This window comes from Hyaena hyaena, unplaced genomic scaffold (assembly GCF_003009895.1).
Source record: "Hyaena hyaena isolate Hyena2069 unplaced genomic scaffold, ASM300989v1 scaffold_450, whole genome shotgun sequence".
In the NCBI taxonomy this organism is placed as follows: Eukaryota; Metazoa; Chordata; class Mammalia; order Carnivora; family Hyaenidae; genus Hyaena; species Hyaena hyaena.
Window position 1 is genome coordinate 1165866 of NW_024081084.1, and position 258548 is coordinate 1424413.

The 258548-nt window shown below is 36.2% G+C and overlaps 2 protein-coding genes across 3 annotated transcripts; one reads left to right on the top strand and one right to left on the bottom strand.

Annotated features, from left to right (window-relative positions):
• Nucleotides 1-3395: 3395 nt before the first annotated feature.
• Nucleotides 3396-23827, top strand: GCA (grancalcin). 2 transcript variants are annotated; one of them, XM_039253446.1, is made up of 8 exons: nucleotides 3404-3651; nucleotides 5722-5886; nucleotides 9397-9466; nucleotides 12202-12245; nucleotides 12536-12683; nucleotides 16287-16400; nucleotides 20166-20224; nucleotides 20860-23827. In XM_039253446.1, the coding sequence occupies exons 1-8, from the start codon at nucleotides 3625-3627 to the stop codon at nucleotides 20884-20886; spliced, it is 654 nt and encodes a 217-aa protein (XP_039109377.1). In that variant the 5' UTR covers nucleotides 3404-3624; the 3' UTR covers nucleotides 20887-23827. The 2 variants fall into 2 exon arrangements, with proteins under 2 accessions (XP_039109376.1, XP_039109377.1); XM_039253445.1 differs by lacking the exons at nucleotides 20166-20224; nucleotides 20860-23827 and adding an exon at nucleotides 17844-18113 and having other exon boundaries at nucleotides 3396-3651.
• An 8509-nt stretch (nucleotides 23828-32336) lies between these two features.
• On the bottom strand, nucleotides 32337-185538 carry KCNH7 (potassium voltage-gated channel subfamily H member 7). The gene is made up of 16 exons (XM_039253434.1): nucleotides 185529-185538; nucleotides 184644-184799; nucleotides 165444-165872; nucleotides 160662-160682; nucleotides 160210-160233; nucleotides 152378-152592; nucleotides 106434-106859; nucleotides 92076-92475; nucleotides 81795-81994; nucleotides 62487-62739; nucleotides 59706-59911; nucleotides 56875-56974; nucleotides 47865-48128; nucleotides 41815-41983; nucleotides 34239-34431; nucleotides 32337-32603 (listed from the first exon to the last, which is right to left on the bottom strand). The coding sequence occupies exons 1-16, from the start codon at nucleotides 185536-185538 to the stop codon at nucleotides 32337-32339; spliced, it is 3333 nt and encodes a 1110-aa protein (XP_039109365.1).
• Nucleotides 185539-258548: the final 73010 nt, after the last annotated feature.

Consider the following 258548-nt stretch of genomic DNA (forward strand, 5'->3'; position numbering starts at 1 on the left):
GTCAAAACAATGAATTTTCTTGTCTATTTGTCTAGTTATTGGTGTACTGTTTTTCTACTCTTTAAAACATATTCTCCTATGTGTAAATCATTTTTACTATATTTTTACTATATTTTAAAATGATATGATTGAGAGTGGGCAGGGAAGGGAAGATGCATTGTTAAAGAGACTACATTCTGCAGACAAGGTGGCCTGGGTTCTAATTTCAGCTTTGCTACCAACTATGCAACTGTGGGTAAGTGATATCCAGTTTCCCACCTTACTTTTCACATTTGTGAAATGGAGGTAATAAAATGTACCTCATGGAGTTGTTTTGAGGAACAGTTCCTCACAGCACGCAGTGCCTGTTACACAGTATTCACTCTGTAAGTAGCTATTTTTATAGAATAATGGAGTGTTTTCTGAAATGAAAATGTATAATTTAAAATTGTTTTTTTACATTTTTTACAAAATGTAACATTCTACATTTTATTTTACAAAACACATTGTGTTTTTTTACATTTTCATAAAACAATACTGGTCATACAATACTAACTGAATCATGGAGGTGAATTTTCATTAGTATTACTTAAAAAAAAAAACAACCTCTTGGTGGGGTCATTTGAATTTTTAAATTCCTATACTAGAAAATTTATAAATTGAGATATGAGGTTTAGAAAGAGATAAAGTAATTTTCCCTTTACCTTTCTGAGTTCTTGGCTAAGATCTTTGTAATAAAAGACAGATTAACAAGAGAATAAACCCAGATGTTTAATAGCATGTATCCCATGTGTACATGGGAGATACCTAGGGAAAAATTAGTAACTTTCAGAGGTGGCTCAAACTTAGATACTATTTTCAGCTAAAGAGAAAAAGAAGAAAGTTGAGGGGGAGATGAATTGTGGGGAGATTAAGCAGAAAAGCAGTGTAATCAAGTGTGAGGTTTGTTATGCAGATTTATGTCTGCATCTTCTCCATTCATAGGATCTAAAGCTGTCTCAGGAATAATCATTGTCCTTCCTGGTAGAGAGGGTGGAAGGACACGTTTGTAAATTTATGTCAGGCTTTTAGGCAAATGCAGGGAGAGCAGAGAGCTTTTCTTTTATCTGTGTCTTCTCAATTGCTTTCAATTCTAAGTGATCCTTATGCCAAAGCGGCTTTTAGAATGGCATCTTCTGCTACCCTTCACTAGCAACTTCCCTAGGTAGCTTTTTAGCTCCACTGCCAAAAATTGTGAAGGATTTGACATTTTATCTCACTTGTAAGCCAAAAAGTAGCCTGTCACAGTTTCATAGAAGTTGACAGATGCATGAGATTCTTCTGTCAGAGAAAAAGGATTTTATTACTCATAGCACAACAGACAGTGTGAGCTTCAGGTTCTCATAGATTCCTGTTGCTCCCCAGTCCCTCAGTGTGAGCTGGAGTTGCTAGGCAGGCGCTGTGCAAGCAGTTAGTTTGTATCAGAATGGAGGAACTCCAAGTTTAGGAATTTCTTGCTAGCAAATTTACCCAAAATTTGCCCTTGGATGGAGAGATTATCTTTGTTAGCCTGCAACAAACTTCTCTGCCCTTGAGGGAAATACTATCCCTATCTTTGAAACTAGATTTGTAGCAATGCAAGAGAGCTATGGAGACTTGATCCCTGATATACACAAATGCAATACAAATGTAGTCTATGATGATGAAAAAAATGCACAAAAATTCTGACCAGAGATTTAGACTATCATTGTAAATGTAAAACACCCAATCCTGTCTGAGCATTTCTTTGAGTATGTTGTTAATCATTTAGAGCCAAACCTTATCATTGATTTTTTTTTTTTTGCTTTGTAATTCATTATTACTTGATGCTTTAACAGTCATGTTTTTCCCCTTAGTAAGTAGGTTTTATCTTCTCTCTATATTTATTTATGCCAGTAATTTAACCTTATTGCCTTAAGTATTCCTTATTGCGTTAGAGGAACTAAACACATTTTCTCAAGTGGCCTGTACGTTAGCAATCTTCCTTTCTCTTTGCCTCTTCCTGATAAAATTAAATTTCACAAGGTACAATATGTTTCTTCTCTGTTGTGTAGCCGGACAATTGCTACTCAGCTTTGCAAGGTTGTTTTCCTGTGCTAATACTTACCTAAAACTTCCCCCCACCCCCACATTCTTATAATGTTAAGATACATTTTCGCGTTGTCATATTCTTCAGAGGTAATTATCATCCTGGTCTTTTTCTTTGTTTTTAAGCTAAAGTTACAGCTGTTCTGTTCTTCCGTGTGTGTGTATATGTGTACTTTTTTAAAGCCAGAGCTACAAAATTCATTTGAGTTCCAGAGAAAAGCAGATCAAGTACTGTTACTTAATACATTAAAGTAACTGTTTTTTCTCCTTGTGATATAAACCAAGCTGTTGCCCTAGGTGCATATAATTAGGGACCACATTGGAAGAGTTTGCCTAAAGGTGGAGTCATTGGTAGGGTTCCCAGAAAATATACAGACCACCCTGTGTATTAACATATAAACAACGAATTATGTTTCAGTATAAGCGTATATTTCGTGTGATATTTGGGACCTATGTACATTTTAAAAAATCATTGTTTATTTGAAAATAAAATTTAACTGGACATCCTGTTTTTTTTAAAATTTTTAAAATGTTTTATTTATTTCTGCGAGAGAGAGAGAGAGAGAGAGAGACAGCATGAGCAGGGGAGGGTCTGAGAGGGAGGGAAGTACAGAATCTGAAACAGGCTCCAGGCTCTGAGCTGTCAGCACAGAGCCCAACGCGGGGCTCGGGGCTCGAACCCACAAGTGAGATCATGACCTGAGCCGAAGTTGGACGCTTAACCAAGTGAGCCATCCAGGCGCCCCCCCCTTTTTTTTTTTAAATTTTTAATGTTTTATTTATTTCTGAGAGAGAGACAGACAACATGAGCGGGGGAGACTAAACATCATGTGTTTTTATTTGCTAAATCTGGCGACTCTAATCGCCTTTTCTCTGTCAAACAAATTACAAATAATCTTTTGGTAAAATTTCGCATAAAGTGGGTTTTAGCTCAGAAACACTCCCCTTGGGGCAGCGATGAAGGTTTCAAAGTTTTGATGATACGACGTCAACACTACGCATAAATAAATGTGAGTAACTGAACGTTTTTAAATTCACAAATGTATATTTGGAAGCCCAGCTCAAAAGAATAGAGGAGTAGGTTAAAAAAAGCCATGGACTGGCGGATTTAGGAGTCTTCAGAAAAAAATAAACTTCAACCTGGACGGCCTTGCCAAAAGGAGTGTAAGTTACCGGAGCAAAGCAGTCTCTGCAGTTTGGTAAGGAGAGAGCGCGAGACCTGAGAGAGCCAATAAGAGCTGAGCAAAAGGGGGGCTGGGTGCGTGAAGCCAATCAGAGATGAGATGGGTGGGACTAGATGCCTTAAAGGCGGGAGTTTTGGTAGAATGGGCTCCGAAGGGCCGGGATCAGCCAATCGGAACAGAGCAGGGCGGGGTTCCGAGAAGGGGCGGTCGCAGGGAAGTAAACCCTAAGGCTCGCGCGTCTTTCTGCCTCACCTGCATCTGCGTCTGCCCTGCACCTGCACCCGTCCCTCCCCCTTTCTACCAGTTGGACGGACGCCGACTCGAAGGGTGACAGGGGACGCTTATTCAGCTCGTCATGGCCTACCCGGGATACGGAGGAGCGGTGAGTCCTGGCGGATTCTCAGCAGCCTCCGCCCCCGCGGGGTGGAGCGCCCCTGCGGGCGGTGCCAGCCTGCGGGGTCCGCCTTCTGTTTCCTTCGCGTGGCTGGTCTCCCGTACTCAGTGGGGCTGAGACTGCTCCTTGCTGGAAGTCGGGGTCTGGGCGGAGCGGGGAGCCGCAGGTTTTCTGGGCCCTGGGGCGGGGCACCTGTGGTGCTCCTTGTGAAGCCGGGGATGTGCGGTGCTTTAAGAAATTTCCTTCTTGGTTTGGAGGAACACATGCGCCCTTTTCTTATTCCAGCAATATTTTGTGGTCGACCCGTTTTGCGACACATCCTCTTTCCGAATTTTTGACCACTTCTTGTTTTCTGCCCTTCTAAGTTGCTTATGCGTAAATAAAGTATGTTAAAAGTCTTCTAATTTTTACTTTCTACCAGGAGCAATCTGTTCTACATTTTTGGGGGGAGGTGGTCAATGTTAGGGTACTCTTTTTTACATTAACTGTTTATCCTATAGCACCTTTGAGAGTTGGAAGTTGTAATTTGTGGTATATGCTTTTTTTAATACCTAAATTTGGGCTGTCTTTTATCGGTCTCTTATTTTCAAGGAAAAACCTTTAAAAAAATTCATCTATTTTTGTTTGTTTTTAATCCATTATATTCTTTCAACATTTACTGTTTCCTTATACTTAATTGCTTCATGATCCAGTCATACATTTCCTGGAGTTTGAAGTGTATTTTCTGAGCTCCAGTACTTCCTCCATACCTTTCCCCTTTACACATCCAGTGATCTAGCTTTTCAAAACTACTGGTAGTGCCCCACCTTTTGTGTACCCTCCCCGCCCCCCCCCCCCCAACTTAGAATTCTTTTTTTCTTTTTGCCTTCTGACAGTCTCTATTCATCCTTCAAAGATGCAGGTCAAGATTTTTGTCCAAAATGGAATAACGACCAATGTTGATACTTCTTTCTCCTCCAGACTCATACAAATGCTCAGTAAAATGCCCTTCTAAGTTACTAAAAAAGTATACCAAGTTCCAAAGTGAAAAAAGTAGAGAGAAACCATACCATAGCAGGAAACAAACATCAGACTGTCTACATTTGAACCGTGGTCTCCTTTTTACCAGTTATTTGACCTCAACCAATTTAGGAAACCTCTTGAAATTTTGGGTCCTCAACTGCAGAGAGGACGTAGTCATTTCATACTTCATAAAGTTTTTGGAAAATCAAATGATATAATGGAAAGTATTTAGTACCTGGGCTATGAAAAGCTGTCAGTAAATACTAGCTGTGCATTACTTTTGTTGGTATTCTTACTGCTTTTCTTATTGGTTTTGAAGACTGTTGTTGGAACTATCACTTTGTGTATTGGTGTCTTTTTAAAAATTTTTTTAAGTTTATTTACTTATTACAAAGACAGCATGAGTGAGAGAGGGGCAGAGAGAGAGGGAGACACAGAATCTGAAGGCTCTGAGCTGTCAGCACAGAGCCTGATGCAAGGCTTGAACTCACAAACCATGAGATCATGACCTGAGCCAAAGTCGGACACTTCACCAACAGAGCAACCCAAGTGTCCCATTGATGTTTTTTTTTAAAAAAATAAGTATTTTCTGGTGAAGAGGATGTTTGCACCTTATGCAGTTTCCCATGACTAGTTCACAATTTTGTTACATTTACCATGTATTCTAAGTATGTGTCCGAGGTATACTACTTCTTAGTTTGACTGTAGGTGAAATTTCCTTCTATTTCTTTGCTTTTTGTTTATTTCAGTGATGTTGATGGTAAACACTGAAAAATTGTGCTTCATGTTCATCTGAAGGTCTTACAGCCTAGATAGTTCTTCTTTCTTTTACACTTATGTGATACTGGATAACATGTTAGTGAACTGAATTATGTCCTAATGCAGGACATCTAGGATTTTGTAGCTAACAGCTTTTGTGATAGTGGATTTGGTTGCTTTTTAGTAACTCTTTGTATCCTTGCTTTTCAGTAGACTCAAATATTTTCTTTTAAACCAACTTCAGGGGATAGCAGATAGTGTTTGTATTTATAATCGTAACCTCTTTCATTCTTGCAGTTTGGAAATTTTAGCGGTCAGATGCCAGGAATACAGATGCAAATGGGACAACCAATGCCAGGAACAGGGCCAAACCTGTACCCTAGTGAGTACCCAGCATATGCTGACAGTTACTCCTCAGCAGGAGACCCCATGTGGACATCCTTCACTGCTATTGCTGGACAGGTGAGATGCTAAATATATTGCACAGATATCAGGGTTTTTTTGTTTTTGTTTTTTAATTTTTTAAATGTTTATTTATTTTTGAGAGGAGGGAGGGAGGGAGGGGCAAAGTGAGAGGGAGGCACAGAATTCAAGGCCAGACTCCAGACTCTGAGCTGTCAGCACAGAGCCCAATGCAGCACTTGAACCCATGACCCGTGAGATCATGACCTGAGCTGAAGTCAGATGCTCGATCAGCTGAGCCACTCAGGTGCCCCACAAATATCATTTTTAAAAAGTGATTGCTCTTTAAAAGAAATGTCACCCCTTACTTAGTGTGTCATTTTAAATGTATATGAAATTTGTGTTTAAACTTACCCAGACTAATTTTTTCTCTTGAGATCAGAGATAAGGGTAATCATAATTATTCCATTTTTTAAAAAAAATGTTAGTATGATACCTGACACATGGTTGATTTCACTAAAAGAGGAAGCAGTGTGGTACGTGGTGACTGAGCCAAAGAGGATTGGGGGAAAGAGGTCTACATGTCAATCTCCTTGAGGAAACTGGGGCAGAGTGTCAAAAAGGAGACTTTTAAATTGTGAATAGTTTAGGAGAGACTTAAAGATAAAGCACATTGGGAAAGTGTAAAGAAAACAGGGCAGAAAGGAGGTTCAAATACCAGACTAATGAGAAGAGACAGGTTCACACTGGAGCCTTAGTCACACACACTCCGTATCTCTTCTTTTATACTTATCCATGAAAACTTAGTGAGTAGTTAGAATTTCACAGAACTCTGATAACACTTTTCATTTATTACTCATTCGCTTGAGTGCTCACTATGCTTGGCTGGAAATAGAGGACATACACAGAATTATTGTATGTGGCAGACACATTTTTTTGTGACCCCAGTTCCATTCACAACCTCTTTTTCCCTTCTCTGGTAGTAGTTGGAAAAGCCCTAATGCCATCCCGGACACCTTTGTAATTAGTAAAGGTAGCCACGGGCCAGAGAACTGGCCCTTGAGATTAGGTGTAATTTCTTGAGGACACTTTTCCATTTCTAAGTGAGAAAATCCCTCCTGGGAATGAGTGTTGGCTGTTCTTGCTCCTTAATTCTTCCTGCCCAGAAAGGGAACTTGAAGTAGGGAAGTGCAGCAGTCATCTTTGGTACCTTGGGTCTACAAGCTTCAGTTTAAGGCCTTTGGATGGGATGTGTGGGGAAAATGTAAAGAGATTGATGGCATTGTAAAACTGCCATACAGCCCTGTTCTGCGTAGCCTCAGACTTCTGGTGTAAAACAATAAACTCTTACTGGTTTAAATTTCTTTGGTAGTATTTTCCATTGTTCTCAGCTAACTGTAATGCTGTTACATTATACCATTCCAATCTGAAAAGAACTCTTAAGTAGTGTAATGGCTGAGAATAAGTCTGTTATCTATAACTGACTATATATTAAACCTATTTTATAAAATTATAACTTAAAACATAGGACTGGGCATATGTATTTAAAGACTTTTATTTGACCTCTGAACTCTTTCAGTGGTAAAATTGTCAACAATAATTTGCTATGTTTGTACTGTTATTGGTTTCTCTCTATTCAGAAAGGTTAACAAAGATTAAAAATGATTTTTATGCTCCTTAACCCAAATTAATAATGACTTTTTCTGTGTCTTTTGAACCTCTGCTTCGTCTGTATTCTTTGTTCTTTCCCTACAAAAGAATTTCCATACTCTTCAACGTGTCTTCTGTATTTCTGAATATACAGAATTCAAAGAAAGGTGTTCTGCACCTTAGTTGAACTTTTCTATTAAATGTTATAGAAGCTCATAGTTAAACAGAAATTTTCATCAGACCACAGAGGACTAATTTCCTTCATTGTAATTGGAATGGTCAAGGTTTTTAGTGAATGCAAATTTCTCTTTTCTAGAAAGTTTTAAAGTTTGAGCCTGTTGTTTACACAATGCACTATTTTTTTGTAAATGAGAAAAAAATTGATGAAGCTTAATAATTCTCATTAATTTTAGTCTCAGGTAGAGTATCATTTTTCTATTTAAGAAAAGTTAAAGATAAAGGTAATTTATAACCATGTTATCTTAAGTGTACTAGAAGATAGAAGACATTTTTAAATAAAAAATGAGAGAAAAACCATTTCCTACCTTTTCTTATGTTTTAATAATTTGTAAAAGATTGTCTTTTAAAATTTACTGTGCAGTATTGACAATGACCTTGTCTGTGCCATTATTTCATGGAGAGAGAGACTATTGACAGTGGCAGCAGTAGACTTTATTGACTGTTTTTGTTTGTTTGTTTGTTTGATGGTGTTTACTAATTTCTTCTTGGATCATGTTAGAAGTGTATGCATAGTTTTTCAAAGTCTTGAAATATAATAACGATTCGATGTAATAGGGAGGCAGGTAATTGTCTAAATAAAAATTCCTTCTAAGGTCTTTATCTTTGGAGGATAGCAAGAATCAAACCTTGCTTTGATTCTAAACAAATAGCAATTTTTAAAAGTATATTTCACTTACTGCAGACTTTAAAATTTTATAAGCAAAATCTCAAAACTATGCATGGCAGAGAAAGGAACACTTAGATACTCTTTTGTAGGTACATGGATGATCCATTGGAAAGAATACTTTTTATTACCTTTTAATTCCTGTTAGAACTACTGGAATTTTTTCTTTTACCGAAATTTTTGTTATAAGGAATCTCCTGCTAGAGATCCATGAGGATATGAGTGTTTATAATACTTCTTGGAAGTAGTTTGTAAAAATTTTCATTTCTTGGGTCTCTTACAAAAACGAACTCTTACAAAGTTTGTGTTTTAAATTTGCTGCCCTGATCCTTTCTCAGAGCTAATAGTTTGCATTATCCCTTAGAAAGGATCGCCCCACCTCCTTTGAAAGGGGCATCAGGGGAATGTGTCTGAGACTGTTCTGAACACATTTTGATCGTTTTTCTGTTTTAGGTAGAGGTACAATGACTCTCACGAGATATTAATTTGACCTATTATAGGTCACAGTGATTATGTTGTTTCTCAGAAGTAGAGAAAATACATTGTATTAGAAATGCTTAAAAATTAATAGAATATAATTTATGAAACATTTATTTTGCATGCTCTTCTGTAATATGTCTTTGTTGTCAATACTTATCTCTATTAATTTTGTAGTTGATGATAATGTTTTAAATAATTCATGTATGGGGGGTCGGTGCCTGGGTGGCTCAGTCGGTTAAGCGTCCAACTTCGGCTCAGGTCATGATCACACAGTTGGTGGGTTTGAGCCTTGCGTTGGGCTCTATGCTGACAGTTAGCCCAGAGCCTGGAGCCTGCTTCTGATTCTGTGTTTTCTTCTCTCTCTGACCCTCCCCTGCTCACACTGTCTCTCTCTCTCTCTCAGAAATAAATAAAACATTAAAAAAAATTCTTTTAAAGAATGCATGTCTGTTGATTTGGCCTAGAATAGCCAATCGGTACTTTAATATGATTTATACAGCTGTGCATTAAATCAGGTTATAATTATTTTTTAACAGGATGGTGAAGTGGATGCTGAGGAACTTCAGAAATGTTTGACACAGTCTGGAATTAGTGGAACTTATTCTCGTGAGATCTCCCCCACCCCCATGTTTAAAATATTTTTAAAAAACCTTCTTATCACAGATGTACATGTCCATAATTTTAAGAGTCAAATAGTTTTGCAAAGATTACTATGAAGATAACTTAACTGTTTCTTGTGTGCCATGTGTGTATGCCTCCCTGATGTTAATCACTCCTAGAGGAAATTTCATTCAACTTTTTCTTTTTACAAAATTTTTTTTGTTTATTTATTTTTGAGACAGAGAGAAGAGAACACGAGCTGGGCAGGGGCAGAGAGAGAGGGAGACACAGAATCTGAAACAGGCTTCAGGCTCTGAACTGTCAGCACAGAACCTGATGTGGGGCTCGAACTCATGAACCATAAGATCATGACCTGAGCCAAAGTCGGATGCTTAACTCACTGAGCCACTCAAGCACCCCTCATTCAACTTCTTCAACTGACTCTTGAAATTTGCCTCCAGATCTCAAAATAACATACTTTTATCACTACAGATTTTCAGGGTTTTTTTTTGAAGTTTGTTTATTTGTTTTGAGAGAGAGAGAGAGAGAGAAAGCAAGAGCAGGGGTGGGAGAGAGAGATGAAGAGAGAAAATCCCAAGAAGGCTCCATGCTGTCTGTGCAGAGTCTGATGTGGGGCTCTGTCTCACCAACCATGAGACCATTACCTGAGCTGAAATCAAGAGTCAGACACAACCAACTGAGCCATCCAAGTGCCCCCTTCTATGAGTCTTAATTTCTAAGTTCTAAGAGCTTCTCTTCTTTTTTCATGTATATGAAGTCTTCCCATATTTCTCTGAAACTGTTCATTTATTTTTCAAAGCTCTTTTCTTCTTTTGTAAACTGTGTTTTCTCTAGATTTTTTTTTTTTCCATTTAATGTGTTTGGTTGTCTTTTATGTTAGATGCTTTTCTCTGATCTGCTGATCCTTGGTTGTACATGTTTAACTAAAATGCAGGTGAGGGGCACCTGGGTGGCTCAGTCAGTTAAGCGTCCGACTTTGACTCAGGTCATGATCTCACGGTTCGTGGGTTCCAGCCCCACATTGGGCTCTGTGTTGACAGCTAGCTCAGAGCCTGGAGCCTGTCTTCGGATTTTGTATCTCTCTCTCTCTCTCTGACCCTCCCCTGCTCATGCGGTTTCTCTCTCTCTCATAAATAAATGAGAAACAACAACAAAAAAATTAATGCAGGTGAGAAGCCCCAAGGTGATGGTTTGGTATTGACCATAGACTTTGATGTCTGATGGTCTGGTGGGGTAGTTTGTCATGTAACACTGAGTATCAGTGTATTTAGGGATTTCCTTTTGGGCTGATTGTTTGGTAGGAAAGGAGAACAGAGGGCCCAGCAGTGTTCTCAGTCTTTGATAAACAGTCATTTAAATACCTTATTTTTACTAGATAAGTTAGAGTTAGGGTTTATGGATAGGGTTAGGATATGTGCCTAGTACCCTGCAGTTCAGAGACCTCTCCAGAGAATAAAACTCCAGATTTCCATTGGGGTGAGAATCAACATGGCAGCCATCTACTGCGCTGAGTCAAGAAGGGGATTTGGGCTCTAAATACTCCTTAAGTAGGTGTTCAGTTGATCCTTCTGCTTTTGTCTCTACCTTCACACCCATTTTCAGAAATACTAGCAATTCTTAAATGTTTGGGGTCTTTTCCAGGTAACTAGGCTGCTTCTCAGCTTTCCTGTGTGTTTATTATTATTATGTACTGACATCATATTTCTTTTATCAAGACTGATATAATGAGTCTTGAGGTAAATCAGCATACTAATTCAATATAATTGTGATAAGGATCAGAAAAATTCTAACTAGTGAGTCTTCATTTATAGTTCTATAAATATGAAAGTGTTAATACCTCTAATAACCCATGATATTAAGATAGTTTATTTTTCTTCCTGCCTTTTCCCTTGCCCAAGGGAAAACAGCTGCTTCAAATCAGAAGCTATTTTTACTTGATTGATTGCAGTAAGCTAGCAAATGATTTATCTACATCAGGGTTCATCTTACTTTCCTCTGTAAATTCTTCAGTGACTTCCATTGATCTAAATCTTTAGGGTGGCACTTAATACTTTCATGATCTGACCCTCATCTCCCTTTCAGATGTCATCACAGGCTAGATATCCTTCACCTCACGCTTTAATCAAATCTCTAAATCTTTTAAGTTTTGTGTTCTCAGTGTATGTTAAACTTCTACCTAAAAACCTACTTGTCCTTTGTGTTAGGAAGATCGAAGCCCTCCTTTCCCCTATGACAGCGATTTTCAGTTATTTTACAATTATTATCTAACTACCTAAATCCCCTTACTAGATGTGAGTAGTCTGAAATACTAACAAATTTTATTTTAGTCTTTTTTTTTTTTTTCATACTATGGATGCATAAACATTCAAAGTTTGTTGATAGGGGTGACTGTATTTTGGGGAATTTTTTTAAAAAAATTATTTCTGAGAGAGAGAGAGAACACCACGAACAGGGGAGGGTCAGAGAGAGAGGGAGATACAGAATCTGAAACAGGCTCCAGGCTCTGAGCTGTCAGCACAGAGCCCGACATGTGGCTCGAACCCACAAACCATGAGATCATGACCCAAGCTGAAGTCAGACGCTCAACCGACTGAGCCACTCAGGCGCCCCTGTTTTTGGCAATTTTTAAACATTTTTGTTTTCATAAAATAGTAATTGTCATAATTCTACATAGATAAAGTTGGGCAGACTCCAGTTCAAATAATAAATATGTTTTACAGCCTTCAGTTTGGAAACCTGCAGAATTATGATCGCCATGTTGGATGTATCCTTAAATAAAAATAGAAAATACTAGAATATGGAATAATTGCTTTCTAATATAATTAAGATACTTTTGGCTATGGATGACCACAGTAAATTACAGACTTTAAAAATACTTTGTAAGATTCTGTTTGAATACCATGCTCTTCCATTTTTATGTGGAAATCTATTCATATGCTAACTGTGGCTGACTTGCAGAAGCATACTAACAGTTTTTCAGTCAATGATTTACAGCTTTGGGTCAAGTAAATTCTCTTTGGTATCAAAATTTATTTTTATTAATAAAACTGTCAGAGAGATTACACAGGAAAAATGGGATTTAATGAATTCAAAGAACTTTGGGCAGCTCTTAATGCCTGGAAGCAAAACTTCATGACTATTGATCAAGACCAAAGTGGCACAGTAGAACATCATGAATTGAATGAAGCCATTGCTGCTCTGGGTAAGATTATTAACATTCTTTAGAATCTATCCAGATCATTGTTCTTTGATGAAATGAATCTTAACTGTTTCGATTTGTTAAGTAATAAAGTAATATATTATTTCACCAGCTATTGCCCAGTTTGATTTGAAGATTGTAGATGAGTTCTGACTGAAGACTTTTAACAAAACCGTTTTATCTGTGATTTTTTTCAAAAGATGATCTTTTATTATTCTGGTTGATAAAATAATTTCTGAATTTCCTCTGTTGGGTATATTAAAACGTATTCCTCTAATTGTTGGTAATCTCCGTTTATGTTGTGTTCTTTTGTAATTTGTTGAGATCTTTAAGATTTATTTATCTATTTTTGCTAGGTTTTTTCGAGGTATAATTAATGTGCAGTGTTATTTAATTTCAGGGAGACAACATTTCTGTTCTTTGCATATCAAGTGTTCAACAATTCTATACATTACTCAGTGCTCACCACAAGTGTATTCACCGTCTGTCACCATACAATGTATATTATGATCTTACTGACTGTATTCCCTATGCTGTATTTTTCCGGGTTACTTAATTATTTTGTTTTAATTTTTTTAAATGTTTATTTAAAACATTAAATAAGAGAGAGAGAGAGCAAAAGCTAACAGGGCAGGGGAAGAGAAAGAAGGAGACACAGAATCCAAAGCAAGCTCCAGGTTCTGAGCTGTCATCACAGAACCCAACACGGGGCTCAAACTTGTGAACCACGAGATCATGACCTTAGCCAAAGTTGGATGCTTAACTGACTGAGCCACCAAGGTGCTCCTTTTTAAATGTTTATTTTTGAGAGAGACAGAGCACAAGCAGGGGAAGGACAGAGAGAGAGGGAAACACAGAATCTGAAGCAGGCTCCAGGTTCTGACCTGTCAGCACAGAGCCTGATGCAGGGCTTGAACTCATAAACTGTGAGATCATGATCTGAGCCAAAGTTGGACTCCTGACTGACCCAGCCATCCAGACGCCCCTGAGGTGACCTAATTATTTTGCAACTGGACGTTTATACCTCTTATTCTTCCCTCTGGTAACCACCAGTTTGTTCTCTATATTTAAAGGTCTTTTTTGTTTGTCCTTTGTTTCTTTTGTTTTTAAAATTCCATATATTTGTGAAATCATATGGTATTTGTCTTTCTCTGACTTATCTCACTTAACATAGTGTCCTCTAGGTCCATCCATGTTGCATTGCAAATGGTAAGATCTCATTCTTTTTTATGGCTGAGTAATATTTCATTGTACATATGCACTACATCTTTTTTATCCATTTATTGGTTGTAAATAATGCTGAAATAAATACAAGGCTGCATATATCTTTTTGAATTAGTGTCTTTCTTTTCTTTGGAAATATCTGCTAGTGGAATTACTGAATAATATGGTATTTCTATTTTTAATTTTTTCTTTATTTATTTTGAGAGAGAGAGAGAGAGAGAGAAGGGGAGGGGCAGAGAGTGAGGGAGCGAAAGAGAATTCCAAGCAACCTTTCCCCTGTCAGGGTAAGCCCGTGGTCTACAAACCTACGTACCATGAGGTTATGACCTGAGCCGAAATTAAGAGTTTGAAGTTTAACCATCCTACCCACCCAGGTGCTTCCCTCTTTTTCTGATTTTTTGAGGATCCTCCATACTGTTTTCTGCAATGCTTACACCATTAACATTCCTACCAACAGTCAGAAAGGTACCTTCTCTACGTTTTCGCCAATACTTGTTATTCCTTGTCTTTTTGATTCTAGTCATTCTGATAGATGTATCATGATCTTCCATTGTGGTTTTGATTTGCATTTCCCTGATGATTCAGACTGTTGAGCATTTTTTTCATGTGTCTGTTGGCCATCTGTTTGTGTTCTTTGGGAAAATGTCTCTTTGGGTCTTCTGCATATATTTAATTAGATTATTTGGGTTTTTATTAGTGTTGAGTTGTATAAGTTCTTTATATTTGTAATATTAACACTTAGGATACGTCGTTTGCAAATATCTTCTCCCATTCAGTAGGTTGCCTTTTCATTTTGTTCATGGTTTCCTTCACTGTGTGAAAGCTTTTTATTTTGGTATAGTCCGGGTAGTTTATTTTTGCTTTCGTTTCCCTTGCCTCAGGAGACCTAGCTAGAAAAGCCAGTGTTAAGTTACTGCCTATGTTTTCCTCTAGGAGTTTTATGGTTTCAGTTCTTGCATTTAGTTCTTTAATCCATTTTGAGTTTGTGTATGTTGTAAGAAAATGGCCCAGTTTCATTCTTTTACATGTAGCTGTACCATTGTCCCAGCACCACATGTTGAAGAGACTCTTTTCCCCATTGTATATTCTTGCCTCCTTTGTTATAGATTAATTAATTTATTTCTGAGCTCTCTGTTCTGTTCTTTTCATCTATATGTCTGCTCTTGTGCCAGTACCACACTGTTTTGATCACTGCAGATCTATAGTATATCTTGAAATCTGAAATTGTGATACCTCCCCCTTTGTTCTTCTTTCTCAGGATTACTTTGGCTGTTTTGGGTCTTTTTAAGTTCCATACGAATTTTAATATAATTTGTTCTAGTTCTGTTATAAAATGCCATTGGTATTTTATAGGGGCTGCATTGAATCTGTAGATTACTTTGACTAATAGGGACATTTCAACAATATTGGTTTTTCCAAGCCCTGAGCATGGAATAACTTTCATTTGTGTCTCCCTCTCTCTCTGCTCCTCCCCTGCTCATGTTCTGTCTCTCTCTGTCTCAAAAATAAATAAACTATAAAAAAATTTTTAAAAATAAATTTGCATATAATTGCATCAGTTTGAATATTTTACTTATATTAATTTATACCTTTTATTTATTTATTTTTAGCAAGTTCCCTGGATTACATTTTATTGTAGCTACACATAGAATTTTCTCTACATTTATTATTGTTTATCTCTTTGAATAGATTAGTGTCTTTTGTCCAAATCTACTAATCTAGTAATATATAAAGACAATAATTCTAGGTCAGCATCCTTCACAATAAAGTATGCACATATTGGAAAGTTGCTAAAAATAGATCTTAAAAGTTCTCATAACAAGGAAATTGTTTATATAGGATGACAGATATTAACTAAACCTATTATAGTGATCATTTTGCAGTATACGCAACTATGAAATCATTATATTATACATCTGAAACTAACATAATTATACATGCCAGTTATACCTCAATGAAAAAGAAAAAAAGGAGATAAAGAATTTGAATGATAGCAAAAATCACTAATAATCTTTCCTTGATATTATTTAAATAACTGTGAAATTACAGAATTGAAACATTAGAGCATTAAAATTTACAAAATATTCTAGACATTATTTAAAAATAAAAATATATTCTAAAAACAGAAAACAGTAATTATGTTTTTTCTTAGCTATGACTTCATTACAGAGCTAGAATTTAGATATATATATGTACCACTTAACCATTAGTGATAAAGCCTTTGATAAAATTCAATATGGATGTGTTTTCTTTTTAGTATATATTTTTATGAAATGAATTTTGGAATTTTACTTTATGATTGTTTTTAAAGAAAATGCAATGCTGTGATGTTCTTAGGGTGTTTGGTTTTAAAAGTTTTAATGTATTAACTCTTTTTTCTAGGTTACAGGTTGAGCCCTCAGACATTAACTGCTATTGTTAAACGGTACAGCAAGAAAGGCAGAATCTTCTTTGATGATTACGTGGCTTGCTGTGTGAAGCTTCGAGCGCTGACAGGTATTAATCATTTAAAAATTGGCACAGCGTTATGTAGCTATTTTTCTTGTTCTTTTTTTTTTAATTTATTTTTTTAATGTTTTATTTTATTTCTAAGAGAGAGAGGAAGACCGCATGAGCAGGGGAGGGTCAGAGAGAGGGAGACACAGAATCAGAAGCAGGCTCCAGACTCTGAGCTGGCAGTCAGTATAGAGCCTGACGTGGGGCTTGAACCCACGAACTGTGAGATCATGACCTGAACCGAAGTCGGACATTTAACTGACTGAGCCACCCAGGCGCCCCTGTTCTTTTTCTTTTTGAAAGTTACTGATTTTTTTAAGTTTATTTATTTTGAGAGTGACAGAGACAGCATGAGGGGGAGAGGAGCCGAGAATCCCAGCTGGCTCCACACTGTCAGCATGGGGACTAGTGTGGGACTTGAACTCATGAAACCATGAGATTATGACCTGAGCAGAAACCAAGAGTGAGACACTTAACTGACCGAGCCACCCAGGTGCCCTGGTAGCTATTTCTTTGAAAAAGATCTCTCATTTTCTTCAACGAGTTTATAAGATTATGTATTTTTTGCCTTTATTCACTGTTTAATGAGTTTTAAGGCTTTAAAACTTTAGCAATATTGTGAACAAAAAATTTTAAAAAATTTAGCACTATGAATACTGAAAAATTATTGTAGCTCAGTTTTGGAAAGTTTTCATGTCTCAGTTGCCTTGGATATGAAATCACTTGATTTAATTCACTATGAAGAGAAAGAGGGAAGATGGCAGTGGAGTAGGAGGACCCTAGGCTCATCTTGTCCCATAAACACATCTAGATAGCTATCTAATCATCCTAAATATCCCATAAATCAACCTAAGGATTGACAGAACAAACTCTACAACTAAAGGGAGAGAAGAGGCCACATGGAAGAAGGTAGGATGAGTGGAGACATGATTTAGGGTAGAAATGGGTCATGGGTGCTGCAGGCAAGAGGAAGCTATAGTGACGGACAAGGGCTGGAGAGAGAGGAACAAATGGGAACACACAAGGAGAACGTTTCCCCAGAGCATTGGCTTGGAAAATGAGAGAGGCTGAATTTCATGATTTCTTGCAACTAGCAGGGCTTGAAGTTTGGACTTTTAAAGGTCAGCAGGCTTGGCTAGGATAGAGTCCAGAGGGCACTGTACTTTCGGAGAGAAGGCAGGCAAACAACCTGAGGGCAGACAGCATGGAAGCGAAGATATGAAGAATACTTGGTGCACACAGTGGGGAGAATATTCTTTCTTCTTGCACGTCTCTGAGAGGCAGAATTCATGGGGACACCTTTCCAGGAACAAAGGAGCCAACCTGTGTCATTTCCCTCCCCTACCCTTTAGCATGAACACACAGCCACATATGGGAAGCGGCGTAGCACGTACGTGGGCTGCCTGATTTGCTTATACCAAACTTCATACCCCTGTACTCTAGCAGGACTGACTTCTCAGTCAGGCGTGCCTCAATCTCAGAATGGCAGGCTCCTCCCCAGAAGACCAGCACAAGCTCCTTGCCTCCACCACATTTCCTGACCAAAGAGTTCTGTACGGCCTCACTTCTGGTCTCATGTAACAAGGAGAACAGAGCACATCTCCTTAAAACTTGCCACATTCTGGCTGACGACTGAACGTTGCCCACAGCAGGTAAGTAAGGCCTCTACAGATGACTGAACAGAAGGATAGAGCAGCCAAAACAAGAGCAGAACTCACACAGCACACACCAGAGACACTCCCTGAAGCACCAGGCCCTGGACATTACTGACCTCTTCTTCATAAAGCTGTTACTCTCAGGAGCAGGAGACATAACTGGCCTTTGTAACACACAGACAAGGCAGAGACTTAGACAAAATGTCAAGATGGAGGAATTTATCCCGAATGAAAAAAACAAGATAAGGTCACAGCCAGAGATCTAACCAAAACAAATGTAAGTAACATGCCTAATAGAGAATTTAAAGCAACAATTATAAGGTTACTCACTGGGATTGAGAAAAGAATAGAAGACATCAGGGTGACCCTTACCACAGAGATAAAAGAGTTGAAAAAAGAATCAGAGATGAAAAATGTAAAAAATGAGATTGGAAACAGGCTTGATACAGTGAACAGTAGGCTGGAAGAAGCAGAGGAATAAATTAGCTGTATTGAAAGCAAAATAGAAAATAATGAAGATGAACAAAAGAGACAAAGAATTATAGAACATAAGAATAGACTTATGGAACACAGTGACTTCATTAGGCATAATAACATTCATATTATAAAAGTCCTAGAAGAAGAAGAGAGAGAAAAGAGGGCAGAAAATTTATTTAAAAAAAAAAAGAGCTGAAAACTTCCCTAATCTGGGGAAGGAACCAGACATCCAGATCTAGGAGGCACAGAGAACTCCCATCAAAATCAATCAAAGCAAGCCAACACCAAACCTACTGTAATAATGTTTATAAAATAAAATGATAAAAAATCTTAAAAGCAGCAAGGCAAAAGAAGTCCTTAACTTATAAGGGACATTATAAGGGACAGCCCATAAGGCTAGTTGGAGATTACTCAACAGAAACTTGGCAAGCCAGAAAGAAATGGCATGCTGTATTCAAAGTGCTGACTGGGAAAAATCTGCAGCTAAGAATACTTTATCCAGCAAGGTTATCATTCAGAATAGGAGAGTTTTCTAGACAAGTAAAAATGAAAGGAGTTAGTGACCACTAAACCAGCTCTGCAAGAATATTAAAGGAGACTCTGGGTGCAACAGAGAGACCAGAAGTGACAAAGACAAGAAAGGATGAGAGAAAATCTCCAGAAACCGTGACAAAACCGGATAATAAAATGGCATAACTGTTTTGAATGCAAATGGACTGAACACTCCAGTCGAAAGACATAGGTTGTCCAAATGGATTAAAAAATAAGACTCATCTGTACACTGCTTACAAAAGACTCATTTTAGACCTAAGGACACCTGCAGAATGAAAGTGAGGGGATGGAGAAAAATTTATCAAGCAAATGGAAACAGCCCAAGTATCTATCTACTAATGAATGGATAAAGAAGATGTGGTATGTATACACAGTGGAATATTACTCAGCTATCAAAAGGAATGAAATCTTGTCACTTGCAACAACATGGATGGAGCTAGAGAGTTTCAAGCTAAGTGAAATAAGTCCGTCAGAGACAGACATACCATATGGTTTCACTTATATGTGGAATTTAAGAAACACATGTGCAAAGGGAGAAAAGAGGCAAACTAAGAAACAAAGCTATAGAGAGAACAAACTCATGGTCAACAGAGGGGTGGTGGTTGGGAGGATGGGCTAAATAGGTGATGGGATTACGGAGTGCACTTGTGATGAGCACCTGGTGTTGTATGGAAGTGTTGAAACACTGTATTGAACACCTGAAATTAATATTCCACTGTGTTAACCAAATGTAATTTCAATAAAAACTTTAAAAACCATTTTTAATTTTTTTAAATTTTTATTTATTTTGAGAGAGAGAGAGGGCACACAAGCAGGGGAGGGCCAGAGAGAGAGAGCGAGGGAGAGAATCTCAGTCTCTGCTCTGTCAGAACAGAGCCTGACACGGGGCTCAAACAAACCACAAGATCTTGATCTGAGCCAAAGTTTGACACTTAACTGACCCTGCCACCCAGGCACCCCTATAAAACCTTTTTTTTGGTTTTAATTGAGAATAAAATTAGTCATTTTTTAGTACCTAGGGACACTAAGAATTTGCAACTGTATATTTTAAATTGTAATAATTTTTTTTGTTTTTTTAAAGATTTCTTTAAGAGAAGAGACCACTTGCAACAAGGGATTGTGAATTTTGTATATGATGATGTAAGTATTCTGGTATTTACATTGTCCCCTAGATGTGTTCATAGTTGTCAAAAAATTTAAGTGATCTCTGGTACCAATACTGGGAATAATATATTTTATAGACCATATTCTTTTTCTGAATTTATCAGCTAAGTGCAAATAAAAGATTAAATGTTTGTATAAATATCAGATTGACATTATATTAAGCCTAAAGGTACTTCTAATTTTATGACATGTTCTTGGCAGTTTACTTTCAAATCACTTTTAAGGGCAAAACTACCATTTTTATAAACAGTAGTTTACTTTTGGTAATCTTCGAGACAGAGGAAATTTTTATCTATGATAGATTTTGAAGCTGCTCATTTCTGTTTCAAATGATTGCAATTAACCTAATTCCATGGTGGTGTTTTTTTAATTGAAACTATAGGAAAAATTTTATTTCACGTGTATTTCAATGCATCAGGGTCTTTGTTTTGTTCTTGTTATGAGGAAGTTGTAGAGGCAACATTTTCCTACTCGTACATACTGGTTTAAATTACAAGGCTTGGAAACTTTAAAAATTTCCCCTCTTGTGAAAATGTTTTCATGGAGTGTAATTAATCAAAAACAGAAAAGCATTTTTTTGTTACCAGCTGATGATTTTGCTTATGTGTTAGTTTTTGCAGGGTACAATGGCAATTTGAATGTCTAGAATTCGAAAGCTGAAGAATACTGTGATTTTTTTTACTTGGAAGAAATGAACTGGACTACTTTGAATTTAACGCTTTTTGGGCTTTTCCATATTTCTACCTTGGTCTTTCTATGTGTTTTTACCTTAGTGCATAATTCAGAGCAATACAAACGTGTTTTTGTTTTTGGAATATTATTGCTTTTTGAAAAGCTATCACTTAACAGATATCTGTATAGTATCATAAGACATTGGTATATGATGAATTGATGTAAATACCTTTTAGCCTTAATTTTTAACATTGTAAGCCCAGAAGAATGTATTTACAAGATAGATTATATAAGCCAAATAATGAAAGCCTAGATAAAGCTAATGTATACTTACCTGAAGGTTACAAATTATACTTTATTTTATTATTTTATTATTTTATTTTTTTGTGGTTGTTAGTTTGGAAGGTGAACTAGAAGGAGAAGTCTGGATTTTGTGCCATATTTGTAGAAGGGTTTCTGTATTCCTTCATTGCATCATTTAATAACGGAAACTCACTGGTCTTTGCCTGTGAAGAGGAAAATTGTAGTTCCTAAAATTTTATATTGCATCACCTTAGGTAGACTGCAAATTAATCTACAAAGAAATAAGGCTACAAGAGGCATTTTTTCCTTTATTTTCAATGTATATTTTTCTTTGATATACTTTACTGTCTTCTGTGGAAAAAAGTTCTTCACAAAACATACCTTTTGTTTCTGCACTTTTTTTCATTAGAGACGACCTACAGGGCTTAAAATGGCATCTTCCTTATAAATCTAGACTTTCTGGAGGAGACATATTTGTAATGAAATGTCAACATTTCAGTGTATTCTGTTAAACTAAATGGTTCCATATATAATGCCAACTGTTTACAAAGTTAAAAAAAATCAGGTAATCTACTGATTTGTTTAACTGTCCAGGAACTGTAAGTTTGCCTTCCTTGACAACATTTGCTGCAGGGTTTGGCATTGCTAAACCAGAGAGTCGTTGAGCGCGGGTGTGTAACGTGGTGGGTACTGACCAAAGCAGGCACCACAGCCTGTTTCTGAGTGGCATCCTCTTGGAAAATGCAAAGTGGTCCTCACATCCTTAGTATTTAAGATCCCTAGTATAAGCTGTTGTAGTTAATCCAGCCCCTTTCTTTGCAAGCACTCTAAGTCTTTCTTCATGAAGATTTAAAAAAGCATATGTGTTTCTTACACCTTAACTGAATGTCTTCCAGCTTAAAGTGTGCGTACGCATTGACATAATTTTAGTATGACTGGTGACCAAATTATGAATTTTATACAATTCTGGATTTCTTAAACGATGGAATAGCATCTTGGAAAAAAACGTTTCGTAAAGTTACAGAATTTTAAATGCACATTTACTTTCAACAGTCCTGAAAAGGAAGTATCGAATAGTCATTTTGACGTTATAATTTTATATAATTAGCTGTCAGATTCATTTGGTCAGCAGTATAAACGTGTGAATAAATAATCCATATACTTTTGTCCTCTGGCTGCTAATTTTTCTTCCATGAACATGTATTTGATAATGTGATAATGTGATAATGTTAACTGAGCCATAAAATAAAACAGTATTCTAATTAGAAGTGTTGTAGGAAGAAACTAGTGTAAACACACTCTTACATCATTCATGTTGAATAAGGGTGATAATATGACTCAGCAGCCTGGGATCTTAACATCTAGCTTACAGGTAATCCAGCTGCTGTACCAGTCTGAGGTCAGTTATAATTTTTCTTACTTGTAGACTAATGGTTGAGGCTAAAAGCTTTAAAAATGACATGATATTATTCATCTAAGTTTCTGCCAAATGACACTTTGTATTCAAACTCTCCATATGATTCTCTGACTCATCCTCTTCCAAAGGTGTTCCTATGAATTTTGGTCATAGTCAGTCTGTGAAGGAGTTCCAGTGACCAAACATATTTGGGAAATTCTCACCCTTTTCAGGGAGCTTGATAAAGCCTGAGGTACATAAAATCCTGGTTACTTCTGTTTGACTTCATTTGTTCCAGACATTTTTGATCACAGAACTCCTTTCTCTAGCAGAATTAATTTTCTATACCAGTCCAACTTAATTGTCAGACAGTTCTTTTGCACTGTCCATTAACTAGATAATCTTATAAAACATTAGGCACAGAGAATATTTTACACGGATTTTTTATATCAAAATGCAAAACTCACTTTTTGATGCTCTAAAGCTAATTGATGTAAACAGACATCCATGACTAAAGTCAAAATTAAATAGTCCTATGAGGAACAAAGCCGGGAATATGAATACAGTCTGGTAGTTTGCACTGGTTAACTCACACCCAGTTTTCTTGTAAAGAGTAAATTATTGAATAATGTACACTCTTAACATCTAAGTGCTTTTATTTATACAGTAAACATGTTTCCATGTCATTTTGAGAATTTTTTAATAAACATTCAAATAGCTTGCTGTAAAGTTTTGTATCATACAAAATCTGTTAACATATATGAGATGCTTCAGTTCAAATAACAGTGCAGGAATTCACCTACGCCTAAAAAACTGCCAAATGGTTCAGTGTCAGGTATTGCACTTCTATTTTGAGTGGCAGTTTACACCTTTTAAATTATACCAAGGGGAAATCAGTACTATTGAAATCTTAATTTGGTCCACTTTAAATTTAATTTCAAGGACTGTGCTCATTTGATCTATTTAAGCATGCATTCACAAACAAAAAGTAATTTAAAAGTGTCAAATGATATATTTATTTCCAGAAAAGGTATTCACCCTGGAAGAAACTAGAATTTATTAATGAAGTTCAAAGTCTGTGCAGTTTAAAAAATGACAAAAAATCAATTTGTAATTCTTTCTTTAAGGAAAATATACAAATCAAGTTCATTTGTACTCGTACGGCATTACTAAACTGGACAAATTAAATAAATACGATTTGTCAGAAATGTGCTTTTCTTTTGTCCTTTTGACAGACAAACTCATAGATGATATGTTTTCTCGAATTTGTAGCAGTTTTCTGGGAAATTAATAGGAATAAGTTAGTGAACATCTGGTAATTATATCTAGTGAATAAAAATCCAAGACTTATTTCAGGTTAGCATTTTTCCTTTTCTCTTAAACTTTAAAATGCAACCATGGGTATTTTATTACTTTGAAACTTGTATTAAAAAAAACACATCTTTTTGATCTTATAAGCACTTTGAAGTAAATGTACAATGCTAAGATATCATCTAAGAGAATGTCTAGACTTTATAATACAATTAGATGACACAAATTAAAAACAAATATTTAAAACTTCTGTTATAGTGATGAATGCAGAGAAGATTTTAAGCAAATACTGTTTAGGTACTTTGTAGTATAGAATAAGGTTATAACATCATATATGCCCATATATTAAGTTAAATATTTCCTGTAATTTAGAATACTGAGCACAGGGCTACTTTCCAGCGAAACATTAGGACACTTATGAAAAATTTCTATCTGGCTTACTATCAGCTCATTATTTGGATGCTGGGAAATCTGTGCTTTTGTTTCTTGCCATGTCTTTTTCTGCTTCTTTTAAAAACTTAGTTTACTGGCATCAAAGAAGAGAGCCTGATAGTGCTTCGCATTCCTTTTACCCAGGCAGCTTGGCCATGTTCAGCTTTGTGTATTATTGTGTGAGCATTCAAAACTTCAGGTGTGCTTCTGTAAATCTGAATGTAGAGTAAGTAGACATTGGCAGCACTCTCAGATTACTATGATGCACCAGACAGGGGGTGAGGAGGGTCCTTGCCTATGTGCTACTTACATTTCCAGCTGTGCCCCTTCCACAACATCAGAGATGGTGGCGATTTGGAAAGCTTACAGGAAATGAGAATTTGGGCTACATCATTTAATAGCTATATTCAGAGACAAATATGCCAGGAATTAGTACCTTCTCCGGATACACTGGATGGGGGCGGGGAGGTGGGGTGGGCTGCATCCCAACCTTTTCCCTTAAGCATGAAAATATAAATAGGTACTTTACAGATACATGCAGTCATTTGCATTTTAGCTGGCTGTATTTAATCACATTTATATTGCTATGATTACTGAAATTTCAAAAGATAACCTGACCAGGTATGAATGTTCCAGAAACATACTAAATAAAGATCCATATTCTTTTGAAAATTATAGGCCATATCAGAACATTTTCAGATTACCCAAAGTCTTGGATGCATATTTAATTTCCCAAAGCTGTCTAAATGGATCACCCCCAGAACTCTCTGATGGCAAGAGATTTTAAGTTTTTAAATAATTAGCTTATTCATACTTTGATTCTCATTTTCTAATCAGCCTCACTTAAAGATACCGATATGTTGCTTTCTGCTAATCTATATTCAATTTGGTTTTTCATTTATTAAATAGTGAAGTGTTCTCTTGGCTTCTTAAGCCAAAAAAAAAATGAATGGTGGAGAGTCTAAACCACGAAACAGAGTAAATAATCCTTCGCTTAGAAAATGCCACATTATGACCAACTAATTTGACTGAAAAGATTTCTCTGAAGATAGATTCTTTTTCTTAAATAACAGATGAACGGTCCTAAGGGAGGAATTAGGATATATGAAACATAGGCAAATGAAAATAATGTTACCTGGATATTCTCATTCTTGATGAAAGTAAATGAATCATCCATTCATTATACAAAAATTTGTGTCCCATGTAATTTGAAGCCTGCTTAGTTATCAGAAATTGTAAGTAATGAAACAGTAAATGTTTTAGTAAATTACCGCTGTGTTCTTCACAGTTAATAATAAGTGAAATGTTTTTATGTTTCTTTAATTTCAGATGTAATGCTTTTACCACTCAGTCCAGTTTACTGGTGTCCCAGTGAACTCCGTAAAACTGTAGTAGCACTGTTGCAATTATGTGACTTCATGAAATACATCAGCACCACCATGCCTATATCTAGCACTGTATCTAGTAAAATGTTGGAAATAGTTGGCTTCTCTAATAAAAGCTAGCTAATGAGATTTACTTTCTTTTTCCCCAAAATAATTTCTTTTACAAATTCTTGAATTTTCATGTATAAATAGATCAGAAATTATATGCTTCGTTCTTAAATTATGTATATATACTATATTTTCAATACAACTTGTACACTTTTAGCTACCAAAAATCTGCAACCATTTTTACATGAAATTTACATTTTTCTTATTTACAGTTATTTGTAGATTATTGCAAAACTAGTTGTGCAAGTAGATTACACTGTCAATACCACATACCGATCTTTGAAGAAAATATTTGCTAAAAAATAAATATTTCTGCACAGAGTATTTCAAAAGCATCATGATTTCATGCTACATTATGTGCATAAAGACTAGGAAAAAGTATGTGTTTTGGTAGATTGTTTCATTACATTTAAAGCATTCCAAGGTACTTACTACTTAACCAATGTGAGTGAACTTCTTTATATCAGATGACTGACATTTTCAAATGATTACATACATTATTTTTTGAAATGTATTATTTAACTGGCAGACATTCTGATAATATAGTTTTCTATCAAAATCATAGAAAGCAAATTTCAGCTGAAAAGAGTAATGTGTCTAATTAAAATCAATAGGTGCCCAGGAGGTGAAAACTAGGAATTTCTTGGTGTTTTTATATTTTTAGTATTTGGAAAAAGGGTGCCATATAATTTCAATGTTATTATAACATTGCATCATCTGAAGAGACTGTGGAGGAGGTAAATATGAGATGCCAATCCTTAAATTTTACTCCTAAATAAATGAGGATGCTGAAATGGTATGGAATTTTCTTACTTATGCTCAAAATACTTAATAGAATGTCAGCACAAAAAGTATATGATTTAAGTGCTAACAGGTGTGATTATGATACATACCAGGGAAAGTACCAAAAATGAAGGTTAAATAAACATAGAGTGCTTTAAAACCATAGTTGTACCAAATTATTTTGTATCTCTCAAAGTATAAATTAATTAATGAGCCCCAAGTGTCATGATTTCATGACTACAAGTTAGGAATTCAACTAACCTTTGACATTAGCTTTTCAAGAATAATCATGTTAATTTTGCCACTTCTCACAATAAAAATATTTTATTGGGAGCATTTCCCTAATACTTGCTACTCATTTAAAAGTTTGATTATGATTGCTAAAACAGTGAAATCGGTCAGTTGATCGTATGGTTCTGTGTTCTTAACATTGCATTCCTACAGATGTTTTATCCTATTCATAGTGATAATGTAATAGTTTTAAAAAACTTCTTGTTAGTTATTTCTCTCAACCTCCGCTTAATAGTTTATATAAATAAGCCTTGTGATAATTTCTTTTCATGCTGTCAATTATTAATAATTCATGTCTTCTGTGAATTTTCTGTATTGTATACTCTTAGAGCAAAGTGTATTTGTACTACAGAACATGTAATATTCCAAGGTTGGGCACGGATCAGTCACAACAACTAATACTTGACAAAGCATTTTAAAACATCCTTTTAGTTTTTAAAATATTAACATCACTTTGTTGTAAGTTAAGTGGAATGCAGAGACAGCAGCCTTGAATGAGATCACTTAAGAAGTGAGGGGGTAGAGGGGAAGCTATCGCATACCTAGAAAACAATCACAATGCAAATATATAATTCTGTGGATGTTGGACAGAGATAATTTTTGACAAATACGGGGATGCTATAGCAGTTCCCTAAAACTGGTGGACTTCTATTCTGAGTAAATGGATCTTTGAGAGCCATGTGAGAATCACTGGATAGATTTTTGTCAGAGTGGGAATACTGTCAGTGTTGGGTAGGGGGAAGGCCCATGGAAGGTTTTCAGAAGACCTAGGTTGTCCTACAGCACTGCCACCATAATGACACAGTATTTGTGATGATGCACGAGTCAATTATAAGGAGCTTATAGTTACACAGTGCTTTGTGGTTTACAAAGCACTTCCATATGCATCCTTCAGAGGCTCCCTAACACTCCTCAAGATATTTAAGATACTGACTTTATAATGTTCGCTACTGGGGCTCACTGAGGGTTTGTCTGAAAAGTGGAGACAGTAGGATTTTCATTCAGGTTTACTGAGTCTCCTGCCTTTTCTAGCATTGCACACTAGACTTGGGCAGTCTGTCTGTATCTGTGCCTGGTGGTGAGGGCCTAGATGCCTGCAAAGAACCACTACAAATATAAATTCTACTTTCTGAAAAAATAGAAAGTGTATTTTCTTTCAAAACTGTATTTGCAAAATGCAGTTTCAAATATCCACCTGGGGACTATATCGTGGATCTAAAGAGGGGCTTCCCCAGTGAGCCAGTCTTTACAGACCACTTTTTAGGAGTGACCTACCTGGGCACTGATTCAGAGAAGACAGGTTTGTAGCAATGACATTCATACTCTTGCTATCATTATAAATAGTAAGTATTCTTTAAAACTAAAAACCTGATAGTGCAAAATTCAATTAGAGAAAACAATAGCTACCCTTGGGTTTTCTGGATCAAAACCATCAGTCTTGTTAATGACTTTAGCTGGAGGCACAGCACATTACAGAAAAGCTATATTGTGGAAAATTATTTGTTTTCCTGATTGTTTTTAATATCATGGTCCTGGATGAGAATCAAAGAATCTAGCATTTGAGGGGTACCTACTGTGTGCCAGGCACTTTACTATATGCTATCTCATTTCTTCCTCAAGCTTCGTTGAGGCAGGTACCATTATCTCATCTTTACAAATTGAGGAAAATGACTCAGGCTAATTATATTGGTCAGGGTCACACAGCTATTCATGAGAGAACTCCTCCTGAGACCATGTTGGTCTGACTGCAGAGCCCATCTCTACGTCAGTGATTCTCGAAGTTCTTGTATTTATCGAGATCATAAAGAAGAGGGCTTGTTAAAAGACGACTGCTGGGTTCCGCCTCCAGAGTTTCTGAGTCCGTAGGTCTGGGTGGAGCCTAAGAATATCCATTTCTAACAGGATCCTTAGGTGTTTTACTACTGCTAATTCTATGCTTACACATGAGGACATCATCATCTTGTTTTCCAAGTGCCTCTGAACTTATATGATAGACACATTTATCTATCATGCAAAAATAGGATTAGAAATGTATCAAGATCTGAATTTTTTTGTAATTTATAAAAATTTTGAATGTAGTAAAGAATCTACTCAGATACAGTGATCTGCTTTTGGTTTAAACCAGGGATAAGCAACTTAAAGACTACTATGTTCTAAGTTAGTGTTGCGATTCATTCTTAATAACTAGATCTCCCACATTCCTTTTTTTTTTTTTTAAATCATGAAAAGCCTTCAAAGGAAAGGTTTTCCTGTTAGAGTGATTGTTTTAGGTATGCCGATGAGGTAATAAATTTTATCCTTTGGTAATATATGAGGGGTTTTTAAATAATATCTGGTTAAGGATGTTGTCCTTTTAGGCATTTTTGGAACTGGTAAAGTTAAATCTCCAAAGGGACCTATACTCAACAGTCAAATGCACATATTCAATCTCACACCAAATGCCGCTAGGCCCTGATGTGGTTTCCATATCCATATCCGACTGGAAGAGTGGGAAAATTCATCTCTGATGACCAATCCACTACCATGGACTTAAGAAGGTGGCTGTCTCACATTTGCCCCTGTCTGGTGAAGCAATGATTTTTAATTTAAAAATCCTGCAAGAACATTGCTTCAACATTTTTCATTTCCTAGTTTTCCTTATCAGCTAATTAGAATATGGGACTCCGCTCTAAGGTAAAATGATACTTCCAACCCTCTGCCCAGCAGTTAATAACAGCCAGAAAACATCTCACTCAGATAAACTTTAGATTTTAGATGGAATTTTATTTAGGCCTGGGAACCAGGTCACATGATTTTTAAGTGGAAAGCCTAAGGAGTTCTATTAGTGCTTCGAATTACCTAGAAGGAGAGCAATGCTCTACTCCCATGACTGGCTGGGGGCAGTCTACCCTGCCTCTCATCAGGATCCCCACACGGAGGGGTCAGACTGTTGGCCACAGCAAACATGACCGGTGATTTTAGGCACTGGATCTTTGGCTGGAATAAGGATGGATTTTGTAAATTAAGATAATTGCTTTGGTCATCTCTAAGTAATTTTAACTACAGAGTCTCTGACATCCTGTCTCACTAACCACCTTTAAATTGTTCAGGCTCTGGTTAAGCTAATATCCTATAAGAGGGGACCTTCTTAACCCTGTCCAATTGTCTGAGACTTAGATTTTAATATCAAGCAATTCTTTTATGTCAAGGAATTAAGAGGAAGATCATTTGTCTTATGCTAGGATTGAAACAAACTGGATGCTTGTAGACTCTCCTCCAACTTTCCATTCTTTCATGCACAGTTTTTATTTATTTTTTTCATACTCAGTTTTTATAAAGAAGTATATAGAGGCTTTATGGGGAAGGCTGGATTTTATGCATGTCCCACCAAATGTTGCAGCGGAAGCATCCACTAATCAATCAGATCTAAATTCCTTACCTGCTAAAGCCTCACTCTCTATAAATGACAGTCTCTGGTGAATTCATTCTGAATTTCCCTGGAGTTTAGGCTGGCAATGTGTTGCAGCTGCAAAAATGTGCCTAAATATGTGTATAAAATCCTTAAATAGTCCTCCAAATCAAAGTTAGCCATTTCCCTCCCCCAGCTAGGCACCCAAAAATGTTTTTGGATGTAGGAAGGAAAACATGACTTAGTCCCTAAGTTTGTATCTGCATCACACCAAGCGGTTTGGGAAGCTGGTTAAACTTGTTCTGTTTTTTATTGAATTGACTAGTCATTTTGCCATATATGCTTGACCTCTCATTTTTTCTTTTTTCAAATATTTTTCAGGGCTAAGAGTATGTTCATGCCTACAGACTGCCTCCCACACATGTGACCATTTAAAAATATATAAAGGGCAACTTAAGGTCACTTTAATCACACTTTAAATAGTGAAATAGCTTTGTAAATTTAAAGGAATTGCTTGGATTTGAAACCAATCATGTCAAAGGTAAAAGTAAGTCAATAGATCACATTTCTATCTTGGAGAAATGGAAACAAATCCATTTAATAATGTGCACAGATATAATATTTCTTTAAAAATATATCTGAGTGTAAGAACTATTAAAGAATGAAGAAACTTGCAAAAAAATTTCAAGCTTTTGTTCAGAAGGAAAGGGTATAATAGATCAGGCCATAATAAGTTTAAGATTATACTCAAAGGAATTGAAAAATAAAATTTAACTAATAAGGGACAAATCAGAATCTTAACTTGCAGTATTCTCTGTCTCCTGATTTTATGAGAAGCATACCGTTCTCCCTCCAAAAAAGTCTAACAGTTGAAGATACTAAAATATATTCCGTTGTATGTTCTGATATTCTGGGGTCCAAATTCAGCCCAATCCATACAGAATACATTTTCATTTAATCTTTGATTAGCATATGTGTTTGAGTCGCTGAACAAAACAAATTTTACTGCTGGTGTGTTCATTTCCTTTACAGGCAGGTACAAGTACATTGTTTTTCCACAGCTGGTATTAAATCGAAAACCGTGGAACAAAATATTCTTAAATGGGAGCTAGTTTTGCCATACAAATCCACGGAGTTGCACATTTTTAAAAAAGAACTATGTGTGTCCACTCTTTCGATCCAATTCAGGATTGCCCTAATATATGAATCAGGAAAGCTGTGGATATTCGTTTGTGTCAGTCACACCTTGTCAGTTCTTGAGAAGACTCCCTTCCCCCTCCTCAAAAAAAACCAAAAAAACAAAACCTTGTTTCTACTTGTTTCTAAATATTCAAGGAAATGTGCCAGTGAGAGATATTTTAGGTAGTTTGTAAATGCACTTAGAGACAGAATTTTAAGTAGAAAGTCCTTTTTGTCCTCATTAAAGCTGGCCTATATTCATGTATTTGGAGATGACACCCAACATGGTCAAAGATTTAGAACTCTAAAACTATTTTTTTTTCAGTGTGGTGAAATGAATGTAATTAATGATAAACCTCTCAGAACAGAAGGGTATCTGTTCTCAGAGTGACTCAAGTTCCCTTTCTACCCCTGGAACTTCCATGAGTTTAGGATCATCTGATTTGCTTCCATGAACAATGTTATCCCTTGGTTTCTCACTTGCTTGGAAGGCATTTTCATAACAAAGTACTGGTTTAGTAAAAGTAGTAAGTAGGAGTCTCCATGCAAGAGAAATTGGAGTTTCCTAACATGCACATGATTAAAAAAAAATAAAAATAAAATAAGATGCCTTGAGATGCTGGCAGTTTTAACATTTGGAACAAAAGAGTTCATATATATATTTACATCCTAATTGCTCAATTTTACCTTACAAGCTTCAATTTAGGAAAATATACAGTACTTTTGCATATAATGGTACCTTGTGAGACCCTGAGTCAAGTAGAGAGGATTTAAATACAAAAAAAGAAAACAGCCATTAAAAGCACTTACATTGTATGTGGAGTAAATAGTACAAAATGATTATTTCCCTGGAAGACCAGGATCAGAAACATGCCTATGAAGACCCAAGATTCCTACAGTGCTTAGGGATGAATCTGTCAAAGAAGGATGCCTAATTGGATGAAGGTAAGTTTTTCTTTGCCGCGGGTGAAGCTCTAAAGAGAGATCACTGTCTTGTTTTAAAAGTGAAGTCAAGTTGTCTTCTGAAGCTGTGTTCAGATGCACCCCACTTGAGAGGGATTCTTTGGATTTAAGTTTAGATTTTTCAAGGTCTAGAAATTCAGGACACTGAGAGAAAGACAAGAAAATATGTTTTTTGTTTTTTTTTTTATCATTCATTTGGACAGACTTCTAAAATTACACTCACGAAATCTAAGTACATTTTATTTCCCCATTAATCTATATTTGATTAGTGGTATTAGCCAAACTTTCCCTCCCAAAGATGGATCAAAGCATTGGAGGTTGGGCATTAATTTATCCTAAACAACCATTGTAGGAACTTTAATTTTGCACTGAAGCCAGATCAGATTCCTACAGATAGACAGATACCTACATACATACATAGATACATAGATACATACATACATACATACACACACACACACACAATTTAATATTGTGTTTTATCCAGATGAGTTTTAATTCAAAATTCAAGGTAAAACCAGGATCCAAAATGTGGGTCATTTGGTTGAGTAGACTGTGTAAGGAGGAGAGAAACAAAACAAAGCAAAACAAAAACGAAGGAAAATCACCCATCCTTGGTTAGAAAATATTACTCAAATCCACTGAAAACAAAGAACAAAGTACACGATTTGGCAAGATATGAGACATTCAGAACTAGCTAAGGATAAATAAATTTCTACTTTCATATTTCAGAAAGATTTCATTGTTTTCCTTCTGCACATCATTCCCTGTTATTAACATAGTTTCATTTCCTGTAACATTTTGCACTAAATTTCCAAACTTCTAAAAAAGTTTTACAAGACTGTTCTGTAAATCTGCTCTTGGGCCCACCTTCCTTCTGGTCACTTTGGCTATTGGGCTTAAGTAATTAAGAATAATTTCCCAAGCAGAATTCTAAGGGAGTTAGACCTTTCATATTAACATAAGTCAAAAGGCCTTAGAGGTCTTCAGGGGCATCTGGGTGGCTCAGTCGGTTAAGCATCCAACTCTTGCTGGCAACTCTGGTCATGATCTCACAGTTTGTGAGATCACACCCTGAGTGGGGCTCTTTGCTGACAGTGGGGAGCCTGCTTGGGATTCTCGCGCGCGCGCGTGCTCTCTCGCTCTCGCTCTCGCTCTCTGCCCTTCCCTCTCTCTCCCTCTCAAAATAAATAAACATTTTTTATTTTTATTTTAAAAAAGACCTTAGACGTCTTCAAGGGCAAGATATAGGACACTTTCACATTACTCCTCTTACTATCATGGAGATGAGAAAAGTTTAGAGATCTCTGGCGATGAGGCACAAATGAGATTACTAGTCTGATCTCACTGGAACCTCAGATCCTCTTTGGACAGCTCTTTCTCCTCCCCTTCCTTCCTTCCGTCCTTCCCAAGAGTGCCTCTTGTCACCACAGTAAATTACAGACCATTCTTTGAAGTGCTTTTGGGACCCAGGGCTACAGCTTTCAAATCTCTACCATCTATAAACTTGAGCAGATTGAATCTCGAAAAGAACTTTTTCTTAGGAAAAAAAATTGCTAGGGTTTTAAAATCATTGAGGTCCACTGTTCTCAAACTTGAAATGAACATAACAATTAGCAGGGAGCTGGTTTAAATTCAAGTTCCAGGGGCTAGGCCCAGAAATTTAATGGAACAAAAACAGATGGGGATGAGACCCTTATTTTCCCATAGCACCTCTGACTCACATGCTTCCCAGAAACACACCTAGCGAGATACTTTTTGTACAGCATCGGTACTTACTTGTGAGGAAGGACTGAAACTTCGGTCAGTCTTGATGGATGCAGCTGGATGGCTGGTTCTCATCAGGCGGATGACTGGTCTCTGATACTCGGCTCCGGCAGTTACCATACTGTAGGCGGGCGGAACCACCGTGGTTTGTTTCTGCAGCAACTGTAAGATGGTCTGGATGTCAGCGGTCATTTGGGATTCAAGTCTGCAGGACAGACACAAGTGGGGGAAGACAGTCCTAAAAGAGTCCAGGATTGCCAAGCATTTGAAAAAAATTCAGCACCACCAACAAACAGAATAATGGCCCTGCTTTAAACAAGAAGGACAGGAGAGGGAGCATGGAGATTTTCTCCTGGCTGATGCTCACTTTCTGTGTTCCACTAGTTCTGATAAACACCCTTGCTATCCTGCTTCTTTAATAAGATCTTCATGGAAAAGCAGTTGAATTGAAAGAGACTACATTTTTACCAACCTTTATTGATTTCAAATGTAAAACATATCGAGAATCTATTTTTAATGAAAATTTTCTTTGCTTTTTTTTTAAAATCAGGCTTTGCTCAGTTTCTTGAGAACTATTGTTTACTCTTTAAATATGGATTTGACAGCACATTTCTTTCATAGCTGCAACAATCGTGTAATTTCTTATGTGTTTCAAGTTTACCTTTATTTTGCTTCTCTCCTATTCACAGTATTGCATGTTATTCATTGCATTTTTTAAAAAAACATTTTTTTTAGTTTATTTTTGAGAGAGAGAGAGACAGACAGAAAGAAAAAAGTGTGAGTAAGCAAGGGGCTGAGAGAAAGGGAGACATAGAATCCAAAGCAGGCTCCAGGCTTCAAGCTGTCAGCACAGAGCCCTATGTGGGGCTCAAACTCCTGGACTGTGAGATCATGACCTGAGCTGAAGTCCGACACTTAATCAACCAAGCTACCAGACACTCCCATTGTATTCTTTATTGTTAAATTGTTGTTAGATGCTAAATTCCTTTCCCATCTACAATTCCAGGGCTTTGGCATTTAAGAAACAGACCAAATGTACAAGTTCACTTGCTTCTATGACCCATCTGGATTGCAAGATGCCACTGTGATGTTTTTTTTCCCCCAAAGCTCACAAGGATCCAACTGGCCTGTTAATTTCATTCTCATTTTAAATTAAAATTCAAAGGAAAATAGCAAAATACAATAGGACTAATTTCCTTTTTTTGCATGTGTTAACAGCACTTTAAAAAAGGAAAGTTTGTGGGCATAAGAACAGAAAATTTGGACTGCATGCTTCTTTAGAAAACTTTAACTCTTATTTGTGCTATTTTGTCTCTGAATGAAAGATGCAAAGAGATGGTAAATCTTAAATTTTAAAATCATAGAACTAATTTTGCCCAATTATATATATGCTGTATTTTTGACATTTGAAGTGGAGAGACCTTAGCCTCTGGTTTAAGAAAATGTTATTTTTTTTCTTTTTACTTCTTAATCCTGCCACTATAGATCTTCCTTCAGAGAATCATAATAACATCATTCTTACAAGTTTTCTATACTTGGTATACTTAGCCATATAGCTTCCTGTGTTCCAAACCAAAAGCTATAAATTATACATGATTGTAGCTCACAAATGTCAAAACCACACACTGAAATGAGGAAAAAAATGAGTTATGGACCAGTTTATTTATCTACTTGTTACCTATGGGTCTGATCTATTTCGTTATGGTGCCAACTAACTGGAGCAGACTCATTATTTTGTTGTCCTACATCAATTTTCCCTTTCATTTCTCAAGCTCCGGTTCAAATTTTATCTGCACCCAAAACTCCTTCCTTATTTGACTCATTCAGAATTCATTTCTTCCTCCTCTGCACCCCCAAAGAAAATTCTACATTCAGACTTCATCATAAATATTTCTGTGCAGACGTATCCCATCATTAATAGCCTTTAACATTTAGTGAGTAGCTTACACAGTATTTATTCCATTGACTTTAAACGGACTTGGAGGTGGGGGTGGAATAAAACTTTCAACAAATGGGATTCAAAATGCAATAGAGAATAAAAAATGATAATGTTTTTGAGGTTCCCATGAAACCTTTATCAAACAGCAATGGTCTCTGAGAAACGTGGTCTTAATATCATTCTATCTGAATAGTCTCCATGAGGGAGAAATCTGTTGGAAGGTGGGGCTTCAATAATGGCAAGGTGCTACTGTAAGTGGGACTCGTGCATGTAAGAGCTCCCTGTGCATCCGAAGTAGCAGGTGCAGGGTGAGAACTGAGACTGTGTGGATCACTTCTGTCAACATGACTTTGTTGTTTGTTCTGAGAAAACTTGCCTGGAAAAAATAAGACTGAATATAAATAAAAAACATCACTTCTTCAGGAAATTTCTATACACCAACTCACTGGAGACAACCGTCTGCTCATCTAAACAAATGACTTGCATATCAAACAGATTTAATTTGCTTGCATTTGCTTGAAGATCTTCACCTCACTGTGTCCCTCAGTCCTGAACTATAACAGCATGAACTTAGCCCAATTCCAATTAGTTCCCAACCTTGAAGGGCCCAGATTCCAAAGTCCTATAAATATCCTGCTTCTTACTTACCCTTCAGAGATTAGATTCTGTCAAGATAGCAGTCTCTCTTCCTGCAGTAATTTAGAATACTTAGTTTTGTTTTATTATCTGGTTATCTGATATTTTGAGTAGTTCAGTGCAATGGCTCAAATGTTTATATACCCAAAATTCATATGTTAAAATCTTAATCCCCAATGTGATGTTATTAGGAGGTAGGGTATTTGGGAGGTGATTAGGTCATAAGGATGGCACTCTCATGAGTGGGATTAGTGTCCTTATAAAAGAGACTCCAGAGAGCTTCTGTCCTTCTACCTTTCACCATAAGAGCACACCCTGAGAAGACAGTCATCTATGAATCAGAAAACCAACCTCACCAGACACCGAATCTGCTGGTACTTTGATCTTGGACTTCCCAGTCTCCTGTACTGTGAGAAATAAATCTCTGTTGTTTATAAACCACCCAGTCTATAACCCAGTTTTAAAACTTTTTTTCTTTTTTTGTCAGTGAAGGATACCAAAACATGCCATTGTGGCATATTGATTATGTGAGTGGTAGGCACATGAGAAACATCAAATGCAGACAGAGGCTTTCTCTCAACTTCCCTCATCTTCCTGAAAGCAGAGCCTCCAAAAGGAACTCACTTGTGATAAATTCCCTCCCCTGGTGTTTCGTCAGCAAGAGAACATTGGCTCTTGTCACAAGAGAGGAGACTGGAAGTTGACACCACCCTCAGACAAATTTTGTCACAAACTATCATATCTTCTACCTCTTCTAAGTATCCATTTTCCTTTCCTAAAAATCATTTACTCTCCTCTAAGAGGCCTACATCCCCCTACCCTTTCCTTTATCAAGATGGTGTGTAATCCTGGACTCTAAGCAACCTTGGGGAGTTACTCATTTTCCTCTGTATATCTCCCATGTTTATAGGAGGAAATGTGTTCCATAAACTTATTTGTTTTCTCTTGTTAATCTGTCTTTAATCACAGGGGTCTCAGCCAAGAACTTCAAAGGGTAGAGGGAAAAATATTTTTTTCTTCTCCTACATCAACATAGCTATTCAGCCATGTAAAGTAAATGCATTCATTTACTTATTTAAAGATCCTCAATACACCAGGCACGGTGTTGGGCAGGAAGATGGGGGGAGAACTTGATGATGATATATGTAGAATCTGACCTATGGTGCTGAAAGGAGCTGACCACATAGCAAGGAAAAAAGAAGGAAGTGCATCAATAAGTGTAACACTAGGTGAAGCACAGGCTCTATGCCATATAAAGGCACACACGTAAATTGCTCTGGATGATCTGTAAGACATGAAATCATTATTCAAAGCTTTTACATGCTCTAGGGCCTCCCTACCTGTAGCGTGGTCAAAGCTGGGAGCTTGTTAGAATGGAATTCTAGACCTATGGGACTTAGAATCTGCATCTTAACAAGATCCCCAGGCAATTCCAATTCACCTTAAAGTCTGAGAAGCCCTGTTTTAAGGTCAAGTGCTCTTGCCCTAAATATGTATATCTGTAGATATAATATATAAATATGTAAGAATCCTTCTTGTGTAAACCTTTAACCCTACATATAGCTTAATGGTCATTAAAGCAGAAAAGCAGCAGCAGCAAAGTTGATTCAAGATAGACCATTTATATCTGTTCTTATTGCATAGTTTACTTAATATGAATATTTGAATGAGACAAATGGGGTTGTGATTCACAGTTCCACATTTGAACGGAATGCTGAAGCTAAATAGGGCAGATCTGACTCCAGAAAATGTCCCAGGATTCTCACTCTGTGAAGTCGAAGTTTGAACTGAGTTATCCTCTTCAAACTTGTTCTTTATACTTTTGCCTTCTAGGGTAAAGTGGAGGAAAGACGTTGGAGATGTCAGTGCAGTAAAAATGTAATGTTTTGGATTTTAAATCCAAAAGCGCTACGCTGAGTTAGGCCATAAAATGTTTGTGAAAATATTGGAGAAAAAGAGAAGTAAGTCAAAATGAGAAGTATATCAAAGGGCATACAGATGCTGTGACTATGTCAAAAGAGATGTCGAGAGATTTTTTAAAAAAATATGTTTATTTTGGGATGAAAATACAAAGAGTGCACATACATGCATGCACGAATGGGGGAGAGGGAGAGGGATAGGGAGAGGGGGAGAGAGAGAGAGAGAGAGAGAGAGAGAGAGAGAGAGAGAATCCTAAGCAGGCTCCAAGCTGTTAAGGCAGAGCCTGATGTGAGGTTTGATCTCATGAACCGTGAGATCATGACCTGAGCTGAAATCAATAGTCGGATGCTTAACCTGTTGAGCTACCCAGAGGCCCCAGGAGAAACTTAATTGTACTTTAGAGATGAAAAGTTTCATATACTAATCATAATAACTAATGTAATAAAATAACAATAACAATTATTATTACTAATGGGCGACTGGAAATCAGACGCTTCAGGCACGAATGTGCCCTTAAGAGTTTACACTTTTTAGCCCTGGGACATACTGAAAACATATATTTTCAGTAATCTTTGACTTCTGTTAGTAGCAATGATTGGTATCCCTGAAAAGGTAACAAAGGGATCCTAAAATCTTAATTTTAATCCCAAAGAAAGGACTAAAAGAAGTACATGTAAAGTAGGAGAAGACACTCAGAGGAACACCAATAATAGAAGTTCGTTGTTCATCAGATTTTACCTAGCTGCTAATAGAGCCCCTCCTAGTGTAGTGTATATAGTTTCCACACATCATATCTTAGTCTTCAAACACCATTGTAGGCATGTATGAGTCAAAGATAGAAGCTGAGGCTAGAGAACCATAAAGCCTGTGCATAGCTAAGTAGCAGAGCTACAACTTTAATTGAGGCTAACTGCGAATATTTTGCTAAAGAAATCACTGCTGTCCCTGTCAATTCACCCATTCATTCACTCACTTTTATATCCCCTCAACAAATTGAACACACTTTATGTCCTGGCAGTACAGACGTGGACAATTACTTTCCCTAAGTCACAGGAATCAAAAATTTCAAGTTCAGAGATCACACATATCAAGTCTTATACGTGTACAGTATACAGTTTTGTATACATTGTGACTAAAGGATCACTGACTTGGTATAAATGGCAAGGAGAGTAAAACAGCATATATATTGATTAAGCCACTAAATATGCTTCTCTGACCAATAATAAGTATTACCATGGCAAGTTCTTATACTTGAATTAGAGATTGCTGACTCTAAGTAAATGATAAGCTGTTCTAATGTTCTCATATACGTTTCAATTTTATAAGACTTGCATTTGGCACTTGGGGATGGTGTATGGACCTATGCACCAGGAGGTTTTAAATTCAGTTAAAATCCATGAAGAGACAAATACAAAATAAATATTTTGCTCATGCCATATTTTCATACTTTTGTTTGAAATGAACAAATTTATTTTAATTTACAAATCTGTAGATTTTCTAATTCTATTTGTCTGTGTTAATTCCTAATTAATTTTTCATGTCAATGTATGGGTGTGTACATGCATTTTAATGTGATTACTGTATTGTTTCTCACTATTCATTTCTGGCATAAACATTAAAAAAAATAAAAGATATAAAGGATAAGCCACATAGGAAACATTAAGCTAGTAGTTAGTAAACCGGTAGCTTAGGTGGCATACGCAGAACTCATAGGACGTGTTAAGTATAGATAATGAGTAAGTAGGTTGCTAAACATGGAGAGAATTCATAAGAAGTAGTAAATACAGACAGCATGTTAGGTAACCTGTAAGACCTGCCAAAGATAGTATAGAAATAGGATGGAACAAACCAGAATATGGCTTATAGAGATAGAGACAGAAAGAACAAATTATTCTCAAGTCAGATCGGGACAGACAACTGTCACACCCAAATTTGGCCATCCAGTGGTGACACATAGCATAGGCTCATTCTGGCTCCAATGTGCTTTACCTACAGAAAGCAAATAAAACACAGGGTTGTTCAGCAGACTAACTGGAAAGCCACAGCTGAGGCCAACGTACCTAGCCTGACATCTCTGTGACAGAGCAAATGTGTGTCATTGGGATTTTTTTTTTTTTTTTTTTTTTTTTTTTTTGGTCTGTGGATGCTTTGTGCAAACCTCAATTCTCATCCTAGTAACCACATGTCAGGGAAAGATGATTCAGCATACAGGAACATTTCATAAATCAGGATTCGGGGAGCGTGCTCCTTTTACCATGCTTGCGCTTATTAGAAATGTGTTAACGATCTTATCTAGCTTTCCTCATCTCTCATTGTCTGTTCTCCATTAATTTAGTAAATTGTGTGATTTGAGTATTTTAGTTTGGTCCACGAAGCCTTCCGTCTATGACTGGTGTCTCCAGAGGCTACCTTTGAATCAAGGTCAGTTCCCACATGAAGCACAACTAAAGCAGTGATATCATACTCATTCATGTTTGTTTTTGTTTTTTCTGAGTCTTACTGACCAGTTTGATTTTAAGAAATCCACACAGATTTGGGTTAAGGAATTCCATTCACCTTAAAACCAAAATTTATCCGTCCTCTCAAAAGGGTATAAATCAAAGATGGAGGGAAAATGGAAAAGATCTGGGCTTCAGCTCTGTGGTATTTTTAATTCAATCACATTTTTCACAAGTTGACTGAATAACTAAATGTTTAAATAATTTTGTCTATACTTTAAAAAAATGACATAACACATAACTAAGTTACCAGAAACAACCAAAAGTGTAAAAGCAGGATTAAAAGAGGGTGTTAGTAAACAAGCTAAATATGAATTATTTTGAGGGGGGGGGAAGGATTTTTCTTCAGCAGCTGGTGTGGGTGATATACTAATTTTATGACAAGTAAAGAAAAAAATAGGATTTCTGTTGCCAGAAGCATGAAGTGTTCTAAATAAATGCTCCTTGCAACAAGGATTATTAATTCTGTCAACTTCTAGTCTTATTTTAAATAAGTAAGCATATATGGAAAAGAAGAGATTATGGTAGTAGGAATTTGCTATTTACAAGGACAAAAGCTAGACCCAACTAAGGGTTTGGGTGCCATTACTTATACCTGTTAAGTTGCTCTTGAAGCAAATCTAATCTTTGCTCCACTTCCCCGTAAGTGAGGTCACTTTCAGTTTCAGAGATCCCCCAGGCAGCTCGCTGCAGTGCTGAGGGGCTAGACTCATCAGCCTGAGTCTGCGCATTTTCTTGTTCCCAGCTCCTCGTGTCAGCCATATCTGTAGGAAATAGCAAGATGGATGTCAACTTTTTTGGGTGCCTCTTTGCATCGAGAATACAGAGACATCTACAAGATAAACGAGAAAGGACCTCAGAGTAGAAGCTGAGAAGATGGAGAAGGAGAGTGATGCGGGACCTGTCCAGGGGCCACAACCAATTGGTAGCTGAGCCCTATCCTCACCCTGCCTGCCACCTCCTCAGTTCATTTCCATATGAACAAGAACATACAAAAGGTCATGAATTTTGAATATGATTTTGTCTCTGATTAGAGAGCAATGATTTTGGTCTCTTGTACTTGGGAGGAAACAGCATATTTTGCTTGTCTAGGCACACCTCGTTTTGTTGCACTTTGCTTTGATGTACCTCATAGACCCCGGTTTTTATTAATCAAAGGGTTGCAGCAACTCTGTGATGAGCAAGTCTATGGGCATCAGTTTTCCAACAGCATTAGCTCACTTCGTGTGTCTGTGTCACATTTGGGTCATTTTTGCAATATTTCAAACTTTTTCATTATTATATTTATTATGGTGAACTATACTTAGTGAATACAGCTTGCTGAAAGCTCAGATAATGTTCAGCATTTTTTAGCAAGACAGCATTTTTTTAAAGTAGGCTTCACGCCCAGTGCAGAGCCCAATATGAGGCTTGAATTCACGACCCTGAGATGAAGACCTGAGCTGAGATCAAGAGTTGATGCTTAGCCGACTGAGCCATGCAGGTGCCCTAGCAACACAGTATTTTTTAATTAAGAGATCGTACATTATTTTTTAAACCTAAGGCTATTGCACATTAAATAGGCTACAGTACATTGTGAACAAAGAAACCAAAAAATTCATTTGTTCCATTGTGATATTCTCTGTTTTGCAGCCTGGAGCGGAACGTGCACTATCTCTGAGGTATGCCTGTACTGCTTTGCTTTGCATTTAAGATTTTGAGGGCTGTTCTCCCAGGATGAGTATACCGTATGATTCAGAGTGGGCCCAAGGAGAAATCCATGGAAAAGTGCTGATCTTCAAGGGGATTCCCTTGGGCCAACTCAACTCAAGTAGAGTCGCCATTAAAGATGGCAAGGGTGTTAAATGTCCTACAGTCCCCGGACACGTTTTTACCTTTCCTTGTAGCTCCTTCTGCACTGTCCTTTCCTATAGTCACATTAATTTCCGATATGGTTTCTTGTGGCTCTTTCATTTAGAATATTTTTATGTTTCTGTACCTGAAATATACTGCTTATCTGTTCAAGTCCACTTTTCAAGTGCTCTCTGTGTCTGTTATGTTCTCGACACTCTGCTGTATGTGGAGGAATTAAAGGTTAAGAAGACAGGCCCCTCACATGAAAAATGTGGTAGCAAGGTTCAGATCGTTTTTCATACAGAGATTCATTTGTTGATTAATCTTTTAATTTACAGCTTCTCTTGCAATCGGAACTTATGAGTTATCAATTTCTGAAGACAAATGTAATATCCTACTTTTCCTCTCATTTATATCATATATTTTGATGACTTTGCTCTGATTTCTTACCCTCTACATTTTATATATCCACATAAGAGCATATAAAATGATTAAAAGTTTGGAAAATAAAACCCATGAAAAATTACGAGTGGAGCTAGGTGTTTATTTCAGGGATAAAGAAGAAGTGATGTGTTTTCGCTGTGAGGAGAGCCCACCCCTGCGAGGGCTGGTAGGAGGAAAAGAGTATTTAAAACCGGTCTTCATTTTCACATGGAAATAGATTTGAATTACACAAAGTGATTTGGTTTGATAGAAAAACTTTTCGTTTTTCTTTTTCTTTTTTTTTTTTTGGACACTAGCTATGATTAAACACTGACAAAAGTTATGTAAAGTTAAGGAATTTATATCCTCAGCTATTTAAAAAAAAATTGGGCAGAAAGTAACCGATTTGGGAAGATTAGGTATGATTCTAGAAATAGGGAAGAGGATTTGCAGGGCTTCTTGTAGTCCTTTTCCTGCAATTTCTCCTAAAGTACAATCACAGAGCTGAGAAGCATTCCTCTCTTCAAGGAGCAGATAAAATCTCTGTATTCTTTCTTCAGGCTTTTTTTCTGTTATGATCTCTTTGTCATTGAATACACAGAAATTTCTCTAATGAGGTGCCTACAATTGCTGCCTCATTTGGGTGAAGCTCTATCAAAGGAATCAGCAGCTTCAAAAGAAATTTTTTTATGTTTATTTTATTTTGAGAGAGACAGAGCAGGAGTGGGGGAGTGGCAGAGAGAAAGGGAGATACAGAATCTGAAGCAGGCTCCAGGTTCTGAGCTGTCAGCACAGAGCCCGATGCAGGGCTCGAGCCCACAAACTACGAGATCATGACCTAAGCCAAGGTTGGCCACTTAAGCAACTGAGCCACTCAGGTGCCCCAGGAATCAGCATCTTCAAAGACAACATTAGAAAAATAGAAGGTCGGGGTTCCATGTTCTGTTGAAATGGCTCATAGATCTCATAGAGCTTGTTATGAATTCCAGAATGGTTCTTTGTGATTAAGGCTTCCTTAGGTTATGAGATCTTTGGTGTTTTGTTTTGTCTGTTAAAGGGACAGTATATAATTTCTTTTGATATTTTGCTAAACACAACAAAATGAAAATGAACATAGAAAAATGACAGTGCTGAAGTTTTGGGTAATCTATCAGCAGATTTTCACTGAAAAGTATCATTAATTATTCACAGATTTGTGACTCTATTTAAAATGAAAAACAATAATATAATGTCTTAGTACATTAGTTTTTCAACTTTGGAGTGGCAAGGTCAAACATTTAGAGCACACAAATAAGGGATTTGTGATGCCACTGCTGTACCTGCTAGGCGGCTACCATAGGAATCTTTACAGAAGACAGTAAAAATGGGTAAGATGGAAGTTACATATTATGTTCAGAAGTTTTGTGCCAACAAAGTGTATAGAATTTCTGCCTGTGCTTAACAGCCCTTTCATTCTCAAAGCATGTATAATAAATTTATTTTTAAATAACAATGGTGAATCACATGCAATAAATTATGTATGATTATATGTTTTTCTTTACTGCTCAAGGAACAAAAACTGATTATCTGCTCAGCAAAAATGAATAAAGTGTAAACTATTAGCTAGGGGCTTCCTTAATTGTAATTTACTTCTTTATTAAAATCTGGCTATGCGCGATTAGCTTGTTTTAACAGTAACATAGAAAAAAGTTCAAAGGGGAAATCCTGGTTAGTGGTCTTAATCAAAATGAACATCCTTGGAGACACTTTCTAAATATAGCTCAGGAAGAATCTGGTTGCCTTGGAAAATGTTGCTATAGTTGCAAGACGCATTTCTGGAAATGGATGAACAGAAAGTAAACTTCCACTTTGCTCTGGGTACACAATATTTCTAGAGTTAACTTTTGGCCTCAATCTAAGTAGGGTCAGAGGCCACATAATTTGCTTTTTTTTTTCTTCTTAGTTTTGCCAACAGGTGCTCTTCTGTTGGATTCGGCATGGTAAGTGTCAGGAATGTGAGTAAATGGAACTTCCTACTGATGATAAAAGTAAAATGTGTGGGGATTTAGTAGTTCAAACTATAGCAGTTACAGCTACACCCTACATATTAATCAAATTCTCATACATTGCATGATACTTCACCTGAAGAAATCATTAAGGGCTAAAATTTGCAGTGAATGAAGTTTTAAAATTCTCCATTGGTTGATCATATTAATTAACCAGGCTAACTATGTACCACAATGCTATAGGACATCAATTATTTTATTCAATTGGCATGAGTATTTAGCTATGCATTTCCATTCAAGGTAAGGACTTATTATTTGAATAGGGATTGAACTGTACATTTTTGAAAATTAAAAATCTGTAGATAATAAGATTATTTGTTAGAATAGTTTATTATGCAGGTAGAATAGCTAATTAAAAATAATTGGAAGAAGCGGACAAGAAAAATACAAGATGAAGGGCACAAGGATTCACTGTCAGCAAGGGTCATTATAAAGTCAAATAAAGTCCCAAAAATATATCTTTAATAATTTGCCACTTGAGACTCTACAACTCAAGAAGAAAACAATAAAAAGTACTTTATAAAAAATCAAGTCCACATTATGCTGACTTTTGGAGAAGTAGAGAGACGATGGTTCAGTAAGCTCAGAACTTCTGACTTCCATGATACAACCTTTTCCTATTTTTAGTACTTCCCAGAATCCTATTTCATAAATAACTAAAATGGGACATTTGGTAATCACATCTAATATTCCATTCTTCCATTGTGATAAATGAGGTACTATTTTCATTCACTTCATCAAGATTTTAAATTCTTCAGAGAACATTTGCATATATTCTTAGCTTACTTCAACATGGGGTCATGGCAAAAGCTGATTTGATAAAGGATAGGGAAAGTAACTGGGGGAAAATGTAGCCTAAACATCCTAAATTCAATAAAACTATTGTTGCTAGGTATAGTCAATTCAAACAATGGTGACAATGATAGGTAATATTTATTTACCTGGTGCCATAATTTTGCTATCCTGCCAGAGCCAGAAACATCTTATTTTTCCTCTATTTCTGTTACATTCTTTTGATTTTTTTTGCTATGCATCCTTTATTTCTACATTTTTTATATATCCATTTGTATAAGCATTTTTTATATATGTTCAGTAATTAAAAGTTTAGAAAATAAAATCTGTGAGACAATACTGCACTGAGTTAGGGATTTTATTTCAGAGTTAGGGATTTTATTTTAGAGTTAGGGATTTTATTTCAGAGAAAGTAATTTATCCACGTTTTCTTGTTCAAAAATTACAATCAACTATTGTTGGTTAGCACATGTTATTGTATTTGACAGATGAGCAAGCTGGGGCACCTGGGGGGCTCAGTTAGTAAAGTGTCTGACTCACTTTCAGCTCAGGTCATGATCTTAAGGTTCATGAGTTCAAGCCCCAAGTCTGCACTGATAGTGCAGAGCCTGCTTGAGATTCACTCTCTCCTTCTCTCTCTCTGCCCCCCCCCCACTTGCTCTCATTTCAAAATAAATACATAAACTTAAAAAAACAAAGGAGCAAGCTGAGCCTTAGTGGGGGTCTGTCAAGTCACTTATTCAAAGACAAAGGGGGCAAGTGAACAAAGCAAAGAAATAAAGGGAGCCAGGCTTGAAACCCAAACACCTGTTCTTGCACCCACTTAAAGGTCAGAGTTAACCACATCTGTAGCTCTAGCTCCTGTTATGCTAAGTTATTTATTCTTCCATGTGACGGTTCTCAAGTTTTCCTGTTTCCCATCCTTTAGAACCAAATCTGCCTATGTTAATTAAGCATTATTATCCATATCATGCATATTTTCTACAAAAAATCCCACATATTTGGGTATTCCTTCTGGTAGAGATGTTAAACAAATGTGTTTAAATGAGGTGAATAAAGAGTCTGCTTTATTAGGGGGCATTTCTTCCCATTTCTTCATAATTCCCTATAAACTGACATTCTTCTTGGCATTTATTGTAGCATTACTGCTTTGGCCTTTCATGCTATAAGATGGCTGGCTTGGGGGTTAGAAATGGGTACAGAGGGTACATATAAGAATCAACTGGTTAGCTCTCTTAAAATACTCATTGATCCTTTCTTCCTGTTAGAATCACAACTGACCTTCCCACAGTGTTCTTTGTGACATTATGTTAAAGCTCACAGCCACAAAAACAAACACCTCTTATGCTATCAGTGTTTAGGAATAATTAACACTGTTCCAGAATTGCACAAATGCTTCGTAGATGACCTGAGATCTGAACTCTGGAAATATTTCATGAAGTTGTAAAAGATTAAATTAACACGTGTCAGTATAGTTCTTGATCTGTGAAAAGTCACCATTGTACAATTAGCACTAAAGGGAAACAATCGGACTCCTGAGAAACTTGATTACCTTTGCAAGAGTGACTTCTTTTATCTATGTGAATTCTTCCTGAGGTGGGCACTGTTTCTTCAAAATGGAGTCCAGCTGCTTTCCCTAGTCTTGGAGGAGAATCTACTATTCCTGAGAAGAGAGGCTTTTGTTCATCATCAATGGATGAGATGAAAGATGAAGATCTGCTTTTTTTCTCTTCAAAGTGTTTCTTGGAACTCTGATAATGTCTTATGGTATCTACAGAGTCTTCGGGACCATTTGTACTGTTCCCTTTGCCAAAATCTATCAAAAAAATTGTTGCATAGAAGATAATCAAATGTGAGACTCTATGCATGTTACACTGCCTAACTATATATAAACTGACTTTTTAATAATTATGTTCTTTAAATAACTTTAACATAGAATTTCCATTAAAATCACCAGAAAGGATGTTTATTCTCCTTTTCCCACTGAGAATGTAGCTACCTAAGGAGATTTTTTTTTAATTCAAAGGACATTGGATTATCTTAATGAAATACATATTTGTTTCAATGGTAAATGAATATCTGCAATAGTAATAATGCTTATATCTCAGAAAAAGTGATAAGATAACATAACCTTATTTACACATGCTCAAAGGTCATTTGAATTCTTAAAATCTGGTCCACTATCTCTTTGAGGAAATGAAATAGGGAGGGAAAATGTGTCCCAATTCTAAAATACCACGACTATGCACCTTGTTTGTTTTTAGTCTTCATGCCCTCTCATGTGGCAGCCATTCACACATGCTGAAGGTCAAAACAGGAGGCCTCCTCACAGTAAAGGCTGAAGGGATAAATTTGAGCCTTAGTTCAATGTACGTAATGGCCTTGACATTCTAGGTAGTTTGGTCGTGTGGCATATTGCAAAGAATATAAAACTTAAATACAGTAATTAAGGTGAGTTTACCTAATTATGCTGAAACCAATAGTGCATAATGGCTGTTTTATACTGAAATGTCAGGATAATTTTAGCCCTGAAGGTTGTGTTAGAACACATTTCAGCAGGAAAAACTCAAAAAGACAAATTCCGGAACTTATTTCCATTAGTGTCCTGGGGAGACAGTATAATTCTCCATCTGATTATGGCTAAATAACTAAGCAATACAACTCCAGAAAGTATAGTATTTTCAAGAGAAATGGTTAAGACAGTGTCCCCATCTACTTAATGCCTGATTGTGCTTACTCCGTTATTTCTGAAAGAGGCCAAATGAACTGATTTAAGCCCACTGCAGAGAAACTACCAAAGATTCCTTAAAATTCTCATATGTAATAGAAGTTAAACAGAGAATTTTTCCTTTATTTAAAAAAATATATATCATAATTTAAAATCTGAGAGGCCAGGAACACCTGGGTGTCTCAGCTGATTAAACTTCCAACTTCAACTCATGTCATGATCTCACGGTTCGTTGGTTCGATCCCTGCATCGAGCTCTGTGCTGACAGCTCAGAGCCTAGATCCTGCTTTGGATTCCGTGTCTCCTTCTCTCTTTGCCCCTCCCCCACTTACTCTCTGTATGTCTCTCTCTCAAAAACTAAACATTTAAATAAATAAAATAAATAAATAAATAAATAAATAAATGAAAAGAAAATCTGAGTAGCCAGAAAGCAGCCCAAGGTAAAAATGAATAGAGCTTAAAAATCAACTTTATGTGAAATTGTTATTAAGGAGTTAGTTTATATCTTGTCAATTAAAGTTAAATGTAGCAGAACCAGACTGCTTAATTTAAGATTTCACACTTTCTCAATCAATGATTTCATCACTGAGTGGAGAAGATCATAGACCGATTCAGTTTCACACACTGTGGACAGCATTGGTTTCTCAGTGTCAATTTTCCACACTTGCCCTGTAAATATTCAGATCAACATTTTCTTTTCTCTCCAGTGACACCGACCTGTCCCTTTTTAAACTTCTGATGTTCATTTTTGTCATCTCGCCCTCTGTTTTCTTTGGCTTTAACTTCTGCCCTCCTGCTAATTTGGTCCACATTCCCCATTTTATGAGGAACATATTTCATTCCTCAAGAACTATTTTTTTTCCAATTGTATGGTAGTAAACACAAAAGAAAAAGCTTTCCTTTCTAAATTGTCCTCACACTTGCTTAGTGAATGGCACGTTTGTTGTTCGACAGATAGGCACAGATTTGGGCAGCAGTAGGATTTGAGTCCGCTGACTTCTCATCTTCCTGAAAATGTCTGTTTTTAAAAACATTTGCATGGAGTCTTTTCCCAGTATTTTCAAAGGTGAATTGAATAAGCCATTACTTCTCATGCCTCCAATCTAAGTATGCATAATGTTAACATGGATCTTGGTCATAAGTGTACCTCACAAATTATGCCACCATTTTGTCTTCTTGGCCTGAGGACGCGTTGAAGTTTCCTGTGGGTTTTCAAATTCTCCCAGATGATAAAATGTTCTGTCCTTCTTATTACCTGGGTCTCGGTCTTAGCTTACTATGACTTCATTTTGGAGGCTTAGGCACAAATTCATCAGTTAACATATATTTTTAAATGGAGTTATAACTTGCTGATTTCAACTCACGACAAGTATTCGTGAAATGTGGTGAAGGAAGGATTATATTTTTTTCTATTGTAAAACAGAACAAATTATTTTAAGTACATGGTCTCTAACTCCTATAGTAAAAATTCCAGGGAAAAGCAGAATCATGAGAGAAGAAACAAGAGTTTGGTATCTTTGAACTTTTCCAATTAAAGGAGAATTACCCCACATTTATTTCTGAGTTCACTGCCATTGGATTAACGAACGGAACACTGCCCAGATGAAGTTCCTTGAATGCATCCCCACTGCAACAACATTTTCTTATTCTTTATTAGATAAATTGAAGCTTCATATTTTATCGTATAAAATGAAAGTTGAAAAGACAAACTATTTGTGGCTTAAAAAATAGAAACTACTCAGGGTTAGGCTGGAGATTGGTTGAGGGAATACAGGAAATCAGGCTAAAATGTATTATAATTGGCCTCTGGGTACCTCTAGATTTTGATGGCTTGTTCCATTTCTGCTTTTTTTTTCTAGTTAAACTGAATTATTTGATAGATATCAAATGATATTATGTACTGTTTTTCTCTTATTACTATTTTTTTCTTAATGCTATTCTTATTCTATGTAGAAATAGTACTCTAAAGGCAGTAGGCTCAGGGGTTTTACATTTTCCCCTTTGCTAGAAGTGAGGTTGTATGATCACTCCTGTTCCCACCATTTTACAAAGAAAAAAATTTGCTTGCCAATCTAGGAGCAAATGCTTGTGCTCACTCCATCTTTTATGGAGACATTATCTTGGATTAATGACCATTTTTATTCATCAGACCCAACGGACAGGTGCAAATTTTGGTCAAAGGGAGGCATTCAATGTGCTCTGTCAGCATTCAAGTTTTATATTTTCTTTTTTATTATTATTTTTCAATGTCTGTTTATTTTTGAGAGAAGGAGAGAGACAGAGCATGAGCAGGGGAGGGGTAGAGAAAGAGGGAGACACAGAATCCAAAGCAGGCTCCAGGCTCTAAGCTGTCAGCAAAGAGCTGATGTGGGGCTCGAACCCACAAACTGTGAGATCATGACCTGAGCTGAAGTTGGTCACTTACCCGACTGAGCCACCCAGGCACTCCAAGTTTTGTATTTTCTACTAGTAATAGTTTGGTAATAAGCTGAGCATTTTCCAGCCAGATGCATTTTTAAAAGTTATTTCATTTCATTAAAAATTGAGGTGTGAAATAATTTTTTTCATTTTATTTCAAATACTTCAGTTCCTCTCTAGCTTCAAGTAATGTTGAAAGGGGACTCGTATCATTTTTCTATACAAATGCAAGATAGAATATTTAAGCTATCTTAAAAATTAAAATAAGCAAATTACATTCATATGTCACTAAAATGGATAACAAAAGCTAACTACTATTTGTTATTGGAGAAGATATTCCAAAAAGATGCCAAAGTATACCTCCAACATATTTAAGGCTTAATTTAATAGAATTAAATCACCTTTATTCTATAAAAATAAGTTTAACTATGTATATACTTACTACTTACTTCCATAACTTTCATACTACTATACCACTTTGATACTGCAGAATATTCCAAATATTTGGTCACAAAAACCTTATCGGTTAAAAAAAATACATGTGTGTGTGTATATGTGTGTGCGCGCGCATATGTCCTGTGCCACTATACATGCTATTGTACTTATAGACTATGTATTTTATAAAATAAACACAACATAAAATCTCAATTATTATTCCCATCACCCAATGAATCATATTGTCACTCTTGAAGTAACTGCAATTTAACTCTGGAAACTACTTTAATCCAGACAATTTTTTGAGCATGTTTCAAGTGACTATATCTCATTTACTTCTATTCTGTCCAACCATCTTAACAAGTCCTTAATAAAGGCCACTAAATGGGTCACTAAAGCATCATTTTTGTTCTTTGCTTTCTTTAACAATGACTTTACTTCCATCTCAGGACTTGTAGGTCCTCTTCGACAATGACCTTAATTCAGCTGGAGAGCACTGGGGCATGTCCAGTCCAAAATTTTAAGAAAGAAAGAGAACTACTTGAAGATTAACAAAAAATCAAACCAAACCAAACCAAACAAACAAACAAAAACACCAAAAAACACAAGATGTTCCGAAATTCACACCTAAACTAACAACTCTCTCTGGTTAAGAAGTAGATTTATTTCATCAGAAGAAATGTGAAGTTCATGAGGACAAGCATGTTCATTAACAAATTCTAAGAGATAAGTCCAAAATGTCAAGTCTTTATTTTGTTCAAGTCAACCTGCCAGAGATTCTATGCACCTTTTCTTTTTAAAATTTTCCTTTTTAAAAACTATTTTTAATCTTTATTTATTTTTGAGAGAGAGAGAGTGCACAGGGAAGGGGCAGATAATGATGGAGACACAGAATCTGAAGCAGGCTCCAGGCTCTGAGCTGTCAGCACAGAGCCGGTTGCAGGGCTCGAGCTTGTGAACCGTGAGATCATGACCTGAGCCGAAGTAAGATGCTTAACTGAGGAGCCACTCAGCTGTCCTTAAATATATCTTTTTGAACGTAAGCTCCTTAACAGCACATAGTTGAAATGATTACAAGGGGTAGGGGGTGATAAGGATTGAAGCCTGAAAAGTTCTGGTGCCTTGAGTAGGTAGTAAATGGCACTGTAAGACTCAGCCTCTCTCTATCTCCAATGCCCAGCTGTGTGTTCTTCTCTCTGGCTCTTGGTGCCTCAGCTGAGTGATTCACAATCATCAGTGCTCTTGGATGTCTGTGTTTCACACGAGCAGTAAACTTAGTAAAACAATCAATGCATTTCATGGGTAGCTTTTAGTTTATGTACCTCCATAGTATTTAGCACCAATAATTTTCTAAAAGTTGTCTGTTCTTTATACTAATGTGTGTGTTTTTCTCTTATACATTGATTCTACATCAAGATATGTATCAGATGAGTGGCCACCTTTAGAACATTAAATTAAGGCCACGGGGACTAAATTGCTTTCAGCAAATTTCATACTTGTGATAGCACCATGGAGTCCTAAAAACTAGTCCCAAAGACTAGACTAGGTTCTCAAGCTGTGGAAAACTGGAGTTAATTTGTGTTTTCACATTATCCAAATCATGCTCACTTACTGACACACCAGGAAATTTCAAAAAGGTGCAGGCAGGCAGAGATATGCCTTATTATCTATACTTCATATAAAATAAGGCTCACAGACTAAGACTGTGATTAAAGGAAAAGTTTCCAGAACTAATGGAAATGTCTAATTGCATCAGCACAATATACATTGTGACATGCTCCGAAGGCCTCATCAGGAGATAAAAACAGATTATTTAGTTTGAGACTGAAGAAAGTAAACAAGACTGAAAGGAGATTTAATAAATCTTCGACTGCATGGGGAACATTATTATATAGACAACATTTTCAAGTCATTCTTCATTTCCAGCGAGATAAAAATAAGAGATTAACATCAGGATAAGGGATTTTGGTTAAGCCTACAGAAAAACAGCTTGACAGTAATGGTTCTGATTTCAGAAAAAGTTACCAAGAGAATAATGAAAGACACTGCAGAAATAAATTATCACCTATCTGAGTAGCTTATTGTTCTGCGATCAGCCAGAGGACTCAACAATTAGCCCAATTAAACAAATATGTATCAACCATTCTTTGTTGAAGGAATCTACATTTTGGTAGAGAAAAAAGACAATAAGCTTTAACCCCTCTGCAGGGCATATTTTGACAATATCACCAAAAGAGACTGACACAGGGATTCATAAAAGAACGAAAATCTATATATTTAGGCAAATGAAGAAAGAGTTTATGTTGAGGAACATCTCTCTACTTGCTAGATAGATGCTGCCCAATTCATGAATTGCTTATAAAGCCAATTATATCTCTAAAAAAAGAAAAAAAGAGTTCATGTTGAATATATCATTGGAGATTAACCATGGCCAAAAACAAGTTATTTTGGATGGTGATGTAAAATGTTTTGTGGTTGCATGCGCCTATGCTTGAGGATAGGGAGATAAATTCTGATGAAGGGAATGGTAGAAGCAAAAAGGCAAATGATTTACATGGAGGAGAGGGAAGTTAAGTTTACTTGAAGTATAGTGAGTGTTGAAGCTAGTAGATGAGCTGCCCAAGGGAAAGAATTCAGAGAGAACGGGGCCAAGTAAGAACTTGAATGAAGAAGGCAAAAGAAGAGAATCAAAAGGAAGGTGCTCAAATTCTATTTCACTATTAATTCACTCTTTAGTGAATTAATTTGATTAATTTGTCTGCTGTGAGACAAGCATTGAAATTACAGGTGACTAAATATCTCCCACCACTATGGAGCTTATGATCTAGGGACCGATAACATCAAATAAATAATGATGCCAACAGACACAAAGTACAACTGGGATTAATGCTGCAAAGTAGATGAGCTGCTGAGAGAAAGCCAGGTTAGGTTTGTTGAGGGAAGAGAAAGTCCTTAGGGGGCTTTAAATATGTGCATGACATAAACATAACTGCATTTGGGGCAAAAAAAAAAAAAATGCACTAGTGGTCCAGTGTAGAAAATAGATGAGAGGGGGCAAGTTAGATGTGGGTAGGTGAGTTGGGATGCGCTTTCAGTCTTCCAGTGATAGATTATGGTAGCTTGGCCCAGGGTTGTGGCTAAGAAGGTGGAGAGAAGTGAACCAAAAGGGAGTTTTTTGAGACTAAATGAACATGCAGCAGAGTGGCAATGACAAGAATTGATGGAGAGGTTGAGGAAAGGTCACCTACTAGGTAGGTATCAGGTTTGTGCAGTTGATTGGGTTGTGGTTCCCTCTAGAGACATGGTAAATGATAAAGACTTCCAGAGGGACATCAGGAGTCCAATTTAGGAAATGTTCAATTTGAGCTGCCTTTGAGATTTCAAGTCGGTGTTTTTATTTTAATATTTTAAATTTTTAATGTTTATTTATTTTTGAGAGACAGAGTGCAAGCAGGGGAGGGGCAGAGGGAGAGAGACACACATAGAATCCAAAGCTGGCTTCAGGTTCTGAGCTGTCAGTACAGAGCCCGACGCAAGGCTTGAATCTACCAACCATGAGACCACGACCTGAGCCGAAGTCAGACGCATAACCCACCGAGCCACCCAGGCACCCCTCAAGTCGATGGTTTAATAAGCAGTTGGATATATGAGATTGAAGCTCAGATGGTATGGGATTATGATGTGAATATTCACATCTCTTATGTGAGAATATAAATAAACTCAATATAAATGAGGTCACCCAGGAATGAGTTCGTATAGAATGAGAAGAGAAGAGGGGCTAGGGCCACACCTTGAGAAATTCTGGTAACTATAACTGGTTTAGAAGATAATGATTCTGTAATTGTCCACAGGGAATTACTAAGGGCAGAAGGAAAATTGGAAGAGTGCCTTATCACAGATGCTGAGAGAAGATTATTCAAGAAAAAAAGGGGATTATTTTTTAAATTTTCTTTCAATGTTTTATTTATTTCTGTGAGAGAGAGAGAGAGAGAGAGAGAGCGTGAGCAGGGGAGGGTCAGAGAGAGAGGGAGACACAGCATCTGAAACAGGGTCCAGGCTCTGAGCTGGCTGTCAGCACAGAGCCCAACGCGGGGCTCGAACCCACAAACCGTGAGATCATGACCTGAGCCGAAGTCAGACCCTTAACCAACTGAGCCACCCAGGCACCCCTGAGGGGACTTGTTTTGATGAGAGCCAAAAAAGGTGAAGAATAGAACACTTGTTGGATCAGCATGGGAAAAGAGCAGAGGCTTCTTCAGAAAAGCCTTCACTCACCTGCCCACGCACAATTAAATATACCTTCATCTGGGTTTCCATTGAGGTATGAGGTTATTCTGTTACAGCACCTGCTATTTTTATTCAGAATTATAGAGGGTGTGTCATCTCTCTTCCTAAAGATAGTAATGGCTGTTTTACACAATTAGTTTCTCAGAAATTGAGTAGTTCTTTCAAAATGTGAAATATTAAATATTTGTTGAATACATGAGTAAAACATAAAGAATAGTTAGAGGGGCAGAAAAACCCAGAGATGACTAGTAGTGACAAGTACCTAAGAGACAGTAAGGATGAAGAGATCTAACAAATATCACCTTCATCCATGTGACACACACCTTTGAGAGGGTTGAGCACTCCAGCTGTCACAAGGGTCCTCTTTCTAGAACACTCTGCTCAAGACTTTGACTGTAGTTATTCAACTGCTATCAACTGGTCACCTTTTTTTCTTCTCTTTTTCTTTTTTAACCAACCTACTCTATATCTCCATCTGTGATGTCTGTGTAGATACCGGATGGTTTTGTTGAATGACATCATTAAGAACTATTGATTAGAAACCATATCATTAGGTACTGAAAACAGCAAAGGATTTGCCTTTTGAAAATCTGAATGAAACTTGATCCTTGAAATCTGTAGTAAATGGGCATTTAGTAAGAAGAGCTAATCACCACATGCTCTACATTTAAACTTTAGAAATAAAATGAATTACCTTTCTCTCCTTCACTATCAAATGAGAATTTCCTTCTTCGTAGTTTACAGTTGTCTCCTTCAGAATCATTCACAGACTGTGATCGTAGTAAGAGATCAGCCTTTGTTAATGGACATGAAGATAAATGGAAGATTATTTAATTTAAACATATTATCAGTAAATTCTTTACTGTTTCATATCATTTCAACCACTTTGAGACTTAACTATTAGACTACAGGCAAATAACTACAATGTTTTGTTTCCTGGTTGTCTCTAAATTATAAAATGGACTGATAGAATAATTCAAGTAGTTGCACCATCTGATGGGGAAATCACAGCTGGAAAAGTTATTTATCAGAAATGTTTGGGGATAATGTCAACATTTAGAGATAACATATTCCTTCATGTAGAATGTATTTTATGTAACTTGGTAAAGGTAAAATAAAAATAATAATTAAAAATTTGCAAGGACACCTGGGTGTCACAGTCAATTAAGAATCTGACTTTGGCTCAGGTCATGATCTCATGGTTCATGAGTTTGAAACTCACATCAGGCTCTCTGCTGTCAGTGCAGAGCCTGCTTCTGATCCTCTGTCCCCTCTCTCCCTGCCCTTCCCCTGCTTGCGTGTGTGTGCGTATGCGCATGGACACATGTGCACACTCTCCCTCACACTCTCTCTCTCTTGCTCTCTCTCAAAAATAAACATTAAAAAAATTTCAGAATATGTATTACAGCAGAAAAAAGCATAAGCTAATTATAATCAGCGTTTAAATACATGGTAATGTTTATAAGGTTAAATTTCATAACAATAAACATAAAGTTAACTTCAATGAACACTATGCTTTAAGCATTTTATTATTTTGAGCTATTTATTATTTTATTCCGTTTCTGTTTCTTCTTCCTCCCTGTCTGGAAAACATGATCATTCTTGTAATAAAGATGGAAGCTCCCAAACAAATAAAACAAATGGAAGTTCTTATTTTATTTATTTTGTTGCTGCTTAAACCTTTTTTTCTATTTATTTATTAATTTCTTTTTAAAATTTTCTTAATATTTTATTTATTTCTAGGAGAGAGAGAGAGAGAGAGACAGCGTGAGCAGGGGAGGGTCAGAGAGAGAGGGAGTGACAGACTCTGAAATAGGCTCCAGGCTCTGAGCTGGCAGTCAGCACAGAGCCCGACGTGGGGCTCAAACCCACAAACTGTGAGATCATGACCTAAGCGAAAGTCGGATGCTTAACCCATTAAGCCACCCAGGCGCCCCTTTTTATATTTATTTTGAGAGAGAGAGAGAGAGAGAATGCATATGTAAGGAGAAGAGAGAGAGGGATAGAGAGAATCCTAAGCACACTACTAGCAAAGAGCCCAACATGAGGCTCAAACTCTAAAGATCATGACCTGAGCAGAGATCAAAAGTCAAATGCTCAACCAACTGAGCCACCCAGATGCTCCTTGTTGCTGCCCAAACTTTTTATGTAGAAATTTATCTGCAGCACCTGGGTGGCTCAGTCCCTTAAGTGTCCAACTCTTGATTTTGGCTCAGGTCATGACCTTATGAGATTGAGCCCTGTGTTGGGGTCCACACTTAGCGTGGAATCTGCTTAAGATTCTCTCTCTCCCTCCCTCTGTCCATCTCCCTTGCTTATGCTCTCTCTCTCTTTCTTATATAAAAAAAAAAATTAAAAAAAGAAGTTATCTTGTTTGTCAAGGCAAAATCGGAATGGGTTTGGTGACATTAATTAAACTGAGATTTTAATAAAGTACTGAATTCAAACCATATAAAAATATATGCTCTTGATAACTTGACTCTCTTATCACCTAGATATTTTTCAACTTCTCAGTGTGTTGAAAAGAAGCTATTATCTGAGCTGGTGCTTCAGATTATTAAATGGTACCCTGGTGACCTTAGAAGTTTATCCTCTTTAAGTCTCTCACAGTACCTGGGAATGACTGTAACTCTGGGGAGAAGTAAATCTACTACCTTTTACCTAACTATTGACTTGAGGATTTCTTTTTTCTTCCAGAGAGTATATTAGTTAGCATTAAAAACAAAACAAAAACAAAGAAACAATGAAAACAAAACTTGAAAGTGTCAAAAGCCCCAACATTTGATTTCTGGCACAAAGGTATTTAGAATCGGAGCTGCGGTGATGGGGTTTGGGGGAGGGAAGGAGGAACAAACTGGTAATAAACTGTAGGCTGCAATTCTGTATTCTTAGCATGGTGGTGTCATAAAGAACCATTTTAATAGTAATAGAGACTAAAGGATACAAGGGCTACACTCTCAAAATTCACTCGAGGTTAAATTATATGTAGAACCATTTAAAATATTATTTCTATTAGACCATATGCTATTCATTCTACAGCACTCGTTTTGACTCAGGTTTGAGCCTGATTCATTTATACTTCTGTGATTTGGAAATTGTGTGAAATATGAACCTAAACTTGAGTGAGTTTAAATGTTTTCCTTATCATTGAAAAGACATTACTCTTTTAACTCTTCTGTAAAATAAGCTCTTCTAGGGGAATTAAATAGCCTAAGATCATTCATTTCTTACAAATAATTGGCACACTCAATATAAACAAAGACTATTTTAAATCAAGTGTGTCACCTAAGAGTTCCCAAAGGTCAAATTTAATTGACCTACTTAAAGTTATTCAATATATTTGAAAGGAATTAGACTGAATTCCTTCCCGTAATTTAGAAATTCCAATATTAAGTTGGCTTTTTCTTTCCAACTATTCAGAATTGGTAAAGTTTTGCTATAATTTGCTTGATCTTTCAGAAGAATTTTGGCAATCCAAGAATAAGATGTCATAAATACAAAAATCAGCAAACCGTTAACATATACCTTTGTGCTCTCATGCCTTAGGTTAAAAGTCAACTCTAGATTTGTGAGAAAGTGGTCGGAAAACTCAGGATACATATCCAAAACCTCTAGCAAGTCTTCTCTCTGGATCTTATGCAAGTCACAGTAAGTGAGAGCTCTTACATCTGCATTAGACTTTCCAGGTTTAGCATAAAGATGAACCATTTCTCCAAATATATCATTTTTTCCTAAAAAAAAAAAAAAATAAAAAGGTGGGGGGAGGTAAAAGGAATCTGAACTTAATGATTTATTTCTAAAAATACAAGAAGACCAATGACAAATCCCTGGACTCGGGATGGACTAGGGGTATAATTTGAAGATACCTTTTTCCCTTTACTAACCACTTTCGAATTTGCCCTTAAGGACTCTGTCCAATTGTTTAATATATCAAGCTTTATTTACAGTCTTGCTTTTTTTTCTTTCTTTCTTCCTTTATTTATTTATTTATTTATTTTAACCAAATGGCCTGTATTCTAAGAGTGTGTCCTCCTTGCTTTCTTGCCAAACCTGGGATTATCTCAGTGTCTGTTGGGTCCTCCTCATCCCCTCTGGCTAGCCACATGCCACCTACTTTTCCAGGCTTTGTTTAATACTGAGGATGATGACAGCAACAACAAATGCTTATTAAGAATTAAGTAGGTGCCAGGCACTGTGTCAAATGCTTAGGTGAATTATCTCATTTAATTATCTCATTTAATCCCTAAAATAATTTCATAAGGAAATTACTCCCTATTATTTAAATACTAAGCAGATTGAAGAGGTAAACTGATTACATCAAGGTCACCTACTTAGTTGGGTGAAGGGAGGGAGAGAAGAGCCATGTTTAAATCCCATGCATTCTGATTCCAGTCAAAACCTTTTCACACTTGATATGTTTAATCTCCTCCCAATATTTTACCTGAATGTCATGGCCACTTAGGTTTTTCTGTCTCTGAATGTCAAGACACTTAAAAATTACATCTGTGAAATAGATGGTTAACAACTACCAGTAAATTATTGATCTTATAACTTTTAAAGATCATCAATGGCAGTGTAAAATGGTACTTTTTTACATATATCCTGAAGCTTCTTTTCAGACTTAGAAAAAACTTTTTGTATCTGTTCAGTTAGTTTTTGATAGACAAACTTATATGTACCCAACTATAGAAACTATTAAAGAATTTTAAACGATAAAATTCTAACCAGACAAAAAATGCTGTAATGTTCTTATTTTAAATGTGAATTTAATGGCTAGAAATCAGAGAGCACATCTCCATGACAGAAATTGATATGGGAGAGAATACATTAACTTTGTTTTAAATAAATACTTAGCTTCAAAAATGGAATGAAGAATCATAATTTATGAGTATTTTAAGTACAGATTTACATGGAAATGTGGACAGAAAAAAAGAACCTCTTGAAATTTTTTATAGCTTTAATACTTCAGTACAGATATTGTCAAAGGAAAGCTCTCAACTACATTCAGCATGGGCTTTGCGTCTTGATTAGTTTACACGACTGTAAATGAGCAAAAAGTAAGCCAGTCAGCGTGTACTGCTTAACTACGCTCCACAATTACTATCATATAAAGCCAAAAGGCTTGTTACCTCCCTGTAGAAGGTGGGGTAGGCTCATTCTAATATCAGGAAAGCACTGTAGAATGTGCTCTCCTGGCAACATACAGAGCAGACTGCCAAGGCCGAATCTGGTGAAAACCCAACTTACTATGTAACCACTACCTGATTTATGTTTTTATTCTTTGCCTCATGTGTCCTATCAATATGGGATAAAAAAAAAACCCTGTCGTTAAAATAAAATGATCAAAATATATAGCAATCATTTGAACTCCTTCATCCTGTGCTAGGACATACTCTGGTCCTATCCAGCAGCAGAGAAAATGACAACATCCTTGTCCTTCTGCATGCTGACATCCAGAATCTAGTGAAAGGAAGTCATTGGATTATATACTCATTATCTAAATGGGGCTAGATTTAATCCAGAGGAAAACGAAAAATGCAAATGTTCACAAACATTGGAGGTGATGTTCCCTCAGGGAGACTGAATCTTAAACCTGCTGGCTAGGTGACAGGGACGAAACACTGATCTCATTTGCCTCTGTTCCCTTCCACTTTGCCACTCTTCTAATAGTCCAAAGAAATCCTACAAGTTCACACTGACTAAATTTGGTTTTGAAGACACAGACTGGACAGATGGACGTTCTTTTGCACCCAAACCAGTTTAATTTACTAGTAATTTTAACTTCCTCACCACCTTTATCCTTGGGTGCCAAGTTAATAGCTCTATACTACTTAGGTAAGGACTATATAATTCCATTTGATGGGACACAGCAAGTAAAAGTACAGAGCAAACAGATGTCCATATATAGACACAGTTCATGACAGGGCATTGGCACCTGCTAGCAAGTATCCCACGATGTACACACTTTTATTTAAGGTGGTGAGGGACTCAGGCATGAATCCAAGGTTCTCCAACATGAAAAGCAAAATGCTGACTGTTGTCAGACATTTGGCTTCTGATGTTTAAGTAGCTTCCAAGAACTAAAGAGAGTCATGGAAGTGTTTCCACACTGGAGAAAACGTGAGACAGTCAAGAAAACGTATTTTCTGCAAGGTCGATTTGATTTGAATTGGATTTTAAATAAAGCTTTAAAATTACTATCAATCTTAAATAGTACTCATAAATAAACAGAGCAGTCCCGTATTCTACCGTTTTAAAATGGGCCCTGCAACTGAATTTGTCCCCATCCAGTTCTGAAACACTCACCTAGAATAGCTACCACAATGTCATCTTTGAGGATTTCGATGGAGCCTCTGGATAAGAAATAAAGTGCAGTGAGAACATCCCCACAGTGGACCAGGGTGTCTCCCGGAGGCGCATGGGTGGTCTTGAACTTCATTGCCAAAGCTCTAAGGCAACCTTTACTTGCCCCCCGAAAGGCTTTGCAGTTTTGCAGCAAAGTCTGGTTGAGATGTAGACAAATGTCAGCTTGTAAACATTCTGGGAAACCCTTCAGGACCTGAAGAAAAAACATAAAGAGTCTCATACTACCAGTGCACAGGGTGGATCCACTTGAAATAAAGTATATTTCTTGCTCCCAGAGCTGCGGGTGCAGTCATTGTCACACGAGTTCTTACAATGCTTCCACCTCGCCTACCTTAATGAATACTTAGTTTGCTAAACATGTCAGAATTTTAACTCAAATACTTGTTCACTGAATTAACTGCAGGCATTCAGACTCGACACAAATGCTTTCTCATAAAATATAATGCGGATGTTTCACACTGCTTCTCATTCCCTGAATTATGTGAGGTAGCATCATACTGTGCACATATATAATGCAATGTGACAATTAATAAGACATAACTAATGAAAGGCGGTACAGCTAGGAAGACAACCTTTTGAAGGAATCTCAAATCAATTTGGATTGCTATCTCTGGTATACATCTTAATTATAATTAGTAAAAATAATGATCCCGAAATAGCCATGGTATTTGTAAATGTCATATACCAGAGAGTGCTCTGAGCTAACAAGTACGTGGAATATTTATGCTTCATATGCACACTATTAATACTAAATATTTTGATAAGCACTGAAAATAGAGAAAGGGAAGGAGAACAGCAAACATACTGTAAAAGTATAGTTCTGTTTTCAGAAATGGAAATCGTGCCGGAGTTTACAATGCAAACATAAAGCTTCTAACAGCACTACTGTTTTGACAACTTACTCAGTAACTAATTTAAAACTGGTAGAAGAAATTAAATAATAACTTGTGACAAGTGCTCTTCAATTTCAACTGAGTAAAATTGTAGATTATTTTATAAATATCCCCAGGATATAGTCATATATCCTTCTCTTACTCAACTCTTACTTCTCTGTGTGCGTCTTAGTTACTTGGGGTGTCATATCTAGATTTTAATTCTCATGTTGATTTTTCTCTGTCAGTAAAAAAAAAATCCATTTAAATATGCTTTGGAGTAGAGGGAGGAGGCAGCACACAGTGCCTAATAATGCAATTTTAGGATTTCCTAGCTTTTGGGTCAAGCTTGCTGTATCTGTCCATTAAAGGTAAAAATAATCATGAATCTATGTGCAGATAATTGAAATGCATATGTCCATAGAACTTTAACTTAGATCGTATTTGAGTTACCTTACACTTATTTCCATTTTAAATGTTAAAGCAGCCACAGGTCTATTGCATCTGTAAGGACCATTGTGTGATGCAACTGGTCAGAGTGGCGGTGGTGTCCTACAAATGGATTAATGAGAGACCTAAAATATGGCAGCCACTACCTCTGATCTTGTTTCCTTCATTGTATTGTCACCCACAGAAATGGGTCAAGGGTATTTTAGAAAACTCATAGAACATGAGTTCTGGTCATGAATTTGCCACAGATTGACACTTGTGCAAGTCACTTTATCTGTTTCTTTGCCAGGGAATGAGAGCTTTTACAATTTTGAAAATTGCCATAAGTTACCAATACATAGGGTGCCAATTGCTAGACACTGCCTACCCAGCTCCATATAGCTAAAGGAACTCAGACATTTGTCCTGAAGTTTCTGTTACCTGACTCAGACCTGAAAGAAATGAACCTTCTTCGCAGTTCCTGGGCACTCATCTGAACCTCTGTCCTCAACTCTATCTTTCAGACTTTGTCTACATGACTGGACTTCTGCCAGATTTCCTGCATGGACTGAAGCCCTCTCCAAAACGATAACTTGCCTAGTCTTTGCTCATTTCTGCTTTTGCGGGGTAGTGGATCTTTCTGCACTCTTTGTCAGACCCTAAATAACCCAGCTCATTTCATAGAGCCAACCTTCTGGTAGGTTGCTGATTCCTGCTACATTGGATTCTTTGGCAAGTGATGCTAGTCTAGAATTGGGCAATGTTTGCATACTGTTTTCTGAAATGGGACCACTTTATCTGAGGATGCTATAGTAGGAAAAACCCCACTTCACTGGTCTCGCTGCACACTTTTCCTCCCTGGAAGATGATTCTCAGATGTCCCCAACCAGATAAAAATGTAAAGAGCATCATACCAAGTAACAAGTTAGGCACTCCTCCGAACCATAAAGATTTGGATTATTTATAATAAGGCACAAAAAGACATTTTTTATTTCACATAAATGGGGAAATAGCACTTCTATAATAGTTGGGATGAGATTATTGAGCTTATAGCTGCTATTTCTGGCATTTTCCTCAAGTTCCTCCATTATACTTTTTGAGTATAGCCTGCTTACGAAAGGAAAAAACTGAGCACGTGTGTGTGTGTGTATGTGTGTGTGTGCACGTGCACACGTATGTACCCTTGGGTGTGTATGCATGCTTTGAATTGGAAGGTACAGATGGGATAGACGCAAGGACTACGTATTTCTCTGAGCGTGTTAGATAAGCTATGGAATCAGATAGGCATGGGCGGAAGTTCTAGTTCCATCACTTACTAGTTGTGACTTTGGTCAATTCAATTCAATTTTCTTGAGATTCAGTTTCTTCAATTGTAAAAATAATTAATAATATCTACTGAGCAGGGTTATGCTCATGATTAAATGTGATAATACAGGTAAATCATCCTATCCATTGTAGATGTTCCATAGACAGTTTACTTCTGACTCTCTTTTGTCATACATATTTATTGCTCCTGAAGAGTTGGTAAATTCTCTTTAGCTGGAAATCAAGAGATACAACATCCATTGTATTCTCCTTGGTCTCTGGCGAACAGGAAATTCACCACTATGTTTTGTGTTCCATTGTCTCAACAGAGTTTAAGACTTCTTTTTCCTCTCATCTCTCTAGCTTCTACTTCCTGTTTCTGACTTGTGTTAAATGTTTTGGCTTTCTTGCACTTAGGTTTTCACTGTAAGTTGTCTTAAATTCTTTTTGAAAGTAGGCCTTTACTAAATCAATATAAACATGTTCTTGGAATTCCAATATTCTTATAAACACTCACAAGACCATGCAAGGCACTTGGGAGGGTCTTTCAACATCATTCTGTTCTCTTCTCAAGTGTCCTTGTTAAATGTCATTTTGTAGCATTTATCCTATCAGATGTAACACCCATTGGAATGAATGGTCACAAGTTGGAGGTACCACAGAGTTTCAAGGAGAAGTATTTGCTTGTCCACAGAGAAGATACACACCTGTTAGCATGAAGGACTTATCCTGATTAAGGAATTGTCCTGTGGGGTTAATCCTTCACTGACTTTCTTGATTTTCTTAAGTCAGTTACATAGATCACTCACGTAAAACTCCACCGAAGTTAATATTTAGTCATTGAATCTCTTACTAGCCCAGAAGTTTAAATGTCCTACATAAGTTAGCAGCTTAGGAATCTTGGGCATGTCTAAGTAAAGAGACTTTAAAAGCAGAGTTAAAAGAGAGGAATTGCAGAGAAACAGAGGTAGAAGAACATTGCAAAGAGTGAGGAGAAGGGTGTAGGTTTAAGTAGTATTCGTCTGAGATACTCTTTTCCATTGGTTCCAGCTATGTTGCCCTCCTTACTTCCTACTCATTCATTGTACTTTTATTCATCAGTTTTAGTTCCTCTGCTAAACTCTCTGACCCAGAACTTACTCATTTAGCACTCAAATACTGGCATTTTTGCCAGGCCTAGAAGATCTGGTTATAAAGGGTAGCTATGTCAAATATACAGGTACAATTTTAACAACTGCTGGCTTTGCGATTGTTAAAATTATTTCTTATACATGCACTATAACCTTCTCTGTCAAGTTCTGAAGTGCTGAGGGTACACAGCACCTTTCACTGTGTGTCTGGAGTCATTGTTTATTGAGTTAATTTGATTTCAAAGACCAAGGAACATCAAAGAGAATCGGGTTCATGGCCTGCAGCTTGGTAATGTAGCTCTCATTCTTTTAGGAAATATGTAATAAGCATCTACTGTGTATCAGGCACTGTACTGGGTATAGAAGCATAACAATGAAAACAAAAAACAAAACAACAACAAAAAGAAACATGTTCTGGCCCTAAAGCCTTTCTCTAAGTGCCCAGATTAAAAAAAAAAAATTACAGCGTTAATCAGAACTTCCCATACTTTGCTCTGAATGGACATTTATAGCACACACTTATAATATTAATGGTTGTCCAAAGGTACCCTCAAAATGCAGTTAATTTAAGGTAAATGAAAAGCTCTAATTTAACTTTTCTAATATTTGCAATTATGAGGGATTTTTTTAAACTGTCTGATGTTCCAGAAAATTTTTTCAAGGCTAATAAAAATTTCATATTTTTTTATGTTATAAGGTTACTTGAATATTTTACAAATGTAAGGTTATCTCCCCTTTACTTCACTTTATGTGAATCAAACTCTTTGGGACTCTCAAATTATGTGAGACAAATGAGACCTTCATTCTTTTGAGTTTGAAATGCTTTCTGTGATTGTTAAAAGCAATCAACTCCATAGTTTAGTAGTACCAAAAGACCCAAAGTTTAAGGGCATTCAGACAAGAATAACCCAGCAATTATAAAACACAATAGCATAATCAAATCAAACTGAAACTCTGTGAAGAGTCACACAAGAGCAAAAATGGAAATAACTCTTACATAGTAAGCACCTATCAAACATGACTGACTATTAATTCAGAAGTATTTAACTTTACACTAAACTTCCCTCAAATGTGTATTTGCTGACACATGCCTAATGGAATAAATACTACAATATTGTTAATATTTGCAATTATGCAGTGTGAAGTCAATTTTTTTCCATACTGAGCAAGGAATACAAAATTCAGAAAGGAATGGAGGCTGAGGTTAATATAAGCTCACAATTTCTGACTTGATATGAGTGTGCCCATCAAAATGGCATTAGTCTCATTCTCTTTGTACTAAGTATATCCTTAAATTAAACTTTATATTTATGCTAATAAAACAATTATAGTACTTATTTTACATATTGGTGTTTTAGTGAAAAACAAGTTTGGCTCAAGTCTATGACAGATTATAATTAAAGAAATGTGTCCTGGGCTTCAGTCATTGGAGTCTGAGAAGACAGATATTAATGACTATTAATTAAGATAATTATTATTGTTTTTTCTATGAAACTATTATATCATCCTTCAAGGTGGGGGGGTCTGCTTTTATTGGATTTTGCTCTGGAAAAAGTTTTCTTGTAATCATACTTCAATACAATTTTGTCTTTAACAATAAATATATGTCCAGTGAATGGGTAGGGCAGGTGACCTATACTCTTAAAAGCACAATTCTCTTCCCCACCCAGAAGTTTATGGTTTCCCTTTATTCTATGAGTCTCCATGGTCCCTGGCCTCACTCCTGTGTGATTAAAGGAAGGCAAAGGTTTCAGGAGATAAATGTAGCTCCTCATTCAACTTTTACCTGGGTGCTCATAGATAAGGATTTGCAAATTGAGTTAAATATTCACAATATACTCTATTCTTCCTTCCTCAAATTTAAGACACATGATTCATTGTTTCCTGCTTCTTAAGTTGGAGTGCAAAATACTCTTTTATGGTGGATACACATTTTAGGTTCTGTTAGAAGAGATCAACAATGCAATTTTTTCATGAAGATGCTCTCCAGACATCATCTATAGTGTTTTAAACCCTCTATTTGCTCTAGAAAGAATCACAATGTATTTTCTTATAGATATCCCCTATCCAGAAAATATTGGAATGCAGGCTTATGTTGTAATGACTGGTTTTTGATTTGTTTCACTTACATAGCTGCAGAGAGGGACATTCCTAAAGGCAGACTGAAAAGGGCACCATTGAAGAAGACAGTCTGTGTCAAATGATTCCCCTAAACAGCAAATTAATCATATGAACAAGTTTTCTAACTATGATAACTCACATTAGGAAATTTTCTGAGGAGCTTCTCTGGTTCATTAAATACACTTAGATCTTGACAAATTAGGATTAATCAAAACACAAATTAACACTCCCTATGAAACACTAACCCTCAAGTGTGATTATCAAATAGATGATGCAGGCAATATATTAAATCTTAAATCTCTTCCCTAGAGTACAGCCTTAATATTTTATAGCACTTTCTGATTCTGATAGAATCATTGTTTGCCATGAGGGCATTCAGCATTTGATAAATCTTTACCACTTACAAGATACTGAACCTTGCCTTTGCGGATTCTAGAAGCTCATGCATTCCCTAATGTTGAGGTCATCCCAGACCATGTTATTGCTATGGTTATGGTTTATCATCAAGGAATAGGAAACACATATTTTTCATGTTTCCTTGGAGATTACATGTTGAATATTTCATGTTTACCCACTGATCATGAGTAAGTGGATTGTTTTGGGAGTTATAAACATTCAAGTATATTCAGTTATAGTCTGAAGCTCAAACTGCTTTTCTCTCTGCTTTCTTATTTTACCTTCACATGACTAATGAGAATAAGGAGTTATTTTATTGTCTAAGGATATCATATCTGGCCAGATTGTCCGCAAAGCAAAATATTCTGCAATCCATGATAGGGGGCTTTATAAGCCTTGAGAAAATTAACTAATTTTTGACATGTAACTTTTCCACATTTATCACATGGTTACATCATTTAGAAACAAAATCATGAACAGAACAGAAGCTTGCCACACATAGACAGGGAAAACAATGTCATAAATCTTGATACAAGTAACGATTCCCTGAAAAATGAAACAGTTTTCACTTCTGCTTCTTCTCCTTGTCTTTCTCAGTTAACAGCATCATATGCGAGATGTTTCTGTTTCCAGAAGATGACTTTGAACTGACCCTGATTAAGCCAGGGCCAAGGATGAGTTGGAGTGTGGGTAATGATGAGTAGGCAGAAAGGATTTATTGCTTTTATATCCATGGCCTTGTTACCCAGATTCTGGAGTTCTGCTGACTCAGCAAAAGCCTGATTTTTTTTTTTTTTTTTTTTTTAAGGTGCAGTAGCATGTATGAAATGAGATCCCAAGGGGAACCCATGGAACTCACTAGGTTTTCTTAAGGTAACAGGAGTAACTTGGATACTGAGAAACAATTGCAGGACCTTCTCCTGAACCCAACTACTTGAGAGAGGGAGTGAGGGCAGGCATTAACAGAATAAACTATAGTAGAATCTATTTGATACTCTGAAAATACTTCTTCCTAAATGGATTGACTGCAAATGACCTGAGCTTGCTCACAAAGAAAAGAAAAGGGAGTGCAACCTGCCAGGTAATGAAAAGAATGACTTAAGTACCACCTTGTACTTGATAGGTTGTTGTGAACTTAAACATAGTTTTAATTTCAGAAGCCTTTCTCATGAGATAATATTTAGAATCAAACATTTGAGTGACTTATCAACTTTATATAAAGAATAGAGAGTGGTGATTACCTCATTTTTATATGTGAAAGCTTAAATATAAATGCATTACGGATTGTATGTGTGGAGGAACTAAGACTTCAACCTTAGTCTAGAGTTCCTTCAACTCTTTTGACTTGGCACAGCTGTTCATTACAGTGGATTTCTAAAGTTGCTCCTAATATGGTGAAAAAATGTTTCTCAGTCATTTTACTTATTGGTTTTAACAATAACTAACAAAGAATAGAAATGTAGCAGAAATGTCATTTTCACTTTGTTCCAGTTAGGAACAATTAGGGCCAGGCAACAATTCTAATTGTTTTCTAGAAAATGTGATGACAATATCAGCAACTACCGAAATTTTACAAAACAGGAGAAGCTCTCAAAATAGTAGAAGCTCTCTTCCTCCACCTATCAGATTCCTCTTCTGTAAAATGTATTGATTCTTGCTATCTCAGCACTATAAATGTTTCAGATATTGTTCTACACATTTCTACTTCTGCCAACTGACTTTTAAACCAGCTGTGTATGTTCTGAAATCTATTTATGCCAGCTGTACTTGTTAGTGGAATTACATAATTTAATCATGCTGTGAATAAAATAATAAAATATGTGTAAAAAAAGAGAGCAGATGCCCTCCCCCCCCCCCATGAAAATAAAAAGCTAAATGCTTTGGAAAAACTTAATAAAAGATGAGTCATCTTAAAAATTGCAACTACAGATTGTTTTTACATTAAGTGTAGGTACATAAACATTTATAAAAGTAGAAATGTTATATAGTCCATTAACTCTGACTATAATCCAAAAAGTTTTAAAAATTATTAAAACATGACCAGAAAATCAGAAATACATGGAGAATATCAAAAAGGGAGAATTAGTGAGGGTAAACTCTAGCAATAAAAAAAAATAGTGGCAAGTATAAATTAATGCAAAATCTAGTTCCATAAACAAACTCCATTGAAATTTATAAATCTTTCAAAAGTCCACTAAAGTAAAGCAGAGAGAACAAAACATACAAGTTGAGGAATGAGAAAGCAAATGCACCTGCTGATACAGAAAAGATTGAGTTCGAAGAGAATCCTACATGTAATTTTACAACAACTTTGAAAGCATAGATGAAATGGATGAATTCTTCACAAAACAAACATTACCATACTGGCCAAAGAAGAAACAGAGTAAATAATTACCCAGTAGAGTAGGAATGTTTATTAAAGACCTATTATGAAAAGCTCCAGGACCACATGGTTTTACAGATGATTTCTTTCTAATATTAAAAGAGCATATAAAATAATGCCAATATCATCATAAAGTAGAGGCAAATTCTAAATAATTTACTAACCAACAATCAACAAAGAACAAAAAATTCAATGACCAAGTAGCATGTACTTCAGGAATGCAAAGCTATTTTAAAAGTATTAGTCTTAATGGTGAAGTTATTTTCATTGAAGTCAGCTATTACTATTCAAAATTATTTTGGGAGATCTAGTGAACTAAAAATCATAATATGTAGTATTCAAAAAGAGAGAATGAATTTCTTTCTTTGTGATGATGATATGACTGCACACCTAGAACATCCAAATGTAAATGCTCAAGGAAAATCCTCCAAAACCCCTAACCAAACCAAATTACATTAAACTAAGAAAAAGCCCTATCAAAACAAGGCAGGAAATTTACTAGCTGGCTATAAAGAAGATAGTTTGACTCTCTCTTATCTATAAGCAGGTAAAAATGGAAATGTGTAATATATGTCATTTGTTTAACTGACTATGCTTTACAAAGTTTAAGGATAAATTTAATAACAAAGATAAGAGTTTCTAAGAAGAAAATCATAAAATTTTATTGAAGGAGATTTTATTTATTAAAACATTTTTTGAATATTTACTTTTGAAGGAGAGAGATACAGAGCATGAGTACATGAAACAGAGGGAAAGGGAGACACAAAATTCAACGTGGGATTCAGGCTTTGAGCTGTCAGCACAGAGCCTGACATGGGGCTCGAACTCACAAACCATGAGATCATGACCTGAGCCAAGTAGGATGTTTAACCGACTGGGACACCCAGGTGCCCCAAGGAGGTTTTATTTTTATTAACAAAATTTTTTTTAACGTTTTATTTGTTTCTGAGAGAGAGGGAGACAGCATGAGCAGGGGAGAGTCAGAGAGAGGGAGATACAGAATCTGAAGCAGGCTCCAGGCTTTGAGCTGTCAGCACAGAGCCCGATGCGGGACTCAAACCCACAAACCGTGAGATCATGACCTGAGCCGAAGTTGGACGCTTAACCGACTGAGCCACCCAGGCACCCTGAGATTTTATTTTTAAAGACTTAAACCAGTGGTTCTCAATCCTGGCTACATATTAAGAAGTACTGATCCTCAGACTTCACTGTAAGCAATTCTGATTTAATTATTGTAGAGTGAATCTGGAAGCACTGAAACTTGACACATTTCAGATGATTTTAATGTGCAGTAAGGATGAGAACTTAATATGTGAACTTCAGAATTATGTAAAAATTAATATAATATTCATAGGAAAGAAAGGGTTGGCAGCAGTTTTACAATTTATTTTCTTTGTTTCCTAAGGAACACCAGGAAAGAAAAGTGACCAGCTAATGACAAAATAGGAGTGACCAGCTCCTGGCAAACACACGAAGGGTGTGGGGTACTTGCTATCTATGGAATGTTTTTAGCAGGATGTATGTGATCTAAATTGCTTATGGTAAACAAACTATAGGACATGGCTTTTTGGAAAATGTCATGTAGGCTGTGTAACTTCCAGACTATAAAATATAGAAGTTTAATGATTGGGAGTTTCATTCTGCTTAAGTGCTATGCCATTATATACACTGTATAAAGACCTGCCATGTTACACCTGAGCCAGAATGCATACTAATAGGGCAAAGAAGTATTTCCATGTTTTGCTTATGCCTTAGATTACATACATTCTTTTTTTAATGTTTATTTATATATTTTTAGAGAGAGGGTCTCTGTGCTGTCAGCACAGAGCCTGATGTGGGGCTCGACTCACAAACTGTGAGATCATGACCTGAGCTGAAATCAAGAGTCAGATGTTCAAATGACTGAACCACCCAGGAGCCCCAAATTACATACATTCTTGACATTGTTGGCAAATCTTGATATTGGTTACAATTTGTGACTCTCATTAGACAGATCTGACAATCTGATCTTTGGATTATCTCAAAAGTCAATACAGCCTTGTTGTTATTGAATGAAAATAATCATATATCTTATCTGGAAGAATAAGTATGCTCAAGTAGCCAGGGAAAATAAGAAAAACAAGATTAGTTAGGGTTGATCTACTTCACCAGATATTAAAGCATAGTATAAGGTCACTAAGTACACATCATTATTATATTGCCATATGAATGAGCGAATAGAGCCAATTTGAAAGCAAACATATGTATACTAATTGTATCTGACAATTTAATGTATAAATAAGATGATATTTTGAATCAACAGAAAAATAACGACTTATTTATATTCTACCAGCACTATCTTCTAATCATGTAAAGAAAATAGTTTACAAAACTACATTTCAAACAGAGTACAGAATTTTCTTTCTAATCACATAATAAAACGTGTAAGTAAATCTGGGACACTACTTGTATAATCAATACCTTTAATAGGACCTCTGAAAATCAGGACAAGATCTTAGAACTATGTAAGTTGACTAACTGGACCATAGTAAAAAAAAAAAAAAACAATAAAATAAACATTTTTAAAAAACACTTGTATCCAAAAGATATTTTTAACAAAACCAATATGTTGAAAAGAGAGTGGAAACAAATTGTAATATAGATGACAGACAAAACATTATTATCTATAATTCAGAGATTTCTTATAAAAAGAAAATGGTTATTAAAAACTATGCAAAAATGCTAAGTATAGTTAATTTATAGATGAAACATCTTTATTAACCATGCATGCTTTATTATAATGCTCTGACCTCAGTGTTAGTGTCTGTTGTTCAATATTAGGCACTGGTCATAGAATAAGGCAGACAAAATTTGAGTTAGATTCTGGGCTAAAGCATCCATCTTAAAAAAATAAGACTAATACCCCAGTCTCCTGGCATCCACACATAGGGATTGGTTTCGGCTCGCATCATGATCTCACAGTTCGTGAGATGGAGCCGTGCCACCAGCTCTGTGCTTATAGCACCAGAGACTGCTTGGGATTCTGTGTCTCTCCCCTCTCCCTGTCCTCCCTCTGCTTGTGTGTTGTGTGTGCTGTCTCTCTCTCAAAATAAATACATAAACCAAAAAAAGAAAAACAAAGAACAAGATGAGGGCTACAAGTGGAACTCTCTGATTCAAATACAATAATTATACCTATGTGGAATGAATCTTTGACTTATCTTCTCATCCTTGTAGGTGTTCCTAGCTGCTGCTATGTTTCAGTTCTGTGGTGTTATACAGCATTCTGATCCAAGATTACCAGTGGAGTGGGAAAAAAAATGAACTGCAGCACTTATATAAATGATTTAGCATAGCTCCAGAGTATGAAGATATACTATCTGATGTGCTGGTCCCTGAATAAGAATGATTCTTATCGGTTCCTAAATTGAGCATAGACTTTTGGGGGTGACCCACCTGACTAATAGGAGCCCAAGATGCAAACAAAAAAGAGGTTTTTAAGGAATAGCTGCTATGAAAGAGGAAATGCTTATATATTTTTTCCACTCACACTCATCCCCATAAACAGCAATATGTCTAAATCAAGAAAGCAATAAAAAATATGTAAATTCCTTGAGTACTACTGCCTTAAGACTATAAGAACAACTGAACTGGATGAACTTACTCTTGCTTATTTTCACCCCTAAAAACTGATTTAAAAAAAAACTCCGACAGGGGCGCCTGGGTGGCTCAGTCGGTTGAGCATCCGACTTCAGCTCAGGTCATGATCTCGCGGTTCATGGGTTCGAGCCCCTTGTCAGGCTCTGTGCTGACAACCAGCTCAGAGCCTGGAGCTTCTCTTCAGATTCTGTGTCTCCCTCTATCTCTGACCCTCCCCTGCTCACGCTGTCTCTCTCTCTTTCAGAAATAAATAAAAAACATTAGAAATTAAAAATAAACCCACTGACATAGTAGGTAGACTACTTACATATCCATTTCAATATAAATTTCCAGGTCCCTGTAATGTCTCAGATAATTTCCCACTAAAGAAAATACTGGACTTTCATTTTGTGAGAAATTGTGAATGGCTTGATTTCATGAAGTTTGATACATGCTGAATTACTCTGATATCTGAATTAAAAGGGACTTAAAAGTCATATTTACAGAGTGTTTTAAAGCTAAATTTTGATGTGTCTGTGTATTATTTTTATTATAGGTTAAATCTGTGTTGAGTAGTAAGTGATCTTAAACTGAATGGAGTTTGAATTATTCCTGTGCTTCTATGACTCCAGAGAAAGTATTTGGAAACACATCATATCCTCCAGCATGAGAAGTTGCGCTCTAGAGTCCTGTTTGAATAGTACCATTATTTTTTTTAATGTTTTATTTATTTCTCAGAGAGAGAGAGGGAGAGAGAGAAAGAGAGAAAGAGAGAGAGAGAGCGTGAGCAGGGGAGGGTCAGAGAGAGAGGGAGATACAGAATCTAAAACAGGCTCCAGGCTCTGAGCTAGCTGTCAGCACAGAGCCTGATGTGGGGCTCAAACCCACGAACCGTGAGATCATGACCCGAGCCGAAGTCGGACACTTAACCGACTGAGCCACCCAGGTGCCCCAATACCATTATTTTAAAGAGTTAAAAAAATTGGATGCATTACTTCCACTATCCTATTACTGAAAGAAGAGCATTAGTAATGAATGGAAGAACTGCAGTGTGTTCACTGCCTCAGTGTGGTGTTTTTGCAATGACTCTTTTTTGTGCTCAAAGCCCCAGGCCACACTGTCATTTCCTGTGGCTCAGGGACCACTGAAGCTAAGACCCCACTGTTAAGAACTCCCTTCGCCCAGAAATAGCATGGCGCCCGCTGTAAATAACTCCTTCTTGATAATGGTTGGAGACAAGGCTGAAGTGACCATAATCATTTGTGAAGCATAATTGAGCACATACCATTTGTGCTACGAAAATACCAGATGCCTGTCTGAACCTTGCTCTTGTGCATGTCAGGGCTCCAGATGGTACTTAACTGTTCTCTGCACTATTTTTGAGACTTTAGGGTAAGTAGCTTGGTAAAAAATAGGAAGGACATGCACCTTGCCCTTTCTTAAGCACATGTTGTTCAGGTACTGGCTATGCTAGGCACTGCTACTACACTATGTGTGCTAGTAGTAGATTTCTTGCTAGTGAGAATTTTTACTGCCTACATAGTTTCTGTAGAGCCAAGCTGTTCCTGTTACCTAATCACCAGGCAGATGAAAACATCTTCTATACTGTATTGTAGACAACTATTTTAATACAACTTCTAAATAGTAACTAGGTATTTCTTTACAGAAAACTAAAAGATGTCACCAGTCCTGTTTGGGATGAGCCCTGGGTGTTATAAGTGATGAATCACTGGATTCTACTGCTGAAGCCAAGACTTTACTGTATGTTAACTAACTTGAGAATAAAAAAATAAAATAAATATAAAAATAAAATAAATGCAGGTTTTTGCCAGTCACCATGCCCCGTTTTCAAATGTGTGAATTTACTCGCTATTCTGTGTAGAGAAGCAACATGTCTTTCAAATTCGGCAATATCTGCAATGATTTTTGCAGCCTGACTGCTGACTTTGAACCTATGGATTTTTGTAGAATTACTTATAGAACAAAAAAATATCCATGCAATTATACACATATGTAAAAATTGTGTTGTGGTATTGGTATCTTTAAGTGTAAGTGATTTTCTTCTCTGAAGACTTCTTAGAAACAGAATCCTTGCCTACTAGAGGGGCAAGTATGAGGCCACCATATATTTAATCATTTTATTAAGCTTCATGACTAAAGAATCAAAGGTTTTTCATTGATCATATTTATCAACTTGACTAAATAAAGGATCTTTAGGAAAAGTTAAAAGGGGGTGAAAACAATATGATAAAAACAAGCCATGCTATTCTGTATATTTTGCTTTATATTTCCAATGGGGTTTAATGTCACAAGGACTGTTTGTATGTGAGTTGCTGACTTGCACATGACTGTAAGAGCTCATCATTACCTTTCACTACAGTGCATCAAAATAATCCATGAGTGGAGGAGATGTATGTAAAGGTCTGGCATAGATGAAGTCATTTCAGTTAGTGTACAGAATGGGTACAAAAAAGTGTTAGATAGTGGTGTAGAGTTAGATCGTGGATGCAGAAATAGTCAGTGTTTGTAGTTAGTAATTAAATAGCTAGTAGCCAGTAGTAAATAGTAGTAGTAGGTAGGTAGTTGTTAGTACTTAAGGTCAGTAGATAGAGTTAGCAAATGATTCTCTGATGGATAGCAAAGGAGCTGGAAAAGAGCCATAGAAGGAAAGGAAATCAGATTTGCACTGAGATGCTTCTTAGGCATCACATCAACTCCAAGGAGTAAGAGTTTCTACTAAACAACATGCTTATTATTTATTCTTTTTTCCCCATTTTGATTGGCTTTCTTTGTCTGGGCCCTTAAAACTGAATGCTTTGTCACTCAGAGTTCTATTGTGGTTCTAAGCATTCTTCGCCTACTCGGTTAACTCTCGAATGAAATCTCTAATGTTCTCCCCCTTTCCAGCTCTTCTCCTAATTTATACTTCCTCCTTTCTGAGAACTTAATCTACCCTCTGCTTAACCAAGGAGATTAGATTATGTAGTGCTAGTGCCATTGAGTTTTCTCCTTTACTCCTCAGAGCCGGTGTCTTTACCCTTTCTCTTTTTGTTCCTGCCTGTCTTAAGGGAAAACTTGTCTATCTACCCTGATGAAATACTCATCCCTCTTCCTCGGTTCTTATTCCAACCTCTTTCTATGTCTGTTTCTCAAAAATTTCTCCATTAATACCTCAGGATGAAAACAATGTCACTTGTTCTCTTTCTTCCTAAAGTAAATAAAATTGTTTCTGGACTGCCTGCCTTAATTCTTTCTTGTGCTTCCCCACGTATGAGCCTCAATTCCTGTCCTAGTGTTGACTGAAATGGTTACCTTCTGTTCTCTGTCATCAACAATTCACCATAAAAGAGACAGAAGCTCACTACAAAGAGCAAGAAAGTAGGCAGCTGGTAGGTTAGAATCTCCATCTTTAAGCAGAAAAATTCCCATAATAATTGTTCTATCTGTTTAGCATATTTGAGTTCTGTTGCTTTAAAATATTTGGCAGTGACAAGTTTAATGAAATTGCAGAGAGGTTAAGTGACTTGTCCAAGATTAGTGGCAAACTGAAGAGCTGGTATTTAGGTCTTCTGAATTCCTATTCTTAATTTTTAATATTATTAGGCATAACTAGGGAGACATTTTTAGGATAAGAGGTAAAATTCTTCCTTAAATGTTCATGAACGATCTTCTTCCATGTCAATATAATTTTAAATTATGAAATCGTTTCTGTCACAAATGATTTCTTTCTCTCTGTCCAGGATGATGTATAGAGCCTGGTGATTGGGGCTCTTCATTCAGCCAGGCTTTGTGTATAACATGAAGAGATTTGACTCTATATTGACATGGAAGATGATTTTTTGTTCTTGCCAATGTTGTAACTAAAATCAATATTGGATACTGTTAGAAATTTTCAGGCTGGGTCAGAGGACAGGTTTTGTGTTGGGAAAATCCTTGAGATACCTTCAATCTTAATCTGAGAAAGTATCTCCTTCTTCCTAACTAGTCAAATTTTGGGGGATTCCAAGGGAGAGGGTTTTTCAGAATTGACTTATAGACATTTTAGAGAGAGTTTTCATTATTCCTAAGCTTGACATCAAATATAAAAGAACACTATCCTTTCTCTAATTTCATTATCTTGACTCTTTTCCTTTTGTACTCTGAACAATTTGGTTCAATTGAAAGGGAGCCTATAAATGTCCCCAGAATTCTTTTGGTTCTGGAACATTTTGACAATAGCAATTTCACAAAAAGCAAGAGATCCAGGGAATAAAGAATATGGCTGCATATTTTAGGTACATTCTTTCCTATGTTTTGAATTCTATCAAGGAATCAAATGCTTTGGGTTACAAAAAATAATTTTGAGTCAGTTAGTACTATGTGATTGGAAACCTTGTGCATCATTTTGACGTGGTTGAACAGTTAAAAAAATGACCTGAAATGTTTCACAAGAAACTATATTTAAGTTTATACTTAAATGAAATAACATGAAATGCTGATGTAAAAGACAATAGTTTGATGTACTTTTATGTTTCACAATACATAAATTTAAATCACTTTAAATTATCATTAAATTACTATTTAGTTAACAATAAACTAAAAAGACACAGGGATTATAAGAATGTGGTTTTAGAGGTAAAAAAAATCTACTTCAATTTTTTTTAACCTCTCAGTAGTCTAAGAGTACAATTACTTTTCACTAACTGTGTTTGGTTTTTGCACATCGTGCATAGTAAGCAGGCATCTTCCATTTGCTGAGTTTTCGGTTATCTCACACTTTGATTTTTTACTCACTTTGCAGTCACAAGATGAGAAATGTAGACACTGTGTACAAACAAGAAGTTCGTGCAAAGTCAAGCTCTCAAAACCACATGCAAGACTCAGTGGCACATGGTTTCGAGCTCACACACTCCAGGATCATGTAATACAGGCATGCAGACAGGAGGGAAGTAAAGCACCTACATCATGAAAATAGAGGATGATGAAAGAGAATGACATTTTCTTTATGACAATTATCTAATGCAAACCGTATACCCATAACCTTTATCAGAGTGGAGGAAGGAGCAGATAAGTGACTTTTTGTGGGGAGGGGGAAACTGTATCTAAATATTACTAGAGGTCAAGTTCTTGTTAAAGTTAAGGATTTCTATTCTATACTTGGCCTCTTCCAGGTTATCTTCTCCAGGTCCTTGCTTTGTATTTCCTTTGCTACGTCATGCAAAAAAGATCAGAACTAACATTGGAAATCATTGAACAAGCTCTAAACCTGACAGATAACAAGGGTGTGCTCCACAATTTACACGAGAATTAAATTGGATATAAATACCTCCTGTTCTTACCGGTGGGTGTTGTGATTCCATGTATTAAGGTGTGAAGCAGACAGGAAAGAGATAAATCTTTCATAAGTACATTGTAAATAGGCAAGTGGTATATAAACCATATTCATAGGTAATCGAGTCAAACAATGAAAGCTAAATAGTTGTCAAAAAATAGACTTTATCACAAAAATGGTCACAAAACTAGTTATATGGAGAGGGAATGTACAATATCTAATTGTTTTATTACTGTTATTGAAATAATCTGGTAATATGGAACAACAGAATCCCCAATAGTTTCTGAATGCTGATATCTTTGTTCAACAATAATACAGATGGAAATATAGACGTGATCAATCTGTAGGTGCTTTCTTAGGAAATTTAAGTTATATCTTAGTGATATAAATTTATCAAATGAATTTTCACAAGTAACTGGGATAATTAGAAATAACTCGTGTAATTCACTTATGCTTTTATAAGAGATGTGGTAATTGATTAGCTTATCAGATGAAAATTTTTATAACGGCATGTCCTTACTTCTCAGTCAAATAAATCACATGCGGCTTTAATATACTTATCCTTACATGGCTTTCAAATCAGGGAATAATTTGCAATGCTTTCTGCCCTTTGACTGCTGATTTTGGACCTTTGCGTTTTTGTCAGAATATTACCAGTCAAATAAAAATGTTAAAGTAAATTGAATTGGCTCACTTATGCAAAAGTTGTGTTATGCTGTTCATGTCATTAAATGTGAGTGGTTTGATTTTCTGAAGAATTCTTAGAAACAGGGTCCTTGCCCAGTGGAGGGGTTGGTACATGGGAGGGCATCATATTTTTAATCTTTCTTAATAGATCTGTGATATGCCATAGAATTTGGGTGTGTCACATAATTTATCTTTAGGAATCAGGCTCCATAATGAAACAGGTCAAAACAATGCGTGCAATTCACCTAATAATAAAACGAGCTTTTTAGGCCATGGTCATGTCATTAATTATGTTGATTTTTAAACACTGATAGAAGTGGGAGGAATTATGAAAAGTGATTGTTGATGTTGAATTTGCTTAAAAGTTATGAAGAAATCCATATTTCCCCTTGAAAGGAAAGATGCATTAAACCAGGTACAGTAAAAGGGCACATAGTTAATTGCTGTAAATATAGAAAAATTCGTCCTTAACAGAAACATGAAACTTCCAATCATAAAATGCTTATGGCATGCTTAAGTTCCCTAACCTCTCCCACAAATCCTCAAAATGTCCTGTTTATTTTATTTTATTTATTTATTTTTTTAAAGGAATGTTAAGTTTGGATTTCTGTTTGGGGGCATCAGAGTGGTTGCTACTATTTACTTGTCAAATCTTAAAACACATGGGTCCAACTATTTTTTGGGGTGCTGGCAGCTAGGACAAGTGGTGAAAGCCCGAATCCTGTTAGTAATGTTCTCTCTAACCAGAAGTGGGAACTCTACTACACAGTTATATCAGTTTGCATCATGTTATAATGCCTTTGCCACACAATATAACTAGATATAGCACCATGCAATGCCATGAGTTGAGAATGAGACACTATCTCCAGGGGAGAAAATAAACATCCGAGAGGAAAACAAAAGCAAGGGGTTCAAAGCTGGTGAGACTGGATTTCCCATTTGAACTGTAGCTATAATGCCTGAGGTACTTCCATTTTGGAAAACAGAAATACATACCATGTTCATGTCAATGCCATTGGTGTATGTCCACGCATGCTGGAAATATTCTTCAAGCCGTTGCCTCAGAGGGTTGGGGATTTGGTGAAAGCGAATGAACTCTTTTACTCGAAGCATCTGCATGTGGTACCTGGCAGTTCCCGAGTACAGTCTTTGGATAATTGCAGATACATTTCCAAAAATGCTTGCATACATTAGTGCTGGATTGGATAAAAAACAAAGTTATGGGGAAGACTGCACTTGGACATTCTTATATCTTGTCAGAATCTCAAGTTTGTAGATTTTTTATTATCTCAGTCCACTTGTAAGGACTTACCACTGGCCAAAGGGGAAAAAATCAAGTTAAGCCAATACTATTTTATTGTATATTTTATACAATAAATTTGTATTTATATAAAATTTATATTTTATATAAATATAAAATATACTGTATACAGTAAATTTTATAATTTTGATGATAAATCTGGGGAGGAAATGTCTCCAAATTCACCATGGATTCTAAATTAGAATATAAACTCAAATTGTTTACATTATCAACCTATGATCGGGAATATTGACTAAAGAGATAAATGCCTTTAAAATAAACATTTTCTTTGTAGTGCAATAGAATATATGGCACAGAGTTACCACAGATATGTTTTCTGGAGCTGGAATTAAAATGGTTATTTTTAAATTGTGACATCTCAGCCTCTCATACTCAAACCAAACCTTTTAATATTAAAATTCTATTATAAACCTCAAGGTTATCTTGAATACTTTGGTTTTGCTAAGTCATGATATATTGCTTTAAGGAACAAATACTTTATTTGTATACAATATTTAACCTATTAAAATTCATTTTTACAGTATTTTTACATGAGAAACAGATATCCCTGGCTTAGGATATGAGTTTATCATTTTATTTTTGTAAAAAAAAAAGAATATATATTTCCCTTTTATCTGTGAGAAGAAAAAACTTCAATGAGAACCCTTGCTATATATTCCAGTACTTAAGTAGAACACCCTTTTAAGTGTTTTCTGGGTTAAATCTTTATGATTTAAAATAAGCTTTTTGAGTATCTTCTCTTTCCTTTTATGTTTGTATTGTTCCTAATAATCCTAAAAGAGTACTATATTCTGTATACAAAGTCAAATCATGATGCAGGGCCTGTATTCTGATCTTTGGGCATGTGTCAGAATGCAGAAAGAGGGCAGAGTATGTTTAAGGCACTGGAACTTGCAATACCCAGAGCAGGTGGTAAAAAATGATCAAAGGGTTTGATTCAACTGTACTCAACAAGCATCCCTCCACCCACCCCCAACACACTTTACAAACCATCACTTCTATAAACCCTTCAATCATTTTTGAAGTAGATGTTCACTAAATTCAGGTTAAGGATTTAAAAGCAACTTATCTTCTTGGTCATTTGCTTTCTTTTCTATCTGATCTTCGTCTCTTGGTTCATATGGCCTTGTGTACCATAGATGTTTCAAGTCAGAGAATGTCATAGAGAGAGGAATGGCCCTTTGTTTTTATCTATTTAAAGGGATGCAAGTTGGGGAGATCTGTAGTGAGGCTGATTTGGGATGTGTGAAAGAGAGTAATTCTCCGTAATGTACACAAGTTGTTTAGATTGGATCTTCCACAGAAAAAGACTCAAACCTAATTTGAGTAAATGAATAGTTGATTAAGAAGAGAGTTAGCAATACTTGCCTGAAACTCATTCCTGTGATCCAAGGAGATTCATGTGAAAAATGCTTTTTAACTCTTCCTAATTGTAGTGTTGGAAATTTTATGCATGCTATTGTGTCTCCAAATATCTATCATTTTCTCAGGAAATAGTTATAGTTGCATGGATAAAGTTCACTTGATTTAATCATAGAGTGCATACTTAATGCCAATTATTTTACCTAAACCACATAACTACTTTGAGGCGAGTCAGAGAAAACATTCTTTGTTTGTAATACATACTATGGTTTCATTTCTACATTGTGGCTTTATCTCCACACTGCTATAAAAATGAACCAAAATATTAGCCTGAGTCATACATAGGTATTTCCATTCATTGACAAGATGGCAAAATCTAGCTTATAAGCATGTATTTGTATATATGAATAACCTGTATTTCTCTTAGGAAATTCTATGTGATGGCTTTTTAAATTATAATGAAGGGACAAATTATTTTTTCTAAATTTTTTTAGGAGCAATTGGAGCCATAAGCAAAGAGAGAAGCACAACATAGTTATATTCTTTATACATTATTTAGTCTGCCTATAAATTGGCATATGAGTCAAAAGTAAGATAGTAGACTATATAAAGGCATTTCTCTTCAACTCAACATTTTATTTAGCTTTCCTCAATAGATAGTTGTAGTTTCACCAGATGGCTTGTTTTAATTTTGGATATTATAGAAACAAAACAGGTATATCTTAAAACCTCCTTCAGCACACCACACCCCAAATTTGATATGCTAACCAAACGAATGTATTTAGTAGGTCGTTAAGCCTTAGCTGAAATGTGCCGATAGAATCAACCCATGTGTTTTCTACCTAATACACAAACCTTTAAACAGTTTTAACCTAAAAAGTTAGATGTTATAGGTGTGTAATTTATATACGATAAGTAGGTGTTAATTGTACAGATCAATTAATTTTTACCAATGTATATGCTGCTATAAACACAATCAAGATACAGAACATTTCTACTACCCCAAAAGATTCCCTAGTGTTCGCTGGCTGCCTGCATACTCACTTCAGAACCTAGACAACCACCAAGTTCCAATGTATGTCATTAAAGATTAGTTTGCATTTCCTAGGTCCTTAGAGGTGGAATCATAATGTGTACATTTGTGTCGACTTCTTTTGTTCAGCATGTTTTTGAAATGAATCCTCTTGTTGCATATATCAATAATTTGTTCTTTTCCTTCTTTCTTTTTTATTTTTTAATCACTGTGCAGTTTGCATCCCATGGCTCTACCAGTTCAGTTCATCTCTTCTGTTCACAGCTCACTGCTTCTAATTTTTGGTTATTATGAGTAAAACTGCCCTGAACATCTGTGTACAAGTCTTTGCGTGGGCATATATTTCCATTTCCCTTCCAAACACCTAGGAGTGGAATTGTGTGGTATGTTTACCTTTATAAGAAACCACTCGACTGTTTCTCAAAGCTGTGTCAATTTATACTCCCTACAGCAATATATGACAGGATCAGTTGTTCCCAAATCAACAGTTGGTACTGCCAGTCTTTCATTTTAACCTTGTAGTGGGCATGTAATATCTCATTAGAGTTTTCGTTTACATTTCCTGATGACTAATGACATCATTTCCTGCAATTCTTGCCCATTCCTTTATTTTCTTTTGTGAAATATCTGTTTAAATCTTTTGCTTCTTTTAAAATTGAATGGTCTTTTATCACAGAGCTGGGAGAATTCTTGATATACTCCATTACAAATTTTTTCTTTTCTTTTTTTTTTTGGTCTAAGTATTGAGAGTATTTTCTTCTAGTCTATCATTTGTCTGTTCCTTTTCTTAACAGTGTCTTTTAAAAAGCTGAAGTACTCATTTTGATGAAATACAATTTATCAACTTTTATTGTATGGCTCAGGATTTTTTTGTTTCAGTTTTGGTAATTTGTTTCACTCAAACAGCTTTTCTATTATATCTAAATTGTCATACTTATTATAAAGTATTTCATAATCTTATTTTATTATTCTTTTAATATCTTTATAATGGATATAATATCTTTTCTTTCATATAAGACATTGTTAAATGATGACTTCTGTCTTATCAGTCTAATAGGAAAATTATCAATTTTATTGATCATTTAAAAAAATTTTTTGGGGCGCCTGGGTGGCTTAGTCGGTTAAGCGCCCGACTTTCGCTTAGGTCACGATCTCGCGGTTCGTGGGTTCGAGCCCCGCATCGGGCTCTGTGCTGACTGCCAGCTCAGAGCCTGGAGCCTGTTTCAGACTGTGACTCCCTCTCTCTCTGACCCTCCCCTGCTCACGCTGTCTCTCTCTCTCTCTCCTAGAAATAAATAAAACATTTAAAAAAAATAAAAATAAAAATTTTTAAAAAATATTTTATTTATTTCTGAGAGACAGAGAGAGAGAGAGAGCATGAACAGAGGAGGGTCAGAGAGAGAGAGACACAGAACTGGAAATAGGCTCCAGGCTCTGAGCTGTCAGCACAGCTGACACAGAGCACGAACCACGAATTGTGAGATCATGACCTGGGCCGAAGTTGGACGCTTAACCGACTGAGCCACCCAGGCGCCCCTTTATTGATCTTTTAAAGAGCCAGAATATACTACCATTACTTTTCTCTAATGTACGATTTCTATTTTATTCACTTTTGCTCTTATCTCTTATATTTCTTCTACTTATATGTTTATTATGTTTATCTTAAAACAGAAGCTTAGATCTTTGATTTTTAGACCTTTCTTTTTAAATATAAACACTTAGGGATGCCTGGGTAGCTCAATCATATGTCTGACTCTAGATTTTCTTATAGTCATGGGATAGTTTGAGCCCCACATCGGGCTTAGCACAGAGTTGAGAATGCTTGCGAGTCTCTCTCTCTCCCTCTCTCTGCCTTTCCCCCAACTCATGCTCTCTCTCTAAATAAATAAATAAACTTAAAAAAATAAAAAAAACACTTAAAGTACACATTTCTCTCTGAGCACTGTTTGAGCTGTCTCTTACACATTTTGATACATTTTATTTTCATTTTCATTTAGTTAAACTATTTCCCAGTTTCTCATGTGATTTTTTTTCTTTGAACCATAGGTTATTTTCAAGTGTGTTACCTATTTTCCAAATATCTATCACTCTTTCTTTTCTTTCTTTCTTCCTGTCCTTTCCTTTCCTTTCCTTTCCTTTCCTTTCCTTTCCTTTCCTTTCCTTTCCTTTCCTTTCCTTTCCTTATTTTTTCTTTAATGTTTATTTATTTTTGAGAGAGAGAGTATGAGCAGAAGAGGGGCAGGGAGAGATGGTGAAAGGAAGACACAGAATCCGAGGCAGGATCCAGACCCCAAGCTGTCAGCACAGAGTCCGATGTGGGGTCTGAACCCATAAATCATGAGATCATGACCTGAGCCAGAAATCAGATGTTTATCCAACTGAGCCACCCGGCGCCCCCTTTCTTTCTTTTCTTCCTTTCTTTCTGTTTCTGATTTCTCTTGTGGTCAAAGATATACTTTGTATGACTCAATACTTTACATGCATTAAGATTTCTTTTTGGTCCAGAATGTGTCTGTCTTGAGGACTTGTAGTTCAACAGATGGTCTATCTTAGTGAATGTCCCACATATACTAGAAAATAATGTGTATTCTGCTGCTATTCTTCAATTTCCAGTATGTCAAGTTAGTTGATAGTATAGTTCAAGTCTTTTATATCTCTACTGATTTTCTGTCTACTTATTCTATGAAACACAGAGGAGTGTTAATTGCTAACTATAACTGTAAATTTGTCTTATGAATTTGTCTATTTTTTCTTTAGGTTTTGTCAGCTTTTGTTTGATGTAATTGCTCTGTAATTGAGTGTCTACACACTTAGGATTGTGGTATTTACTTTGTCTCTGGTAATAGTTCTTGTTCTAAAGTCTTCTTTGAAATCAATACTATAAAATGTAAACTGCTTTACATTTTCTCATAATTAGTGGTTGTATGTACATCTTTTTCCACCATTTTTGTTTACCTGTGTCTTTATATTTTAAGTGTGTTTTCTTTAAATAGCTTAGAGTTGATGGGGCACCAGGGTGACTCAGTTGGTTAAATATCTGACTTTGGCTCAGGTCATGCTCTCACAACTCGTGAGTTTGAGTTTGGCGCCAGGCTCTGTGCTGACAGCTCAGAGCCTGAAGCCTGCTTTGGATTCTGTGTCTCTCTCTCTCTGCCCCTCCCTTGCTCATGCTGTCTCTCTCTCTCAAAAATAAATAAACATTAAAAAAAGTAAAGAGCATACAGCTGAGCCTAGTTAATATCTATCACCACATATAGTTACAGAATTTTTTTCTTGTAATGAGAACTTTTTTAAAGATTTACTTTTCTAGCAACTTTCAAATATATAATATAGTATTATTAGCTACAGTCACCCTGCTGTACATTACATCCTTATTTATTTATTTATTTACTTATTTATTTTAATAACTAGAAATTTATTTTTAATCCCTTCACTCATTTTACCTATCCCTCACCCCCTCTGGTAACCAATCTGTTCTCTGGATCTATAGGTTTGATTGTTTTTGTTTTTGCTTGTTTGTTTGTGATTTTTTGTTTTTTTAGATTCTACATATAAGAGAGATTATAGGGTCCTTGTCTTTCTCCGTTTGATTTATTTCACTTAGCACATAATGCCTCAAGTTCCATTTATGTTGTTACAAATGGCAAGATTTCATTTCTTTCCTCTCATGGCTGAATAATATTCCATTGTGTATATATGATATATCTTCTGTATTGATTCTGAGTTAAATTTTTTCTCTTGATTATGGGTTACATTTTCCTGTTTCTTAGCCTATCAGTTTTTTCATGGATGCGGACACTGTGAATTTAACATTGTTCATTACTGGATATAAATGTTGGATACTATTCTTGCGCACAGTTAAAATATTTGTAGATCGGCTTGTTCCTTTTGAGGTTTATTTTTTTCTTTAAGGTTTGTTAGGGATAGACTAGCCCTAGTACTATGGCACTATATTTCTGAAATTTCTGATGAATACCTTTGATATTCAGTGAAGGCTTTCCATTCGCTGACAGGAACTTGAATATTTCCAATTCCTATGTGTGTTGTGGAAGTAGATCAGCTTACAGTACTTCTGGTATTTATTTGCAAGGCTTTGAGGAGTTTGCTTGTGACTTAGTATTAATCAGTAGAGCCAAGGAGATACCTCTGCAGGTTTATGGAGGGTTTGTTTGTTTATTTGCTTTTTGCCTTTGCTGCCTCCTCTCTGGTAGTCTGTCTGCAAATGTTAGCACTTCAAGCCCTATGATCTCTGACCTTGTTTCCCTAACTCAATAGGACCACTGTTATCTGCGTAAGTTGCTTCTCCTTTAAGTATGATCCAGAACGTGCCTCCAGGCAGAAAGCTGAAGATATCACAGAGCCCATCTTATTTATTTTCCTTCTTTCAGGGATCAAAATTCCCTACTAACTGCTTGGCAATGTTTGAAAACAGTTGCCTTATGTATTGTTTAGTATTCTGTTATTCTCAAAAATGTTGTGAGAGTATGGTAAATTTTCAGTTACTCCACTATGGCTAGAAGCAGAAATCCAGTAACTTCTTTCACACACTATAAAACAAGAAATTCTCCCAAGATGTGTGTCAAGAAGATAAGAGATGGAATACATTTGCCTTTTATACTGGTTTATGTATTTTTAAAATTAAATGTGTATATTATATTTATAATATTTAAATAAAATATAAACATATATTATAGCACACAGATATAAAATGTAAGTGTAAGTTGTATATTCATACTTATTTAATATTTGCTTAAATATACCTTAATTTTTCATATTGAATTGTGTACTCTTTTATTTTTTTAATTTTTTTAAAGCTTTATTTATTTCTGAGAGAGAGAGACAGCATGAACAGGGGAGGGTCAAAGAGAGAGGGAGACACAGAATCCGAAGCAGGCTCCAGGCTTTGAGCTAGCTGTCAGCACAGAGGCCAACACGGGGCTAGAACCCACAAACCGGGAGATCATGACCTGAGCCGAAGTCAGATGCTTAACCGACTGAGCCACCCAGGTGTCCTGAATTGTGTACACTTTTAAAATAAATTCTCTGGTCACTGTTCTTTGTACACATTCAGTAGTACAATTGGTAACTGTCTTTGCAAATAGCGGCTTTTAAATGTATCTACAGACATTTGAGTTGTTTGCATATAGTTAGATGATAGTTTTTAATGTTTAATTTTTAGTCTCCTTGAATTATATTGCTGTAAGAGGGTGGCTCTGTCGGTTGCTCCTCAGACTTTGACTTAGGTCATGATCTTGCAGCTTGTGAGTTCAAGCTCTGTGGCAGGCTCTGGGATGACAGCTCAGAGCCTGGAGCCTGCTTTGGGTTCTGTGTGTTTCTCTCTGCCCCTCCCCTATGCATACTCTGTCTCTGTTTCTGTCTCTCTCAAGAATAAATAATAAACATTAAAAAAATTAAACAAAAATAAATGAATATTGGATTTAAAGAAGCTTAAGGATGATAAGAGAGTTGAACATAATAACTAAGCTATATAGACTATAACTAGTATTAGTACATGTACAATATTTTATATTTTTAGATATTGTGTTTTATTTTAGACTAAAATTGGGACACTCACAGATCTGAGGATTATGTATTTAGTGCAGAAATAAAACTAAACAAAGACAACCAAATCATTGTCTAACACAATTGAATGGAAATATCATGTGTAGATACACTCATATACATCAAATGGCTAAGTACATTTTGGGGCATACTTATTAATAAGTTTTGAGTTTTAATTTGACCTTTTTTCTTTATTTATAGCATAACAGGTCATTATTGAACTTTCTAGGAATACCTATAATTTTTTTCCTGTGTTACATTGAGCTCTACATAATCTCTTTTTGATTAAGATTTGTAGAACCAAGTCTGTTACTCAAATAAAGGATATTATGTGGAATATGATTGTATCTTACTCTACTCAATGAACTAGAGTGTTTTCCTTTTCATAAGATATGAAAATTGTCTGCAGAACACAAGGATTTTTCTTAAATAATCAATAGAAATAGCCTAGTTCTATATTTAAGAAGGAAGGAAGGGGAAAAGGAAGGAAGGTAAAAAATTCTGCCAATAATCTTGATTTAGGGATTAGATATTGGGTATAGACCAAATAAAGAACTGGGTTTTCTTTAATTTAAGATAATTTAATTCATAATAAATAGTACTATGTATTTAACGTAATCCTCACAAATGATGGGGATTCCCTGAGTGGTGAGCGGGTTAAACTTCAGTTCATTTAAAAAATCCTTTCTTGCAAATGCTAAGTTTCAATATGTATATATACTTTATTAAAAGTATATTTTTTTTACACAGATGTTTAAATAATTAGGAACAGACTTTTTAAAAATTTTCTTTGTTTGCTACCTATTTCACTAGATTGATAATTTCTGTACGGTATTTACTGGCAGTTGTAGTCACACAGTGGTTGGGATTTTGTTTGTTCTGAGAGATTCACTCTCTCTGGAATGAATGTTTCCATTTTTCCCAGTAGGTCCTTGTTTATTACCTTCTGGGTACAAGGTTCCATCTGTGTTTATAGACCAGACTTAGCCTGAATCTGTTGAATCTGTTATTTGAATATAATGCTATTTGCTTATAGCAATCTTAGTAAAAAAAAAAATACTAAGACATATATATGAAAAGTAAATTTTAAATACAATGAACAATAAACTGGGTTCATTGGTTTAAATTTCATAAATAAAGTTTATATAAATATATTTCATTAGTCAATGTGTTAACATTTAAAAATCAATTCTGGATCTATTTTCATATTTGTACACAATCTAAGGATCATGTCCTTTTTTAAGCATTAAAAATCCACTATGCTTTCATCAATTGCTGCTTGGTATCAGCAAGGTTATCTTTAGTGACTCCACGGTATGGTTTTCAAGAAATATTTAAACATCTTTATTAATGCAGTTTTTTGTTTCTTATTCCAAAAAACATACCTCATTAATGATGTTCATGACATCATCTTATTACAAGGTAAAGAGCAATCACTGAAATTTGTCATGTCATAGGGAAAGGCATTTTCAGTCAGTAAGTGGTGAAAAAAAATACATATATTTATTTGTGTATACATAGGTCTATAAATGAAGATATATAAGAAACATTTCTATTATTTCCATATATTTTATATAGAAATAGATTTTTTCTATTAAGAAATATATATGTATATATTTATTTCTATCTATCTGGTAATATAATGTAAACTAATCCTTCCCATTCTAATCTGGTTTCGGCTTAAAATAGAAAATAATCATTGAGAACAAATTACAGACACTTTCACAGCAGTAAAAAAGTGAACTACAAGTCTCAATTTCCTTATCCCAAGATCCATGTCACTCTAGTTTTATCTTTGTGATTTTCTGAGGTCCTGAAAGTCCTTTGGTGTCTCCCCTTCACAGAGAGAATCCCTTTGATAGAATATAATACCCATATATGTAATTCCATTATCACAGTTTTCTATAATTTTTTCTTCGCCTTACTCTTAATGTTCTAGCGATATCAATTTTGTGATATTATTTCACCTTAATAGATAACAAAAGAGAAATCTACTTACAGCCAATCAACATGACACAGATTGAAAAGATTTTCTCCGAATTGGTGTTAGGAGACACATTCCCGAATCCCACACTCGTTAAGCTGCTGAAGGTAAAATAAAGTGCTGTGACGTATTTGTCTTTAATGGATGGTCCGGAACTTGAGTCACTGTCATTGTAACGTTTCCCAATTTGTTGTCCTAAGGAATCCAACCATCCGATTTTGTCTGTCAGGTAAGGCCTTTCTACATTCCCAATTGCATACCAAATGCAAGCCAGCCAGTGAGCGATCAAGGCAAATATGCACATTAGGAGCATTAGAACAGCAGCGCCATATTCTGAATAGCGATCAAGTTTCCGGGCCACTCGCACAAGACGAAGGAGCCGAGCTGTCTTCAAAAGACCAATTAATGTTGTTGTCTGTGGAAATAAATGTGTATGGTCAGAAACGGTTGGCAAAGAACTCAGTGTATGTTCCTGTGAAGCAAGGTAGGTAGAAACAAGTCAAAGGAAGATGGTAGCACTGAAGATAAATGAATATTTGAATGAAGTATTAAGGTTAGTTTTAATTTTACATCTGCTTTGGAAAATACTTTGAAAGTGTGTGGTACATTAATTCACATCTTGGTATGCAAGACCCATGGGACAGAAACTCTGTCTAGCTTATGCTCTAACCAAGTGCCTTGGAGGTAATGAACACTCGTTAAATCATCCATTCACCAATAAGCATCCCCTGTGTTACTGGTGTGACTAGCAAGTGCCCACACACTGGGATTATAGCGTTGAGCAAACAGACATGATCACTTTCATCATAGAAACATACTTATTTACTAGACAAAATGCCTTCTCTAGTGAGGAGAAATGAGGTCCACTGTCTCCTGGGGAGAGACAGATATTTTTAAAGAAACAAACAATAGGATCATTTAAAGAGTAAAAAAAAATGTGATATATATAATAAGACAAAGTGGTATGATAGAGGGTGTTTGAAGGCATGAGTCCGGATGGAGACTGCTTTAGGAGGAAAGGCCAAAGAAGAACTTGCTGAGGAGCTGATATTAGAATTGAGAGAAACCCGCATAATGAGAAAAACCAGGCAAGCAGATAATTGGGAGACTTATTGGATGATTGCATGCATGCCTTAGGCACTATATTTAAATTCATTTTTCCTTCCTAAGTGTTAAACTGATAAATTGTTTCTTGATGTCCCGATGATATTATGTATTTTTCTTTGGGGTGTGATATGTGTAATTAATTGTATGATGATTACTGACCAGGTATCTAATGATAGGACACTTCTATATAATAACAGGATACTTCACTGGTTGTTTGGATTTGAAATCTGGTAAGTACAAATTACAAGTTCATTTCTTAGGTTTCCTAAATAATGTCAGCTATAAGTACTATATAATTCACAGGGCATATAATTATTCCATAGTTACATGGTGTTTACCAATCAATTATTGAGTCATTTTATGTGTTCATTGTTGGTGTTTATTTCCCAAAGTACATCCAACCGCATTAGGAGCACTTATATTTTAATTAAAGGAAGAGCACATGGCAGAACTATCACCCTCTATCCATACTGACTTGGTGAGAAAAAAGCACTAAATATTAAGAAAAATAGTTTCATTAAAATTCTATAACAAGTGTTGTAGTTTCTTTCTTTCTTTTTCTCTAGATTGGTCAGTTAGAGGATGGGAGATCCTGGAGTCTCCTCTGAATTAGTTTTTAGTCTGTATAGGTGAGAGGAGCTTGTATAGTTGGGATGTGCTTATTACATATGGGCTCTGGTCTTTGTTCATTATGGGATGTGTGGAGAAGTGAGTCTTCTCTGTTTCCAATGTTGAGTTACTGTTTTTCAAGGTGGAATAAAGAAAACAGCAATTTTTCTTCACAACTGTAAAAGTATATCGCTTCTCAACAAATAAAGGGAGAGTTTACTTTATTCTTCAGTAGTTCTCTGGAACCAAAGTCAACGTTCCATCATTTGAATTACAAACATTTTAGCTAATCAGTTATTTATTTATTTTTTTTGGTCAAATTTAGTTTGTTCTTTGTTTCAAGTTTTTATATAAATTCTAGTTAGTTAACATATAGTGTAATATTGGTTTCAGGAGTAGAATTTAGTGATTAATCACTTCCATGTAGCACCCAGGATTTATCACAGGTGTCCTCCTTAATACATCACCCATTTAGCCCATCCCACTTCTACTTTCCCTCCATCAACCCTCGGTTTGTTCTCTATAGTTAAGGGTGTCTTATGGTTTGTCTTCCTCTCTCTATTTTTTCTCTATTCCTTCCCCTATGTTCATCTGTTTTGTTTCTTGAATTCTACATATAACTGAAATCATATGGTATTTGTTTTTCTTGAACTTATTTCGCTAAGCATAACACACTCTAGCTCCATCCACATTGTTGCAAATTGCAAGAGTTCATTCTTTTGATGGCTGAGTAATATTCCATTTTGTCTTCTTCATCCAGTCATGGTCAATGGACATTTGGGCTCTTTCCATAATTTGGCTATCGTTGACAATGCTGCTATAAAGTGCATGTGCCTTTTTGAATGAGTATTTTTGTATCCTTTGGTATAAATACCTAGTAGTGCAATTGCTGGGTCATAGGGTAATTCTATTTTTAACTTTTTGAGGAACCTCCATACTGTTTTCCAGATTGGCTGCACCAGTTTGCATTCATACTAACAGTTCAAGAGGGTCTCCTTTCTCCACATCCTTGCCAGCATCTGTCACTTCCTGTGTTGTTAATTTCAGCCATTGTGACAGGTGTGAGGCAGTATCTCTGAAGTTTTGATTTGTATTTCCCTAATGATGAGTGATACTGAACTTCTTTTCATGTGTCTGTTTTAGCTGATCAGTTGTGTATTGGGACTTTGGAACAAATGAATGTATGAATTCTGTATCCACACCCATCTATCATCTTGGAGTTATTTATTTCATCTCTAAGCCTCAAATTTTTCATCTGTAAATGAGTATAATAAAGCCTCCTCTTATGTTTGTAGGTAATGCCCAGTAGATAGTTGCTTTTTGTTCTTATTTAAATCTCTCATATGCTTTAGTTTCTATCAATAAGTGGGAACATTATATTGTAAAATGGATTGATAGAGCCACATGTTTTCCAAATCCATTACTTTGATATCTAGAATTCAAAATAGAGGCTTTCCAACACTGGCCTTTGGCATCCTCAGGAAAGGGCAAGAATTTTAAAGATAAGAACATCATCTAGATGCACTGACTGCTTGGACTTTAGTAACAGGAATCACTGATTCAATGTGTCCCTTTCTACACTTCACAGCTTGTTTGTGTGTTTATATTTCCTCTGAGATCTGTTACCTATTTGCTTGTGTCGAGAAATCAGAAATATTGGAGATTATTGTTCAAAACTTATTTTCTATGGAAGAAAATTTCTCTCTGAAACTCAAAATAAATGAAATATAATGAAAATTCTCTAGGGTATTTGGTTAATGAAGTGAAATGCTGCAAAACAAATGAGATGTTTTAATAACGTATTGTGATAATAAGTACTAATGACTTTTGTGGCTGCCAAGATAGTAAAGCAAAAATGATGTTATGAAAAAAGATAATCCATCTGCTGTATAAGCCACCTCCTTCCTTTTTCTCTCTCTTAAAAGAAATATCTGATGTGTTTCTTCTAGGACTATATCGAAATCAGGTAAAACCTAAATAACAGTAAGTTCTCTAAGCAGATAAGTGAATATAATTTATATAATAACACACAAGTGACATCTTTTCTGGACAAAAAAAAGCTTAAGAAATATGGTACATGATGAAGTCTCAACTCAACTGACATGCATACTAAATGACTGCAGCAGTAGAGAGAGGGAGGTAGGGGAGAAGAGAGGGAGAGAGAGGGAAGAAGAAAGAGAGAGAAAGGAAGAGGGAGAGAAAAGGGGGAGAAGCATCTTTCAGTTGCTTTATCTTTAAGTTGCTTCTAAGGATGAGTGAAAATTGACTTCAGTGGTGAAAGCCATTCTCTTGTGATTCCATAACATGGACCCAAGCATAACTACGTATGTTGTTTGGCAATGTAACAAATGACTTGATCTTATTTTTATTGTTATCAAGATGTTGCTAACACACCTGGGCCTTCTTCCTTAGCTACTGTTGTGTACAGCCTATCTTGTAGGTAGATGACACTTAAGATTGCAATATACTTTTCTTCTTCTTAAAACTTCTCTTTAAAGACTTAAAGAGTTTTGCCCATTTACACAAAGGAGAAAGTGATTGCACCAAGATCTCAGAGAGAGAAGACAAACAATGATCAATCTCTTCTTGCTGATTTAGTGGAGACTATTTGTCCCATTGTTTCCTCCAACATACTATCTCCGTATTAGGTGCAAATGAAAAAAGAGACCCACGACTACCTTACAGCTGTGTTAACATCAGAACGTGGCTGAGGAGAATGTTTTCAGCATACATGTTTCTCTGATAATATATCTAATTTCATGTAATACTCAGACACATTATGTAAATCTATTTTTGTGTTTTTTCCCAGTGTTTGAAAACACAAATAAAATCATCCTTACACTTACCAAAACAATTTAAAAGAATAGTAGAGGTAAAAATTTTTCTCTTAGATATTATTTCTTAACTTTTCACTGGTATTAGAAAAATATTGTCTGCTTATTGCTACTTTGGGTAGACTAAGAGTGCATAAGAGCTCAAGAGAGGTTTGTGTGATTATGCACTACAAAGATATCCTGATAATAAATAGATGGAGAAAGAAGTGAGCTACTTTGTAGTAGATTGAAGCAATGTATTTTGGTTTTTGGTCATGTTCATGAACTGCAGTACAGAAGACATAATGAACTCTAATAAGCCATTTCTTTGCCGCATTAGGACCTAAGCCAGTTCAGAACTCCTTTAACTGTGATTGAATGATATTTCAAACTTTTTTTGCCTGAATGCCACAGGAAAGAAGGTATACTTGCTTAAGACTTGTATTTTTAATGTATTTTGCCAGAACTTTTAAAATGTAAAGTGATTTTTCCCCTGGATCTTCAAATTATTCAAATTTCTGGGTAGCTGAAGCATATCATCCAATTTCAATGTTTTTAAAAAGACCTACCCACATCCATGGTTTATTAAAGCCCTAGATACCTTCTTATACTGAGATAGAAGTTAGTCTCCTTTATTAAATATGATTCTCTTAACTAAACATCTTTAAAAAATATATCCTCTAAACAATTGCAGTTTTGTAAACATGTTAGATACCAGGCACAAACTCAAGATATTTTCAAGTAGATCAGGAAGTATTCTCTCTAAGTGTAAGTGGAATTTATTTTAAAGACCTGGAATTAGAATAGGGGATTTCTTGTTAGTATCAAACAATTCTCTACTCAAGAATAAATTTGGCTACAATCAAACTGAGAAAGCCTCATCATTTAGAGAAAGTCTTATGCTCAATAATTTTTCAAAATAATTCCACTTTTTTTACATTTATTTGAGTGACAGAGAGAGACAGAGTGAGAATGAGGGAGGGGCAGAGAGAGAAGGAGACATAGAATCTGAAGCAAGATCCAGGCTCTGAGCTAGCTGTCAGTACAGAGCCCGATGCGAGGCTTGAACCCACAAACTGTGAGATCATGATCTGAGCTGAAGTAGGATGCTCAACCGACTGAACCACCCAGGCTCCCCTAATACCACTTTTTTAAAGTAAGCATTTTCAAGAATCTTACATGTAAAATATTTTATTTTAGATGCTTACTTTCCAAAACTTTTGCCTGTAGTCGGTGGACAGAATTATTCTTTTATAAATGAGGAACTATAAGTATGGGATCTTCAGTTTTGTCTACAGGATTGAAAGAATGAATCATCACTGAAAATCTCTCCTTAATCTATTATTCTGTTCTGTTTGTAAAGAAATAATTAGGTACAAGTGGGGAAATGGGAACTCTTAGTGAGTAATACATTTCATAACTCTACATTCATGGTTGCATTAGATTTCATTTCAATTCCCTCCTAAGATCTGGTACTTGTATTCACCATTCCATGAATTACTTACCCAATGAAACTCAATAATATTGAAGCTAGTTTCAAGTTCCTTCAGCTTAAGCCACATCTTTTCAATATTTCTAAGGACATGTTCACTAATACAATAAAAAAAGCCATATTTGAATATGTAAAAAACCTTAAGGAATTCACCTAGCTTATCCTTTTCTTATTGATACCAAACCTCATAAATTCCTCCACAAACTATGGATTTCAAACAGAAGGTTTTTCAACCTTCCTGGGAAAGTTACTCCAATATTTAACAGCCTTTACTGTAATGATGCTTTTATTTTTATTTTGTTTATGATTAACATTCAATTTTGGTACAAGTGGAACTCACTTTCCCTTCCTGTCATTATAATAACATGGAAAACTGGTCATCAAATGATTTTAAAACAGTAGTAAGAAATGTTACAATGAATAAAACATTATGGATATTAAATTTTTAAAATGGGAATTTGACTTGTTTTGAGAAATATGTAGCCCAAAATTGAAACTTATGCCATCTCTAGCAAATTATAGACAATAGATGACATATACATGATAAATAAATGATCAACTTAATGCAAGATATATTTTTTGATGGAATGTTCTTATATTTCCTTGGTTCAAAAATTATTGCACTGGGGATCCTGTGTCTCTCACTTATCATGCCGCAAATTTTGGCAGGCATGACTGATAGTCTTAAATGCACACCAGTGTAGACATATGCCTTAACTCCCAAACAGCTATCTAAAGAGAGATACACTCGCTTTATGTGTAGACATAGATTATGTACACAAGTCTTCAAAATGTATTTTTTAATTTAAATTTGAACATGAGTGTGTCTCATGTTTTAGCAATTCACTTCTAACAAACTAATGACAGCTACTGTAGAGATCAGGTTCAGAAAGAATGCTGACAAGGTGATCAGAAATTTCTATACAGACAATTGCTAAATTTTTCCTTGTATCCATTCTATAATGCATCTAACAGACCAATGAAGCAAACATATCAAAGTGAACAGAAACTTTCCTTTTCTATTTAAACTGCCCATCAAAGAGCACTGTAAATACTTAGGTTTCAAAGACCTTGCCTACATTCAGGATTTATGAAAAATAACAGTAAACTGGGAATGGACAGAGGTTGACAAAGCAAGCTATGAGTCAAAAGAACACCAATTTTCAGGAAAGGAAGAGGTTAATGAATGTGTAGCTATAGAGAGTGCTCTAGGTTCTAACAGTTGATCTATCTGAAACTATGATATGCCACAGATAAGCAAAATATGGGAACACTTGAGGCAGATAATGAAAAGTTGACTTTTTGGAGGCTGAACCAATAGCATTATTCTCTTGCATCATTGATATTGAGATAATTTGCTATGGATGGCGTTGATGTAAATAAAAATTAAGAAATGGAGAATCTTTTCCTTCCTGGGTCTGTCTGGATGGCATTGACATCAGGAAGATATTAATGACATAGGCAAGCCTGGTTATTGTTAGTATTCCTTTCTTCAACATTTTTTTAACATTTAAAAAAATTAAATGATTGTTTTGAAGAGGTGAGCAATTCTGCTCCTACATCCGCTTTAGTAAAAATGTATATGTCAAACTATCCTCAGCATTGCAAGCATGTATGTGTTATAGCTAAAATAATATAGATGCAAAATTGGTAAAGGTTTCCTTCTTTAGAGTAGCTTACCATTTAGAGAAATTGGCAAGGAAGACATTAATGTTTAGCTGGCACTGACAAAATTGTTTTCTCTAAGGTCATCCAAGATGCTGTGATGCATAGTAAACAACATTTTCATAACTCAGTTAGAATTAAGCAATTACAAAATCGTGACTGTTCTTATATTTAGTTTTAAACACTCCTTCACTTGATTATTTATATCTTCATTTTGTAGAAGTGTTCACCAATGAGCACTTGAAAGCCGTCTCCTGGACTTCCTCTTTGTCCCAGATAAGGCCACCAGTTCTTGGACATCCAAACAGCAGAATCATTCCTGCCACTTTAAAAAATCCAGGTTTCAAGGCTTTACTTTAGACCTACCAAATATGAATCTCCAAACTTTTTAATAAGATCCACACAAAAATCAGTGCATGGTCCTGATGGAGAAGCACCGATCTAAACCAACCTTTACCACGATTATATCTAATTTATAATTCAATGGATCTCACTTCTTTTTCTTATATTCACATATATATGAATTTTCTAGCTGCTCATGCAGTCCTCAACTTGCCTACATGCCGTCTGTCTTGGATGACTGATATGTACCTCAAACTTCACATGGTCCAAACAGGACTTTCTACCCCATAATGTGCCTTTTTCTCCTTAGGCTCTTCCCATTTGGATAAATGAGGGGACACCTATAAAAGTCACTTAAGTATCCTCCATCCTCCAAAACATTTCAAACAAGAAGAAAGAAACAAGAAAATTTTTGAACCATCATTAATTCTGCTTTTTTCCCCTTACTCCAGCAATATTTAATCCATCAACAAACCCTAACAGCTCTCTTCTACTATTTTTCAAATATATCTACATCTCTTCACCTCTATTGCCACCATGTGGTGCAAACAATTGCTGTTTGTCTCTGCTGCATTATAGCAAAGGCTCTAATGTCATTCCTCTGCTTCTACCCTGACTAAACTTACTGTAACCATCAGCCATGAGGTCTTTAAAACTGTCTGTTACATCATGTTATTCCCACTCAGAACACTCCACTTGAACCAGAATAAATATCAAATGTCACTGCTCCACGTGATTTGGTCCTTGTCTCTGCATTCTCATTTCTTAGCACTCAACTCCTAACTCACAATGGTTCAGCCCAGCTTCCACTGGCCTTGTTTCTCTTCTAACATGCCAAGCTTGTTCCCCAGTTGGGTCATTTTCACTACTGCTTTCTTCTGCTTGAAAAGCTCTGCATGTGTTTTCATGAGGCTAGTTTCTTTGGATCAAGTCTCAACTCAAATGGCCTCTTCCCAAAGGCCTTTCTTAATTTCCCCATCCAAATTAGCCACCTACTGAAGTCACGCTGCACTACATGGCTATTTCTTGTCAGCTCACAAAGTTCTCAAGAGGAAAAACAAAATAGCCCCTTCCTTCACCATGTGCAACCTGCTCATACTGCCTTTTCCTCCTCCTTTTATTACCAAATTCCAGAAGGAAGGAGTCCTACTCAGTGCCTGTTAATATCTGAAGACACTTAATTTGGCTTGTGGCCAGTATCTGATCCAATTGCTACCAGTGCATACTGAACCGACCCACCCAGTGACCTGTTTTCAGTCTTCATCCTACTTTATATCTTTACAGTACTTGACACCATCTTCTTGAATTCTTCCTTACTTCCTAGTAGAGTGAGGTAGTAGAAATCCTGTCATGCCTTCAGTGGTCTCCAACAACAAAACAATTTTCTGTCCTATATAATTTTTCAATGTCCCACAGTCATTTATAGGCGAAAATGAAATTTACTTACTGAGCCTCAATGCTGGGTTTTACATATAGACAGATATTGACTTCTGTAATTTTAATATTCATGAAAATATCCAGGAATTTAGCTACCATGTAAACTGAGAGATAATGAACTAGTTCAGTTTGGACCTTCATTAACAATTGTTTACTATTTCAGGAAATTACATCTTCAATGATAACAGGTCTTGTAGTATGTGTGTACTGTGTGTATACATCATGGCTGTGCCAGTCTACATTTGTTGTTATCATGGTCATGAGATTTCTAGGTATGTGTAAATGTTAATATATGCATGTATATACATATCTACCTGCATATATGGATGTATACACATAAAAACCTATATAAGCACATACATATTCAACTCTATGTTAAGATAAAAATAGAAGATAAACCGATAATATTCAGTTTAACATTGAATTTATTCCTCAAATATGAACTTTATCATTATAACTAAGTACAAGCATCTGATAACTTAATTATATCATTTAACATAGACATATCTGAAGCATTTGGTTATTCAACTAGGTATTTTATGAACAGTTCTTTTATTTCTTCTTTATAATAAGGGTGGGCATTATGTATTATATTTGTGAAATTATCTGTATACAAAGGCTATCTATCTATCACTCTTATTTACCAATCATAAAAGGGGGCATTATAAAACATTTCTTATATTGGTTCTGATAAGACTGGGAACTAACACTTTCTAGCTCTGTGCTTCTAATGGGCCACTCCCTCTAACTCGCTTGATTATCCTAACCTCTCTACCTGAAAAATTTCTACTGGCAATCAAGAACTCTCCCTTCCATGCTCACATGTCCCCCTGGACATAACACTATGAAAGCATTGATCAGATAGTACCCTTCTGCTTATCTGCTGCTCTCCATTCTAGACTGCAGGCTCTTAGACAGCAGAATCTTGTCTTACTGTTTGTTTGTTTGTTTTTTATAAATACAAGGTCTAAGATGTTGGCACACAGTTTGTTCTCAATAAATGCTTATAGAATGAATGAACCCACCTGAACAGAGGCTACCATAATACTTTCTGGGAACGGTGAAATGAATTAAGTCAATTCTCATTCAAATTTGTAAACAAATTACATGCAACTCTAACTGGTAAAGCAGATGAAATCGAGCCAATCCTTACTAGTGAAGGTGGACGGCTCTGAGTCTTAACAGTGTGTCTTCATGTCAACTCTTTTTTTTTAAATTTTTTTAAAACTTATTTTTGAGAGAGAGTTAGAGACAGGATGAACAGGGGAGGGTCAGAGAGAGAGGGAGACACAGAATCCGAAGACAGGCTCCAGGCTCTGATCTAGCTGTCAGCACAGGGCCCAATGCGGGGCTCGAACCCACGAACCGTGAGATCATGATCTGAACTGAAGTTGGATGCTTAACCGACTGAGCCACCCAGGCGCCCCTCTTCATGTCAACTCTTGAGGGCCTCTGAACTTGGGCCAACTCTCTTAGGCACCTCCATGATACTCCAGTTTGAAAAACATTGCAGTGGATAATTCTCATCAGAGTCACCTCTAGCTTAATGATTTTAGGATTTGTCACTGAATTTGGGGTCAAAAATCCCAAAAAGTTTTTTTTTATTCAAAACTCATATGATGAAACTTCCCAAATTAGTTCCTTTGAATATAAGATCTATTTTCTCTGAAAGCATTTTTCTTCTTTTCTTTTGCAAGAAACAAAAATAGATGCTGGATATTTTTAATCCTCTTATTACATGACATTATATACTTTTGGAAAAGTATCATTCTGAAATATCACTATGTACTAAAAAACCTGATTAAGAGTCCCATTATAGTTATATAATATAGTTTGTATAAAAGAAGTATCTTCTTTATTACTCTTGAAAAATGTATGAAGTAGTGCAATCCATCCTTGGTCTTACTATTAACTCTTATAGCTGACTCAGCCCAATAGCTAACACCCTTACCCCCTTTCCAGACCCACCTCTGCACTTGCTATCTTTGATGCCCACATACTTCCCTCACAATATGCCCCATGTTCCTGTGCTTTGCAATCCAGTAACTCTCCTCAAAATATTTTCTCTCACATTTCTTCAGTATTCCTAGAGGCAACTAGCTAATCTAATAACTACTATACGACCATAGATACTCAATAAGTATTTGTAGAATAAATGACTAATTATAGTATTTATGTATTACTGTGGTAATGTGCAAGCTTAAAGGAAGACTTTCATTAAGAAACAGAGACTTTAATCCAAAGGTATGGGAAGAAGAGAAGTAATCTTTGGCAAGCACATACTATGTACCTAGTACTGCGTTAATCTTTTCATATATGTTGCTTTATTTTAAAAATCGTAAGAACCTACGTTTCACCATTTTACAGAAAATAAATAAAATCTTAATGAGCCAAGTATCTTGCCAAAATACAGCAAGAAAATGGCAAAAAGGAAAATCAAACCCAGGTCTGTATAAGTCCAAAGCCAGAGCTCTCCATATATCAGATCACATCTTTAAAAAATGAGCACTGGGTGTTATGTGGAAACTAATTTGACAATAAACTATTTGTAAAAAAAAAAAAAATGAGGAATAGCTTTGGGAATATGGGGGAAGTGGAGAACTGGCATTGCTTTCTTTGAGGCAAACTTTACTTTTTCCTTGATGCTATATGGGAAAGGTGGTCCGGAGACCATTTTTTTCCAGAGACTTTTTCATCCTATACTAATGTGAATCACAAACATTTTCTCTTGTTTCAGCTCTCTTAAAGTCTTGCCTAAAATAGTGATTATCTAAGTTGCATATGTTAACTTTATTGTTTTCAAGTGAGATAGTAATGAAATTAAACAAATCAAATGTTGCATCCTAGAAATCCTACATTAATGGTCATAATTAGCATATCCAAATACTCACTGGTTTAATTATTATTGTTTAAATCTCATCAGTAAAGCAACTACCCCTAATGATCCTATTTACTTATCTATTTGTTCATCCATTCTTGTATTTCACCAAGTTGAAATTTAGTTTCCTGTTGGTGTACATATTTTAAAGTTTGAAAGAGTGAGATTATATTCTATTATTTATCAATAAGAACTTATTTGGTATAAGTACTTGAATCACCCATTGTAAGAAACTCATAAAGATAATTATCTATAAAGAAGTATTTCACTTTCTTGCCTCTTACTTACAACCAAAGTTAGGAGTATCTGACATGAAAAATTTGACTAGTTTAAGAGCAGCTAACTTTCTTTGAGTATTTTTCTCAGAGTTTCACATGCATTATCTCATTAGATCCTCAACCTAATAATAAAGCGATAAAACAATATAACAGGGGAGGTAATATCATCATCCTTACAGAGGAGAAGTGTCAGGCTTGAGGCCTGTGTGAGGTTTGTAGAATCCAGGAAGAATATATTGCTCCATTGCCTTGCTCTTAACTGTCCAGCGTTTGACAGGTAGGGTCTGTAGGAAAGAATTTACTTCTAAAGCAATTGTTCCTCTTGGCAGAGGAGGATTCCTTACTTGGTCTGGGAGCAAACATCTGCAGGAGGCATTTTTGATATTTGATATCCTCTTGAAAAAAAAGAAAAGATGCGGTTTACCCTGAATTTTAAAAACTCAACACCCTGAGGTCATCTTTTTTTAAAAGTTTATTTATTTATTTACTTTGAGAGAGAGAGAGAGAGAGAATGACTTGCAGAGGGGAGGGGGAGAGAGGAAGAGGGAAAGGGTGAGGGAGAGGGAGGGAGGGAGGGAAGGAGGGAGAGAGAGAAAATGACCTGGGGAGGGGAGGGGGAGAGAGGGAGAGGGAGAGGGAGAGAGAGAGAGAGAGAGAGAGAGAGAGAGAATCCCAAACTGCCAGCATGGGGCCTGAGGCAGGGCTTGAACTCACAAACCGTGAGATCATGACCTGAGCTAAAATCTAGAGTCTGATGCTTAGCCAACTGAACCACTCAAGGGCCCCCACACTGAGGTGATCTTTCTCAAGAATTCCTTTCACATCTTCTGTAAATCCTTCCATGATAGAATCTAGGAAACTTATTTATAATAAAAATTAAAGGCAATTAAGTGGAGGGGACATTAAGAGAACTTAACTTCTGTTGTATCAAAGAACCTTTTGAGAATCTGCTTAACATTATGGACTCTATCCAGAAAATGCACTGTACATGTACTGGTCAGATCACCTTCAAGTTTCCAACTTTATAAGATACTGGGAACGCAAGAAGTATTTTCCAACCTAGATATTATTTAAGAGAAAGAGTTTTGAACAAGACATTTCAGAAGATGCCTCTTCTACATAATTTGAGCATAAACCAAGTTCTGACTGTCTCCAACTGCAATTATGAGTTAAGAAAGAACGAGATTTTTCTACCCATGAAGTTAACATGTAGAGATTTTACGCCGTGGAAATGTGTTTGTTATGTGCTATGAAACACTTTTCCTAAAGTTTGTTTTGTTGATTAAAAGAGAAATAGTCTTTAGTATCTCTTAGCAGAAATAGAGAGAACTGTGAATTATTTGCAGCGGCAAAACTGTTCCATTGCATTTTATAGTATTTCCAATGAAACGAATTTCATCTCTGAGATATAGGACGTTTGTAAAGCAACCACTTGTGGGTGTTTTTGCACTTAAGACAGTCACTTTTGTAACTGTGATCTTACAGAAAATAAGATTCTTTTTTTTATAATATTTTTTAATTTATTTCTAGAAGAGAGAGAGAAAGAGAGACAGTGTGAGCAGGGGAGGGTCAGAGAGAGAGGGAGTCACAGACTGAAACAGGCTCCAGGCTCTGAGCTGGCAGTCAGCACAGAGCCCGACGCGGGGCTCGAACCCACGAACTGTGAGATCATGACCTAAGCGAAAGTCGGACGCTTAACCGACTAAGCCAACCAGGCGCCCCCAGAAAATAAGATTCTTAAGCAGCTCTTACCTCATCAGAACCCGATCCAAAAATCAGCAAGTCAAAAGGAATTGCTGCAACCATGTCGATCAGGAACCAGCCTTTGAAGTAATGTATTGCTATTTTGGCCGGATCACTTACCACTTCTTCATTCTGATTTACATATGTTGTTCGGAAGTTTATTAGAATATCTATGATGAACATAATATCCACAATCAAGTCCACCACATTCAAAGGGCTACAAGAATAGCCACATTCTCGTCTCTTCTGTTCTTCTCTGTCGTTGAGGAGAAAGGCTGCAGAGTAGGGCGTGAATATAGCAGTGTATATGACCAACAGCAGAATAAGCCAGTCCCAGACTGCCTTGAAGGGGCTGTAGTGCAGGATTGTAAACTTATTGATGCGTGGTGTCTGCAGTTTATATTCTGGAAGGACATCTGCTCCTAAAGAGAGAACCTGAACACAGAAGAGAAAATTACACACTATATAAAAATGTCATCATTTAATCTCTTAACCTATAAAAATATTGAGGTGATTATACATCTAAATCTATTAGGAAGAATGCATGTAATTGTGAAGTATGTAAGAAAAACACGTACATTTAAAGGAACCCATATAACTCCCCACTACGTTGTATATTTGATCCCAGAAAACTCCATTGGTATTTCTTGTTTTTTTCTTTTTTAAACGTTTATTTATTATTGAGAGACAGAGAGAGATAGAGCATGTGCATGGGAGGGGCAGAGAGAGAGGGAGACACAGAATCTGAAGCAGGCTCCAGGCTTTGAGCTGTCACCACAGAGCCCAACGTGGGGCTCGAATTCAAGAAATGCGAGATCATGACCTGAACCTAAGTCGAACGCTTAACCGACTGAGCCATTCAGGTGCCCCTCCATTGGTATTTCTTGATAAATATGATATGATAAATTTCTTCATAAATATGATTTTCACTGAAAAGTAATGGATACTGCCACTCAGATAGCAAGGAATGGTTACTGGTTCCTTTGGAACATATATACTCAGAAATAAAAATGCATAGCTGTTTTTAGGAAATCATGATCAGAATGATATATGAGTAATTCAGTTTTCAAGCCTTAGAAAGGATTGTCTGTAATGAATAGAAACAGCCCACTTGGATCCAAATTAATATTTAATTCACATATATTTAATTTATAATTAAGCCTTGATAAATTAAACTCAACTCATGGAAATCTTTAATTACAACTTTTCCACCTACAATTTGTTTTTAACCTTAGGGGAAAAAAAAAAACCCAAAAAGCACATGAGATTAAAACAAACACAAAAGAATCTTTTTCCTAAAAGGTTGAGAGAATATTTTATAACCTTGGACAAATGTACTGTCACCCAAGCTCCTCTATCTCATTTAGAGAATCATGAAAAGCCAATGGTACAAGGAGATGTTCAGAATATGGATCTGGAAATGTTGTAAGATTATTATCACCAAGGGGTACTTAAGCCCTGAGATTTGTTCTACATAACAAAACATTGGGTAAAACAAAATAGCTCATCATTTAGAGTCTCAGTAGATCTGAAAAAATGAGAGCTCAATTTGAATCACAACCGAGTAGAAAAGTTCAAGAATTGATAATTAAAATTTTTTTTAAATGTTTATTTATTTTTGAGAGAGAAAGGGACCGAATGTGAGTGGGGGAAGGGCAGAGAGAAGGGAGACACAGAATCCAAAGCAAGCTCCAGGCCCTGAGCTGTCAGGACAGAGCCTGACATGGGGCTTGAACTCACAGACTGAGAGATTGTGACCTGAGCTGAGGTCAGATGCTTAACCAACTGAGCCACCCAGGTGCCCCCATGAGCTGGTTATTGTAGACTAAGTTTCAAGAACAAAGGTCGAAACAAAAAGGTTATCTAGTTACCTAGAAAATTAATTAGCCTGATTATATGGATTTACAAAAATTAAAATTTTTGATGACTCCACAAATGACAAATAGAGACATGTTTTAGGGGAGCGGTGGGTTATAATCTTCTGTTATGAATATCTCACATACATGCAGTGGCCCTATTTCAGAGTTAATTTCACTAAATACATTTTCTTAGGCTAGATTCTTGTAAATACAGCTAATACATTCTCAGTTTTGCACCATGAACCTCGGGCAATCCCTTACTGGTTAGTCAAAGAGTGTTATTTCCGTGTTCTTGATAATTCTATCCCTGTAGGTTTTAACTTGATTATAACAATATCTGAGGAAAATTTCATTTTTAAATCTTATTTTCATTGTGGTATCTCATCTCATCTTTTTTCTTCACATATAGTTACCATTCTTATTTTAAGAATATTTTTGAGAAGTATAATAACAACCACAAGGGAGGTACAACATGATTCTTAAGTATATCAGAAGAGTTCAGTTAAAATAGGCAAAGATTTTTTAAGACAACAGCTAAACTGATTTAACTCAGTTTAAGAAAATAATAATAAATAAATAATGATAATAATGAACTTAACCATTTTTTCAGTCCAGAGTAAATCTGAACAGGAAACAGGGCTTTATGTTAAGCTATTATGAGAAAGGACAGGAATTAATTATTGGTAAAAAAAGAAATCTAGAAAAAAAGTGATTTCATTGTTTCTGAAAGACTAAAAATCTTAAGAGCCCAAGATCTCCATCTTGATCTTGAGAAATATGTTTGAAAAATCTGTCAGTTGATGAGTGCAAACTGATAAGACTCTAATCCTCTAATAGTATAGAAAATAAGCCTATAACATTTTTGTCTGGAAAGAATGATTAAGGTCTCATTATATAATATCCCTTTCTAAAAAAAAAAAAATGAAAAGAAAAGAAAGAAAGGAAGAAAGAAAGGAAGATTCAGAGTTTAGGAGGTAAAACCCCAAACCTTATTTTGTTTCTCAAAGTCATCTAAAACATGGACCTATTCTATCTTTTCAGTCCCCTCTCTCAGTAGATTACCTTATGCACTCTGATAAGACTTGGATAAAATTTTTGAACTGTGGAGATCTTACCAAATCCCTAAATTTACAAATCTCTCTCATTAAAAAAGGGCATATAATTATTCAAAGAGAATGCCAAAAGAATTGATTTTTAATGAGAAGGATATTTGTCTGAGTTTTTCCCTGCTTAAGTGACATGCCCCTGATACCAACCTCCCACACAGGGCAGTTTGAATGCTTGTTTCAGCAGAAGTCTAAGTTAGAAGGCATTCAACACAATGGAGCATCCCCTGAGAAGTGAAAACTGTGGATGGAGCCCTTTCCATCCCCCACATGCAAGCATTCCTTTAACAGTTAGATAACCACTGTGCTAAGGGCTGGAGATTGAAAAATGGGGAAGATACTGTCCTTGACATCACAGAGTATATGTTCTACTGGGAGAAAAAGACATGCAGGAAAATGGGAGCCCTGCGGGGGTTCCCCTTGGTTCATTATTGGGGTTGGCAGTGGTGCTGATGAAAGGGGTCTCCATGGAAGACTTTGAGGGAAGGATGTCTCTTGAACTGAGACTTCAAGTGGGAAGAAGAAAAGAATGCAACTGGGGAATGAGGATATTGTCAAGGGAAGAATATTACAGGTAGAGGAAACAGAATGAACAAAGGTAGGGAAGCACAAAATGATGTGTTGTGTGTTGAGGAATTAAAAGCTGCCTTACGCTGCTGATGGATAAAAGGCAAGGGAAACTGGTGGGGATGGCAGTGGAGAGAGACAGTGATAGGCTGTGGCGGATCTAATGTATTAGGGATCTCTGGCTTTCTCCTATAGGTCAGAGTTTCTCACACTTGAATAAAATACAGACTCCTTTTAAGGAGAAGATACTCATTGCAGAATCTCCATGGTAATTGATATTATTTTTATCTATAATGTTAAGGAAATACATGCAAAAATAAAGCAAAGCTAAAACGTCTTATGTTTATATCTCTTAATATGATTGTTGTGGGTTGAACTGTGATTCCCAGAAAGGCATGCTGAAGTCCTAATCACCAGTACCTGTGAATGTGACCTTAGTTGAAAATAGCGTTCTTGTAGATGTAATCAAGGGAAGATGAAGTCATAGTGGATTGGGGTAGACCTTGATGCAATAACTGTTATCCTTATAAAAAGAGGAAAATTTGGGAACAGAGACACAAAGAAACATAGGGATGATGCCATGTGACAATGGAGGAAAATATCACTGCAAGCCAAGGAGCACAAGGATTGGTGGTAGCCCCCAGGACCTGGAAAAGAAGCATGGCACATATTTTCTCCCAGAGCCCCGAGGAGGAACCAACCTTGTCAACATCTTGATTTTGAAATCTGAGCCCCTAGAATTGTGAGAGAATAACTTCTGTTGTTTTAAGAAATCCATTTTGTGGTGTTTTGCTATGGCAGCTCTAGAATACTAATACAATGACAAAAAATGACAATAAATGAATTACAACATATTTGCAAGCCAGTGAATTCAAACTATCATCACTAATGGAATATTTGACATATCTGTAAATCAAAAATTATTGACACTTGGCTACTGTGTGGGGTTTGATCTAATAGGTAAAATATTTTTCTCTATTATTAACCTCAATGCCTTTATATCAAGTATGTTGACAAAATACTTCAAAGATTAGGGGTCTGGGTGGCTCAGTCAACTGTCTGACTCTTGGTTTCAGCTCAGGTCATAATTTCATGGTTGTGAGATTGAGCCTAACATTGTGCGCCACGCTGACAGCAAGAGCCTGCTTGGGATTCTCTTTCTCTCTCTCTCTCTCTCCCTCCCTCCCTCAATATAAATAAATAAACAAAAAATGCTTCAAAGATTTTACTGCTATTTTCAGGTAATCTGATCTAACTCTTAATTCAAATTTTGCTCCTACTAGGCTTCAAAAGCCCATTTAAATTGTGTTCCTTGACACTATATAAAAGTCTTTGTTTACTTGAAGTTCAGTTTTGCTTTAGGGCATTATTGAATTTTAAGTTCAGCGATTATCTAATCAAATGATTTTTGGAATTGGCTTCAGAGTTAATCCATTTGTTATATTTCAATATACCTATTGATAGCAAACCACTAAAATTTGTTAAATATAGGAAGTGTGTCCTGACAATGCATTTGCAGTAATTGATATGGTACCAAATTATATGGTATAAATTCTTTTGATTTCTACATGGGTATGCCTGTATTACATAATCATTCAATTCTCTCATGAATTCTACTAGCCAATCACCTCAAAACTTATTTATAGAGCATATTTGCACCATGAGGTCTCATTATAAATCCAAATGTGGTCATAGGCACCAAAGTCAGGTAGCACTTTTGTTATTAAGTGATTATCTTACTGAGTCAGATTATTTTGTTGTTTTGAGCTTTCACCAACATACACAAATTTTTAAGATTTTCTGGAAGAACTTATGGCCCTTTGATAATATTCTTTTCTGTGAATATTGGTTTGAGAATTGTTAAAAGTTACCAGACAGAGAAGGCAAGGTGACCAAATCTAGTTTTAGATTAAAGCATCTGTTTCTCTGTGGTTTCAATGAGTTTTATTATAGCCAATCATAGTGATACAGATCTATGAATGATAACCCATTTATGGAATAAGGCAAAGAGCTCTAGACTTTATTTTATTTTCAAATTTTATTTAAATTCTAGTTAGTTAATATATAGTGTAATATTGGTTTCAGGAGTAGAATTTAGTGATTCATCACTTACACGTGACTTCAGTGCTCAACACAAGTGCCTTTCTTCATCCTTATTGCCCTTTTAGCCCTTCTCCCAGCCACCTCTCCTTCATCAGCCCTCAGTTTGTTCTCTATAGTTAAGAGTCTCTTATGGTTTGCTTTCCTCTTTTTCCTCCCTTTCCTCTATGTTCATCTGTTTTATTTCTTAAATTTCACATATAAGTGAAATCATATGGTATTTGTCTTTCTCTGACTGACTTATTCTGCTCAGCATAATAGACTGTAGCTCCATCTATGTTGTTGCAAATGACAAGATTTCATGCTTTTGATGGAGTAATATTCCACTGTGGATATATATATATATATACACATTATATATACACACACACACATCTCTCACATATATATATGTGGATATATATGTATATATGTGTGGATATATCCACATATATATACATCCACACATATATACATATATATACACACACATATAGCTCACATCTATCTATCTGTCTATCTATCTATCATCTATCTATCATCTGTCTATATCACATCTTCTTTATCCATTCATTAGTTGATGGACATTTGAAGAGCCCTAGACTTTAAATGTGAAGACCTGGGTTTTAATTCCAGATACATTTTTTTCTCATAAGTAATTTAATCTCTCTAGATGTAGTGTTTTTTTTTGTTTTGTCTTGTTTTTTTGTTTTTTGTTTTTTTTTAGTTTGTGTGATAGAGATAGAATCTTTGCTCGAATCACCTCTCTATACAGAGCTACGATATCACATTAGGTGATTTCCATAAAAGTGGCTCACAAGATGGAAAGTATTCACAGAAAGTAATTTCATTATTTTTTAGAATTCTAGGGTTACTTATTTAAATCAACTATAACCAAAACATTTATGGACCAATTGGAGAAAGATGAACACTGACTGGACATTTATACTATTCAGGAAATGTTCAATTATCTAGTCACTAGAACAAACTAAACCAAAACATAATGGCTTCTTATTCATGATTCTATGGATGAGAAATTTAGGCTGGGCTCAGTTGGGCCACTCTTCTGCACCCTAACAGTGTCATTTGGGGTCAGTCAATGATGTTTAATTGGTGGTTGAGCTGGTGTAGAGAATCCAGAAAGTCTTCACTGATATTTCTAGCACCTTGGTGGGGATAGTTGTAAGGCTGGTCTCATGAAATATGTTGACACAGCTGGGTCTCTCTTTTTCCAGATAAATATAGATAAATATAATCTAAAGACATATATTGATTTATCTATATAGAGAGAGACTTTGTATATATATACAGTTTTTAGAGAAACTATGTTTACATAGAGTTATGTAGAGAAATATATAGTATAAAGATCGTACATATATGTGTGTGTAAAACATATATATGTATATATACATAGAGAGACATTTACATATACATAGAGAGAGATACAGTTTTTATAAAAATTATATATAATTTCTACATATAGTCCCTTTTCATGGCACTTTTCCTTATGGTCTCTGCAGCAGGGTAGTAAGACATCTATGTGGAGGTTCAGTACTCCCAAGGGAGAAATAGAAACATCCACTCCTCTTAAAGTCAAGGTCTAGGTATAGTACAGCATCATTTTTGCCATATTCTATTGACCAAAGCTGTCACAGGCCAGCCTAGATTCAAGAATATGGGAGAGTAGCCTTTACTTTTTGATAGAAGAATAGCATATGTGCAGAAGGGAAGGAATAAATTATGATCATCATGATCATGAAAACGAGCTGTCAAAGGTATTATTGACAACTGTTTTTAGATGTGATAATATTGTAGCTATTTTTTAATAGTATTTACTTTTTAGGGGTACATAGTGAAATACTTATGGATAAAGCACATTTGGGAGTTTGCTTTAATATATGGAATAACTGGGGCTTTAATATATGGAATAACATTCCAAGACCCCTAGTGGATTCCTGAAACTACAGATGGTACTGAACTCAATACACACACACACACACACACACACACACACACACACATACATATATATTATATAATGTTTTTTCTTATACATACACACTTAGGATAAAGTTTAAGTTTAATTTATAAATTAGGAACAATAAGAGATCAACAAGAGTAACTAACAATAAAATAGAACAATTATAACAATATGCTGTAATGATAGTTATGTGAATATGGTCTCTCTCTTTCCCCAAATATCTTGTTGTAGTCTACTGACTTTCTTCTAATGAGATAATAAAATGTCTATGTGATTAGATGAAGTGAGATGTATGATACAGGCATTGTGACATAACATTAGGCTACCATTGATCTTTTGTGATAATCAGACAGAGGATCATCTGCTTCCAAATTATGGTTGACCATGAGTAACTGAAACTGCAGAAAGCAAAGCCGCAGATAATGGGGGATGATTGTAAGCCATAGAGAAGGAATGGAAGGCAGAGAGAAAGTCTGGTTATATGCAGAGACATTAGCCATATGCTGTTTCTGAAATTAGGGGATGGGCATATAGTACTCTTTTTATTTTCATAATATGTCTACATTTTGTCACAATAACAAAAATTTACAAAAAAAAAAAAAAAAACGGATTTAGAAATCCTGCCAGAAAAGCCTAAGGTAATTTGAGGATGTAGTTTCCTGATGGAAAAAAAGAACTGGGTCTGCACAAATCACAAGGGCTCACTCCTATCAGAATTGAGTTGGTTCCTTGTTGGGTAAGCTTGGATTGCTGTTTTTTACAACAGAATGTTTAATTTGCTCTCTGCACATCTCATTCATATTATGTTGACCTCCATCCAGCCACACAGACTACACACAATGCCAACTTCGCCAACCTTGAAATGTTTGCCTTTAAAGTCCCATCGAATTGGTGGCTCAGACAGATCATGTTACAAGAAGATAGCTGCTAAGTCTGCAGATGCTCTTTCCTCTGAGTATACTTGGCTACATCGCTCATTAAGTTAGATTAAAATACAGCCACTTCTCAGAGACTCATTGGGTTAGACCTCTTCTTGAAATACTTTTACTTTATTAACATTTCATATTCAAACTTCCAGCTTTCATTCTGGATTGGCATATGTATGCTTTTGCATCTTTCCTCCTTAAAGCTGCCACTAAATGCAATATTTACGTTAGTTATTGTTATTTTGGTAAACATTTGCATTACATAATCCTTTTATAATCCATTTTTAGGAAATAATTGGTCTTTCTTGAGAAATCAAATGGTTTAATGTCTTTTTTGTTTAAAAAACATGACAATAAGGGTTCTTTCATTAATTATAGTTTCCATTTGCCTTCTTGCAGAAAACTATGAGTTTAAAATTTCAGTACAGGGGCGCCTGGGAAGCTTGTTTAGTTAAGCCTCTGGCTCTTTATTTTGGCTTAGGTCGTGATCTCAAGGTTTGTGAGTTGGGGCCCTGTGTCAGCTCTGCGCCATCTCTGTCTCTCTCTCCTTCTCTCTCTGCCCTTCTCTCTCTTTCTCAGGAAGAATAATATAATAATATAATGTCACTTCATGCTTCTTTGGGAATAGGATATATATATATATATATATATATATAAATTATAAGTCACAAGTAAGTTAATACTAATCATGAAAGTGCTTTAGAGCCATTATGTTGGAAATGAAATAGAAGGCAGGCAAATAATTTGTTTTAAAACCGTGAATAGGATTCTAAGGTGCCAATGATTGAACAGACACAGGCTGCTACACAATCTAGTACGTTCCCTTAAGACAGCCAACTTCTCCCACACATTTGAGAAATAACATACTTTAGAAATATAAAACATGATTAATTGAACTATTATAAGGAGTTTCTTTTTAAGAGTGAAACAAAAAAGAAGGGGGGAAAAGCCCCCTCACTATATAAAAAGGGGAACTCCACAGTCTCCAGAAAGACATTTCTATTTTCTCTTTCCTGAACCCACCAATTAAATGTACAGTTTAACACAGACTAAAATATGGTTTTCCTTACCAAATCCAGTTTTTCTTCTTGCTTGCACATTGCTATTTGTTTAACCTGTTAACAGTTAAGTGTTATATAAAACCAAAATCTTTATACGGAATAGCACTATTTATTCAATGAAGATCTACTGCGAGGATTGTATGCGAATACCAGGATTAATAACTACTCTTCCCTTTTGAAAAGTGCGATAGGGAACGATTAAGCTTTCCAAAAGATTATACAGTACTTTGGGCAGCTGTTCCACGCCATGCTGCGGTATTGGTAGAGATTGCTCGTCTGTTATTTATCCTTTACTCGGGACTCGCAGTTAACTAATAGGCTAGCTGTATTTTTATCTATCGGAAAAAGTAGTAACAAAATGAATCAGATAGATAAGATAGCATCAGGAAAAGATTTAAATTCCCCTGGCTTTTGAGCCGATGATTTAACAAGTCCAGCAAAATCTGAGTAATTTTCCTTAAGACAGGCGGCCCCACTGATGATCACCCAAATATTTAACTTAAGAGATGAAAAAGATTCGCACAATAAAATCTGTCGCATAGGAAGTTTTTTAACCAAATAAAATATTAAATTTAGGCAGTGGAAACGCGGCAGTTGCTCATTTTCAAGTGATTTTCTAAGGCTTAGATCAAAGTAGACATTTTATGATTTGTGCCTATGCATGCATGTATACGTTTGCATGTATATCTGGCTGTGTCAGATGACAGTATGATTTTGTAAAAATCAGAGTCATGTAGGCTCAGTTAAATGCTAGGATTAGTGTTTTGTTTTGTGTGTAGTATATGTGTCAATACAAAAAAATATCTGCTGCTCAAAATTTCTGACTCAATATAAGAAATAGGTTAGATAGTATCTTAAACATTTATAATATTCACAAATTACTGCACACATATGTATATTAAAAATTGCAGATACTTTCAGAGCTATAAGCTCTTAGCCCTCACACCAATGGCCAGCTGGACATGGCCTCGGTTTTGACACCCTGCTCTTGTACCAGGCCGATCTGGGGAGCTCATGTTACTGCCTTTTTGCTGATACCAGATGCTTTCTGGCCTAAGTTTGCTTCCTTACTTCCTCTCTCACTTTTCCTTTCTCGTGGAAAATTCACACATGCACTCTTCTCTCTATTTCTTTTATCTTTATTTTTAAATGGATCTACTTTAAAGAAAAGGAGCACGTAGCACACTAGCATAAGGAAATCTTTCACAAATGCTTTTCAAAAACACAGATAACTAAGAGACAGGCTTACAGATGGGAGAGAGAAATACAGAGTTTAGCGAGGATACTTGGAGGTAGACTTGCAGGGTGCCAATAGGAGAAGATACCTGGAAGATAGAAAGTCTAGGACAGAAACCTCAAGGGGGTGGAGCTCAACATTTCATCCTGGATAGGCAGTGGCTGAAAGTGGATTCATTTGCCAAGAGAGTTATAAAAAGAGTAAGAATCGACTGAGAATAACTAAAATGTGGGATAGAGAAAAGGCATAGCCAGCATTTCTGAGGCTTAGCATGGTACCTGGAAAACATACATAGTACGTATGCCAAAGAGTAGTTGAGTGGACATGTCTGTAGCTGTGTAGTTGAGAGAGAGAGAGAGAATGGAGATGGCAATATGGAAAATACATGAGAGAAATGGGATTATGGTAGAGACAGCTGCTGTGCACCAAAATTTGTTGTTCTTCCTTCCATAGAATAGAGCTGTTGCTGCTAGAATGTGTCTGGTTAACCCCAAAACGACATTACCCAATCCTATTTGAATGTAGGTATGTGCAAGTGTCTAAAGAATAGCACTTCTTGGCCAAAGCTTTTAAGAAGCAGGTGTGTCTTTCCTGCTGTCTCTTTTTCCTTCCACTCAATAAGCACAGATGGTTCCCAGGCCTCAGGTTCTTAAATCAAGTGGAATGGTGGAGATTTCAAATTTAGGAAACTTTGTCACCAAATAACCAAGAGAAAGAAAGTCACTCATTGCATAGAATACCAGCTTCTGCTATTGCTTGGGCATGGACTATAATACTGGGTAAAACACAGCAATATGGGGGTTTATTAGTTCCAGCAGCTAGCATTACCTTACTACTTGGATGTTTTTCTTGGAATATGCTGCAGAGATTAACACAGAATCCCGAGAGACAATGCCTTCTCATTTTATCACTGCTTTGTCTTTGAGAAAGAGGACAGTTAATATCAAATATCTTTCACATTAGTTACCAGGCTCAGTACTGAATTATAGCATTCAATTCTCTCAACAACTCTTTCAGATAAGCATAATTATCTCCATTTTTATAGGGTAAGAAACTGACTCAGAAAGACTACATAACGTGAGTTCTTAGAGCCAACTATGATATTATCAGTCATAATATTCCCTAACTTTACTGAATGTCTATTGTTTACTGAAAATGATATGGGCATTATCCCTTTTAAATGTCACAGTTGTAGGTATTTATTGTGGGTTGAACTGCATCCCCACCAAAAGATACACTCAAGTCTTAACCCCCAGTACCTGTGCATGTGACTTTTTTTGGCTATAGGGTCTTTGCAGATATTATCAATCAAGTTAAGATGAAGTCACACTGGATTGATTTGGGGCCTAATCCTAGGTGACTTGTGCCTTTATGAGCAGAGGGAATAGACCATAGAAACAGATCCACAGGGAGAACATCATGTGGCAATGGAGGCAGAGATTGGAGTGATGTACCTATAAACCAAGGAACCCCAAGACTGTCAGCAACACAGAAGCTAAGAGAAAGGGATGGAACAGGTTTTTCCCTAGTTTTCAGAGAGTGAGAACCTTCCTCTGCTCCTAACACCCTGATTTCACTTTGAGCTTCCAGAAAAGTAAAGTGAATAAATAGCTATTATTTGAAGCCACCTAGTTAGTGGCATTTTGTATGACAGCACAGAAAACTAAGACAGTGCTATTGTCTATTTCACTCTACGGACCTGAATACTGAGGTTAGCTAAGTATTCAAGTCAACCAAGGCTGTCTGGTTCCACAGTGCCTATGTTTTTATCTAAGCAGTATGCCAATATTTAATTTATTTTTTCATGGGAATAAAGTCTGCATTTTGTCACCATAAATACTGTTTCCAGAAGAAGAAATTATTTTATAAGGGCCTGTGTGAATGTTTTCATAGTTATCAAATACTTTCTTAAATCTTAACAACCTGTGACAAAATAGTAAATAAAGAGGCTCCTGTAGAACCACTTCTTGTCAAGAGCCTAAATGCCACTTGTTTGGATGGATATACATGTGTAGGACATAGAAAACAAACACACAAACAAACAAACAGAAATGTTAGATGGCCATGATGGGCACCAAAAATAAAAACAAAGACAGTTTCCATTCATTAGTAATCCATAACCTGTCAAATATTGTTGAGCAGGCCAGACTCTGGACTGAAATAGCCCTGTTACACATCCTAGTTCTGCCACGGCCATTTAAAAACTCATCCTGAGGGGGGACTTGGGTGGCTCAGTTGGTTAAGTGTCCAACTCTTGGTTTTGGCTCAGGTCATGGTCTCATGGTTTTGGTGCAGAGCCTGCTTGGGATTCTCTCTCTCCCCTTCTCTCTCCCTCTCCTTCACTAGTGCTGTCTCTGTTCTTTCAAAATAAATAAATAAGCTTGATAAAAATAAACATAAAAAAATAAAAAAATCTCCTGAGTGTCAGATTCTTTAGCAGCAAAATAGGACAGCAATATCTTCCTCACAGGCAATTGCACAATAAGTAATATAACAAATGCATAAATTTCCACAAATAATTCCTGTCTCACAATAAACATCAAATAAGTATTACTGTTATAATTTTCAGTGTATTTAGCTTGAACAACTCAAAATTTAATTATATATAACATTCAATGCCAATTGTAGTTATTGACTGAACCAAGTTCTCTGAGGTGACCCTTGAAGAAGTCAATTATGCAAAGATAGAGACAGCAGAAGACAGATGGTTAGGCCTCTTGATTACGTGTGTTTGCTGGTAAGATAACAATTTTTCTTTGTTTATGAACAACTCAATTATGTTGTATTGACCCGTGGGCCATGTTTAAAGCGGTAATTTAGGAAATCATCTACTTTTTAAAAGACCTCAAACACTTTGAAAGGACCCAGTTCAACCAAATGAAATGATATTATTTTCTCACAGAAGGATGTGTCCTAGACGTAGAAAGCATTTAGTTGACTTGGTTGGAATGCCTTTCATAAAGAATTGAACATCTGATGGGTGGTTGGTGAAAATTATTTTTGAGCATCTTTGAAGGGTGTATGGATTTCTCTATTTTACTGCAAATAATGGAATGCTATTTCTTAAATATGAATTCAGTAAGTATTTATGGAATCACTGTCAGTTTTTAAATTTGAGTATTCTTCCCAAGGATCCTATAGAAGTGATATACACAACAAAATCAGTAAGATGATCTCCGAGATTCTATAATTCTGTTATTTTTCTTACCTAACAGGTTGTTTACCCTGTTACACTAAATTAGTGTGATTTTACTGTGTCTGCATCATCTTCAGGTCAAGGATTAATGTATTTAAGGAAAGCATTGGAAACCGTCTCCACAAACATTTCAGGGTGATAGAGAAATGTAAATGTGTATGTATGTGTGAGGATAAGCACATTAGTATCTAGCATCGTGTATTATCCTGAGATGTATAGATGGGCTTTGGTGAACTCCTTACAATTATCCAAAAAATATGAGATATGTGATGCTGTTTATATCTCAGGGAATATGTGTTCACGTCTTTTATCAGATTTTCAGGCATTTATGACCTACAAGTAGTTATAAACTCCCTGGCATAGGGCATGAACGTTTATGGGTCTCTGAATGTCTTAGGAACACAAACATATTTATAATCATCAAGTGAAAGAAGGAGACATGAAAAGAGAGGGAAAAAGGTAAGAATGAGAAATATTTAGAGAAAAAATGAAGCATAAGGTAATGGCAGTGGCACTAATAGGAAATGTGCTCAAAGCTACAGTGAAGACAAAGATGATATCTTGACTGAGGCACTGTGAGCTTGTTTCTCCATTACTGATAGAAATTCTCTGAGTGTTTACAGGGTGAATGGTCTGTTAATTCTCAAGCCTGTGCTTTGCCTTCAAATAACTTGGCTTCAAGGAAGTTTCTCGTTCCTGCTAAATTTTCAAATGAGGAATGTCTTCCTGTCCTGGACTGAGTCCATTCAGTTACTAAGCAGCCTGAGCAAGTGTGACATGCCTACCAAATTTGTAGGTGAGAGTCTTCCTTGGTTGGGCCATGTCTGTTGATAAAGTGGTACTATCTTGCTGCCGTGCTAAGACAGGCAGGGGTCAGTGATGTGACACTGCCCCCTGCCTTGCTGAATGCAAGTGAAGGCAGCTGTAGCAGTCCTTCACTCCCTGGCTGGGGCATCCTCCTACGCCCAGCCTAAAGCTGGTGGGCTTGTTTAGACAAAACACCTGCTGCCTTCCTAAAGCCAAAGGGCCTGCACAGTCAAGACATTTTCTCTGCTGCCTTTCTGAAGCCTGTGAGGATGCCCTGCCCTCTACAGCTGCCTTGTTAAAGCCAGTGGGTATCTGCAATCTACACAGGGGACTCCCCTTGATCTCGCCTGGCCCTGGTGGCCAAAGGGGATGGTGTTCCTGAACTCCACGGGAATATAACAATTGGAAAAACAGTTTTTTAGCAGGCCGCCATCCTCAGGGCACTGCATTGACTGCTGACTGAAATATAATCCTCATCTTCCTGTAAAAAAGGCCTACTTACTTAGCCTGAAGCTTCCACCTGAGGGACAGTTTTCAGGTTTCCCCCATACCTAAAAGCTACAGAGGTTCTCCCAAGGAACATAAACAGGAAGACACCATTCTTATATACCCCTTGGCCTCATTACCACTTGACATGACCTCCCTGAAAGGAGCTTTTATGCTTGTATGGAGCCCCGATTTTTGCAACTATCATCCAGGGCACACATCCAGAGTTCTTGGTCTGAAGGTTGGCAAGGATTATGATTGCAGCCCCACAGGACTGTGTATATTCACATACTTCAAAATCTGCTGTCTGTGACTCAGGCTTCCAATCAGCTGGAAGCTGGGTGCTAAATGATATTCCTCCTCTTAGATCACTGACAGGTGTTGAAACACCCTCAATACAACAGAGGCATATCAAGAATAAATCAAACAGTTTAGAGGTTTGAAAGACAAGGTGAGGGAAAGACTGAATGAGAAGTTTCATTACCTACACAAGGCCACTCCTTCAAGACTGAGGGAGGTAGCTGTTTTGCCCAATACAGAGAAACAAATACAGGGTCCAGCTAAATGAGGAAACAAAGAAATATGTTCCAAAAAAAAAAAAAAGAGAGAGAGTGAGAGAACAAGATAAAACTTCAGAAAAGGATCTTAATGATATGAAAATAAGTAATCTACCTGGTAAAGAATTCAAAGTAATGGTCATAAATATGCTCAGCAAACTCAGGAGAAGAATGGACGAACACAGTGAGAACTTCACAAAAAGAAAATATAAGAAAGTATCAAACAGAAATCACTAGATAAGGAATGCAGTAACTGAACTAAAAATTACCACAGAAGTGCTCAACAGTAGACTGGATGGAGAAGTTAGGCAGGTAAGTGAGCTGGAAAAAGATGCAATGCAACTCACCCAGACACAGCAGGAAAAAGAAAAAAAAAGAATTAAAAAAATGAAGATAATAAGGGACCTATAGGACAACATCAAGTAAAATAAAATTGATATTGTCAGGATCCAAGAAGAAGAGAGAGATAAAGGGACATAAAATCTATTTGAAGAAATAATGGTTGAGAAGTCCCTTAACCCAGGAAACAAAACTAACATTCAGGTCCAGGAAGCACAGAGTTCCAAATAAGATGAGCTCAAAGAGATCCACACCAAGACACCTTACAATTAAAATGTCAAAAGTTAAATAATCTTAAAAATAGCAAGAGAAAAAGAAATTCTTACATTTAGAGAAAACCCTCTAAGATTACAGCATATTTCTCAGCAGAAACTTTGCAAGCTAAAAGGAAATGATGACAGATTCAAAGTTCTGAAAAGAGGAGTATGTGGGTGGTTCAGTCAATTAAGCAACTGACTCAAACTTCCATTTATTAAGTACAAACTTCCAATTATAAAGTAAGTAAGTCATGGGGATGTAGTACACAGCATGGAGAAAAGTCAATAATAGTGTATTAATTTTGTAAGGTAACTGATCTAGACTCACTGTGGTGATCATTTCACAATACATACAAATGTCCAAGCTCTATGTTGTACACCTAAAATTTATATAGTTTTGTATGTCATATATAACTCAATTAAAATAGAAAAAAGTATAGAGCAATATGTTTTGTTTTAATATTTTCAAGACTAAAAACGTTAGACAAATAGCCCTCTCTTTTTTATACCAAGAATAAAATCAATTTTAGAAATATAACTGCTATTAACACTATGTTATAAGGTTATAGGTTATAAACCATTGTTTTAAAGGCATTTTTTTCCGTAAAGGTATGACAAAACAGGACATACATATGGTAGTCAAACTGAATTTGGAATGGTGTGATGTTAAAAGAGAAAATTCTATCTGAGTTGGATTGTTGTTTAATAGAGAATTCTTGGAGATTAAAAATTTTTAAAAGAAAGAAATATGACATTCTTGCATATTTAAAAGACTGAATGTAAAAGCGTAATCTTGTAGCAGGGATTCATTATCTTCCTATTTTTGTGCATCTTCTTGCAGGGATAACTTCTTAGGAAGTAATTTATCTTGATTCTAAGTAGTCCCGAATTCCATTTTGGCTGATATTATACTCTACATCTCATTAGAAATTCTTTTACTTTTACACTAAGAAAAAAAAAAAAAAACCTTCTAAGATTTTTGACTCTAATCCACGAATCTGATAATGCCTGTCTGAAACAAAAAGTATTATGCATGTGACACAGAACAAATGAAAATCAAGCCAGTTTATGCCTCCTGATGATAAGTATCGCTTTCTCTACAACCTCTATCCTAACAAATGTGTAATAATATGATTATGACCATGCTTCAGTCTCCTTGATTTCTTTATTCTTGAAGATTTTACATCTTATTGAGTGAAAATATAAATGCTTGGTTTTTTTTGTCCAAACACAGCTAAAAACTGTTAAATCTATTCTCTTGTTTGAGTCATGCATCAATAGCAAAAGATGTGTATAACTTCGAGACCTTTAATCAAATTTTACACAGAAAACAGAATCAGTGTTCTTTAACATAACTCATTTCATAAATAACCCTTCTTAGTAATTTTGCTTTTGGTAAATTTAAACCTCTCATATATATAAGCAGTGGACTCCATTCTATATTGAGATCTAAGTTGGTGGTTTCCCAGTTCTTGGATTTTATTGCCTGATAAGATTAAAAAGAATTGAAGCACATAACAGGGCTGCCATATTTTTATTTAATTGACTACCAATGTAAGGAAAAGCAACTGTCTTTGTTTATACTCAATATTTCATGAAAGAATGTTAATATAAGGCCAGACTCTTAGAAAAGGGGCTATTATTTTAAATGAGTAAATTTAGCTTTATGAAACTTCGTTATACTGTTTCGTCTTTCTCATTTTGTTGTAGACAGTACAAACTTCATATCAGTAAGCACTGCTCTGCAGGCCAGAATTTAGAAAAATTATCATGCAAATTAGTTCAATTAGAAAATATGTGGATTGAAATTAAGTGATCTCTAAAGTCCTTCCCAGCCCTAACATAGTCTAAGTTTCTGATTGTTACTGCACTTTTTTACTGTAAATTGCTAGAGTGGTTACTGTGTTGGTGATATTATATTCAAACTCTGTCATGAAAGGGAAGATTTCCAATATATGACTGCAATTTTTAAGCATAAGATGTATTCTATACACTTGCTAGATAGGCAATAGCTGTGGTAGGGCAGGACTTCACAGAGGCAGGCCACTGAGTGCTCAAGTGTATTTTGTGTTAATCCAAATGTCCTAGAGTGAAAGCTGCCTCAGATTAATCATTTTGGTCACAAGGATATTATTCTGTGCAGGGGCAATTCAGTTAGTCTTGCTGAGTAATGGTGTGTACTGTATTCTTGAAGGTATAGGTAGGGGCTGACTATAGCTAACTATGTACATTAATACTATACACTGACCCCCAAATTCACTAAGTACCATGCAAGTGTGCATCCTGCTATGCAGTCATGTATCTCTTTCTTTTTCATCTTTTTTTAAAATGCATTTTTAAGTAGCTATGGATCCAGAAGAGGCATCTATTTTCTTAGATGATAGACTGGTCAGCATTCAATTATTTTTCAATTCCATCTTCAATATTTGCTTTTATAGAGTATTCCGTTGAGCTAAACTCAACCTCTGAAAGTAATCAGACTTTACCCAGCATGATAAGAAATCAAACTTAACATCTCAGTAGTGTGCTGCTTATCTCTCGTTGTTTAATTAAATGCATCTATTTCCTTGCCACTGTAAGTTCAGTGGTTAGGGGTTAAGCTTATAACTGTGATGCAAATGAGTGTATAAATATAGCCTGTGTGTGTATGTGTGTGTGCGTGCACATATCAATGTTGGTATGTTGTCTAGAGTCTTAAAATAGCAAGAGAGAGACACTACAGGTTAAATGTGGTAGGGAGGTTTTGACTGCCAATATCATATCATGAAAGAATGCATAGAAGACATCAAAACCACATTTCTGTGATTTACTATACATGCTGTATACAGCCATTCTGAACAGTATTACTTCATGGTGACTAGTTTAGTTTCCTTATTCAATTTAAGGACTGGCAATGGCCTCTAAGTAATGGGTCCTCAGCCAGAATACTCAAAATTATCTATTTTCTAGGGAATTTTGAACAATTTAACTGAGCATTAGCATCACAAATAAGTTGTGGAATGAAGATAGGTGATTCTAATATATTAAATATTCAATAGAGTAATAGTGAATGATTTTAAAGGGTGAAAGAATCACTTAAAAATAAAGAGATGCGTTGCTTTATCTACTTTTGCCCATGTCTGTTCTTGAGGGAAAGAGGTGGATTATCATAATGAGCATATCATTTAGAAATCTGTACGATCCCAGGATAGATTATAAATCCTTCCAATGATAGTGGAGACTTTGTTCTGGGAATTCACAAGATTAATATCCATATCTTGTGATATGGAACCCATAATAATTTTCCATAGGTTATTATGGAAAACCATAAAGCCTAAAGGACCCCACACTGACTGAGGACTGGAGAGCTATGTAAATTGCCTGGCTTTAGAGAAGAGGTTAGTCAGCAGAAGTCATCTCACAGAAAAGCTGAAAGTGATTCTTCCGCTGAAGGCTGTGAAATCAATGTGTCAATTGAATTCTGAGTGTAATCTGCCATGCTTGATCCATTGATGAGCTTGTGCATTTATGTGCCCGGAGCTGACTCTGTCAGCTGCTCAGGTATTCTGATGCCCATACCTCTTGATCAACCCCACCTTAGAACAGCCACCCTGGTAGTGGTAGGCTCAGCAGTGGCTCCATTTAAATGCATTTGGTTATGAACTTTGGCAATTGTGTATCTTACGTTGGAGGAGCCTGTGTACTGGCCACCTGATAGAGTCCAAGTTCCAATTAGAGAAGAAAATCTCAGCAGCAATCTCAAAGTATTAAAATAACTGGGGCACCAAAATATAACCAAAAATACCAATATGATCTGAACTTATGCTTTGTACTAACAAATATAAAGCTATTATGCCAATACAACTAAAAGCTGTACATTATCTAGTTTGCAGTTAGCTATTCGAAATTATTCAAGAGTATCAACAAATGTCTTGGCAGAAGAATTTTATTTAATGTCCTATTTATATATCTTGGAAGCTATGTATTCTTTATTATAATGTCTTTGAAAAGTTAAGGTGACAAGTTATGGCTAAATACTCCTGTGATACTTTATTTTATGTTAAAAAAGTAAAGTCTTATAGACTCATACAAGACAACACATTTGAGAGCAAAAAGCATTTTAATGCAATAGCTAAAATTTCAGGAAACATTGATCAATGACTATTTTTGATCTTGTACCAAAAGTGCTGCCAGAGGTGGTCCCTGCACTGAACTTGTTCTTGAACTGACCTGAAGAACGAACATGCAAACCAATAATTTTCATAATGTGTTCCAAGTGCTGGTAAAGAAGAATCTATCAACTGCTGTGGACTATCTAGGAATACTTGACAAGGGTGCTATTTGAGTAAATCCTAAAGTGTAACTGGGATTGTTTTTTCAGTTGGAAATGAGATGTCCTCAGGAAGAGGCCACAACACTAGTAAAGCTGGGAGATTCGCTAATCATCAAGATCATTCAGTGGAACAAGGGCTATGGTTTTCAAGCCTTTCTATGTATGAGAATTACCCACGTAACTTGTCAAAAGGCTGATTTTCTCTCGTGTGCTCTCTGATTCTAGGTGAGACTCAGAAGTCTGAATTTTAAGAAGTATCCAGAGTGAATCCCAGGCAGTTAGTGTTTGTGTGTATATATTTATGTGTTTGCAGATGTGTGTGTGTGTGTGTGTGTGTGTGTGTTTGAGAGTAGGTAAAGGAAGAACGGGGTGTAGAGATGGTGTGGATGGGGAGGGCTATAGGGAGCAGCTTGTGTGGAGCCTTAAACACCTACCTGACGAGTTTGGTTTGTGAAGCAACGCAGTTTTTATAAAGGTGTAGACTTCAAAATCCCGAATGACAGGAAATCAGTGAAAAAGAAATGGGCTTCATCTAATTTGTGTGTTAAGAGCTGCAAGCAAAGAGAAACATGTTCTTTGATCTAAACAAGGAACAGCAGTTCATACAGCAGTCTCTTCAACATTGAAATATTCTATGGAACCAGGACCTATTGGTAAAGGTATGAATACGTAAGCGTGAGAAATAGTATTAATTAATGGAGAAGGAAGGATACTACGTCAGAAATCTCTCAAATTGCTTGTAGTAAATCATTCCACCACATATATTGGGGGCCTACTCTGTGCCAGTCACTGAGCTAGGCTCCATACATGTAGAAGTATAAGATTTATTCTTTCTCTTGAGGATAGATAAGGCGATAGAAAAATAAACAGATAATGACAGTACAATGTGATAAGTACCATAATCAGTTAGGCATTTGAGCTGAGGGATACAAGAAGATGCACCTAGCGCAAGAGGAAAACCGAACTCCTAAATTGAGTATTTAAGCATAAATGAAAATTCCTCAGGTAAAGGAGAATCTGGAAAGGCTTCCCAGCAAAGAAAACAGCCTTGGGACACTTGGAAGCCCAGTTGGTTGTGCGTTCAACTTCAGCTCAGGTCATGATCTCACGGTTCGGTTCGTGGGTTTGAGCCCTGTGTCAGGCTCTGTGCTGACAGCTCAGAGCCTGGAGCCTGCGTCTCCTTCTCTCTCTGCCCCTCCCCTGCTCATACTCTGTCCCTCAAAAATAAATAAATGTTAAAAAAAGTTTAAAAAAAGGAAACAGTTTTATAAGAGATTTGTAAGAGGTCAAACTGGCTTCCTCACTGTAGGTTGGTTTAGTTAATTGCATGACATGTTGTGAAATGGCCTCAGATAAATGAGAAGTTATAACAACTTATTCTTATTGAGGTCATACTATATGCTAGACACTGTGGCAATAGCTACACAAGAATTTTCTTACTTATCCTCAGAATAATCCTATAAAGTAGGTATCATTATTGTCTCAGGTTGTGACAAGGAAATCAAAGTCCAATGAGATCAATAAACTTGCCCAAGGCCATAAAACTGATAAATCATGGGGACTGGCTTTACAGCCCATGACCTTAGAGACCATCTGATATTGCCTTTATATGCCATAAACAAAGGGTCTTGTGTGTCATATTAAGAAGGTCTGACATTCTCCTGAGGACAATTAGGAGTTGTTAGATGAAAATATTCAGATTTGCAGTTTTTAGAGACCACTTCACCATAACAAGAGTAGGTTGATCAGAGGGGATCAAAATTAGGCTCTGGGTCTAATTAGAGGTTGTTGCTATAATTCCAGAGATAAATGCTAAGGTCTTGGATTAAGACAGTCCCTCAGTGTGGTAGGCAGCCCCTATGATAGTCCCTGATAATTCTGCCTTCTGGTATTCAATGTCTTTGTCTAATTCCTACCCTTGAGTGTAGGCTGAATTTACTGACTTGCTTCTAATGAACAGAATATGGTGGATGAAGGAGGATGTCACTCTCAATGTTAGGTTATAACAAAATGGCACATGTCCTACAGGTGCTCTGTCAGTCTGTCCTGGATTGCTGCTCTGGAAGAAGCCAGCTGCCATGGTGTGAGGCAGTCCTGTTGGGAGGCCCATGTGAGTGAAGTCAAGAGAGGATCTTCTGAGGTCACCTCGAGAGTGGGCTTGGAAGCAGATCCCTCCCTGGTCTAAGCCTTGAGGTGACTGCCTCCATGCTGTCACCTTCTTGCAGCCTTGCGAAGACCCTGAGCAGAGCCACCTAGCTAAGCCTCACCTTGATTCCTGACCCACAGAAACTGAGATAATAAATGCTGCTTGTTTTCAGTCATGAAGACTTTGTAATTTATTTCTCAGCAGCAACTAACTAAAACATCAGGAGTCATCGTATATGTCACAAGCCCCTGGAGACACTTGGTATAAATGTGGCAGGTTGACACTGTTTAATGATGCCATTTGTGTACAGAATACTATGTAGGAGGACTTTTCCAGGAGGATATTACTACCTCTAATTGACAGTAAAGGCCTGAGGAATTCAAATTGTTCTTAATAATATGTTTTTGTCAACTTTTCTGACAAAATCTATTTTTTGGCATCTCTAGCGTAACTTTGGAAGATCTGAGAGTGAACCCTCATGCCAGCTAACATGGCAGGAGGCCAGATAATGGGACTTGAATTCCCACCCTCCACCCAGATTACCTCTCGCTCTGGATATCAAGCCAGTTCTTTATTCTACATCCGGGCATATGGGAGAAACCACACTGTTACAGTATAGTTGTTGTAACACATAGAGAATTGCCAAGTAAGTGACTGTTGAGATATACAGCAAATGCATTTTGATAAAGATGAGATTATTACACACTCTTTTGGAAGAATTTCATGACTGTATAGGATATTTATAACCCTTAAATAACTGCCTTTCATTACGTGTTCTCCCCCAAACAGTTGACAAAAAAGAGGGCAAATTTAAAATGGAGTCCTTGAAGCCCTCCTCTCCCCCAATGATGTGTAGTTCTCAGTCTTATGAGTTGTGAGCTGTGCGCATACAGTTGGCTCAGATGAGTTGGCACCCTCAGAACCACAGCAGCTGGGGCTAAACAATTACCAGGCTCTGACTGAGAAAATTTCCCATGGGGGACAAAGAGCCAGCTGGGTATTGCTGGTACTTGTCTGGTGGACGTTTGTTAGTTTGTATGAACACTGAAATTCCCAGGGCCGCAATCAATGGATGAGATAGTTCAGCCTAGAATACATTAACCCAGAAAGCTGCAATTGGAGAAGACCCTTTTGAGGGGGGAACCCTGTGCCTTCAGCAAAGCAAACTGGCAAGGCTTGTCCTCACCATTTAGAACCTGGATGGAGCCCCTGAAGCCTGGGATGTCATTAAAGGAGTCTGGCACCCATTAATGAAATTCACTCTATCAATCCTCAGTTTTCTCAATGTAATCTGCTGAAATAATGTCCTGAAAGTTTCTGGGCAAAATTACACTGGAGTTTTATACACAGAGGAAACTTCCAGTGCTAATCCTCTAAGACATATTCATTATACCAAAGACTGTACCAAAATATTAATATTTGCCTGGATTACTGTCAGATAAGAATACCTCAGAACACCTTAATACATTCAGTGGTTCAGAAAAACTCATTATCTTGAGACTATCATTTACCTTGTTATGAAGACAGAAGGTGAAATGAGGTGATTTTTATAGTAGATTTTATATCTTTAATGTAATGTATATTTAAAATAAAGGTTGTAAATCTTAAACAAATGAAGCATGTTCTTACCAGTTCATTTCAAATTGCTTCTATTTTGCTAAGTTATATATCATTTACTCTGTATCTTTAAGATTACAGATTCATTAGTACTTTTATTAATACGTTTAAAAACATCTTTAAACACAGCTAAATCTTGAGATAACTGATCAAACAGAGGTTAACCTCTATACTACCTGTAGTAAATGATAATGTCAGAAAGCATTATATATCATTCTTTTAGAAGTTAAAGAAAGAATAGCTTTCCAGAGAATATTTGCAAATGTGAAGCTTCAAAAAATAAGATCCTGGTGTTACCTCTGGTAGAAACATAACTTCTCAGATGTTAAAAGTGGTTAAGCATATATTTAAGTTCCACACTTGCAATAGAAGCTTTTATTGCAGCAATAAAAATGTGCATTGGTCAGGGGCAGAAGACGCATCCCTGAATATCTTTTATGTTTCATTTACCTCAGGAATTAGGAAACAGGACATCTAAGGCTTAGGCTAGCCACTTAAACCTCATTCGCAAGCAATAAGAAGAGAAAAAAAAAAAAGAATGAAAGAGAAGTGTGCAGTTTTTGCCTGGGACACGGTAACAATTAAAGGCAGTACCTTGGAAGATTTAGGGCTTATGATCATTCCTGTCACTCTGCAGAATTTCCTGCCATGATGTGTCTTTCGGGTTGAGAGCTCGCCCCTCCTAGCTATGGACTTACCCAGCAGGAGACTAAGGCCCTGCAGGCATCACAAGTGTTCAGAGCTTAACAAGCCCTCAGAGAGTAATCAAAGAGCAGAGCATGCAAGACTTTAAGCCCAGACCCACGATTTGCAGAGCACAAAGAAGCCCGGCACAGTCTTACTCCTTTGGCTTTTTCCCCCAATTTCGGTCCTATCTTCCCTGACAAGCAGACTCGAGAAAAAAAGTCAACAGGGTCTTTCCTATAGACTTCAGAGATAGGATAGAGAAGGGAAGATTAGTTTTCCTGTTTTGTTGTTGTTGTTGTTGTTGTTGTTGATATGTGTGTGTGTATGTCTGTGTGTGTTTGGCAGGCCCCAGAAAAAGTAGCTTGTCATTTCTGTCTTCACAGGAAATAATACTGATGTACAATTAAAGCAAAAATATTATAAACTCTCCAAAAATATATTTTGTTAAAAATCCTTTCTTGTTTTTAGTTTAAAGACTTTCAGTATCTTTCAATATAAAGATATTACTGGATGAAGTGAAGAAATGGGCAGAAGATATGAACAGACACTTCTCCAAAGAGGACATCCAGATGGCCAACAGACACTTGAAACGATGCTCAGCATCCCTCCTCATCAGGGAAATACAAATCAAAACCACACTGAGATACCACCTCACGCCAGTCAGTGGCTAAAATGAGCAAATCAGAGAACTCTAGATGCTGGCGAGGATGTGGAGAAACGGGCACCCTCCTACACTGTTGGTGGGAATGTAAACTGGTACAGCCCCTCTGGAAAACAGTGTGGAGGTTCCTCAGGAAACTGACAATAGAACTCCCCTAGGACCCAGCAATAGCACTGCTAGGAATTTACCCAAGGGATACAGAAATGCTGAGGCATAGGAGCACATGTACCCCAATGTTCATAGCAGCACTCTCCACAATAGCTAAAACATGGAAAGAGCCTAAGTGTCCATCAACAGATGAATGGATCAAGAAGATGTGGTTTATCTATACCATGGAATACTACATGGCAATGAGAAACAATGAAATCTGGCCATGTGTAGCAACATGGATGGACCTTGAGGGTGTTATGCTGAGCGAAATAAGTCAGGCAGAGAAGGACAAATATCATATGTTTGCACGTATAGGAGGATTAGGAGGAACTTGACGGAGGAACAAGGGGGAGAAGAAGGGCGGAAATGGTGGGGGAAAGGGAGAGAGGCAAACCATGAGAGACTCTTGAATGCTGACAAAAACTGAGGACTGATGGATGTGGGGGGGAGGGGGGATGGGCATGGAGGAGGACACTTGTGGGGATGAGCACTGAGTGTTATGTGGAAACTAATTTGACAATAAACTATTTGTAAAAAAAAATATTACTGGATGAAATATTGTTTAGTTCATAAAAACCAAACACTACTAAAGGTCTAGGAGAGGGCTTGGTGGAAATCCGGTTCCACTTTGTCTCTTCAAATATATGCCTATTCTTCATATATGGCTCTCCATCCATCCATCCATCCATCCATCCATCCATCCATCCATGCATCCATGCATGCATGCATCCATCCATCCATCCACTGGACATTTCTTGAGCACCTGCAATGTATCAGACATGGGGAAAACCATTAGAAATAAATAAGACATAAGCCCCTGTCTTACTGTGCTCCCACATACCTGTGGGAGAAGGCAAGCAAGACACAGAAAACTATACAAATGAAGATTTGATTATAATTGTGACATGTGTAATAAATGATAAAAGGAAGGAGCTATGAGCGTGTAAAACTGAGAGAATTTAACTCAGCCTGGTGAGGGTGGAGAAGCCATTCTTGAGGAAATGGTATTTGGGCTGATGTGGGCTAGATACAGTGGTGGCACACAGAGGTGAGACTAGAGACAGGTAGGGCTCACACACCAAGAAGAACTGCCTGGAGACTTGCAGTCATTCCCACGACCTAGAAATCTAGGCCTCTCATAAGAAGCGTTCACCACCTCCCATCGATACCTATCTCTTCCCACTTCGTAGTGTCTTTACAGTTTTGGGAGCTTTGGTGGTTGTCGTGTGGATGACAGTATTAGAGATGGAAGTGGCCGACAGATTATCTAGCAAACAGCTGAGATGTGCTGAAGGTCCCAGAGCATCATGTGTTACCTCTGTGGTGAACATCTGATAAATTTAATCTACCTGTTTGCTATAAAAATCTCAAGTTTAATAGGAATTATTTGTAATTGGCACCTTCATTCTGTGATTCTTCTAAAGTGAACCTTGATCATATTTGTTGGTCTCTAGTCCCACAGACCAAATGTTTCCTTAATTCATTTTGCAAATTTTCCCCTCCACCCCTCCTCAACTTTATAGAGAATGCTCAGTACTATTTTGAACCAGGTCATCATCTGAATTAATGCAAATTCAAAATTGCCTAAGTCTGAATGAATTTGGTTTTTAGGGCTTTATTACACATTGTAGCTCCCCATCCTCCCCGGGTCCAACAGGAAACCATGAAATCAGGAGTCATTGCAATTCTGGTGCTAATTGAATTTCAAACTTGCTTGCCTCTAGTCTAAAGTAGGCCCTTGGGCAGTTTAAGCTCCTGACCTACTTCGGAGTTTCTTTTATGCTCTGGAATGTAGCACATTTTATAGAGCAGGCTAGACTCTAGAACAGGTCATTAATCACTGTAGCTCCCTGGGCTTTCCTAGCACTTTTGAGAAGGAAGCAGAACTGATACAAATAAAATATGTGGGAAATTTTTATTTTGAAAGCTTCAGATCTGTTCACAGAAACCACGAGGGAGGGGAGAGGTACTGCACTCTAAATTTAGGTAAGTTCAAGGATGACTCAATTACTGGAAAATGTTAACTTCCTCTAACAGGATGGGGAATCTGAGGATCTAAAAGTCCTCTTTTCAATTATATAAAAGGTTTTTCAAGATCTTGAATTTATACCAAATATTTATTGATAATCTGAATACAAATTATTTATCTCTTAAAACGAATGTTAATTTTTTATTAGCTAAAGGATACCCTTATACATCAATTAAATGTTTTAGTTTATGTTTAGGACTATAAGGGCATGGATTTTTGGTGAAACAGAAAGCTTATGAACTTTATATATTCTTGTGGATTCCAAACAAGCACATTTATTTATTAATGAGAGCAAATGATTGGTACCCAAAGCACAACTCAAAATTCAACTGAATGAGAAATTAGTGTTCACAATTTAAGCATTAATCAAGTAATAATACATATTTTCCTCCTTGTTTCAATTTTTATAGATTAGAAATGGAGTTTATATGTATACTCACAGGATAAATAGGCACTTAAGGGACACTGATCTGAGGAAACTCAGAAAGACCTAAAATAATTAGGTATGGAGAATAAAAAGTGTGAGGTCATAATGATAACTTTTTTGAGACTAGGAATGTGTTCTCATGTACCCCTTCTCACTTCCACAGCTTGGGCTTGCCTCAGCTTGTCCTCATATGTATAGACCTTCTCCACTCTTCCAAGTGCTGCTCACCATGCAAAGCCCCCTCTGGTTTTCCATGAAGTTTCTCCTGACTATTCAGAAATAACCTTTACCTGAATGCTAACTGCAGATATAGTCTGGCCTATACAGGTTACTCTTTAATCATACACGGTTCGGTAGTATATTCTCCTATTATGTCATATTTCATAAATAGTCTTCCTACTTAGATTCATCAGAAGAAGTCACTGTATGTACTCCTGTATAGCAGGTAAAGAGTGTCTTGTATGTCAGAGGTACACAATATATGATGTTCCCAAAGGATTGAGGCAGTGGAATTAAACCTGAATTCCAACATTAAAGAATTGTGTGTGTGTGTGTGTGTGCGTTTGTTGAAGATTGTTCTTACTTGTATAATGACTGAAGTTAGCTGGAATCGGAATTTAAGAGCTGAAGAAAAATATTTTTACGTACCTAGGAATGCCTTTGGAGGGACCTAGATAGAATCCCTATTCATGCCCCTTTCTAAGTTCTATTAATTTTTGACTCTGTCTTTCTTAGAATAGAAATAAGTGCAGACTGGTCCTCAAGATACAGGGATGGAATTTATTTTCATTTCTACTTCATGACAATGTCATCTTAGATTTTATTTGAAGGTATTGCGAATGTAACCTGATATTTTGTGAAGAATGATTTTGCCAAGGAGACCATAATTTCTCAAGGGTTTAATGAAGCTATTTCAAGATCTTACGGGAGGAAAGAATAACTCTAGTTGAAGGCAGCCACTAGATTAAGTTATAAAAAACAGAGTTCTGATTATTTCATATAAGAATTTTTTTAGTCTAGGTTTATTGAAATGTTACTGTTTTAAACAGACACCTGTGGTGTATGCACTTTTCTTAGTTTCCCTGACCAATTACTATCTTGTAAATGGTTCAGTCTGTGATAAACACAGGAGGCCATCTACCACATTTATAAATTTATTTTGAATAACAGTGAATGCTCCTTCTTCAGGAGAAGACTGTTTTACTGAGCCCCTAACTCCTCCTGAGAGGGAAAGGATAATGGCAGGGGGTTGAGTGGTACCTGAGGAAGGTGGCCAGGCAGGGAATTTGGGAGGATACAGACAGAACTGGAAGGTCTGTTTCTTAAAAATAGGTTTTCTTCTGCCTGTCATCCCTTCATCTCCCTCCCTGGCCTTTCCATCAATAAAAGATTCATTTGAGTTAATGAGTTTCTCCTTCAAGATGCAAATACATTCCAGTGAGACCCAAACTCTTGGTTTTTCAAATAGCTTTTCACGTGAAATACTCCAATCAAATTAGCAAAATTTAGAAAACATGGATTTTTATTACAATGAAAAGAGCTGGGGGGATTTATTTTTAAACGATATTGTGTATTACTATAAAACACTTGGGATAGTCTGTTGGATAGTCATCCATGATACAGAAGGAACATTATGGAGTGGAATATAGACTAGAAACAATGGTCTACCTAAGAGAGTAAGAACTTATTAGGTGCAAGGAGTTCAAAGAAGAGGAGGCAGGAAATAGGAGGGCAATTCAGAAATGGAAGCTATATCACGACACTCTACCCACAGTGGCCTCTGGGATTTTGCCTCCCTTATTCATTTGGCTTGGAAGCCTCTGCAGGAATGTTTGTAGGTACTGTGTGTCCTCACTGCTCATGTCTCTAGCTGCTTTTCTCCACCTTCTCCCTTCATATTTCAGTGGAGGCACTGCTGCCTCTTACTCCTCCAGACTAGGTTAGATGGGCCTTCTCTGCTCACAGGTCACACCTTACTCCACAATATAATTTTTATCATAATTTTAAATGGGTTCTGTTAATCTTTCAATCTTTGTCTATAAACCTAGATGGTGGGGATGTGTTACCAAGGCAACCAGACTTTCAGCACAGCATCCTCGTTCAGGAGTAGACACTTGGTACATATCTGAAGAATGAGAGAACTGTTTGCCATTTTGCCTTGGACCTGACACTAAACATTTAGTGAGTGTGTACAAGAAAGAAGAGATTATCCTTACTCAGAACTTAATTACAGATTTAATACAGAAGGATAAAACAATGTAGCCAAGAACATTGGCAGTATTAAGTGATGGGGGCTGGAATCTGAATCCCGGTGACATTCTTTTATCTCCATTTGGAAGCAAATGGTATCAGAGTTGCTACCTCTTACAGGTCAGCGCAGGTTAGTCCTCTCCAAATTGCTCTATCCAGCACAATGTCTCCCCTCCATTCCTGCCTCTTTTCTCATTGGTTAACAGGTAACAGGAGAGGACAAGGGGGAGTAGAATTAATTTTCATGGGTCTTCTTTGATCCTCCTGGCACATAGAAGAACTTAAAAATGTTAAATGAATGGATATATGAGCTCCTTATTCCTTAGTATCAAAGTATTATCAGAAATTAGAATCTTCTCTTTTGAGTGCCAAGAATATATTATATGAAATGGCATTTTATTGAGCCTGACTACCAGTTGATGAGTGAGCCCCATGCTAGGTCTTATATTTTAATTAATTAATTAATTGATTGATTTGTTTATTATTATTTTTTAATGTTTATTTTTGAGAGAGAGAGAGAGAGAGAGAATCCGAAACAGGCTGCAGGCTCTGAGCAGTCAGCACAGAGCCTGATAAGGGACTTGAACCCACAAACTGTGAAATCATGACCTGAGCCAAAGTCGGACGCTTAACTGACTGAGCCACCCAGGGGCCCCTTGGGGGCATATTTTAAAATGATGTTATAATCCTATTGTTCAAGGCATAGTTAGGAAGATGAAAAAAGTCATTATGTAGGCACACATACACACAAATAATCATTATTTCTCTCTCTTTCTATCATCTATCAATTATCTATCTATCCATCCATCTATCATCTATCTATCAAGATATATGAAACAGCATGAAAATAAATTGTTTAGTTTTATGAAAATAGACAAAGTACCTTAGAGTTTAAGGATAGGAGAGGTCAATGCAAGTTGTGAAGGCTGAAAGTTCACCTGGAGATGCTATGGATTTCAGAAATCGGTAGGATTTGATATATAGAAAAGAGGATGACAACGTTGCAAGTCTAGGGATCACTGCCAGCAGCCCCCCAGGTCTTGTTGTAAGTAGAAAACATGGAGACTTAAGGAGACTCTTTGCCCAGAACAGACAGTATGTGCTGGTGAGGAGTAAGAATACAAGTGGCAAAAAAGGGGAAAACATATGCAGTGTAAGAGTGCTTTGAGGAGAGAAAATATTCAAGTGTCTTCTGCAGTCATCTTTCCAGAAAGATGAGAAGAATCCATTCCAAAGAATATACTGAAGTGAGTTCACATGGGTGATAGTGCAAAAAAAGAATTGCCTTGTTAAAATACCAAAGTTTTCTTTCTAAGACTGTGTTGGGAACAACTGTTTTAAACAATCCCCGTGCTTTTAAATAGCTACATTAAACTCAATGGTTGAACCAGAATCAAGGCATGCAGCAGGTCTCTCAGGTGAAGCATTAAGCCAAAGCAAGAGAAGAGAATGATATTATTGATGTCTGCTGCTTTCTGCAGCTACAGAAGCTTGGGGAATTGAAAATGTTCCAGAAGCAGGTTCTCCTAGCCTTTACATATTAATCAGGAATCTTTCCTTCCTCTACTGGATAACTATACGAAAATAAATATTTCCCTATAAACGTCAAAATTTATTCTCAATGTTTTCTGGAACACAAAGTCAATGTCAAGTGCCAACTGAATATAATTATATCCCGACTATTACAAGGTTAATTTTCATATGTTGTAACTGAAAATTCTTGGAACTGTTATGTACCAATAATTGTGTTCTGGGTTTGTCTTCAAGGGCTGAGGATGGGAAAGGACCCTTACTAATAAGGGATTAATTCTTCATAAGCTATGGACATAAAAATAGCATGCAGAACAAATAAAAAGGTATATTTCTCATTTTAATATATTCTCAAATTCTACTCTTGATTCATAAATTTTCAAATAGCTGATTTGATGTTCCATATGGGTAGGAAACAGATGTATGAGTTAAAACATAGAATATATTTTTAGGGGTGCCTGGGTGGCTCAGTCAGTTAAGCATCTGACAATTTATGTCCACTCAGATCATGAACTCATGGTTCATGAATTTGATCTCCTCATTGGGTTCTGCGCTGACAGTATAGAGCCTGCTTGGGATTCTCTTTCTCTCCCTCTCTCTCTCTTCCCCTCCACTGCCCTCTCTCTCAAAATAAGTAAATAAACTTAAAAAATAGAATATATTTTTAAAGTCTTACCTTAAAATCAATAATTATAAAATTTTACATTATAACCTCTTCAAATACTGTGGACAAGGGGCCACACTGGTTAAATCAAGTTTTAGGTTATTTCCCCTACCCACAAGGCACATATTTCTCATCTATTTCTGTATATTGCTTTATTGTCTTTTGATAATAGACTTTAATTTTAAGTACAGTGAAAGAGGGATTCTGAATGTCAAATTACTGCTCTTGACCTCATTTGGGGATCCTATTTTTCGATGATAAAAATAATTTCTTAAGGAACAGAAATTCACTGTTTTCTTTGTTGCCTTTTTAAGTTCTTGTATATTGTGTTTCTTCCTAACAATATCAACTCTACATTTGATACTGTTGGCACAAAAGTAGAATCAGATTTTTTTTCTGAGAGTATTCTCAGAACAAATGAGTAATAATAGTCTAAATTTTAGTGACTGTGTTTTAAAAAAAGTTGTTTGCTTTCCCACAACATTAATCTTCTGTCTCATTCTTGAGACAGGTAGTAGAATATTCATCTTCAAGAAAGTAGCCCATCGGATTACTTGGTTTTAACTAGTTATGAAGACTCACATTCAGTGGTGACTCTACTTCTTGAACAATTTATCCTGTAAAGAAGGGAGTTGGAGTTAGAAGAGGTTGGACCAAGAGGCTGATAAGATTCTGGGATCATGCCAGTTTAGGAGGAAAGGAGAGAATATAGGAACCAAAATGGTCCTGCCCTCCAGTGGGCATCATAAGTGGAGAAATCCTGGACTCCAAATCCAGAAATGAGGGTATTAGTCTTGGGTATTCAGTAAACAATTTGTGAGACTCTGGATAATTCACTTAACTCAAAATTCTCTACAAAAATAAAATCTTAACTAGAATCAATGAAAAAGTCAAAGACATTTTGATAAAGGAAAGCACAAAATAAATAGCAGAACTAGAGCAAAATTTAGTATCTGACACTTTCAAGTTTCTCAAAACATACACGCACATATGAAACCTTAAGAGAAAGTCAGTATATAAAGTCACATGGAATGAAGTGGATCTGACCAACCTGGCCATAATGTGGGGGTCCCAGAGCTCCATCCCTTTGGTCCCATCCTGCTTCTTGGCACCTATTACCCTAAGGAGCACAAGTTACAAAACTATTGGAACAATTATATTTTGTAAAGGAGATTTCCTCCAAAGTATCCCTAGAGTATTTCTCTGTTATTACATCATTTTGTCTTTACTGCTAGAGTAATAATGTGGAGAAGAAATCAGAAAGACCGCCACTGTCAGGATGTACCCCAATCCAGTCATTCAACATGTAATAATTATTTTATTGGCAGTTTGATATGCTAGAGAAGACTGCTGCAAGGAAACAGGAACTAAAAGAACCTATATCTCTGATGTCTTCCCTCAACTTAAAAAAAAGGGGGAGGTTTTGAAGATTCAGGATGAAACAAAACTCTCTCCTCGAAGGCAAGATTCCTTCAACTTCCCTCTGAAAAGGCTGTTTTCCCCTCTGATTCTAAAGGAGTAATTTGTTTCCAAAATGCAGAAAACTTAAGGAAATCTATGGAAGAAGCATATCCAAAATCTTAAAGTGACTGATGAGAAGTCTAGGCAGAGGGGTTATTTTAATTCATCATATAAATAATATAAAATAATTCTAAAATGTAAAAATATGGTAATGATTTCTCTTTTTAATATCCAGAAAGTTAATGCCTTAGTTTTCAAGTAATAAGTTGGGTAGAGTAGACAATAATACTTGTTCTTTGGAAAATACATTTTCTTTCCCAGTTAGCTTTATACTGAAATCTCATGCTTGCAGTTTATTGTCCATTTACTAGAATTAAAGTACTTCATCCATTAGGATTTATTCATTCATTTTTATGGAAGGAAATATGGAAAAAGGAGGGGAAGAATCTGTCTTCATCTGAGACACAAAATGGGCTGTTAGGATCTAATGATGGTAGAGACATTGCAAGGGCACAAGATATAATGGTTAGTTTTGGAAGTAATTCAGATGCCTGCAGGTAGGAAAATTTAGGGGACCGAAATCACTATTCTCTAACACCAGCCCATGAAAAATGGATATAGCTGTGGGCATAATTTACAAATGACAGTTTATCACTTGGAACAGGATTGCAAAGCTCAACTGAGAGCTGCCAGTCAACCAAGAAATAGTATTAGGATATTTCTCTCCAGTACATCTTTTCTTTTGACTTACTTCACTCAGTTTCACCTAGCACTGTTTCCATGACCTGAAAATCAAGACCTTGCTCCTAGTAACAGTATGGAGATTTGTCAGCTTGATTCTTCACTTCAAATGTAAGAAGGATCAATAGGCACCAGAAACTAGTTGCAGACCATTTTTAAATATTTTCTGCTGCATCTGGAAAGGAGAACTGAGACATTAAAATGATATAGAAGAGCCAAGGTAGTGTGGAAAATGGCATGCTTATGTGACCTGGTTCACCTCATATTATGGTGCTGGATCCTCCGGATGCTGGAACAAGGGGCAGAAGAAGCAGGTTCTCCATTCTCAACAATATGGCCATTCAAATACAGCAAGTCAGCCTTAACTATGGCAGCCTCAGAAGAAAGACTGAGACACTTGTTAAGGTTCTTCGTCATGATCCTGCACTGCACACTTTTCCATTTCTATCTAAATGGTTCTAAAGAAGTGGGCTTCGAAATACAGGTGTATTTGTAACAGATGTATTCAAAACAGAAAAAGGAATAAAGATGATGGGATTTTCTCCAGATCCTCTAAGCTGAATTCTGTATTTGGGACGTGGTTGGTGAAAAATCCTAAGTGGAGTTCATCAAAATAAGGAAGAAAAATGTACTTATTATGTATAAACTCCTTCCCATAACTATGATCTTATGCCTAACCCAATCTTTTTTCTTTTAAAAGTTTTAAGATTTCTGGCACATCCACATTTGAGTTGAACTACAGTGCTCATAGCTATCCATGAAAAAGCCTTTTGTTTAGGCAAGTATTTTCTAGAGAATCTCCCCCAAATATTAATTCCTCAGAATATCAGTAAATGTATTATATATAAGCAGACAATTAGAATTGGGTTCTGACGGGGCACCTGACTAGCTCAGTCTGTAGAGCATATGACTCTTGATCTCAGGCTGGTAAGCTTGAGCCTCATGTTGAGTGTAGAATTACTTAAAAATAAAATCTGAAAAGAAAAAAAAAACAGAAAAAAGGGGCTCTGTCATCAAAAAACATGAAATATTGGGTCAAGCAAATATCCATCAAGCAAATACTCATCAAAAATATCGAGTAAAAGTTGTATAGACTTCTTTAATTTAGGACTTCTGAAAACTTCTAATGTACTAATTTGCCATGTTAATATTGGGCGGGGCAGAGGGGAGATGGCAGTGGTGTTATTTGAATAAGAAAAGTTTTCTTTTAGGAATAAAGAGACTAGTGTTCTGAAGACACTTGGGAGCACTCCAGCCTAGGCAAATGTTCTTAAATGGAGATTGTTTCTTTGTCCATTAAGTGAAAATGGAAGCAGCTTCTCTTGGAGTCAGTAGTTCGCCTATGAAAGTAAGCCTGTTTCTCCAACATGGATTGCATAAGTAAGATTTAACATGTTTTTAATCTCATTCAGAAATCTACATAAAGAGATACACATTCAATAACAATACAGAAAGATAAAACCTAGCTCTCTGCTTAGGTTCTCCTTTTAGTTTCTTTAACTGCATTGAAAGGATTGGGCTATATCTGTGTATTTCCCAAATTTGCCTCATCTTAAAAATGTGGGTGTAATGGTTGCAAATGGAATGAAGATTGCTAAAATATCAGAATTCTTGGACTCCAATGAACTTTATCGATTTTCTAGGGAGTGTGTGTGTGTTGGGGATGGAGGGGAGAAAGAGAGAGAAGTGTTCCAGATGATTCCATTGATCAGGAGGTTTTGAATAAAAACTAGGGAAGATGTTATCTAAGGTTCTTTGAATATTAAAATTCCATGAAGATTAACTGCTTTTTAATGAACTCTTTTAAAGCAATTGAGTTTTAGAGGGTTTATTATCTAACTACATAGTTTCCATTATATATGCAATTTCCACAATACAGAAAACTGGAGCTAGAGGGGATAATATATTACCCAGGATTTCACCATCCAGAAAGTCAATGAGATTTTTATTTTATTTTATTTTATTTTATTTTATTTTATTTTATTTTATTTTACTATCTAATTTGGGACTTCCTATTAAAAAAGATTCCATGGTCGAATTAATCTTTTAACTCTAGGAACAGTTCACAGCTACTTAACATTACAAGACCTTGTGCTGCCTGGTCTGAGACCCTGGCATGTCTGCTCTGGAATTTCCATAGCTGATAAAAATCCTTTGCCTGATTCTCATCCTGTGAAACATGAAAAATTTACTCCTTCTGCTTACTCTCATTAGGCAACCCACTTTAAACAATGTTTGTCCCAGCCCCTAGGCTATGAGGACAGATGAGCAAAGAAACTCTCCTTTCAAAACTTCCTTTCTGTCTGTCTCCAGGTCTGACTTTAACCCACTCACACAAACTGGGGGCATTAAAAACAAAACATTTGGCAATAGATATCCACAATCTTCCTGTGTCTCTGTTGCCATAGCAACCAGGCTATCACTATGTATGTTGAGCCACATTATTTTTACCTGTCTTTTCTGACCACTGGTCTTTTGCTGCTTTTCTTCAAGCATCTGCTTTCTTTTCTTTTCTTTAAAATTTTTTTTTCTTTTAATGCTTATTTATATTTGAGAGAGAGAGACAGAATGCAAGATGGGGAGGGGGAGAGAGAGGGAGACACAGAATTTGATGCAGACTCCAAGCTCTGAGCTGTCAGCACAGAACCTGATGTAGGGCATAAACTCACATATCGTAAGATCACAAGCTGAGCCTAAATTGGACGCTTAACCAACTGAGCCATTCAGGCACTCCTCAAGCATCTATTTTCATCATGGTTTCTTTGGCTGACAAAATTTTTAAAGGAGGCCTTATTTTCTCCTTCCTTCATTTAAAAATATATGATGAATGTACAAAACCAGTTTTTTTTTTTTTAAAGCAATCATATCTAAATACTTGCTCTACAAGCTCTTGGTTACCTCCAGGGTTTTATGTGGATGCTGTGCTTCCTCATCTAGAGTACAGAGAAGTATGACTTGTGAACTAATTAAACTGAAATAAAACTGTATTTTAATGTAGAACATGTTAGCAAATAAGGATCAGTTTTGATATGCATATAGTATATAGTGAAAATAGGTAAAAAATTAATGTATTGCTTTTTAAAAATCACATTTCCCTTTTCAAAATAATGAACATCTTTATTTTATATTTAATAGCAAACAATATGCTTTTAGTAGTCAATTGCTACTTAAATGTCTATATTACGTTTTATCTTTTCCTCATCATAACTTAGATAGAATATATTTATTTGTCTAGAGAAAACTCGATTACATAATCCAGTATCTCAAAGATCAAAGCTTTGTATTCAGTAAAAGACCCTTGAAGGTAAGGACCTTGACTTACACATTTTTGTATCACTACTGTACATAAAACTTTGACTTATAGTTGGTAAGCGCCACAAATATGGAATCCACAATTATCCTGACAAATGTGCTTTATTTCTACTTGCAGATCCACATATACTGTTCTTCATTTCAATTTGCATGTATAGACATAGATCAAATCCAGGCTATGGGGAAAACACTAGATGAAGATTTCTGTTTTGCTAAAGCCAAGTTTGATAGTATTCTATAAATAACAGTAAGATAATGAATGCAAAACTAACATCATGTTAAATTGGAAGTGCTCAGAGGCAATTTTGGACTCCTGTATTACATTTCAAATTTAATTTAGAATTTTGTGATTATTACTATTTCTGGCAGTTCAAGATGATCTGTACAGTTTTATTGAGGTTTGCATGATTTTATATTAGTTTAAACAAGAAATGAAGTTTAGGAAAACATTTAAAGCATACTGTAGAAGTACTGTGGGTTTTGATTTTTGTAATTTCATAAGCCAAGAATCAATGAGTCTTTAGAAAAATAACTGTTGAATTTAGACTTCTTAATTAAATGTAATTTTTAATTCATGGCTGTGATATTATGGTTTCTAGTAAGAAACACCTATTTGGTCCTTCTCCCTGTTCCTAGCATAAGGCTCTTAAACCCTTGATTTTTCTAAGTGAAGAGAATGACAGATGTGACTTTATGTTAATGAGGTTACTGGAAAGCCCCTAGGCCTCTTAAGGTCACCTGTGGATGGGGGGCGCTGTTCACCAGAAGAACGAAACATGTGATTACAGTTGGAACTTTCAGTTCCAGTCCCTACCTCTGGGGTGAGGTGGGGGTGAAGATGGGCTGGAGGTTGAATCTATAGCCAATAGTCAATTAGTTAATCAGTCATGCCTATGTAATGAAGCTTCCATAAAAACCCAAAAGGATGGAGTTTGGAGAGCTTCCAGGTCGGTGGGCACATGGAGGCGTAGGGAAAGTGCAGTTGGGCCAGGAGAGGGCCTGGAGGCTCTCCACCGTTTTCTTCAGACCTTCCTCTATGCATCTCTTCCATCTGGCTGTTCCTGAGTTTTATCTTCCTATAATAAACTGGTAAACTTAAGTAAAGGTTTCTCTAAGTTCCATAGCTGCTCTACCAAATAGTCAAGCCCAAGAAGTAGGTCATGGGAACCTCCAATCTGTAGCCAGTCAGTTGGAGGCACAGGTGACAACCTGGACTTGAGGTTGGCTTGGTGGGTTTATGGGGGGGGGGGGAATTTTGTGGGACTGGGCTATTAACCTGTGGAATCTGTTGCTATCCCCTCAGGGAGATCATGTCATAATTGAGTTGAATTGTAGGACATCCAGCTGGTGTCAGAATCTGAACTAGTGTTAGACTTATAATGGCATTATTAATGAAAACTACTGGTATATAGAAAACCACTTTTATTTTACTTATTAATTTTTAATGTTTATTTATGATTTTTGAGAAAGAGACACAGAGGGTGAGCAGAGGAGGGGCAGAGAGAGAGGCAGACACAGAATATGTAGCAGGCTCCAGGCTCTGAGATAACAGCACAGAGCGCTATGTGGGGCTCCAACTCACGTACTGTGAGATCATTAGCTGAGCCAAAGTCACATGTCCAACCGACTGAGCCACTCAGGTGCCCCAAAACCACTTATAATTTGCAGTTGTGTCAGAAAGATATTTTTTAATACTGTTACTGAAGAAAGTTGAGGATTACATTTGTCCAATATGAGGGAAACTACAGAAAGTGTTAAGAAATGTACTATCAAGCCTGGGATGATAAATTAATATTTTTGGCTTTATTGAGGCTAATTGATATACAAAAATTATATGCATTTGTGATTTTAAACATTAATAAAATCAATGCTATCTCTCCATTATAAATCAATCTCCATTTCTAAACAAGTCCTGAATTATAGCTATTGTTTTGGGTTTCTGTCAAAAGTAAATATAAGTTTAGAGCCATTGAAAAAGATGAAGAGATAATGAGCATATTCACAATGGACAAAATTCAGTGGCAAATAAAAAGCTGTAATCTCTGAGCTCCACTTTATGTCAGTAATCTCAGTGTAATTTTGTTTTTCCTGCAGCTGAGTGGCATGCCACCAACAAAAGCCAAAATCTTTCATCCTCATCTAAAATTAGCATAAGCAAAATGGGATATAAACTTACAAAAAAGATAATGCTGGAATGAGGCTCTCCTGTTAAGGATTTTTTTTTTTTTCTTTTTTGAGGACCCTGAGGAGTTAAGGAGAAAATCTACCATATTCTCTTTCCTATTTCTGTAGACTCACTTTTCTGGCAAATTGCTACTTAACTTTCAGATTAAGATTTTGACTAAATGGCCAAAGGTTAGAAGTTTGCCCAAATGCCATCTTAACCTCTGAGTGGATCTAAGAGGCAAATAGGGAAACAGAACAGAGTCATAGAGAGGGTGGACTTTAGACTACTTCAAGTTTGGGGTCATCTGACCTCAGTTTGAAGGCTACTCCCATCATTTCCCATGTGACCTGAGTAAGTTGTTTCCTTTCTCTAAGCTTGATTCCTCTTCTATGAAATGGAGATGATAATAATAGTGCCGACTCACAGGAAGGACTGTTATGTGGATTCAAATTGATAATCCATTAAACCACTTAGCATAGAGCCTGGCGCATAGCGAATGCTCAATCAATGTCAGCTATTATTAAATCTATCATAATTCTATTTTCATGCCAACAATACACTTAAATGAATCCTAAATAATGGGAATCTATTCTGGCTTTAGAGTTCTATGTGGATTTCAGGATTATACGGGCTTTTAAACAGTCAGAGATTTCTTTCTTGTGACCTAAGTTTCTAATTAGTCCTAAAATTATTTTCTTGAGTACTCTCTTTAGTGAAGTTATGGAAAAATTATACTTGTGGACCAGTAGCAATTCTTATCCCCAATGTCTTTTCCTCAAATTAAAATCTGGTTCATTTAGGGCCTTTCATATGTCTTATTTTCTGGTTATCACAATATGAATGTTTACTAAATTCATGAGACATTCCTCTTAAGTGATAATGCAATAAACTGTAGAATTACTGGCTCATAATTTGTCTAGTACTGAGTCTAAAGGAAATGTAAATTACCTTTAGTTTCATAATATATGTTTGTAGCATTTATTATATTAGCACTTTAAAAATGCTATTATTATATGTTATATAGTGTTTTTCCGAGTAGTTTATAACCTCTAGTACTACCAGTACTAGTTTTTTACTTCTGTGTCTCTAGTCCCTATTCAGCACATAATGCATATCTAGTATGTTTGTGTGGGTAAAAGAGAGAGAGAATGATGTTTTAACTGAATCCCATCTTTACCTTTGCAATGGGCCACTTATTCTATTTTCCTTCTTTAGAGCCTCCCATCCCCCACTGCGTTTTTTGATGTAGTCATTGGTCAAGGGGCTATACTTCTACCACAAGGATGAGCACAGGACCCCTATTGGCCAATCGGATTCCAATTTCTCAGGAAGGCAATAGGCATCAGAGGAGACAAGACCCTTCTTATCTAATTACCAACTGTGAGCATTATGTTAAGAGAGTCTGAGGTTCTTGCTTCTATCAGATGTGGAGAAAAGGTCAATATAGAAGAAAGCATGGCTAAGAGGGAAAAGATGTCATCAGCTCTTTAAACAATGAATGCAGTAGCCATGGCCCAAAGCATATCTGTCCCCGCACTTTTTGGTTATGTGACCCAATAAATTCCCCCTCCTCCTTTCATATTTTGCTTCAGGTGGTTCTAGTAGTCTTCTTTTATATTCTATGATGGCATTGACTGACTGATAAAGTCTCATGTGACTGGCCAATAAAGATTTGGAAACCACAGTGCCTTCTTCTTAAATCTTCCTGATACTCTTATGCATATACAGGGACAGTGATCTACTACCAAATTTGTAAAAGCTGAACATGACAACATATCATACATTTTATCCTAAAATTAGCATAGTGCTTAAAGTAGAAGTAGAACTAGCCTTGGGAGTAATGAAATCATCCAAGAGTGAAAAAGTTTGTTTTCCTTTTATATAAAAGGGGGCAGATATAGCAAAGATTTTGATCCTCAAATGAGAACCACTATTACATGGTAAAAGCAGATCTTCATTCTTCACTCACCCAACTTTTCTTCCAATCCATTGTTCTCTCTCCACTACTCCACTGCCACTTGGTAGGAATTAGCCAAGTAAGGCCCTGTTTCCTGAGGATGGACGCAGCTACACATTAGCCTGTACCATTTAAATTGCAGTTTAAAAAAAATCCACATCTTCTGTGTTAATTTCTATTTTCTCCAATTAACAGAGAAGGTCAGATGGAATATGACATAAAGAGATGATGCATTCTAGAAGTATGGCTTATAAAGAGCAGCCAATGAAAGGAATCTCTGAAGGGGAAACACCAGTCAGAATTAGAATATTGCCTGAGGGGAGATTTGGAAGGCAAGCATTTTCTTTGGGGATTTTTGACCAACAAACTTACTCTTGCTTAATTCGCTCCAATGCCTTCAGTGGTCCATTTCCAAATCTTTTAAGATTCTTCTTATATGTTGTATATTATGCTAGGCACTAGAAATACAAATACCTCCTGTTTTGTGTTCGCTGGTACTCATAGCTCTGCAAGTATGCCCTATTCCAGATTCTATTTCCTCACCTTGAAACTTCTCAAGCTTCAACATTTCTCTAAGAGTTTGTGTTCCCCAACCACTATCCCAAATTCCTAATACAGGTAATGATTTCTTTTCCAGTACCCTCTGCAGTCTGTTGTTTACCTGCTGAGGTATTGTACTTGTCTGTCTCTCTCACTTCTAAAAGGCACCGTATTTCCTTTTTCACATGAATTCCCAGAACTTATTATCTCTTAATAAATGCTTGTCAAATGAATAAATAAACAAATGAATGCATGAATGAATGAATAAATGACTAACAACATGGTCTCTTTTCCGAAGAAGCTCAGTCTAGCTGGGGAAGAAATAACTATTTGGCTAATTAGTAATTAACCATTGAATAATAGAGATAATATTCAAATATTGATAGAGTATAACATGAGCACAAATTAATTGTTCCTTTGATTTTATGCCTTTTTCCCTTGGTGTCTGCTCTATTGATGGTACTCAGAGGAATATTTAAAACTCACTGTTGAATTATCTATGAACTGAACCCCGATTTCTTTTGAAGAAAGGATTACCATCCAAATCTATAAAAGGAATAAAATAAATGAGAACATTAGATAAAGAAAATACTGCTGGCTGCCTACGGAAATGGACTGAACTATCTCAATAAGGAGAATTTCCATACAGGCCTAACAAAGGGAATAGTAAAATTATGACCTAGTTTTTTAGTGACTAGAGGACAATCGATGTTATATGTGGGGAATATGGAAATTCCAGAGATAGCTATGATGAGGAAGCTTCACAGACATTAAATGAGAAGAGTCCTGCTGACCAGTGTTTGAACAATTTCCAGAGGCTGTGTCTGCAGGAGGAATTTATCAATATTCAATCTCTACCTCGTTTGGTTTGACATTTGGACAGTTGGTGGGTTTGTTACTAGGAGCTATAGATGACACTCAAGAGAAGATGGAGCATTCCTACCGCCTCTTTTTTTTCTAGTTTTTGGTCCCTGCCTTTATTTAGTCCCTCAGCATCTTGGCCAGAACCAGGGCCACTTCAATGTTCTATCTGTCTTCAGAATTTCCTTCCTATTGGTGTATTTTTCACATGTTTTAAAAAAGGGGGGGTGGAGCCTGGGTGGCTTGGTCGGTTGGGCATCCGATTTGGCTCAGGTCATGATCTCACGGTCTGTGGGTCTGAGCCTCACATCAGGCTCTGTGCTGACAGCTCAGAGCCTGGAGCCTGCTTGGAATTCTGTGTGTCTCTTTCTCTGCCCCTCCCCCACTTGTGCTCGGTCTCTGTCTCTCAAAAATATATAAAAACATTTTTAAAAAATTTAAAAAATTAACAAAAGAGTGATCATTTATAAAACAGTATCTAATTCAAATCTTCCAGCATCTTTAAGATGCATTGTTTTTCGACTGGGGTCCTCTGAAGTCTGTGGGAGAGATACTATACTATTTGTGTGGAGTATGAGAGGCTGTAGGAAAGCAATGGGGCATTTCTGTGGTCTTGGGATTACCCCAGTGATAAGTAATTTAAACATTTTTCAATGTTAAAACAAATACTGTGATGTTATAAAAGATGAAGGTAAATATAAAAGAAGAATTTAAAGAGAAAGCATGAGACCTGAAAAGAATGCCCAGCTTTTGAGGTTAGCTGTTGCACTTTACTTACACTCAAGGTACTTTTGTGAAAAGTTAATGAAGAAATATCTAGAGGAAAAAGCTGCCCCTGTCACATCCTCCTGCCCAGCCTAGTGTCCCCCTGGGCCAGGAAAACACCTGTTCCCACATGCACATGGACTTTTGTACAGTTTTTGAAATCTCTTAATGTATATGTTATAGAATTATTATAATCATTGTAAATTACATATTACAACATACACATAAAATATATAGTAGAATATGCCATGTAGAATGTCTCATCTCAAACACAGACCTCTCAGGTCTACTTGTAACCAACTCCTGGTCTTTACATAGCTATTTCATCTAACACATAAAGGATTATTTACAGACTATACTATTGCTGGTAGTGATCATAATAACAACAACAAAAAACTTTATCGATTCAAAATTTTCAAGGCTTAGGATAGAGATTGGGGCCAAGTTTACCTTTATATTCGTGACAGGTTTTGAAAAGGTTTGCGAAGAAATATACCAAGTGAAGTGTTTGTAAAAGAACTGTTTACTTGACACAATTTTAGAGTCATGAATTCCTAACAATGTAAGTGCATTGCAAGCAAAAGCTAGATATTGCTTAGGTTGGTATTTTGATATAATAGGTACAAATTATTTTTATCTGTTCTTTAAAGCAGGGCTCCTGCTAGACAGTACACTTTTACTCTAGTTCAAATTGCCATTTGAAAACAATAAAATATCGTTCCTGTGAAATGTATTATTTACGCTGACTTTTAATCATTTTGACTCTTTTCCTTGAGTCAACAGGCTTTATGTCTGAGTCTACTTAGTAGAGGAAGTGCACAAAAGGAGGTCACAGTTAACAGTAAATCCCAGTTCGTCACCTCAAGTTTCAATAGTCACATCCATTATATTAAGAAACCAGGCTTTAATAATGCAAGAGTTAGCAGCAAAACAATAAATGTCCAAACATGATAAATAGCAGGTTAACCACCTCTGCAACAGTGAGAACAACAGTAGCAAGCTAGCCCGTTTTTGCTTAGTCTTGTAAGAGATAAAATCACAGTCTGTAGTTTTATTTATCTGTCACATTAGAGGGTTATCCAACATTTCAAGAAATATTGGAGTGCAAATAAATAGCTTACCTCTTTTGATAGTCATTTACAGGAAAAATAACATGCTTTATGGTGCAAGAGAAGAACCTTAAACATGATCAATATTGAGAGTAAAATCATATCCTACCTGAGTGACTTTCTCTGTCACATTGTGTGTTCGATCTTTAACCTTGGGTGCAATAATGGTTTTATCTGAAGAAGGAGGGGATGCATTCTTTTTTTCAGTTTTGACATCTGAAAAATTCAGAGTGAGCTGTGGAATCTTGTTAATGGTGCTGTATTTGTTGAGATTTGAATCTGACGTGGATCCCAGGAGGCTTGACTTGATATGATTAAAAGGCCCTAAAAAGATTGGAAAAATATTTGTAAAAGTGGTATCAGGAGAAATAGAAGAAAGAGATGCTCCTGAATGACCCGTTAATGATCCATGGCCAGTGTGGCCCTGTTTTGGGAGGGACTAAATGCAGCAAGCTGGTACCTGACCACAAGATTTAGGGTCACTGTCTGCCACATGGAGCAGCACATGAGTATCCGAGGGTAAAATGGGGTTCAACGTGTGTACCCAGAGAGCAGATGACATCTTTAGCTGTTACTTAACTTCTTTCATTAAGGTCTGGAATAAAAGAAAAGAACAAACCAAACCAAAAGAAAACAAACCCAAAAACCTCAACTCCCTATTACTGGCCAAACTGGTTTTTCAGGAATGTCTGTTTTATAATCCTGGAATTATTCAAGGAAGGCACTTGCCTATGGATAAAATCATGTTGGTCAGGAAATTTCTGAACAGGCTGTGTCCCCAGCTCCAATGTGTATTAGTCTCTTTTCTGGGCCATGACAAGTGACAAATGACGAGCCAGCCATCATGTGCTTCAATTACCTGAATGAGATATTTTACAGAGCTTCTGGAATTTCAGATAAGCCAGAGAAAGGCAAACGCCTTAGTGTGCATGTGAGTGTATTCATGTATTCTACTGAAAACTCCAGAATCCTGTGTGAAAATTTTAAAATCTTTCCTTTTTCTCCTTTCATTTAAATTTAAGACTTTTTCTTTTTTTTTTAGGGAAAGAAAGGTCTCCATTAAAAACAACAACAACAGCAACAACAACAACAACAAAACCAACCATACCAGAAGAATGCTTTTGGAAACATAACTTAAAATTGAAGTGACCACAGCTAGGTAATGGCTGGGGTTAGTGGTAGCTGGTTATTTATTTATTTATTTATTTATTTATTTATTTACTTTCAATCACGTTATATGTTAGATCCCCAGAATTGATTCATCTTGCAGTTGGAAGTTAATACCCACTATCTGACCCTGGTCACTTCTCACACTCCTTTCCTCTGAAGACAATTTTGCCAGTTCCAGGGCTCCTGGTTCCCTTGTCGAGGAGAAATGCACTGACTAGGTACATCTTGAGATGAACTTACTGTGTGTGTGTTGCTTTTAAAGAGTCAAGAATTGCTCCAGAGTTTCCTGTACAAGGGGTAATGCAACTTTTACTAATATAGAGCTCTTAAAAATTGTCATCAGGAAGAATTTTATAGAAATCCTGAGCCCATGAGTATTACCCAGACATTATTTTGCTGCCTCAGAGAATGCTTAAAATGCAGACTGCATGACTGAACTTGCTAGTCAGCACATTATGCCTTATGCTACTTTTTCTCCTGTTCACAATGAAACAGATACATTTTAGGGATTACAAAGCACTTTATGCAAGGTCTAAACATTTGAATATTAGATTTATAGGTTGTGTATTTTGAACCACAATAACAAATCAACTCAACTAAAATATAATGCTAATAAAAAAATTGCCATCACCTAGTTGATAATTTGGAGAGAATTCACATATATTCCTTTATAAAAGTTTATGTTAGGTTATTATACAAATTTTAAATAATTTTAAAAGCATTTTCATTCATGCTGCAGACACTGTGCTCCTTGAGGTGCAATTTTATTCATTCCCTGAGTTTTATCCATGACGATGATCAAATCCATTTAGGTGAAAAATGTCATTGAGCAATTTGGGCATTTATTGCCCAGTATGCTCTCATTTGCATATAGACTCTCACTCTTTTCTATTTATATGATAAGGAGAGAAATAGGAGCCAAATGTGGCACCAAATTAATCTCGCCTCCAGACAGGTGTCTGACAGAAATCCCATCCTCTAGATCTCTGTGCAAGTCTCCATCACACCCCATTGATTACTGTAATATCGTAGATAGTGTTCTCTTTTTTGTACCATTGTATCATATTATGGAGATATGGCTAAATTCAAGGCCTATATCTTAAAATTTATAATTTGCAAAACATTCCAGGATTTCCAACTTCTTAGATAATGCCTTTTCCTCAATTCTATTGTCCTATTTTCACTCATTAGGCACTTATACTGCACCCAGGGATACTGAGAAGAGATTAAAGAAAGTTGAGTTCTGATACATAGTTAAGTTGTGTTTAAAACCCTTAAGTCTATCTTTCAACTTTCTTTCTCTGTTATCCTTCTATGTTGTGGATTTCTATAGCCGACTGTCTACAGAATTGTCTAAAAAATCAGGTAAAAATATGGATGATCTATCACATTAGGGAAGACAAACACTGTTAAATATGCTTTGATTGTCCTTGTGACCAGTTTCAATAAACTCCACTGAATTGGCTACACCAATAAGCAAGAGGTCTCAATCATGATAGCACTTCATCCTAGGGGCATTTGTGGGGACATTTTTGTTTGTCACAATGATGAGAGGTGGCTATTCTCTCACCTTGAAATATTGTCCCATATGTCCCCGTGGGCATTGACTTAGGTGAAGTCCTGTTTATAATGATCTGAGCCTTGAACCTGTTTCACATGAAAAATATACAATGTACTTTTCATATGATTTTAATATGTGTTGCACTTTATAGAGCTACAACTACCACATAGAGGGCAGAGTATTACATTGTTTTGTTCAGTAATTTACCAAAAGTTGTTCGACATTTTGGAAAATCATAACAGTTGGAGTTAACCTCCCTGTGACATTTGAATTGCTGATACAAAATTTCAGGCTTAATGTTATAAGGTTATAGTCTGTGTTTGCATGTCATGAACAAATATGTAAGCAAAGAGATTTGAGTACTTTTTTTTGCCAGTGTTGGAACTGAATATTAAATCTGCAATAATTATAGGAATCACACTGAAAATCATTAATAAAATTTCTTTCAAAATATTTCATGTGATTGTTCTCTATGTAAGTAAAATGGTACATGATGTAATGAAAAGAAACTATGTAGGAAGAACTAAACACTTTAACTGATTTGCCTTGAGATTGCCTGTTGGTTTCCAATCGCACTTTAGCAACTCCTTAGAAATCTGCCACAACCTTATCATAATGTCTTGATTGCCATTTCTTGTTCCAATCCTTTTTCTAGTCCTATTGGTTAGGAAGGCATATGGTCTGCAAGTCCTTTTTACAATATTGGATGAAGAATATATGTTTTGACATTCAGTGGGATTTCTTTCCTAAACAGTGCAATTAATTAATATTGATGTTATCACAAACAGAATCATGTTGACATTACACTGAGCTGTTAATGGCCAGCTTATTGGTGAGAACATCATACTTCCTCATTTTCTCCCCAGTTTATTTTGGGATATTTTTTATAATTCAATTTTGGTTATTTCCTGTTTTTAAAATACATGTATAAGTAATTCTGATCTGTTTTTATTTATTCCAACAGTCCTTTTTATTTTGTTAACCACTCATATTCCTGCTCTATCATCTTCTCTTGTACTTATCTGGACAATTGTCTCATGTCTTTAATGCTCTTAAAGCCATTTTCTAAAATGTCTGCTTGTTGCATTATATCTTCTAGTGTAGTTAGTTATATTTGAGCATTAATACATTGAAAAACTATCATTTTTTTATAAACAGTTTTCCTGGTATTCCTCCTTTACATTACAGTTAAATAATCATGTTGATCTCCTAGAAATAGGTTAAATTATTTCTAAATGTTGTTACAGGATAGTAAAATGAGTATAAAAAATATTTTTGGGAAACAAGGGGTCATTGAGTCTGATAGGGCTAAGAAACTGCTGGTCAATATATGTCATGCTCAGATTTGCCCTCAGAATATTATAACTTCACTGAGTCCATATTTTAGCTTCTCATATTTACTGGTGGATAACCCTTCAAATGGTTCCTCTATTTTGCTTTTTCTTTCTTTTTTAAGTTCTTAATGTTAGGGATTTAATCTAGGCTTGCTTTTAAATCTATAAATTTAAAGAATTCAGCAGAACCTAAAATGTTACTTAAAATAATTCATGCATGCTACTTACATAAAACATTTACAATCTATTTCATCCTGTATAACAAAGAACATTATTCTTTTTCCACTGATTTTGAAGCAGATGTTTATATGCAGAAGTCTGACTTCGCAAGACGATCAGCATTAGCTTAGGTTCCTCCAAAACCTATCTAAATTCTAGTGAAAAAATTTCCCAACATTTTAATTAAGGTAGGTACTCACAGTATTCCCATTTTTACTAATCATCAACCTAAGCAGATAGAATATGAGGCCCAAAGGGAATAAGCATCAAGGACTAGAAATCAGAACACAGGGTTTCCTACCTCCTAGGTCTATATTCAGAGAGGCCTTGGTTGAGGATTTAAAGGTGAAAGGCAGCCTCCCTGAGAGTGATCATGAACAGATGGGATTTAGGATTCTAATGAAAGAAAGGAGGATAACCTGAAAAACAAAGTAAATGAATTTAAATAAAATAAATGGGCAGGCATAAGGGGAAATAATAGCTTCAATAGAAAGGAATGTAAAACTAAAATGTGCATAGGAGGAATTGATGTTCTTTAGAGACACATTTGAAAAATGGATGACCAAGTAAAACCTGCCCGTATTCTAGAAAGAGATGAAAAACAGGTGACCAAGTAGACTAAACAAACATCTGGATAAAGCCCTAATATATTACAACTGTCTGATTAAAAATAAAGTAGGCCATGTTCCAACTACAAAGAAATATTCTGAATTTAGAGATCAAGCCAGAGGCTAAAGCAACAACTGGGAAGAATTTTAGATTAAAGATATTTAAAATTTTTATGACAAGGCCATTTGAATTTATCATGAGTTACAAGATGCTAAAAGAGAATATCTTCTCTTTTAGATGTGCTGGAAATATAGCCAAGGACGTCTGATAATTTTAAAAAAATGCTATTTTCTTTTTTTAAAGATCATTGCTCTTGAGGATAAGATGGGACACAAGAGAAGTAGAGCAAAAAAAAAAAAAAAACAAGGTTGTTATCAAATCATCAGTTCTTTATACAATATTTTTTTAGGGCACTGAGTTTATTAGGCCAAAGTTTAATGAAATGTAAATTGATGAAGTGACTTAACATTAAAAAAAAAAAGCAAATGCAGTGTTTAGTAATTGGATTTTGTAAAAGAACACTGGCAACCAGTTTAAAACTTAGAAAGGTAGATAAGAAATAATCATATTATTTGTAGTCCGTAATCATATTGCTTCTTTCAGTGTGTGACATATAATTTTCAGAAGAAAACTATCACTATTGAAAATCAGTATGCAAATTCTTGTAAGATTACAGAAACTTGGCCAGTGTAGCTTATAAGAAACAAGCTGTATCAGATCAGTTGATTTCCTTTGTGAGTCTGATAGGTTTTGTGGCTTGGGGAGGTGAAAGCTGTGATCAATCTTGCAGATAGTTTTATTTCTCACTCTTATGCCAGATTCATACAAAAGATGGAAACTGAACATACTATTGTAAGTGGGATGCCGAGGTCCTTGGAATAATAAGCAGGTGGAAGCAATAAAGGGGTAAAGTTATATTAAGGACCTATTTACTAAGCGGGGTAGGGATGAGGTTAATTTTTATGGATGACTTGGAGAGCAGTACAGGCAGAGAAACCACTAAATTTGAGGTGAAGATCAGTTTATGAGTGATTGAGATAGGGTTAGGTTCACCTCTCACAACATTGAAGAAATTATTAAAAGCATTTTACATACATACTCTCATATAATCAGCAAATGCAATTTATTTGAATTAACTTTTCCAATCCTTGATAATGGGTTATATTTAGATCTCTGAAGTTAAATGGAAATGATTCTGTTTTTGAAGAAAAGACTGAGTACCAAATGCTGTTCTTATAGTGTGATATTATATCAAGATTAGAGGTAATCAGTTGGTATCTCTGGCCACTCAGAATAGATAAAGGCGGGAAGAAAATTGCATTTCAGCAAGGAGGATTTAGGTTAGCTCTTGGCGTAACAGGCAGTAAAATAGATTTCCCAAGAAAGTTAGAGAATGGGATACTCCTGAGATAAACATTCCTCCACCACCTGTGTCAGAAATTAGCCAACATCCTTGCCTGAGGAGAATAAACCAGATGTTCTTGAAGTCCTTCCAAATGGCTGCTGAAATTGTTTATTTTAGTTTGGTAAAGAAATTATTTTGGGGTGACTTTTATATTTAGAAAAACACCTGTAATTATGCATTTGTATACAAAGAAGTATAGAAATTTGTCTTTTGTTTTTTAAGTTTTATTTAAATGTGGTTTAGAAACAAAACCAAAAAAGTTTAAAAGCACACTGAATGTATTATTCTATATCTAATCAGCATATTAATTGTTCTGTGAAAACCTTAAGGAGCTAGACACTTAAGTATTTTTTGACAGTTTCAAAACCAGAGTCTGAACAAATAATGACGACTCTGAAGTACACATTTACATTAATTTTTAAATTAAATTCGCACATGTTTTTAAATCTAATTTGAGAGTTTAACTTCATAATTCACTAATATGGGAAAACTTCCTATAATGGTTAAGAGTTTCCTAACCCCAAATTCTGACTTGGATGATTCCTTTTTATTCAAAGCCTACTTCTATTAAAAAATGTAGGGTCGAGGAGGAAAAAGGGTTGGAGATTAAGTGGATTTATGAGAGAAAAATAAAATAAATGTGGTTTCAATAACAACTGTGTGAACTACTGATTTTAAAGATAAGCAAGCTTAATTTTCTATTTATTGAGAAAAGTTAGATTCATTTTTCACTGCACTTAAAAGATCACTGGAAAATTAGTGTCTAATAATTAATTGCTAATTATTAAATGCTAAGGCCAATCACATTTCATATAAGCAAGTTAGCAGGATGTGTCTGTATTCTGTTTCTTGACATTATATCCTGAATTATATCAACACAAATCACCATCACAACTGCCACTAATCTGTTCCCTTTTAGAAATCACAGTAGACAGGCCAAGGATAGAATAATTATGTGGAGGAAGTACTATCCCAATTATGTGGAGGCCACCTGCATAGACCCGTTTTGAAGCGCTTGCAAAGTAAAATTGGGATGGGGAGAAGCTGCCACAATTTCCCTTATTTTCAAATCACTCTGGATTGATGACCAGAGAACAGCTTTAGTGTCTAGTGCTATTACTTCATAACCATCACCAGCTCTGACATAATTAGGGAAGCAATTGAGAAATCAATATACAGAACTTCATAGTGATCAGAGTAGCAGTGACATACAGAAGAGACCCAAACAGTGAATTTTAAATAATAATGGTTACTGGTGGAGACGTGTCCATGCAACACACATGCACAAAATGAGTCATTGTCACCATATGCACACTCACAGGGGCATGCATGGCCTATGTTAAAAGATTAAGTCCAAAAGTTTTCAATTTGATGAGAATAATATGATTACTGTATTTTATGATTCCTTGTACCTAATATGATACAGTAGAAAAAACAGAGGTGAATATCAAATTTTGAGTCAAATCCAGATTTATCCAGAGGTATTGCCCACTTAAACATTAACCTACAGTACCTATAGGTCATGCCAGTGATTTCAGACTAATATAGGACACAGTTCAAAATGATCGAAATGTAATATAGAAAAATAGAAAATGACCATCATGCATGTACAGTTTACTACTACAGTAAGCTTAAAACCATACCCCCTGCCATCCAGGAACGTGAAACTAGTTTTAAGGAAACAAAAGAGGAACAAGTGAAGTGATACTGTCATGTAGCACTTTGATTACCTTACTTACTCTTGCACTCAAAATTTTGGGGGGGCTGAAATAGGCTGATGCGCCTCTTTCGCACTGGAATATATTTAGCTTAATATTTGTTTCTTTCCAAATGGTTTCACTATTTAGGAAGTGTTCACTGTGAACCTAGGCTTATACTTCTCGGAGGAAAAAGGAGTTGGGAATCATTTTGGCATCGCAGCTGAGAAAGTAACAATGTCTCCAGCAAAATCAAGCCATGATGTCTCCACCAAACACCTGGGCTAGCTATGGGCAGCATGACGTTGCATTGAACAGGGCATACAGCAGGCAAGTTAACATGCCGAGTAAAGGGGCATTCTGAGCATCAGATGATGAAATTTGAGTTTGTACGTTACCTTTGACATTGCGACCATTGTCTGTTTTGAGCACAGAAGGGTAAAAAAAGAAAGAAATATAAAAAAAGACTAAAATTATGTTATATACACTGAAATACCTCTGTAAAAACAATCAGAGTAAACAGGATGTAATGATAGAATATTTGTCTTCAAAATTAGTATTCTGTAACATTCAACAGAAATTCAACATTCAAGTAAAATGCATACACCAAAAATAATATCTGCCATCCTAAGCATGCACGTTCAAGTATGTGAATCATTTATCTCACTTAATTTAACTGGATTCCAAGATACAGATTTTATAATTATGACAGTTCAGAGAAAGACATCTCCAGCTGTCTGCAGTTGTAATAAAAACTTTCAATCTTGTCAGAAGCCAATTTTAGTGTCACTTCAACCGTCGTTTACAAAAAAAGACCGCACAACATTCGGTATGTTAAGTAATTGTTTTTTTCATATGCTTTAACCATAAATTAATAGGGAAAATATTTCTAAGACAAGCGCTTACCTTAATAAACCAACTTGTGTTACTAATCACAATTCTATTAACTGCCCTTCCTACAAATGTTCTCCAATGTATATTTTGAAAACACCAAATAGCGCTCAAAGAGTCGTTCTTCGGCAAAAACAATTGTAAGAAATCAGTGAAAGATTTGACTTTTAAAAGTAGTGTGGGATTTTTAAGTTTATGTTGTCACAATGCACTCCGTATAATACCTAAAATATTTAAGAAATTCATTTATATTAAGATGGACTGTTTCCCAATCTCAGAGCTGAGTGTTTTCAGATTTATTTTGAGATTAGCAATCTGACTCTTTGATGCATATTTGCTACTAACAAAATATGCATTATTAGTTTTGAAACAAACAAGCTTAAAATAAATGAAGTCACGTCAAAACCATACAAATATATCCAAGATTTGAAAAATCTGTTCAACATTTGTTGACATCTATGCTAATGCTGTGCATATTTAAAATCTTGGGATATATCATAATTGTTTCAAAGTTTACAGGTGAAGCAATTTCAATAATGCGATATATTGAATTGCTAGTGTAGACATTGCCTCAGACAGAGATGCACAAAACTGGGACCTTACATGACAATTCTGCCCTCTTTGAGGGACCATAAAAAGCAAATAAGCATAGTGAAGAGACCTTGATTACACAGAATTAACTATCTCCATCAGAAGTGGGACCCCAAAATCATTAGTAAAGTAACAACTGCTTACAAGTAGTTAAAAACTGTAACATTTCTCAAACCTCAAAATTATAAAGATTTGCAAATTCTAAAATAACTGACTGGTTTATATTATATGGTTAATGTTGTTTTGACATTCTAAGACAGAGCATACAGTCTGTGACTTGGTGCTAGCTGAGGCCTTGTTATTTGTCCGTGACAATGTAACTGCAGAAATTTGAGTAAGCAGTTAGAACCTTCTAGCAACTTGACAGAGTAATTCTATGTATGATCAATCTAATAATAAAACAGTTAGGGTTTATACATTCTCTATCTATTTTTTTGAATTTCATTTTTCTAATAGTGCATTTTTATTATATTTACAAATGTATTGGTTTATTATGGGTTAGAAAAAATTCTAGTCCTTCACCGTAAGTGGTTTGAGAAGTAGAATTCTAAGGTACTTGGTAATATAGATTAAATAAAAGGATAATGTAAAATATTATGCACTACTATATTTGCAAATTATTTAAGGTTCTATAAACCAGCCTAAAGAGAAGGAAATTTCTCTTCTTGAATAAAGAAGCATTAATCTGAATTCAGAATCTAGAGCATGTGGAACTTAACCTGTTACCCAGTCACATGAATTCATGAAACTAAAATGACTTAAAACATTTTCTCATCATCACATAACATTGTGTGTCAACTATACCCAAATAAAAAATAAAGAAATTAAAAAATTAAGTTCTCCATCTTCCTTTGTCAGCAGCTCAGTTTCTAAAATATATCAAATTATGTAGCCATAGGAACTGTGGTTTTTTCCTAGGCTAATTAGTGATTTTGTGGCTAAAATTGGTTTAAAGCTGAACTACAAAATACCCTCTGAATTTGTTAATCGATAACCAGACTGCAACAGATGCAAGCAAGTAATACTTTTATGGAAAACAACAAAGCTTGCATGGGGGAAGAAGTCCAGGGTTTCCTCACTACTGAATGTCCATATATAGAACCTGAATTGAGAAATCCATAAATATGAAGTCTTCCTTTCCCATAATTGTATCAGCAACTATGTATGAAATGGACCCCATATAAAATTGAAGAAAATAAGGTGAAATCATGAAATCTGATCTAACCTACTCAGCACCAATGTCAAATCACAGGCTGTCTGGACCATGCACTGATCATGTACCATCTAACATGTAAGAATGATAATAATACCATAACTCAGGTTCTAGGCAAAAAGGCCAGTTTCTGAAAAGTCAGTATGATGCTTACACTAACTGGACTGACTAAGCAAAATGCATATTGGTCAGTTGAATCACCCTATTGGATTTATTGCAGTTCAGCCATAGGATTCATTGCTCAAAGATCAAATTTCAGCAACTTCATTCAGTCAGGAGATATTGAGCATGCACTTAATTATTCCATGGTATGGGGACGAGTTTGGGAAATGTCCTTGATTTTATTTGCCCTTTGACCTTCTTTAGACTACACATTAAAGTGGATGTGCTACTTGCTTTTGTACCATGTACAGTTTCTCAAATCTATCTATGGAAAGTCCTTCTGTTTTTGTGATATTGATTTATCTCTTTTTGAATTCTTCCTGGCGGTTCTGCCTTCCGAATTCTCTTCTGCCTTCTCATCTTCACTGTGGCCTTTAAATAAAGATCCCCACATGATTATAGAGTATAATCATTTCCTGTTGTGTGTGGTTTTGAAACATAGTTCACAAGCATGGTTCTCTCAATTTCACAGCAACATTTATTGAGATCCTGCCATGAAACAGGCCATTGTGTTGGATACCAAGGCGGCAGAGCTCACTATGCCCAAGCTCTGGTAATGGGGGAGCTCACAGAAGCATCCTCATTACTTCGCGTATCCTGCAGAAATGACAGACTTCTAATGTGGAATAAAGGTAGAATGGAATAAATGCTATAATATGTGCAAACACTACTTTGCACATTAGAATGTAAGATCATTTAATGCTTTTGGTTTGGGAAGGGGAAATGGGCCCTTATGACTGTGAGTGGCAGAATAAGGAGGGACAAAATGGAGAAGAGATATTCCTGGCAGAACAAACTAATGAAGCAAAACAATGTGTGATACAATTTTGGAAAAAGCAATTATCTTTGTGCAGGTTTATACACAGTAGGGGAAGGAATCCTGTAGGAGCTGGGACTAAGGTTTGAAAAAGAACTGTGGCCAGCTAGCAAAGTGCCTAGTACCCTACACTAATAGCCCAGTGATCAGATGCATGTTTCAGGAAGAAAATTCGCAGCAGCAGCAGTGATGATGGGAACACACTGGAATGGATGCCACAGAACAACGGGCCACTCAAGAACCTGAACTTGTGGGATTTAGAAAAGTGGAACCGATATATCCACTGAATAGGTACTCTGAATCTCTGCTCCTGGGGGAAAGCTCGTTGAGTCCACAGACCTGTCCTATGACAGGAAAGCACTGTGTGGTGGATTGTGGACTCCAGAGAAAGGTGGTCCTGGGTATGAAAGCTGGATCTGGGACTCGGTAACCTTGGACCCGTCATATATTTAGCCAATCTAAGTCTCAGTTACCTCATCTATAAAATGGGGCCTAGTAATAATTCATAACTCATAGAGTTGTTGTAAGCATTAAATGAGTTAATGTGTGTCAAGAATTTACAATGCCTCAACACATACTACTCAGTAAAAGTTGGCCATCGTCATGTTAATGATGATTTTTTTTTGTCGCTGTCTTTTTAAAAAAGTATTTATTTATCTTTTTTTGTGGTTGGGGGGAGTGCAAGTAGAAGGGCAGAGAGAGGTAGACAGAAGATCTGAAGCAGATTCTGAGCTGACAGGCTGACAGCAGTGAGCCCGATATGGGGCTTGAACTCACAAATAGTGAGATCATGACCTGAGCCAAAGTCAGACCTTCAACTCACTGAGCCACCCAGGTGCCCCTGTCGTAGTCTTTTGAGATCTACTGCTTTCACTACTGGCTAATATAAGAATATGAACACAAAGAGGCCTGGGGAAAAGAAATGAAGTCTCACTTGTTCTGACTTTGGTTTTCAACTTTGGTCTTTCAATACTTTCAGGGATTATGTTTTTCCCCCTATACCTTTCCCCTTCTTCCCTCCTTTCTCCTCCTTACCCAATCAGTTTATAGCTTTCTGATTACTCAGTACACCACACTTTATACACCTCTTTCTTTGGAAAGATTTTGTTTATAAAAGAGTCCTGTGAAGGCACATCACTCTCTCTGCCCAGAGCTTGACTATTTACTAAATGCAGCAAAATTAAATATGCTTGCAATGATAGTGTCATCACCTAACCAGATCTTATATTAAGCATTAATCAACCCTCCATAAAGTAGGTAGGTAATGGTTATCATACCATTGCAGAAACACAGAAAAGAAGCCAAAAGAAACCAAATTATTCACTAGGGTTCAAAGAGGAAAATCAGTAACACCTCCGGATGTAAAACTCATAATTTGTAATTGCTGTAATTTACTCACATTTCTTCCTCCAAGGCATAGGGATTAATGTCAAAATTAAAAACTATGGAAATTACCTTTCATTACTCATTAATATATGTTTCCATATTTAAAAAAACCAAACATACCTTCACTGGCATGTCGGTCTCTAAATATGTTCTTCGGGTGGACACTGAATCCTTCTATATCGTGAACTGAAGAAGCCCTCCGTATACTACAAATGCTTTCCTTCGATCTGGAATGAGTCAGCTGGGAACTTGACTGCAGCATGTCAGGGTAGAGTCGGTCCCATTGCCTTTTGGGAGAGGAATGGTCAAGAGGTCCTGATATATTCACCAAAGGGGAACATTTGCTGGGCTGTATCAAGGCTTTTGTGTCATCTGCTTCGGAAGGGCTGCAGCTCTCTTTTGTAGGAGACTTGAAGTGCTTCATGGCTACTGAATCATCACTGTGTTTAGATGAATCAATTACTACCACATCGGGGTCTTCTTGTGGTAAGGACTGCTTTCTATAAGTGAGAACTCTCAGACCAGGGAACTTGAACCCAAAAAGTTTCCCTACAAATGGAGATAGGAAAAAAAAAACATTACAAGACAAATATATAAACATATACACATCAATATATATATACATACACACACATATATATGATATATGTAAAAACATATCCCTTAAGACAAATAAACAAATAAATATCGTTGACTCATACTCAAATACCTTGTAAAAAGAGTGGTTAATCAATACTTAATTAAGTCATTCACAGTTGGGCTATGGGATATTGTAGAAAATTTCTGAGACTAATACGAATTACCATATAAGCAATAAGAAAAGAGTAAAAGAATCTTGTCATGTTTCTAATGGTTAAATAGATATACTCCAGAGACATGAAAGCATTACTTGGATGACACGACTTTTTTTTCTGTTTGTTTGTTTGTTTCAATAAACTAAGACATATTTTACATTATTACATATAACATATGGTTAAAAACACTATACATCCATTTTTAAGGGAATTAGAAGAGTGGAATACAGTTGGGAAGGAAAAGAAGGGATGGGTCACCATAGGTATGAGGGGCAGACACTGGAACTATTATAGTGCTTGTGTGTGGTGGGGGGCAGGGGTTACTGTACTGGAAGCAGGAGGGAGGGAACAAAGTGGGGACAAGACATTGGCCTGACATATCCAGAGGAATTATTGTATTAGATAATACTGAGAGTCATGTGTGGACCAGAAAAGTGGGGTCAGCTGTGTATGAAAACATTCCTCATTCCATTTAAAAAATGTTAAAGGGCTTTAGGTTTCAGATAGAGATGTAAAGATAAGAATTTCTCTTTCCTGATATTTTTTGTTCCAAAATATGAGAATATGGCCTTAAATGTTATACATATCTCAGAGGGTGATGCTTAGAAGGACAACTAAATATAAGCATTCAAAGGTAGGCATTAAAATTGAAATATAAGCTAATAAGTGCATAAACTCACTGGCAGGAAGAATGCGAATAAAAACAAAAACATGTCATTTTCCACTCTTCAATTCATCAGTAAATGGAAATAAAAACCCAGATAACATATAGTGATGGCAAAAAATGCTGGTGGGCATTCTGGCACTTTGCTAGTGGGACTGAAAATTGCTACAAATTACTTTGAAAATCATCATACAATATCCATTAAAATGAAATCATACTTATTATTTGACTCAGGAATCCCAATAATAGAATAGTACAAAAGGCACAAAAACAAGACCAGGTCTGGATGGACGTTAGAAGGAGAATGGTTGAATAAATTATGGCATTTTTATACTTTGTAATCCTATGATGTTCCCTAAAAAACATACATACATACATACATACATATATATATATATATATTAGAATTAGAAGTTTATTCAAATATAGTGTTAAGTGAAAAAACAAGCTTTAGTTTAATATATTTGTGCCATTTCATTAAAAATAATAAAAGGCTTTATTTGTCTATAGAAGTTGTATAGCAATAGGGAAAGATGTGGAAGAACACATGTCACACTGGTAATGGTGACTGGCTCAGTGGGTTTGGAAGTAGAAGGTAATGCATTGAATTCTTCTGTATATATTTTTATTGTTTGTTACATCAAACATGCATTCCTTATCAACATTTAAAAAACTGACGAAACAAAACTTTTGCTTCTAAAGAATGAAGAGATAAGAAATAGCCTACAAAAAATATGGTGTAGGGGTGCCTCGGTGGCTCAGTCAGTTAAGCATCCGACTTTGGCTCAGGTCATGATCTCACGGTTCGTGGGTTCCAGCCCCGCGTTGGGCTCTGTGCTGACAGCTAGTTCAGAGCCTGGAGCCTGTTTCAGATTCTCTATCTCCCTCTCTCTCTCACCCTCCCCTGTTCATGCTGTCAATCTCTCCCTCAGAAATAAATAAAACATTAAAAAAATATGGTGTAATTCAAAGCTTGTCTAAATTTTGTCTATGAGAAAGCACAGAGTTTCTAATCTCCATTGCCACTGCAGTTATCTATGTTCACATTGCCCCATGGCTTGACAATTACACATTGCTCTCCTAGTCAGTCATTTGGAGTCTTTGGGCTATGATATTATCCACCTTAAATTCTTTAAGTCTCATGAGCACCATTATCTTTAATATTATTATGAACTTTCCTTCAGTCACTGAGGATGGTTTTAAAACATGGAAGAACACTCTCAAAACTCATGGACTTTTTTTGCATTTTATTTAAATACAATCTTCCAGTAAATGTCTTATCTACACACATAGTTTTAATTCCATATTTAATCCAATGGTTCATAAGTACATATCCAGGCCAGACCTTTTCTTTTAGATCCAAACCTGTGTATCGATTGGCCTCATTCACATCTTTACTTAAAAGTCTTAAAAAGAACCCTCAAAATTCCATAGTAAATCTAATCTCATGATCCATCTGTCTGATTCCTGCCCTTTTTCTCTGATTAGCATTTCTCTTTCCCAATGGACTCTAAGCCTCATGAGGGCAGGGACCCTGTCTATTTTGCTTACCAAGTTCCACCTCTGACAGAATGCCTGAGCATGGTAAATGAATTTCTATCATCTAGAAGCAGATCCTAAACTGATAGTGTGCTTCAATTCTGACTGTGGAAAACTAAGATACTTAATTACTCTGACAACTGGATTGGATAATCTTAGCCTTCTGGAATTATATTGACTCACAGTTACCAAAAATGATTGACTGAGTAGAACTCAGTGGCTCATGGAAATGGTAAACCGTGTCCTTTTTACCCAATGCAACTCTTATTGTTAATTTTACCTTTTTTCAGAGGTTACTAACTGCTACCATTCTGATTTTAGAGCATAATACAGAGTGTTTTCAAACTCTTCGTTTTATGTGAAAGACTCATTACAGAAAATTTTAGAATTAAGTAGGCTACTTTATTATTGTAAGCTTTCATTTGTGGGCTAGAAGTTAAGTGTTAAATACAATTGTAATAGAATTTATCATTCTGGTAAAAAACATGACATAATGCACAGACAAACTCCAAATACGGTCACCTTTAAGTTCTGGATTAATAAATTGTCCACGAGAGTAACCAATCTATGCAAATAAGATTAAATAACAGTGTATCATGGTAACTGTTTTGCAAACATTCTTACGTAATCCTACCAACAACTCTCATATGCTCAAGTAAATGGCCAAGTTAAAAACCAGTGAACTGCATCAGTCACTTGATTAGTTTTTAATGCCCATGGAATTGACTTATAAAGCAGTTTACAAATCAATTCTGCAAGCTTACTACAATGCACTGAAGGTCAGTGCATACTTTTATTCATTTTTCATCAGTCACATTACCCTCCTCCTTTAAAAACCATTCACTGCCTTTCTTAAATTAATGAGCGTGCAAGGCATTTAGCTTGCTCCTATAGTTTAGTCATATCCAAGGTGGTACAGATGGTCTTTTCTGCATCACTAGGTTAATATGACCATGTTATATTGCATTACAGATTTAGTTGTCTAACAGCAGTTCATCCGGAAAGAATACACACTGAGAATTTTGCTCAGTGCTAGCACTTTTAGGCATGAAATATAAAGCATGGATGACTATAATTCTGTCATGGTTCTTAACACTGAGAAATACCCTTGTAAGTTAAGTCTCCATAGTTTACCATATCCATTTTCTAACTAGACAACTAAAATAGGTACTATTTAGCCTTTTGTCTATTAAATGATAATCTGAAAAAAGAACAACAGAATAGTTTTTTTTTCACATTTTTACATATTCTCCCAAGTAATTGTAAGTTCTGATAAACTGCTTACATAAATGTGATTTTGTTTAAACATACCATTTTCATCTAAGAGGTATCTAGTTTCCCACATACACGAATGACAACTGCTACAATGTCTTTCTCAGAACATGTCACTTTCATGAAGCTGCTAAATGTAAGTTTGGAAGCTTCATCTTCATGTATCCTGTGTCATATTTAACTGAGAACCTTTTACTTCTCACCCAAGTAGGTACACAGTTAATCCATTATCTTTCTATTTAAAAAAGCCTGTATCCAATCTACATACGCAACGATGTTAAATACTTGGCCTAAGGCCAAACAGGAACTCAGGATAAAGTCAGAATAAAACAGCAGCTTCTATTATTTAATTGGAGTTTCACACAAGATTTGGTGTTTTCTTGGGCCATAAATATCCACCTGAGTATTTAAGAAAAATCATAACTCTCCTCTAAATAAATGTATATAAATGCATACACACAATTTTATTTATGATCTCAGAAGATAACTAACAAATGATCTCCCCCTATGAAAACCCTCCTGCTAACCTCCTCTAGGATTCCCTGGGAGTAGATGACTCTTAATATTCCTTCTAGTTCTGAGTTTATTTGCTTATATATTTATGCCAATCATAGTTCTCACAAATTTATAATGATCACAGCTATATTTCTGCCCTATCTCCAGTGTCAACGGGTAATGTTTAGAAAATCGTTTTACTAAACTTCTCTAAATAGAGAAGACCTCATTAATCTGAACTTCTCTTTTTCTTTCTCTCTTATCCTGGGAGCTCATTCTTATCTACTAGAATTTGAAGAAACAGTTTTTCCAATTTGGGAATCAACCTGGAAATATCAGAAATAATATTTCTTGCAGAAAAGCAAATATTTCCAGGGGAACCTGGGTGGCTTAGTCGGTTAAGCGTCCGACTTTCGCTTAGGTCATGATCTCGCAGTACGTGGGTTCAAGCCCCGCGTCGGGCTCTGTGCTGACTGCCAGCTCAGAGCCTGGAGCCTGTTTCAGTCTGTGACTCCCTCTCTCTCTGACCCTCCCCTGCTCACTCACTCTCTCTCTCTCTTTCTCCTAGAAATAAATAAAACATTAAAAAATTAAAAAAAAAAAAGAAAAGCAAATATTTCCAAAAAGTCCTCCATATACTGCTAATTAATGAATTTCCTCACAGTTACCAATTCTCAATCATTTCCTTGGTTCAACTTCTCTTTATTTCTGCAAACTCTTAGAACTTTGATTACCTAATAATTTTACTAGGGGTGTCTGGGTGGTTCAGTCAGTTGAGCTGCTGACTCTTGATTTCTGCTCATGATTCCAGGGTCATGGGATTGAACCCCACCTTGGGTTGAGCATGGAGCCTGCTTCATATTCTCTCTCTTGAATATATATTAAATATATAGTCTCTCTCTTAAATATATGTTAAATATATTTAATATGCCTATATTAAATGTAAATCAGAAACAATTTATTCTTGCTTGGTTCTGCTTATTTGAATTATGGACTAAAAAGTAGAGAGAAAGTTAAGTTCAAGTAGTCATGCAAACTAGAGAATATAGTAGGGTAAAGAAGGGACATGGTTGGGGGGTTGGGAAATGGAGAATATTGTAAAGACCATGAGCAGAGATATTTCTCCTCACAAAAGAGTACAGGTGGTGGGTGGTTGGATCCCCAAGAAATGTTTTGTACCAAAGGTCTTATGAGGATTGTTCTCAGGAGATATGCCTAAGAGAGCAAACAGGTTTGGGTTAAACTCTCATGCAAAAATGCAAAGGAAGCTTCAGCCAGCCCTCCAGGGAGCTCTGGAGCTAGAATAGCCCTTCCAGAGTGATGCCATATTCAAGTCAGGGTATTGGTCTTTGTCTCCCAGCATCAGCCAGTCACCTGCTACAGCAACGCCATGAGAAGGTCCATACCCTGTGTAGGGCAGTTCCCTGCCCTGGACTACAGTTGTCAGTGGAGCAGAGCTGTGCACACTCAGCAGCAGATATTCCTGCCAGCAAGGCTGCCCCAGGCCCGAAAAGGGGTCTGGCTGAGTAGCACTGTGTCCACAGTGCAGAGCAAGAACGATAGCACGATTTTAGTCTGAAAAAAAACTATAATCTGCATTAAGTCAACTCTCAGCTATTATCATGCAATAAGGATTTGTGAACTACTGTTGATTTACCTCTCTAAAATCACAGTATTCACAATTTGACACTTATATTGGAAGCCTTAAAATCACCTTGAGATTTTTCTACAGCTAAATAGCTCCAGATGTGGAGAGAAACATGACTTTAATCTCTGAGTCAGAGAGAGCAACAGATTGAATTTTATGGGAGAAACGGGCAAGATAATTGACATATCTGTCCTGTCTTTTTAGGGAGAAATTTCCATTGAGGCACCCTCCAGGGAGATGAATCTTTCCTACTCCCTAGTGTGTAATGAATATACAATATTGCCCATAGGCTGCTAGAACAACCCATAATATTTCCAAGAAGGCAGTAGTTGGCTGCTAGACTGGGAAAAAGGATCACTCAGTATGAACTCAGTACTGACCTGGTTAATGTGATTAGTGAGTGACAAATGGGGTAGTGCAGCCAGTTAGGTCCTGATATTAGTGACAACAAAAGATCATCAGAGGGCCCATCGATCTAGTAAACCTAAAGCTAAATGTAGGACCCTTTAAGGGAGCAGAGATGGTCAGTAATGCCTTGAAAAACTAAGACTCGTGGAAGATTTCCTAGGGTGAGAGACACCAAAGAAAAAGCAGCAACTTATAATAAGGCAGTAAGTGTGAGACCGGATTGGAATCTTGATGCAATGTAAATCCTGACCCAGTAGTGCATGGTGCACATGTGTAGACGTGGGGAAGTTAGTGCTGCAGTAGCAGTGAGAGTGATTATGGGAGCTGCAGCAGCAGCAAGAACTTCTGGAACAGGTTTACAAATGCTGATGATGTCTGAGAGATACTGCTTCCAACCTGGCCAGGTCATCATGAAAGCAAAGATGCAGAAAAAACAAGTCCGGGATAAAAGATATAAGACAGAAAACAGGACAAGGTGGTGGGCTGCATTTAGCTGCCCAAGGTTAAAATATCTCAGTGAAGAGGGACTGGGAATGAAAACAAACACATCAGTAGTATATACACCTAATCAGTTTTCTTTCTCTGTGATAACTACTTAATAAATCACTGTGTGTTTTATTAATGGTGTTATTTTATTCTCTTCAATAGATTTCTTCCTTTTCCAAATGCCATTAGAGAAGCCACTCAAACTGTGTGAATGTATTAACACTTAACCTAAACTGACCTCGTATGACCATACAGTCATCACATTGATAGAGTCTCTCTTGATGGAGTGTTCCAAACACAAATGGTACAGACACCAGTTATCCAAAGGCAGTATGAACAGAAACTCTCCCTGATTTGGTTGCTAGGTAACAAAATTCTCCAAATGATATGCCCATGAGGAGTTTCTGGCAGGGATATACTGATTTATATGGCCATTAACATTCATTATTAATAAAGAGATAAAACACAATTTTTTCAACTGCCAGCAATTTCCCTGATCTCAGAAATATGTCTTTTGCCCTAATTCTAGAGGGGAAACGTAATATAAAGTTGATTGCAACCTGTGACTGGAATTTTCCCAGATTTCTTTTAGCAACCATGTCATAGTTCCTTTTTTATATCAAATTTAATCTTTGAAAAGAGGAAACTTCCAAACCCCTGATAATAGTAAATATTAGTTACGTTGTAAAACCTTTAATTAAATTCATCTGAATAATAGATTGTTTCCATAGTAATGTTCGCTGAGGGGGAAACTCTATATTACTACTGCAGCTCTTCATCTTTGAATTAAAGAATAACTTTCAGCTCCAATGGAGAATAGTAAAAACACTGTACGTGCCCTTTCAGAAACCAGCATATAGAAAATTTCTTTGTTCTTCAGCTTGAGGTCTGAAAACTGATATGCAAATTTGAGGGAGTAATGCAGCTATTCAGACAAATATATATTTGATGTGTCAATTATTCAGGATATTGAGTCCAAGGCATATGAATACATTTTTAGTGGTTTAAATTAGTTAGATTATTGCCTAAATTACCAACTGCATTTTGTGTGTAGAGACTTAGCTGTTGTTGTCAATGCTTTTGGAGTAATTCAAACTTTTCTTTTAGTAAACACAAAAGTAGACATTCTTTGATTTGGAGAGTATAATTTAATCATTTCAAAGATAATGGAATCTCTTTTGTCATACCTTAATAAGATTAAATTAGATGGAAAAGTTCACTTTTGAAAAGAACTGTAAGAATAAGAGACTATAAAAATTTAACTTTATTATACTTCTTCACATTTAGTTTCACTTAAAATTTATCTTTAGTGTTATGTGGACATTAATTAACATAGCCCAATAGTTCTCAGACTTTTGCAGATATCAGAATGAACTGAAGGGTTTGTTAAAACATAAATCGCCAAATTGCTGTGTTTCTGAATCATTTGTTCTGATGTAAGGTCCAAGAACCTGCATTTCAAACATGTTGCAAGGTGATGCTGATGGTCTTACATTGGTGAATCATTGACTAAGCCTCATTCAGTAGGAAAATTTAAAAAAACAATCTTAATTACTCAATCAAAAATAACCTATTCATTTTGCTGTTATTCTACAAATATGTATTGGATACTAACTATTTGCAAAAGGTTGGGGATGCATGGAAAGGAAAATAACATCTCTGCTATGTATTAGAGGTGAAGGGTTCTTGCCCACTTTAAATAAGGAAGGAGTTTTCCAGTTTTCTACAGACCGTACACTTCTCTCTATTTTTATTCATGGCATTTTTCAGTTGTTTATGTTACTTGTCCACGGCAAATGGATATGATCAATGTTGTAGTAAAGGCAGGCATGAGGTACTGTGATGTCACAGAGGCAGGAATAGGTACATTTTCCTGGGTGAGTTAAGAACTCACACATAAAGAGCAGTTCTCACACATAAAGAGCAAGTATACTCTGGAGCAAGTATCCTAGAGGGATGAAGGCACTCAAATAAAGGGGATACCATGTTGTACAAACAAGGTGGTATAAAGCATGTTTTAAGGAACCACCACTGAAATATGGGATGTGATGGGGGGAAAGGATAGAATATAAAGCTAAAGAAGTATCACAGATCAAACCACAGGTATTTTGTATAATGCACAGGACTTTGGAGTTTGATATTGTTAGTTAAGAAAGAACGATTTAAAGGATATAAAAAGCTAGGTAATATAATTTGATGTAAAGTAGTGTGACATGTGATCATGAAGTAAAGAGGCTGAAAGCAGGGATACCAGTTATGAGACCACTGCATCAGCCCATGAAAGATGTTTTGGGCGCCTACTAGGCAAATACACTGGGCTGTACAAGAGAGATAGCCACAAGGTGTGCTTGGCAGAATTTGATCACTTTGGTTAGGAGAAGAGATGATTAGAGATTAGCATAATCCCTGTGTTTCCAGCTGTAGTGGCTTGGATGACACCATTCGGGAGTTTTTGATGGAATGGATGGATGGTAGTTGGAGAGGGAAAGACAAGTCTTAACTTGAAATGCTAAATCTACAGAAACTTAAAAATCTTCCAAAGGAGATGTCCAGTGGACAGTTGGATATGTGATGTTCTAAGTAGTAAGGAAAGTCCAGAGAAAGGTATGGGCTAGAGATACTGATTTGTGAGGGAGTCTTTACCCTGTAGGTCATGGATAAGTTTGCCCAACCAGGGTATACAGAGAAAATGACTAAGGAGACGAATACTAAGAGTAGCTATTGGGAGATAAACAAAGAGCATTTACAAGTAGAGTAAGAGGAATAAGAAAATGGTACAAAATTAGCTGCCACAGAGATCAAAAGAAACAAAGGAGTATGGTGTCATGGAAGATAAAACAAAGAGAAGAGAATCAGATTTAACAGGGTACATTCAACCTAGAAGGTAACAGAGAGTACAGCACAGAGAGCTCAGTTATAGCGAGCAGAGAAATTAAGGAAATAAGAGAAGCAAGCGAGTAAGTGTGGAAAGTCTGCATGCCTATCGGAAGAGACAGCATAAATGAAGAAAGCCAGGTAGAAACAGACAATAAGGACAACTGAGGAGTCGGAATGCAGACCCCGTCAAGAGGTGTGGCCAGTATTGTTTCAGCTTATTGCAAACATGCAGTCAGATACTTGTGTTTTCCAAAATAAGCCAGAGATCTTCATTTTAGATGTAATCTTCCAATTTTTAAACGCTGGCAACAAACTTAATTAAAACTTTGAGAAAATATTATGAGATATAAACAATGTGTCTGTTGAAGTACAGGCTGTTTTCAGAAGCATGAGAGTGAGCCACAGGGAAAAAGAGCCAGTGAAAATTTTGGGAGCAGAGGGTGGGATTGGTGAGGACAGGTGTTGCAGGATTGGAGGAGAGAATGGGTTGCAAGTGTAATCTAAGCCTCAATTAACACTGTTGGGACATTTTTGTTGAGGATGAGCTTGTTAAAGGAGTTCCTGCCTGTACGCCTCCCTTTGTTTGGAGGTGTGGGAGGTAGGATTATTTGTGGGGACAAATGAGTGATTTAAGGTTAAGAGTGACAAGAAGCCTGATGAAAGTTTAAAATACTTGCCAAAGGAAAAAGTTGAAGAATCTGAAAAAAAAATTAGGATCTCCTGTATAGTTTTGACTTGCAGTATAATTATTTTTAAATTATAAATTACAAAGTTCACCGTTTTTCTGCAAGGAAATGAAACAATGTGGGCCTGTTTTCTTGTTGGGAAATATTTCAAGTTTAGGAAAATGAGAACACTTCAGAGCTTTGTGACACTAATGGTAAAAGTAAATTAAATAGGCTTAAATTTAAACAGAAACTATTTTAAATTGATGGGAGGAGTGAAAATGTTATTAGCTGAAGTTTTGGGGATATGAGCTTAAGATCACTTTTTTATAGTGGCTCAAAGTGAATCTTTGGTTTTAAAATAAGATAAAAACATAGAATGTATTTGTTCTCTGTTTGGATGTATATTTTAATCAAGACTTTTTTGTTTAATTGAGGTCCCTCTAACTTCTTTGAGAATTTTTTAACAAATTAAAGTGGTGTGTGTGTGTGTGTGTGTGTGTGTGTGAGAGAGAGAGAGAGAGAGAGAGAGAGAGTCAGACTGGTGATCCTAGGCCCTTGCTATAAAATTGAACTCAACATTTGAAGCTCAAATATACTTGTAAATAATTTAAAGTGAAATGTTGATATGTTTTATTTAAAACAATAAAGTGAAAGTTTCTTAAATTTGATGACTATTAACTTTGAAATTAATAGTGTTACCAAAAACACATAATTTGGTTATCCTCTACATTGTGCAAATATTTATAGGAACAGATATTAGAACAGAAAAAAAAAAAAGAAAACATTTTCCCCATTCCATTAGTTCCTGTGGATGTGATGCCTTTTAGTTGCTAGGAAAACTACAATCTTCTCTTCCATTTAGTATCATTTCCATTCTTCAGATTTTAGGGCTTTTACAGAAACCATCAATGAGAAAAGGTTTAGTTATATATTTCATTTGGAATTTATATTTTTATGTAGCAACTAATTGACTCAATGATGCAGTATTTATCAGTTTGATAAGACTTTTCAGTATAATATTCTCTCCTGTACTTGCTCGATTCCAGGGTAAATAAATAATTTATCTGTGGCTGGTTCTATACCTTTAACCTGTGAAAAATTAGTTTTTCCCAGAGATAGCTGCTTATTTTAGTTGGGTAGTGTTCTTGACCCAGAAATTAGGCATTTGAACTGAGAAATTATTCACCACTTCATTTGATGCAAAACAAATCTGTAGGTTTCCAGAATTTTCTCAGCCCTTTTGATCATTGTCCCTTTTTATGATACATCTTTTCTACCGTGCATTTAGCTTCTTTCCTATTGCTTCTCAATTTAATACTTCAATTTCTTCTCGCTTGCATTTCTTGTGTTGTCATTTCACAGGTTTTCCTTTGTTTTGTCTTCATTTCAGGAGAGGCAGTTAAATTTACATAAACTCACATCTTCTCAAACAAACAGTAGCCTTTTCTGTATTACTCTCATTTAAATCCCAACACTCAGGGACATACACAGCCACCCACACACTTAAATGCTTCTTTTTAAAATTTAATTTCATTTGTTTGGGTCACCTGGGTAGTTCTGTCAGTTAGGCATCCAACTCATGATTTTGGCTCAGGTCATGATCTCACAGTCATGAGATGGAGTTCTGTGTTGGGCTCCATGTTCAGCAGGGAGCCTGATTGGAATTCTCTATCCCCTCTCTCTCTGCCCCTCCTCTACTCATTCTCTCTCTCCCTCTCTTTCAAAATAAATAACTAAATGTTAAAAAATAGATAAACATTAAAAATTTAATTTAAGTTAGTTAACATATAGTGCAATACTGGTTTTAGGAGCAGAATTCATCGCTTATATAAAATACCTAGTGCTCATTACAACAAATGCCCTCCTCAATACCCATCACCCATCTAACCCATCTCCCACCCACACCCCTCCATAAACCCTCAGTTTGTTCTATATCATTATGAGTCTCTTGTGGTTTGTTTCCTTCTCTTCTTTCTCTCCCTCCTTCCAATATGTTCTTCTGTTTTGTTTCTTAAACTCCACATATGAGTGAAATCATATGGTACTTGTCTTTCTTTGATTGACTTATTTCATTTAACATAATACATTCTAGCTCCATTCATGTCATTGCAAATGACAAGATTTTATTTTTTTGATGGTTGAGTAATATTCCACTATATATAATATATAATATATAATATATAATATATAATATATAATATATAATATATAATGTACCACATCTTCTTTATCCATTCATCAGTCCATGCCACTATTATATATCTATTGTATATACATATTATATACCACATCTTCTTTATACATTCATCAGTCAGTGGACATTTGGGCTCTCTCCATAGTTTGGCTATTGTTTATAATGCTGCTATAAACATTGAGGTACATGTACCCCTTTGAATCTGTATTTTTGTATCCTTTGGGTTAATACCTAATAGTGCAATTGCTAGATCATAGGGTAGTTCTATTTTCAGTGTCTTGAGGAACCTCCATACTGACTGGAATGGCTGCACTCGTTTTCATTCCCACCAACAGTGCAAGAGGGTTCAGCTTTCTTGCACCCTCACCAACACCTGTTGCTTCTTGTGTTGTTTATTTTAGCCATTTGACAGGTGTGAGGTGGCATCTCCTTGTGGTTTTGATTTGTATTTCCCTGGTGATGAGTGATGTTGAGAGACTTTTAAGGTGTCTACTAGCCATCTGGATGTCTTCTTTGGAAAAGTGTCTATTCATGTTTTCTACCAATTTCTTCACTGGGTTATTAGTTTTGGGTGCTGAGTTTTAAAAGTTCTTTATAGATTTTGGATACTAACCCTTTATCAAATATATCGCTTGCAAATATCTTCTCCCATTCCATAGTCTGTCTTTTAGTTTTGTTGATTGTTTCCTGTGCCGTGCAGAAGCTTTTTATCTTGATGAAGTCCCAATAGTTCATGTTGCTTTTGTCTCCCCTGCCTTCAGTGACATGTCTAGTAAGAATTTGGTCCAGCTGAGGTAAAGCGGTTGCTGCCTATATTCTCCTCTAGAATTCTGATAGTTTCTGTCTCACATTTAGGTACTGCATCCATTTTGAATTTATTTCTGAGTATGGTGTGAGGAAATGATCTAGTTTCATTCTTCTGCATGTTGCTGTCTAGTTCTCCCAGCACTATCTGTTAAAGAGAATGTCTTTTCTCCATTGGATATACTTTCCTGGTTTTTGAAGATTAGTGACCATATAGTTGTGAGTACACACTTCTTATTTATATAAGAAATTAGGCATTTTGAAGGTTAATATGTTTCTGTAAAAAGAAGTGTATGAAAATTTGATTTTCTTTTGTTTCTTTTTTTTGTTTGTTTTGGTGGTCACCACTGGGACAGTAATGTTTGAAATAACCAATATCAGTATTTTACACAGATAGTGAAATTATACTTTAAGAAAAAAAAAAAAAAGAACCATGATTTCCCCCAGATCAGAAATAACACAAAGTAGAAATTGGGTAGTATCAGAAGCTACCAAGTTCAATTTGTCTCTCTTTAACTTTTCTGCCTGATTTAAAAATCAACTCTTCAAAAATTGACATCAAGTAAAGGAAATTCCACAGCATAACATGACAAAAGGGTATAATGAAAACCAATATACTGGTTGTAAACAATGGGCCTTTGTAATCCTCTGGAAACAATTTTATGTGCATATTTATACTTTCTCCAAAGACTTTCTCTCTGAGTGACGGCTGCAGTGTAAGGAAACCATCATATTCACAAACTAAAAAGCAACCTCTACTGAATTTGCTATGGCATATACATGAGATGCTATTTTAAACACAGTATAAAATTGCATGGATTATGTATTACATCCTGAGAGGCTACTGTATAGATTATCTTCCATTCAAGGAAATGAAGTTTCAATTCTCCATTTGTATTTCAGTTTGAAATGAATACTTTATTTTAAAAAAATTCTCTTTTTTTGCTATGCTGCTGATATACTACTACTTCCTTTTTCAAGTCCATCCAATTTAATGGATCATGCAAGAAAACTGTTATAGGGGAAAAATGAAGAATTTGTGAAGACGATGAGGAAACAAAATCAGGTATCCCCCCAAACAACAAATCTTATTGACATTCATGACCAAAATACAGGCTGACATTACCTAAAGTATACTCCCAGGAATCATTCAATAATGCCTGAATTGATTAGTGGGAGATATAAAGAAATAAACATTATCATCAACTTAAAGGAACAAGACTTTAGTATCATAATAATTTTTTAAGTGCCTCAATTTTGTTTTTAAATATGTCACCAGGGAGACTGACACATTGGTGATTTTGATAAAAAGTTTCCCCCGAGTGTGATATTGTTCAGAGTAAGATATTTAGTGTATTGGAATCACATTACATTAATATATTTCCCCCATTACTGCTTTAATATAACACTGTACTGTCATTTGGACATACCTAAGGAAGTATCTGATACTATCAAAACTTCTCAGCTGGTATATATTTGATTTAGTATTATATTCAGGTTTACAATATAGGCTTTTGGGACTATATATTTTTATTTTAGATATAGCTTGCTATTTGAACTTATATATAGAATAACAATTTCTTTTTTCAAATATTAAAGTTTTGTGACAAGGCTTCTGGCTCCCCACAGACAATAACTGGTAGCTAAATTTCAATTTCCTCATGGATCTTCCTAAAAACCATAGAGACCAATAAATGAGACAAGTAAAAACTATATCCATAAATTATGCCTAAAGAGTAATTAGAGACAGAGACTTTGCACACTTTAATTTACATATAAGCAGGGAAATAAACCAGCAGTATTGGTTCCAGTAAACACACTGCAATGAGTTCAGCAGAAACGTAATGAAGAAAAGGGAAATAAGAAGGTCTCCCTGGAGTGACAGAACACATATCAAATAGGGATAACGCACAGATGTGGAGGACTCCACACTACGTAAGAAATTCCGAGAGCAGGTCTGTGACCTGACTGGTCAGAGCACTGGTTACTAGAGAGACTATAAAAAGTGACTTGAAAAATGCACCAGACCTTAGTTAGCGGCTTTGGAAAAACACTACTTCTTGGTAGGAGGCAAGGGGAGAAAGACTAATGGTGAGCACTGAATATATTTCACTAGAAATTTAAAGCCAAAAAAAAAAAAAAAGTGAGAAATATGCAAACATTATATTTGGCCTCTGACCAACTAGAAATACTGCAATAAAACAAAATGAGAGTAGAAGAAAATATAGAAAAAGTTCACTGAGTCCCTTGTTAGTAAAAATTGGGAATAAAATATTATAATTTAAACTGACAAACTGAATGATAGAAGACCATTCTTAAGAGTGCAAGGATAAGAATTAGAACAGATTATATTCACTAAAATTACATGGTGGAAAGGGAAGAAAAAGAATTACAGGCTAATTTTATTCTTCCTCATAGTAAGGAATCAAAATACAGTGTCTGAGGGAAAGGAGGAGATTTTAAGGACATTATATAAAATTAAAAATACAAATATTCTCAAATATCAAAATAAATGCAAAAACAAGATAAAACAAACCAAAAGCGCACAAAGTTTTTTTAATAAAAAGCAAAGAAAACATAACATAATGAAATGTTTTAAGACAGTATATTTAAGTGGCACCTAGGTGACTCAGCTGGTTAAACTTCTGACTCTTGATTTTTGGCTCTGGTCAAGATCTCAACAGTTCATGAGCTTGAGCCCCACATTGGGCTCTGTGCTGACAGCAGAGAGACTGCTTGGGATTCTTTCTCTCCCTCTCTCTCTGCCCCTCCCCTGCTCACATGTACTCTCTCTCTCTCAAAATAAATAAATAAACATTTAAAAAACAGAGTATATTTAACATAGACAATATTAGTACTAAGAAAAAACCTGTTATATCAGTAAACATAAGTACCTATTATAATTTATTTTAAAAGAAAAGTATTATATTTTCTTATAAGAAACAAAAGAAAACTTCACTCTACAATGTCTAAAGAAGCACAACTAAAACAAATAGAGACTAGAAGATGGTTTAAATATATAAACAAGAAAATAAAACTGAAAAAATCTTAAAAATAATAAAAGATAACTTTGCATAATTGTATTAAAATAAATCTTTTAAATCTACCTGAAATTCTTGAGAAATAACATTTAGTAAAACTGATACTAGTTCAGATAGACAACTGGAATAGTCCAATCTCTGGAGATAGAAAAAAAAGGAAATTTGTCAAAGAGCTACTCCATAAAATAGTATCAGATCTAGAGGATTTCAAGGAAAATCATACTTAACTTTAATGGTTCTGTAGCACAGAAAATAAAAAAATAATCTCCAGATTATTTTCTGAAGGAATTATAGACTGATACTGATACCTGACGAAAATGCACATAGACATACACACAAATTACAGGTCAGTCTCCCTAATGAACACTGATGTAAAGATCCTAAATTATTTTTAGATAAAGAGAGGCCAACTTCATAGTACAAAATGAAATACATCATGGTATAAAATGGTATTCATCAAGGAATCATACAAATGTGACTCATTTCAGAGATGCAAGACTAGTTCCATGTTAGTAACCACATTAATAAAATTTATTGTAAAAATAAAGAAACAGAATAGCACACTCATTTCCACAGATGCTGAAAAGGAAACATAAATTTCAACACCCATTTTTAATAAATATAACTCAATGGAAAACCTTGCAAGTATAAAACACATACAACTCAAATACTGTCATTTGAATGAATGAAAAACACTTGGCATTCCTAAAAAAATAGGGAAGAAGGCATGATATTTACCATCAATGACTTTTTCATAATACGTTGGAAGTATAATAGCTAGCACAATTAAACAAAAGAAAACTATTAGATGTATAAGAATTGGAAAGAAAAATGTAAAACAATCTCTATTTGATATGATAGACACTTGAAAAACTAATTAAGAGTCAATGTAAAAACCACTGAAAACTAAGAAAACTCACTAAGATAGTAGGATATAAAGCTAACATACAAAGAAAAAAAATCATTAGCCTTAAAAATAATCATAAGATATAATGAAAGAGAAGATTCTATATATAATAGCAGCAATAACAAAAAGTTAAATTCCAAGTAGCAAACTAAAGCATAAGAAAAAATTTAAACACTTCAGAAAGACACAAAAATTAGACTTAAAGATGAAAATACATATAATATTCTTGTACGGAATGACTCAACATCCTAAAGATGTTAACATTTCTCAAATTAATTTATAAAAGTAATGAGAATCCAATTAAAAGCCCAAAGAAGTTTTTCCATTTCTGGACAAGTTGTTTATAAAGTTCATATAGAATGTTTAGCAAGAAATAACCTCAAACCCCTGAAAATTAATGTCAAAGGGAGCATGTCACATCAGAGATCAACTGTATATTTAAAACAATATGAATCTGAATGATAAATATGCCAACAAAACTGAACGAAAAGTCCAGAAATATACTCAAGCACATAAAGGAAGTTTAGTGTGTGTGATAAAGGTAGCATCTCAAGTAACTGATGGAAAGAAAGGCTTTCTAATAACTGATGTTGAAACAACTGGAGAGCATTGATAAAATGATAAATTAAATTTATATCTTGCACCATAAACCAAGATAAACAAAATCTATCAGAGATACAAAAAAAAAGAATAAAACCATACAATTCTAGGAAAAGGCTTTTTTTCCATCCTTGGAATGGTGAAAACTTTTCTAAAAATGACTCAAGAATTCAGAATCAGCAAAAGAAAAGGTTCATTAATTTAGATATATTACAAACGAACAATAACAAAACCATTGCATGACAAAAATTAGGAAAAGATAAAAAAAGTTGCTGGGGTAGAGACTTGCCACTTATTTTACAATTTGAAAGAAAAAGACAAAAAATGTATATAGGAAATGGACAGTTGGCAGAAAAAGAAATATCCATAGTGCCTAAATATATGACCCTCTTTCATAATAAGATAAATGAAACTAAAACTAATTGAGGTACTACTTCTCACCTATCATAATGATAAATATCGAGAAGACTGACTCACTCTGTTACCATGGCTTTAGAGAAAAGATCTAACAAATTACTGGTGGTAGTGTAAAATGGTTCAAACCATGGGAAGGCGAGTTTAGTAGTATCGTGAAAAATTACATATGCATTTACCCTTTGACTTAAGAATCCCACTTACAGACTCTTAACCTGAAGATAATTTTCCAAACACATACATACATGTTTACAATTCATTCTGGGATTATTTGTAATAACCAAAATGTGGAAACAACCATCGGTAGAGGACTAGTTGAATTAACAATGGTATAACCAAGTCAAATGGCTTTAAAAGCTACTGATCAATTCTGTAAAGCACCAAAGAGTAACAGCAGCTATGACTTTGTTTAATATAAAATGATTTTACTTAAAATGCAAACATAGCTTGAGAACTGACTCAAAATGAAGAATGTATTAAAATTACTACAGTAGCAGAATATTACTTACGGTTTACCGATTTGACTGGTAATATTGGGTTTACCCTCTCTGGGGAGGCGGCGTTTTCCTCATCTGTCACATATTCAAAATTAATGATGAACATCATAGCCACACCCTCTTGGTTTTTCACTGGAATTATGTGAGTGTTACAAATGAAAGTGGACCCTAAGGAGATGAAAAATGAGTGTTAGGTCAAACATACACCTTCACTTTGAGATGTTAGTAATATTAAAATTCTAATCACACCCTAGAATTTTCCATTATAAATAGTCACTGAAATTTAACAAAATAATTAGACTTTTATTTTATATTTCAATATACAGATGTCTCCATAAAAATGCAAAAAATTTTCCATAAAGACTTTACAGGCAAATTCAGGTGCTACATTATGGAAAAATAGAATATCAAATCTCATTTGTTCTCACACACACTACTATAATAATATAAAGAACAAAAAGTATATTCTTTATAGAAAAATTCTAAACCTTCTCATATATTTTGAATAATTCTGAATTATATAAAATAGCTGTATAAACAATGAAGATAACTCATCTTATGTCTTTTTGATTTTAGTGTTAAGCAAATTATTCCTTTTTTTCTCCCTTTAAATTCCTGGATATAAAATGGCAAGTTATTGACTCTGACTTAAATATATTCAATAATTCTTTTCTTTTTTTTTTCCTGCAAAATTCACAATGCCCAAATTATAATTATTTGGTTTGTAATCTGTTAGAAAATGAAAACAAAATTTTGTATATTTTATTGTGTTAATTTGATTCCTTCAACCAATAATATGATATTCTTTTTAAAGGATTTATGGGGCTAATATACATTGTATTAGAATCTTCTGAACAGGAGATGAACAAAGGGATGACTCAATTTATAACAAATTACTGCCACCCATCCTCGAACAGAAAAATCCAAGACCTGAAATTCAGAGAATACTGTCAAGAAGTTGATTTCTTTTAAATTAGTTGACTTCTGATTGACTTCTTGAATCAAGTATTTCCTTAAAGCAGCTTACATCTTTACCCACTGGATGTTTCTTTTTTTAGTAATGGTGGTGGAAACCTCAGGTTAAGGATTTGTTTGGGTTCAAAAGTATGGTATTTTTTAAATGTAAAACTTCAGGAAGAGTCTCAATTATTCAGGTAATAGAATGTTTTGCTTTGTTTTTTTAGTTTTTTTTTTTTTTTTTTTAAACAACTGGCTGGGACCATCTTGAATCTTGAAAATAATGATTTAGTGCAGAGGCAGGAGCAGATTCAGAGCAAGAGGGTCCAGGTTTCAGAGGGAGATGTGAGAAAGTGAGAGATCAAGAGTGTGAAGACAGGGGCACTGGCAAATAACAGGAGAATGTAGTTGGAAGCCCAACATCCCTGAAGACCAGTGGATGCTCATATTCCAAAATGGAATATGCATAGCTCATGGTCCTATGCATGAGCTATTAAAAATAAAATAAGTACGATAAAACCCTTTCCTTTTTTCTCATCCTCATCCCTGCGACATGGCTCTTACTGCCAGAGCCAAGAACAAAGGCTATTGCTCATATTACTCTAGATTGAGACATCACAGATGGAAGAGCTTTTGAGGGTGGGTCTGAAGATCTAATTATTATTTAGGAAATTGTTTCTATTGGCAAACATGGTCTAATTTCCAAGGAACTGATTTACAAAAACACTCTTAGAACATGGGCTCTTTGTAAGTTGGGGATGCCTATGTGTTAGTTATGATTCAGATTTTCAAATGTCAATAGTCTCCCAGATTTGAAATGTAGGAGAACTTATTTATAATTAATTTTGTGTTTTCTATAAATATGGATATGGTTTTACAGATGTTGAAAAATGTGTTTTAAGAATGACATGCTGCACCTTCACAGTCTTCAGCTACATCTTCAATTCATTTAATAAAATAGTTAGCTAGAGCACTTGTCATGGTTTCCATGGTAACAAACAGGATGACTTTAGTAAACAGAAAATAAGCAATTTAAGACTGTTGCATTAGAACTAAAAATAGAATTGCTTTAGGCCAGGCATCACAATACAAACTGGCTACACAGAGAGACTGAGAAGACTAGAAATAGCCATTGTGTATTCTGCTAATGAACCAAAATACGTATTGATATTACCACTTACAATGACATTTCCTAGATCATTTAGAGTAGCATTGTTAATTCACAGATTTGTTACTTAGCAGTGTCAAATCTTTCAACAATCGAAGTATATTTATATCGCTGATTGTACAACAAAACACAAGACACAGATTTTTAAGAAATCAATAAATAAAAGATGTGGGAACAGAGATCTAATAGGCTTGTATTAAAGCACAGTAATTTTGCTTTTGGTAATAGGAGCAAAATCACGTATTCCAATACTAATGCTTGTAAATTTACTGGCTAGTGCTAAAAATCATAAAATTATAGTGCTTTATAAAAAAGTTCAGTTATATGCATTGGCTCCAAAGAATATTGAAAATGTGTAATTAATCTGGGATTTACAGCCCACTAGCATTGTTTCCTGCGTGTTTCTATTAAGCAATATATCTCCTCTAAAGTCAACTGAAAATTCACATTTACATTTTTTTTCTCTTTTAGTTTTTCGATTTAATGTCTCCATCAATCTTGCATAGCCTCATGGAAAGCAGATATTGAAAGGAGGTAAATGGACTTTAGAAAAGAAGGCGAATCAAATACATTTTATAGAGCAAAAACGTTTTAGCTTGGATCATTCCACAGTCTCCAAGTTCTGTCAAGGTATTACTTTTGTAAAGTAACATTATTTAGAAGGCATTACTGTGCACTCCTAAATATTTTTCTTTAGTGAAACATTGGGAGCAAGAGAAGTGGAAGTATCAGCCAGCAAACACTAATCTAACAATTAAGAAAAAAAACCTAGACACATTCAATAATATGTAAATAAGAGAACTAAACAAATCTAGAAATAAAAAGCTGAGACCTTGTTAAAATGCACCAGTATTCAAATGGAATTAATAATGTTTGTTAGGAAGCTTATTTACAATAAGATTATACAATAATTTTATAATTTTACATGCAATTATACAAATATTAATTAAATCTAGATTCATTTTGTCTCCTGACTAAAAACTTTCTCAAAACTGGGAGAGCCACTTAGGAGGAATAATGCTCATTATAATAAAATGTCTAGAATGTTAATTTTTAACTGTAGCCATAGAGGAAGCCAACTCAGGGTAATCTGAATAATTTTCCTTTTTTTAATAAAATTGTTGGCCTACTCCTAGCTTTCACATTTAAAATTTTTTTAAATGTTTTATTTATTACTGAGAGAGAGAGAGACAGCATGAGCAGGGGAGGGTCAGAGAGAGAGGGAGACCCAGAATCTGAAACAGGGTCCAGGTTCTGAGCTGGCTGTCAGCACAGAGCCCGATGCGGGGCTCGAACCCATGAACTGTGAGATCATGGCCTGAGCCGAAGTCAGACACTTTGGCTGAGCCATGAGATCATGACCTGAGCCGAAGTCGGACACTTGGACTGAGCCACCCACATTTTAAAATAATGACCAGGACACCTCCCTTTGAACTGCTCTAAAGATGTTTTATTTTACTGTTTGTATTCACTGGGCATCCTTATGTCCCTAAAATCAACAAGTGTTTATTGAGCACTTAACATTGGTTCAAACACTGTTCCGACTTCTCAGATGATGATGAGAAAGACGGCAATGAAAAAACAAATAAAGGCTCTACTCTTATGGAATTTATATCAACATAATAAACAAATACATAGATATATAATATCAAATACATAGAAATATATCAAGTACAATATAGGAAGAGAAAGCAGCATAAGGTGATAGATCCTAAGGGAATGCATTTCCTTTTAAATTATATATAAACCATGACACGAAAGAAGTGATGGAGTTAGCTATGTGGCTCTGTGGAGAGTACAGCTGTCACAGAAAGCTGCAAGTGTAAAAGTCTTTACAGTTTTGCTTAAAGGGTTGTAAGTTCTAGGAACAATGTGGATGCCAGTATGGCTAGTGCAGCATGTTGGCTGTGGGGTTGGAGTTAGAAAGCAGATAAAGTTGAAGAAGAAGTAGGGAGCCACACCACGTGGAAGACCAATGTATGGATTGGGAATTTTCCCAAGTTAGACAAGAAGGCACTGGAAGGTTTTGTGCAGAGTTTGACATGACTTGACTCAAAAGTACCTCTTTTCAGGGCCCCTGGGTGGCTCAGTCGGTTAAGGGTCCTACTTCAGCTCAGGTCATGATCTCACAGTTCATGGGTTCAAGCCCCATGTCTGGGTCTGCACTGATGGCACAGAACCTGCTTGGATCCTCTGTCTCCCTCTCTCTGCCCCTCCTCTACTCCTGCTCTCTCTCTCTCTGTCACTGTCTTTTTCTCAAAAACAAACAAACAAACAAACAAACAAACAAACATTAAAAAAGTACCCCTCTCCAAAAGACATAAACAGACACTTTTCCAAAGAAGACATCCAGAAGTCTAACAGACACATGGAAAAATGTTCAACATCACTCATCATCAGGGAAATACAAATCAAAACCCCAGTGAGATACCACCTCACACCTGTCAGAAAGGATAAAATTAACAACTCAGGAAACAACAGATGTTGGCAAGGGTGTGGAGAAAGAGAGATACTTTTGCACTGTTGGTGGAAATGCAGACTGGTGCAGCCACTCTGGAGAAGAGTATGGAGGTTCCTCAAAAAGTTAAGCATAGAACTACTCTATGAACCAGCAATTTCAGTACTTATTATATATATATAATATATATTATTCATACAATGGAGTATTATTCATCAATCAAAAAGAATGAAATCTTGCCATTTGCAACAAAGTAGATGGAACTAGAGTATTATGCTAAGCGAAATTAGTCAGAGAAAGAATAGCATATTACTTCACTTACATGTGGAATTTAAGAAACACAACAGGTGAACATAAGGGATGGGAAGAAAAAAAATAAGATAAAAAGGTAGACCATAAGAGACTCTTAAATACAGAGAACAAACTGAGATTTACTGAAGAGATGTTGACTGGGGGGGATGGGCTAAATGGGCTAAATTAGGAGGGCACTTGTTGGGATGGGTACTGGGTGTTATATGTAAGTGATGAATCACTAAATTCTATCCTGAAACTATTATTACACTATATGTTAACTAACTTGGATTTAAATATTTTTTTAAAGTACTCCTCTGACTTCTATGTGAAGAATAGCTTGGGAGGCCAAGATGGATTCAGGGAGGCCAGTACTAACAAGCAATAAGAATGGTTTGGACTAGAGGTATCTGGGTGGTTCAGTTGCTTAAGTGTCTGACTTCGGCTCAGGTCATGATCTCATAGTTCATGGGTTCAAGTCCTGGGTCAGGCCATATGGTGACAGCTCAGAGCCTGGAGCCTGCTTCGGATTCTATGTCTCCTTTTCTCTCTCTCTCTCTCTCTCTCTCTCTTTCTCTCTTGCTGTTCCTCCTCCACTCACAGTCTCTCTCTCTCAACAATAAATAAACATTAAATATTTTTTAAAAAGTAGTTTGAACAAGGGTAGTGTTGTTGAAGCTGTTAAGCAGACGTCTGATTGAGATGTTTTCAAAGCAGGGCTTATAGAATTTGCTGGTGTAACACAAGGCATGTGAGAGAATGAGAGGGGTCACAGATAAGTCCAATATTGAAGGCTGAGAAACTGGAAGAATGGAGGTGCCAATTATTAAAATGGGGAAGACTATGGGATGAGGTGGTTCAGGCGTTGTGTGAATCCATAGGTTTTGGGTATGTTCACTTTATGGTTGCTTATTAGATATCTAAGTGCAGAGGTCTAGAAGGCATTTGAAAACAGGAGACTGCAGTTCATTTCAGGAAGTGATCCAAGCCAGATATAAGAACTTGAGCATCATTAAGGAATGGATTATATTTAAAGACTGTATGAGGCTATCTAGAAAACAAGTAGAGAAGTTGGGGGTTTGAGCCAAACATTAGGAGACTGCAGCATCAAAGAATGGAAGATGAAGAACCAGAGAACATTGTGGAGGAGTAGACAGTGAGGTAGGAAGAAAATCCAGAGTGTAACTCACCAGGGACTATGAGAAGGAAGTATTGCAAGAGGAGGGGCATGATCAATTACACAAAACTTGCTGGCAGGCTCAATGGGGACAAAGAAAAGACTGAGTCATGGGTAACTTCATCAAGAGACATTTTGGTAGATTAGTGGCTATAAAACTGTTTGGAATGCATGTAAGAATGAATAAGAATAGAAGTGTACACAATTACAGGAAAGTGTTTTGACCAAAGAGGTGATCAGAAACCTGGGGTAATAGAAGTGATCAGATTTTGGGTTTTTTAGGTGAAAGATATCATAGCATATTTATATACAAATGCAATTAAGGTTTTCAAAGATTATATTTCAAATTTTCGTTGCATCACGTCCCACCATTTAGTAAGGTCACCAACACAGTGATTTAAAACACGGTGATTTTCTCAATTTTGTTCCCTTTGTCAAGTGCAACTTACTTCAGTGTTCATTAATTTTCTGTGTATACAAACTTGTAGATAATAGTTTATAATTTACTATTTGAGAGCACCACCTCTAATCAGACTGTCTAAATCTGAATTCTGGCTCTGTCCTTTATCTGTTGAGTAAACCTTGGGTGATTTCCTAAATGTCACAGCAACTCAGTTTCCTCAACTGTACAATGAAAATAATCTTTATTTCACAGAATTGTTCTGGGGACCAAATGAATAAATACCTCTGTACTACAGTATTAGAATAAGACTCTCCTTTTTTCAATTTTTTGTCATGTGATATGTTAATAGAATAGATATCAGAGACTTAAAATGAGAATGACCCCCTTCTTCCCACACCACACATGCAGATTTATAAACAAAATTGTTACAGAACTTTTATGTCTAGGATGTTGAATAGACAGGAAGAGGGGAGGGAGAGTGGTGAGAAGGTTGGGGAAGAGATTTCTTTGGAGAGGACTGATCCATACTGCGAGTTTCTCTCTTTCCCACCCTCAGGAGCTGACACCTTCCAAAGCCAGGCCTAATGAGGGGATTTTAAGGGTTCATTCCAAAACTCTCGAAATGTGTTCTCTGCAGTTGGGACACAGGGAGAATGTGTATTTGAAAGCTATGTGGATGAATGGTAGGCCTACCACAGTGAGGCCTCAACCCTGGGGGCGTAGAAGGCCAGGAAGGAACAAGCTCAGTTTCTGTGGCAGACAGTAGGCATCATTACTGGGACAGGCGGGTGCGCTTATATTTTGGCATAAGCACCTCATGGTCAAGTCTTCTGGACAAGGAGTAGGCACAAGGTCCTCCAGGAATGGGGGTGAGGGGACTCCAGAAGAAGAGACAGACAGGGAGTTACCAGATGCTTGAGACCAAGGAGGGAATAAATAAGAAACCACAGGGTGGAGGGTTAGCATCAGTGGGGGAAGGAACCTGATTGAAGGCAGGGTCCTGGTAAGGGTTCTAAAGAGCTTGCCCAGGAAAGACAGACTCAGCTCTGCCCATCAGATCCAGAGAAAGCAAATAGGAACTGTCCTGCTTCGTAATCTTTCTGCCTTTTCATCTTCTACTTGAAGGGGAGTAAACAGCAACCAGAGTGTGGGGAGAGGGTACTAGTAAAAGGTTGAAACTGGCTTTCCATTGCATTCTGACCTGAAGGTGGCTGGGAGTTATAATTTTAGAGCCAAATCCCCATCCAAAGACAGGGTCAATTACTCCAGTGAATAAATCTTAATGGGGTGATGAAAAACAAAAGCTGCATTTTGTTCACAGTCCAAGCTTCATACTGTTCAGTAGAACTCATACACATGTAAAACTCTTAGAATAGTACCTGGCATGGAACAAAACTCCATAAGGTGAGCAATTATCTTTGCCTCTTATTAGAGGATCTCCAGAGGGGCCACTTAACTCTCCAGGCCCTTTGTGTAATTTCCTCCAATCTTACGCCATTCCTGAAACCACAAACTACACTATTTGTATTTAAGGGCAACAAGTGGAGATTATTCTTCTCCGAGCTGATTGGTTTAGTGAATGCCTGAGCGTTTTTAATTTCCTACTTCCTAGTAGCCCAGGCGACTCTTTGAAGATTTTAAAAAATATCATTAGAGACTGGCCCTGGAAGAAAAACAAAAGACAGCAGCCTCAAGATACAAAAGCCTCATTAAAGAGGCAGCATTGCTCATCTTGAGTTGAAAAGCCTTTTAGAAAAGCAAAGGAACCGTTGCATCTCCTAGAAGGAAAGAGGTACCGAGTCACAAATGACTTAAGGTGGAACCAAGGGGAGACAAAAATGGGAAATAAGTGACATTTGTACTTGAATCTGTTTCCTTATCTTTCTTTCAGCACTTCTCAACATATTCCTCTGCTCTCTCCAGGCCTCCAAGGTGAAATATTATGAACATCCTCTTATCAAGGAGCATCATGAAATATATTAATTTCTCTTAAGACCGTTAATAACTATTCTTAGGAGAATTTTTTTAATGGGAGTCGTGAAAAACAACAATCAACTCACAATGAACTTAATGTAGCCTTTGTGTAACAGAAATATGTTGGCTGTATCATTAAGACCTTCCAGATATTTCTCAGTTCACATCATATAAGTAACTGCCTGTTGATATCAATATCACTGTTGGTCAAGTTGTGACTTAGAGAACAGATGACCATGATGGAGTCCTGAAACAGAACTGAAGACATTTCTGTTATTGGAGAGTTCATGTGACATTGTTTAGGCATTTGATTATTTTTTAACCAATGTGATCGTACTCTTGATAATAAAAGTAAACACACAGAGGGGCGCCTGGGTGGCTTAGTCGGTTAAACGTCCGACTTTCGCTTAGGTCATGATCTCGTGGTTCGTGGGTTCGAGCCCTGCGTCAGGCTCTGTGCTGACTGCCAGCTCAGAGCCTGGAGCCTATTTCAGACTGTGACTCCCCCTCTCTCTCTGACCCTCCCCTGTTCATGCTGTCTCTCTCTCTCTCCTAGAAATAAATTAAAAAAAAAAAAAAGTAAACACACAGAGACTTAATTTGTACTTATAATCCAGTTCCAGAATTCATCCCAAGGTTTGCAGAATAATTGAGAAATGAAAATATTCCATTTACAGCATACTTATAACCAGACTACAAGCTCCTCAAAGACAAGTTATTAGCAATCTATGCACACAAGCCTCAACACATAATGGGAACTCAAAAAATATTTGCTGACTTATTTTTCCTTCTTCCTGACAGTGAGAATTTCATGTAAAGCTGTCCACAAGAGATGGCCCTTGAGCCAGACCAAAGCAGCATTTGCGACTCTAAGTAGGTGGTACCTTACAGTCTTAAGAAGATGAATTTCAGGGGTGCCTGGATGGCTCAGTTAGTTAAGAGCCTGGCTCTTGGTTTCAGCTCAGGTCATGATCTCATGCTTGTGACTTTGAGCTCCGCTGGGAGGAGCCGCATGACGAGGAGCCCAGCGCCATGCTGACAGTATGGAGCCTGCTTGGAATTTTCTTTCCCTCTCTTGTCTGCCCCTCTTCCACCTAGTGCTCTCTCTCTCTCTTTCATCTCTCTTCTCTCTCTCTCAAAAAAAAAAAAAAAATAAGCAAACAAACTTAAAAAAAGAAGAAGATGGATTTCAGAGTTAGAGAGAGACCTGGATTCTGAATTTGATGAGCTATTTAGCTTCTCTCCATCTTGGCTTTTTCTCGGTAAATTCAGTACACTCATATTTGTCTTTTAGAGATTGAGCACTAAATGAGAGGATGCATTTGCAGCATGGTGCCTAGTAGACAGTAGATACTCACAAATGGTAGATCATGAGAATGTAATCTTTTAAAATAATATGGTAGTTGTAGAAACTGAATATACCCAATGTGTTACTTTTGTAAGAGGCCAAAAAATGTAGGGCCTGAGTTTTTATGGCTGAGTGGGAGTAAACTTGGAGAAGAAGGAAGCTTCATGGAGAAGAGACATATGCACAATTCAAACCAATCTCACTTTAACAATTAATTATTCAGAAACCCTATGTGCCAGGCACTGTTCTAGATGCTAGGGGTTTCACAAGTAACAAAACTAAACCAAATCCTGTCATTGTGTTGTTTATAATGGGGTTGAGGGAGATGAAAATAAGTAAGAAAAATACATAATAGATTAAAGGGAAATAGTATAGAACACCATGGAGACAATAAAAAAAGGGGATAGTGAGCTCCAGGAATAGAGAAAATTTGTAACTTTTAGTAGAGTAGAAATGACCTCCCTGAGCAGGTTACTTCTAAATAAAGACCTGGAGGAGATGAGAAGTGAATCATGAGTATATCTGGGAAAAGAGATAACAACATATCTCAAGGACCTGCCTGGTATGGGGCTAAGTCGTATCCTCCAAAATTCACACATTGGAGCGCTAACCTCAGTGTGCCTGTATTTGGAGATAAGACCTACAAGAAGGTAATTAAGGTTAAGTGAAATCATAAAAGTGGAGCCCTAATCCAACAAATGTGGTGTCCTTATAAGAAGAGGAAGAGATGCCAAGATTCTGTGTACACAGAGGACCCAGTGAGAAGACAGCCATCTGTAAGCCAAGCAGAGATTTTTCACTTGAGGCTAACCCTGTCAGAACCTTGATCCTGGGTTTTGAGCCTCCAGAACTATGAGAAAATACATTTCTGTATTTTAAGGCACCCAGTTTGTAGTACTTTGTGATTACAGTTTGAGCTGACCAGGAGAGGCCCAGAGGCTGAAGCATGCCAGGCCAGACAATCTGTGTGGCTAAATCAGATTAAGCTGAAGGGAAAGTGATAAGAGGTGCAGGGCAGAGAGGTAACCCAACAAAGGAGTGGGGAGAGTGTCAGATGAACTAGCCCATGGTGAGGATTGTAATGTCTTTGACTGAGAAAGGAAGCCATTGAATGGGTTCAAAGAGGGAGGTGATAGTCTCTGGCTGCTTTAAAGAAATGGGTACATGAAGCACTTTGTTAACAACTTGGTCTTGACAGATTAAGAGTGTGCAACAACATACAGTGAACTGGGAAGTGATGGAAGAGGTTTGAGGGATAGGAAGTCACGTTGTGAATGTCTTCTATGTACTTGGAATTCAGCCTTTTGATGTTGGGGTGCAATGAATTGGTTTTAATCATGAGACTATCTTGAAAACTAGTATTTTCTTTAAGTTTATTTATTTATTTTGAGAGAGGGAGAGCACACGCAGGTGAGGAACAGAGAGACAGAGAGGGAGAAAGAAAGAGAGGCTCCATAGCAGGCTCCACACTGTCAGCGCAGAGTTCTATGACCGACTCACACTTACAAACTGTGAGATCACAACCTGAGAAGGAATCAAAAGTTTGACCCTTAACCAACTGAGCCACCCAGGAGTCAATAACAGCGGTATTTTAGTACACGCTTAGTACATGACCTGTTTTAGGTACTAGTGATGTCTTAGGGAAGAGAAAGAAGTCCAAAAGAAATCGGTGCTATTTTTTCAAGAGACAGAAGGCACATTTAGAAAAAACTACTTTTTTTTAACAAGAATAATGGAATAGCCTATTGTTTATTTGGCCTGTGGACTGGGTCAAACTGGATTGCTTATGGGAGGCAAATATTCCAATACTTGCCCTTTTCTCCTATGTCACCAGTCCCACGGTTAGATCTAAAGGAAGTTAGTGTAAGCAAATTGGAGGAATTCATGTGAGCTACGAAAAACATTTTATATGGAGAGTTATTAACAAAAGAACTGAGTTGGCAGAAGTTTGGCAGTGTACTTAACAATACATTAGGTCTAACAAAGGAACCTCAAAATAATAATCACCAACATGTATAGATTTGCCATAACAATCACAGACCTAATTAAAGCATAACAATGATGAACATATTTACATAGTTGATGAAGTTGATAGAGTAACATGGTGCTAGAAATACCATGATGCTAGAATTTCCAGGAGAGATTATATACATGCCTTTCATTTGAAAAATGAAGAACTAACCTAATTTACACAAAGCTGCTTGTCACATTCACATTCCGGGTGGTAGTATTAGCACTGTCTGAGATGTCCACAGCATGAATAGTTTATTTTTAATGACTTCTTATGTAACACAATTTCAAGTATTCTGAAAACGGCAAGGCAGAGCCAATAAGGAGTAAATGTCTTGGGTATGTAGCTTTGTGTAGACCCTGGAATTGAAAAAACCTAGCTCTGCTTTTATTCACTAAGTGGCCTTGGGTGGGTTACTTAGTCTCCCTGAGACTCAGATTCCTCATCTGTAAAATGAGGAAGAGAAAGAAAGTGCCTTACCTTATAGTGTTGCTAGGAAGGTGAAATTAGAGAATACTTGTAAATAGCATTGGGACTGGTGTATAAGAAGTGAGCAATAAATAAGAGTTATTGTTATTTACTGGGGTGGAAAAAATGAATTTGAAAATAAATTTGAACTTGAAATGGTGGTTAAACTTCCCTCAAAGGTTTGATGGAAAAATTAAGTTTGATGGAAAAATTAACTCAGTGAAGAACTCATTAGCCTAAAACCCTTGTCTTCAGATGAAGACTTATCACATTGCAACAGGAATGGGGTAGGGGCTTAGTATAGGAAAGACTCTTTTATTATCTAGTGTCTTATAATATGTCGCCTTCACTTTGCAGTGACAAGACCCTTGGTTTATTTCCAATATTTCTTCTGTCCCTATAGACTGTCTTATTGCTTTCAAAAAGAAAACCATAGACTTGGTAACTTTTATGATAGCAGAGCTCAGCCTCTTTGGGCAAGTCCCATAGTCAGTGGTATTTGGTACATAGTAGAAATGTGTGAAACAATCTTTAATTCTGGGTTTGCTCTAGGAGTACCATAATTAGTATTTGAAAGCACATTTTAGAAAGAAGGGTAATAATAATAGCTAACATTTATTGGATGCCAGCCACTGTTCTAATGCCTTTATATGCATTAATATCACTTGCATCTTCACAATGATAATGGCACCATTATCATTCCTATTATGTAGACAAAAGTAAGCCATGCACAGTTCTCTTTTTCCTTGATCTTGGGACACTCCTTCCCCTTTCCATGATTGGGGAAAAATATGTGGGTTACAATCCCTTCATTAGACAAAGACCCTGAATTCCATGATTTTTAAATCAGATATGTTCTAAGCAATTTTTATCCCTTGGAAGTAATGACCTGAGAGCTAAAATTCTTTCCTCCTTTTCCCCCCTAGTCTTGCACATTTCTGCGGTCTGCTTAGCTTAGGCAGAGTTCCTTTCTTCTGCCACCTGACAGGCAGGAAGTAGCCCTGTGCTTGCTGGGACTACTCCAGCCCCACATTTCACTTAATCCATTCAGTCCTATACTGCTTCATGATCTTTCTACCTCCTCTCCGTATTATCAGCTCTGGGCTTTCTAGGAATAATGGTGTTCTACCCTGCTCCCTCAGTCTCTCTCTATTACCTTAATTACTCCCGTTAACAACTACATAATTAAATCATGATACTATTTTTTGAATATCTTTTAGGTGCCACAAGTTTCTCATGAGTAAACTTTAGAGAAGTTTCTCAAGTAGGTAGTAGAACCAGGTTTGAACTCAGAACTTTCCAGCTTTTCAAACAGACAAATGTTAATAGGTGTTATTGGAAAGTGCTTTCTGTAACTAATCCAGTTTGGGAAAGTGTCCGTCTCTAGAAGATGCTCAGTGAACATTATTGGATTAAAGTTTTAAGAGTTTCTGCAAAAATAAGTATATTTACTCTGTTTAATGTAGCACATCCCAAATTTATTTGACTCTGAAATACTATTTTAGAGAGATTTGCAATCGCGTATAGCTCCTTGCAACATCATTGAAAAGCACTGAATTGTGCCACACTCCCTTTCAAAGACACCCTTCTAAGAGGGAGGAACATACATGCCATAAGTTGCCTAGATGCTTATAGGAGAGGAAGGAACTACAGAAAACACAAGGCTGAGGAAGGAAGGGAAAGAGAATCACAAAGGCCAGTGTCACCTACTTAATATATTTTGCTTGGAATTGGTCCTGAGCTGAGCTCTCTGAAGCCTAAGTAAAATAGCATTGTCATATTTGATCACAGATTTTGTGTCAATGATTTCCTCATAAAGTAGTTCTAAGTTGAAAGACTATCACTGAACAAAATATGAGAGAGTGCTTAATACCCTGGGTCCTACTACTTAACAGAGATTAGGTTTTAGAACATAAAAGCCCTAATTCAGTAAATCTTTACTATTATGCACCAGAAATTGCATGAAATAATTCTGATATCCAGAAAGAAATATTTTCACTGTGTTCCCTTAGGAATCATTCCTTTTCATGTTCAAAATATGGGCCTATGTATCTTATAATTACTCGTTTATTTTCACTGCTTCCCATGGACACATTTTCTGTTAACATTTATGCTCAAGTGTTAGGCTCTTTTCATATTTTTCATACTGATAAACTTGATTATTGAAAAAAAAAAAACCCTGAAGTTCAACTGTTTTTCTATGTGTGATAAACCAGTAACAGATTAATTTGAGGATTGAAATTAGAAAGAAAAACCCTAACACTTTGTCTGGCTAGTAAATCAGATTGTCTCTTAAGATGTACTATCATGATTACCCACTTCCCAGCCTTGGCTCCTGTTTAATTTTAGAGCTGTTTGGACTGAATTAGTGTATTGGAACTAATAAGTGTTAGAACAAGCTGAGGCTGATTTGCAGTGCTGTGCTCAGTGTCCAGGCAAGCCAAGTCTGTATTTGCAGTCAGGAATTCTGGGGCACATTTGTGACAAGTTTTAATACTTTGTGGTTTTTACACTCAAGTAAATATTTGGTTATTTGGTTCAAAGTTTTTTTCATAAGACACATTCATGTTACCAAGCTGCAAATGTAACTATAGCAAGCCCACTCCACTAAACTGCCATTTGTTTAGTAAAGCAAGTAGAAAACTTCTAAATAATGTGAGTTTACTTCATATCTTAGATGGAGTAAACATGCATTTTAAATTAATAAAATGGAAGACTGTGTAAAGTCCCTACTATGTGCAAGGTACTGCACTAGAAACTATAGGAGTTACAAAGACAAATAAAAAAGGGAACTTTCCTCCAAAAAAGAACCCACTCATGAGCATGTGCTATACCTGTGAAAAACGACCAGTCACTCATGGAAAAAAAAATGCATTGTTTCAGCTGGGCCTTAAGTGATCATGATGGGTAGAAACTGGGAGTGGAGAGAAAAGTATTAGCAATGAAACATGGTAAATCTGGGGGAAAGTGAGTGGTGTGTGGCCCCCTCCAGGGGGAAAAATGTAATTACCTCATGCCTTGCATTTCTTATTTTAGTAAAAAGAAATAGGTAATTTTTTTAGACAATTGCTATGTGCCAATTATTATGTCAAATCCTGTACATGGTATATCTTATTTAATCCTTGTGAAAACCTTAATGAAATACATAAACTAAATATCCCCATTTCACAGAAGACCTTGAATCATGGAAAGAACAAGTGACTTCCCCCAAGTCACACAGCCAGTCGTCTGGAGAGTCAGGGGAATAATCTAGGTGGTCTATCACATGCACTATCCTCACACAACATAATCAGACTTTTTTTTTTTTCTACTTCTCTATAAGTGACACAAATCATCTCAGTCACACAGAGCTCTATATTCTTCCAGGGTTTGACTTCAGCACACATCTTCAGGATTCTGAGAGATACAGAATTCTGCTTCATCCAACACAGAAAAAAGTCACATGTTAAAACACCGAAAAAATCATGGGTGACTTCTGAGAGTCCTCTACACTGAGTACAAGCGTTGATAGGGTTACAAGTGGACTCTGCAGACCTGTCTGCGACACACACCATAGAAGTAGAGAAAGGTGAAACTAAAGTCATTTCTCCAGGTAACTTAGCCTTCATTCTTTGTCACAGAAACTTCAATCCTATTTGACTCTTATAACTTGAGATTTTTATTTTTATGTTTTAAATGCCTAGATTATTTTTACAGAATAGCAGATGGAGCAGAAAGGATGTCCTGGTAACTAGTGACAACATGGTTTTTTGCTCCCTTTGGCGGCATTGGGGGGGGGGGAACACCCTCTCCCAGGCTTTGACACCAGACGTTGGGGCATGTGACTCCTACAGATGTTCCCCGCTGCCTACCGTTGCCAGAAGTGTGGGCCTGCAGCAGATGCCTGACGGCAAGAATGCTTGGCAATGGCTCATATTGGCCTGGATATATATTTCCAAATCCACTGGCACAGCAAGAGAGAGAGGTTTTATTTCAAATTCATGATGACTGAATTTATTGTTGTTTTTGGGTTTTACCCGTATCAGGATTCATGACCTAGTCCATGTTTTTCAAGGTAGCTGAGTAGCAAATGCTGTGGTCCATCTGTACATTGAGACTGAGAGAAAAATGTGGATGAGGAATAATCTGACTTGTGCACACAGCAACATACATTCATCTGGGGGGCAAGATGTATTTCCTATGGATTTATGACTGAAAGATAGAGTCAAATTTTTTTTTAAGTTGAGGAGATGGAACACAATGTGCTTGTAGTGTTCATATTTCTCTTTTGAGCATCTAATTACTGGCACACATCCCATGGTTCAGGTTCTGTTGGCCTCTAAGTATACATTTCCCTCCTCAGACCTTGCCTCTAATTCTAAACTTCTCCTGTGTCTTATCTCTTAAGAAAATACACAAGTCCATGTATTTATCAAAAGCACTTGTTGACAGTGATACATGGGCTTAATTTTCAGATAATAGAATAAATCTCAGCTCCGGTGTCTGAAAATTTTAGGCAGATAAGCCCTATGCTCATTTGGTTTTACCCATGACTAGGAATATGTTGGACATAAAAGCTGGGTTAATTCCATCAGCTGAAAGTTAAGCCTTCAGCATCTCTAAACAGAAACCTATTCTGAGTACCAATGTCTCCTTTTTGTCTGATGACTTTGAAGCTGATTAGTGACTATGTATTAACACGTTACTTCTCTTAATCTAAGTCCACTTGATAGCAAGTTTCTGGAGATAAAATCCTATATCAGAAAAGATTTTCTAAAGAAGGAAATTTCAGTCACTGTGGTGAACCAATGGGAGAAACATTTAGGGATGACAATGGAAATTTATCACCCTTCAATGATAAAGAAGAACTGGAAAAAATATTAAATTGAACACACTGGTGAGATTTCAATAGACATTATAAAACACTAGCAAACCTGATTATCATGATTATATTTGAGAAAAAGATTAAAACTTTTCAGATGAAAACAATTAATTTACTAGATTCTTTTCTCTTACCGTCACAGTGAATTGCCAGGGACAAAGAAAACAGGCATTATTATACACCATTAATGCTAACAAGAACAAGAGAAGAGACATTTGGTCATCTACTAACATAACTAGAAAAACACGGTAGAAAAAATCTGGACAAAAATTTCAATTCACAAGAAGACAAGAAGAAGATGATGAATTGACTTCATTTATATTTTTAAAAATGCTGCGCCTTCTAAGAACTGCACCTGAGAAACAATCGGCATTTCCAAGTGTCTCCATGTGGATTTTATAGAAATCCTCCCAGGGAAGTGATATCAAGTTGAATCCTAACGGAGAATGCATAAATATTTCTAAACTCTTTTCAGAAACCAAGCATGGAATGCTTGGCAAAATATACAGACAGTGAGCGGCAATTCAGAGCAAGGCTGGAGGGAAAATAAAAATAATTGAACAATGGCATACACTGCTCCTAAGCAATGCCCCCTTTAGGGAAGGCATTAACATGACAGTGTCAGTAGTGTGGATATTTCTGCTGAATTTATTCAGTTTTCCCTTCCAAGCTCATTCTGTATCCTTTTTCTCCTGTTCAGAGAAAGAAGATGCTAAAAGGACTGCCTCATCTTCTAGCTTCCAGTTGGGTTGTAGCCAGTGGGGATTTCCAGCAAGAGATTGGAGGGAAGGAAGAGAGAGGTGGAGTGTTTTTCCTCAGATTCCAGCTCTAGGAGGAGTTGCAGTCTGGGCTGCATTCCTCAGGAACCTTCAGAGCTCCTGTCAGCCCTCAGCCTATAAATCTGCTTCAAGGCTCCAGTAATCATCATGCCCTCTGCCTGCCCCTTCTAATGACTTTCCCTGGTTACTGGGCCTGGGACCCTGCACTATTTATGTTGCTCCTCATATGCCCTGCCTTCATTTTTGTAAATGGTTCTTTCATTAATTCTCCTCCAATTACCCAATTTGAGTGTTCCAAAAACATTTGGATATTGATTCATACAGGGTAAAAATATTACAAGACAAGGAAAGTAAGTGAAGGCACATTCCATACTTAAAGAATAAAGATGTGGCAAAATACAAGGATAATGAGAATCAGTTAGATATGTGATATCAAAAGAACCTAAAAAATTAGGCTAGATAATAATAATAATAATAATAATAATAATAAGGCAGCACTACATTTATCCCCATATCGATTGGCAGAAATCTTAATCAGGACAAAATGTTAGTGTCAGATATTTGGATAAGGTAAATGACTTTCCAAGATGAAATTCCTTTAAAGCTTCAACGGAGATGAAATATAATAGACTTAGTTCTGAGTAGTGGTCAGAAAATGGCAAATTAGTAAGCGGTAACAGCATGATCAAATTCAACATTTTAATGTAAGAGAGAGGACCTAAAATAATCATTAGGAGAATACTTAATGATGGAAAACAAACAGAAACATCTGACAGAGATTTAAAACCTTTTCTAATAAAGTACTCATTAATATCCCAGGGGATGCCTTTAGTTCATTTAAATGCACCATAATGTAATTCCAAGAAAATAACTTGACCACAAGCCATGCATGACTAAGTGGCAAAACTATACACTTGAGTGAAGAAAAGAAACAAAAAGCCAAGACATTTTTTCCAAAATTAAGAAATTTTGACAGAAAATTAAAGAATCTAGTAAAATGTGAAGGTGAAGTGCAAAAAGAAAATTAAGCCAAAAATAATTTGAGAGGCACTTGCAAAGAATTTCAAAATGATTAATTAAGTTAAATAAGTTATTAGAAGGTTAAAAAAAAAAAAACAAAAACAGGAGATAAACCAGGGATCAAATGTGATCAGTGAAGGTACATTCAGTGTAGAAAAGAAAACTCGGATAAAGATCATTCTATAAGACACAGAAAAGTTCTAGAATCACATATAAGTTGAACACATTGAATGTGCTGTACAAAAATAATATAAATAAGTCATCTTCCATGATCAATATTTAAAGTACTCAAGGTATGGTGCTGGTGGCCAAAGTATGTAATTTATGACTTTAATGACCAATGTGCTGGTCAATGTGACTCGCATGATAAGCATATAAGAGGGATCAACAGATTAAAGTAGTACTTCTCTGCCAGGCAAGCTGTTGGCAATGGTTATAAATTGTAGGATACTAATGCCCTATTGAGAATAACATGTTGGTAGAAAGGTAACATTTTTCTGTAAGGCAAAATCTGCTCTGTTTCATCTACTGGATATGTTTTTAGCTTAAATGAATACCAAGCAGAACCAAAATGAAAAGAGAAATAAAGCAATGGAATAGAAAGAAATTGTTAGCTAGCCACTCTGGACCTAGCATTGGGGTAAGGATTCTAACACGTCCATTAAATACTGAGAGCCTTCCAGGGGTAAGAATTATTGTCTCCTTTTACAGAAGGAAACAGACTCCGTAACTACATCATTAATTGGCTAAGGTTGAATTGCCATGAGGAAGTAGAATCCAGACTCTTGCCCAGATCTATCTGGTTCTAAGTATCTTGTTTATTTCAGTAAATTCATTTAGACTATTTAAAACTCTTTTTAAACAGATACTTAATAGGGACTTTAGGTTTTAAAAAACTGAATGACAGTCTTATTTGGAGAGAGTTTTGCAAAGACAAGAAGCTGATTCAAAAATAAGAAAAAGAAAGGCTAAGAACAATCGGGCATTTCTATGCCTAGGAATCATTAACAGTGTTTGCTAGGCAGAATTCTAAGATGGCTGCCAGGATTCCCTGCCTCTCATGTGCATACCCTGAATAATTCTAGTGACAGAATAGTACGAATCTGACCCTCACAAGTAGTTAATGTCTCATGGTGCAGTTGACCTTAAGAAAGGGAAATCCGCGCCTGGGTGGCCCAGTCAGTTAAGTGACAGACTTCAGCTCAGGTTATGATCTCACAGGTTCGTGGGTTCAAGCCCCATGTTGGGCTCTGTGCTGACAGTTCAGTTCGGAGCCTGGAGGCTGCTTCAGATTCTGTGTCTCCCTCTCTCTCTCTCTCTGCCCCTCCCCCACTTACACTCTGTCTCTTGAAAATAAACAAACACTAAAAAATTGAAAAAAAAAAAAAAAAAGAGATTACCCAGATGACCCAGAAAGGTTCCAACATACCACTTGGAACCTTTCAAAGCAGAGATTTCTCTCTGGCTGGTCATAAGAGAGAGAATCTTCCTTGACTGCTGGCCTAGAAGGAAGCAAACACTCCTGTTTGAACTGTTGAGGGGGAAGACTCTGACAGCTGAGTGGGCTGCTGAACTGACGGCTAGTAGGAAAAGGATCCTGCCATCAACCCTTGTACTTGAAGAGAACTCTACCCAGATGGGAACCACAGCCCTGGGATGATAGCGTGATTGTGAGATCCTGAGAAAGAAACCAGTCTCACTGTGCCCAGACTTCTGACCTGCAGAGAAACATGAGCTAATAAATTGTTTAAAGCTGCTAATTTGTAGTATTTTATCATGCAGCCATAGGAAACTAATACGCAACACAAACTACTTCTGGAATTTGTCTTATCTGATATTTTTACAAAAGTTCAGGTGACTGAACAGTAAAATTACAGGAATGTTTTGCATATAGTAAAAGTTTGATCTGTGGGGAAAACCCTGAATGGACTTTGAGTTATGTGGGCTGTGTGAAACGGCAAAAGTTTCAGTTTGGGCTGCAGGGAAGGCCATTTCAGGAGGAATTAATCTAGATGGTATTTGCAAGATAATGGATGGGTCTCATCCAGCAATTATGATTCATTAAAGAGCTACAGTGAGCATTTTCATTGTTCCCTGAAGATATGGGCTCAAAAGGCTACTGTTGAGAAGACCAACAACATTTCTAAGCCTCCTGAGGAAGGATGTTGGAAACTAGAATCAAAAGATCTGGAGATAAAATATATAGTTAATCCTTTCCTCTGATAACATGAAGAGTCACCCTTCTTAAACATCAGGAAATGCTTAAGTGACAGACCACGTCCCCGGATGAGAAACTAAAGTGACCAATAAGCAAAACTTTCTTCAGAACCATATTCTACAATTATACTCTTGATCTGGAGAATTAAAAGATTGAGGACGTATTCTCAAAGTTAATTTAAAAAATAATAAGGGACTTTATAGAAGGAGTGTTGGTGACAATCTGAGAGTCCAGTCAGTAGGAAAGGATGTTTCTTTCCCTTTTAGGGTATTTCTTCCATGTCCTGGAAATTAAACTAGTGTAACACTCCTGACCTCTCTCCATCATCTTGGTCATCTTTGGAAAAGTAGAGAAATTTGTCTGGTGGATAAAATTGATATGATATATTGGGCAGGCTTGAATCAGCTGCTCTTTTTATTCCTTAAGAATAAGCCTGACCAAGGGCGTCTGGATGGTTCCATCAGTTAAGCATCCTACTTCGGCTCAGGTCATGATCTCGCAGTTTGTGGGTTTGAGCCCCGCATTGGGCTCTGTGCTGACAGCTAGCTCAGAGCCTGGAGCCTGCTTCAGATTCTGTATTTCCCTCTTCTCTAACTCTCACCTGCTCATGCTGTCTCTCTGTCTCTCAGAAATAAATTAAAAAAAAAAAAAAAAAAAAAACATTAAAAAAAAGAATAAGCCTGACTCAAGAAAGCACTTTTTCTCCTCTGCATATTTCTAAATAAGTGGTAAGTGGGTAAAGCTACTAGGCCTCAGTATTCTGGGCCTTCATAAGAGGAAGTCTAAACCTCCCCAAAATAGAAGCCATAAACTCTACCCTTGTCTGTTTTTGGAGTCGTAATTCTGGAGTGAAGTTTTACTCCAGAAATCACATATTTTGTCTTACTTTTCCACTGGCTTAGTTAGCTGTGTGGTAGGGAAAGAGTGCTATTTATTAGGCGTCCTTAAAGATCCTGACAATGAGCATAAATAAGGTAGTTCCTCCAAATGCTACAAAGAGGAATTCTAAAATTTGAAACGTAAAGCATAGTTTTGTTCACAATTGAAAGTATATTTAAGATATTTGTTACTTCAAGAAACGTACAGGGTGAAATTACAAAGAACTTCAGGAAGTGTTTAATAAATCTAATTATTATAAATTTTAAAAGAATGAAGGCTACGAATACATCCCCACATATCTGAGGTGATAAAACTGGGTTATTCTACCATTTTGTATAGTATCCCTAGTATATCTTAATTCGTTTGCTCAATATTCATGCAGTAGTCTGAACCCCTGTGGTCTTTTTAATATTTGAAGAACTTTCCAGCACTGGAAATATTTCTGATGTTAGTGTATAAAGCAAGAAAAATCACCTGTAAGCCTCAACAGGAAAGATTCGTAATCTTAGTTCTCTTGTGTATTGCTTTTATTCACTACTAACTCTATAACATTGAGATTTTAATTACTAAATTCTTGATACAGAATGTGGATTTTACTTTTAGTGATCCTTCGAGGTGTTGTTAGGAGCACTTTAACCAGTGGAAATTTATGACAAATAGTAACTAAACACAAATTTTTTAAACACAAATATCCCCAACAAGACAGTGACAAAAGATCTAAAATGAAGACCTTGATGAATTTTCCAGGTTAGATATCTCATCCTCGTAGTTTCCTGGACCCAGGAATGAGACTAAATCATGTTGACTTCATCTAGAAAACACAATTTAAAACTGTCACTTTTTTTGGTAGGAATTTAAAGAGTCAAAGGCAATGTATTGGACAATTCCAAAGGACTCTATTACCCTTTTATCTGGGATCTTTTCTGCACTTTTGAAAGGATTCTGCACTTTATTATACCATTTACATTGACAGTCTACTTTGTGGAATTCTATTGTATTATTTGTACATGAGTTAACTTCCTAGTTTGAGTATAAGGTGAAATTATGCCATTTCTTTTATTTGTTTATTTGTTTGTTTGAACAGGCTTTGTTCAAATTTAATGAATAAATAAACTTCCCAGAGCAGGTGCCACCAGAAACTACAAGGCTATGACTCAAACTGGACTCAGATCTTAAGTGTCTACAGGGGTCACATTAGCCTACACACCCCTGGGATACTCCTTTATGATTTTTAGGGACTACTGTGTATTGAGTGACTTAGGGATCCTAACTTCAAGTAACAAGTCCTTGGCATAGTTCTAATGGTAACATAAAATCATTATTACAAAAAGCAAGAAAAGCAAGGTGTAGTTTACTCTGTACTCTTTGCAGGGTTTTAGAAGGCTACAACTAGGATAAAACCCTGTGCAAGAAAAATGAGGGAAACAGGTGAGGCTGAAGATTGCAAAGACAGGTAGAAAATACAATCACGTCTGTACTCTAATCAGAACATAACACACTGTCAATGTTTGTATGACTGTTTCTAGCACACTTTTCTGATCAAAGCCATTTTACTATGAAGAGCTATGACATTCTTTATAACAATGAACTTCATTCATTGTTATATTCAATGAACTTATAAGCTATGACATTCTTTATAACAATGAACTTCATTAAGTAGCATAGTTTCCTGTTGCTGCTATAGAAAATTAACACGATTTAGTAGGTTAAGACAACAGAAATATATTATTTTACAGTTTTGAATGTCAGAAATCCAAGATGGGTTACAAGGGGTGGCGACTTGGTTGGAAGGTTAAGTCTGGGTAACTGTCTTTGGTGCTGTCTTGTCATACCAAGTTTGATATTTTTACATGGATTTCATGTTTATACGGTGGCAGATTGAGGATAGGAGCTAATAAAACATTTGGTGTCAAACTTTTCTTCTCTCCCCTCAACTGAAACTCCTTTGGCTCTGCCATTGCTAGTGTTAGAAAATTCTGCTTAAAGGAATAGAAAAGAGACAAGGCAAGCAGTTTGGTCCCACTGTGTGGAATTTACCTTCAGATAACACTGACTGATTAAACAAGTCTTGTTCTCTTTGACGTTTTATCTTATCCATTCGTTCAATGTTAGCGTGCCAGTGTACCTCAGTTTCACAGGATCTATGATTTAATACTCTTTACTCAAATTCTGTTTTCAGATGCTCATGTATACTTGGAATTTACTTAGTCTTTGATTAAACTTTTACATAGCAAAGGGGCACTTGGGTGGCTCAGTCAGTTAACTGGGCATCTGACTTCAGCTCACGTTATGACCTTGGGGTTCTTGAGTTCAAGCCCCACATCTGGGATCACTGCTGTCAGTGCAGAGCCTGCTTCAGATCCTTTTTCCCCCTCTCTGCTCCTCCCCTACTTGTGTTCTCTCAAAAATAAATAAGATACTTAAAAAAATAAAAAAATGAATTTTATGTAGTATAATAAAATGTTCTCTTTTGACACACTACACTTAATGTAGGAACCCAGCATTCTGAAATAAACTTGATTATTTAGGAGATCTAATCCTGATAATATTATGAAAATTTTAGGTTTTAGGTTTCTCTAGTTTTTGTCATCTGCATATATTGGTTTTATCAGTATTTATTTCCTGTGTGTAGATTAGCAGCCTCATGGTGTCTATCAGTATTTAGAGTTAATAAAGCACTTTCCATGTAATCATAAAATTGTCTAATCTATTTGAGCAAAAACGTCCATGCATTTTAGAGTGTTTATTTTTCTAGTTTCTTTGTCTATAGGATCCTATGTGTAAGAGAACTTAAAAAATAAAGATGTTCATCACAGTGTTTAATTGGTAAAACAACAACAACAAAACATTCAAATAGAACCCAGCAGAAATTTCACATATGTAGATAAATTAGAATAAAAAGTGATTGTAAAAAGGAACTAGGAATATTTCTGTGTATTGGTATAAAACTGTATTCACAAGATGTAAAGAATTAAAAAAATCAGCTTGAAAACTGAGCATTTATGAGTCCATAAATTTTGCTAAAATGTGTACATGTAATTATGCATGCTTAGAATAGAATCTGGAAGGAAATACACTTCTACATCAAACTGTTACTAATTAAAAATAACATTGAATGCTTATTATATGTCAGGCTCTATTCTGAATGTTTTCTATGTATCATTTTATACACTTACACAGGAAGTCTCTGAAATATTATTATCCTGAAGAAGCCGAATCACAGAAAGATGAAATAACTTGGCAAAGACATCCGGTTATCTAATACTATATTTTAGATATGAATTTTCAGAGGATTCTTACTTACCTCTACTTTGTTCATACACTATGCTAGGATGCTATAATGAATTGCATGTATTATTTCTTTGTGATTATGATAAAACAGAAAGGTATTTTTCATTAGGAAAAAAAAACCCTATAAGGGAGGAAATCAGTTGTGAACATCTGGCTGCAGTTTATCTGACATGATACATTATTGAAAATGTAAGAAAACTGATCCTTGAAAACCTATCTTACTGAGTTTTTGAAATCCATTACTTTTGAAAATAAAATTAAATTAGATTTCAAAATTCCTACACAAATAATTGAATAAGATTTCAATGATTTTTTAAGTGTTTGCATGCAAATTCCACCTTTTCCTAAAAATTAAGTTCACACTAAGCTGCAAAACATGTGAGATAGTATCTTCATTTTAAAATTAGTCCAAGGGCACCCGGCTGGCTCAGTCTGTAAAGCCTGCGACTCTTGATCTCAGGGTCATGAGTTCAAGCCCCATGTTGGATGTAGAGCTTACTTAAAAAATAATAATAAAGTAAAAAAAAATAGTCTATAAAATTTTAAAAGTACATAACATCAATATGATGCAACCACTAAAGGATTTTGTTAAAAATCACCTTGGTTTTAGTCAAATTGTATTGATGGATTCACAGAAAGAAACAGCTGGTGTTCTGATTGTCTATTACAAACCATCCCAATAATTAGTAGTTAAAAATGACAATATACCATTATTTTGCATGGTTCTTTAGGCTAAGTTCTAGGTTCAGTTATTCAAGCTTAGTTTCCTTCATGTAGTTGGGGTTAGATTTTGGTTGTGGCTGCAGTCATCTGAAGGCCAGGCTGGACTAGATAAGGCAGAACTAGATATCCAACATGGCGCATTTCATGTGGAAGGTAGATGAAGGTGGCTAATGACTGGGAGTTTAAGCAGAGCTATAAACCAAAATGCTTACATATGCCTTCCCTAAATGGCTTATGTTTCTCATAAAAAGGTACCTTGGTTTCTAGGGGGACCATCCCAAGAATGAGTGGTGTTGTGAGCTTTACAAGAGGCAGAAAGTAGAAGGACTTTTACTTCTTAGCCAGGACAATTAATGGCTAAGCCCAAAAAATGGCTACAGCATCACGTCTTTCATATTGTGTTGATCAAACTGCCACAGGGCTCACCTATATTCAACAGAGTAGAGAAACAGACTCCCCCTCTTGATGGAACAGTGATAAAAAATGGGAGACAGAGGAAATATTGGTGCTGCTATCTTTGGAAAAGGCTACCTGCTGCAGTTGACTGAAAAGCAAACTGGTCTTTACAAAATACATTTGATTTATATTTGATGTAAAAAAAAATATGTCATTGACAAGAAATGGTTAAATTCCCGGATATATGAGACTGGTTACCACAGGTATTATCTTTCCTATTGATAGTGATTATTATAAATGATGCTGTATGTGTCACTTTAGAGTTGATCGTCTATTTTTAAATCACCTATTTGTTTTTCCTTTTAATTGTTGGTGAGTGGGAAATGGAGATGTGTAGAGTGGGAAGAGAGGCTGGCAGTAAATCCACAGAAAGAAACCATCAAACCATCACATATGTTTAAGGATAATTGCTGTCAATCTGTCAAGTTAATTTTTAAAAGAAGATCATTCTTTCTATACAAATATAGTAATATACATCTTTGTACCTGGTCATTTATAAAGCTTTTTCATATAAATTTCCTTTTTTAAGGTAGCACCAAATTTTTTCTGGATCAGAAACTTGAGGGATAAGTAAATTAAGTGATGTCCTTAAAGTAACATGGCTAATAATGGGAACTGAAGCACAGGTTTTCTGGTTCCAGGACCCTACACTTCTTTATTTATTTTTTTTAACATTTATTCATTTTTGAAGGACAGAGAGAGACAGAGGATGAGTGGGTGAGGGGCAGAGAAAGAGGAGGACACTGAATCTGAAGCAGGTTCCAGGTTGTGAGCTGACAGCACAGAGCCCAACACAGGGCTTGAACCCACAAACCGTGAGATCATGACCTGAGCTAAACTTGGATGCTTAACCAACTGAGCCACCCAGGTGTCCCCCTTTTTTCTTAATTTTTTTCCAGGACCCTGCACTTTGAATCAGAGTACATTTCTGGGCTTTTCTTTTTTAAAAAGTACATGAGAAAACAAGAATGAACAAAGATAGCTATGTAATTTTGGGCAAGCTACATGACCTTTTTAATCTGGAAAATAAATAAAATGGAGATATAATAACAGCACCTACCTTGTATAACTGATGGGAGGATTAAGCAGGAAAGTGTGATAAAGTCAAAGAGAATGTTTGGTGGATGTTAGCTAATACTCCTGTTATGGCACTTGTTATAAACATTATATTAAAAAGACAATATGGTGCAACAGAACAAGTATGGCGTCAGACAGATGTTTTATTTTTTAATTTTTTAATGTTTATTTATTTTTGAGACAGAGGGATACAGAGCTTGAGGCAGGGAGGGTCAGAGAGAAAGGGAGACACAGAATCCGAAGACAGCCTCCAGGCTCTGAGCTAGCTGTCAACACAGAGCCTGACGCAGGACTTGAACCCACGAATTGTGAGATCATGACCTGAGCCAAAGTCTGATGTTTAACCTACTGAGGCACCCAGGTGCCCCAGACAGAAAAAGAAATAAAACCCCTTCCTGAGAATACCTTTCTGATATTATAATAGCCTGGGAAATCTTGTAGAACTTGTCCATATACTAGTTACATTTGGAAGACTGCACTATGGAAAAAGCAACTTCCCAAATCAGTAGTCTACTCCAAAAATGGCTTATCTCTTGCTCCTGTTAAATATAGACTTAGCTGTGAGTTATCTGTGGCTCTACTGCTAAATCCTTTATTCCAGAACCCAGGCTAACAGTGCCATCACTGTTGGGGACGCATTGTTTTTAATGGTAGAGAGAAAATACAAAGAGTCAGCCATATAATAGCTCTTAAAACTTTTGTTCAAATGTGATATATTTCACCAAACTCACATTTCATTGGCCTAAGACATATTGTATGGGTAAGCTCAACTTCAATTTGGCAAAGATACTTCTTAATTCTCTTATAGGAAGTTGATTAAAAAATTAGAAAAAATAAAATCATCTCTTGTAATCCAAGATGCGAATCATGTGACTAAAAGTTCCTGGAGGCAAAAATCATCTGAAATATTAAATTTTTAAAAGCATTTATTTATGTTTGAGAGTGAGAGAGAAAGAATGTGAGTAGTGGAGGGGCAGAGAGGGAGACAGAGAATCTGAAGCAGGCTCCAAGCTGTCAGCACTGAGACCGACGTGGGGCTCGAACGCATGAACCATGAGATCATGACCTAAGCTGAAGTCAGACAGTCAATTGACTGAGACACCAAGGTGTCCCAAAATATTTCTAAACATTTGTTTCTCATTACCTAGCACACAACTTCATACATGGTAGGTGCTCATGAAATATGAATTGGTGAACTCATGACACAGGAAAAGACTAACGTGGGACAGATCTTTGCACTGTGACCTTTCATCTTCCCTTGCTCCAAGTTGAAGAAGTAATGACTAATATTTAAATTTCTGTTGTTAACCTAGATGTGTATTCAAACATACTCAGAAAAAAAGAATGTTCTCATATGATTGCAGTAGTAATGAATGAGAGCAAACAATTACAAGCAATTAGGTCAAGTTAAAGTAGTTAATTAATTCATTCAACAAATAAGCTATTAGAAGTTTCTATGTGTCAGACACTGAACAAAATATTTAAAGATGAATAAGACTGAGGTATAGCTCTTGCCCTTAGTGAGGTATAGGGACACCTAATCAGGTCCATAGTTAAGTTTTATAGTGAAAGGTTTTGTAGATTAAGCTATTATTTTAATTATAAGCTCCCAAGCTAAAGTGGGTAGATATGTCTGTGTGAGGGTATATAATTATTTTAGTACAACTACTTTCTTTGAATAGTCCACCTAATCTAAAGACAATGGTAAGTTTTTTCTAACATCCTTAAAAATAGGAGCTAGCATTTCACACAGAGATAGTCTGAAAAGGTCTCCTAAATCATGAGCACGTTATCTTTATACATTATTGGAAGCAACTATTTAAAAGTGCATTTGTATACGAGAGTTAGAGTTCAACCTTCAAACTCTACATCATCTTGTGAAAAGAATTTCAAATACTAAATTACTTTGATAAGACATATGTATGTGCAGAAAAAGTAACATGTAGTGCTTTAATTAGCACTTTCTTCTGCAAAGAGACCATATTCAAGAACTTTCCATTTTCTTTCTTTTTCTTAATATAATAAGATATAAGTCAGCTACATACCCAGAAGATACCTAGAAACTAATGAGGGTTTAGAGTGAGTACTAGTGGAAACAATAGATACATCTCCCAACTTAAGCATTAAGCAAATATTGAATATTAGTTAATAAATAAAATTAGAGTTTCTAAAATGTCTTCCTAATTAACAACTTGTTACATAAACAGGTGGCGTTTTTGATATTCACGATATTTACTAAATTACTTAAAATCACAAAAGACATTTTAAGTCCCTGATAAAATGTTTTAAAACATCCTTATAAATGCCTTATTGTTTTCACTGTGGGAACTGTTTCTGTGGTAAATTGACACACTTGATTTTTATGGATAGAAAATGATAGGGGAGCCTGGGTGTCTCAATTGGTTGAGCATCTGGCTCTTGGTTTCTGCTCTGGTCATGATCTCATAGTTCATGAGTTTGAGCCCTGTGTCGGGTACTGTGCTGACAGCGCAGAGCCTGCTTGGGATTCTCTGTCTCCCTCTCGTTCTGTCCCTCTCCACTCATGCTCTGACTCTCTCTCAAAGTAAATAAATAAATAAATAAACTTAAAAAAGAAAAAAGTGATATACACAGTGATTTTTAAAATTATCATAACTTGAAGTTATTTACGTACATTGATGTAGATATCATTTTCAGAAGTTTATCAAAAGTGCATTTTAAAATAAATGTTTTCTCCTTCATATCCTATGAATAATTTTGGAAATAAACATAAAGAAGATCAAAATTAAGTTATTCATCCTCTGGCACGCCCACGACCAACTGAGGCCTGCACTGTGAGCAGTAGCTTCCTGAGACCCTTAATGTGCCTGCCACCCAGGTGCTCTCCTCTCCACAGCAGCCCTGCGGAGTGTTTTTTCTCCCAAGGGCTTGAGCTGGGATTTCCCCTTTTGCATTGTTCTTTTCTATCTTTCTACGACAAGGCTGTGTTCTTAATCTGAGTTACCTGACTCTTTTGTGGCATTTTTGAAAGGACTTTAACTCTTCTTCCTTTGTTCACCTCCTCCAGAACTATAGAGAAACCCAATTTAGGGGACAATCAAGAATCTTACTTTCTCCCTTAAGGTGCAATTACCCACTACATCATAAAGCACTGGGTAATATACATATTGTGGGTGATAGTATTAATGTATGTGTTGAGTTCAAAACCAAAACTCCTAAAAAGAAAGCATATCAACTATATTACTTAGAGCATAAACTGATCACAAATTGCAATGCACAAGGTATGATTAAAAATAAGTAAAAACATCCTATTCATATTTGAATAAAATTTTATGCGCCCCACTTTTACTATGTCATACACAAAAGGTATTTTTGAAAAATAAAGTTTACTTTGAATTTCTTATAACTTTAAGGCTTTATTAAAGGAACCATTGTATAGATGATGTGTAGTCTGGTGAGTTATTATAGACAAATTTTTTTCCTTTCCTTTTCTTTTCTTTTCTTTTAAAGTTTATTTATTTATTTTTGAGAGAAAGAGCATGAGTGAGGGAGAGAGAGAGAGAGAGGAGAGAGAATCCCCAGCAGGCTCCATGCTGTCATTGCAGATCTCCACACTAGGCTCGAACTCACAAACCATGAGATCATGGCTTGAGCCGAAATCAAGAGTCAGGCACTTAACCGACTGAGCCACCAATGAACACCATTTTAGACAAATTTTAGTCTGTAAACAACCTAAAATAAATAAGTAAAATAAGTGAATAGTGTTAACGGCAGAAATTTACAAATGAGGATAAAAATAGTCACATTAATGTGCATTTTGGGGGAATTCACACCCAACTCAGAACTTTTTCTTTCTGCTTTGATCCACTAAAGGAAGATGCAAGGGAATCTGAATAAAGTGTATGAAGTTCTGATACAAAATAGAGTCTTTTCTTAAAAGTGTTTTACCTGTTTAAAAGAACAAATAGAGGGTTTACAAGTGGCCAATGTGTAGAACTCTTTCGACATCAAATGGTTTAGAAGTCATAGAACCACAGCATTTTAGAAGTCATCAAAGTTAGGCTCCTCAGTTAACAGGTGAGGAACCTTAGCCAGAGAATTTAAGGAATCAAACTCAAAAATAATAGATAATTTCTAAAGAACTCAATTACAAGACTTTGTTTAAGAGTTCTAGATCAAAGAATTCCAATCAGTTAGAGAAAAATCAATGTGAGATTCAGTTGTGATCAGTAGCAGAATTAATAATAAAGGCATTGACTTATACCAGAAACTCCATAAAATCCTCTCAATATTTGCCATTAATCCATGTACCAATATTACTATTTGCAAAGTCATTTTATTTTAGAATATTTAAACTCAAGGATATAAAACACAAAAGCTAATGTCTCTGTTGGTTTACTATTCCTATGATTTCACACTGTGCGGCCAGAAACCCATCAGCATTTTATATTATTTTTGAATTACCCAATTGGTTCTTTATGGCCATTGTCATTATCAGTCTTTACTGCAACCACGTTAAAATGAAAGCTTTATGTATGAACACAGAATGCAAGAAGAAAACAAGCTGGACCAAAGAAAAGATGCTCTATTAATAAGGAAAGGCAGCCCCAGTCCCATGTATTTGCATGGACTATATTATAGCTGAGCTACGGCTGGTTCTATTTGGGCATTGGGCAGGTAGTCTGTGTGGTGAGTGCCCAAGTACATTTGTCACAAATGATACTTACCAGATGTAGTCCTGAATCATGTGAACACAATTTACAATGTAGAGTTGTATCACCGAAATTTATTAGTTAACAAAAAAGGCCAGAAGTGTTCTCATCTTTGGAAAGGGACACCCAGTGTAGGCATTAGTTACAGTTTTCTAAAGTATTTGTTTTCTGACATATCAACTTGACCTATATGTTTGTTCATGATGAAATTGATTCTCTCTGAGGGTAAACTCCAAACAGTAGTGAGGATGCCAAATATAAGAATACTTCTTGTGTGGCAGCTAGCCAGAACATCGTGTGCTCAAAATGTGATAAATGCCAAATTGCATTGCCAGAACATTTATGAGTTGGGAACCAACTTTTTCCCGTGATTAGAAGTTCACATTTTTGAAGCATTTCTGTGCTATTTAAAAGTTTCTTGTGAATATAAGACAATGGTCAATCTTTCTTTTACCTCTTAGGAAGCAGCTAATTTAAAACCACCATATCAGAACAGGAGCGAAAGTAGCACACCATCTGGCCTCAAGAAGACTTCAGGGATAGGAGAGGCCAGAGGCTGAAAAGGTAAGAGCCCTCTTAGTCAGGCTGGATACAGCTAGCAGCCTGCATGTAGCTGGATGGCCAGCAACCAGAATTAAAATGGAGATAGAGGGACAGAAAAGAATGTGTCATGATAAAATTGCTGTTGTTCAAAATAAAAATAATTTTATTTCTACAAATACTTGTGATTTAAAAATATTGCAGAAGATTAAAGGGGTTGTAATCAGACTCTTTAAAAGGTGACTACCCAGGCAATGGCTCATTTTATGATTCACCCTGCTTGAAATAACTAAGTATAAAGGGCATTTTTTTCCCAGTCTGTTAGTCTATGCAGAAGTGTTAGTTGTTGAAATGGAATGATTCTTATACAGAACCAGAGTAGTCAGCCAGCTTCATACTTAAAATATAGAATTGACATAACTTTTATTGTTTTATAATCTAAAAAAATCCTTTCCATTGAGTGTGGGATTTTGTAGCATCAATAATTTTTCCTTAGTAGTAGATTTCTCTCAGGTCTATAGTTTTTATTTATATTCTAGAAAGACTGTACTTAGGCATCTAATTTATATTGAAAATTCATGACATACTGTGTGTATGCTTCCCTTTTCTTTTCTCCTGTAAGCACTTTATTTTCATTTATTTCTATTTTTGCTGTGGCTGTTGCTTTTGGCTATGAAGTAATAGTAATGGTTGTTATTTTTGCATCTCATTTTCTTTAAAGATAGTTTTTACTCTTAAGTAAAAAGGAAAACTTTGCCTTTGCCATGCAATATACAAAATTTTAATCAAAACCTAAATTAAATGTATTGATTTATAATGTGGAATATTTTATTAAAATATTGCTTGTACATAATTTAAAAGTTACATAATTGAGACAGGCTTCAATTGTAAGGATGTGGATTGTCAGGATAACACACAGGTCCTTCTATGTGTACCTTTTCTGCTTTACGAACACAGTGCATATCTCCTACATGGAGATTGGGTGTGCTGCATAGTATTTTGAATTGGCTGAGCAAAGGCTCTGGGATCAGTTCAAGCCACTTCAATGTACACAAAGGATCAATGAGTGGAGTTTTATTTACCCAGGAAAACATGGTCAGTTGTTAGCTCAAGATGTTGGAACGTGGGAGGCAGACTTGTCTCTCTCTGGGCTGTGCTCATTTGGGTGGGCTTTGAGAAAGCTCAGTATTGCCAAATGGTCAGAGAAAGACAGCCTCTGACTGAGAAGCCTCTGACTCTGAAGAGAAGCGGTTTTCTTAGGAATTCCAAATTAATGGGATCTTGCAAACTGGCTCTTCAATGTCTGTGTTACTTTCTTTGTCTTGGTCATGTTGCTGTTCCTGGGCCCTTAGCAAAGTCTGATATAAACGTTCTAGCATGAACTCAGCCCTTCTAGAATACATCTTCAAGTTGGGTATCAACATTTATGCTCGATAGCTCTGCATGACCATGGCAGTAGGGAATAACATTTGCCCTTGTGGAGACCCTACTGCTATTGCTACTGTCTGAGGATAAGGGTAGGTTTTGTTTTTTCTTCAGACTGTCACTTATCTGACTCAGAAACACAAGGTCACTTTTCATAGGGTAACTATTTTTGACACTTGTAATTTAAGCGACTGCCACTAAATGAAAGATGGCATATTCACAGAGTTTAAATGTGCAGTAATAAGCATTTCCCAAGCAGGGACAACTGCCAAAGGTTTGAGTTTGATCTTTGCCGCATATTATCTGAGGAAACTTGCTTTTCTGCATCTGAACACTCAGTTAATAGCAAGTCTTTTGTGGTTGGTGTTCCACATGAGATAATTTAATGACTGACATGAAAGTCCTGAATATATAAGCTGTACTGTTTAGTAAGCAGCAATTGATAACCATTCTAAGATATGTGGCAATTTATACATAATTACTCCATTTTGTACTGTATTTCTTGATTAATACAGTATGGAAATTCACATCCTCCTGCAGACAGCTGCATGCATGTGTGTGTACACGTGCGTGCGCGCGCACACACACACACACACACACACAGAAACACACTCATCTACTTCAGTAGTGGTTTTATTTGACCTAGAACACCAGTATGCTTTTTCTAGGTAATAGTAAATTTAAGATGAAATCTATCAAAGAATGCCCTTGCAATGATTCAACAACTTCTTATATTATGCCCTTGAATTTCCAGATTTAACTGATTACCTACTATTCCTTTAAAAGTGAGGTGATAATTGAGTTCAAAGTTTACAAAGTACAGACTGAAAAACTAACCCAGCTTGTTGACTGTCGGATGAAAGCATATAATTAGAGTTCTCCAAATAAGATCCTTTTCAGTAGTAAGAGGTGACTTCATGGCATTGTCTCCTTATGGTTATAGACAGTGTTTAATCTAATCGTCCGCCAACTTACACAAAAACTTCATTCCTAGTTCTCTTTTTCCCTTAATATTTTCTTGTGCCTGGTGTTTACAGTGATTTATTGTGGGATTATTAAAGACAAATCTTTTCCCAACAAAACTATTCTTTATCAGAGGCTTAAAATTTATCTAAAGTAAAGTTTTCATTGGGCATTCATTCTCTAATAGTAATACACTAGTGAAATTCAAAATACTTTCTCCCAAAACTTAAAATGTATATATTATATTTTCTCTTCTATATCTTCCTCCTTCTATAATTCACTTTAAAACTATTATTATCACATATATGTTGCTTCCTTGGTCCTGTTTTTCCATCTATCTTCTAACTTTCCTTTTTTTTTTTTTTTTAATCTCTCTTTCCAGAGTCTCTGTATAGCATGATTAAGACCTGTGCTTTTTTCTACCTAATTTACAGACATGAACCAGAGAGTTTAAATGACATGACCAAGGTTGAGGAACAAGGGGGAAATTTCACAGGTACTTAGCCAGTTAAAAGCATTAGCACAGAACTCGAGAGTGTTATATTTGCAGAATTGTTCTCAAAGAATTTTCTGAGCTCTGCCAACATAAAGCAAGCAAGTACCTCTGAGGAAATTGAGGTCCAGAGAGGCGAAAGAGAATTCACTAACCCCTAAAATTGGTATACAATTGATCTGCTCTGCTTTTCTTTCCTGGAAAACCTTGGGAAGAACCCTTGTGGTAAATTTAAAGAGACATTTATACAGCCTATCTCCCTTATTATATGTTACAGAATATTTTATGAGTGACCTTGACCACTAATTCTTTGTAACATTAAGGATGAGAAGGATTATTGGTTTAGGATTAAGGAAGTACAACATAACATTTTTGCATCTCAAAAATTACAACATTGTTCTATTTCTGAGGTTCATTTAAGGGCAGATGCCCATTCTGTTCATTTTTAGCTCCCTTAGATCAATATATCTTCTTCTGCATCAAACTTTTTGTCCCACATTTCATAAGCTTAGAAAATACATAATAGCTCTCTACAGTTTCTCCAAACCCCACTTGGTTAAAATAAGTTTAGCATTAAGTTAGACATGTGATTCAGAGCTTTTTTATTTCTGAAGGCTAATTCAGCTCAGCGATGGATTAGTGATGGCATATCCCCTTAACCTCCAAAGTAATTTGTTTTTATGTTCTCAGCCTGGAATCATGCCCCCACTATTAATATTTCATACCAATAAGTAAGGGCTTCAATATGCCCATCTGCTAGGCTGGCATAATGCCTGTTACCCATATCTAAATATCACCCCTAGGAATGAGTAATGATTTTCAGCCTCCTTCAGTTGCCATGGTAATTTTTTCCTACACAGTGCTTAGACTGGAGTAACATGTTTCTTTACTGATCAGCACTTGTTTAAGTAACATGTACAAATAAATTATTTTGTTTGAAAAAACTGACTAACCCTAGGAAATGTTTCCATTTACGTAAGTTAGATAACATAGGCTATTTTAGAGAGAGAAAGAGAGAGTGTGTGAGCAGGGGAGGGGCAGAGGTAGAGGGGGTGAGAGAATCTTAAGGAGGCTCCATATCCAGTGTGGAGTCCGATGTGGGGCTGGATCTCGCTATCATGAGATCATGACCTGAGCCAAGATCAAGAGCCAGACGCTTAACCAATTGAGCCACTCAGGTGCCCCAACATAGGTTATTTAAATAGATGATCATTATTTAGTATACCCCCCACTAGAATATAATATGTTTTATGTATAAATATTGGGAAAAATAGCATATGAAACTATTTTGATAAGAATTACCAAAGGATGACAAGTTTCACAGAATGGTAAAATAAGATGGAAAGGAAAAAGTCAATGTTATGTTGTTGTATGGGGTCTCAACATGTCCCATTAGGGAGTAACTTGTTGAATGGTAGTTTCATTATCCTGACTTAAAGGCGCACTAAGACCCAGCAAATTGGAAATCAGTGCTTGGTTTCCCAGGGCCATTACAAGGGATGTGAAATTGTCTTTATTACATTTCATCATCTGTAGAAGTTTCTTGTTATCTTTTAAGTTTGGGAGCAGGAGAATGGTTTGAAATGTCCTGACATCTCAGATTCAAATATTAGCTTCTTTAGTCTGAGGTGTGTGATCCTGGCCTAATTTGGCACTTAGCCCTCTGTGCCTTCACATCCTCATTTATAAAGCATGAGATAATAAAAGGTTTGTGGGGATAAATAAAATAATGGCTATAAAAGTGTTGGGTATTAAATACTTTAAAACATTAGTGTACCATTTATTTCTTTAAGATACTTAGAAGTCACTTTCACTTTTCTGGGAAACATGCCCTGCCATGTTACTGCTTAGAGTGTAGAAAATCTTTGAAAGAACTCAGACAGGGTGCTGCCCCTGAGCAATTTACCAGAACCAACTCTTTCCTCTTTGAAACAAGTACCTTTCACTTGTTGTTTACTGCTTTCCTTTTACATCATATTTCATTGAATTCACCAGCTTCATAGCTAGGATACTTACCTGTGTTTAATGTCTTCTCTAAATCTATTTTTTTATATAAAGTATGGCTACTTTGTTCTAGTCAAATTTTATTTAGGGAGATCATAGTATTTGGGGACTTGTAGGTATTCAATAAAGCCTTTATCATCATTTTCAGTTCATTTATTTGTAACAAGATTAGAATGAGGCTTCCTCACAAACTCAGTTCCACATAGCCTACCCTGTTGACACAAACTAGCAGCCTAAATTGACTAGTTGGCTTAAAAATATGAACATTAAGTTCAAGGAAAGAAAAACAATTTGCCACCTTATGTAAACAATATTAATTCATTATTCATTTAACTCGACATTTATTAAGTATTTAATAAAGACCAGATACTTCACTTGACTGTAAAGACAAATAAGACACAGTAATTGTGAGGTTTTCATTCTGGTGAGCAAAGGTGAGGGTGAGGGAGATATCAAATCTGTATACACTAAAGTGTAATATTTTTGCTTCAGCAACTATAAGATAATTATGTACTGAACACAAGGATACCCAAAGGAAAGTGAAACAATTCTATCAGGTAGGTATCAGAAAAGTCCTATAAGATGAGCAGGATTTGATCAGCTCGATGGGGATGCAAGGGTTTAGTTATCCAAAAGCTATGGTGTAGCTATAGTTATCCAAAAGACATGTCAATGGTGTAATTTTTAACTGAACAAATGCAGAAACATTATTATTCTTGTAAATGGCATGAACCCAATACCTATAAGAAAACAAGATAACTGGCCATTCCTCAGGAAGAAAATAATAATTATAAAATATCACTTTAGCTCTGGCTATCATAACTCCAAAATAACTCTTTACACACTGCAGTCAAAATAATCTTTTTCTAATGAAAATTAAAAGTTACAAAGAGTAGTCGATTTACAAAGGGTTCAGTCCTCCTTTCTTCTTTCTGTCCTTTCTGAATAATTCAGTGTGAAAACCATTAGGTGAGGCTAAGCAAGGCAGGTATCCATATAAAACTGGAGGTTGGCGCTGAGTAAAGGTGAGAATTGTAGGTGTTGCTACTATGAAACATGCTATCTTTCTGTACCCTCTATGAAGGTAAGTCTTTTTCAGGCTTCCTCCCTAACCTTCCCACCGCAGCTAATAATAAAAATGGCTTAAGTGATGGGGCGCCTGGGTGGTTCAGCTGGGTAAGTGTCCGACTTCGGCTCATGTCATGATCTCACGGTTCGTGGGTTCAAGCCCCGCGTCAGCTCTGTGCTGACAGCCAGCTCAGAGCTTGGAGCTTGCCTGGGATTCTGTATCTCTCTCTCTCTCTGACCCAACCCTGCTCACGATGGCTCTCTCTCTCAGAAATAAATTTTTAAAAAACATTTAAAAAAATGGCTTAAGTGAAGTATCCACATGATTATGATAAAAATACATATATTTACTGTTAATTTTTATTATCTATTTATCTATCATCTGTGTTCCTATCATCTATCATCATCATCTATTTGCTTACAAGAGAAGGGCTTAAAGTATATTCATTTCTATTTCATTTTGAATTTTATCTATTCTTTTTTACCACCATCCATGATCTATTTGCTTGTTTGCTCAATCCCAGTAAACATGTATGGTGGTATCATAATTGTTAACCTGTACTTCCATAGGAAACAACTTTTAAAACTATACTATAGTGCTTATGTATCATTCCTTTAATCCTTATTCTTATAGTTTCTACTAATTTCTTAAGTTACTTAGGTAAATCCCCTCCATTCCCTTCAATGAAGTTATATCATACATCTATAATACAAATTCCTTTTAGTTTTTAATACCTATGAAACTTTTTTTTTCAGATTCCGCATGTAAGAGAGATGATCACACAGTATTTGACTTTTTCTGTTTGACTTATTTTACTTAGCGTAATACCCTTGAGGTCCATCCATGTTGGCATAAATGGAAAGATTTCTTTCTTTTTTTATGGCGGAACACTATTTTATTATACACACACATACGCACACACCCCCCCCCCCACAATTTCTTTCTTCATTCATTCATCTATGGACACTTAGCTTTTTTCCATATTCCATATTGCAAATAACACTGCTCAACATGAAGTGCATAGATCTATTCAAGTTAGTGTTTTCCTTTTCTTTGAATAAATATAGTGAAGTGGAATTACTGGGTTCTATGATGGTTTTATTTTTAATATTTTGAGGAATTTCCCTGCTATTTTCCATAGTGGCTGCACCAATTAATAGTCTCACCAATAGTGCATGCCTTTTCTCTACATCCCATCAGTATTTATTTCTTATCTTTTTAATAACAGCCATTCTGACAGGTGTAAGTGATATCTCATTGCAGTACTGATTTATATCTCCCTGATGATTAATGATGTTGAGCATCTTTTCATGTACCTCTTAGTCATATGTAGGCCTTATTTGGAAAAATGTCTACTCAGATCTTCTGCTTATTTTAATTTGATTATTTGTTTCTTATTGAGTTGTAGAAGTTTTTTTTAAATATTTCAGATATTAGCCCCTTATCAGATAGATAATTTGCAATTATTTTTTCCCATTCAAAGACTGACTTTTCATTTTGTTGATGGTTTCCTTTGCTGGACAGAAGCTTTTTATTAGGATGCAATCCCACTTATTTATTTTTACTTGTGTTGCTTTTGCTTTTGGAGTCAGATTTAAAACTTGTCATCAGGATCTATGCTAAGGAGTCTACTGCCTATTTTCTTCTAGGAGCTTTATGGTGTCAGGTCTTACATCTAAGTCTTTAATCCAGTTTGAGTTAATTTTTGTGTATAGTATAAGATAGTAGTTGAGTTTCATTCTTCGGCATGTGGCTCTCTAGTTTTCCCAACACCGTTTAGTGAAGAGACTGTCCTTCCCCCATTGTATGACCTTGGCTCCTTTGTTGTAAATTAATTGACTGTGTATGCACAGGGTTTATTTCTGAGCTCTCTATTCTGTTCCATTAATCTATGTGTCTGTTTTTATTCCATTATCATCCTGTTTTAATTACTATAGTTTTGTGATATTGTTTGACATCAGAGACCATGATGCCTTTTTGTTCTTCCTTCTCAAGATGGCTTTGTCTATTCAGGGTATTTTGTGATTCCAAACAGATTTTAGTTTTATTTATTCTATGTCTTTGAAAAATGCTATTGAAATCCCGATAAAGATTCCATTGAATCTGTAAACTGCTTTGAATAGTATGGATGTTTTAACAATACTGAAACTTCCAAAGCATGAGCATGGATTATCTTTCCAGTTGTTTGTGTCTTCTTCGGTTTCTTTCATCAATGTCTTATAGCTTGTTTGGACTTTATTATGTTGAGGTACATACCATCTATACCGACTTTGTTGAAAGTTTTTATTATAAATGGGTACTGGATTTTGTTAAGTGCTTTTTCTGCATCTATTGAGATGATCATATGATTCTCACTCTTCATTTTGTTAATGTAGTATATCACATTGATTAACTTGTGGACAGTAATTCTCTCATTACTAAAATAAATCCCACTTAATCATGGTATGGGTTACTTTTAATGTGTTGCTGAACTCTGTTTGCTAATATTTTTCTAAGGGTTATTGCACCTATACTCATTGGGAATTATACTTTTATTTTTTTGTGGTACCTTGTCTCATTTTGGTGTCAGGATAGTGCTAGTCTCATGAACTCTTCCATTTTTTTGGAAGAGTTTGAAGAATGGTGCTAGTTCTCCTTTGAACGTTTGGTAGACTTCACCAGTGAAACCATCTGGTCCTGGATTTTGTCGTTGCTGTTGTTATTATTGGGAGGTTTTTGATTACTGATTCATCTTCTTACTAGTAATTATTCTGTTCAAATTTTCTATTTCTAGCTGATTAAGTCTTGGAATATTGGATGTTTTCAGGAATTTGCCCATTTCTTTTAGGTTGTCCAATTCATTAGTGTATAATTGTTCATAATAGTCTCTTTGATTCTTTGTATTCCTTCAGTAATAGTTGTAACATCTGATCTTTCTGATTTCGTTTATTTGAGCCTTCTCTCTCTCTCTTTTTCTCTTTTTTGGTGAGTTTAGCTAAAAGTTTGTCAATTTTGTTTATCTGTTCAAAGAACTAGCCTTTCCTTTCATCGATATTCTCTATTGTCCTTTTAGTCTCTATTTCATTTATTTCTGCTCTAACCTATATTATTTCGTTCCTTCTAACTTTGAGCTTTATTTGCTCTTCTTCTTCTAGTTCCTTGAGGTGCTTATAAAGTTGGGTTGTTTATTTGAGATTTTTCTTATTTCTTTTTTTTTTTTATATTTTTATTTATTTCTAGGAGAGAGAGAGAGAGACAGCGTGAGCAGGGGAGGGTCAGAGAGAGAGGGAGTCACAGACTGAAACAGGCTCCAGGCTCTGAGCTGGCAGTCAGCACAGAGCCCGACGCGGGGCTCGAACCCACGAACCGTGAGATCATGACCTAAGCGAAAGTCGGACGCTTAACCAACTAAGCCACCCAGGCGCCCCAAGATTTTTCTTATTTCTTGAGGTCAGCATTTATTTCTATGAACTTCCTTCTCAGAACTGCTTTTGCTGCATCCCACAAATTTTGCTGTTATATTTCCATTTTTGCTTGTCTCGGAGTATTTTTAAATTTTTCTTTTGATTTCTTCTTTGACCCATTTTTTTAGTAGCATGTTATTTATCCTCCGCATATTTGTCAATTTTCCAGTTTTCTTCATGTAATTATTTTCTAGCGTGGTGGTGAGAAAAAGTGCTTGATATTTCAATCCTCTTTAATTTATTAAAGACTGTTTTTATGACTTAGCGTATGACCTATCTTAGAAAATATTCTATATGCACTTGAGAGAAGTGTATTCTGTTGCTTTTGGGTGAATGTTCTGTATATATCTGTTAAACCCAAATGGCTTAATGTGTCATTTCAGGCTAATGTTTCCTCATTGATTTTCTGAATGGATGATCTATCCATCGATGGGAGTGTGATATTACAATCCTCTCATATTATTATATTCCTGTCTATCTCTCCCTTCAGGTCTATTAATACTTTATGTATTTATTTAGGTGCTTCTTTTTTAGGTGCATAAATATTTACAAATGATACATCCTCTTGTTGGTATGACCCCTTTATCATTATGTAACAAGCACTATCACCTCTTATTACCACCGTTGTTTTAAAATCTATTTTGTCTGATATTAGTATAACCAATCCAGTTTTCTTTGGTTTCCATTTGCATGGAATTTCTCTTTCCATCCCTCACTTTCAGACTATATGTGTCTTTATATCTAAAGTGACTCCTTTGTAGGCAGCATATAGATGGGTCTTGTTTTTTCTTTTTTTTTAAATCCATTTAGCCACTTTGTCATTTGATTGGAGATTTTAGCCCATTTACTTTTTAAGTAAATACTGATAGGTGTGTACTTATTGCTATTTTGTTAAATGTTTACTGACTTCATTTTTGCGGTTCCTATCCATTTCTTCTTCTCTTGCTCTCTTGCTTTGTGGTTTAATGACTTTCTTTAGTGGCATACTTATATTATTTTCTCTTTATCTTTTGTGTAGTTTCTATGGGTTTTTGCTTTATGGTTACCAAAAGGCTTACATATAACAACTTATATTTAAAAATTATCTATTGTAAGCTGATAACAACTTAAGTTTGATTCCATTTTAAAGCTCAACATTTTTATCCTCCCCATCTTATGTTTTTGATGTCATGTTTTATTTGTATGTTTCATAACTAATATTGTAATCATAGTTTGTTTACTACTTATGTCTTCTAGGTATTCTGCAGATCAAAGAATGAAGTCAGAGCTTGGGAGGGCAGAGATACAAGGAAAATCTAAAGATATATAAAAAATATGTAAAGGGGCGCCTGAGTGGCTTAGTCGGTTAAGCGTCCGACTTTCGCTTAGGTCATGATCTCGCGGTTCGTGGGTTCCAGCCCCGCGTTGGGCTCTGTGCTGACTGCCAGCTCAGAGCCTGGAGCCTGTTTCTGTCTGTGACTCCCTCTCTCTCTGACCCTCCCCTGCTCACGTTGTCTCACTCTTTCTCCTAGAAATAAATAAAAAGTTTACAAAAGTATGTAAAAAAGAATTCTAGTGACAAAGTAGTGAGAGAAATGTAATTTTTAGGAATTTTAATGAAAATTATTGTAAATAGAATTAAATGTAAATAGAACTCAAATAGCACAGAATACGCTTATCTTTTATAAAAAATGCATCTTAAAATATCTTTATACTTTTTTCTCAGATACTGAATATACAATACAGCTATAATTTAAAAATAATCGGTAACTTCATGTTCCAAAAATACAAGTATAGCCTAATAATTTTCAAAATAGATCTCAATACATCCTGAAACTAATCCCTTCAAGAAACATTGTGAAATGGTAGGGGAAAATTATAAATTAAGTATCTTAAATGGTATCACATGCACAAAGGTCAAAAGGCTATTGTGATGGAGGACAGAGGAATTCTGACATTAATACCATGACTGGGTAGAGACCCTTATGAGTAGGAATAAAAGCTCATTCCTCTAATTATTGGGCCAATATCCGGTTCCCCAGTGCTTGAAAAATAGGAGCTAAGTAAACATTACCAGAAGAAATAATTACCAGAATGAATGAATGTTTCAATTTCATGAAAGCATTATTAATAATAGTTGAGTAGAGGTAAAAATCAGGTGTAGTTATCAGCTGAAGTAACTTAGAAAAAAGCCAGCTAGGGGCGCCTGGGTGGCTTAGTCGGTTAAGCGTCCGACTTTCGCTTAGGTCATGATCTAGGCGGTTCGTGGGTTCGAGCCCCGCGTCGGGCTCTGTGCTGACTGCCAGCTCAGAGCCTGGAGTCTGCTTCAGTCTGTGACTCCTTCTCTCTCTGACCCTCCCCTGCTCACGCTGTCTCTCTCTCTCTCTCTCTCTCTCCTAGAAATAAATAAAATATTTTAAAAAAAGAAAATAGCCAGCTATACAATTACATTGCTCAAATTTACAAAAGTTTTACTTACTAACTATTGGTCACAGAATTGTTATAAAATGTTTCTTATTTTAAAATATCAGTAAATGAAATTATCCTCTTCAGTTCACTCAATAAATAAATATTTTTTACCTTTTATTTTTTGTTTGCACCGTATAAATCTAAATCAAGATTAGCAAAATTATTCTTGGTCCTACTTTGGCAGAATTATTCAACTTCTTACCATGCTCAGTAGGATCACTTGAATGTTTGATAGAAATATTTATATATATTTAATTGGCAGGCAGCTTTATGTTTCAACTTTTTAAGGAAAATGCAAAGAGATATCTGTATCATAGTTTAAAACATATGTAATTACATTGCTGTACATATCCCTGGGAACAAATGCCTGGGAAGATGGATTGTTATAAAAATTATGGATATGTTATTTAAAAAGCAGAATACGCATACTTGTGAATCATAATTTTTCATTTACTCAAATTATCATCAGACCTCACTGTTAAGCGGGTAAAATGTTTTTAGGAAGTTGAAATTATTCCTAAATATTGGTATTTAATTATCTTCAATCACATAATTTACTATCCATTGAACAAGTCTCAAAGACAGGTGCATTTTTTAATTTCTGTGGCATGAATATTTATGTTTTTTAGTGGATGTTACAAACCACATACACTAAAGATTAGTATGTGAATGTTTAATATAATACACATGTGGCTACTTGAGAGAGAATGGGCTATAGTTCCTACTTTTCATTAGTCATTCTTCAAGTTGACAGAAGAGCCTGTCCCAGCTCATTATTTCAAGGCTTTCATAGTCTTTTTTTTTTTTAACTTTAGTATAGTTGTATTTTGTTTTGTTTTGTTTTTTTCTTAAGTCTCAATTTCTCCTCTTTGTAAAACAAACAGCGGAACAAAGCTCAATCACATATGTGTTAAGAGACTTGGCTTAATAGAATTGTATTATTCCTTTCTTATGGTCTCTTAATACAATTGTATAAATGCACTTGAAATGTAAGCTATTTACTTTACGGATTGCAATGACTTTCAGAAGCTACTAAGAGCAAAGTACTCTTTTGGTTTTTCATTTAAAAATTTACGTTCAGAATAGAAATGCCATGTGAACTGTCTAGAAGAAAAATCCCTGGATACGTTAGTTGTGCTTATCCCTTATTGCTTTGGGAGAAAAAAACTATGGAAAGCTAGAGCTGAACTGAACCTGTAAACTCATCCAACTCATCCGTCTAGGGTGTACATGACGAACACAAACCTGAGTCATGGCTAAGATATGGCAGCCTGGTCCTGCAGGCCCATGACCTGAAGTGTGCTTTTTGGAGACGAAGTCCCATGTTCTTGCCTCTATATAGTTATTATTAGACTAGGTTTACAAAAGTAAAACATTAACTATTGTTTCTTCTCTTGATCAAAATTTTTTCCACATAGAAAGCTAAATGTTCAGTAGACAAGAATGGTAAATAATATATGAGCTCTCCTTAGCATATATCAAACATGAATAGAAGTGCTAGGCATTTGAGGCTTTCACTTCCTCGATTTTTCAATTATTGGCAAAATTTACTGTTCATATCAGGCACCGCCTCTGCACAGCCCAACCCCCTCCTTTATAGCTAAGTCACTTGGCAGGCAGGCTTAGTCCAGGATCCAGAGCTGGGAATCTGACTGTGCGTGGGAGGGTTGAGAGCATGTAAAGCCTTCTATTTGGGGACAGAGGATCAAATCACACCTGCTGCTAGTTTGCTACTGACCTTGAAGATCAGTAGAATAACTGGCTTTCTGCCTTATTCCTTAACCCTGGCTCCCTTCCATATTTACTCTACCCTTGCTTTCTTGTCTGAATCCCAGCCTTTGTAACTTGCTTCAGTCTATACTCAGCTAGGATAGTCTCCCATGGGGAAAATCTGCCTCTGTCTATCGTCTGGATCCCTGCTCTTTACAGACAGATTTGCGTGGGACTGACTGCCCACCTGCCTGCCTGGAATTCCTGACACTGTCCTGTGCTGACTGTGGAGTGACTCTCTTAACTTTTATTGGATCTCCAGTGATGTTCTGGCCAGCCAGCTCTTGTCTACAACCATCCTTCTGGCATGTTAAAGACTATTTGGGGCCAGACTTTTTCCTAGAACTAGCAGCTACAGCTGGCACCCAAAAAGCTGACTTTCCCAGGAAATAGATAAAATTTCCCAGGTTCTAGTCACTAGTATCTGGCATTTTCTTTTGCATGTAACTACACTGACCACATCCCAATGACATTTTCACATACTTTCTTTTGTCTTTTTTAAACAACAGCATTTATTTGTGAAATAATTAGGAATACGATATTTTACTTTGGAACTACAGATAATGCTTATGTGACTTGAACCCTGAGAAATAATACTAAACAAACTGAATACATATGCACATGCACACACACATACACACACACACACACTTTAAACAAACCAAAATACTGCTTTAGTTAAGAAAGTCTAAACTTAGCTCACAGAGATATTTTAGTATACAATTTCTTAGTTAGCCATAGAACTGTAAAATGAATTTAAACCAAATAACTATGTTTGCAATGCTTGAACCATTATCAACCATCTTTCATATGGCTGACTCGCAAGAAATGGGGTTTTGCCATGCATAAACAACTTTGTGAACCACATAATTTGGATTTCATTTTAAAATTGAACCCATCAGTTTTGAAGGAGGTGTGAATTTGGCAAAACTGCATTTTTCTAATAGCAACATCTATTTCTCCTTCTTTCTTTCTTTCTTTCTTTCTTTCTTTCTTTCTTTCTTTCTTTCTTTTCTTTCTTGCATAAAGAGAGATCATGGCTGCATACCAAGTAACCGTTTTTCCCCCTTTAATTGATGTGAAGAATTTAAATTTTCCCATGGAATTCTCCCTGTGACTTTATTAACAGTTAGTTTGTTGAACTTTTTTTTTTCTCTAGTACTATTTGAGGTTAAGGATTAGGAGTTCTTGAGGCAAATGACAAGAAAACTTGCTGCTCCATTAACTTTGCAACTTTACTTGAGTTATATAACCACTCTGGCTTTCATTTTCTCTTTCTGTGAAATTGCGGGCTTGGGAACAGTGAGAAAGAAAGAGATGAAATGTCTTCCAATTCTAACTTACCAAGTTTTAGGGAGTCAGGGAACTACACAAAAAGGAGCCTATTTTTTTCATGGAATCTGTTTCTTAGATCAGCAAACAACCACTCCTTCGGTTTATCTTTACCTACTATTCAATTTCTATCTTCATGTTCCCTCACTTAAGGTCACATAAAATTATATTAATACCTTTAATTCAAAAGGTAAAGAAAAGAGCAAGGACAGTCACTATATTAAGAAAACTGAAGATGTTTCAAAGTTTGCTACTCTGGAAACTTCTCTGGAAGCTTGCCTCAAATGACAAAAAGAATGGTGGATCTTGGGTCAAAAGTCTTGAGCTTAGGGTTTTGGACCCAGCTTCCCCATTCATACAAGTTTTTCTGAAATTTTAGCCAATGTACTTAACCTAATTTCAGTTATTTCTGAAAAAAAAGTAGGAGAATATAACCTGTTCATTTCCTCACAGAGTTATGTTAGCTTAGATGAGAAAGAGTTGTAGGGAAACTATTTTATAAACTGCAAAAGACTATATCAACATAATATACTTCATTTTCTCTCCACTCAGTGAAATAACCTTATCCTTATTAATGTGGCACAATTTTATCTAAAAGACTTGTCTTCTATAATTTTCTGTAAGTTCCCCATTCAACCAATGAAGAAGAAAAAAGACTTTATGTTTATGTTACCAATGGCAGGTTCCTTCTGCATAGGCGTTGCTATTTCCATTTTGCAATTGATGAGACAGAGCCTAACCATATTGTCTCTTGCCCAAGGTCATAGAGCTCCTAAGTGGTTGAGTTATGACTCCAAATCTGCCTAATCTATGATTTTTCTGCTAGGATGCCACGCTCTCTGGAATGGCATATTGAGACAAGGAATAAACGAGTCCCTGTGCTGCAGTACGTACCTAAGGTCAATGTGCCTGCAGGGATTCCACAAAAGGTGTTCTGATAGCATCTCTAAAGCATGCCACTCGTTGGATAGTCTCGTCCCCAGTCTTTTTCATTAATTTATTTACTGCTGACTTAGGTTATCCACGAACACTTAAGTGGACTCAAGATTGAGAGCAGACCAGAACAAAAAGCAGAAACATTTTAAAAGAGTGGGTTAGATTTTCACAAAATTATCAAGAAGGGGAACATGATTTTTACTCTCTTACCCAGGGCCTACTCTGCACCCCTTCTCCCTTTAGCCCTTTCTTTCTTTTGAGAACTGATTCCCATAAGGCATCTGTTTTTAATTATTGTTATCTTAGTGGGAAGAAATTCAGTTGTTAAGCAACCCTGTCCTGGGAATATTCATTATCTGTAATTTGGACTGCAATAATTTGTCTCTGGATAGAAGAATTTCACAAGTCAAAGAACTGAGAGAGAGCTTTCAAGCAATGTGTACGTGTGTGTGTGTGTGTGTGTGTGTGCACGTGCACACCTGTGTGTGATGTTTGGAAAACAGCAGCCTTTTTGACAATAGCTGGGCAGTTGCAAAGAGAAAAAATGGGCATAACATGCATTAAACAATAAGGTTTTTTTTTAGCAAATGATTATCTATTGCGCCAGACATTTAACATGAGTTATTTTAAGGTATTTAAATCTTTATATTTACTTTATATTCAAAGCTTTCAAGTGTGTTTCCACATTTATAAGTTTTCGTAAGGCTCCTATAAAGTAGGTATTATTATCTCCAATTCACAGAGGATAAGGACACGTCTAATACATGACAAACCAGTTAGTGACACAACCAATTCTTCTGATCCCCAGATTTGGGTTCTTGCCAGTATCTGAAAGTCAATTCAGTAACCAAGTATGGCCGACAAGGTAGGCCACTGCACCCAGGACCTCAGGAAGTCAGGGCTGAAGCTTAGTTAAATGACAATGAAAGAAGAAACTGAAGTTTTTGCCTACTTCAGGGGTTTGTTCTGGACCGACTCTGAAGGTAGCACCTGTGGAAATCATGCTATTTAGTTTCTGGCATAGGAACTGTGGGTTGGAACAGATGCATTTACAGGTGGAGAAGAGAAGAGTGATTCCAGGGAGTGAAGGTGGGACCTACTTCCTTTGATAAGCATTCTTGCTCTCATTGGAAAAACAAATAGACTTCCTATGAGTATGATCTCATAGGAAGATCAAATTATGATTTTCAGTTCCACGAAGTTATTATTTTCAAATTACTGAATTATTATTATAACCAGATTATTATTTTCAGTTCTACTAAAATCAAACATGAAGTCCTCATTCATGTTTATGAGATTTTTATGTGTGACAAGATAATGAATTTTATGTTATGTCTTGTTGTTTACTGAAATACCTATCCTTAGACTGATTGGGTAATAGAATAATTCTATTTATTAGTGAAATCTAGCCATAATATGGAGAAAAATGTATGTCAGATTTTTCCTGGGGTCATTTATGAGGCTTATGAGGATTGTGTGAATCCTAAAGGACCATATAAATTATTGAAGCAGAGAGCCAGCCCAGGCATTTCTTATTTGTGCTGACTGAGAGGGAAAAGGGCCAGAAGGGAAACTTCACTGCTTCCTAATATGAAGCTCGCCACTCTAATGATAGAGACTCACACTCAACTGGTCACCTGGCTCCTTTGTGGGCTTGTGCCAGTCTTTACCTCCTCCTGGGAAATACCCTCTCCTCTCTATTTCCCAGGAGGGGGTAAAGATGCCTTTCCCCTTCGGAAGTGCAGGTTCATTCATTTCCTTCCTGTAGAGGGAGATGCAGTATTTCTTGGCCGATGGAACCGTGGGAAAGAAATCAGTGAGGTCACATTTCCAAGACAGTGGTGTCCTTCCTTTCTTCTGCTGTGTCAACACGAAAGTTCTGTTTGTCTCTGCTTCAGTGAGCAGCGTGGAGATGCTTTAATTTTCTCAGTGTCTGGCATTACCAGTTGCAGCATAGAAACCTGTAGGGCTTCTGGTACTTGGTGCAGTGAAACAGCTGGGGAGTAAGTTCAGGAATGTTGGCAAATGAACCATCCCTGCTCAGATCACTCGGCACATAGTGGGCATATATGAGATCTATGTAAGCTTTCCCCAAAGTCCATATACCTTATAACGGGAACAGAGGTTGTTGTTTAATGAGGAGCCCTAGCCAAGACAGATACAGACTGGATAGACTATTTAATCATAGATAAAAAACACTTTTTTCTCCAGAAAAGTTAACAAGGGGAACTGTAAAAAGGAAAGAGTTACAGAGATAATGACTTATTAGTTGTGAAATATTCTGATAATATTTTAAAGTAATTCTTTATGAAAAATTAATTCTTTATGAAATATTCTAATATTTTAAAGTAATACTTTTAAATAATATTTTTGAAGTCATTCTATATGAAAAAGCTAAAGATGCTTTCTGTGAATGAAAAAATATATATAACAACCTCATGAAAAGCTGCTGTAATGTCACACAGTAGTTCCCTACCTTCATTCAAAGCAGGCTTGACTATAGTTCAGGTCACATGTACCCCAGGCTATTCTCTTAAAAGTATTCAGATAATGCAACTCTGTGACCTTTCCTGGTTTGTGTTATAGGCATCATAGCTCAAAGCCAGGAAAGTCTTTCTAAGTTATAACTGAACTCTTATCCTTTGGCAGTGCTAACTTGTTTACATTATTTATGGTTCACTGTCAATGTCCAACACTTAGAAATGGTATAAATTGGTTTTCAGCCACACAAACAGGCACGCGCGTGCACGTGCGCGTACGTACGTATACACACACACACACACACACACACACACACACACACACTAAGGGCCTACAAGGATTAAGACTCAGTTTCCATTCTTCAGGAAGACATATTTCATAAGAGTGATTTTTTTAAATAAAAAAGTGTATAAATAAATACAAACCCTGGATGGAGCTATCACCCTAAAGAAGTAAAACTTGGATTCATTGTAAGAGTCTAAGCAGGAAAGCCTTCAAAGAGGAGGGGGTTCAGTACCAATGTATCCCCATCCAGTCCTGCCATTCTAGGCCAATCCATTGCATTCAAGTCTATTTAATTCACTCAAGTTTTATTTATGCAACTCAACTTAGTGCTTTTTAAGTACAAGAACTGTCATATGTTGCTGTAGAAAGGAGATCCTCTCCATGAATATCATGTGTCCGGGAAGAGCAATGAATGATTTGGATGAGAGAAAGAGGTGCTGCTAGAGAAACTCTTTTAAAAGAGTGGCACCAGAATGCGAAAGGAATGCTTGGTTAGGGGTAGAAAGCAGAGAACATAGCCTCAAGCCGAATACCACTGTGGGTGCTGAGGGGCAGGTAGGGAGACCCCTAAGGTTCTTATATAGATGTCAGGATGTTAAGAGGCCTGGGTGATATTCTTATAGAGAAACGAGAAGGTGAGACTGAGATTTTTGGAAAATGGTGGAATTTATTTTTTATTGGCTGTGTACGATGAGAGTCATGGAATGTTTATGGATACTACTTTATTGCAATGAAAATTGGGGGGGAATTGTAAAGAATTTGGAGTGAACATGATGGATAATGGTGGCAGGCTTCAGACAAGGGAGATTTTGTACGCTACTGGATATGTTTCTAATTTACAAGCAGAAGAACTTCCATTTTGATTTCAAGTGATAGGGCTCTTTATCTATGACAGATTCAAGTCAATAGACAAAATGAACCCAAACATTAAAACCTTTTTTTTTTTTTTAAATTCCAATCCAAGCATGGTCTACTGCATAACTTGCTTTGCTAATTGCTTTTTTGTACCCATAAGTACAGACGAGACTTTAATAAATCACACAACAATGGACGGCTATTTTCAGAAAGGCATGAATGACTTGAACAATACAACAATCACTACTATCACAGCCTAGCAAAAATAGAATCATTGTTTTATTGTATCCTTTACCAAGGTATTTGGGACACCTTCTTTTGGAGGTGAGTGCTTACTCTCTGCCTTATTATAAGAAGAGGCATTGCAGGTCATATCCCTTGCTTGCCCTTTATAACCGTGGAAAATTACTTTTTGTTTTATGGCAACTCTTTATGGTTTTTTCTAGAGTATATTTGAATGTAGGTTTTTTTTTCTCAAGATGCACTTAATTTTGCTATTGGTATCTTGTTAGGTCATAGACTGATTGAAAATTTATATTTATTTTGAGTAATATTTGTAAATATTGGGGAAAATAGAATACTAAATGCCAGGAGTAATGTCGTGTACCTTAATTGCCTAGAATTTGGTTTGATTTACAATTAAGATAACAGCAAGTATAATCCAGAGAGATGCTTCAAATGTTTTTACTACAAAGGGGCCCATTTGACCTGAGAAATGGAAAGCAGTGATGACACACTCTAGGTGAAAAGGTAATCTTCTGAGTCGGACTCTCTCTTGCTCCTCTTCATGCTTCTCATTTGGAGATGACAAGCACAGTGTCTGACTGAAGGACTCGGGAGGTCTCCACGTACAACCCAGCTTGCAAAGCAAAATAGGCTGGATAAACCGAAAGGCTATTTAAACGAGGCTGGACAGGCATGACGCACAATCATGCCCTTTGCAGTTAGAGATTTATGAGTAAGGTGCTTCTGAAAGGTCAAGACAATCTCTGCCTGGAGAGGACGTAAGACTCCATTTGGCTTCACAAATAGCTGCCCACGTGGTTTGGTTTGAGAGGATGTTAGGCTGACATTTGCTGCCCCAAACAACCTGCCATTCTTTTTTAAGACTGAGAAAGGTCTTCCGGAGTCCCTTATTAAAATAATGAACCTGAGAAGCATTACCTCAAATTCTTCTATACAGTATGCCACTTTAGCATTTAACTCTTTAGTAAAGATTAGCAGGGATAAAACATAAAATAATCACCTTAAGGGGCGCCTGGGTGGCTCAGTCGGTTAAGCGTCCGACTTTCGCTTGGGTCATGATCTCGCGGTTCGTGGGTTCGAGCCCCGCGTCGGGCTCTGTGCTGACTGCCAGCTCAGAGCCTGGAGCCTGTTTCAGTCTGTGACTCCCTCTCTCTCTGACCCTCCCCTGCTCACGCTGTCTCTCTCTCTCTCCAAGAAATAAAAAAAATTAAAAAAATTTAAAAAATGATCACTTTAAGACTGGCAGGAAGCCTTCTTAAAGAAACTCTCCTATTTCAATTTGATTGAGGCTTTCTGTCCTTTTGCTGGTGGGACAAAGCCATGGAGACACAGCACCCTGCATTCTAATTTTCAGTGACTCAGGCATTTTTGTTTTAATTTTTAAAATATTTTTTTATTTCTGAGAGAGGGAGAGAGAGAGAGAGAGAGAGCAGGGGAGGGTGAGAGAGAGAGGGAGACACAGAATCTGAAAACAGGCTCCAGGCTCTAAGCTGTCAGCACAGAGCCCGACATGGGACTGGAACCCACGAACCGTGAGATCATGACCTGAGCCGAAGTTGGACGCTTAACCGACTGAGCCACCCAGGCGCCTCCCTCCCACCCCCGTTTTTTTTTTTTTTTTTTTTTTTTAATTTGGAAAGAGGGAGAGAGGGAGTGGGGAAGAGGCAGAGAGAGAGTGAGGGAGAGAGAATCCCAAGCAGGCTCCACACTTGGTGTGGAGCTAGACATGGGGTTCAATCCTGCCACCCCAGAAGCATGACGTCAGCCGAAATCAAAAGTCGGACTCTCAATGGACTGAGCCACTCAGCTGCTCTTTAGTGACTCAGCTTTGAAGCCAGGCCCTGCCAAAGGGAGTCTGGTTGAGTCACATTCTTTGTCCCCAGGTCCCATAGCTGCCTCGGCTCTCTTGAGACCATCCATGTGCATGCTTTGGTGGAAGATACTATAACTTCCTGCTTAGATTTGGTGTCCAACATTCCAAATGATAACAGAACTGTTATACTGGACTCAAAGTGAAGGGCCTGACTCAAACACTACGTAGCCGGGTGATCATGCTTGACCTCACATAGGAGACTTCTCCAAACTTCGTTTTATTCCTCAGAGCCAAGAGACCGAATGGCATTGTTCTATGATCATTGCTTTGTATAATAATAGAAGACGCCTTTACGGAGAAAGTAACACCAACAATAACTCAATGCGAGTGTGCTATCATTCCTTGCTCATAAATCTTCCCACACCGAGGAACATTTTAAATGTTACATTTTAGTTGCTTAAGAGTGAGATATTTATTATCTATTTTTGGCCTGGACAATAGGGACAAATTCTGCAGTAAATGCTAAATCTCAAAATTGCATCCCTGATTATATTTTTGAAGTTTTAAAGCAACCTACCCATTTATATAAGTCTGACTGACTAATCGCTATAAATTGTTTGTAATTAGTTACTATATATTTAGAGAAATTTTCATTTCACAGAATCCACAGATGCTTCAGGTAGATGACCAGATGGTTAGTAGCAAAGATAGGTTGGATATTTGAGTGATGCAAAGAGAAGATAGATTTCTTATAGTAAAGAGGCTGGTATTTCATCATGCTTTCTGTGAAGGAAGAAATTTTGATCTACTTTCATAGTATGTTACAAGTAGTAAAAACTGTTTTCCCTGATGCATAGCAAAATATCGCAGTCATACTTTAAGACATAGCTACACTTTCCCCAGAGTAATTTTGCTAGTGTATAAAGCTTAAGCAGGTTAAAAGTCTCTCTAAACTATCATCTTGTTATACTTGTTCTAGTTACTAAGTACAATGTTAAATGATATTTTTCAAATATGATTAATATACGTATTTTTAAACAAGCAAAGAAAAAAAGTCTTGTAAATCTCCTAGCAGACCTAAACTAATTTTATTATAACAGTGTGGAAAATACATAAAAACATAAAATTTAAAATTAATTTCAAATGTCCACAATTCTTAACACATTTACAACTAAAATGCATTTGCCCTGTAACAATAATAAAACAACACAAACTGCACAAAAAATACCAGTAATTTAATATGATGACTGGTGTTGCTTTGCTGGAACGAATGCCAGCAATAAGAATAGGACAGTAATGCCTCAATAAAGCTGTCATTAAAAATAAAGAATAGCATAGTGGCCATCTGATACAGATTCCATTGTGGTATCATATCCGTATGGTTCTGCAATCTGTCCTTTGAAACCAACAGGGCAAGAACTATTTCAGAATTCAAAATCTTTCAGAGTTTAGAAAGGGATAGTACCCAATACACAAGCATATTAATATCTTTGCCTCATAATTTATAAATACACACATATTCACAGTAAAAGATATAAAAACTATAAACAGCCTCATGTCCATACAGGTCAAGTTTGCTACCAAATGAGTCAATAGCATTTGCATTGCTTTTTTTTAATTTTAGAACTTACTGCATTCAGAATTTTAGATCCAAGTGGATAGGCCTCTACTACAGTATGCTGTGCAATGATTTATTTCACATTCTGTAAAACCTTTCACACAGCACAATGTAAAATCTTCTAGTTTTCATGGGAAATATCACGTACGCACTAAGTTCATCTCCATTGGTTTCTTATTAGCAATTTCAGAATGGTTAAACTAATTCTAGAGCATTTGCTAAGCTCCCAGATTATGCCCTTGGACTTTCAAGAGCCTCAGACCCTAGTTTGAGATATGAGCCAAGATATAACATCTTTGAAAGCCAGATACCACCTTTTTAGCTTTTGAAATGCCTAGAAGAGTTAGTTACAAAGCAGTCAGAGTTGATCTTGTGTTCTAAATCCTGGAACTACTGAAGGTGGGAGTGAAAGTATTTGAGAAACTACCATGTGCTAGAACCTATCCTTTGGTCTTCACGCACCTTGCCTCATGAAAAACCTATATAGCTCAGAAATCTAGACCTTAAGATCACATGGTGTTATATCAGAACCTCTGCATTTTTCAGTGCTTATGAACTGACAAATAGATATTATTGCAAAATTAAGTTTTTGTCGACCAATTTTGTTTTCAATTTGCTCCCAATAGAAAGAAAGAAGAAACAAGTTGAGAACAAAGCCAATGGCCCCAATTATGTCCCATTTTAATTTTCTGTTTAGCGCTGAGCAACTCACTTTCTCTAATTCATCACCTGTTGCTTGATCTGTTCAACAAGGCCTCTAGTGATCTCATTGAGCACTGTAGGGTTTACTGAGAATACGAATGTCTGTGAAAGTGCTTTGTAGAAAGAGATGTGCTGGGAGTTTCATCATTGTATCTCATAGTCTCAGTTCTGCCCCCTGGTTAGTAAATTTCTGTGCATAAAGCATCAGTTGAGTAATTGTCCCTGCTTAATAAAATATAGTAAAAAGAAACATATACAGCCTTTAAAAATGTAATCTATATGGGACGTCTGGGTGGCTCAGTCAGTTGCACATCTGACTTCAGCTCAGGTCATGATCTCATAGTTCCTGAGTTTGAGCCCCGCATTGGGCTCTGTGCTGACAGCTCAGAGCCTGGAGCCTGCTTCAGGTTCTGTGTCTCCCTCTCACTATGGCCCTTCCCCACTCATGCTCTGTCTCACTCTTTGTCTCTCAAAAATAAATAAATATTAAAAGAACTTAAAAAAATAGGGGTGCCTGCGCGGTTCGTGGGTTCGAGCCCCGCGTTGGGCTCTGCTGACTGCCAGCTCGGAGCCTGGAGCCTGTTTCAGTCTGTGACTCCCTCTCTCTCTGACTCTCCCCTGTTCACGCTGTCTCTCTCTCCTAGCAATAAATAAAAATATTAAAAAAAAAAAATAGGGGTGCCTGGGTGGCTCAGTCATTTAAGTGCCCGACTTCAGCTCAGGTCATGATCTCACAGCTTGTGGGTTTGAGCCCCATGTCAGGCTCGGTGCTGACAGCTCAGAGCCTGGAGCCTGCTTTGGATTCTCCGTCTCCCTCTCTCTCTCTGTCCCTCCCCCTCTCTCTCTCTCTCAAAAATAAACATTAAAAATTAAAAAACAAGAAGTTAAAAAATAAAAACTAATATATAAAACTTTACTTTTTCCAAACTTGGATTCATCTAATATGTATAAATTTTTATTCTAATAATTCTTAGATTTTGGAGTAAAATTAATTTTAAATTGATCTTTTGATAATGAGTAAAAAAGCATTTTTTTATTATTTAATTTATTGTTTTTAAATTTACATCCAAGTTAGCATATAAGGCAACAATGATTTCAGGAGTAGATTCCTTAATGCCCCTTATGCATTTAGCCCATCCCTCTCCCCCAACTCCTCCAGTAACCCTCTGTTTGTTCTCCATATTTAAGAGTATCTTATGTTTTTATCTCTCTCCCTGTTTTTATATTATTTTTGCTTCCCTTCCCTTATGATCATCTATTTTGTATCTTAAAATCCTCGTATGAGTGAAGTCATATGATATTTGTCTTTCTCTGACTAATTCTGCTTAGCATAATACCTTCTAGTTCCATCCATGTAGTTGCAAACGGCAAGATTTCATTTTTTCGATTGTCAAGTAATACTCCATTATATATAATAAAATATTATTTATAATAACTTATAAATAATTTTATATTTATAATATTGTAAATAATTATTATTCATAATAATTTATATATATATAAAACATATCTTCTTTATGGATTCATCCATCGGTGGACATTTGGGCTCTTTCCATACTTGGCTATTGTTGATAGTGCTGCTCTAAACATTGGGGTGCATGTGTCCCTTTGAAAGGGCATACCTGTATCCCTTAGATAAATACCTAGTAGTGCAATTGCTGGATTAGAGGGTAGTTCTATTTTTAACTTTTTGGGAAACCTCTATACTGTTTTCCAGAGTGGCTGCACCAGTTTGCATTTCCACCAGCAGTGCAAAAGAGATCCTCTTTCTTCTCAGCATCCTTGCCAACATTTTTTGTTGCCTGACTTGTTAATGTTAGCCATTCTGATGGGTGTGAGGTGGTATCTCATTGTGGTTTTGATGCAAAACAATCAATGTGACTCATCACATCAATAAAAGAAAGGATAAGGACCACATGATCCTCTCAATAGATGCAGAGAAAGCATTTTATAGAATGCAGCATCCTTTCTTGATAAAAACCCTTAAGGAAGTAGGGATAAAAGGATCATACTTCGAGATCATAAAAGTCATATGTGAAAGACCCAACACTAATATCATCTTCAATGGGGAAGAACTGAGGACTTTCCCTCTAAGGTCAGGAATGCTCCTGCATAGGAAGAACAAATAGTGTTAAAATGTCAATACTAACCAAAGCAATCTCCATATTCAATGCAATCTCTATCAGAATAAATCAGCATTCTCCACAGAGCTAGAACAAATAGTCCTAAAATTTGTATGGAACTGGAAAAGTTCCCAAATAGCCAAGCAATCTTGAAAAAGAAAACCAAAGCAGGAGGCATCACAATCCTGGACTTCAAGATGTATTATAAAACTATAATCATCAAGATAGTATGGTACTGACACAAGACAGACTCTTAGATCAATGGAACAGAATAAAGAACCCAGAAATGGGCCAACTCACTTTTGACAAAACAGGAAAGAATATTCAGTGGAATAATGACAGCTGCTTCAGCAAGTGGTGCTGGGAAAACTGGACGGTGACATGAATCTGGATCACATTTCAGAAAAATGAACCTGTATCACTTTCTTACACTATACACAAAACTAAACTCAAAATAAAAGACCTAGATGTAAGACAGGAAGCCATCAAAATCCTTGAGGAGAAAGCAAGCAAGAATTTCTTTGACCTTGGCCGCAGCAACTTCCTACTTAGCACGTCTCCAGAGGCAAGGGGGAAAAAAAGCAAAAATGAACTATTGGGACCTCATCAAAATAAAAAGCTTCTGCACAGAGAAGGAAACAATCAGCAAAACTAAAAGGCAACTGACGTAATGGGAGAAGATATTTGCAAATGACATATCAGACAAAGGGTTAGTATCCAAATTCTATAAAGAACTTATCAAATTCAACACCCAAAAAACAAATAATCCAGTGAAGAAATGGGCTAAAGACATGAACAGACACTTCTCCAAAGAAGACATCTAGATGGCCAACAGACACATGAAATGATGCTCAACATCACTCATCATCAGGGAAATACAAATCAAAGCATTTCTAAAATATCTTCTAATATATAACTGAATAATAGTCTCTAATATAAATGGACATAACTATATAAATGATGAAATGAAAAAGACAGAACTTGATGAAAGATCAAATAATGAACAATTTTCTGTGTCATATCTCACTGACCCAAACTTAAAGTAAGATTTTCAGAAATGTTATTAGATTAGTATTAAGCAAATTATAATTGTGCTTGAATTGTTTATGGCGACAAGTCTTACTTATACTTCTTTAAATGAAAGGAACAGTATGTATTTTGGCAAAATGTAACAAATGTGTGAATTCATAAAGTCTCAGAACTCTATTCCAGAGTCATGGAATAGTTTAAAAAGTTGGTCAGAAATGAAAATAGATTTTTTTACACAATAAAAACTTTTATTTTCAAATTAAATTTTCAATTTTCAGGATTTTCTTCCTGTCTTCATGATTGGATTATTATAATTTCATCCAAGTATTATTCATCTTTTAATTTGATGATTGTGGTAGATTGAAAAATATGGCTTTAAATTCCTCCTGTCCTTATTTGTGTGCCCATTTGCAAGGTGCCCATCAAGGGGTGCAGGGTCTTTCTTTCTTCACCCCTCAAACCTAGCCTGACCTTGCGACTTGCCTTCAAAACAAAGGCTTTCTAGCTCCTGTTTTTCCTTTTGGGATCTTTGAGAGCACCAGGCCCTGAAGGAGCTTAGCAGTAAGGACCGCATGAAGACAAGGTCCAGCCAGCCCAGCTGAGGCTTCAGGCCTGTTAGGCCTCAGACTGGGAGCCACCTGAAATGTTCTCCTCTGTCAGCTGATCTGATGACTGTAACTCTGTGAGGGATGCCTGGTGAGTCCAGGGCCCAAATTCCAGAATTATGAGAGAATAAATGGGTTTTCCTTTAAGCCACTAAATTTAATGTATTTTGAAATTCCTAAATATCTAATGATGTAAATAACTGATGTAATGATAATGGCTTTTTTTTCCCTGTTTTATTTTTCCCCCTAGATATAGAAAGTGGGCTTTGAAGTTAATAGGAAAGTTGAAAGTTAATTCGAAATTAGAATAGAGTGATATATGTGGATTTCTTAATACAAGTAATTTTTACATGTCATAAAAACCCATTAAAATTTTAAAATAAAAATAAGAAACATTTTATCAACTTTATTTATTGAGTCATCTATACTATGCCTACTTCTGTATACTTCCATTATCATCACAAGCACATTGAGTCAAGACTGCATGTCTAATGTAAACATTGACTCATAAAGTATACACATAGTTTTCCCGTGGAAGAGGTAGATTCATGTTCTTCCATCTCAAATCACTGCTTAAATGTTACTTGCAAGCAGAACTAACAGTTGGCATGAAATGAATTCATATACATGAACACTATCACGGTATAGCTATAAATTTTTGCCTATAATTCATGTATTTACATTTCTGCTTGTTTATTATGCTATTTACTTCATATTTTTGAGTGATATGCCAGTCCCAATGGAGGAATTTGTATGGGCTTCACTTTGATTACATCAGTTTTTTAGTTGAGAGATATTTAAGGTCCAGATAGAATTTTTCTGGAAAATTGTCATTGAAGTGGAAAACCCAAACAAAATTGTAACAGTGTTACCTTTACTTCTATATATTTACCTCCTTTTACTATATATGATATGTACTCACAACTTCCTGGAATTTCATGAGCTTGACATGAAAAACCTAATACAGAACCCATGTTAAAAATGGCTTATATTGTTTTTAATATCAGCTTTACTGTTAGACCTTTGCCCTTATAGCACTTAGAATTTTTTAAAGTATAAGACAGTAGAAGCAGCAGCAAAAATACTTTTATTTTTAGTTATACATGCACATATGCTATGTCATCCATACCCTCTCTGTGCTCTCGTGTGTCTATTTTGGCTTATATTATTCCCCTTTCCCAACTTTGTCCAGAAAAAACATTAGCATGTATGATGATAAGTAGCAAATAAAAAAGTATATCCCTTTTTGCACTGTGGTGAATGGTCCCTTCTTTCTCCCACTGTTTCTGCACCTTAGAAACTATTAAAAGACCACAGAATGCACACAACTAAATACCAGCATATGAAGAGGAGCACTGGTAATGATGATTCAATTCCTAACCTCACCTCTGAATGTTGCCCAAATTATGATAAATGTCTTTTGGAAGAAAAGTTAGAGGCAAAAATTAAGAAACAGCATAAATCTAAATTTAATTGTATTTTTTCTTAAAAAAAAGACACTATATTTTTATGGTTTATTCAGTAAGTAGCCTGTTTGATATAGATCCTGGTAACTTCATTATCATACTGAATATGAAGCAGATCTAAAGTTTATCAATTTGGAACAATTAATTAATTAGTTAGTTAGTATGTTACTACCATTATGGTCTTTTCCATACACTCCCAAGAACAGAAATTGTGTGTTTGTCAGATAGAGAGGAGCCTGGGTAGCTAAGCCAGCTGAGTAACTGGCTCTTGATTTTGGTTCAGTTCATGATCTCGTGATCTGTGAGATCAAGCCCAACACAGGGCATTGTCAGCACAGGCCTACTTGGGATTCTCTCCCTCTCTTTCTCCCTGCCCCACCCCTGCTTGTGCCCTTCCTCTCTCTCTCTATCAAAACAAATAAATAAATATTAGGAAAATAATCTGGAGAGTTAATTTGGCTCATTAAATGTGGTCTCAGTTCTTCAGGCTTCAACCTTACTAAAGATTTCATCTCTGTTCACCTCACAAAGCTAAAGTAAATGAAACACGTATTCTGGGTGGAGAACGATAATGTGGCCACGACACCCAACAATTTTGTGGGCCAAACAATTCCCAGGGGAAGCCTTAATTAAACTGCATGAATTGGGAAAGTGGTGGGAAGGCTCCAGAAATATGGCCTCATTATATATTAAATAAAACTCTACTTCTGAGTAAGGTGATCTCTTCAATGTTTATCATGAAGCAGAGAACAGAATATTCATCTTGGTAGGTTGGATATATGATCCTAGGATTGAGAGGTGTGTGTATGTGTGTGTGTTTGCATGTATATGTGTGCACGTGTGACATGCATCAGCAGCACCACTAGTGACTTAAAGTCATAACAAGTAGAACAAGCAAGAAAGGTCCCAAATATGACATTTTAAAAAACAGATCTAGGATAATTTATTTTAGCACTGGTGCTTCAGATTGCATTTAGTAGAGCACAAGACTTCATATGGATAAATGTCTCAAGAATAACCACAAGGTGCACACAAGAGACAGGAAGGGTGGCTCATTTTCCTCTTTTAGCAGAGCAGCTCTCCTCTGGTCTCCTTTACATACTTGGGGTTGGGGCTTCACACAAGATTCTACCTGAGAAACAGTTTTACTGATAAAATAAGTTTTAAAACCATGAATTTAACATGAGAAGAAACTAAATCTTCAGATTTCATATTAGGGTGGCTTTTGAAACAAAAGATAACAAGTAAGGATAAGGCATAAAGCATCATTACTGCTATTACCCCTATTACTGAGCAGTGGCGTATCCATGCGCACACACAATCCATTAAACATGCGTTATGTTGTTAAAGTATTTGTACATTAAGGCAAGAACTAATACACTGAGGAATGAATGGAGGGAAATAAAATGCAAAATAAACAGGAAAAACATGCATGTGATGTGGAAAGCTAGATTAGCTTATTCAATGCAGAAGGCCTTAGTTAAGTGATAAAACCGCAGATGGACTTTGAATGGTAGTGGGGGATAGAAAAGGGAAAGGAAATATTCAACTTCGGAACATGGAAGTAACCAGAGAAAAATTGACTTTTTGACTCTTTCATGCAGAAATGCACTTGAAAATAATTTTGTTCCACCTACATCAAAGAAATTTCTAAAGTTCCCAACCAGAGTGTGGCAGGAAAAAGGACATATTGTACTAAACATTTATCTTAGTGCATTGGAGTAGGGGAGAGTTATACCTCCTGAAGTTCTGGCAAGTGCTATCGCTGAAAACAGGAAAGAGGTAAGGTAAATATTTTAAAAACTGCAATTGGATTGACAAACACAGAAAATGCATCAGAGTTCATCTTGGACCTCTAACATAGGAAATAGACTAGAGTCATGGGGATCTTGATGGAGCAATGCCTAGTCTCACTTGGACTAGAAAGTGACAGAGAAGCATATCACGTGAGTTTTATCCAGAAAAATAGCAAAGGAAGACAAATGGAAAGCTGTATTCTCTAGCCTTCCTTGTGCTCAAGGCAAACACTCTAGAGTCCATTTTTATTCTTTCAGTAGCACCCAAATGATCAGCACAAAGTTATCTGTCTGATCTATCAACAACCCATCTTCTAGATTATATTAAAAAAAAATATATATATATATATATATATATATATATATATATATACTATACTAAACACATCCATTAATCTCCTTTTCCATTACTATTACTCTGTAGCCTGGATAACTGTAATATTCCTACTTCTACTCTTCCCTCCCTAAAACTTATTTTCCTTACACATTTGCCAGAGTAATTTTTTAAATATGTAAATCACAGCACATTGTTAAAGCCCTTCGATGGCTTCACAATCAACCAATAATCAAATTCAAACTCCAGGCCTCAGCCTATATGGGCCGCCATCTGTTCTTTACCTACCATTTGACCTCATCTCAGCCATTCCCATGCTCAGTAATTCTTTCAGTCTCAGTAAGTTTTCTGTTGCTAACACATACCCAACCCCAACTCCCACTCATAAGCTTGTGTTGTTCCCTCTCCATTGAATACATTTCCCCCAGCTCTTCAATCAAGGCCGGCTCCATTTCCCCCTTTAGGGCTCAGACTATCATCTTTTCCTAGAACAACCATTCCATCTTCCCCAACAAGGTTATTTTCTTTATCTATCACTCAATTTATTAGCTATATCACATTATCTGAAATTACACACTTACTTGTATTGTTAATTTTTGGTCTGTCTTTTCACACGAGGCTATGATCTCAACAAAACAAGGATCCTCCATCACACAGGTCTTAACAAACCTTAATACCCTATCCAGCATGTTACAAGCATATAACAAGAGCTCAATGGCTATTTATTAAAATGAATGAATAAACTCGAGTCACTTCTAACTGTTCCCATTTCAGAATTCCACCTCTACAAAAGTGATTTTTCCCCTGGAATGAAACAGCTATACATACTTTGTGGAAGACATGAAAAGCAAAAGAGAAACCATACATGGCATGAAAGAAAATTGTCAGTCTTCATAGTGCTGCAATGAACTAACCCACATGCAGCTGCTGGTAAGTGGCTGGACAGTTAACTCTCAGTGAGTCATCAAGTGACTTACGTCTCATTGTTTTGGCACGTCTCTATGTCAAAAAATGGTTAACTGTAGGTATCTGTCCCATAAAATTGATACATGTTTTTACCCTAAAGTGTGGCTTAGCCATTTTTTCATACTATAGAAGTAGCAAAGAATTTTAATTTTAATTTTTGAAATGTAAACCCTCATTGTTAATAGTTTCTTTTCCATTTAATTAAGAATCAACACACCTGTTGATAACCCTGTTATTCCTGTTAGAGCTCCTTTCTCTTCCTGTCACAGATCACACTCCTAGTCGCAGGGTTCTAAGGCAACTGGTGACAAGGAATGAGTTAACTCTCTGAGAAACTTGTTGAAAGCCTTGTAAATTTTGAAGGAATGGAACAAACAAGTGCAACACAAAAATCAATGGATTTCAGTACACTTTTTGTGTTTTCCTCTACTAAGTTAACCCAGAGAGAGAGAGAGAGAGAGAGAGGGTGATAGAGAAGGGAGGGGATTGAGAGAGAGAGAGAGACTGAGAGAGAAAGCAGTCTTATCCTTTTCCATTTAACAAAAACACTGACAAACAGTTAAGAATAGTGTGCAAGGTTGGTAGGGTGATTCAAGTTTCCCACAGCTGAAAGGTTACTTAATTCAGAGTTGTGCTGAGTTTCCTGATCTATTCCTAGTCTCCTGATAGACAAAGGTTTCACCCACCATCTGCAATCAGCGCTAGAGTTATATTAAGGCAAAGAGGCTGATGCTTTTCTAAGTACATCAGCGTGGAAAGAGGTGGAAGCCGACAGCGGCAGGGAGGATGTTGCTAAGTATCAGAGAGTCCAGGCTAGTAAATTACAGTCCCCAGGCACATCACGGGGGCGGAGGCCGCGGGCAATGGAAATACTGTGAGAATACTGGTTTTATGAGGTCTTCTCCATGGCTCTTCTTCCCACAAAACCTGGAGTACTTTGGGAATATGTACTCTTTGTTGAGGGTAATAGGAAGGCTTGGAAATTTAACAGCAGGAAAAGTGTCAAGACTTAGGTGATCTGGCTCAATATGGTGAGATGCAAGCTGCAAAAATCGGCTGTAGCAAATGCCGACAATCTCTCCTTGCAGTGACCCTCAGAGCCTTTACTAACTTACTGGATAATTTAACACTACTCTCTTTGTTTATCTGTGTTCTTATAACGATGTTAATAAACTATGTGTATAGTTTATTAAAAGTCAGATATATATGGCTTTTATTTTATGACTCGTATTTATTGACTGTACTGGCAAAGGTTTGCCTAATCAATTTATTTATCTTTGCAGCTTGCCAAGTTTACAAATAGAAAAGCTTCTTTCTTCTTGATATCAAAATACTAATGTATTTTTGACATTCCATCAACTAACTCTACCTCAGAAGCATATTATAGTATTTTGCAAATGAAATGAGTGTCTGCATCCTATTTCTATTTTTTAGGTTTAGATAGAAACATTCCATTTTTATCCAAATCATTTATTTTACTAAAAATCGCCCACTTAAGTTACATTTAAAGGAACCACAAGCGTACTGTAGAGATATAGTGGGTTCAGTTCCAGACCACTGCAATACGGGGAATATCACAATAGAGTGAGTCCGATGAGCTTTTTGGTTTCCCAGTGTATATAAAAGTTATGCTTACATGATACTATACAAAGCAATGTGCACACCTTAATTTAAAAATACTTTATTGCTAAAATATACTAACAATCATCTGACTTTCAGTGGGTCACAACCTTTTTGCTGGTGGATTTTCATGCCTTGATGTTGATGGCTGCGGACTGATGAGGGTGGTGGTTGCTGAGGGTTGGGGTGGCTGTGGTGGCTTCTTGAATTAAAACAACAATGAGTTTGTTGCATTGACTGAGTCTTCCTTTCACAATATGATTCCTCTGGTAGCATGTGATGCTGTTTCATGGCATTTTACCCATAGTAGCACTTTTTTTCAAGATTGGAGTCAGTCCTCTCAAACGTTGCTGCCGTTTTCTCAGTTAAGTTTACGTCATGCTGTAAGGCATTTGTTGTCATTTCAACATCTTCTCAGTATCTTCACAGGGAGTAGAAATAACTTTCTCTGTCCAATGATGAGAAACAACTCCTCATCCATTCAAGTTTATAAGACAATAGCAATTCAGTCCCATCTTCAGGCTCTTCTAATTCTAGTTCTCTTGCTGTTTCTACCACATCTGCAGTTACTTTCTCCACTGATGTGTAGAACCCTCGAAGTCCTCCATGAGGGCTGGAATCAACTTCTTCCGAACTCTTCTTAATGTTGATATGTTGGCCTCTTCCCATAATCTTAATGACATCTAGAATGATTAATTCTTTCCAAAAGTTTTTCAATTTACTTTGTCCAGATCCAGTAGAACAATCACTATCTCTAGCAGCTATAGACTTATGAAAAGTTTTTCTTAAATAATAAGACTTGAAAATGGAAATAACTTCTTGATATTTGAGCTGCAATATGAATGTTAATCATTAATCTCATTGTTAATGTTAATGCAACATTAATCTCATTGTATACCATCAGAGCTCTTGGGTGACCACATGCATTGATAACGGGCAGTAATATTTTGAGAGGAATCTTTTTCTCCTGAGCAGTAGGTCTCAACAGTGGGCTTAAAATATTCAGTAAACCATTTTGTTTACTGTACTGTAGGGCAGACTTAGTAAAATCCTTAAGAGTGCTAGGATTTTCAGAATGCTACATGAGCATTGGCTTCAACTTCAAATCACCAGCTGTATTAGCCCCTTAAGATAGAGTAGGTTTGTCCTTTGAAGCTTTGAAGCCAAGTCTTGACTTCTCCTTTCTAGCTATGAAAGTCTTAGGTGGCCTCCTTTTCCAACAGAAGGCTGATTTGTCTACATTGGAAATCTGTTTAGTGTAGCCACCTTCTTTAATTACCACAGCTAGATCTAGGATAATTTCCTGCAGCTTTTGTATCAGCATTTGCTGCTTCATAGAGACGTCTTCTTCATTTAAACCTCAAGAACCAGCCTCTGCTAGCTTCAAACTACTTCCTGCAATTTCCTCTCTTTTCTCAGCCTTCCAAGAACTGGATGAAATTATGGCCTTTCTCTGGATTAGGCTTTGGCCTAGGAGAATGTTGTCATTGGTTTGATCTTCTAACCACACCAGTAAAAAATTCTCCACATCAGCAATAATGACATTTCACTTTCTTAATATTTGTGTGTTGACTGGAGTGGCATTCTGAATTCCTTCAAATGTTTTCCCTTTGCATTCACATCTTGGCTATTTGATGCAAAAGGTCTAGTCTTGGCTTTGAACATGCCTTACTCACTAAACTTAAAATTTCTAGCTTTTGATTTTAAGTGAGGCACATGTGATGCTTCTTTTCATTTGAACACTTAGAGGTCATTTGAGAATTATTAGCTGACTTAATTTCAATATTGTTGTATCTCAAGGAATAGGGAGAAGAGGGAATTGCTGGTCAGTAGAGCAGCCAAAATACACACATTTATCGATTCAGTTTGGCATCTTATATGTGCATGACTCATAGTGACACCAAACAGTTATAACAGAAAAGATTACTGATCACATATCACCATAACAAATATAGTAATAATGAAAAAGTTTGAAATATTGCTCAATTATTAAAATGTGACACAGGGCCATGAAATGAGCAAATGTTGCTGGTAAAAAAAAAAAAAAAAATGCACTGACAGACTTGCCCGATGCAGGGTTCAATTTGTAAAAACACACAGTATCTGCAAAGCACAATAAAATGAGGTGTGCCTGTATATTATTAATGGCCCTGTAGAGGTCATAAAATAGAAAATGTTTTAGGTTTTGTGGGTCAAACAAGTTCTATGTCATTCCTATTTTTAAAAAATAAGTGTAAAAATCAGTTTTAGTTCCAGAGTCATATAAAAAGTAGGCTCCAGGCTGCATTTGGCCCCTGGACCTTAATTTGCTGATCCTTGGCAATTATATTTAAGAATTTGATTTGCTTCAACCAAATAGCTTCGTTTTGCCTCTTTAGTAAATGGGGATAATAATGTAAGAAGACAGAACTGACAGGTATTTTGTATTGTGGGAGAGGCGCTCACTTTGACAGTAGTGATGTTAAACATTTCTAAATGCACACTGTAGTGTAGTCAATCTTAGTCTAGTCTAATGCAATCTCAAAAAATTTGACCCAATATAGCACTGGAAGCAAAGACTTTTTTGTTGTTTCCAGAAAAGGTGTTCAATTCTGAAATGCCATCTTCAATATTGTTCTTTGGTTATTTAAGTTGGAATAGGTTGGACAGGGATAAGAAGTGCCACTTCTCACCTGTGATAATATGATTTTCCCTGATATCAGGCAGAATCTTCAGTCTTGATAACTAATAACAACAACAATAGGGCTGTATGTCTACTTGACATTTCTCAGCTTGCAGAGTTCTCATTTCTAAATGAGAATGAAGATGATTTCTCTACAATTCTGTTTCTAAAAATACTTGTCAAATACTCAATCTCATAACCAAGGAAAGAGAGTTGAATCAAATTATCTTCAGAAGAGACCAATTTATGTATTTATTGAGTCAACGGATCCAAGGAAAAGAACCCAGATACTGCACACTTTCATTCAAATGTTGCAAAAGATCATTCTAGTGCTATCTTTCCTGTCTTACCCTTGCATTTGCACTTGGCTGGCTAATCTTATGTACAAAGAATGAAGGAAGGACTATGGCTTTAGTAGCATCATTTTGGGCAGAGTCCTGTCTTCCATGACCTTTTGGGTTCAGGTCTTCTTTCATCTAGCGGCAGTTTTCTCTGGTTGCATAGCATACCTCATCATATTCCAAATTAGACTTATAATTTTAGCAAAGTCCTTAAGAATTCGGGGTGGGAGGGAAACCATCCCCATTGCTGTCCTTCAGAATACCATTTCTTGTTTAATAGATATGTTAGTTTATAACCAGTGAACATTCCTCTTGGAACCACAGTCTTCATGAAATTACTTCAACCACTTTTAGTCTTTATCAATTCCTCTCTCTCACTCCCTCTCTCTCTCCCTCCTCCTCCCCCTCCCCTCTCCTATGTCACTGGTCATCAACCAAAGCAAGGTTTCTTACTGGGCATGGGTATTGAGGTGAGGCCAAGGGAAAGAGAATGCAGCAGTACCAAAAGAACACTCTGGAAACTCCATTATTTTCCTGCTATCAGAAATGGGAACATGTTTGGATACTCATTGTATCAGATATGTAAACTGCAAAATCTATGTTAGCTTTCCACCTGTGCACTATTTCCTAGAGAACATTCCTACTCTGAAGTCTCAATATTTCTAACCAATCTTCAGCCTGTTTGTTTACCGGTACCAGTGTTCACTCCTTCACTCTTTCTCTCTTCTTACTACCATGGCTTACACACAGCCGATACTAGAGATACCAACATCTCTTTCATGGTAAATAAGATGTTGCTGGAACCAACACTGTACACACAAGTTAAACTATGTAAAATCTAGCTGTGTGCTGAAGACACTTTGGAGAATTCCTTTAGAACACCTGTGACATTCATGTGGAGGTTGCCATACAGCTTTCTTTGTTTATAAGGTAAGGATATAACAACAGAGGTGAAATCTCACCAAAAAAAAAAAAAAAAAACAAGTGGCATTTTGTTGCAAATTAAGAACACAGTGAGAAAAATCACATAAATTATGCAAAGATTCGTCTGAAGAGTGTAAAATGCCAATATAAGCTATAGATACCCAAATGCATAGTCTTTTAAAACTGTTAAAATTCTGTCAGTATTACATGTGGCGAAAAAGGGGGAGGAGAATCAAATATTTCCCTACGTATTTAAAAAATGCAATATTTTAATACCGTAGTAAAAGCTATAAAACACCATATAGGCTAAATATTTTATGTGCATTTAAACCAATTTTAAAGTTCCTTTACTGAGTGATTTGGTTAATTTAAAAAACTGTTACTGCAAACTGAAAAGCACTGGGTGGTTATCACTTCAAGGATTTATAATTATTAAAGGTGTTATTATGATTAAACATGCCAAATGAAATGATTGATTGGATTAGGTCAAAAGTCCTTTCTAGCATTAAAGTTTCACAGATAACATAAGTTCCCATACCAGTCTTTCCTGCCTTACACAATAGGGATATTGTGTGGTATCAGCATATTCTTTGTGATTTTATATATCAAATAATATTAAATATTTTATTAAAGGGTTTTGAGAGAATTTCATAATTTCCCAAAAGTTAAAGCAGTAACTTTGTTCACGACTTCACTGATCATGAAAGGTTATATGACTCAAACAGTTATCATAAACTAGCATTTCTTCAGGGACAGCAATCAATACTCCACATAATATTAGGCCCTTACAAGATCACAGCATCCTAATTCTTTTGTATTTTTTGCATCCAAGCAAATCTGTTAACAGCCTAGATCAACACTCTCTACGAAATAATGTTCCCAAATCAAAGCAGACTTTTAACATTCAAGATCTTCTGTCTTTATTTATGGTCTACATTCTTCATGATGTTATATAACATTTTCTCTACATCTTTCCTTAAACATTGGACAGCTTTATATATTAAGCATTTCTAAATCCTTTTATTAACATTTCCTAACTTTTCTATTTTCCATGTAATTATTTCCATCCTAGGTTTTTGCTTCTTTTCCAGAGTTTCCTAGAGTTTCTTAATTTATGTACCTCATAAATTAATTTCAAAATGTTACTTAATTATGAATCTACATTTTCATTAATTCATTAACAAAAGTATATACTATACTTAGTCAAATATTAGATTATACATTTTATGTGGTACATATTACTCTGCTTTTTAATTATACAGTCTGGAATTAGGCTACATTTCTAATCACCAAAACAATGCTGACCAAAGTACATACAGCTTTTGGCTCACTAGGCAACAACTAGCATCTGCTCAACTCATCCATTTCAAACTTGAATTTGTGCAGTCTGTGGTCTTTTTAGTATGTTGCTACAAGGTTGATTCTAGGGAACTCAATTTCATTTGCTTGTAATCATTTTTCTAACTGTCAAGGTCACTTTTAATTCTAATCCTGTCTTCCAAGGCGCTCACCCATCCTGATGATATGATGTACTTGGCAAATTTAATGACTACTCTCCAGCTCGTAATCAGTCACACACAGAGATGTTAAATGCACCCAGGACTGCTCTCTGCAGAATATCACCTGTTATGGGCTTAGGGGCAATGGTTCTACATTGTGTTATTTTTAAATTCTGGTGATTGCCTTGTTCTCCACACTAAGCCTCAGAGAAAGACAAATACAAGTCTCACTGACTTAAACAAGGCCAAACAGAAATGGCAAAGTGATCACCTTTAGGCGGCATCTTCCCTCAGGGCACTTTACAAATCATGGCACCCTGCTTTCACATTATTTCAGGGACAGACCAGACAATTTGAGGATGGGAGATTCTGCCTGTGTTAGATATACTATGTGTTTTATTTTTTATTTTTAATTGCAAGACAAGCAGCATGCTGCCCAGTATTTAGGAAAACTTTACCTGGTCTGTATGAAAAGCACTAGTTTCAGTGACAACTCCCTAAATGGTCTATTACTTTTGTGTTGAGTAGAAATGATACAGAAGCGAGCCTTGCAAACTGTCAGCTTGGTACTGAGTAGTTTTATGTATATGTATAGGTTTTGGTTTGGAAAAAGAAATTACTTCTTGTATGGATCAATTTATTTTCAATAGGAAAAAGCCCCATTTCAAGATTAGAGGCTGAATCTTTAAACTAGTTGTGAATGAGTTCTGCGTCTCTGCTTCCTTACCTGTGAAATGGAAATCTGGACTAGATCAGGTATGGCAAGTGATTTTTACCTGGAGAACCAACTTATTAGAAGGGGCTGCCTTAAGTAGTCTGGAAATTATGAGGTGGATTCTGTTTCATGGAAAAACCTTCCATGAAGTAGTAATATCTCTCATGGGGAAATAAAAGTAAAAAAGAGACATTGTGTATGCTATTTATTACTCCTGATCTAGATGATTTTAAGTTCCCTTTTGCTCTAAGATCCAATGAGAACATGGCCAACCAGATAGAAACTAAAGGTAAATAATTGTTCATATCGATACTCCTCGGAGAATGCCTAATTGGAGTTCTGCTCCCCTACGTAGTTGGAGAAGAGTACCTATGTGCATGATCCAGTAAAAGTGTGTGACCTTCTGGTAGCTAGTGGTTTGCAGATAATAGCACAAATTCTATCAGTTGACCAGAGGTCCCTTCATTTAAGGTGAGTCTATGAGGCCATCATCTTAGGCTCTGAGCATTCAGCTGTAACATCTTTCACCAACAATTACTTGAGCATATTGCATTTATTTGGACTTCTCAGTTAAAAAAAAAAAAACTTCTTGTTTTGTGGTGTGTGTGTGTGTGTGTGTGTGTGCGTACGTGTTAACATTTCTAAAGCTAAACTAAATCAAATCAGAAGTGACTTTTAACGATCATGCAATTATTCAGTTCGTATTTAAATGTCACATTCCCTAACAAACTATACAATTAATCTTTTCAACCTTCTGTTTGGACCATCAATGGTAAAGTTTATTCTAACTTGTCTTCTTTGAAGGTTAATAAGTCATACAATTATCTTTGTGATAAAGGATGTGTTCAACCATAACTGATCACTTAAGGATTTCAGAAGACTTTATCCTGTCAGGTTATATTAAATATTGTAAATACTTGGGTATGTGGTTATTCCTTTTCCTGTGTTAAATATGGACTGCACTTTATTTTTCCCAAGACTATTTTCATGAGATGCACCTCTTTTAAAAGGAATGGACAGGGGCGCCTGGGTGGCTTAGTCGGTTAAGCGTCCGACTTTCGCTTAGGTCATGATCTCGCGGTTCGTGGGTTCGAGCCCCGCGTCGGGCTCTGTGCTGACTGCCAGCTCAGAGCCTGGAGCCTGTTTCCGTCTGTGACTCCCTCT

Coding starts and splice junctions, on each gene's coding strand:
- KCNH7 (XM_039253434.1), bottom strand. Junction 160,234..160,661: donor CAATGGTCGCAATGTCAAAG/GTAACGTACAAA, acceptor CCTTAAAACTAG/TTTCACGTTCCTGGATGGCA. Junction 34,432..41,814: donor CTTCAAGAGCAACTTAACAG/GTATAAGTAATG, acceptor TCTGTCCTGCAG/ACTTGAATCCCAAATGACCG.
- GCA (XM_039253445.1), top strand. CDS start 3,625: ATGGCCTACCCGGGATACGGAGGAGCG. Junction 12,246..12,535: donor TTATGATCGCCATGTTGGAT/GTATCCTTAAAT, acceptor TAAAACTGTCAG/AGAGATTACACAGGAAAAAT. Junction 16,401..17,843: donor GAAGCTTCGAGCGCTGACAG/GTATTAATCATT, acceptor CCTGTACTCTAG/CAGGACTGACTTCTCAGTCA.